We start from the raw sequence: 269,742 nt of genomic DNA on the forward strand, positions 1-269,742 counted from the left end.
TCAGCTCTCACCCAGGAGCACGTGTGTACTGAATGAGAGCTATAGCTGCCACTAAAGCCTGACCTGCACAGATAGCAAGTAGCCTCTGAAATAACCACCGTGTCTGGTGTGTCCTCAGCAGAAGCCCCTGTGGTATCTCAGGAGTTTACTGCAGAGTCAATGATGGTAAATGTTGCTGTTTTAAAGGCCAACACTGTGTTACCCTTCTGTCCCCCATCTCCAGTACTACCTTTTTTACCATGGAGACCTGTTCATGCCACTGAACAAGGGTGGTGTGGGTGTTTGTCCTGCTACTTCTCTTCTGATACTCTAAGGAATGCATATTTTTTAGGATTAGTTTACAACTGAGGGTGCCTAAACAATATAGTTTGTTAATCTAAGTCTTTAAAATCAGGTTTTTTGATTTTTTTTTTTTTCTAGTTAATGAGGTGCCCTGATGGCGACGTGACAATGAGAAATGACTTGAGTTTTGGCATAACATGGGAAATACAATGCCAGTTCTTTTTATCAGTACTAATTTGTGGTTTTTCTGGCCCTTACTTGAACATAAATATTGAAGACACTTTGAATAGCTTTTTAATTCAATTTTAAACTTGCTAATAACTTCTTAATTATGTGCTTATATTTCAATTGAGCGTTACTCATAATATTTCCATCTGTGTTCTACGCTGCCAGACGTGTGTGTGATTTATATCTATGTATTCACAAGTAAAACTTATATATACACTATATAAGTTATGTAAGGGGATAAGTTTACTGTAAGTGATGATGTCTCTGGAAGGTGGTCGGCCACTGGCTGCGCTGTCACTGCCGTGACTGGAATCTCATACGTGCGCTCAGTGACGGGACTTGTCTTTGTTTTTCTCCTCTGAGGGGGTCAGTGTTTCCCTCTTGCAGCTGTTTTGCAGCGAGGGGCGCGTGCGTTCGAGGACGCTCGGGCGCAGCGTGTGGCTCCGGCACGCGTTCGCGTCGGCCGCCCGCTGCTCCTACGCGTGCTCCTCTGGCCGCCTCGCGGCGACGCGGTCGCTGTGAACGCCCTCCAGTAACACCCAGACGGACTGAGCCGCCTTTCACACACGGGTCTGCTCGTTCCCTCTTGACAGGGGGACCGTGTTGTTACTGCCTTTGACTCAGGAGTGTGCAGTAAAATAAAATAAGCTGTTCCATGGCATCTGCTTTTATGTTTCAGAAGAGTGGATGTATTTACTGCAGTAAGGAGCAGGAAATGGACTTTACTTATTGCCTGTATCAGCTACTAAAAGAGCTTATCTCTCCCGAAACGAGCTGTCTGTAGACAGTGGATCTAGCTTGGGTTGGAATAACTAAATTGATCCAGCACATTCAAAAGCACCGGCATCATCCTTTATTGCTTTTCCTGATGAATGGTGTTAACTGCCCAACTTTTCTGCTGTTTCAGCGCCTGGAGGTTCCCGCCGGCAGTCTCTGCTGTTGCCTGGCGCGGGCCGGCGCGGCGGGACGAGGCCTCGGCCGGGCCGTGAGCCCACACGGCTCTCGCAGCGCCGCCGCTGCTCTGTGGTGAGGCTACACGAGGAGCAAAACTGCACCGTTCAGGTGCCATCCCGAGGGACAATTCCCCATCCTGTCAGTGTCCTCGGTGTTTGGAGACGGAGAAGCACATGAGGCCATATGAGGCTGTCACCTGCTGTTCCTCTGTGCTAGGGAGCAATTCAGGATCTTTGCCAGGTCCAGGCTCCCCACACAGCTGGGGAGGGGAGCGAGCGCCTTGTTCCAGACCTGGCGACCGCACTGCAGGTTCTGGCTGCTCTCCTGAGCTCTGATGCATTGGTAGGAGTGTCTCCGTGTGCCTTGGGTGCTCAAGTGCCCGTACACAGAAACGCACGCGCTGCCCGGAGCGGAGCAGCCCGGCAGGCGCTGCCGGAGACCTCGGTGCGGTTAGTGACACCGTCCTGCAGCTCGTGTGAACGCCCAGGGAGGCTGACGGACACCTGCCTGCTCGAGCGAGGGTGCTCTCACTGCTCCACCCTGGGCAGAAGCTTTCAGTGTAATGCTGCTTGCTTGAGGTGAGAGTTTGAGACCAGAGGAGAGCCCTAAGCAGTGCTAAGGCACCGTGGCCCCCTGTTGCTTTTCATCTGGACACCCAGAGCAACATTTTTTCCAAGTTTCCCTTGGATATGAATCATTGTGCTGTGTTTTCTATTGAAGACACAAGGAAAGATGCTTTATAGTGGCTGTGCTCTCCTTAACAGATCTTAGTTTTAAACAGCTCTATGCTGGGCTGCTGCTCAGGTTCCTGCTTCAGTCATTGATAACTGAGCTGAACCCCCAGTTCAGCTGGCTCCTTCCTCTTGCTAATCCAGAGCTATGTGAACTTTCATGGGGCTAATGAGGAAGCTAAGGTTTAGAAGAGCCAAGCGCTGCTTAGAGCACTGTTTGCTGTAGCTCTCTGCTGCTTTTAACCATCATTTTCCCTTTGATTCCTTTGCCTTTCTCATCAGTTTTCTGCTCCCTTCATTTAGCATCTGTGCAGGTACTGGAGAGAAGCACTCTCGAGGTCCCAAGTCAATTTTAGTTTGGCCAAGCATCTATTTAATAAGCACAAAAATAGTGATATTTTAGCAAACCAAGTGGGCAAAGGCAAACAAAAAAGAATTTTATGTGTTGTTTATATCATGTATGTGACCTGGTAGTCTGTGAAAAGAACAATGTAACTTGCCTGAACTTTGGTTCCTACACCCACAGAGGCCCAGCTGGTGTGTGCTGCGCACCGTGTCTCCGCTTTGCAGCAGAGCTGGGACATTGCGAGTCACCCGCTGGTTCTAAAAAGAGTGGAGTGGGATGCGGATTGGAAAACACCAGGCTGCATCCATGCTAGTGTTCATAGCTCCATGGAGCAATGGGTTGTGGATCAAACTAGGGGACAGAGAGATTCCTGCAGGGTGTTTAAGCACTGAGTTACTGGGTTGGGTTGATCAAATCCATCCAACACCTGAAGTTGCCTGGGGACAGCAATGTTGGCACCTGGCGTTTTCTACAGTGAAGTAGCAGTAGTGAAGGCAGCAGGTGCAGGAGAGTCGGGAGATGGTGTTAACCCTCTGATAATTTTTACAGTTTGTGCTTCAACAGTTAATGTCTGTTAAACTTAGTAAGCAAGTGCACAGCCTCACCTTTGAAAAAAAATGTAAATTAATTCACTGGTGTGAATCTGTGCGTTGGTGTTTGGTGCTGGCCTTGCTGCTCCGGGCGCCGAGCAGCGGGCACGGTGCATGCAGGGCCCAGATGGGGAGAGCAGGAGCGGGCGGCAGCCGCAGGCGGGTTCGGGGACGGTGAGCGGGATCTCCAGGCCGCCTTTGGTGGCTCTGGGATCGCAGAGTCAGGGCTGTGCAGGAGCTAGGTGGAAAAATAAAGAAATGTGAGTGTAACTGCAGCCTTGCCTCTGAGTGAGACTTGGTTTTTGGACTTACTCCTTTGCAGCTATATGTGTATGAGAGAGAGATCAGAAGTACCAGCGTAGGATTCTTTCGTCTGTGCGGTTCCTGGTGCGGGTGAGACGTCCTCGTAGGCGGTGGCGCAGCAGCACCCTGCCCCGTCGTGGGGTTTAGTTACGGGTGGCGGAGGCCGCTGTTGGTGAAGGCAGCAGACGCAGGAGAGTCGGGAGATGGTGTTAACCCTCTGGTAATTTGTACAGTTTGTGCTTCAAGACAGATGAAACACTAATAAATAGAGGAGAAAATCTCTGACAAGCAGACACAAATATGTGTGCAGATGCTCTGGCTTTTCCCTCAGGATCACCGCACAGTTGGAGCAAAACATCCCAAGTGAGTGGCTCCCATGGGAGGCGTCTGCAGGGAGATACTGGTGGGTGCTGAGGATGGGGAGGGAAGGGCTGCAGCGAGGATCTCCCCGTGATGTTGTGTTCTTGGGCTTTGGGCCCCTGTGTTCTCTGAGACCTGGTTGGGCTCTGCTAAGGGGGCCTCGTCTTCATGGCCACCCCTTCCCTCTGTGTATCTGTGAAATGCTTCAACTCAGCTTACATGAAATCCAGGCTCCTAAATTTAAATCTCTTCTGGAAGATTTGCCTTCCCGGGCCGGGGCTGCGCCAGGCACCCGAGCAGCTCCCGTCAGCCTCCTTCAAAAGCGGCAAAGTCTTCGGTTTCCACATTTGACAAAAAGGTGCATTTTCCAAATGTGGCTGCCTTCCTCTGTGCAGGATCCTGTCGAAATTCTGATTAAAATCTCTTAACACCTTCCGACACGCATTTTAGAAATCAAGTGTCTGATAATTTGGAAAGACCAGCTTCGGTTGGGGATTTTTAAATTACATTACCATATAATAAAAATTCAGAATTTTGTGTGTTGGAGTGTGTCTTTATAAACAATGCTCAAACTGTAAGACTGTTCAATTTTCCTGGTGTTTGTATGCATTTTACTTTTGTAAATTTTTAATGATTTGATAGAATTTTATTTTAGGGCAAATTCTACTTTTTGTATGCACTATTCGGATGTGATGTATTTTTATTTTTCAGAGAATACTGTTTAAACCTCTATATGCTTATAGACGTAACATCCATTAGGTCATTTCTTTGGAAAACTGGACTCGTACCGCGGTGCGCGTGCTACTTGGCATACCGGGTGTTGCACATTAAAGGGATGACTCATATCTTGCTGTTACTATTCATTAATTCTGAGGGGGGACGAGGCCTATGGGAAACGCCGGGGCTGGATGCATAGAGGTGACGTGGAGGAGGCTGAGGGTGCTGGAGCACCGGGGAAGCGGTTTCCATGGGCTGACAGTTGAGTTGCTGCTGGAGATGGATGTGAAACGTGTCCTTGCCCTGGTCAGGGCAGAGCAGTGCGGCCTGCAGAGCACCCAGCGGGGACGTCACGTGCTGCAAGGCCTGCTCTGCCTCCGCAGGCCTCTGCGCACCCAACCGTTCAACAGGGGCAGAGGCTCAAGCACGTCCCAGCCGTAGGCTCCCTGTCTCACTGGTCTCAGGCGGACGGTGACGCCTCCTTCCCATCACTTCATCTCTTACTGTCCACCTAAACTGCAGTTTTGGTGGCCATTTTGTACCATGTGTGCACACGCAGGGAACAAAAGGAGTCACAGGCTCCACACGTCTCAGCTGTTTTGGTATAGAAACCACAAATCATCCTTGGGGAGTGAGTGATCACGCTTCTACAGCAGCTTTTTGACCCTGATTTCACATCCTGCCTCGTCCACATTCAAGCCCGGGAGTGCAGGAAGCCTGGCTGGCTACTTCCATTAATGTTTCAGTTGGTGCTTTTAGAAACAAGAGCCCTAATGATACTCTCTTTTATGTTTATCCTTCATTTAATTGAGATGTACTCATTCTGGGATCTCTTGATCCATTCTTATTTTCTTTGAACGTCTCTTCACTAATGTCCTGTCCGCTCCCAGAGGCCTCACGTCACAGAGGTTGAGGTTGGCAGGGACCTCTAGAGCTCATTTAGTCCAACCCACCGGCTCAAGCAGGGACACCCAGAGCACATGGCACAGGGTGGCATCCAGGCGGGTTTGGAAGATCCCCAGAGAAGGAGACTCCACAACCTCTCTGGGCAGCCTGTTCCAGGGCTCTGGCACCCTCACAGTGAGGAAGGTCTTCCTCACATGGAGATGGAACTTCCTGTGTTTCAACTTGTATCTATTACCCCTTGTCCTGTCACTGGCCACTGTCAAGAAGAGTTTGGCCTCATCCTCCCTACATTCACCCCTCAGGTATTTGTACGTATTGATCAAACCTCCTCTCAGTCTTCTCTAGGCTAAGCAGGCCCAGCTCGCTTAGTCTTTCCTCATACGATAGATGCTCCAGTCCCTTAATCATCTTCATGGCTCTATGCTGGACCCAGCCAGTTCTCAAACCACTTCACTGTCCACTCATCCAGTCCACACTTCTGTAGCTTTCCTATGAGGATATTATGGGAGACTGTGTCGAAAGCTTTGCTGAAATCAAGGCAGCCAACATCCATGGCTCTCTCATCCATCCAGGCAGTCATCCTCGTTGTAGAAAGCTATCATCAGGTTCGTCAAACATGATTTCCCCTTGGTGAATCCATGCTGACTACTCCTGATCACCTCCTTTTCCTTGACATGCCTGGAGATGATCTCTAGGATGAGCTGCTCCATCTCCTTTGCAGGGATGGAGGTGAGGCCTGTAGGTTCCCAGCTCCTCCCTCTTGTCCTTTTTGAAGACTGGCTTGAGGTTGGCTTTCCTCTAGTCCTCCAGAGAAACCTGCCAACTCCTGGGTCGGGGACCCACTATTCTTAGTAGCAGTCACTTTCCAGGCAATATATGGGAGCGCAAGGCTCTTCTAATGATAATTTTCTGGTTGCCTTTATCTTTGCAGTGATACAGCCGTTTCTCCCAGAGAGATCGGCGCCTGTCTCAGATCCCTGTCATGGTTCTGGGCATTGGCCGCCCCTCTGTGCTCATCTTCCTCAAACAGATTTTCAACCCAGTTTCTCTTTTATCTTTGCTGTTGCTTTATTTATTATTTTTTTCCTGCATTTCTTATGTGCAGTCCCTTAGCTTCACCTCGGTGCCGCAGAGGCGCTGCCAGGCTGTGGAGCAGAGGGACCGTGTGGGTCCGTCACCACAAAGCAGGGCCTTTCCAAGCTGTGGCTTAATGAAAAGCAGCTGGGGGAGCTGCTGGGATAACAACGTTTTGCCTGTTACTTCACACGGTTAAGAGAGATCACAAAAAAACAGTGCAGGTGGGAAGCGTGGGGAAGGTGAGAGGATAAAATGCAACGAGGCTCCAAGGGAAACTGTTACGTTAATGAATCCAATTAGCAACGAGAAAGACTGATTTGATGGTTTTTTTTAAAGGGCATCGGAAATGTCTTCCAGGGTGAAATTTTGCTTTGATAGTGTGCAGGAAATGTCTTGATGCCAAACATATTGAAATGGCCTTGGTTAAAGTGCAGAGTAACTGGGGGAAAAAAGTAAAAGTCAATCTTAGTCACAGCAAGTTTGTTTTTACTGATCTTCTACTTCTCTATTATGTTCTAATGGTCTGCATTGAAAAGAAATTCCTGTATGCACACTTGAGAATACGAAAACACCCAAATGATAGCCTGTGATTTAGTGGGATTAAAGTATTATGCATGCAGGTGTAGCAGGTCTCAGGTTATTAGTAATCCAATCTATTTTTTACGACATTATGGTGTAATTTTCTGCATAAAACTTCAATGTAAGTCTTGAGCTGTATCGGAACATAAACTAAAATGTTCCCGACTCTGTCACTTTCCATGGTCTTTACTTTGATTAATAAACGCAACAAGAGCTATAACGTTCTTCACTAAGAGGCTATGATCATCCTTCAATCAAAATGTGTTCCTCATTTTATTATAACTTTTCATAGCAATATGTAATGACTGAGAAAGCTCTGGGATATGGTTTGCATTGCAGCATGTAACACCCGAAAGGCTCTGCTGAAGAGGAACGTGTCTTTTTCTCATTGCAGCCAGCTCATCTACTTGACCCAGTTGTGTCCTTGGACAGTATCAGCCTCGTGCAGTCTTGGATGCAACCTGGAAAGCAGATGTGAGGATCGAAATGCAAAACTGGGCAGGGATTTTTCACCCCCAAGCTGAGGAGAGTTCTGCTCTTTGCTCATTAGATACCTTACTCAGAAATATGTATTTTTTTTTTCCCCTCCCCCCAAAGTACCAGCCATTTGCTGTTTAGCTGTGCTCCACTCCATCAGGAACAGCTTGCACTGGAGAGGGGTGAGCTGCAGTAGCAGAACTTAACGTATCCCCAGTCATGATATTTTGCTGCCATCTCATCTACGATCGCGACACATAAAATCCAAACTTGTGCACCGCGATTCGTCTCCGTCACAGGAGGAGCTGTCACCCCGTGCAGGGCTCCTCCAGGCCTCTGCGAGCGGCTTGATGAGGTTGGAGGGCCCCTGGCAGCCCGGGAACGAAGCAGGGTCAGGCGAAACCTCCTCTCATTACGTCCCTCCCGTCCTGGCCCCTCTGCATCGTGTTGTTGCCTTGACCACAGCAGGGAAATAATTCACAGGCCGGCCAGGTTGTTCTGTTTTATTTCTGAATTATTCTTTACATTGTACAATATATAAAAATACAGAGTACCCCCCCCCAAAAAATTCACAGTGTCTAAAGGCAGTGATTACAGTCTAGGTCACCTTTATACTAAAGTACCATCAAGTTCAATTGCATAGGAAGGGTGATGTGCCTTCACAACAGAGTCCGGTGATGCTCTCCAGGTTTGCTGTTTTGGGGCAAGCAGTCTGTGTCCTGGTAATAACTTCCCATTTATCCAAGATCTGGTCTTGCATCTGTTGCCCTCCCACCTCCATTACAGGCTAAACGGAATCATTTACATCTATCATCCTAGTCTTCCTCCCTAGGGTTTCTTATAGGGGAAATGCTCCTAATTCACTCTATCAGTTTAAAGGGGGTGCATTTCGGGGTGTTATCCAAGTAGCTGTGTGGGGCTGCAAACCACGCTGTCATGCAGCTGGCTGCCTTTCATGGTGTTTTGACATTTTGGTGCCAAAAACCTTTTGCTTCGGTAATGGCCTACGCGCAGCGACCTCCGTGTGCCTCCCCGCACGTGCCTGTCCCTGCGCTTGGCCGGCTGGCGCTGCAGCGGCGCAGAGGACAGTGTGAATGGCACAGCCACCAGATTTGTGTAAAAAAGAAAAAAAAAAAAAAAAAAAAAAAAAAAAGTCTTGCCTGGGGAAGGCAACCACCACTACCAGCAGCAGGTTTGCAGGTGAGGCTGGAGGCAGATTAAGTTCAGGAACACGACGGGTGTTGGAGCCCATTGAACACTCCCACGTGGGACTATCGGCGTAGCAGGTTCCTGCTTGGCCTGGACAGCTACAGGAGCTGCAAAACCCACGTGAGAGATTCACAGCTGGGGTGAGACCAGCCAACCCCGCCAGGTCCTCCAGAGCCTGGTCCGATAAAGATTTTCCTTGAGCAGGTTTGAAGGCTCTAGAGATTGGACAAAATGGAAGTCGGTGGATTTGCTCACCTGCCCCAACCTGCTCCCAACGCCTTCTGAAGTTCCTTCCCGACTCGAGGGGCCTAGAGGAGAGCGATGCCTGGGCAGAGGGTGTGGGGTGACCTGCAGAAAACCCATCCTCAACCCGCTGCGAATTCCTTCATTCCAGCAAGGGCCGCCCAGCCCCGGGCACGGCCGCGGAGGCGCCGGGGGATGCGGGCGAAGGGCCCTCGCGAGGCAGCGCCTCAAGTCCGCGCTCGGCCCTCGCGGTGACGGCCAAGGCAGGGCTGGTCGCGCCTGTCGGTGACTCGCAAAGCGACTGCTGAATTCCTTTATGTCTACGTAGAACATGACATTTCTGTTTTGTTTCCAGCTCTAATAGATGATGTGTTTCGCTCTAATGGTACAATATTTGTTTCTCCTACTTGCTATTTTAATTTTATTTGCACAATTACTCCCTACTTATAATTACAAAAGCAATAAAGTGATACACACGAGAGACTCAGGAGGCTTATTCAGAAAATACAAGCAGCAACAAAGAATCTTTTACTTAAGTCATTCTTAACCAGAATGATTTAGAGGAGAATCAGCATTTCTAACTAGAAAAATCAATTTTCTTTTCAATTAAAAAAATATTTTGCATTTAGCTCAGCTGTGTATTTTGTCAGCTCTAATGGAAACGACAGGAGATTTTTCACAAGGCTTTTTTTTATTTTTTCAGTTTGACTCTGTAGGATTTGAATACCAATACTACCTTTCTTATTCTGCTTCCTCTGCAGGCTTTTTGCTATATATGTATATATCTATTTATATATATATATATATAGCATGTATATATTATAAATAAATACAGTATCTACCCAGTGATAGGTGTATACACTATTATGAGAAAGAGCAAGTTGTTACATGCACTCTACATGTACGTTTATGTATTTCTATACAGATATATATATATGTGTACATATTTATATATCTGTATAGATATGCATAAAAGCAGTCTCTTCCTTCTCCTCCTGGCGCACAAATGCAGCCTCTTGCACACAGAAAGGCCCAATTACAGATACCCTCCACCCATGAGCAAACTGCAACCCCCACATTGCGTTAACACTGTCCTAAAGAGCTGCCCTCTCGTGCACACACCCACCGGGTACCGACAGTCCTGATTTCTCCCTTTTTCTCCCTCACTCTTGCTCCCGTGTCCTACTTTCGTCTCAAACAGAGTCTGCTGACTCTGTGATTGCCGATATATGGGAAAAAAGGGCTGCAGCCATGTGGATGGCTGGTAGGGAGGGTTGTGTTGATGGACCTGCAGCCACGTGCCCCTCCGGCAGCCTCCAGAACGGGCACCGTGGCGCAGGGACGGCTCTGGGTGAGTCGCGCATTTAAATAATTCCAGCTGCTACCTACCTACCTGGGGAAAAAAAGAGCAATTTACATCAGAGAGACTGAGAAATGGAAAAAAAAAAAGTTTAACAAGGGGAAGAAAAAGGAAAAATAGAAAATGAAAACAATGTTGAGCCTCGCTTGCTCGCATGCCCTGAACTCACGGCTGTAGTTTGGCCACACACGGGCTCATCATGTCATTGGGTGACAACAGGGAGCCGTCAGCAAGGGAGGCTCAGCAAGGTTTAATTTTACTGTAGCTAAAGTGATCTTGGGAGCCAGTGTTTTCCTCTGACTCACCTCAGTCAAAGCTGGGAGATCCCCAGGGTTCCCTAACGTGCCTGTTTCAAGCCCGGGCCTTTGGGCTTGTCACCTCTCCGAGTGGGGCTGTGGGCAGGTTGGGAAGGCTCCGCGGACGGCACCAAAGCCAGAGCAGCCTCCTCAGTTACCAGCTGCTGGAAATGCTGGGCACCGTTGAGGCTAAGGCATCCCTGGGGCTGTGCTAGCAACCACACTTCACTGCAAACACCCCTACAGCCTTCCATCACTGCAAACCAAAGTCTAACGCACTAATCTAAAGATGGGAGGTTATTTATCCTTGCCTTCTGGCCAAATAACCACGACACGGACTTCTTAAGAGAACCACGTTGGTTTCTCCTTCCAGGAAAACAGCACCAGCTGGTTGTCACCAGCAACAGTCGTCCTTCAGTTCCTACCAGCTACCTGCATGAAAAAGCTGAGCACAGAGCCCAAGCTCGACCCTCCAACAAGCAACCGCAAGGTGACAGCACCGAGAAACCAGCAGTGTTGGCTTACAGCAAAAATCTGAAATAAAACCAAGAGGAATGAAGGGAACCGCATGGGACACGTCTCTGACCAAGCATAGGCAATTGCTCGAGTAAGATGCAGACAACAAATCCAACTTCTGGACCACTTGGAGCTCATGCGCGTTTCGGGGTGTACGTTTATCTCATGCTCAGTATTGCGACACTATTCTTAGCATCAGGAGTTCATCATAAATATTTAGAAACACTGAATGATAACAGTGGTGAACTTGCTCACGTTGCTAACACATTGGATGTAATTGTACATTAAGCACCAGCAATAAGTTTCCTTTTTGCCAAACAGTTATGTCAGACAAACATCTGGTTGTAGACAACATGGCTTCTGCATCAAACTAATACAGTTCTTATAGACACAGTCACACACATACACAAAATTACATTTCAAGGCTGGATATACTGGTTAATAATGCCACTGCCCCAATTTACTTCAATAGCTGCAGCAGCATTTTTTTGTCAGGTTGGTTTTGTGTGGAAAAAATAAAGAAATATTGGCCAACAATGCACATTACTGAGCTGTGTTGTTATCTCACAGCACACTGACTGGAAGACGCTACGTGAATGTGCAGCAAACCTTCTGGGTCATGTCAGGCTATGGAAACATTCCTTACAAAAATACTCTTCCCCTGCAAAGTCACAATTACTCACTCTTTGAAAATAAATCAACTAAAAAGGAACAGTAAAACGAAGGTAAAAAATAAGCCCAAAGCATGGTGACTTTCCACAAGAGCATGGCCTCTGAAGTCGTCTTTCCTGGCAGACACAGTCGGGATCAAAGCTGGAAGAAAAGAGTTAACGTGGTCTCAGAAAAAAGGAAGAAAGAAAGAAAAAAAAAAGCGCCCGTGGCTCTTGTGCGGCAACCATCACATATTTTCTTTTCCAGTGATACAAACATCTTTCTTTGTTACGCACTCCAAGTTCATGTCAACGATGCTATTCCAACATTTACTTAGCTCAGCTTCTCACTGCCTGTAAAATTTTCTTTTAATTAAGACTGGAAACATTCTGGAAAGCTTCTTTGGGTAATGCACTTTGTTTGTATGTTGTTTTTCATCAGCTGGACTGCATATTACCAAGGAAGGCTGTGGAGAGTATTTCCTGTAGTAAGAAAAGATTCTGTTGAAGATACAGGGAACACTGCCCTAGGAAGTGTTCCTATAATTTTTATATATTTTTTTTGCAGAAATGTAAAAAAGAAACAAAAATTAAAAAAAAAAAGAAAAAACATTCTTCAAGTTGTTGGCATGATGGAGTCCCGCTCAGGCTGTCTCATGAGCTTCGTGTCACCCAGTGCCCCATCGCTACCCTGTCCCGGGAAGGATGCACCAAGAAGCCACCTCTTGTGTTCCTCAGAGAGCACCTGTACGTGGCTGTGCTCTGCTGCATGGTGACCACCGGGCACAGCTCGCAGTCACCTCCTTGTCTGTGTCAGCTTTGGACAGAAATGCCGATCTTCCAGCCATAAACAGTTGCAGTAGTAAGAGCAATCTCCAGCCAAATAGCCACAAAAGCTCTGCAGAATGGTCCATATGCTTTTTTTGTCATTGTAAGGAGATGTGCTGTTTACAAGTAATACAATTAACCAAAGGAAAAAAGAAAAAAAGACCCTACTGTACAATATTTACATCTAGAGATGGGGCCAGTATTTGGTCCATAAAATCAATTAAAAAAAAATTCATATAGGAAGTGATCCAGTCCTGTAGGGTCTGTCCATCATCAGCTGTTGGTAAAGGTCCTTCCAGGGGAGGCCTCGGGCCTGTAGTCATATTTATTCAGTGTACTGGGATAATAGGTTGTTGTGTACACATTGGTTTGCTGCAACGGGTAGAAGTTGGTCCTGTCGTCCGGTATCAAGTTATTCTTGTTAAGTGTCTGTAAAAGAGAAGAGACAATGATGGCTGTGGAAATGCTGTGCCACAATGACTCCTTTCTACCTGCAGACGCCTCCCTCTCACCTGCCTTCTCCAGCAGGGCCTGTGCTGCCGCCACCACCGCCTTCCCTCCGGCTGGGAGGGCAAGACGGGACCTGCCAACGCCTACGGGGCCGCCCTGCAAGGGGGCAGCGCTCCCGCCGGGCTCCTCCGGTGCCTCTGTGCTCAGCTCTCACTAGGCCTAGAATCCAGGGCCTTCTCCCCAGCCCCGGAGTCTCCTAGTAGATGGCACGTTGACTGATCATCGAAACCATGCTGGGCCTACGCAAACTTGGCCATTAATGCTAGTGCTCAGTCTAATCTCTTCCAAAATGCTCTCAACATAGCCTGCAACTCCCTCTCAGACCAGTTTGCCGAATGGCAGCTTTTTCTCTTTGGAAGAGCAGGTGTGCATTTACCTGATCTCCATCTCCATTGGTAGATATCCAGGTTTGGACCCCCCGATATTAAGTGTGTCACTTCTGTCAGCTACAGTATAAGTAATAAATCATGGTCACTTTGGGAAAAACTAAAATGACTTAAAAAAAATAACAACCATGTAACAAGTGTTGTCAACAACAACATAAAAATGAGACCCGCAAATGTCCCTTTTACCATTATAAGTTAGAAATGGTGTTCTTCTCCCTCCCTTTTCCCCCCTTCTTTGTGTTATTCAAGAATTACTGTTATTCTTCCCACCAGCAATCAGATGTCCCCCTCCCTCCTTGGGATTAAAACCCATTGCTGTGCCAGCCATTACCTCTGCACAAGAAATAAAACCTGATTTAGAGAATGCAATAATTGTACAAAACTTTATCCTTCATCTTTCTAGTCACCTGCTTTGAATGAATCTGGCTTTCATTTTTGAGGAACATTTGTTACAGTTCTTTTCTTTTACAAATAACACTTGGCTTAAATGTCTTGCATGCACTTCTGGCCTAACTTACCCCTACGCACCCCTTAAAGGGTTGCTATGCTGTAAGGCAGGGATGTGAGAACCAGCACAAGGTGTCTTATTGCAGAATCCCATGGATAGGTGCACAGAACATTTCCAAAGAGGTTGTGAGTGTCTCTCGTGTCTGGAGCAGAGGGATGGAGGAGTCTAGAGCGGTAACGGGTCCTAGGACCTAATGATTGTTTTGCTACAACTCGATGCTTCTGGAGATGCTGCTTCTGGGGATTAGTTTCCCTTTGAGACAAGCAGCTCACACCCAGTACAGGGTGAGATGGAGATTAATTCACTCATGTTCAAACCCATGAAATACCCAACTTTGCTCAGAGTGGAGCAGTAGCTCAGGCAGGCAAGTGGGTTCCTATACTCTTCAAATCACAAACGCAAGATTCCACTCATCTCGCGTCAGCCACCTAAACTTGAGGCTCCACCAGTAATCCAGGGAGAAGCCTCCTTCCCATGTGTGGGCTGGCGTTGATGAAAACAGCCCTCTGGAGAAGCCCCCTTCCCCACGGCAGCCAGGAGACTAGTTGACAGCGGGCGTCAAGTCTACAGTTGGGTCTTGCCTGGTGCAAGTAAGTACGGCACAACCAGGGCTTAGCCACGTGCCACCTGCTTAAATGACCAGAGCTACTGCTATGACCATGTGCAGTACATTTATGTCCCAATTTCATTTTAATCAAGCAATTGGACTGAATGGGGAGGGGAGAGGAGGAAGAAGAAAAGAAAATACTTTATTCTGGTAGCAGACTCTCAATTACAGCCACCTTGGTGAACATAATTCCTAGTTTCATGCGACATGTTGAGGCTTTCCTCTGGCAAAAGTAACCTGGTAAAAAAAATAGTTTCTCAACTGAAGATTACATAAGGGAAAACATTTTAGAGAAAAGTATTAAATAATCAATAGACTTGGACTGTTTGTGTAACCACGGATGCAGGTGGTGTGATACAGGAATATATGGATATCCATATGTATACGGATAGATGGAACTCTGGAAGTGCTATATCTGAGTAACTTTTTTGGCAACAGTCATTACCTGAAACATCTCACACATGAAACCAAGAGGAGAACCAGTCTCCTTCTGGTCTGACTGGGATCTTTCCCTGCCTGGCCTTTCTAAGATGAGCTCTAAGATGAGTAGGAGATGAGGAAAGAAGTTGTATGGACACGTTCAAAATGACAAATATTTCCAAGGAAAGAGAATGGCGCCCTTCAAAATGAAGGGAAGAAATAAAGAGAAATATCATACTTTGCTCTTAGTCACCCAAAGAAATATTAGTGTAGGCAATAGGCTGCTAATTTGTGCTTGAGGCTGGCAAGCAAGGGAGTCAGGTTCAGATCTCTGCTGCTTGCTAGGCCTCCTTGGGAAATTCAGTGGACTTCCCTGTGCTTCAGTGTCCTCTAGCCCAGCTTGGTAAGAATGAGTGAGATCCCCAGTGCAAAACACTTTGTTACGCATTGTGACAGAGAGTATTTTGGGGAACTCTTCTCTGGCAAACACACACAACTGCTCACGCCGGCTGGACATGATGGCTACAGCTCCCTAGCTCAGGTACCTGCCATGGGCAGTGAATCCTACCAGGCCTTTCCAGCACAGGAGGAAGAGGCTGATTCCCTCCTGCCCCGCTCCCGAACCTGTACCAGGGGGATGAAGACCATGGCCACGGCCACGCTGGCACGTCAGGGAGAGAACCCGGGCACAGCAACTGCTGGAGCAAGGCAGCGAGGTGTCTGTGCGAGCACGTGCTGGAAGGACGCCCACGGAAAAGCTGCTCAGCAAAAACTGCGGGATAGGAGCAGGTCATAAAAGATGTTCTTGGCAGGAGGGTGCATGCAGGGCTTGTCTGGGTCATTTTTTGAGACAGTTATGATTAAAGAGATGCCAGGGTTAAAATCTCTGATATTTGGTGATATTGGTATTCCTGGTCTGGGATAGCTCAAGGACAACATGATCCGCAGACAAAAACCTCAGGACTCTACGCTCTTCTCTTTCAGATGGAAAAATCTGCATGAGTTTCAACATATCCCACAGTGTTTAAACCAGTCCCTTACAGAAGACTTAGCATTTAATTAACAAGATTTGCATTTTTTTCCTCCTCTCTTGTCCTGCCTTCATATAACATTTAATTAGGGAAAAAAATCCACAACTGTTCCTTTGCTCTCTTTGGTTCTGATGGAGAGCCTTATATCTTAGAGAAATACCTTATGAAAATGGTTTAACGGAATTTATAATGCAATTAGCTGCAAAGAATTTGTCTCCGGAAAGCCTGAGATGGCAGTACACTCCTAAATCAGCATGATCAATGTGTGCTGCCTTAACATTTCCCCACACAAACTTATTGTCTGTCTCATTTTAATAAATAGATTATTAGATTCTCTGCCACGAGAAATTGGTTGGTATTTTGCAAGAAGGGAAAGCAGGCAGCAGTGAATTGCAGAGATATACACACATGCACTCGTGCATGCACAGTGCAAGAAGAGGAGCACAGTTAAATCTCTCTGTGTGGGCTCTCTTCCCACTTTAATCAGAGTTTTAGCCTTTGCTCTCTTTTGGCTATTTTTCACACAGAGATGGTCAGTGACATTCCCTTTGGAAGATCTTCTCCCTACACAATATGTGTTACATTGTCTGGGTCAGAGCCTCCCAACCGATGGAGGTTTCATAGGAATAAAAAATAGGTCTGAAGCACCCACAGGTGATTCAACCAATATTTATCCATCCCAACAGGAAAGATCAAGAGCTGTTACCACCTCACAGCTACAGTGAATCACAAGAACAGCCACAGAGGAGATCCCTGATCAGTGACCAGCTCCTAGGAGCACCTCTTCACCTCAGCCATTTCTGAGCCACCTTCCCAACATTATGGTCAAGAACCGGTTGCTGAAGACAATTTTCAGTAAATCCTCTTCGAAGGACCAAACGGTTGGTGCTTAAGTAGGGACTTACCATGGCTGCAGTATCTAAGCTATCAAAAAGAGTGCAGTGAGAGCTAGAGCTCAGGCTGTCCTCAACGTGGGCTTCACAGATGAAGGAGAGGCTTTGCCTTTGCTGGCCGAGCCCCACAGCACCATCATCTGAGAACCCTCCAGACCTGGCCCCTTACTCTTGTCCTGACACTCAACCTGCATTTTCCCCCTCTAACTTTCAGCCTCCTCCACATCAAACACTAATGTCTCTCCTTGCCAGGACTTACAACCTCCTGGCATTTGTGCATGAGCAGGTGGGATGAGGCCAACCCAAAAGCTGGCTCAACCTGTATTGCTGAAACATCCCTTGGTGCAAAATCTCTGTGCCACAAATGGCTGTGGGATGCACTTCGAAAAACATGATCCATTCAAAGAGTAACTAGAATTTGACATGCATCAATCAAAAATATTTTTACCAGCTTCCTCCCATTCTGTATGAGCCATGCCATCCTGGCGGAGTTGATATCATTTTTTTTTTTTTCCAGTTGCCTCATTATTCATATACTTCTTCTGGTCTTGTCATTGGCATATGACTAATATACAAAAAGACTACTGGGTTCCAGGTATGCTGCTTTGTCAATTGGAGATGTTTTCAGACCAAAAAGGATGCATATGGCTTTAAGAAAATGTGAAATAGTAGCACCTTTTTACTATAGGTTTCAACTAATCCAAAAGTCCAGCCTTGTTAACAGTGAATTCTATATTTGTACAAGTGCAACAGAATATTGAGTATTTCAATAACTGCAGAAATGTCAAAACAAATTAGTTATCACTATTATTATTGTATTAGCTTTTAATTAGAACCCAAACAGTCTAGGAAAGTGTACCAACATTCCCTCTTGTGTGCTGCTCCAATGTCTGATTTTTCAAAATATCTACATACATGCACAAGCTGTTCCTTCCAAGGTAAAGGCAAGTGCCAGCTGTGTTAAGCATGATTGCATTCTGCCATATTCATATATTAAAACTTTGCTCAGTTTTTACTATTGATTTTTTTAGACTTAGTCATCATTCAGATTTTCCATTTGTTGCTTTTTCTCCTGCAATGCCTCACCACTACTCCCCCAAATTCTGCCTCTGCTCCAAAGCATTAAGTCATAAGCCGCTGACCTACTTGCTTACATTCTCTCTGATGTATGAAAACATCTTCATGCTTAACAGTATGGGAGTTCCAGTACTATTCCCGTCCTACAGCTGCATGCTCAAGCTGTATAAACAGTTCTGACTCACATAAACAGCTCAAATGTTTCAATTTTCAATAAACAATCGTTAAATTTGCAAAACTTGATTTCAAAATGAAAACCTCCCCCACCCTCCAAATTAAAAGGAATTCTATATCCTTTTTGGTGGGGGTAGTTACAACAGGGTGAAATACAATGACAAGATTTCCTTGATCTCATCATGCTGAGCTTGGTATGCTCTTGGTGCTCCAAATTTGCTTTTCTATTCTGGGGACGTTGTGGGGTGAGTCCGTGAGTTTCTTGGGCTTTGTAAGCCTATCTTCACCAACGGCACAGCATCACAGTCACAGTGAAATCAATGGAGCAAAAGCAATTTCCACTAGCCTAATAATTTTCCCCACTACTTGTCTGTCGCCACATATTATTTCAGTTCTTCCACCTCCCACTCATGACACTCTTCTCTTTACAGATATAAAAGAAAAAAAAAAAAAGGTGACTTTGCTGGGTAGCTTCAAACCACTGGGTCTAGCATTTATGGTTAAATAATCACCACTTCAACCTCTGTGTAAGCTGAACAACGTAGCATGCGGCATCTTTCCAATAGCCACTACTCAGCAAAGATGCGCTCCATGTGCCAGGGCTGGCTACTTGGAAGCTTCAGTGTTGCAAGTTTTTCTTGTAATTTTGAACTCTCCATTGTACTACAGCGAAAAAAAATCTTTCCCACATCATGACGTGAGCCCTGAGGAATCAAGGGCAGTCACTACAGTCACAGTTAACCTTGGTCATCCACTGTGGACGTAGGCAAAGGTCTAAAATCAGGGTTTGGGTACCAGTGAGCATGTTAGTACTCAAACCACTCTTCTTAGCAATATGTAGCTCAAGCCCATGTGCATGGAAACCTGCATCCTGCCTCTGCAGAAATCAGTGACAAAATTCACTGCAAAACTAGCCTCAAAAGACTGCTTCCAATTTTCCTTGGAACAGCATCCAAGTCACATCCTGTAGTAATAGCATTAGATGGCCATTACTCCCCCTTGTCCCCTAGGGAAAAACAAGGATAAGGGATAAGGATTGTGCAATAATATAGTGAATCCAAGATTCAAGATGAGCCTTCTTCTGTTTTGCTCTTAAGTTGTATATGCTTTTTTTTTTTTTTTTTTTTTGCAGCGAAATTAGATTGGGCAAAATGCCATTTCAAAGCAGATGAGCTGTTTTATGGAGCTCTCTGCCTTCTTGTTAAAGGATGTTACTGTGTGAGTTCTGGGAACATTAGCCTACTAATTCAGGTTGTGGAAATATATTAAGAAGCACTTCCCACAGCTTGTACTTCTCTGTAAGTACCAAGGTAGAGAGTTCAGAATCATAATTAAACAGTAAATTTGGAAATAATTAGTGTAATAATTACATTTCTACAAAGTAAGCCATACAACTAAAATAACCTTTTTCAGCAATAATTGACAAGAAGAAAATAAATGACGTCTGGCCCACCCACAGGGTCCCTTTCCTCTGATGAACCGGATGCCGCAGCACTGCTGTGCTTCTCAAACCACACATTACAAACAACCCTGGAAATACAGAACGCTGCCAGAAAGACCTTAGGAAACCCAAGTATTTACTGCAAGCTGTAAGTGAGTTTTAAGACTTTGGTAAACCCTTCAGGTTTCTCTTAAAAACTTGCTTAGCTTCTGATGCTAACAAATTGTCTCACTCGATACTTTCATAAATGAGCGGTGAGCTCTGTCGACACTGAAGTCAAAGGTGGTAGTGCCCAGGATTTATGTATTAAGGTTTTCTGCAGCATTTACAGTGAAGTGTAGATGTACAGAGGACATAGCTATTTTCTACATAAGAAGGTTTTCCCACTTAAAAAGAGATACAAAAGAAAAAGCTCATTGTGGCACTAAACTAAGGATTGCATGTTCCTTTCAGAGAGGAGCTTACCATATTTTGAGGCTGTTCTTTGTTCACTGCTATTGGTAAATAAATTAAATCGTATCTCTGTTTATCAACCCCAAATGACAGCAGCATCTGCAGATGTGCTCAGGTTGACAACAGAAATAACATTCAATTATGAGAAAATGAATAGCTTCAGTTTTCTATGGTTGTTTGAAAAATAGTTATTTATTTTATCCTTGGCAGGGAGTAAATTTACATTACTACCATTCTAAACTTACAAACGCCCCCCGAGAACTGGTGACATGAAGGACCATAATCAGAAAGATGCTGTGGCACATCTTTGCCTTGAAGCACATGGGTGAGATGACAAGGTGAACTGTAAGTAACTATAAAGCAAAGTGGCCTTCCCGGGCTACTTGGGCATGCAGCAACATTACTACAGGGGCTACCCACTTGATGCTGCATCCTCGTGCATGCCCGAGTACCCAAACTAGCTCACCAGAAGGATATTAATTGCCTTCTAAAGCTAAGCTAAAGAGTTCGTGTGGGGTGCAGAAGATCATCTCCAGCAGCTGCTGCAGGGCCTTGGCTGCAGCATGGAAAACGAGGAGGGCCACGGTGACAGCCCGAGGCCTGTCTGGAGCAGGGAGGTTTCGCTGCTTTGCCACAGCTCTGCTGGAGCAAACGGCCCTGAGCCCTCGGATTGCCTCCGAGCTGCTTATTCTGGGGAATTACAATTGTAAGTCATGCAGAGTGGCCAGCCCCCAGCACTACATTTAGCCCGAGAATTGCAAAGGTGTAACTGCAGTGGTGCAAAAAAAATAGTAGTAGTAAAAATAGAAATAAAAGTAGAGAAGGGGCCTAATTTGCCATCTGTTAACTCCATTCAGTCTGTTATAGTCTTACAGCTTTCCAAGCATCTCCAGCCCACTAAATAGCTGCTTTTTGAATATTTTCCTCAAGATTGCTTTGTTTTCTCCCCATGCAGCATCTCACCTTGTTATTTCCTTGCTACATTTATAACCTCTCCAGGTCATATGCCAGCATTTCTACACCAATGACTGTTTTTTGACACACCTCCCCATTTAATACCTTCCGCCTGTTTAATTAACACTCTGATTGCACCCTCTTCAAAGTTGTTAATGAAGATATTAAATAAAGCCAAACCTTGCATTACTGCCTGCAGTGCCCAAAACAATTTGTCCCTGTGGCCCTATATGTTCCCCTTAATGACTGCCTAATGCTTTCAGTCCATTAGCCACGTTTCAATCTCTGCAGCACCTTTTGTGTCCAGACCAATCTGTACTTACGTGTCACAAGATCATTTAGGACAGCAGTCCCATGCTGTTCTTTAAGTGTATGGACCAGTGAAGCTGCCTTTTAACCAAGCAAAAATCTACCCATATGTAGCTCATTCAAGTGCCTTCTCCTCATCCACTAATGCTGAAACAGTGCAAAAAGTGATCACATTTGATTTCTTCCTTCTCAGCACAAGAGCCCCAGCTCAGCTGTCAGTTCCACCCAGACACTTTTCATTTCATCAGCAGGTGATTGTGTTGCCTCTCAAATATTCACTCGGCGCTGCCTGCATATGAGCACTGACACAGATTGGTTTCAATGAGTTCCCATTGCTGTAACTGAAAGCACAATTGGGTCAATCCCATTTGTTTCTCCTGGTTTCATTCTTTATGGTGGCCCCGGATACCCCACAGTTATGCTTTCCTGAATGGGGAATGTCCAGAAGTGTTTTATCAGATGGGGTCCTGTGTACTTACAGGTATTTTCTCATAGGCCCAAATCCAACCAGCCTTTCCCATGACGAGTTACTGGAGCTACTTGTGTGATTTTAGTGCATTGGAGTTGGTAGCTTAATAGTGACTCAATTAGCTGGGAAGAAATTGGCCTTCTTTCATATGAATGCTTTTGTATTACCTTGCATTTCATGACATTGGGGGTCTGTCCAATTTCCATGACACTTATAAAGGTAATTGGGGTTATTCATTAGCTGAATCTCACAGACTCTGGGATGCAGTCCATCTAGATTCCTTCATCTGTGGATTTTCAGTTCTTCCCTTCATTCACATGCTTTGTGCCAAATCCCAGGACAGTGTTAAAGCTGGCTTAATGAGGATTCCCCTTGCCTACAGGGAACACAGGCAGAGCCACTCTTGCCTTCGCCAAACCTACTTTGCATATCTAAGGCAGCAACGGTGGAAAAGTGGCAATTGAGGTAGAGTTGCTGCCCTTGTGCCATGGCAGCAGCCAGATGTATTGAGCAGCCCTGACGATGCTCTCGGTTGCTCTTCAGGATGATGCTTGTAGTTCCAGTTCAGGAAAAACCAGCTTGGTATTTGAACAGTTGTCCTTTAGAGCTGCCAAACAAGTACTCAACATTGAGCTCTAGCTCTAAAACCAATGGGACTGTGTGTATTTTGTGTGTATTCAGCTGCTTTTCTTTATGATTCTACCAAAAATCCACCATTTCCTATTGGAGTCGCTCTAGACAAATAGCTGTGTGCCTCCCCTCCACATGTGTCACAAAGTTAATACTTTTTCTGGCATGTACTGCTTGTCCAATATTACCGTTTCCCTTTGCTTAGCTCCCTGGCCTCACAGCTCCTTGAAACTCTTCCACAATCCCATAATTAGCTTTTCCCACATGTCTTGGAGGCATTGAGGATTTCCCAGTTTCTTTTAGGTGACACCACTGCCGGTCAGAGCTTTGCAGAGACAGGGAGGCAATAACCACTTCAAGCACCTGAATCAAGCAAGAGCCATGAACGTTTGGCAAATGGGGCCAGGTTATATTTGAACTATTCCTATTCTCACCAGTAGAGGGAAGTCACGCAAACATACAGCAGCTCAGAGAGATTTTGTCATTCCCAGTCCTAATTCTCCTTTTTTTTCCAGCACACAGGAGGGGAGAGAGCAAATAAATGTCAATGCCAGAGAAATCAGAGGAAGCAAAGACTACAGGAAAAAGGTAATATCAATTATGACCAATTACGGTAGCTGGAAAAAAAAATGAACTTTTAAGCATACCTGTCTTTTAGGTCTGAAATAGCTGCTCATATGGCCAAAAATCTGCCATTTTTCCAGCTATAGTCATTGATCTAATAAAAACAAAGGAAAAAATCTTGTCTGCATACAAAATGGTCTTGCCTATGTTGACTAACCACTACAGCTACAGCTAAACAACTCAAAATAAGGTTAACCCCTGCATCTGAGCCTACCTGGGAGAGGTAGAGCATGCTGCCATATCCCGACATGGCTGTAGAGCAGATGATAGGGCTGGTCACACACAGATGAACAGAGAAGGCTGAGCCATCACAAGAGACCATGGCAAAAGGAATATCAGGCATCTGCCTCCTCTGTGGCTTAAAACTTCTCAAGATGACTTAAAGGGAAAAACTAAAAGTTAATCCCCAAGACTAGACTCTCTCGAGATGGTGGGGAAAGAGGAACGATGTGGATTCCTAGTGCAGAGTGAGCAGAACAGCTGTGTATGGGCCTGCATGAAGCTCACGGGGAGGGGGGACCCAATTCCAGCATCCGGCCGGCATCCCAGCGGGAGCACTTCCCTCACGGGAACAGCAGAAACAAAACAGCTGCACCCCTGCTCTGAAATAACCTATCTCTAAAATGGAGATACCCGTGCCGGGCACGGGGCAGCCTGCCGAGCGGGGACACGGCCATCCGCGGGCTCCACCAGCGAGCACGACCGCCCCTCCAGGCACGCTCCGCTGCTCAGCTTGACTCAACCCTCCCATGGAAAGGGGAGAAAAAGACACTAACAGATCCTGACTGCGGTGCACCATTTAATCCTTTTTTCCCCATCAGTTAGCTCCCTCGCTTTCCATCCCTAGCAGGCATTATGTAAACTGAGAGTCCCCTGAAGTGATATTTGCAACCGCAGGATCATGCAAGAAAGGGCACAATGCAACCCCCTGCCCCTACTGTTCTTTTTCAAATAATACTATACTCATGGTAAGTACTAAAAATATGTACTCTGCCATTCAAGCAGTTAATGTTCTTTAATGCCACTTTGTTCAGGGGAAACAGTCTTTGTTAAACATGAACTTCACTAGGAACAAAATTTATGTTACAATTTGATTTATGAGATATATATATACACATATATATACACACACACGACACACATTACATATTTTTCCCAGCTGATTGCATCAACTAAATCTCTCTTTAAAATGCCATGAAGCTAAAGCAAATGCTTAAGGGAGGCTGCTGCTGCTGATGTTGGGTATCATCAACTGCTGGCTCTTGCCTGAACTTTCCAGTCACTTCATGGGGCTTCACTGATGCACAGTGGAAGGGGTCACTGAGACAAGGAAAAAACTTATATCACAGGGATATCAGTGCCTGAGCTTTGATCACTATGGACAAATGGGTTAGCTAATTTTGGCTCAAGTAGCAACATATCAAATAAAGCGGTAGGACACCAAAGCCCTAAGTTTTCCATGGAAGGGCATAATAAACATCCTAAGAATGTTTAGCCAAGGGAAATACAATTTAAAACCAAACAGGACTCCACTTCCTTTACTACACCAAAGACCCAGCCTGTTCATTTATTCAGAAGGAGTATTCTTCTAAAAGTAAAGCTGTTGTTATTGCCGTTGTTGTTGTTTCATACCCTTCCACGTCGATATTTTATCTGCAGGAATTATTTGGGTTACTTAATGAAGTGTGGATTGCAGCATTAGGAGTCCTTTGTGGGGGGTGTGTTCTCTGCACTGTTATTTGATTTTCAACAGCATTGTTTTCACTTTATTGAGAAAAACTCTTTGCATTTCTTTATTTATACAGACTCCCAAGTGATTGAAGGAGCATTCTCCCTGTTTTCTAGTGGCTGCATTTATATTTGTTGCACAATTTGGGGCAGGTACCTACAGTCCCATCTAAGCTAACTTGTGATGTTCTGGTGCCCTGCTAGGAACCTGACACATCAAACATTCTGGCTCCTTCTTCCTTTGCCAAAGCCCACTATCTCAATCAGGTCTTACCACACGAATTTGTTCCATGACAGTGAGGGTGACAGAGCACTGGAACAGGCTGCCCAGAGAGGTTATGGAGTCTCCTTTTCTGGAGATCTTCAAAACCCGCTTGTATGCCACCCTGTGCCATGCGCTCTAGGTGACCCTGCGTGTGCAGGGGGGTTGGACTAGATGACCTCTAGAGGTCCCTTCCAACCTTAACCATTCTATGATTCTATGATTTTGGTTGAGCGTAACTTGGCCCTTGGTTTCCATGGCCCTTAGCCTGGAGGCAGCGCTCCAGTGTTTCCCTGACTTATTTCAGGCATCAGTGCAAGAAGAGTTGGACTGCACGACTCATGACTAAATCCATGCTGTAGGAAGGAAGGACAGAGGAAGGTCCGTCCAACATAATCGAGAAGCAAATCTGCAGAATCATCATTATGACCAATCCTGCAAACTTACATTTCTCACTGATCACATCTGGCCTGATGCAAAGGCCATTGGGCCTTGGATTTGGACCAATGTAGAGAGGCCTTTGCCTGTCCACATCCTGTGCAGAGTCAAAAGTTGGCTCCCTTTATTAGCAGAGGATTTAGCAATAGGAAGAAGTTCGGTCCAAATCCTTTCTCCATGCGCGGCTATTCCTAGAGCTCCTCACTCGCAAGGGCTCAGTCCTGACCCTATATCCACCTGCATTTACTGGGGATCATCTGGCTTTCCATTCAGCATGTTGCTAATAAGTGACTCACATGAGTAAGTCACTGAGTAGCTGAAGCAACATGTTAGAAAAGAGGTTTCTCTCTCTGCGTTGATAGCCAGTTATTAACTAATCGATGTGGCAGTACTGGGAAGGTTGTAGGTGGTTCTGTAACCCATCATGCCAAAATGTGAAGAGTAGATAATTTTTATTTCATTATGCTCTTGTTCTGCACAGTCTTCAATATTGTCAGAGCACTGTATGAACTTTAACCAATTAATGAAACATGAACTGCTTATTAGGTGACCCAAAAGGTCTCTCCCCTACAATCTGTGAATAACAAACCAAAATCAACGTGCTGCTGATAAATGCATATGCATGAAATCTTTTAAGACATCATAGCTAAAACAGCTAATAACAAATCTCAGCATCTCTGAGAAAGGAAAACAGGAAGCGAAAAGAAGCCAGGAAAAATAAAGCACGCTTCTACAAAACACTGCCTGGGCAAGTTAGCATCAACTTAATGATCAATAGGTCACCATTATGTATGATATTTACATCTGATCTGTATTAATGCACTGCTGTGCTTGCACGTCCGACGAGGCTCATCTCAGCTAGCACTTCCTTCATTAAATCTGCCTTCATACAAAATTCATCTTGATTTCTAAGTTTGCATTCAGTGCTGCACATTTGGAAGTAACATTGCCAAACTTTCTACTGTGTTCACCTGCTGGTTGGAGAACAGAGAATTTTCAAGATGAAAACAAAATAAAGATGGTTGCAGAAAGCTTAGTATTATCAAAGAATGGAAAATAATAGACTGGTGCATATGCTCAGCCTTCTGCTACCATCATATCACTATGCATTATCATTTTCTGTCACTGAAAAGTAGTCCTCACATCATATATTTGCTTAATCTTGGGTTTATTAACTCTTTCACACACACACACACACACACACATGCACACACACACAAACACTGATTCTTTTGCTTTCCTTACCTAAAAATATCTGGGGGAGTTTTCTTGGCATCTTCTGAGTAGAAGCTTACTTGGTTTTAAAATCTAGAATTCCAGGTATTTGTGCTTTCTTTCATATGCACACATTTGAAATTCAGACAGGCCCATACCCAAACTCAGTCTAACTCTCATTTTCCAGAAGGTGAATTTGAGCTCCTCCATCATTTGAATGTTAATTGTGTAGCACAACAATAAAACCACACATGCTCCTTGAAGGAATGAAAAATTCCCTCCTGACCTTATAAAAATCTGCCAGTTATTCCCAAATACAAAGCTAGCTAATAACAAGTTTTTAAGTAATCACACAGCACGGAGTACAGATAACCTCCCTCTTACTGCACTAACACTATGTTCTTCAAGGGAACCTGAGGAGTGGCAAAACTGTATTATTAAATGAGACATTTTCAAGCACAAGTTTATGGAAGGAGGGGCAATAAAGAGGAGGAATGCAAGAAAACATTCAACAGGGATAGAGAAAAAGGGGCTTCATTTGATAAGCAGATCTTACCTTTTCTGTAAGTCTACTGGCCTCATTCACCACTCTCTGTGAGAGAGTATCACTTCAAGTTCTTCTTAACAAAGTAGTCCCTTGCTTCTAAACATTTAGTTTTGCTCTGTCCAATGATTGCAGATTTATGAACTTGAACTGTTTCACTTCCTAACATTTTATAAATAAGCCCCATCTGGTCTCTCTCTCCTGTATCCAAGCCCCTTCTCCCCACAGCCTACCTCGTACAGTCCCAGCTAGCTAATGCCTTCCTTTAAATAAACTAGACTTTTCAAAATTTGATCTAATGCCTAGGCTCTTTATGTCTCTCAAAAGAAGGCTCCAACAGCTGCTTACTGTCGCTACACACTACATCAAGTATTCAGAAATGGATCTATCAAAGAGTCAACTCCCTCCTGATACTACATTAACTAATCTGCTGCCATTTCAAACTTTGCTTGGCTTTCCTATTACTTCTACTCCACGGCAGTGCTTTGCATAGACATACTGCATTTCCTAATCTATTTACCCAGCTGATCAAGATTACTCTGGAAACAGCTTCATCTTTCTAATTTTTAACTCTTCTTCCAATTTTAGATCATCTGATAATGTAGGAAAATACAGTATAAATCAGGAAAAAAAGTTAATAAAGAGTGTTTATGTCCACAAAAATATTTTGTATCTTTTCTTCACTATGTGCTAAGTGAGAAACATGAGGAGAGCCTTGCACACCTGCTCCTGCAAAGTCTTCCTATTGACAACTATTTGCATAGCCAAAAGGATTACACTCACAGGTTGAAGTTTCCAGGATCAGCTCCCAATTCCTTACACGTCTTATTACCTACTCCATGTTTGCAGAATGTGTAGAATAATACATCCCTTGAAACTTTGTTAAGAGCTTCTGAAGATCCCAGTATGTCTGCTGCTTCCCTTCTATCTAGATCAATGCTTATTTAATTTAGAAGAGGAATCGAATTTGCTTGACATGATTTACTTTCCACAAATCCATGCTGACTCGCATTATGATGCTGCATCCTTATTAAACTGCATGCAATTGTAGCCTTGTGCTGTCAGGAAATTTATTTCTGAGACTGCATTTATAGACAGCGGAATCCTCTGAGGGGTTACAATACCCGACACAAGGAATTCAGCACATACTTATGGCCAAACGGACCTGTTATTTTCCAACTCTAATTGTTTTCCTTTAAAAGATTAGGAAAAAAATGTTGGCTCTTTTCAAAAAACATGATGTGTGTATCATATGCATGTATTCATATTACTGCCATATATTAGGAGTCTTCTTGAGCCCAGCATTAAAAAATATCTACACATAAACTGTCCCCAGCATCCATGGAAATGGCAAAGACCTCAGACTTGGCCTTACAGTAAGATCTCAGTCAGAAGTCCAGGCAGACCAACAGAAAGAAGCCAAATGTCACCAGTCCACACAGTAAGGAGCCAGTGGCTGCCGGTGCTCCGGGTCTGCTCCTGTGCCAGACAGCCTGCTCAAGCCACCTCAGGCTGGCTCTTCCTCTCGGGATGCCCTTCCATCTATCCCACTGCAGATCCCTGACTCACACCTCACCTGAAGTTCAAGCACAGCGATGGGCCGCGCTTCCAGCCTACTGTCTCTTGCACCTTGGTCAAGCATTTTCTGCCCAATGGCCAGACTTCTCTTTAACAAGCGTGTTTGCCAAGACAGCGTGTTAATTTGACACTTAATTCTTCGTAATTTTGCTGCTACCGCTGAATTCTGTGCAGCTGCTTAGGGTAAAAGCTCTATCCAGCACTATCAGAAGGGGCAGAATCCTCCAGCCGTCGTCCCTCTTCTCTCTGATTGCTCAGTTCCCAAAGCATTTCCAGAATGTCATTCTACCAATCAGCATTTTCCCAGCTATTTGTTCAATGAAGTTTCCATTTTTATTCTTCCTCCCCTCCATTTCCTTTTGCCAAGCACTACAATGCACTGAGCAAAGCTCTTACAGATTTCTTAGAGGACAATTTATATAAGTATCATGGTCAAAATGGTCTGGGGTATGCTGGTGTGTATTCACCACAGTGGCATTCATCCGAGCTGCGAAATAGAACAAAATCCCATTACAATAATGGGACTTCTGAATCCATTTTTGACAGTACTGCTGCATGTACTTTCAGTATCACCCCAGTCCCACTTCAGCCCCAGGTGGACCACTAACAGCTGGGCACAGAAACAGAAGCCTTCCCCATTCAAACCATGACATGAATATGGAAGAGTGCAGGTAGCATCAAGCTGTTCATGGTGTTTTCCATCGAGCACCCTACCTTGAACTCCATGGGGGTGTATTTCTCGTTCTTGGGGGTGGTGTTGCCTTTGTAATGCAGGTGGTTGGGAGTGGTTGGGTGGATGACAGTTGACTCCTGGGACTGCCTCTGGCAGCGCTGGCAGTACACATAAATCACAAACGTTAAGAGACTGGAGCCAAAGAAACAGGAGACCCCAGTGGCAATCAGATGGATGAGACTGAAACCTGCAAGGGAAATGACAAGTGATGCTATTTTTAAAAAACAGCGTCTTTCCTTCTCCCGACAAGACCACAGGTGCAAACCAGAGCTATGACATCGCGGGATCAACATTAATAAGCTGTTGAAGGCAGAGTCTTACATTCTAACATAAACTGACATAATCTCCCTGCAAATCGCTCTCCCCACTGCAGCTCTGCCTTGTGCATTTAACAGGTTCGTGCATTGTGTTCTCGGCGCTCCCTCCCTGTCTCTCCTCTCTCCTCTCTATTGATATTGAAACTAAACATTATGTTAAGCTGACAGCTAAAGAAATGAGCCATACAAACAATACACATTAATGGATTCCAAAGCATGTGCGTGTCACGTGCACAAAAGCACAAAAAAGGGGATAAAAGCAGTGTTTTTCTAAAGGGGAGGAAAGAAAAGGCGCAGCCCCTTTTGACAGTTTCCCCAAGAGCTTAGGGAACCGTGGGGGAGTAGGGGAGATGCACATTCCTCCCTGATGTAATCCAAGTGCACTCAGCGTCCTTGCTTATTCATAGCAGTGTATTGCTTTGGTCATCTCTGCACTGCTTTCTGGGGTGTATTGGTGCAGCTAGCAGCAAAACAGGATCCTTGGAAAATGGGAAATAAGAGGTGGAATAAGTAAACTGCTTGGAAAAAAACCTTTGGTTTTATTTCTCCTCAAATTGCACAGATTGGAGTGAGAGATCTGTGCTGGTGGGTAGCTACAGCACGAAGATTTCAAAAAGAAAAGCTCCTGGATTATAAAAGCCTCCTATGGAGATCTCTCAGCATGTGATGAGAGCAGTACCCTCCAAGCACAGCACTGACCCCTGCAAGGAGATGTGCAGCCCATACTCTGGGAGCCACCTAACTCGCAACTCTGCCTGCCGGGCGAGGAGAAAGTCAAGCAGTTCTCCTCATTCCTCCCTCACCTGAGAAAGTCTCAACCTCTGTGGTAAATCCAGCAGCCAACTGATCTCCACAGCAGCAGAACAAGGGGTTGTGACCTTTACAGCCACCAAGTTAAAGAAATAACCAGTCTTGGATGGTCTAAGTTTGTGACCCTGTTGTCGTTTGCTGAGGGGTCCATGGGAAGAGCATCGGTGGCGATGACCCCACGCGCTGCTGACTTTGCCCTGCCATAAAATCTTCCAAGCAGGAATGACAGGGGCCCTAGTGCCCCAGGCAGCCGTCCCAGAGGATGGCCAGATCGCTTCAGTGGAGAGTGCAGCAGGAAAGCTCTCCTAATACCCCAGAAGCCAATTCGTTTGGACAGACTGCTGCGTTGGCTTGGCTGTGTGTGCAGAAATGGCAGGGACCACTCAGAGAGTGGCTGCAAATGAGGTTCATTCTTAGTCTGATCACGACGTGCCTTTTTTTTTTTTTGGTGCCATCTTACATTTTAACTGATATGCTTTTCAGACAGAGAATTCTGCCCATTAGTCTTCTGATCTCCTCTAATCTTTCGTTAAAAAATATCCTCCTGAGTTTAATAAGAACAAAACCAATAGAGTTCTACAGAAAAGTAATGCTCTTCAATCATAATTACAGTAAGGAGCATATAGAATTTATTAGACTGACAAGCTACATTTATTTTTATAAACCACACTATAAAATTCTATTGCAAGATTACAACTTTCTATTGTGTTTTAGAATGATGGTCAAAAAAAAACAGCAGAAAGATGATAATATTCTATTAAAGATTATGAGACGTTTCCAAAAAGACATTTCCTTTGTAAAAGTCTCTGCCTGGTTTACCTCACTTGTGAGAGCTAAAATACAGAATGTGCAGCTGGTGTTCAGGGAAGCCCCATGACATTGTGCCACACTCGCCTCCTGCCCAGCTTTGCCTTGACTGCAGTGAATGTTTCATTTCACTGTTACATTTGCCTATTCTCTACAGGAGGAAATCCTTTCTAAAACAGAAAGCTCTCTTACGTTTCACTGTCACCCTTGAAAAACCCATCTGATTTTTCAGGTGAGTTTTAGCAGTACCTCAGGGGTAAAGCAAAATATTTTATCTGCAGTACATCAGTGCCCCAGGCTGGAGCCTTTCTGGTTCATCACTTTTATAACACAGACTTTCTGAGACACATCAGCAGAACTTCTGTTGATTGGTTTCCTTGCCAAATATTACAGAACACTATGTAATAAATAATATTAGATATGATAAAATGTAAAATGAAAAAGCAAATGCAATGGTGGTAGAAAAAAAGAAGAAAACATGACCACAAAACATAGCAGCAGAGTGCAACTGTAGTAAGGAGTCTGGAACTGAAGAGAGACCTTGCTCTCTGTGGGTGGAAAGAGCGATGCAGAAAGCCAACTGTTACATTGTAGGTACTGAAATCTTAATTCCACTGATTGCTCTGCAGTCAAACCGAAAGGCCACATTTCCATTCCAGAGGTGACATGCCTTTTTTTGCCATAATCCCCATAGAGTAAATAGATTTTGGCAGCCTGCAAACTAGCTGTGTTTCAGGAAGGCTGGGGTATGACACTAGTAGGAATTGGCACTGTCATTGGTGTGAAACCAGCATCCTTAAATGTCAAAGGAACTTGCCATTTTCTTCCATCTGCATTTTTATCACAGACGCTCCTAGGCCATTGGAGAAGTGACACAAATGAAGCATCTTCCAAGTTACACATCTTCTCTGAGAGGTGAGGACTGCAGTGAAAAGGAGTGCTTGGAGGGCAACCATCAACTCTAATCTAGCCCTGTGGTAGTAAAGGAACTGCCTAAGAGATCTCCATTCATTGAAGGCTTTATAGGTTATTTAAAAACACCTGCCTCAAAACAGCTGTAGGCTCGCAGTGATGAAATGAGGAACATCCCTTCCCTTCTCCTGAACCATTTATAATGTGGATAGAGACAGACAGGTGATGTGCTCCCTGAAAATTAACGACCCTCAGTGCCCAATCCAAACCCTGAAAGAAATAAAAATCTTGGAACTGACAACTGGACAGTGCAATACATTCTTCCAGTCTGGCTCAGACAGCAAGACTCCAATGGAATTAAAGTTTTTGGTGGGATGTGAGCTGTATAGATTAATGCTTCAGCTGATACTGCACAGGGAGAAGAAAAGCTAGGTTAAGATAAAAATAAGATATATAGTTAGTGGCACCCTACCTCCACAGTTTGTGCTTTCATCAATGCTGGAGGCTGGCAGGATCACTAAACAATGAAAATAAGAATGGAGAAAGTTGTCATTTTGCCATCACTTTGCTTCTTTAAGTAATTAAAACCCTGGTGCGCTAGACATGAGAAGCTGCTTGTGTGTTTTGCAGCAAGCTGAGAGCCTCTCTAAATTGAATGATAAGCTCAGCATGAGGAACCACATGCAACAAAACCCCTCAAAAGACCTGACAATTCCAGTTCTATTACCTGATCACTGTTTAGCTTCTTCCATTTGGAAAAAGAAGACAGCTGAAAAAACACTACCACTGTCTTGATATCTCTGATTTTTAAATGAGGACATTGTAGTCCAAAAAAAAAAACGGAAAAGGGTTATTCAATCTAGACATGTGTTAAGTATTTGCCTCAGAGATTCAACTTCCACAAAACCTAGGTTGGAAGATGCTCATGAGCATCTCTCCATCAATAATGTTTCTCTGTTAGAGCCCTAATACACTAATTGTCTCCATCCACCCCACCTTGCTTCTTCCCTCCAGTAGTATGCTTTCCTCTGACATTTGAACTTACGGAGTTCCTGCTGACCACATCCACATAGAGAACAGAGTTCATTTCTATAACCCGGCCTGAGACAACCATGCAAGGTTAAAAGCTTCCATTCAAGCAATACTAGTTACTTATTATAGATCTAAGTAATTCCATTTTATAAGAGAGCTGAGCTGTCCCCAAAGGAATGTCAGTTATCCTGTGTCTGGAACACATGAGTTTATAGCACATTTGTTTGTTTGCTTGCTTGTTGTTTCAGAGGCATCCAAACCCCATCTATAGTAGAGAAAATTTCAGTGTGTACATACCAGGAATTTCATTATACAGGCAATCTTGGTACTGTGTGCTGTTTCCAACGCACTGAGAAGAGTCTGGACTGTGGACCTCGCAGTAACGCGTGCGATACTGGATCCCCTCTTCATTACACAAGCTCCACTCTGACCACTCTGACCAGCCACCTTAAATCCAAGATCAAAATAACACATAGAGAACATCACCCAAAAGAGAGAAGACCCCTTGCAAAATCCAAACTTCCCCAATGCTGGAAGGTGTGTAGATGCTGATCATTCTCTCAGTGCAAGCAGTAGTGCCAGCATCGCATCCTACTCGTCAGGTTGAGCTGCCTCAGTACTGACTGAACCAACCCTTGCGGAGCCCTGTCTAATGCAGGGTTATCTTAAAAGCTCCTGTATCAGCTCTCTGGCTGAAGATGCACAAGGAGCTGGATGGGGCTATGTTGCACCACAAACCCCAACATCTGCAGTGGCCTCCTGGAGTCACTCCAAGCAGCCAGCACAAGTTACAGTGGTTTTGTTAAGGTCCCTAAGAACAGCACTCTGCCTGCATTGGATCAGAGAAACACAAAGGCGTTTCAGACACAACACAGGTCCAACGCCTGACCTTCGAGATGTAGCACACACTCATCTGCCATTCTGTGTAAGACACAAGAATGAAGGATTGCCCCTTCAGCAGCTGCACAGATTGATACTTCATGATTCCTTTTCTTCGTCATACAAACTTCCACCTTCAAGAACCAAACTCCTCCTTTTTCAATTACTTTAAATGGATCAGCCGTTAACAAGATGCTGCCTGGCCATGCCAGGGCATGGTCTAGTGAACAAGTAGAGAGGAAGGTAATGCATTTAATTTGAACACTAGGACCTCCTTTTTCTCTGGTTCAAAATACCTTTACTGAATGGACAGAAAAGTTTCTAACTGATGGTGTTTCTGATCTGTTTTTCAACCCTTTGCAGATGCGTCTGGTTCCCACCAAAACCCAAGTGAGCTGGAGCAGGGATGAGAGCTGGCTACCTTCACATGGGTGAGTGTTGCAGAGGGCCTCCTCGGTGTGCAGACCGATGCAGATATCCTCTCCGCTCGACGGGGCTGGGTTGGTGCAGGTCCGTGTGCGCTGGTAGTGACCCCCGCCACACGTTGCTGAGCACTGAGACCAAGGGGTCCAGCAGGACCATGAGCCTTTCACTGAAGGACATTGCAAAGCAAGGAGAGGGAGGCACACACAACTCGTTACTCCTTTTGCTGTGGCAAAGCTGGTGACACCCCCAGCCTCTCACCTTCCAGATCCCCCTGTTCAGACTATCTCGCACTTTCTTGTACTCCAGGGCATTTGGGCCTAGGAACAAAAACCTCTGTAGCCACCCTGTGAATGCAGAATGAATCTGCACAAAAAAACCCTCATGACATCATGAAGTGTCCTAATACACACTATTTTTAGGGTAGTCACTTTGTTCTTACATTACTGTTACTACATTGCTTCCTGACACTTCACCAACAGCAGGAGCAGATTTACTTGGAAACAAAATGCTGTACAACCTAAGTGGAGTTTATACAGCATATTTCTGTGGGGGGCCCCCAAGACTTCTAGTCCCAACGCTCACAAAACAGAAGCTCAGAGGCTTTGCCTGAGTACAGTCACGTAACAAGTTAATAATAAATCTAGGGAAGCAATTAAGAGCCCTACTTTGAACCCCTCTTGTCTGCCTCCTCGACTATCTGATCTACAGGTCCACATTACATTATTTCAGGAGATATCTTTAACAACCTGATGACTCAGTGCAAGATAAACCCAGGATCTGTGTATACACATCAAGTGAGGGAGGGAAGGAGGGAGACAGAGAAATAGGAATCATGCACTCAGAACAGATTGTAAAACATCAGAGTGTCCAAGGGCAGAAAACAGCACAGAAGAAGGGCACAGACATTAGTGAAAAGCCACGGAGATTTTCCAAAATAGTACTAATAGTTGCCTTTATAGGGACAGAGTTATTTCACTCTTTGGCCACAGAGTGCCATATTTGCTACTGCTGCTATGCTCTACCCATTTGATCATCATTCTATTTGCATTGGCTTTTTTTTTTTTATCTTTGCATTGAGTTTTAGTATCATAATAATGCTAATAATACTTTCAAGCGTAGGCCACAAACTGTATTGCCGGGGTAGATAATTGCTGAAACTGCAAATACATGAGATGATCTGTCTAACATCATTTAAATTGGGGTTAGATCGTCATTAAAGAGAAGGATGAGCAAGTGGGAATACAGTTGTTATCAGTCTATTATTACTATTCTGGACCAGAAGTGCAACATAAACATGAGGACAAACTTGAAAACCAGGAAACCAGGCAAGAATACTCCCTGCTGGCTGTGCAGGAAATGGTAACTGATGTCAAGAGTAGATGCCCATCGCAAGAACAATACGTAAGCAGGAGAGGGGGAAGAAACAAGTGTTCACAAGAAGAACCCCACATGAAGCATCTCTACACAGTATTAAGTCACATTCATTAAGCCTGTCTTCTCACCAAGGTGCAAGTGCACCATGATGCCCTCCACTGGATGGAGCATCAAACCTGCTTGAAGCAAAAAAATTGCTAGCCAAGCCACAATATTACTTCCTTTAGAGGATGTGGCTGAGTTACTCTATGAACCCTTGATGAAGCCTATGTCATAGCACAGAAATATGTGCAGAGTCATTTCAATGGCTTTTAAAAATTCAGGAAAAAAAAACCCTAAAAGCTTAAAAAAAAAAAAAAAAGGCACCTTAGAAATACTGATTTCTGATGTCTCTACCACTCAAGATGGCGAAGAACAGCTCTAAATTTCATGCAGGAAGATGATAATGGTTACCTGGACAGGGATGAGGGTTGCAGTCTTGGTACTCCATCGCTGACCCCACGCAGGGCAAGCCACCATTTTTAGGTTCGGGATTTGTGCAAGTTCTCTTCCTGATCCTAAAGCCCAACTCACAGTCCCTGGAACAGGAGGACCAGGCCCCCCAAAAGGACCAGCCCCCATTGATAATCCGTGCAGAGGTCTTACCAGTCTTGAGGAGGTCATCAACAAGAGCTTCAAGGAAAACAAACAAGACATCATATGATTATAAATCAGTCAGTTGCTGGCTTTTATAAAAGGACTTCATCTCATAAATAAACTCAGGATTTGTGTGCCTTGGGGAAGGGTTTCTGTTGAAAGCTTTTAGCAAGAGTTTTGTTCCACTGAGCTAGAGGTAGAAGTGAAACGAATTCTGCACGCACACAAGGTGAGTCAAGTAATAACCTTGATAAATGACCTCTCTGGGCAGCAAACTGTGGCAATCCAGGCTGTGCCCTGAGGACACTGACTTACATCCCAGCAGTAGTGAAGGAAATTACCCCAGAGGCAGAGCAGGAGAGGACCTCCAGAGAGAAAGAAGCACACAGACACACTGTTCTGCAGAATGGCTCTTTTCTTTTCTACATCCTCATTACCTGCCTGTCCTCTCTGTAGCCTTGCAGTAACAAGGACAAATCTATATGCCACCGACCTCATGATTGTGCTGATCACTAAGTCCCAGGGCTCTCTGCATGTATCCCAGTCATTCCTTAGTGACACTAGCTGTACATGCCAAGGCTTGGGTAGGCACACGCAGATTTTTGTTGTCCCAGTGATCCCCCATCTACCACCAAAGCGAGGCTTGGCCCAACGCCGCCCAGGAGCTGGCAGGACGTACAGTCAGTATCACACACTGCGGAGCCATCATTGGGGCAGAATCGACTCTCAGTCTTCTTCCTCCCAAACTGCAGCTCGTGAGGATCGGAGAGCTGGGCCCGGCACGTGTAGCGGAAGCGCTGCTCCTGGCGGGCCCCGTTCTGCGTGACGTTCACGGGCATCCACGGGGTCCAGGGCGTGTTCCTGCGCACCTCTGGGCAGCTCTCAGGGTTGCAGGTCTTATATTCCTGCCAAGGAGGAAAAATATTTTCTTCTTATTTATCGAACAGTAACAGCATAATAGGCAGAGATTCATTTACATCCCACAAAGCAAGAGAGTACCCTCTGGATCTATAATGACATCCCTCCACATGAGCTGACCTCACAGGTCAGAGCTGGGCCCAGCACAAAACCCAGGCACTGAGAAGGCAGTGGTGGCACACAGCCTTGGGTGGACCTCCCAGGTAAATTGTGCTTGCTATTCTTACATCCCTCAGATTTGTGACTCTTTGCTGACTCAGAGTCCTGTGGGGCTTAGAAAGCCTGGTACACTGTGGCCAGGATAATGCTCCGAACAACATATAATAATAACAATAAACAAGTTATCTCCTGCTATAATTCTGAGATATGATTGCTAGGCCAGCCTGCAGGACCTGCATGAGGACAAATGCTGGTGGGGCTTACTCCTTGAAAAGTTTACTGTTTTATTTTCTAGATGCTCTTGGAAAAATCTTTTTTATAGTTATTTTCGTAAATTTCTTTGGTTTTGTTTTTTTTAACTCTAATGAGCGTTATGAACCATTTTCAATCCTTGATCTAGATCTGAGCACCGACTAGCTCCAGTCAATATTCCAGACAGAGCAGGATAGGGTGATTTGAAGTTTTGACCATTTTCTCTACCAGTGATGGAAGTTCCAGTGAAAAAAATCAAGTTCCTGTTTTAAAATAAATAAATAAAGCAATCTCTTCTGGCAGAGAGAAGGAAATGTAATGCTTCAGGACTTTATGATTCTAGAGTAAATGCCAAACAGCTTGTGAACAGATGGGAGGTTCCAGATCAAATCTGCTTACACTGGAAGAAAACTCTCCATAAAAATAATTAAAACAGCTGCAGGAAGCAGCTGCCAGAATGAGAAAGTGAAAAAAAGACAGGAAAGGGGCAGCCATTGCCTCACTGGTGGGTTAACTACATGTTTGACCTGCTGTTTACTCCAGCATGAGTGCGAGACTCATTTCTGATGCCTGTAGCGCTTCCTTGATGCAGTGGGATCATCCCTGGGAGTAGCATAGGAGAACAAAAAGCCAAGTGCTTTCAGGTGAACTACCTGAGATATGTGAACCTACACAAGCCTGTACGCACACAGACAATCATATCAACTTCACAGCTTCACTGGGCTCTGCAATCTGCCACCTCTTTACTTCCCAGTTCATTTCAGTACTGTCCCCAGCAAGGCCTGAGCTAGCATTTACTTCTAGCTTGAGAAATAAAATCACGATTTGATTTGGAGCGAGGAGTGAAATACCAAGTCCCTAGGAGCTAAATGTCAGTAGGTGCCCTATATGCAAGGTCAATAAATAATACATACCACAGCACAGCCTGGACATGTATTTCCATTTTCACAGGACCTCTGTCTTGAATGTATGCCGCCACCACAATTCACACTACATTTATTCCAGGGACCCCATGATGACCAAAAAATTGGTAATGGGCATGGACTATTCTCATTACAGAATCTGAAAGAGTAAAGCACATTGCTCAGCAGAAATCCATGTCAACACATCCCAGGGACAAAAGCACAACAGATGCTAAACTAACTGCATATTGCATTTGGGTGCAATTCTCACTTGCACACAAAGCCAGTAGAACCTGGTTATTTTAGTACTATTCTTGTTTGTGGCAGAAAACTGTGCCCTTTATACAGAACCAGGAGCAGTTAACCAGACAGCAAGGCTGAGCTCGCTAGCAAAGTTGGAGCAAATGGTTGCGATCATGCACTTGAAAGTGCTATATCAAAACTTCCATACACTGAAGTTAGAAAAGAGCTTATAAGCTGAAGTCCATGTATCTCAATGAGAGATACTCAATGGTAAATCTTGAAATCTGGCTCTTATTTAGTTAACGAATGGGAGCTCAACTCATCTATCAACTGCTCTTAATGGCAGGTACTAAGTGGTTGACAATCTTCTCTTCCCAAAAATCTGACCCTTACTGCTGTCTGGATGTAAGAAACTAGTGTTTGCAGCTGGAGCCAAAACAGCTATATGCATCCAAAAGCAGCTGATAAATTATTGTTGTTTCATGTTCCTTTCTAAAAGATAGGTTCAATTTTGTTCAGTTTTTGAATCAATATTCTTCTCAAATTGAATCACACAGAACCCTAATTGACTCAAATATAGTCTTTAAAACAAAAAAAAGGACCATTCCAAATGGCCTCAGATCAAGCCAATCATTAAAATGTCCTGAAGCAAGGAAGTTAACCGAATTGCCCTTTGGGTTCTGAGAAATGCAGAGAGATCTGTCTTAAGTGACCAGTCAAGGAACAAGCAACAGCCTAGTGACAGGCAGAGATGGCCTTTAATGAAATGTCTATGTTGAAAACCAAATGAGGAGGCCTTGAACGATCAGTTTAATGATGGGCTGGGCTTGAAGAATTAAAACAGTGCAGATGGCTTTGTAGATTCTAAAAGTATTGTCTTTCAGTGATTTTACATCAAATTTGCACAGTTTAGAGGGAAAAGCAACAGACACCTTTCTGTTGTCAATCCAACAAAAACTCACCCACGACTCTGTGATTAGTTAAGCTATATTCTGTCCTGGACTTGTGGTGCATCAGCACAATAAACACGGAACAGTGTGATTGGCCATGAAAGGTGCGAGTTGTGACCGCCTCTTACCTCTCTTCCCGGCTCTGTCCGACGCAGACCCTGCCCCCGTAACGGGGAGCGGGATTGCTGCAGGATCGCTGGCGGACCTGGAAGCCGATCCCACAGGAAGTGCTACACGGGGCCCAGGAAGACCAGGGTGTCCAAGCGCCATTTCTAACAAAGATAGTGAGAGAGAAGGGAGCATGCAGGTTACCTGGGCTCAACCCTTGTCATGCTCTGCCCATCAGCAAAGCACATGGGGCTCTGGCAGGAGAATCCTTGAACACACTGGAAATGAGATGCATTCATTCCAAGCACACTTTCCACCAGCTGAGATTTGGAAGAGGGACTTTCAAAGCACTTAGCATTGGCCTAACTTTCCTCTCACTGGAGTCTCTAAGACTTGGAAAGGAACAGAATGAAGCCAATATTGAATGATTTTGGAAATCCCTCCTAGGATTTTCTGGGCAACAGCATGGCTGCTGTAACTCTCACTGACTATTCCCCCATCATCTCCCCTTGTGCCTCAGCCCCTCTTTCCTGAGCCAAAAGCTGTTCCCAAAGCTGTATCTCCTGGGCTCTTCTGCAAAATCAAATGCAGTTTTTGAGGCTCACCAAAGCCAGCTGTGCCAAAGGATGTAAAAAAAAAAACCCTACTTGCTGCTCATTCAGTGGGTACTGATGCTTTAAATCTGTTACAGCAATAATACTGCTAGCTCCTATGGTTTTATCACAAGCCTCATAATATTTGGTGCTTTCCTAAAGCCTTCGGCCTTGAATCCTATTAAGTGGAAATCTCAAATTTCATTAAAAATAACAATAATTGCTTCTTACTTTCATGGCAGCCTGCAAACGCCACTGTAGTGTGACCTTAAAGCTGTAGAAACCAGAAAGCAATTAAGAGCTCGGAGGCAGGATTGAGTTTCCGAGTTTAATGAGTGATCACATCGGAGCTGAGCAGTGCTAGCTTCGCCTGTGGGAAATGTGATGTAAAACCCTCCGCTCCCACCCCGGGGACTGAGGTGTAACACGTGCACACAGTGGGTTTCTGCGACGCCACTGACGCGGTGACTCAATGATGTGTTTAAAACAGAACCCAACATTTTCATTTTGAATGTCTCTTGATTATTAAAGCTCCCCTTCCCTTGATTTGGCAGTTCTGCTGAACACCCGAGCCTCTCATAGACAGGGAAGGAGGAACTGTGTTCTGTCTTTTTGGCGCTGCAGGTTTTCATTTCATAGGGAGCCAGTGGCAATGCTCTGTCTTACAGAAATGCCTGATCTTGATGCTATACTGCCTTAAGCCAAAAAATCTAATTTGCTTTTTCTTAAAAAAAAAAAAAAAAAGCCTTTCTAAAAACTCTAGTCGAAAAACAACTCAGGTGCTCTCTGGTTCTTGAAAGCTAAGCTCAAAAACAGATGTTAATTTTCAAAGCATTTACTGAACTAATAACATTGCTGGCAAGAAATACTTTCTGGCATAGCACCAATCAGGACAGAGGATGAAAGTTAAAACCCACATTGCCCTTCACACTTTTTATATTTGTTATCAAGTCTTGCCTGTTCTTGGCAGCCTTATCAAACCTTGTTAGATATTTCCCCCTCCTCTTCTTCCTTCATCTCTTCTCCCTCCTTCCCTTTCCCTCTCACTCCCTAAACAAGGTTAAAGACCAAGAAATTCACTTACATAAAAATCCTACTCTTCCACGGTACTCCCCTGCATGTTAACCCATGTGCTAGTACCTTCCCAACCTCAATCCAGAAGAATGATTACATATAAAATCTCAAAAGAAAAAAAAAATCAAATGGGAGATTGCTCTTGTTGCAGCACAAAAGTAATCTCTAGTAAAAATCCTCAAAAAACCCCAATTCTCAACATCTATTTGTGTTCAGGATTTCTAATGGAAATGAGGGCTCTTTCCACTCTCACACTTCCAGCTCTTGCTTTTTAACAGAACTCATCTTTAAGCATCCTGCTTTCTCTTTTCAGAAAAAAAATTGCAATGCCATATGAAGTCAATTAAAGGAAACTCGAGGGCTGAGGCGGATGTAGCATGACCAGATGTCCCTATTTTTCAAACCATGCTGTTTTCCTCTGTCCTAAGATCGAATAATACATTTTTCATCCCCTTCTTTGAGGATGTTCCTGCCTCTTTCGTCATCAGAGCAGTGCTGACAAACCCATCCCTCTGGCACGCTTTGCATTTCCCACTGACAGGAGAAGGCTGCCTCGGGAAGGCTCCGCTCAGCCCACGGTGGCAGCACAGGGGTACGAATGACTGCCTGTGCTTCAGGCAGCACAGCCTACAACTGGAAGGAGAGATGCCAATTAAAACATGAGTGTTGTTGAATTTTTGGTGCCAAGACCAGAACTTAACTGCAGGGAGGAGCCAAGAAACAGCTGTCCTTAACAGAACGAGCACTTACAGATAAGGTGAAATAGACTTAAATGGTATTTACCCAATATTTACCAAAATATTGGCTGCCCCCACCCTGGTTTAGTAGTGTTTACACTATTGCATCTTCTTTCCTTGAGTCATAGCATGATGTAGTCTGAGGGTGATGGGTAGCAGGGACACAACCCCTATGGCTATGCTTAGGCACCCCGCCAGAGACATCTACCCTCCGTCCTGCTCAAGCACAAGCTTCAGCCCCCGCTGGAAGGGCAGCACTTGCACACAGGTGGAACCGTATGTACTGTTTAAGCCTCCTAATACCTCCTAAGCTCTGCTCGCTGCCAGTTGATGATCTGCTGCTTTCACACAACAGATGTGTTACAGACAGTTCACAGATCCCAGAACAAGGCAAACAACTCGGAGCTGAGCTAGGCCCTGTCTTCATAAATGTTGCTCCGAAGGATCTCTCCTTGCTTTCGGCAATGCAGCTTCAGCCTTCAAGCTCCAAAAAACAACGATTGAGAGTTTATACTGATTTTTTTAGCCTATTGTTGTTCCATTGACTAACAACTGCTTCTGCTGTGCTTGCTACCTCTTGATAGATCACTACCCACTGCACAGTTGAGAAACTAAGGCACAGTGTAGCAAGGCTAATGCTTGCGCTTATTTGAGATGCCGCATTCTGATGGCCCCTTTTGAGACATCTGCAGACCATTTCTTTAGAGCCATTCGACTCCTCCATTTTTCACTGCCTTTAAGTTGGACCTCGCATATATCAGTTTGGCTGAGATACAAGAAGAGAGTAATTGAAGCCTGAAGAAAGGCGTGAGCAGGCATGATTCTTATTGCGCTCCTAAAAAGCACAAAGATGCCAAGGTACCTTGAACAATTTGCGACCTCAATCCTGGCCCCTTCGCAGGCACGACCTCCACAGCGAGGACGAGGGCTGTCACACGAACGTGACCTACACATACAGGAGCCTGTGCTGTCCCCATCTGAATGCTCACACAGTTGCCATGGGGACCAAGGCCCCAATCTTCCATTTGTTGTCAGGTTTTTCACCTAATTTGAAAAAAAAAAAAAAAAGGTCATTAATAGTGAGTTTACATTTCAGGAGACAGCCCCACAATAGAAACGTCAAACAGAGCTGCTGGGGGGATTAGGACGCAGCTTCGACGGGAGCTGTCTGTGCTTGCGAGCGGGATTCAAAACAGAGCGCTGTTTTCAGACAATGCTGCGTCAATATTTACCCTCCGACTTCCACCCGCATACCCAGCATGTGCCTCCCTGGCCAGCCAACGTCTGCTGCAAGCATCCATCTGCCACCCCACAAACGGCCCTGCTCTCCCGCCCACACTTCCCAAGGAGCACAACGGCCAGCGTCGGCTGGCGCCGCTCTATGCTGCTCCTGCGGCGCCGGGGGCTGCTCCTGCAGACCGTTCTCCTGGTTAAGAGCTTGTGTAACCACAAGGAGCAACCGAGACCGGGCCCTCGCTGAGCTAGAGCCTGTGCAAACATCCAGTGGGACCTGGCTCCCTTTCTGAGCAGAACTGCAGCCCGCGTGGGTGAGTTGGATGAAGGACAGAAGGAGAAAGAGATGGGGGTGACTGTAATTAATGCTCCGGATCGCACTGTGGACTAAAGAGCAAGAACTGATCTCAGGCAATTTATAGACTCAAGCACGTTGCCATCTGTTTTCTCTGCCCTTTATTTTATGCCTGTACAGCAGCTAACAGGCTGGGACTTGCACTAGTTCCTAAGCACTATAACAAAGTTAAAATATTGCAATCTTGGCGGAGCAAAAGCAGGAGGAACAGACTGTTTTGGCCCAGAGGGAGGCTGTTGATGATTGCTCCCAGGTGTCTTGTTTTAACCAGTGCTGTATTCAGCCGCTATGAGACCCCTAGGGTGCGGCCTTGGCAAGCAAGATGCTAGTCCTTATAGCCCAGGCCGACTTGAGAAAAACAGCACTGTCTGCTCCTTCCTGAGCCTCCCCCAGGCCACTGGTGTGTTCTGGTGGCACCGCAGTCCCTGGAGCAGTGCTGAGAGGAAACCTGCTGGCTCCCAGAGCGCGATGGGCAGCCTGCCGGGTACCGCTGCTGCTTGGCATCGGCCTCTCTCCCCCTCCTCCTCCTCCCTCGCGATGAGTTATCTCCTTGCCATGACACCCAGCCCCCAGGAGGCCCCCTCCATCCTCCCTTCCTCCTTCATCCCGCTGGAGGATGAAGGCAGGGAACGGGCGACTCATCCCCATCACGTCACCCTGGCACGCTCGGGCCCTCGGTGTAAACGGCAGCAAAGGCAGCGCTGAGCTCGGCCTCGGCGCCTCATGCGAAGAAGGGGGAGAAGGGACCAGCCCGTGGCCCTGGCGAACAAGCCTGGCTCAAAAACCGGCCCACGCATCAGAGACATGGAGGCAAGCTGGATCTGTTGCTGTGCTTGTCAGGCGGTTCTTAGGGGGCTTCGAGCATCTGTTGCAAACTTTGGCTTTCGATAGATTGCCAGGCTGTAGTAAAAATTTGCTCCAGGCTGCAGGTTACGAGGCAAGACGCCCAGAGAAAGAACACTGCGTTTTGTTGCTGTTGTCGAATTTGTTGTTTGAAAAACACATGCGGTCAAAAATGAAGACAGTTGGGTTGCTAAAAGTTAGAGGAGGCTAAATTCAAGAGAGATAATCTGAAATATTTAATGCTAGATTTTTATCCTCTTTTTCCTCTTGCTGTACAAAAGTCATAATCCAAGTATTGGATCATTTTTACTCACTTTTGAGCCAGAAAGCCTTGCTGATTCCAGCAGGGAGCTCTGTTCAGAAATCAATGGTATGATATGGCCCGTGGCTTCAATTAAAAAAAAAAAAAAACTGACAAATAATTATTGGCTCATAAGTGATACTGGGAAGCAACCCAAAAATTAAACAAATAAGCAGCCATAGCTGCGATGTTAAGATTCATAAACATGTCACGTTAGGAGTGTGAGAAGTTCTTATCCTTAAGAAATTATATATGGATTTTTATTCCATCTTTAAATTCACAGAAGCATCTTCAAAAGAGCTAACTGGGAATTGGCATAAAAATCCATGTGCACTGATCGTTTGCAGGAAGATCTCTACAAGGAAGTTTTTTGTAGACAGGAGTGTCCATCCGATGCAGAGGACATCTTTAAAAACACCTGTGATCTAAGGCACTTCTCTTACCAGACAATAGGACCAATTTGAGCTCTCCTATTTTGTGAACTGGTATCCTTCCACCAAAGACATCAACCTTTCCTCCCTGTATCATATCTTCCTTGGACTATGTATGCAAAGGCTCAAGTGCAGGATTTAAAAATTTAGACTGACCACTCTCCAACCCCCTCAAAAGGATATTGTTAATGTTTATTCTGATATAATGAAGCTAGAAGGTCTGCTCATTCTTTAGGTTCATCCATGCTTCCCCTTCGGATTCATATATCAGCTGCTTATAACTTTGCCAAGATTCAGCCATTTCAACTCGAAGTTTCCATATTGTCTAGAAGCCAGGAATTTTTGGAAAGTTTCAATCAAGGTACTTCAACCATTTCTACAATCAAATCTAAGAAAAAAAATCTGCCCATAAATAGCAATTTTTTTCCTTGAATCACCACACCAGTGGGAATGAGCATGCACCAACAAGGAAAACAAGAGCTGTATATATAGCATTTGTTCCAGCATTTTTTAACATTTAAGTGTTTGACATTGCAACCTTCACAATGAATCTTCAGCAAATTCTATGTCTTATCTGTTAATAACATATATTAACCACTGCACAAGGTGTTATGCTAACACGGTACAATTAATGCTGTATCCAAGGTCTGTTACTCTTAAAGCCAAACAGTGTTGACTGTAGTACAGTGCAGTGCTGTACAAAGATGTACAGACCAGTTCCAAACAAGAATGTTTGCCTAAGAGGAACAGCCGAGGTTTTTAGTGTTGTGCTTGACTCACCCTAATGCCTGGCCCTCTGAGGACATAACTCAGTAATATGCCAGTTCCAGCTTCAGAAGTTGCTGCATGCCACCCATTTGGCTGTGCCAGGACATCTGTTTGTGGGCTAGGCTGCAGAAGGACTCACTCACATTATCTGGGTTGGGAGAAGGTTATTTGGGAGGGGTGTTTTTAATCTAGACCATGTTGTGCTTTAGTGTGATCTCACATACAGCTCCATCAGCCTAGCTGAGTACATGGTGCTCAGCCCAGAAAAGTGAGATGAAAGAAGTGGGAAGAGAAGCCAAGATTTCTTAGGACAGTAGCTCACCAAACGAACTCTTAGAATTCAACTGAAATTTCACTTTAGGACATTGCACTCCCTTATCTTTTTAGGCCCTAGTCTCTGTTTACCAGAGTCTTTATCCCATACTGGACATTAGGAACATACTTGGGTGTCCAGCTGATGCAGAGGCTTAAATGAGCCATCTCCTTCCATCTCAGAGGTGAATTCATTTCAGCAGGGCCAGAGGAGAAAGAAAACGTGATTGCATGTAGGTTTTAAAGCACCTGCAGCCCTTCAGTCGAAGGGCACAACACTGATGTTTGCAGCAGAATGACAGCACCTAAACCTAAAATAATCTACAAGGGAAACACTAAAGTAAAGGTAAAAGGAGCGCTCCAAGAGCAGCCAAAGCTCCTGAATATTTTGTGTTGGGTTTTTATGACCTTGAAACAATGATCTGGAGCTGCCTGCTCCCTGGTGGGCACCGCAGCGGACGTGGATGTGTTGGAAGCAGTGGATTAACACCTCACCCACCCACCACCAGCACAGGCATTAAGCAGGATGAGATAACAGCATGGGCAATCAAGAAGCCCTGCATCCCAGTTCAGCACGGGAGGGTTATAAACACACAAGCCTCTGAATCCAGCAGCGAAACACTTAAGCCTGCCAAGCTGAGGATGGCTTGAAGTAATGACTAATATTTCCTGGGAAAATATCTGAGAAGTAAGGAAGATAAGGGGCATAAACATCCCAGCACCTCCAGACAGAAATAGCATACTGAAGATACAGCCCATCCAGCCTCTCAATCTGTCCACTGCATTTAGCAGTATTTACATGCTAATTGACATTAGATAATGACCATGGGCATTAATGAGAATTTCTCCTCCCTACACACTACAATTAATTTAATAAGTCTGGCTTTCCTTCCTAACTTCCTTGCAGGTATGGTTCAAGCAGCAGGAATTAAATTTGGCCAGACGGCTTCTGGGGATCACAGCCAGGAGCCGGATGCTTTAGTGAGAGAAAAAGGAGGGGTGGGAAAGGAACCGGGGAGCCAACTCAGACTAAAGCAGTGCCACTTTCTTTTAACTGCCACATATCATGGAGCGCAGGGCAAGGAAAAAAAGACAGTCCCCTTGGAATACCACACAGATTTGATTTTTGGTCCATGAAATTCAGGTTAGAAATTAACACCCTCTTTCTCTCTGTGTACGCTCTCCTCTTCCCTCATGTCCTTTCGTCCCTTCTGCAAACCATGCACGCCCTGCTCCTCAGCTGCTCCTCGGGTGCCTTCAGCTTTTCCAGTGCAATGCTTCTTCACCAGCTTTAAATCCTGCACCCAGCTCTGGGGTCATAGAGGGGAACATATCAGACACAGCCCAGGGACGCTGCACAGTAGCTATTCTCATTTCCTAGAGCTAAAGGGAAGCCAAGGGAAGGGTGCAGAGAGTGGAGCAGCCTTGAGGTGCCTCCAGTTTCACCTGGGCTTCCCTGTTTCTCAGCAGAAACCCACCAGCACGAGCAACCTACTGCAGCCAAGGCAAGGGTGGGCATGAGGGGGGCTGAACGCTTGTCTTGGGATCTTCCCCTTCTAGGAAAAACAAATGCATTGGGATGTCTGTGCTCGGAACTACAGAAAGTGTTTGCCTCAGGTCTCAGCATGGCCCCTAACAGCCAGTGCTCCTCCCCTCTCTGTTCACCCCAGAACACGGGGCAAGAAAGATGCAGCTGCACAAATGAGAACACCTTGTCCCAAGGCATCTTCTTGGCCTCGGGCTACCGCCCACTCGCTTTCTCCCTCCCTTTCCCACGCACACACCCATACACCAGTGGATATAAAATATCTCTATTTCTTCCACTTACTGGGCACTCGGTAATATTTTGAGTCCACAGGCTCATGTTGGAGCTGTCCTCAATGGTGGTGCATCGCTTCTGCTTGCTATCCCAGCCACAGTAAGGGTCTCTGGCTCCTAGACATTCCCTGCACGTGCAAAGAGAAAAGATTAAAGTTCTTTAAGACTGGCTAGCTCCAAAAATCTGTATTGAAGTACAGTGCTTGTGTATGACAGCTGTCAACTGCGTGAAGGCTCAGCAGAAGAAACAATTTCTTCTAAGCAAAGGTTTACCTGCTGGGAAGGGGGGAATGGCTGAATAGAAGGGTGATAGGACACACAAGTATCACTTAGAGAAGCTGTAGATTAAAAATCAGTTCACTCCTTCCCAAGGCCTAGGGAATGAAAATGACTTTACAAATTTTAGTCAAAGAACACTTGTTATTGAGATATCTTTGTGCCCCCAAGTAATCACTCATCAAGCCAAATCTCACACAAAGCAACCTCTGTGAGTATGTTTTCTGACACCCTGTCCATCCAAAGGGGTTAGACAAGCACAATTAGCCAATGGACCAGTAATAAAGGCTTTCTATTAGTCTTAGCCTTTGCTGGAACAATGGTTTCATTTATAATTCTAACATCAAGATGTCAGTTTGGAAAAGTCACAGCAGAACATTATTTCTAAGCTTTTGGCTGCTTTGAACACTGCTGTATTCATTTTCCTCCGGAATCCATATTTACAGGCTAAGTGTGTGTTCCCAACATGCAAGCTGCTAAGAAAAATAACTAGGGTTACTGCTGGCACTAGACAGAGAAGGTCAGTCACAGAATTAGGCTTTATTGATAAAAGTCAGCTGTATTGGTTATTCCCATAAGTCGCTTTCAAGTTGTTAGTTTTCATTATGAAAACGTAATTATAGAAGCCATATTGTGCATGTGTTAGTCTAAGACAAAGAAGAGAGGACTAAACCTAAAAAGATTTGTAACACTATTTTTTCTTCCAATGATCCGTTCTATTCTGTCACACAAAGAGCAGCTACGCTCTTTCCAAAAGTCCCAAATGATTTGAAAACTGCCAATTAAACAGCAGCAAGAGACCAAAGGGAAAAATTCAGTTGAAGAAGCTAAAGGGGAGAGTAATAAAATTTATTCTAGAGTAGGTATCAGTATGATAAATGAAACATCAAAAAAAAAATGCAATGAGATGTGAACTGTTCCCACCCAGAAATCTTGAAAATCGTTATTAGCTTGTAATCAGCCACAAGTGAAAAAGCATGTCCCTCAAGCACTGCCAAAAATGCTGGATGCTGTACCAGTCTGTACTGACTCCACAGCAATTTGCCCCAAAGCAAAACCTAAACTCCATGATGTCCACTGATTTTTACACATACCTATATATTTATATCTTAATTACAAGTTTACAGTTTGCTCATAAATTGCAGAAAGATATTTGCTCTACTAAAGATTTAAACTACTGAATTATAAGGAACACAGCTCTACATCCTTCATGCTCTAGGATGGGAGTCACAGTGGGCTGACTACCACATTACTTTCAACTGCTTAAAAACATCCAAGGAAAAAAGCAGAGATGACTTTGACTCAGCCCCAGGCAACGGAACATCAAATATTTGCCTAGAAAAGATTTGGGATCCTCAGTCCAAGGACACAGAAGGGCCATGTGCTGCTTTACTCATGCTGGCTGTGGATACTGATCCTACTGCTTTGGCAAGCCGCGCTGCTCTAATCCATGGTGCGGATCTGCCTCCACAGGCACCGAGAGGTCCTGTCTGCCTTTGACATTGCAGCAGCCGCTCAGCGTGGTCAGCACAGAGCTGGTTACTGAGGCCGTGAAGGCAACAGGGCATCTGCCCACCCTCGAGGTAACTTGGCACTTCAGGACACAACTGCGGTTTCTGGAGAGAAAAATGAGTAAGAAAGAAACAATGCAAAAAAAAAGAAAAGCCCCTGGTTTAGTTGTAGAGCCCTTTGGTCACGCTTCCAGCCCCTGACACTGGGTACACGCTTTTGTTTCCAACTGCAGGAGATCATTTCGCTGGGCACCTGGCGAGCAGAGCGGGTCGTTGTGATTCATAACGGGGCAGGCTGTTGTGAGCATCACCCTACTACGCTCCACATTTTCTCTGAATTTAATTTATAGCAAAACATGTGCTGCATAAATTCAGGAAATAATCTCCATATGTTCCGTGCTGCCGCCCTCAGCCACTCGGCAGGCTGCAGCATATCCCGGTCAGGCGCTGACCGCTTCGCTGGCACTGCCGTGACGGGTGTCACGCAGCTCCTGGCAGAGCCCTGGCCGCACACCCGATGGATCCCAACCTGCCGTCCCCTCGCCGCCGCCGCCAGTCCACAGGGTCAACGGGCCACAAGGAACCTGACGGCCATCCCGGGAGCGGGGCCCCATGCCGGGCCTGGGCAGCAGCCCCACACGGCGCTTAGAGCTGCGGCCGGGCCGCACGCCGGCTCTCCGGGCCTGGCGGAGAGCTGAGGTGGCCACCGGCCGCCTCTGCCGCGCGCACGGGACCCCGGCTCCATCGCGTTGCCAAAGCGCACGCTCCGTAATTTAGCAGCCATCAAAGACCAGGACTTCTCCCCACCTCACAGCAAGCCCTCAAAAGCATTCGAAATCTAAAAGCAAAATAGCTACGCTGTCTGCCTCCCTTCAGAATACAGAGCCCACTCCGGCAAGAAACCTATTACACCAACTGACAGCGATACACTTAAGGGTAAGGAGAAATGTATTTACTTACACACAATTTGCTTCATTTTTTTCCCTTTTGTAAGCAGGAAAAGCATTACAATGTGCACTACCGTAACAGAACTATTAAGTGAATACTTCAAAGTCCACCCTAAACTGTACCTTTAAAATATCCTTAAAATATATGTCCCTATTTATGTCATTAAATGATAAAACCGCACCAGTGAGCACACGCCAAAGACAAATATATGTGTATACACATGCACACACCGGCATCAAAATGCTTCAGAAATGTGCTGTCATTTTTAGTAGATCAGACAGCGTGAAAAATGAAAAGATATCACAGCATTTCCTTGTGCTCAGTACACTGAATAAATTGAAATGTTTATGTGTAAGTATCATTTCATATTATGATAGTGCCTAAAAGTCCCACACAGGCCTGGGGACCTGAAGTCGTGTGGGGCATTATGTAAATACTGTGAAATGAGATACAGAGTTTACATGCTAGAATGAAATTCTGATGTTTCCAAGTCAATGGAGCTTCTGCCATTGGCTCAGCAGGGCCAGAATTTTATACCATATATACAGTCTTCAACAGGGCAAGCTATACATCCATTTCCTCAGTGACAGATGGGCAATGCTCAAGGAACCGATGACAGAATCATTTCCCACCAAAATTCATACAAGTAAAGGGAATCAATTACCCCAGAAGGTGGCCCATACCTGAGCATAGTAGGGAACACTGGCTGTATTAATGCTAATGACTTAGCTAATAAAATCCCCCAAAGTGGCATGTTTGTCAAAGTAAGAAGGTGATGATACCACACAGCCTGTGCCCTCAGATCCCCTCTGGCCATCTATTAATTGCAATGCATTCAGTGAGGCCTCAGGAGACACCTCTTGACGGATATCTAAGAGGTCGGAGTTGTTATGACAGGGCATTGCTATCAATAGCGATTCACTTTAGTTCTTTGGCTTGCAATAAATGTCTTATCTGAGGCACAAAGGAATACACACCAAAACCGCTCAATTGAAAAACAATTCCATTTGTAAGGTATTTTTCTCTGGTTCCTTATTCTCACTTACCAAGGACATTTGCATGAAAATAGGATCTTATTCATAAGAGCTCACCTGCTGCCTGCTGTTCTGGAGCCGTAAGTCCTGCTGCTTTTGGCTATTGCAATCATTTCTATAGCAGTGATCTGGGATATCACAAAGGATTACGGCTCTGCAAGCAGGGCACTATCCACAGCCTGCTGAAGTCAATGGAAACTCTTACTTACGACTCAAGAGAGGTTTATAGAGCATTTGAAGCTTACAAAATCCTGAACCTTCACTATTAGCATTTGCAGGAAAAAAAAAAAAATCTGCTTCAGGATGCTGATTGTCTGCAAGATCTCCTCAAGAAAAGCCAAGGACTCATGACGTGGGGAGGGGACATCATAGCACTTTTTTACTTCCCCATTCCCCAAGGGCCTACTTGAAGATAAATGTAAGGCATGAGGCTGCACAAATATTTGGATCCATATACACATTTCTTTGAGGAATGGATGCAAAGGAATAGGGACGGGAAGAAGAGGAGAATCCAAAGGCAGCTGTGGGGAACCAGACAGCACCTTAGAGGCATGGGCCCTTCTTGTGCTGAGCAGCGCTCCCAGGAAGGAAGTTTCATCCCTCCTAAAATATGAACAAGGCATGGAAAACATGGTCATTGGCCTAAAACAGGTCTCCTAGTGCAATCTCAAGGATTCTCTGTTAGGTGTCTCTCCTTCACACTCCTCGCTCAGGCCTTGCCTTGTGTCCTGATCCCATCTCCTCTACAACTCCAGTTGTGTGACATTGTTGGCAGCAGCTACAGCTTCACCTTTTTTGGGAAAGAGGGCCAGCATCCTATGATGAACACCAGATAAGGTGACTTCTACTCAGACAAATATGGGAACTGCTCACCCACAGCACTGGAAACTAGGCATCACAACTGACCTACCCTTTCTTTTGTTCTTCTCCTTTTTTAAACCTTTTTCTCCTTTCTCTTAAAGGAGGCTGAACTTGACCGAAGACACACAATAGTGATTGATCCTTAAGCACAACTGCTTTCTAAACCAAAAGCTTGTCCCAAGGTACTTGCAAAGTGACAGCAGCAATCTCATAATCTAACTGACACAAGGATTGGGAAACTTTTTTGCAGTAGCCTGAATGATGCCTCCTTTCAAAATCTTCATTAAGGCTTAAATGTCTCTAGTTCAGAAGTTTCTCAATCAGACTTTAATTCGCTTCTGGGTCTAGACGGCTCCATCTTTTGGTCAGTCTTCCCTGACAGATAAAAAGCTTTACACTGTCTAATAAATAGATCTTCAGATCAATAAAACCAGACTGAAGAGATTAGGCTTTGACAGACCAAGGGAAAGAAGGAATTACTGGAGCTTCTTCCCACTCTTACTACCAGAAAGAAGACAAGCAAACATGTCATTTTGTACCAAAGCAGTCACCTCGAGTATTCAGATTAAAGGACTGTGCTTTTCTCATCTATTAGGATGCGCTTGGTCTCCCATCCTCATCCTCTCTACATCCTTCTCTCATCCCCTCTACATTTGCTTCTCCCTCATTCCTTATTGATGACCAAATACAATTTGGAATGGAACAACAGGACGTGATGATCTACAAAAGAGGGGTCTAGATCCAAAGACTCCTTCCCTCACTGTGTCTGCTAAAAAACCATGGCACCATGCCAGGAGAAGATTTTACATTTTTGCCAGTGAATTTGGAGCCTGCCATGAACATCACGTTCACTACAGTGAAGATGAGCCCCATTTTGCACGCAGACTTTTAATTACCCAGAGGGCATCACCACTCAGAGCATTAGAGGCACGGGGTTAGCAGCATTATCAACTCACTCAGACAGGGCAAACATTTATTGGCCTCATCCTGCAAGTCATTGAGCAACCAAAACCCACCTGTCTCAGCATCCTAGACAGGCAGCACCTCGCTCCTTTTGAGGAACCAGATCTCAGAACTGACACAGCTTCACTCCACTCTCCAAGCAGGCAAGTTAACACTGAGCACACAGCACTTTGCAAGCAGCAGGCTGCTCAGCTCTGTCTACTAGTTGCTGGCATGCAGGTGTGTTTAGCAGACAGACATTTCCTGACAAGGTTAGTTTATTGTCCCTTTGCTGTTAACCTACAGAGAGGATGAACTAAACAAAATAATCATATTGGCCTCCAGCCAACCAAATCATAATTACTGACAACCTCAATAGCCCATGCAAGGAAGAGTGGACTTCTGTCTTCCCTGAAGGCAGATGGCATGAAAAGAAAAGAATGAGAATCAAAAGGATGTTCATGGCTTAGGAAAATAAGATTATAAAGAGGAAAAAAAAGCACCAAACTTTCAAACAATCCCTATAGTTTTGATACCTTAAAAAATTTAAACTGCAGAGATGAGTTAGCGATCTGTGCAAATCCATTATCTTTCCCCACTGAGAGGAGAAGCCAAGTGGAACTGAGCTGCTTTAGTCAGACAGTGGTCAAGTAGCAACTTCATTTCTCAGCTGGTGAGCACAACATATTCTGCGCCAGATGTTACTGCCCTCTCCTCAAGATCAGTAGCCACATATTCCATGTGCATTAATGGGGTGGTTTGTGCAGCAGGGCACTACTCGGGAAGAGCACATTAGAGCTGTCAGGTGTCACCACTGCGCAGGCTGCAGCAGATGTGGATCTGGATGGATAAGGATATCTGGGTGTTTGGGACACAGGGCAGAGGAGCTGAACTGCACATGTGCAATTTAGCACCCACACAGACTCAGCATCAGTGACTCCTACTCTGCACATGACTTGTTTTGAATGCATAAATTAAAGCTACGGTGTAAAATGACCTCTAACATTAAAATGCATCAATTGGCCAAACACATGTAACATATTTGAAAGGAACAGTGAACAGACACATTTATTTTCATAGGCAGCTTTACCTTATTTTCCTTTCCACATCAGGGACCTTGACTTATTAGTATCCACCTCCTGCTTTAACATTTTCAATATCTCTTTAATCGATCGTGGTTTATAGATTATGGCCTCATGCAATTCATGGAACAAGCTATTCCCTTTCTTACCCTCTGACATACTATTCCATCATCTTTTAGCAACAGTGACTTCTTTATTGGAGAGGCGTTTATTTTTATTTTAAAAGCCACAAAATAAAACAACATTGCATTTATTCAAATATGAAGATTAATGTCACCTGAGAAAAAGTCTGATTAAATCCGGATTTATGTTTACACCAGTAGAGCAGGTTATTAAAAAAAAAATGAATGTGGTGCTCCATAAACACTATTAGGAACTGTTGTCACTGTGCCAAGCAAAACTGACCTCTAATAAAAACAGAAATACAGAGGGCCTCTCACTACCACTGATGGGCTCAGTCATCCACAAGAAAACTTGGATGCTATTAAAGCCCCAATGAAAGGAATAGCCAGAAGGAATTCCTGAGCATGGGGTATTTTGTCGGGTCTGTGAAGCACAGCCATTTTCTGACATCAGCAAGGTTTGGAGCCTTAAGTAAACCTTCCCCTTGGGGCTGCTGACGGGAGAGCAGCCGCAGGGATGTGACTGCCCTGCAGAAGGCAGCGCCGTCAGCATTCCCGCCCGGATCTGCCCCGGCCAGCCCATGCCCAAGGCAGCTGCCAGGTGCCCACGCGCTCTGCTTCCACATTTCAGCTTCGCGGTTGCAGACCTGAGATTTTTGGGAGGACAAGTAAATTCCTGTCACCTGGCGAGGCAGGTGGGTCAAGGAGAAAGGGCAGTTTAGGCAAGAGCAAATGCAGCGCTAGGGATGGAGCAAGGCGCTGTATGTAGCCTCTGGAAGTTGCTGATGATTTAAGGACACAAATTATACTAAAAGAGGGACCTTGGGATGGGAAATACACCTTCAAAGGTAGGAAATTTAAGAGATGTGAATAATGATAAAGAAACCTAAAAAGTCTGCAGTTGTCAGCCAGCTACAAAGAACAATCCATATTCAAGCAGCTCCTCTGTCAAAGCTGGATCTGGTTTAGCTCTGGGTAATTATTTTCTGCTCAGCAAGATGCAGACTTAACCGGACAGAGTCTTTCTAGATTAAGGCATGTTGAAGAAGGCAAATAAGTGTTAGACCATCTAGTACCATCTCTGAGAATCTAACAGTTGTCCTGTCCAGCGTAGGATTACTTCAGCACTGAATAAGGGACACAATGGTCCTTTCAATATATTCTCCATTGCTTTTTCCCCACATAGTTAAAAAAACACCATCAAGAAATATCAATTCCACTATTTAGCAAGAGAGATTATTACTTAACTAAATGGATACTCCTGAAATCTAGCCCTATCCCTTTTTATGTTAGGGTGTCCCTATAGGTCTACATTATTTTGCTAAATTGACATTTAAAAGACACTAGATAGAGCTAAGTACAATATTATGTCTTTCTGTGAGCCATATGTATTTTATTTGCTTTCCTGATCCTTACAAGTACAAAACCAACACATGTGCCCTGACTCCAGACCCTTCCTTCTCCCCAAACACATGAAACAACACATTCCCTAACAAAAAGTTGATACCACATCTGTAGCAACATATTCATCTGGTATTAAGATTGGGTTTCTGCAACATGAAGGACACATTTACGCTTTACACTGTACCTGTTGTCTGAAATCTTGAGCCATGACAGCAAACCAGCCATGGCAGCAGTGAGATGTAGGCTCTGGGCACGAGGAGCCACGTCCCCGAACGTGACTGCTGCTTGGAATACAAATCTGATGACGTAAGAGCAGCAAATTGCATGAATTGACAGAGGCAAAGGATACCTGCCCAGAGGCACCCTGGTAGCTCTAGCTATTAATCTTGTTTGTGTAATAGCAGCATCAATGTCACCCTAGCATTATGTATTCCAAGAAAAATACGTGCTTTTCTGGCAGTTGCCACTGCGTTGAAACGAATTTCACGTAGCCCACAAGCAGGTGTCAGATGGTAATGACTTTTAGACACTATTGATCTGAGCTGGTCTAAAGGCACAAAGATCCATACTCTAATCCGCCTCGGTCCTCCCTGCAAACAAAGTTGCAAGGGCAATATTCTGTATAACTAAGAGGCAAATAAAACTCCTCCACAAGTTCAAACTCTCCCCATTTTTTCTCCCTCCCAGCAAAGCTCGCCAAAACAAAATTAGCCGCGTTGTCCTGATGGTGAGGAGAGAAAAGCCAGGAGCAATGTGCTCATTTTACTTGTCTCTGTCTGAAGTCACCTGCACCTGCTCCAACAGCTCTGCAACGTGGCATCCAGCGCAATGCGTCCGCAAAACCCCACTCGGGCCACGGTACCACCGTGTTCATTTGAGGACATTCACATTCTCCACAGCTAAGAGGGGAGCCCAAAAGTGTATGGACAAGTTAACAGGAATGCCAAGCTTTTTAGTGGTTGGTGTGTTTAACAGAAATGGAAAAAATAATAAATCATTTGGTTCTGAGTAACGCCCCTTTTCACTGCTTCCTCCTGTGTCCTCCGTTTTGCAGTAATGCAAAGAGCAGCACTCTCAGTCAGCACTTGTTCCTCAAACCCAGGCTCTTGCTGGTTTTCCTCCTCAGACTGCATTTCTCTCCTCACTATTATTTGTGCTTCTGCCATATTTAAGTACTATCTACAAAGTATCCCATTTTCTTTCTTCCATGCTATTAAAGATAATGCCAAATAAGATGAGATTGAAAACCAGCCTCTCTGGCATCTTACTGGAAACATGCCCCTGTTCACTGCATTACTGCTCACCCTGCCCTCCTCCTTTTTGCCCCCTTCAGTTTTAGAAATACAGACACATTCCTTTCCCAGACTCTTCATATGCTAAATCCAAATACGCTAAAATCCAGATATCTCACACCTGTTTCATTCCCTTGAACCTCAAATCCAAATTTCATAAACAGTATAGATGAGCTTAGCTTTCATATATAAGCAGCTACATTAAACAAGATGGGAGTAATTGCCTGCTACAGTACATGCAAATGAGTTTTCTCTGGATAGAGGAAATGGTATAATTCTGTACTTCTATTTAAAGAACACAAATCCATTTTATCTACCAAACTTTATTCTTTTTAGGAGCTTTAGTGAACATGGTTTTGCTTGATATCTTCATTTGCTGTTAGTGGGAGTCTTGCTATTTACCTAACTGGAACCGGAATGTCAAACCAGATGTTTAGTGATTTATTATGCTTTTTTATTGGAGACTATGGATGACAAAAGGTTGGGCTGAGGACTCCTCTTTCTGCCTATAAAGTCTCTCAAAGCTTTCCAAATTAGTGGCAAAATAATTAGCTAATTCCCTTAATCTTGGAGAGCCCATATCAGCTAGAGCAGATGGAAACAGATGATGAAGCTTTACAACCTTTTGCAGGCTCTTACCTTTCCATTTGCCTTTATCCTCTCAACAACTTTTTTGAAAGGATGCTCAGCGTGCTGGAAAATTTTTTAAACTCTCATGAAGATTTCCAAAAATGTACTCCAGATTTTCAACAGCCTTAGCTGAGAAGAGGTGGCTGGATTTTCAGGGTCGTTGCTGAACTGTTTTACCATCAGGGTCACCTAAATGATCTGTTGACTGCTGGGCTCCACTGAACGGTCTTTCCTTGGTTTCCTCCCCATAGTTCCCCTACCATTTTCTTTCCCATAGTTTTACCCACCACCATGAGCTACTTGGTTGTCTTTGGAGGAGCTACAGGCATTTTGATGAGGAAGGCAGAGGATTTCCAGCCTGTACTCTAGTCCCTCCTTTCCTAACACTGGGGAATTTTTAGACCTTCCCATGCTGTATTATTCCTCTGATTAAGTTCCCTAAAACTTTCTTTCCTGAAATCTGGTAGTCCTTTAACAACTCTGGCTTTACACCACTAAATTCAAGTGTTTTGCTCCTCTGTTACAGAGGATTTTGCACCTTATAATCAGAAAAAAAACCCCAAAACAGAGGAAGAATTGCAGCAACCAATAACAACTAAAATATTCCACCATGCAATAACTCAGATATTTCCCTTAAAATACGGTGTGGAAGTGGTATAGAAACTATATTTGTAGTTTTCAGATTTTGTACTTTGGAAGGCAAACAAACAAACAAAGAAGTACCAAAACCCTCTGTGCTTTGTTACTGCAGCTCCTGACCTTAAGAGCCCCTGGGGCCACTTCAGGACTTACCCACAGGCACTCAGTTGTCTGATCCCTGGCCCAGAGCTATTTAGAGGTAAGCTGCATCCCTCGCGCTTTGCAAGTCAGCAGAGAAGAGGCCTTGTCAGCTGAGTCATTTCTGCTATCTCTGCATTAAGCAACGCGGCCGGAGGGGATGCACGCCTGGATTTAGGCCACGTAGGACAGCTCAACCTCAGCCTCGCTCGTTAGCAACTCCGTAGGCAGGGAACACGAGAGCCGGCAGGGAATGGGGGCGGCCACAGCCGCGTGCGAGAGGGTCTGCCTCTCCCCACAGGCTCCAAAGCACAGGCAACTCCTCCCTGCTTGACTGTCCTTCTTAAAATGAGTAATTTAACCCTACCCTTTAAGACAATTATTAAGCTATCCTGACAGATAGGCTCCACCTGGGTGTAATGGTCCATATCCGAAGTCCTCACCCCCTCCAAAATTCAGACCCAGGTTTTTGTTCGGGCACATTCTACAGACACGGGGGATGTCAGTGGAAAAGCTGCAATGCTGACTCTCCACATATCCCTCCCCAAAGCTTGGGGGCAACTTGAGGTAGAAATCCCAGCTCATTTGAAAATTGCAGGGAGGTTGAAAAGATTTCAAAGCCATGCAAAACCCAGCAGCAAGCACGGCCAAGCTACCACCCAGCAAAGCAGCCTTCAAAACACTCTGCACGTTCAAAGGGCTTGTAGGCTTGCCTCACATTGGACATCTTCCTAAAACTCTCCCAGTGCGAGTGGGGAAGTGTGCTTTAAAGCACAGTAGGAAAACACATGCACAAGGCAAAGAGCCTGCAGCCAAGCCCAGCCTGTAAATTTGGGCAGCTGACATTACAGATGTCTTCCCATTGCCCTGCTGCTGCGCCGGACTGTGTTGAAAAGCCGCATTGAGACAGGTCAGTGGGCACACACAAAGCGCTGCGCAGACCCCCAGAAACATCTCGGGTCAACGAACCACATCAAGATGCGGGGCTGAGTTACCAGTCTCCATTTAAGAACTCAATTGGTGCCGTGTCAATAAACAAACAGTAAAGGAGCTGGCAGAACCGTTTTTCCCTTGCCATCTCTTCCCTTCCCTGCTGCGTCTTCCTCTGCCCCAACTCAGAGCCCTGGGAATATGGCCCATGGTTTTAAAGCAACACAGCAACAGGGAGCACTGGAGGGGATCAACGCCAGGATTAGTTTTCCCTCGATATGTGATAGTCCAGGGAGAAGGCAGGATGAGGGCAGGAATCCTAAGCCAGCAATCACGAAGCCACATCAGCCCCTGGGCTGTAAAAGGCTGTAAAGTTTCCTGATAGCAGGAGGCAGAGCCAAGGAAAACAAACAGCGTTGCGGTATTCCTGCCCAGGAGGCACGAATTCCCCAGCACCTCAAAGCTGCCTGAGCCCCCATCAGAACGATTAGATTATAAAAATTGCTGAAATTGGAGCTTTTCAGGGAAGCCAGTCAAGAAGTCACAGCGTGACAAAGAAGTGTCGCAGGGGTGGGAGTCCTCCGTGCCGTGGTGGCTGTATATTGGCATGTATTAAACATCGGCGCAGCACTAAGCAATAAATCACCGCCCAGGAGAAGTGCCAGGTGGAATGCACCGGCGGAAATTAAAACATCCCTCCCGATACAGTTCGGCATTGAAAGAAACACAAAGGAAGCCAAGTTGACTTGTCACCTACACAGCCTGGATGCCAACAGGGAAAAAGGGTTTCCAAAATTTGCCACTGAAAACTTTCCTACAAAATTTAGGCTTCTCAGAAGATAAACAACAGCCTTCCTCAGCTTTCTGAAGTTTCCTTCTTTTTCCCCCCCTCAGATGTCCAGTCCCTCTATGAAACTCAGCTGTGGGGCAGAGGACCCACTACAATCAGCACAGATTCACCAACTGGCCAGCACCCAAATTCACCAAACGCCAACCTCCCACACACTTTGCTATAGCCCAGTGACCAACTTAAATTGCCCAGAAGTGTCCTGCACTGAGTCAGTGGCGAGGGTTGGGGCCTCTTCAGAGCTAGACTCTGCCCTCCAGCACTGCTGCTTCACCCTCGCTTGTCCCTGTGTCTTAGTCGAGCCAATCTCCACCATTCAAGTTTTAATGGAAGTGTCATAGAAAGTACTTGCACAGGCTGAAATGGAGACACGATCTATAAATTATTGGAAAGTTGAATTTGAGATTAGGAAAAGGAAAAAAAAAAAAAAACTTGGAGCTCTTGAAATTGGATCATATATATGTATACACACATAAATATTCTCAAACTGAAATTCTCCAGGACAGCCTGAAGAGGACAGCTGTTATGTTCTGCCGTTTTAAATCTCTGCTTTTAAGGGCTAAGGCTGGGATGGCATTTTCCAGCTGTGATTCTCTGTGTCAGCCTCTCTGTATATGCAGCTAAACCTTCACACATGAAAACGCTTGAGTCAAACTTGCAGTAGACTGAGGTATGTTTTCTGAGAGGGATAATTAAGAGGTTCAGCAAAAATAGAAAGAGCTGGCATTTTTAAATTTAGACACACATGACTAGTACGAGCTTACAGATAAACTCTACTTGTTGAAAATAAAATGACGGTGACATTTTCTGTATCAGGCTTCTTGACAATAGGAACAGGGGCATTTTGCAGTAGGCCATGGCAGAGGGAGACACTGCTAACAAATTCCTTCGTTTTGTCAGAGAAATCAATTTCAGACAAAAAACTGCTCAAAGAAAGCAATGCAAAGGCAGGAGTGGCGAGGGAGGAGCTGTTTCACGGATGTAAACAAGCAATTACCCCCAGCAGACCCACTGTGTACTTAGGGAGATCATTTGAATGCATGTCTCAATCATTTGGTATCATACTGTTTCACCTGCTGGAAAGGGCACATATGTTTGAATACTGAATATTTCTGCACTCATTGCTGCGTGGAACACACGCCTGGTGCCAGGACTGACAATTAAAAAGTTTTCTTTTTTTCCCGATCCTTTCCAAAAGCTGCAATCCAGACATGGATATTAATACTGCAAGTCTTTCTTTCGTAGGTTTACAATTGATATCTGATTAATCTAAGGACTAATTAATAATATTTATGAAAAAATATTGCTTATTCTCATTGCTTCCCAAAGTCTTCTGTCTGGTGGTAATGAGAAGACATTTTAAAGTGAACCACAGTAGAATATGTTTCCCTGGTGCTTTTCTTTTCAAGTTGAAGTGGAATATATGAGAGCTGTAAATTTGCTTACCCTTCTGTTCTGTACATGGAGCATCTCTCCAGAGGAATTTTTAGCACTCCATTATTTAAACCCACAAAGAGCGACCTGTCGCTGTGCAGGATTTGGAGACTCTTGATTGGTTCCTGTTGTCCGTCAGGGAGAATCTGCATTTCCTCTAAATAACAACTCCTCAGGCTCCTATTAGTGGTAGAAAGTGCTTTCAAGATGGTCCCATACTCTAATGAAACAAGAAACAAAACACGGGTAAATCTTGGAGACATTGACTTAATTTCATACAGGCACAAAGACTTCAGTATTAATGTCATCTTTACACAGCTACTTTAAACCTACTTCTGTGTCATTTCTAAAATACGTCTGCCTCCTCTGGTATGTAAAGCCCTGGCTACAGAGGCACAATCCTTAAACCATTCCCAGACATTACACAAAGCGGCTGTGAATACACTGCAGTCAGAAAGCAGAAGGATGCGAATCATCTGCAGAATGAGTTCCTGGAAGTATTTCCCAGTTGGAGTACTGAGGCAAAAAAAGAGCTTTGTCCTGTTACCAGAGAATTGTACAGGTGATCTGACATAGTAGGGATCATTTCTGGAGCTTTGAGTCTGTATTTCCTTTGGTTTATGGAGCAGATCGGATTCACTTCTGATGACAAGTGACATGAAATGCAGCGGCCCCGCTGGCAATCTCAGAGGCCACCAGAATGACAGCATGGGTCAAGGACTGAACTGCTTCTCTTCCTGGCAGAAGCAATGCTGCCAACTTGACACAGGGATTTTATGGCACGAGCAGTACACACATAGAAAAAAGATATATTTTAGTGTTCACAGTGCTCTTGACTAAAAAGTTTAAGAGTTTGATAAACTGTGGGGGATTTCCGCCAGGGAAAGGGGGGCGACCAATCATTTTTTTCCATTAAAACCCCCAAACAGGTCTAGTTGTACCAATGGCTCCCAAATTTAATCTTTCTGTTTACAGCGGCAGGGTCGGCTTTTCTTACACTTGAAAGGGCCTTAAAGACTGGCACAAGATTAAGACCCGACTTTAGGCTTGGTTTGTCTCAGATTTGGGCTTCCTGTTCAGGGTTGCCTCTACTTAAACATTTGAATGCTTTAAAAATTTGAAATCCAACAGAACTTATTCTCCAGTTACCACTAACCAGGACTAGAAAGCAAATGTGAATGAGAAGACGAGGCTAGAGCACACAAATAGTCTGAGGGAGGAAGCAAATACAGCTCAAATCCCAGCCTTCTTTCCTGGCTTTGTGATGGGACACCTCGCAGAAAGCGTCGATATCTAAAAATGGCAGAACCGAGTCATACTCCCATCCAAGTCCTTTCATCACAACCAGCACCCATGGAGCCTCGCACAGTGGCAAAGTTACTAAAACACATCAGAAACCATCACTTTCCCAGTAAGTGGTGGTAAAAGTCAGATAAATTACGACCCAGTCCTGGAAGGTGGTAATACGAGAATGAGATAGTGACTCTGCATTCTGATGTGAGATTCAGCTAACACTTACACAGGCAATCCATCTTATTCTAAAGTCAAGGCTTCTGCAATAGAGGATAAAAACATTATACCCATGAGGCTGGCCATATGCTTTGATTAATCAAAATATTTAATTTAACTTCAATCATTAGCATGAATATGGGCTAAGACAACCATTTATAACACTTTGTCCTTCTTCAGCATCTTTCATTTATCCAAGGTATCAGAAGAGGTGGTGTGTCCTGCTAATCAGAGGATGGCAGTAGAAATCAGAGTCTCAGTTCAAAGGCTTAACTCTTCCCCTACTTCACTATGCTGCCTCAGAAAGGCACTAGTCTCAGCTTCCTCATCTGCATTATATTATAATGCATCCCCAAAAGTACCTGGGAGTCCACACCAGTAGGCACATGGAGGTGCAAAGAGAGAAAGTACCAAAACCTTGCAGCAAGCCTGAATTTTAAGTATTATTATTGGTGACAGAGGGATGGTGATGTCGTAGCACAGTGAGGTCACTTGCATGCACAAGACCCCGGAGCATTTCAGCTCCTTCATTCCTCTCCCATTATACATAGCCTGATTAATTGAAACTTTTTTCATAAAATTGTCTTTAAACATTTATGGCCTTTTTAGATTTATGGCCTGCCCACCTCGGATTTTGTCTCCATCCTGTTTCTGAATTATTCAGGTAAAGTAACTTCCATGAGGTTTTGTACCAAAATGATACTGAATGACAACTGTGTACCAATGGCACAACTAGGCTCTCAGGGCTGCTCTTTCTATGAACAAGTGGAGAGAACTTTCTTAAGCCCTCGTGATCTTACCTGTCCCAATATACATCACGTGGTAGAGAGTATCCTTCCCCTGAACAATATCAACCACCAGCTTGGAAAATCGAATGCTGTCCTGAGTCACATATGGATCTACAGTGACCGGCTGCACCACGTCGTTCATCAGGAACAAGCGCTGCGCATCCTGCAGGATCCTCTCCGTCAGGTTCTCATTGGGGCCATCGTCGTTCAGAGTCCCGCACTAGACACAGAAGATGCAACTTCAGCACCTGGATCATCTCTCCATTCAAACAAACCCTGAAATTCTTCCAGAAACCTATTCCCTATTGATTCCCTGGGCTGGTGGGCTTGTGGGAGGTTCCAAGGGTTAAGCCCTTCATGTGAAAAGCCTGGATAGGAGCCTGCTAGCTCTGGCAGCAGCCCACTTCATGAAAACATTTCTCCCAACTGGTCCACTGACTAGGGCTGTGGTGCCTAATTCCTTTGTGATACACCCTGGAGGCAGAATGCCAGCAGAAGGTCAAAAGGGATTAACTAATTGAGGGAGAAAAAGAAAGAATTAAAGGCACTAGTAGAAAGAAAGATTTAAAGCTAGCAGTGGAATGAAGTTTTTGTGGCTACAAATCCTTGAAGTCTTTCAGATAATCTTCTGACTCTGTGTGGCATCTCACTCTGTATAAGGCACAAAACCTGAGACTAAAACCTGAGACTAAAAAAGGAAAAATACTGAAAAAAAAAGGTTGATTTTGCATCAAAGTTAGCTTACCACACTGTTTTTCTCTCATGTGTTCTTCTAAACAGACCTTTTTTGGATTATCTTGACAAAGACAAGTTACACTTACACGCTTACACAGTAAGTGTCCCCTCCCCACATGCAGCTCTCCATCTTCACAGAGAACAGCAGATCAACCCCTGTGCATCCAGCCTCACGTATCAGTGGGTGACCTGAGGTGCGACTACTCCAGAAGAAAATTTGGTGATTATTTTTTTTTTTTTATCTCACCCAAGGCAATGAGTGAACAGCAGAACTCTTGCCCACTCCCATACTCAGTCCAGGTGACAACCTTACTTGTCCTTAACTGATGTTTACACCTCAAACATTTCACTAGACACATTTCTTTCTAAAATGTTTTTTTTTCTTCATTTGGGGTCCAGCTACTTGGGCTTTCCTTGGAGAGGATTAGAGCATTGCAAACGAGGATGTTAATTCGCAGCACTTCCAATATCATGTACACCCAAGAGGCATCAAGGCAGCTCTCTGCAGCGTGTCTATTTTTCCAAGATGCACCATGCAGATCTGCTCTTACACTGACATAAAACGAGTTCAAAGGAATTGAGCTCACACTTACAGAGTAAATACAGAACCTAACAAATGTACTAACTCCTAAATTTGTCAAGCCTTTAACTTATTTCAGCAACAAACATATTTGACATGGTTATGTGCAACTTGTTTCGTGCAAAATGCATTATCAGCATCTGGGGGCTTATTTGAAGTGGCTGAACAGTGTGGTGCTGATCCACATGACCTACAAACACGGCAATTTGCTCATCACCCTTGGCATCTTCCTGAGTACACACGTCAGGGGAATGAAAGTGGTTTTATGACTTGTCCTCTGATATGTTCAGATTTTTTTTAATGAAAAGTTTTTCTTTTTTTATTTCATGACTGCACGATCCCAAGTTCTGAGGGGTTTATATCTCTCTCTCTTCTGCTGCCTCTTCCCTATTCTCCCTCTGATTTCTGCTACTGTCTGTCTTTCTTTGGGTGCTTTTCTCCCCACTTCTTTTCATTTCCAGAACATCACTGAAGAAGAGTACGGGTGGCCAGCACATCACTGTTAGTTTTGCTTTCTCTGCTCATCAAGTCACAGATAATCCTTTTGGCCTATTGGCAGCCCATGTGCTGACACAGCATCCCTGTGGTTTGCTTTTATTTTGTTTTGGTCTAATTTCCTGATTAACTGCATTACCCTGATCCTCTATATTCTTCTGTATTTCTCCTTTCTCTGCAAGAAAAAACCATCTATATATTTCTGGCATTTTTCCCTCATCTTCCTTTGTGAACACTGAGGCAAAAAAATTAATCCAATTTTTTGCAATATCTGCCTCTTCTGTCACTAAATTACCTTTGTCATCTCCAAAGGCCCTTCACTGACCCCTTGTTCCTCATATACTTGAAAGTATCTTAATCTCTTCTTGCAATCTTCCTTTTGTCTGCCACATACCACCTTTTACTTTCTTTATTTTCCCCTGACCCTTTTCTTTCATCTTGCTACTGCAATCTTTACAATCCACATTTCATCTGATAATTTTCACTACATGGAAATTCTTTCCAAAGTCCTTTTTTTGTTCCTCCCGGGTTGGCCCAGCTAGAGACAGAAAGTCCTTGATTCTCAAAGAACCTTAATATTTCTTCCAAATTCAAGAAAAGCCAGGCAGCATTTGGCATGCTGCGCCTTCAATGAGGCTTCATTTCTTGGCTCTGACTGCACTTAGTTGAGGGAGTGACCTGAAGTCCAGGCTTGTCCCATCTTGTAGGGGCATAAGTCCCCACTCAGGTGCCATCAGGGAAGTGAGGGGTGAGGATCCTCAGCAGGAACCCAAGCACATGGTTGCCTGCAGAGTGGATCTGCAGCCCATCTGGTCTTGCAGTGATTTTAAGCTCACTGCAGAGTCCTTTTTGGAAGGTCCCTCACATCACCAGCTTGAGGGCAGATGGCATTTCCAGGCAGCCTCAGCACCTTTGCACTGGTAAGAGAGAGCCAGATCCACACAGTTGGCCTGAAAGGATTCACTTGCGGGGGAGCAAGGACAGGAAGGAGAATCTGTCTTCTCTAGGTTTTCCAGGTAGGAAGGGCCTGAGCTGTAAAACAGGCTAATGCTTCAGAGGACTTAGGTTTGCTGGACTGGTCACACACATACCCTGCACTGCACTGACTGAATCTGAAGGCCTGAAGTATTTCCATACATTTGCACACAGAACCCTGAAAACTTGCTCATTCATAAAGACAAAGATTTTAAAGGCCAAAAGGAACCACAGGGTAATCTCTTGCATAACAGAGAACACAAGTTTCCACCGGCTACTCCTGCAACACAGCCATAACTTCTGGCTGAGTTATGTGTCTGTCTTGGAAAGATATCCATCTTGGACTGAAACATTTGTAGCCTTAGGGGACTTAGTAAGTGACAGAAAATTCATCACATCCTTACACAGCCCCAATGGCTAACTTGTTAGCAAAATAAAAGGTTGTCTCTATTCTAGTCTGATTTTGTCCATGCTCAGCTTCCAATCCTTGGATCCGCAGGTTTTGGTGGAGAGGTGACTGCATGTCTGCTTGTAAGGATCACGTTCTTGAGGTTCATGTGTCAGGATATAAAATTAACAACAACAAATTTCTTCCAGTGCATCAGGATTTGGGTCCATCTAGCCTAACATGGTTCCCACCATAGGTCAGTACTGGTTCTTTCAGAAAGCAGTATATAAGGCTTTTTGAGGGGCAGGGTGTTCAGTGGCATATCCTGAGCAAACCTTTTCTCCCAGTCTTGTTACCTACAACATTATCTCTGGCTAGCAGGTATTTTAAACTCTTAATTATTATAAAAACTCTGAACATCCATGTTATCCATAAAAAATGTTCTATTTTTGCTGTGCACCACATAAAGCACCTGAGTGCAATAATAACATACGGCAAGGAATTTGACAGACTTAAATCTTCCTAATTGTGGAGGAATATCATTTATCTGTTCCATGGATCTAGGTGGAAAAATGAACCCCACACAAATCAACCCAGTGAAATGACAGACAACATAAAAAGAAGCAAAGTAAACACAGGGCAGCAGTTGTACCTGGAAATTGGGGATGGGGTTTAGTGTTGGCAGCCAGGCTGATCTTGGGTTCTCTTGGTAACGGAAAGGGCCATTAAATGCCTGAGTAATGGCACTCAGATTGAAGGCACACACTGCTGAGGCAGCTATGCTGTTTCTGGAAAAGGGAAGAAAAAAATCAATTTAATCATTAGACCACTGACATTTCCATCATAACACATATCAAACTCTACTCAAATAAAATACATGTAAATTGCTAGGTAGAAGTACAGTGATACTAATCGCATAGAGAGGAAAAATAAATAAATAAATTGTAAAACGCAGATGGATTGCATGACAATTTTGAGAATGAATTTTAAACTCTGTTTTAAAGTGTTTCTGATTTAAGGGCCACGGAAGCAGTTCTGACCTGAAAGGTGAGCACAGTTTAATATGCATGGATTATTTGTGTCTGGATTTATTTATTTTTTTAATACCCCATCTATCTTGATTGATTACAAACAGCCTAATTTTTAGTCTCCTGTTGCATCTCAAGGTGAAATTCAGTTTCTACAGGTTTGGGAAATCTTCCGCTGCAAAATCTGCATCCTTGGATTTATTTTTTTTACTTATAGTTGCACTTCCACAGCAAGGCCAAACCCGCCCACGCAGGGCGCGGCAGAGCAGCAGCGTGGAGCGGCCTCCCTGCTGCAGCAGCTCGGCACGCGCGAGCGTCGCGCAGACCCGTGGGCTCCTCGGCTCCCCGTGATCAGAGCTCTGCCGTTGTGATCCCCTCGGGGAGGGCATCCATCCCGGGCAGGCTGCTCCCCGCTCCCCGTGCGCAGGGCGGCCACCGCCGCAGGAAGGCCCGTCTGGAAGGAATCGCTCCTAGGGACACTAGGCCGCTCGCGCGCCATTGGGCCTGCGCTGCCCCGCTTGGGTGCTGGCATCTCACAGGGTCAGGCTCAGAGAGGGGCATTTGCTAAGTGTTAACCTGAAATGCAAGACCTGCTTCCAGCCCCCTCCTCTCCCTCTCTTTCAAAGGGAAAGAACAGCAATTGGAGGGAGCGATATCAAAATAAACCTAAAAATAGGGCTACAGAGAGATTCACTAGTCACGGGGCCTTTTAAATAACCCAGGCCTTGATGTCCGTATCTTGCTGCTAATTAAAGAAATCTCTGCAAAGAACAAATCTTTTTTACTGGACTAGTAATTACCCTCTCTCACACACACAAAAAGCTCTGCTCCACCACCACAGGCAGGAAAGCAGGAGGACTGACTCTTCCACACCACATTTCTTTAGAGCTATATGAGATAAGGAAGAAGTTCTTGTTTTGCCTTCCCCCTTGCAAGTCCCTCTGAACTTGCCGAAGTGCCGGCAGGCGACACGGTCTCCACTTCTGCTTGCGTCAGGAGAGGCAGCTCTTAAGACAAAGCTAATGATGGATGACAAGCAAAATGCCTTGAGGCACACATGGGAAACAAAAAAGAAAAAGAAAAAGGCAAAGAAAGAGCCACTCCCCAAAACTAGCCTAAATAAAATGTTCTTTTTTTTTTAAAAAAAAAAAAAAAGATTTTTATAGAGCCTTGTTAAAGATTCTACCATACGGCCCTATGTTGGTGCTAAAGGAAAAAGGAGAGATCTTTTCCAAGAAATAATATTATCTGACGCCTCATATATTTCTCAATACAAGGTTGATCCTAATCTCCAACCAGTGACACTAATTTGTGCGCCTGCCCCTGTATTGCACTGACGTTAAGTATGATCATCTCCTTTATTTTCACTCACAGCTTCCTACAATTAATGAGGTGGTTTAGGAAAAGGGTTAAGTGCAAGAAGGTTTTAATGCAGCCTCAGTGACCTCAAAGCAAAACTTTAACAAAAGCTTCTTAAGTATTTCATGAGTAGCTTCCTCCCCCCCAGAAAGCAATCTTTCCCACTGACTTTGCTGGACATAATACAACGAGAAATAAATCTACCTGTGAGAGTTTCCACAACCAAGTATGACACAGATTAACATTCCTTTGTTATAAGGTGACCTTAACCTCACTAAACATGAGCCTTCAAAAATAAATATATTTATAAAGGTATACACACAATCATACTTTTGTGGGGCATTGGTTTTCCATTATGAAGGTGCTCAGACAGGAGCATACATCAGCCCTCTTTGGTATGCAGAGCTCATGCAACATGATATAAGTCTCAGTGGAAGTTAAAAGAATAATTACCATTATTTCTCTAGTCAGATGACAAATTGGAACATTTTCGCTTTGAACTCTTGAAAGAACATCATGTTGTAGACCCAAAATGCTACTTGATCTAACTTCAGCTATTATCAATAACTCATCTCTTCAATTACACAAACGCCACAGATAATATTGTCCTCAGAAGCTACAGAGGGAACAAGCACCCGTAGCGCAAGAAGATTGATTTAAGTATAATCCAAAGGAGAGAGGCACAACCCCCACCATGTTTTAGCCCACCTGGGACACAAATACAGCAGAACACAACTATTCCAATCTTTGCCAGCCTACACCTTCCCTCTCCTATTGCACAAATTATATAAAGTTGATAAATGTAGTAAATCCGTTAATCATTTTATTCTCATTTCCAGCTTCTGGCCTTGGCTGGATCAATCAACAAATGGATGGATGAAACATTATTGCAGTGGGCACAGAAGTCCTTCCTGATAAAAAGTGCCATTTCATAAGCCCAAAGTTGCAGGCAGTTTTCCTTTTAATGCAGCTTGGCTAACATCCTCCAAATGTTTATAAAGAGTGATTCATGTTCCTCTTAAATCCAGGACAGATTTTCTGAAAAGTCCACAGTGGAGGCCCCCAATCATGTTTATCCGTGCTAGTTGCTCCTCTATTGGTTGACTTTTGACAACGTTGGCAATGATAGTGCAAAAATAAAACACGGAAGATGGATGAGGGTGGCCAAAACACCCATTTACTTCTTGGCATTTACAGAGTGAGAATAATATTTTGGCTCTGTTGACTCTAATAGTGAAACTCCCAGCAGTGCTTTAGTATAAGAAGCTGGGGCTGATGTTTTGTGATTGGAAGGTCTAGAGCTCAAGCTCAAGCTGAGTGTTTGTCATGTCTACTAACTAACTCAAAGTTTCATTCTCTAGTTCATATATCAGAATAACACCCACCCTAGAGAACATATATTATTGAAACTCAATATCAGACAGACTGGTTATAGCTTGAAACTTATCATCTTAGCCTTGGGCTTTAGAGAAAAACTTATTTGAGTTTTCCTGACTTAAAAGTATACATTATGAGTTTTTTAATATATTTTTTAATTAACTCCTCCTTTCTGCCTTCACAGCTACACTAAATCATTTCAATTATAAGTTTTTTTTCAATATCAAGCCAAGAAATGGTGATTATGAAGTTTCAGAATGCATGCCTTCCCCTCGGAAGTTCAACACTGCTTTTGATTTGTGGACCAGAAAAGGCTTGTAGCAGAGGTAGAGAGCCACTCAGTAGTGTCAACTGCTGGGTAGCCTGTTCTTGCTTCTACAAAGTGGCTTTCCATAGCAGCTTATGTTGATTTCAGCACTGGCCACTGCAATCCTATTCACCTTTCTCCTTTCGGTCCCTCTTTTCTGAGCACACCTACCTGTCTAGCCCTTGAAACAGCACCAGTGTTCATGCGACCATGCAGTAAGAGCACCCAGGCTGTTAGGCTGATTTTTTTTTTTCCTATGGACTTTCTCTGATACTAGCTCTCTCAACTACACAAGTAGCACTGCCACTACAAAACATCAGAAGACTATAGCAGCCCAAGCTTTTATCAAGTTAAGTTACCCTAAAACTCCATTCTTGTCATCTGTTATGGACTCTATAAGCCTCCAGAAATCTATGAGACAGGGGTTAAAAACACTGTACTAAGGCCACAACAGGTAACACAGATTCATCTATTGCTGCTCTTCAACCAAAGGATCTTCCAGGAAAGGACTGTCCAGACTGCCTAAGAAATGAGGGTACTCTTAGGATTAGAGTGCCAGAGATAGAAAAAGGGCAGAAAAACTAGTACAACTTACACATTAGTGGTGAAGACACCATAGATCAGGTCTTGCTCAGGAAGGTAGAAGGTGCTTTGCAATTCGTTGTAATAGAAAGGGATTTCTCCAGCCCGGGAGCAGTTCAGTCTGGCCTTCATGAAAGTTGTCCATGTGTCCTCCAGCAAAAATCTGCCCCCGATGTCATTTTTGCAAACTCTAGCCACACGAGAATAAACTGTTTTCCCACAATCATGTTCTACTGCATTCTCTCGGAAGAAGAAGTAGGTGAACAAACCAATGTCATAGGCAGCAATAAAATTAGGCTCTGAAAAACAAACATGTGAAGAGGTTTATACATGTCAGAAATCAATCCATGCTCACTAAATGCACTGCACCACCAGTTCCCTTTCCAGAGGCTGCCAAAGCTGGGACCAGAGGGAATTCTCAATCAGCAGAGGACATGCAAACAGTAGACCATAATAATGATATATAGGGATATAGCTCTAGTTCCATTTTCAGATCTTGGAAAGATCCTATCATTCTCCCACTTCAATGGCAAAGCTACTACTAACTTCAGTGAAAGCAAAGTTCAACATTTTGTATATGTATGATTATTCCCTGTACCTATACTCTCTTTACAACATAAAGCCTTCCCGTTGGGGTCCTCCAGCTCTTTGCTTCCGAAATGCACCTTATGTTGTGTTAAATATGCTGCTTGCATCCATCTGCCCAATTCCCTCGACTGCTGTATTAAAATATTATAACTTATAACATAACTTATTCTCCTAGCACAATCACATCTGGCTTTTATCACCAAGCTTTTCCAGTTTCTAGGCACAAAAGATCATCTTCTGTCCATAAAACAAAACCACAGTGCAAACTAATAGTATCAAAGCAAGCTCTCCTCAATTCTTTCTCTCCTAGAATTGTTATTATTTTCACAAGAATTGAAAAGAACCTGGAATTGGTTTGAAGTGAATATTTTAATTGGGTATTACATAAGGCTTTAAGGTGTCTTTCATATCAACAGTTTCTTTGGCAAAAAGATTGGCCAGTGAATAATATTTGACTAAACAGCAATAACAAGAAAGCTGTTGGTTTTATATGGTGTTTTTATGATGTTCATTTCTGAATATGCTCAAAGCAAGAACTAAAAAACATACCAAATTCTTTTAATGCTCTGGTCTCACAGTGAAAGGAGAAGAGAATCCGATGGAGGGAGAAGGAAAATCAGATTCTGCTGCTGTTGCAAGGCAGTTTTAGGAGGCAGAGCATGATACACAGGGGAAAGGCACTGCAAAGTACCTCCTGTCAAACTTTTACTTATGAACAAATTGCAAACCTCAAGGGGACTGTTGTGATCGCTAGTCTGACCTCCTGTGCAGCATAGACCAGAAAATTTCACCCCATAATTCCACTATCCGATCCTGTAACTAACAGTTGAATTAGACTACATCTTTTAAAGGAGACCTAGTATTAGCAGATAACTTCACATGATTTCAAATCCATCACTTTCCTCAGAGACTTGCTTCAGTGACTAAAGACCGCTCTGGTAGCAACCTGTACTTCTATTTCCACTTCACATTAGCTGGTTTCACCTTCCAATCACAGGTTCTTGTTATGGCTTGTCTGCTAGATTAAAGAACTTTATCCTGCCAGAGATCTTCTCCTGATGTAAGTCCTTCCATATCATGAACAAATCACCTCTTATCTCCTTTTCAGAAAGATAAATAAATTGAGCTCCTTATGTCTCTCACAGTGGGGCAGACTTTCCAAACTTCAAATCACTCTATGGCTCTTTTCTGAACCATCTGCAAGTTTTCTACTTAGTGTTGAAAAATGTCCGTCAGAACAGCCTGAAATATTGCCATGTCATTAATACTGCACATGGCTATAAATCCAAGGATCCACATTAGCTTTTCTGACCAGAGACTAGAAACCATGTGCATCCTTCTTTAAACTCCCCTGCTCCAATTTGACTTCCTTCTGAATTCGTCATTCTTGTGCAGATAAGAGGCACATATTTTTAATGACTGCATAGGAGCTGTGCTGCTTCTTACTGCTATCTTCACAGACTTGCTTGAGGACATCCTTCTCATACACCTCCTGTTCTCCACACTGACTTCAGTCTCTATACAACTGCTGCTGAAGCCTAGTTCAGCCCTGTAAGCTCCAGAGAGTGCTCATTCCCACTGCTCACATGTTTGATTGAGAGCTCGTGAAAGCCAGTGAAAAGGTTCTGAATATCTGGCCAATTTACTTGGGCCAAGGGAAACGGGGGAAGTATGGGGTTTCCATCACTACAGTCTGTCCAGTCAAGATGTGCTTTGCCTCGGTCAGAAGACACAGACTCCATGCAGGAATTGCTGGGTGAAATTCTATAGCTTGCTTGATGCAGGGTATTATCACACAGGGTAACAGTTGCTTCTAATAGCTATAAATCTGAAAAAGCATGGCTTTGTAAGGAACTTAACTTAAATACATTATTTGGGGACTTATCTTGCATTGATAACAGCCATCTTCAGCTGATAGAAGTAGAGGGTGCTCAGCACTGTGCAGAAGCAGGCTAGCAAAATGATGCTCTATTTACGTTGGATCTTCAAGCCTTTGAGTAGTTTTCTTGTTAAAATGATGTATCTGGTCATCTCACAAGACCTATATGTATGTTAAGCATCTGTAAGAGCCACTTTCCATATTCTAAATCTACTACTCTGAAATCCTTACAGGCTATTTTTAAACTTCTTCTAAGGTGCATTGACTACTGCACCGGAAACCCTTCCCCATCATAACTCCGGATTCCAGTACAAAAACAAAGGGAAAGATTTACAAGCCTGCCAAGTTGACTTCAATACACCTCTTGCTCAGATATGACCCACATGACTTTACCATTGAGCCATTTGGAGTTGTACTGTGCTGTCCTAAGTGGGGGAACATTTCCAAGGCTGCGGTAAATAGCAGGATCCCGTCCAGAGAAATCAATTACAGTTGCAGCATAGAGCTCTCCTCGTGATGTAATCACAGCTGTCGAGTTATGACGGGGGTCGTACGGGCACCGAGCCACTCCATTAATTCTGTCAATGATTTTGCTAAGATTTCCTACCTGTATTGAAAAGGAGAGAGGAGAAAATGCAAAGATCAGCTTGGCTTCCTTACTAGTACAGCAAATTCAGCTTGCCCAGGAGTACCTAAAACTAAATCCCAATTTAAAAAAAAAAAAAAAAAAAAACAGGCAGCTGTAAGAAAGTAACATCCAAGATGACTGTGAACTGATCATTACATCCATCATGTGCCAATGAAAGAACCTGTGCCTGAGGCTCCCTGATCCTGTGGCTTTGTAAGGAGGGTAATCCGCCCCCCTTCCCAGTGAAGCCTGCAGGATCCAACCCACTCAGTGGAATCAGCTGCTCCTGCTGCTAGCACAGGTTTCCAATCTTCCACAGATGCTTTCTGAATGTGTATTGTCATTAAAAAAAAAAAGATATTCTGGACTTCCTCCTACCTCCCTTGAAGCCAAGGGGAGTTTTGACATTTATTTTGAAGGAAGCATCTAAGTATTCAGCTCAGGAAGAGCTCACAGCTAAGCTCTATGTTCCCTGTTTTCAACAAGACAGCCAAGGTTTACATGAGCAGCACTTTGTCTGCATCCAGCTCATCTGTAACACGGTTTTGGCTCCCCCCCACATGCCTGCTGTCCCCAAAGGGCCCAGGGAGAAAAGCCAAAACAGCCACAGAGCAGCCACATTTGGAGGAGGTGCTGCCCCTGAGGTGCCCTGCCAAAGGCATCCAGGCCTCTTCCCCATCCCTCGCCATCCTGGCGAAAGAGGCAACACAGACCTGTCGGCTGGAACACACGGGCGAGAAGGCATTGGTGCCACAGGTGAACACCTTCTTGCCATGGACGATCAGCACCCGGACATAGTTCTGGCACTCTTCCTGTAGGGACACAAGGCAGAGGCTCCTTAGTGTGGAGTGACTCATGACGTAAAGACACATGTACCTGCATTAGGCCTAAGCAGGACCAGGCTCTTCCTGTGCTCCGCTTCCCTTGGAGCAGAATCCTTGCTCTCTTCACAAGCACAGTCCGGATCTATTTTTTGCAGGAATGCTGCAGCTTTGGCCATGTTACCCAGACACAAACCCGGTGTAGGAACACGAGCCAGAGGCTCTGCTTGCACTCTTGCATGGGCCAGAGGCTCTGCTTGCACTCTGCTTTTTAGCTAGATAAAATCCTGCTCTGCAACAATCCAAAATTCTGATTTGCAGAATGCTCTTCTTTGCACAGAATTCTATTACAGAGTCCCAGGCTTTTATTTTTATAAGAATCCTCTCAGCTGAGTAAACAGCACATAAAAGAAGTTTGTCCACAAGGCCATGCTGGATGGTCTTCTGGAGTCTGCAGGCAGCAGTGCCTCTGCTGTGGGATCTATGCAAGGCACAGCAGCCTGGGTTGATAAAGATGCTGGAAGCTGGCAAATTGTTGCAAATTTGGTTTAATTATGCATGGCTTTACCTATACCCATTCAGTCAAAAGCAGAGCTTATTTATTGAAACAGAAGAGATTATACCAAGCAAGATCACGTCTACTACTGTCTGATCCTGTACTGGATTATTCCATCTGACTTCCAGCCTATTCCCAATTGTGTTAGCAAAGAGCACAGTTAGGATGGAGGATAGGTTAGACTGGAAGCATTTGACAGCTGATACTTTTCACAGAACTCGATGCAACAAGCCCACTAATTATTTCACCATACAAGGGAATTTTTGTATGATGTTTCCTATGCTGCTTAGGTAATGATGCTGCTAGGTGAGAGCCATATCCAGCCAGAGGTATCCCTAGGAATTAACTGCATAGACCCTGAGTAGATCCTTCACTCTCCTTGTCTTTCAAACAGCGGTAACAGAACTGCACAGTTCTGGAGGGAGAGCAATGGTAACGTGTTCTTCTCATCCACGAGCCTCAAAGCAATTTGCACAGCATTAACTAATGCTCTGAAACAGATGTGCATTATTTTCCCTGTCTTCTCAGCTGGGTAAACGGAAACACAGAAGCTTGAAAGGATTTGCCATGGTGACACACTGAGTCAGAGAAAATCCTATAAGAGAAGAGTGAAGATTTAACTATCAGTCCCCACCTCTTCCAACCTGCCTGGCCTTACGAGGAACCCTGTGCCCACTGGTATTCACCATTGCTGCATCCCCTGTCAGTCAGCTCATCTATGGAAGCTTCCCACAAAAGCAAGGGAGAAGCTGAACCACTTAAATGCTCCAGCTTGCAAGATTTTTCTCGAGACACTATTGGTGAGATTTATGTCAGATCCCTTTTCTACTCTACTCTCGAAGTAACTTGAGAGAAACAGTCTCCTCTCTGCATTCTTGAAACCAGCCTGGATTTGCTCTGAAAGTCATTCAACATACGCTATCCACAGCGATTTGTAGCTGCGACAACTGGTTAGTAATGTGATCTCCCAAACATTTACATAAAATAGGAGCTATTTAATGCAGTTTCTTCCATGTGATTGGAAAATATCAACTGTGCAAGAAGGAAAATCCCATGGGATTTTAAAAAGGTTGGAAAATTTGGCAATCTTGAACTCCAACTCTGTCCAGACAAGACAATATTTGGATCCTGCTCTCATATTATGGAGCAGACAGTTAAATCTCTGTATGATCAGTCTGTAGATCTCATTACCTGAAGATATTATTGGGATCAAGAGATTGAGGATTTAAATAAAGGGGGAAGACTGGGTATTTATATGGTTAATGAGAATAACCCAGTTATATTAGTTGGGATTAATATTAAATTTATGGCAGAGTTGATAAACCCTATGGCTCTCTGCCAGAGCACTAAGCATATCTCGGATTTTCTCATGAATTCCATGCTCCCAGCTTGGGATTCTTGCTCCTTCCTCAGAATTATAGCTTTTGCCTCCTTTTTGGAGATAAGGCCTTAATTTTAACAGACCTTGTTTTCCTCAAAGGCAAGAGAACATGACTTCTAATGCTCAGGTCCATAGGGCACAGGGTTTCACTGTAACTAAGAGAATAAACTTTACTGAAGTTCATCCTCTCCCCTCTTGCAGTTTTGTTCCCATCGGTTTAAGCCTATTCTGGTTTATATCATCTTTTTTTGTAACATTTAGCATTAGAAGTGTTTGCTCTGTGAATGGTGTAATGCCCACTACAGTGCCGAAGAGCAGAGCTCCTTCTCGCACACGCGGATGTCAGGCTGCTTTGAAAGCTCATTTCAAGCCCCCAGACGACGCGCGGTGCCCTCTTATTCCCTTTGTGTGGACAGAGCAGCAAATGGAGGGGCCAAACTCCCACTGGCTCTGGTTTAAGGTAAGATTCAAAAAGACATTTTCAGGATCCTGAGAATAAGCCAGCTGTAGGTGCTTCTCGAGTCATTTCATCTGTCATCTCTGAACATGGGAGCTCTGAAATGTTCTAAGCCCTTAATCTCATTGTACAGATGTATTTCTCTTTGAAAAGTCTAACTGAATATAGGCGCTGCTCTAATTGGCCTTTACTTTGAATAAAGCACTAAAGCTCTGTTTCTGGAAATCTCCCTCTTAATTCTGCTATTTTGTTTTTTGTTTTAGATAACACTGTTTCATCATATAGCGAGATATTTTACTCATAGATTAAAAATGCACTTATATGCTGTATCAGGAAAACAGATGTTTTACATAGTCTGTTGTCCCCAGCAAAGAAATGCAAGCTCTTCAGAGTAAGAGAATACATTTAGGGTTTAGGCCAGGGCTGGAGAGAGGAGAAATGGGATGAAACCTGGCAAATACATAGTAATGACCTTCCTGTGGGGCTACAGCATAATGAAAATAGTTTTAAACAACATGTGATTAATCCGCAGAACTCCCTGCCAGGTGTTCACCGAGGCCAGAGCAAAGTAAGATAAAACAGGTAGATGGGAATGTATATGACAGACATCTAGAGTTGAAACAGTGAGTTTTATTAAAAAAACCATAAAGGCCTAGTGAACGGTGACCCCAAGCCTTCCTGTCCTTTCCCAGCTATATATCAGCAGGGACAGGGTGTTACCTCTCCCTGCAGACCTGGCTCGTCTTTTACATTCAGCTCCTCCTGGCTGCATCAACATTGCCATAAAAAATCCAGGCATTGAGGACACTCAGCCATGGGGTCCTCTGCTCCATTTAGCTGTACTTTCTACCCGCACTGCCCATCCAAAAAAACTCTTCTCATAAAACTAGGTACATTGGATATGAATTATAGCCTGCAGTGCAGGGAATTAACCAGCAGAACTCCATGCAAACACATTTTTTTTTAGTGTGCATCAAACATTCAATTTATTTGCTGCTGTTTATGCCAATTTATTTAAAAAAGTTCACCTTGCATGTTCTTGAGTAGGGTTATTAGCATGATTTCAGATATTTATATTTATTTCTTTGGACAAACAATTCCATTAATCAGCTTAAGCCAATACCCTGACAAAGCTATCTTTCTCCTTGGAGTGCAATAGATAGCAAAGAGAATTGCTAATGATTTTTCCAGCCAAGTTTTCTTTAATGGACTTTGGATCAAATCTGGGGGCTGCTTCTGCATTGACAGCTTAGCAGAAGTACTAGAAATGTAGGATGAGAACTCAAGAAACAGTTGTAAATGGGAGAAAAAGTCGGAGAGGTTTCCAGTTAGAGCTACCTGCTTGGGGCTTTGTGGTGCCCATCGTATCTGGATGCCTGTTATTTGTGAGGGTTTGGATATGCCCTGTTGCCTAGAGCGCCAAGGGAACAGCCCCTGTTTGGTGCAGATTCACTTGAAGGCCTCAAAGGGAAGATTCTTCCATTAGTCTAGAGATCTCTGCACCATTCCCAGATAGCTGGGCTTGGGCTTTAAACCCAGCTTAAGTCTTGGGCTAGGATTTCTTTGTAAGCTTATGTGAACCATAAGAACTCCTTCACTGAGGACATCATCTAAGAGCAAGAAGAAGGGACACCAGCAATGCGCTGTGCAGTCAGTAGCCAGGGTGCTCACGAGCCATTTCTCTTGTTGCCTTTCGTGCTCCAGAACCGTGATATGGCACCATCCTTCCTGCTCCTGCACCACCGAGAGCTTCGCAAGCCAAGCTCTTACACCAGCGTGTTGCAGACCTGCATCACTGCCATTTTCACAGGTGGCTCCCATTCACTCTTTGAAATGACAACGTGTGGCTTTTGGAAAATTATCAAATAACTCCATGTTCACCCAAGAGAAAGACCAAAGAGCTCATGTTTAGAAAGCTACAACACTCCGTATCAGGCAAAATTCCTTAGGTGTGGTAGATGTGGACTGCTATGCAGAGACAAACCAATTAAAACCGAGAAGCTGAGCTACTTCTAATGAAATTAAATATATTTTGACCTTGTGGGACCTTTTCTCCTGCCATTCTATCAATCACTCATTTTAGCTGCACCCTCCAGGTGTTATCACTTAGAAGACAGAAAGAACGGCAGGATGACACTGGTTTTGTTCCCTGCAGTGTCTACCAGTAAAGTGGGAGTCTTCAGGGGAGGATTTTAAGGTAGTGATTGGGACACAGCACTCAATTATTAAATGCTGCAAAAATATGAATAATAACTAATGGAAGCCAGCATGGATCTACAGAGACATGGAAAATAAAGCAGATATAATTCTTGGAGGAAATCAGAAGTTTTGGTTGATAAAAGTAACAATATAAATAAGATTTTTTTTCTGAGGTTTTAAATCCACATGACATACTACAGAGAGTTAATTTTAAAATTAAGATTACAAACATATACATTAAATGAATTAAAATCTGATATATAACTGGATTAAAAAATGCTCTCAGAAAGTAATTTTTCAAAAACATGAGTTTCTAGTAGGGATGCAGAAGGGATGGTAGCAGTCCAGTAGCAACATTTTTCTCTGTCACAGCTAACAAACATTTGTGGATTAGTAAAAGATTATGAAAAAGACAATTAACAATGAGGCCAAAACAGTGATATATGGTAGCCTGGTTGGTGAGCTGAGCCCAACAAAATACATTTTTGTAAGCTATTATACATTAAAGAACAAAGAACAAAAGGCCTCTATGTATAGGCTGGGGGATTACATCCTGAAACCAGCACCTGTGAAAAGGATTTAGTGGTTATAGTGGTTAGGCAATTCTGCATGACCTCTTATAACAGGAGAGCTTATGAAACTGCTAGGTACATGAACAGAGAAGGGTGAATAAGAGGTGGAAAATTATTTTAATCACACTCAGGCATTAGAGAGATTGACAAGGGAATACAGGTGAAAAAATGGGGTGTGCAGAAAAACGGACACAAAAAATATTCAAGGAGGGTAGAAAAATTACTCAGAGCAAGAGGCTTGAAGAATTCATCTGTTTAGTTTACCCAACAAGCATAAGAACAGACTTGAGAAGAAGAAAAGAAAGAAAAAATAAAACTAAAGGGCTCTTTAATCAAGCAGAGAAGGGCACAGTGAGACCCAGCCAGTGAAGCTGAAGCCAGATTCAAACCAGAAATGAAGAGCATGTTGTTAGCAGTGAGGGTGAGCAGCCATCAGAACAAGCTGGCAAAGCCCACGGTGGGATGCCCGTTGCTTGAAGCCTTTCTGCCTTCCTGGACAAGGTGCAATAGTCAAACACAAGTTGCTGAGCTCAGCTGAAAAATGAGTAGGTGAAGTTTATGTCCAGAGTTACATAAGGTGGCCAAAGAAATATCCTAATGGTACCTTCTAGGTTTAAATCTGGGACCCAGATATCTCATCTCTCTTTTCTGTAGCCAGTGGGTGATCAGATGTGGAGTAATCATCATGCCATAGTAACTGTATTTCTGTGATGATACTGAACATCAATACTTTTTGTGGCTTTAACTCTTGCACTATTTATTTTCCTTGTGGTAAAACTCTAGGTGTTTTAGGAAGAGATTTTTCTAAGAGGAATCTAAGTACTCAACAGGCATAAGAATGAAGAGCAGCAAGGCATATTAATATACCATGTGGCTTTGAAAACCTCACTCTAAAAATACATGTATTATTAAATGGGCATGGAAAATGGATCAGTCATATAACTACAGACATATAACGCAGACTACACTGCGGATTAATATAGGAGCCAAAGGTCCTCCTTATTTCTAGCTTCTATCACCACATATCTAAGTGCCTGACAATCCATAACATATTTATCATCAAATCATCTGTGCAAGGTGGAAAATGCCATTAGTCAAGTTCTGACAATGCAGAACCGAGGCAGACAAAGCTCTGGCCCCAGTACCACCCCAGCACTGCAGGAACAGAACCGTGCATATGACTGCCATCCTCACGGGAAGCATTCGCCCAGCCCAGGGCAGAGAGACTGGGCCACGTCTGCACTTACTAGCTGGAATAAAGCTCTTCATCAGCTGGCTAAGCTCTTTATTTTCGCAGCTGATGATCCCCAACTGTTGTGGAGTCCCCGGCAATGACTCCTCCATGGTTTCTCCATGGCTTCTCACAGGTTAGCGAAGATGACAACTTGAAAGATATGAGTTTACTTAACCATCGTAGAATCCTCCTGCCTTTCTGTGTAGATCCATGTCCTCCAGTCAGATTTTTAGGCAATACTTCTGTTTGTCTTTAATTGTATGTCAAGAAGTCTCTCAAAATCTGATTAATTATTGTTCCTCAGAATTGCACTCCCAGAGCCTCTATGGCTACTGAACAATTTTAAGTGCTGGATCACAACGATCATAAACTCAGCGGTTCAGCACATTTTTCTCATAAAATATTTGGTAAACTCCTTGCAATGTGAGGAGGCAGCAGCAGCAAAGATGCTCAGGCCATCGCTTTCCTCTGGCTTGACAACAGAAAAGATAAATTGAAATTATCCCAGAATAGGTTCATCCAAGCGCATGGAATCTCATGGAGGGTTTTATCTGGGGTTTGACAAAATAATTTGGGGTTATAAATTCAAATACTTAGTGAACAATGGAACACAAAGTCTTACAAACTTTACAGTGGAAGAAAAGAGCAAAACCCTTTCTTTGCAGTACACGTTTTAAAGTACAGAAGAAATTACCAGTGTCTTGGGTTTTGGAGATTCTGAATTGTGTTCATCTTCCCTTGGGTTCTTCTTCAAGTGGCTGGTCATGTTTAGTGTTTGCCTAATCTAACCTAATTCACTTGGGAGGATCCACAGTGCCTTCCTGTATAACAGAGTCCCATGCAACACTCTGACAGGTACTCTAGGATACCTGTACTCCTGTTCTCCACAAGTACATGCAGCCCACCGCTGCCCATCCAGCAATTCAAGCTAGCGTTGAATTAAAACACACTAGAATTAAAATCTATAGAGTTAAAATCATTAGAATAGATTCTATTTTATAGAATTAAAATCATTATATAAAATGAACATAATTGATGGAAGATCATACAGTTGTGTGTCTAAAGCACTGGAACTCAACAGAACTTCGTCATTTTGGGACAATTACTCGGCGCTTGACTGTCCATGTCTACAGCAAAGATAGTGCTCAGCCTCTCTTACCCTTTGACAGACTCCTTTGGTTTACACTGAAAACTCTTTGTGCATTTAGGACAACACGACCTGCTCTCAGCAGAGTCTTAAGGTTGTTGTGCTGTACCAACACCTACTCATTTGAAAATTCACAGTGTTCCCTGCCTTCAGATACATTGTTTTGGTTTAGATTTTCAGGAAATGGGAATGAGAGACCTGTGTCCAGACTGGAAGTATCTGCAAGCTCCGCATTTGTGGGACAGGAGGCCTTGTTTCAAATACTTCTTATACCTGCCTCCTGGGGAAGCTACCTAAAAATAAATGCTTTGTGCCTGCAGATTAAAATCTCCATGAGATTTATACGAAGACCAGGTCTAACTGCAGACAAGCATCGAAGCAGTTTCAGAGCACTGAGGCTCAGCCCCGCCGCGCAGTGTCACTTCTGGCTTGACACCACTCTGCTCCTTGACATGGCACAGACTGCGTCCTCTGCAGCAGTCAAATTACCCTTAAATTTCATGCAGTCCAAGTCTAATAACTCAGACAAGGGGCCTTTGAAATGTCTTGCTCCATGTTGCTCACACAGGTGTGGTGACAGCGCTGAAAGTGTGAAGATTTACAAGCTCAAGCTGGTGCTAGTCACTCCTTGCACAAGTTTCTAAGGGAACGATGCAAATTTACCCAGAGCATATTTGTAGAAAAGCAAAACTTACCTCAGTTTTTCCTTTACTCTGACAGGACCGCCTAGTGTCTTCATCTGAACCCCATGCTGTTGCCTGAGAAAGCAAAAGGCACAAGTCACACGATAGTGCAGCGAACAACCACACGTGGAGGCTCCCAGAGCAGGAGCAAGTGTCTCCAGCCCATTTATGCAGCCCAATTTACAGCCGGCATCGTGACAGCAAACACATCTTGCTGCTGCTGTGCTCACAGTGCACACAAGTCATAAATAGATGAAATGTCCAGAAGCAGAAATAACTGGAATGTTAACAGAGAACAGCCTTTAATTCACATGGAAATACAACTTCTGGTCATCGTTCAGCTGGAAGGGTCCAAGACATGAACCCCACAGGCCAACCCTTGCCTTTTTCAAAGGGACAGTGCTGTGAAGCTCTCATTAAGGCCAAAGCCTTCCTTAGAATAAAGCCTGCAATTTCTGCATAGATCTGCTGGTCTCCTTAAAATTATTCCCAAAGCTATCACCTCCAAGAAATTAAGCAGAAAAGCGAGCAGGACCAAACAAGAACTGGGAGCTGAAAGGTATAACCCAAAAAGACAAGTAGCCAGGAGGAAGGGACAGCAACGTGTGTCACTACAAGGTAAGTGAGGCCAGATCCTAAGGTAGAGTAAAATGCAGACAACGGAACTTGGAGGAACTATTGACCAGGCTGTGAGGCCTTGACTCAGACCACTCTGGCTGCTTCAGAGCAGAGACACCCCTTCCTGCACCAGAAAAGTCAAACCAGCGAAGCTTCCTTAGAGGGAACTCCTAGATTTAAAATCTTTAGTAACGTATCCAACCATTCAGTGCCCTCTGCAATTTTCCTTCCCTCAGCACTTTTTTAAAATAGTGCTAACGAATTCAAGTAAGTATTGTTAGCTGGAGGTGAAAATACATATAAACATCTATACTATACATAATACATCATTCTGAGTGCAAGAAAAATAGGTCTGTTACATACAGAAAGGCCAGGCTTGCAAGTTCAGATACAGACCCAAAACTGCTTTAAAATCCATGATTTTTTTTTATTATTTTTTGAATCCATTACCAACACAGGAAATAGCTTTAAAGTTCGGTCCGGATCTGAACTTCTCTTGAACTTTCTTACTGCAGCCAGCATAGTTTTTTAAAATTGGACTTCCATAAAAATTGTCCCCTTGATACATGATAAATCCTGTTTGTTGCAGTAGGAAGATGGTAGTCCAGAAAGAACACAGGATGAATTCCCCCCTGTTGAATATATAAGTGCTAGAAGTACCACCACCCAGGAAATCCATTCATATTCCAACATTTGGGGGAGGGATATTAGTACCTCGCTTTGAAAAAAACTTATCTTGTCTATTTGTAGTTGAGTTTTCAGCTCAGTTTGGCTTGCAGTAAGACCTTAGGAGCAAATGAAAAGCTCTGGTGGGAGAAGGGAACAGCAGAGATCCTTCTGTGGGAGTTGACTGGGAAATATCTCCCATGTACTATAGGCCAATCCAGGCTGAAGGCCAAAAGCTTGGGCCTCGGAAGTGCTTTTGTGAGAGCTGGGGTAAGTCTTCCCTGGAAAGGATCAAGGATCACACTTCAGCCATATCCTGAGAGGGGATATATCATGGGAAGCGAAAAATCACTCTGATAAACCATTATAGTAGAGTAGGAATTCTGCCTGGTGGCTCCCAGGGATCCTCAACATCTGCAGAATTACTACTCCGCAGCATTTTGATCCTCAGTCCAATTCCGGCCCATAGTCATCTAGCCACAGTATTCTTGGTCCTTGGATCAATTTTTGACAAGCTTAATAAAAAACAAATAAACAAACAAACAAAAAACCTAATCAGAGCCTAAAGTGGCTCTTCTTTCCATCTCGGAAACAGGAACACAGCACTGCTCATTACAATTTTTGAAGTGACAACATGAAAAACAAAATCAGTTGTTACTTCATCAGTCAGTGCTGCTCCTCAACAATGCCCTGGGCCTTCCGGCGCTGTATCAACTTGACAGAGCAGAATTTGGCCTCCTAGGGGACACCTAGTTCCTCCTGCCACACACCTGCACTGCAGCGCCTTCAGGTACACCCCAAACAGCACATGTCGGAGCATTTATCCCTCCAGCTATGCTCTTAGTGGCAAAATGTTTTCTTTCACTAAACTAGACTGCCCTTCAGCTCTCTGAAGCACTATCTTGATGAATCTAGTGATAAGAGAAGTTCCTGGTGATGGCCGAAATTATGGGAACATGTTGTTTGCGACTGCACCATTAGTCAGTGTGCATTTCATTAGTTAGGAGGATAATTAAGCAATATAGCAATCTCAAGCATGTTTTACAAGTCCCACACATGTCTTTAGGAGGGCAGGGAGGTATTAGCCTGAGGACTGAGTAATTTAATGACCTCAATTTACTCGAAGAAAATATTAATGACCCTGCAATGCAGGCCATCTTGTCAATAGTAAAAATAAAAATTCTAGGCCAAGCAGCTAATATATACTTAAATAATTGTACTTCGTGGTATCAATATGCACCATTTAGTCAACCTGCAGCCCACACAAGTCTTTCCATCGGGTTCCCAGGAGCCTGACACATCTGCAGTCATGGTCTTTGGGCCGGACCCCATGAGCCAGGCAGGCTCCAAACACTGAGCTTGTGACCTTTGAGTGAGTTTTCTTAGTCCTCCTGGGTTTTGTTGCTTGACTATTCAGGTTTCTTTCCAGATTACTACACTGTGCTCTGGTCACTCCTTTTACCTCAGGCCTCTTCATTCGAACCCCCTGTGTAACGCTGGTGCTCTGCCCGACACGTCGCTGCTACATCCAACCCAAACTACTCCCCCCAGATGAAATCTTCCTCTCTCAGACTCATTTTGTTCCAGACTTAAATTACGACCTGGACATTGGGCACAGAGGCCTTCAGAAAGATCTGTGCACAAAGTGTGTATCTAGAACTAGTTCAACTGTTTGTGCCCAGAGTTTTCTCAGGGATGTAGGCAGCTACTTTCTATTATTTTTTACTGCTGAAAGCTGACTCTGCACCCCTCATTGAGGTCAAACCAACCACACATTTTTGGTCACCCCATTGGGTGATCATCCTGAATATATCACTAATTTGTCAGCTGCCCGAGCCATTTAAGTTTCCCAGTTTCAGAAAACTTATCTGGGGTTATTTTTGTACCTCCTGCTACACATGTCAATCAAAAGCAGTGGAGTGGACACCTGTGAACCCACGCGGTAAAAAACAATTTTCAAGGCATGGATCATGTAAAACAAATCCTGGATGCAGATGTGACAAAAACTGGGAGCAAGGTAACCTATGTACGCAGGACAATATGCTCTTTCTCCTAGCTGCTTCCCTACCTGCCACATGCTTAAATAACTAAGCAAACACATTTTCAGGACAACAGGGTGGCAAGACATCAATATTTCCTTCCCTTATTCCCCCAAAAGGGGGAGAGGGTTTATTTCTGCATCTTTAGGAAGTCATATGAAGGCAGACAGCCAGGGGAGAGGCATTCGCACCACTATGGGTACGTGGTCATCAGAAACGGGCCACAGTGGCAAAGTCTGGTGCAAGTCCGAACGTTCCAATGTCATGCTCAGACACAGAAAGAGTTAAGGTCTTTTCTAATAAATGATGAGCATCAAAGCTGGCTTCGAGTTCAGACTGCAGATCAAAAGTGGTCTAGAAATTCTAGTCCATCACATGCTGTCAAATCAGTTATTCAGCACACACTGCTGAGGAAAGCTTTCTGGATACATTTATCTAATTACCTGCATATCTCAAGGTTGGCATCCAAAGTACCTGCCTGTCACAAGGACGTGTTGTTGTCAATAGTCATGTGCATCCTCAAATGCTGATGTGGGAGCCTCCTCAACTTCTATGGACTAGATTTCACATTCAGGCCAGTAATTTATAATTACTTCAAACACTGCATATGAATTTGGTTGATTAAGCATATGTTAATCCCTGCATTGTACTTGCACAACACAGGTGCTGTTTTTTGCTCCAAATTAAAATGTTGTTTCAAAAATGAAAAGTGAGGACTAGAAGAGAATAAGCTGCATGCATTTTTATCGGACAAATTAGACCAATTTTTAATTTCTAAAGTCTCTTTATTACAATCCTATCCATCTGTTACCAGCCTCACTTCCATGAGATAAGTGCTCCATACCAGCTACTGGCAGACAGGCTCAGAAACATGCTGTTCTCTTCTACAAGGGAAGAAATGTGTAACGCAAAAACTTACATTGTTTATGATTGGAAGTGGCTGAAAGAACAAAGACAGGGTTACTGAAACTAAAAAAAAAGGAAGAAGAAAAACATATTGATTTTGTAAGATGCCCAGCATTTCCCAAAAGGTCCTGAGCTGCCCAGGTTCCTGCTAAGGTCAGCAGAAGCTGCGCAGTGGGTCAGGGGTTCAGGTCTGCGGGGAGCGCTCATGGCACGAACATTCATTTCCATCAGCCCTGCGCAATGCACACCGGAGACTCTCCACTCTGCCCAGGGGTAAGAGGTGACTCTGGTTCCCGGCTCGAGCCGTGCGGGGCGCCCTGAGCAGGGGCTGCCAGTCACACAGCCCTTGGCTGAGTTACGCCTGAAGAAGGGAGGGCAGGAGGTGTCGTGGTATGACAGTTATTGCGCACTAGAGACCCAAGCTGGCAGAGTCATTGCTTTCCCTGCATATTTATTTACATCTTCTTTTCCAACTGCTGTACAAGGCACTAGTATATTCCCTGAAATATACCTCTGGAAAAAAAAAGTCTTGCTCCAAAAGCAGCTCCCTGTATTCCTTTATCCACTTCAAACTCACTGCATTTCTTACTTGCATTTGCAATCACTTTTGGATCAGCTCATTTCATAGCAAGGTATGGAAAATTTTCTTCAGTCCTGGGGAGACATGCACATGGAGGGGCCATGTTTCTGCACAGCATTTGACATCCATTCTCTTTATTGGAAATAAAGCACATATGTAAATATCTTACTGTGCCAGGTCACCTTAATTGCACTCTTAAGGACTTTGCTAAATTGGTTTGAAGATCAAGACCTCCAGGAAATGGTTGCTCAGTGGGCAGTTCATTCCCCTACAAGGTTTTAGCCTGAACCTTTTCATCCATATCAATGAACAGATTTCAGACCTCTAAAATACAACCCCTAGGTTTTTGCTGATGTTGACAAATCCATTTCATAAGTTTATTTCTATGTTTCATTACAATCTGTAGTCTCCACACAAAACAGTGACAGTGTTAATCTGTCTTTCCTTGGGCAAATTTTAAAAGAAATAGGTAAATACATTAAAAAAAATCTTTGAAAGAGTTCTATAGCCTGGACCATGAAAATCCATGAAAAGGTTCTTGTTTAACATAGGTTTATACAAAACTTATTGTAAAAACATTTCTACATAACTTCAGCTATTTCTTCCTTATTAAATACTCTAGGACTTCTCCATAAAGACTTGCTGCCTTATTCTGTAAGTGGAAAGTTAAATTCTTTTGTACAGCATTGGCTTTTGTCTCTTAAGGACAAGGGACCTTTACAGGGCTCTATAAATAAAACTTATTGAAATCTACCTTCTTAATAATAGCGAGCAGTAGCTTAATTCCCTAGAAGCCATTCCGCTGAAGTTCCAGCACAGTAATTTATTAAAACTGTGATAAACATGTCTGATAAGCAGATAACTAATACCCAAAGAACATAACGCCAAGTTTCAATAAATAGTTAGCTCAGCTGCATACCGCAGTCTACAAACTACAGATCACTGCTGCAAGCAGTGACAGCTTTGAGGAATTATCGCCCTATTCAGTCAATTCATTTTAGGGGGGACATGGGTGAAGGGAATTGCATTGTGTTTTATCAAATTATTAATTGATTTCCCTTAAGTGATCCCTGCCCCTTCAGGATGTGATAAAACTCAAGCTGTTTGCGTCACTTAAAGTTTAAGTGCCCCGAGTGCGTATTGACAGTGACGGCACCGTCACGCGGCTGTGCTGGGAGCGGCTGGATCATAAGTCACCCGGGGAAGACCTCAAAATATAACACTTGGAGGCTGGCAAACATGCAAAAAGACCCACCAGTGGGCACCTGTTCCCATAACCCTAATTTCTGAAACAGACCTTCTCTACGTAAATAAAAGTCAGGCCGTTTCTCTCCTGAGACTCACTCTGGCCTGGTATTTGTTGGCTACTCAACACGTTCACTCTGTGTGACAGCAGAAGTGTCTGGCAGCTGCAGGCCTCATAATGAACAAGTAACTTGTCAGCAAGAAGGACTTTCTCATTTTAAGAACGGTTCTTCACCTCAGCCCCAAGCAGCAACAACCAAGGCTCATGAACCTCTGTGTCTCCTGGACTCTTACCACATCCTGACAGCGAGAAACACAATAGCCCTAAGGAAGTTCTTCAGACCTGGCTCAGCTGCCATACAACAATTACCTAAATTGACCACATCTGCACTTCCCAGCCAGGGAGCAGACTTCCCAGCAGGACTGGCTATGTCCCTTTTACTGGCTGCATTACTTCAACACATTTCATTCACGGATTTAGAAGAGAGCTGCTCCTCCTGCTTTATGACTTCAGACTGTAGCACCTAGGGGAAGTAGGCCCCAGCCTTCAGGCACATAAGCCTTTCTCTGACCAAATTACCCCAGCTGAAGGAGTTACTTTGCACTGGCTAAATCCTGGTCTCCTACTCTGTCCATGCAAGGTAAAACGCTTTTAATATCTGCCCCAGCCTACGTCCTGCTGCCCCTGAGTGGAGAGCACGTCCCAGCACCAGGGCTCTGTACGTCAGGGAGTTCCTGTATCCCTGCATCTGTGCATACAGGGAGCATCTGTGCCCAACTGTCAACCTAACTCATGGGGAAAAGTATTTTGGCTGCTTTGAGTCCTTCTTGGATGGTCAGTGCAACTTATTTTCTTGCTTTCACACCTTCAAAATCTTTTGTTATTTACTTGTATTACAGGAGCATGTAGATACGTGAACTGTGAGTGTGACCTTGTATTTCTTGGCAATATACAAACATACGTCGAGGAAAGAACTTCTGTCTGAGAGCACTGACAAGCTAAAAAGACAACACAGGCACACAGTAGGAGGGGAAAACCAGAAGTATGGAGAGGTCAACAGCCTAGGAAAAGGCACGGAGCAGGTCAGAGCTCAGAACTGAACTGTTTTCTTGAGCACTCGACAGGGCCCTGTCTTGCACACAGTGAGCCCTTGGCGTGTTTATGCAGGCAGCATCACGAAACACATCCACTGAATTGGGGATGTGCAGAGGCAGCAGGTTTAGAGACGAGAACAAGGGCCAAGATGCCCTACACCCATGTCCTCTCCTTCCTCCCATCTGCTCGGTCATCTTAGTGCAGGACCACAACCCGTAACTTCAAAACAAAACAAAACAATTTTGAGTTTTGGTGCTTTCAACTGTCCTATAGAAGAATCCATTAAATAACAGAAGGTCTGTAAATCAGGCACTCCCCTCTCTCTGCAGTGTCAGGTAGGAATTTACAGCTCCAGACCATGCTTTTTCTTATCTGAAAGGAGTATTGTATAAGGCTTAACAGATTGCAGTTTCTAAAGCATACCCAGATGGAATGCACTGCACAAGTACAAGGTTTTATTATTAAGATAATTGTTGAAAGCTTTAGTGAAGAATATTTGATACCAAGTACTAAAAGTAAAATGGTTATTTTGCAAGATAAACAATAAATACGGATAATCACATCCAGGTTGCAACCTCTACTTTTCCGCTCTTGGCGAATTTTAGGATACAAAGGACAGCTTATAATGCAGCAGCCAGCTCATCCTTGGAGAGGAACCTCAGCTTGAAATTCGTGTCTGAAACATCAAGATTTGCCAGTGCTTTACGCAGCTTTTCAGTAGCCCTGGTGTAAAACGTTTGTAACTCAATGCTAAATTCCACTCAGAGCAGAAATAGCTTTTTCTAGCTAAGAATTAGATTTTCTGCTAAAATGAGCTTTTTTAGATAAAGACAATTTGAAATTTGTCTGTCATCCCAAACTGCTGTTTTCACAGGAGTATCTCATTGGCTTGGAGCAGGCACCACGGCCCTGGACACTGTGCAAGCTCCTGCAAGAGCAGTGAGCACAGACAACCCTGCCGAGCGGGTGATAAGCAGAGCACCCTGCGTGGGAGCTCACGTGGCTCCAGGCACAAACAGGGCAGCAGAACCACACCAGAGGCGAAGGGCACACACGGACATAACTGGTCTTCTAAGACACAACGGGCAGTGGGGTGGAAAGCAAGAGGATGAGGAGCACGGACCAAAGCAGGGAGAGATGATGGCTTCATGGGCTGACCCGAGTGGGGAGGACCTCTCTGGAGAAGCGATGGGCAGGCTGTGCTGTACGGGAACAGGCCCGTGGAAGACAGAGTGGGACACAGCGGGAGTGTGCAAAGCCAGCGCTGACCCAAACAACCAGCTAAGGACACAGCTTAACAGATGCCACAGAAGGGATCGTGGACATCAACAACAATGCCCAGATTACAGGTTTTAGCAACAGAGCAGTTGCAGTGCTCTGCCGTGGCAGCGCCCTGGGCTTAGACTGACAGCTACTAGCTGCAGATATTTATGCAGCAGTGCTAGATGAACAGGCCAAGATATTACTTTGGAAGCAAGATGCCACTCTGGAGAATACAGATAAAGATGGCATTGGACTTCTGTTTCCAGGATCTATTCCTTGTATTTTTCTCATTCAAAGTAAAGTAAAACATCAGTCTGTGACAATGATTTCATTTTGCTCATGATCCACTTCATTTTTGCTTGAAAATACTTAGCACTGCAATGATTTAATTGCAAGTACTATACTGAAATGCTTATGTCTTCTAAAAACAGCCTAATCCATTCATTTTTTCTGTTGCTTTTAAGAATGCAAATGCATATACTGGGCCAAATGCAAATGGCTGGTCGCAGTTAACTGGGACATTCAGCATGCAAAGTGAAAGAAAAGGCCTTAAGGCACTTGCCCACAGCCTGTTCAGAATGAATGGCACCACCCAGAACTGGAAAACAGCATGGAAGATGTTAGGAAAGGATGACTTGCAGTGTTTTCTATTACTGAAGATCAAAAGCATACAGAAACTGAGACAAGGCTTTTAGCATGGTTGGTAATTAACATCCAGAGTGGAATTTGGTTTCTTGCCATGTCACATTCAGCTTACAGATTATGACAACAAGCATTTACTAAATGCTCTGGAGATTACAAAGACATAAGATTTTATGATAAATCAATAAATGAACTAAATAAAGAGGTTAAAATACACTCAGTTAGAAGTAATTAAAGAAAAATCCCACTGCAGTCAGGCCCAGGTCAGGAATATAAGTACAGGCAATGCCCAGGCTGGTGGGATTGACACCGGACTGGTAGACACTCTGCAGCACTTTCTCACACCAACAGCACCATTTACTCTGCAAATAACAGGTTTGGTATTCTTTTTTTCTTCAGTTGCTACAAACAATGTATAACAAGCTATTTGGAAGAAGGGTACCCATGAAGGGAGCCACAGCAATGGTTGCTGCCCGTAAAAAGGAGGCAATTCCTCCTTCATGGCTCCTCTGCCGCCAAAAGATGTCCATCCCCACCCCCTTATGTTCCTCAGCAGAATCGCCATTCAAACCTAAATCCCTTCTTCCTTTTTGTGGCCTCCACTGACGGATGTGACGAGACTTCTAAACAGCCTCCTCGTACTGTTTTGCACAATGATTTCTGGAATAGGAGGCTCAAAAATCCTTGCAATGGGCCAGCCCATATTCAGCACAAAATCAATTTAGCATGGCTATAGTCTCCTTTGTGTTTCTGCATCAAGCAAGGCGATTTTATTCTCCTTCATTTTTCTGCTCTGGGTTTCCTTGCCATTGTGCCTCTTTGAAGCTCGCTGCTATGTAGAGATGTTAAGGGTTCCCCACTATACACGCTTTTCTTTTTCCACTTCTGAGACAGACTAGACAAATCCCGCACAGCCAACTGAGCGCATTTTTGTGCACCCACATGAAAAGTTCAGCAATCTTCCTATATAGGCTTCAAACTGCAAATGTAATCACTGAAACACGTGTGAAAATGCTGTGTGTTACCAGCTTTCCAAATTAATTGGGAAAATCTTGCATTCTTCATTCCTCTTCAAGTTACCTCATGCAATATACTTGTTTAGCATTTATTTGTTTACTGTGAGAAGGAGCTGAAATGAGTAGGAGAAAAATGCCCAGTTTGGGTCTGATTCTCCATAGCCTTAGTCTGAGCTTCAGGAATCGAAATCAGCACATGCTGCAGCATTAAGGAGACTAATGAAGAACTCAGTGACATTCTCACTCCTCAGTGCCTCCTCTTTCTCTTCAAGCAAATTGCATCTATTGCATCAGGGAGGCCTAATACTCTTCCAGATGACAAACACTGCAATATATTCTCATTAAAATTGTTTAAGAGGTTCAACATGGGTTTAGTCCAGTCTTGGCTTGAAAAAAGAGGGCAGTGTGCAATTAAACAAATAAATGTGTGTGCACGATTCAACTTACCCTATCAAAATTCTTTTCTGGTTGTGCACTTAAGCTTGGTGTAGTGCAACCAAAAAGGAAAAGGGGCAGTGGAAATCTTTAATTAAAGTGAAATATGCTATTATTGAGACCAAATGAAAGCTCTGAGGTTCTGTAATTAGCCAGGATCAGTTTTGTGCAAGCCAGAGAGGCTGGAAACGTTTTGCAAGGCAGGCTGAAAACAGAGATTCTGCCTGAGCCTGCCTCTACTCTGGGGAATGTAAGTGAAACCAGACTCTCACTCCACCTCTACTCCATTTTAAAGCTATAGCTTTTGAGATAGTATTTAAGAATAGGGGGAAAAAAACCCAACAACTTTAAATCCTTTGCTAAAAAGGAGCCTTTATATTTTCCCTATTCAATTCAGCAGGCTTATACTTGAATTTCCATTCATTTTACATATATATAGCGAAAGGATCTAGACCACTGCTCCTAGGAACTACAATTTTGACATGCATGGCGGTAGTAAGCGCAGCTCTCCGCTGCACTCTGCTAGGCATTTCTACATAAAACTAAATGACAATCCTTGCCCCAGTGAGCCTGTATCCTAGAGTCAAGATGAAAAACAACATGTGGCTGCAAAAAACAGGCAGAAAGAACAACATAGAGAGAAGAGAGGGCTGGTATGTGCAGCCACAGAGCTCACATAGGGCACAGGTGAATGTGGTGCAAGCTTCCCAGGAAAGTTTGTCCGCAATGCCCCTTGATTTCCACCTTTACACTCTTTGGCTTATATGAGGTTTGGTTCTCAGCATCACAGACGGTCAGAAAATGTCATTGCTTATAAATCACTAAAATTCAGGAATAAGCGGAACCTTTCAGATGTTACCAGGCTGGGCTGGGAGAAGAAGTCAGCAACAAAAGGTCCCCCAAGCTTCATAAAACAGATTTCAGTTTCTTTTTTTTATTGTGTTTCAGCTACATTGTGCATTACATATCCTCTTCCCTCTGCTCGGTGCCTAATGCTCTTGATAAGCTAATTACAGCCTTCTGCTTATTTCATGTCAAGCTTAACTCTCCAGTCTGAACCTAGCCTGCAGTTCTCGCATGTTTTTCCTTAGTCTAAGACCATCTGTGCTCCATCAGCAAGGAACACTTAAATAGGGAGAAAGTGAAGACCCAACAGGGTTGAATTCCCCATACTCTGCTCACTGCTCCTCTCCTCAGCAATTCCAGTTAAGTCTGAATCCAACATCCATCCAGTCATAACTACACTGGAAGGCTCCTGCAGGCTGCATTTCTACCTCCATGGTAAGCAGTGACTCTTCCAGTTGTCAGTGGAGAAGTGACAGGACCTGGATCTCCCAATCTCTTTACGTCTGCATCGAAGGCTTCACTCTTCGTCTGCAGTCACATTGCTAGTGGTACTTGTGGTGACTGGAGTTCAGCACTTGATCAAAGCAAAATCAAACACTTGTCTCAGAGAAGCACAATGAGACAGTTTGGAGAAAAAGTGATGGGGTTGATTTATCAAGAGTCCAAAAGGTCTGCTTTCTCAAGCCTTGTGTTTATTGTACATGACAGTTCCAATTCAGTTTGAAGTGAAACAGGATGGCAACATTACAGAAGCTGCCTATCCTCTCCATCCTATCCCATGACCAAAAGCACTGGTGTTTCCAGCAGACTCTCCTCCTGCCACCCCAGTGAGAAGCAGTCCTGGTCTGCTCCAGCTCTACGCAAGCAGAGCCCCACCGGTTCATGAGGCATCTTTCCATGTCGCTTCCTCCGAAGGCTCAGGAACAGATGCCTTCAGACTCCCTGCTTGGTCTGTCACAGTTTGCCTTGCTTCTGCCTCCTCTTCTCCAACACCAGACGTCAGCACCTGATGCTCTAGTGAGCTCTGCCAAGCTTCATCTCAACAAGGAATTTATTTGCTCCTTCTACTGCAAAGACAATTCTGATGCAGTGTCTTTTATTCCTTCCGCCCAGCTCCTCTCAGATCTGTTCTTCAAACCGCACTCTCCTGCCAACCTAGGATTTATGTTCCAGTTTCCTTCACTTTGAGTCCTGCCCTTACATCCCCCCCGCCACCTGCCTCTTCCCTTACCTCCTTTCCAAAATACTTGTATTTAGCCTCAACCAAAGTCAAAGATTCTACAAGTAAGTTGTGAGAGCAGGCGAGGGAATACAAAATGATTCTCCAGTAGCTTCAATGCAGCATGCTTCCCTGAGCTTGTTCTGTCAGCCTCATTCTTAGTGGCTCTCAGCGCTTTCACATTTATCTTTTCTTGAAAAAACAGCCCGTTTTCCCCTTGTTCTTAAATGCTCAGTAGCTGATCTCACAGCAAAAGCTACTAAATTTGTAACAATTACATTAGTCACATACATTTTCTCTCCTGTCACTGTGTTTACCACTAGTATATTTATGAACCATTGATCATTCCTTTCTCCCCTGTGCATCAAAATCCAGTGCTCTCAGGCAAGCGCAGCTTGTTCAACTCACTGTGCCTAAGCCAGCTCAAGAACTCCACGGTCATTTTTAATAAAGCTCAACCCTCTTCTCTCTGAACGACTGCACAGCTTGTTCAACTGGCTGCAGCCCCACTGCTTGGTCATTATTTACTCGGAAAGAAAAACCTCTCAAAAAGCTCAAAATTGTGCTTTGTCTCCTTTCTGAAATGATTAATTAATAATTAAAATAATGTCTGGAAGTGTTTCAAATTTCTCACACAGAAATGAAGAAGTGTTTTTATTAACCCCCCTCAACAATTCCTGCCAAGCTGTTCACTTTTTAAACAATAATTTACATAGTTATTTGCATTTAAAGTATTTTCATCTGAAAGGATAAGTTGTTAGTGCATTTTTCCCCAACCAAAACCCAGCTACACTAAAAGGTTTTCAGTGGAGAAGTTCGGAAAAAAAAAACAGTGAGAAATGGATTCATTTCAAACACAGGGACACTCTAAAATTGCATAATCGCTTACATAAAAACTACAAGTGAAGATAACAACTGCTTCATATTGCATGTACTGTCAATCAGAATGTAACAACTTTGCAGCCTCATGATTAAGGCAACTCCGCTGTACTTACAAGTGCATATCTTCATGTATGATAATCTGGTCTTACACAAAAAGACCTTTTAAGCCATATATTTCAAAGTTCTTTAAAAAGACAAGTATCATCTCAGCTTTATAAGTGGAGAAAAGAAAGCACAGTGCAGAAATGGCTGGAAACTGCCTCACTGAACACAGCTGTCCAAAAACCAGATATCTGGTCCCCGCTGTCCAGGCTCTCCTTAGAGGGAATGGACAGAAGGCTGCAATTTTTCCAGACATTTCCTTTCACCAGCTTCCACTGACTCCTGCATTTGCTATCCTCAATGCCGAGTCGTGCACTGTCCACTCAGTCACGTTACGAGCAAAACCCCACCGGGTAAAATAAAACACTCGCACAGTCGCTGTCAGGTGGCAGGAGCATCTCTGTGTGGCAGGAAGCGTGGTGGTGGCAGCCCCGTTGTGGTGGCAGCCCCGCTGTGGTGGCAGCCCCGTTGTGGTGGCAGCCCCGCTGTGGTGGCAGCCCCGCTGTGGTGGCGCCCAGCAGCTCATTTCTATCCCGGAGCCACATGCACCATCTCGCCCTTCCCAGAGGTGCCACCCGACTTTCCATCAGCCACGTTCAAGGTCGGAGCAACTGCTCCCTGTGCCGAAGGGAGGCTCTCAGCTTGCAGACTTCCCTGCCTTTCCAAGCCTATCGGCAGGAGCAAGTGAAAGCGTCACCTGCTTCTACAAACCTCTGAAAGCCCAAGCACAACACATGGAAGCCTCACCTGAGCTGGAAACCAGGGCTGCAGAGGTCTCCTAGCCCACCCCTCAAGGATGTGTCCCCTCATGGACAATATTTAGCCACTTCCTCCCTGGCCATTAGCTACCCCCCAGCTCAGGCATTCCCAAGCACCTCCACAGCACCTCAGATCTGCATCTCTGTGAAGACTTGGTTTTGACATGGAAACGTGCAGGGCTCCAGCTGGCATCACTGGCCCTGTGGATCCCTGACCCAAACTGCAGCTATGCAGCAAACCTGGAGATAACACCTCCACTAGACCAGCTTCCTTCAGCATGTCCCCTTCTTCCTCCAGGCCTACTGTTCTTGCCCCTGCCACGATGGCACCTTCCTCCAGTCAAGGCAGCTGGCAAGGTTGCAGGCATTTGGGACCTATTTACCCTTTGGCCCTCAGGTGGATCCTGCTTTCTTGTGTTCGGCCTGGGGAAGGCAGGTGAAACCTTGGAACCCAACGATATTTGTAGCTGTGCCTGCTGTGCCATGCTAGAATTGATGTCCTGTGGCAGTGAGAAGCAAACTGCTCCCACTTCTGCTCCCCAGCTCTGCATTTACCGCGCTGGCTGTGCAGTCCATGCTACTGATTCTGCTACATAGCTCCAGGCTCCTATAATCCCCTTAGTATTACTCGTACCAAGCTCTTACATCTAAAAGAAGCTGTAAAACACACATCAGCTAAATTGTTACTAATAGAAAAAGCAGGATTATTTATTCAGGGAAAAGCCGCACGCAGTGGCATGAAATGTATTTACTACAAAATAATTCTTTTTTCTTTTCCAAGAGCTCAATAGTTGGTTTAAAGGAAACACATGAGGTCATTTACGGGCCCCTCTCAGAGAGGTGCTAATCAATAAATGGTGATTTCTTATGCTCTCCTTATAAATGACTGGATGCTATCAGGGTCAAACTTAATCCTGTGCCGACAGCCAGTGCAAAGCACATGAATCATTTAAATCTCTCTTAAGCTCTGCTTTGAGTGTAAAATGTAGGTATGCCCCTGTATTCTCAGTCTTTATAAAAACAAAAAAGCCACTTTTTTACCGTAATTGGCCCCAATACTCTGCTGTTTGTCCGGTAAGAGGCAGTGCTTTGTATTGGTGAGGACTTCTCCTCCTTCGGACTCCCCAGCACGTGAAACTTGGCTCTGACGCCAGGGAAGGCTCAGGACTCTTTCCCCTGTGTAAGAAGACCCCACATCCCTAAAACAATATGAACAAAACCCCAGCCTGTTTTTATCCAGACCTCCTCCAGCAGGTGAATTTAGCGATGGTGCAGCCTGCACGGGGAGGCTCACGTCCCCTCCGAGCGCCCGCAGCGCCGGGGACGGACGCGCAGCAGGGACGGATGCGCGTGCTGGGCACGGGGAGAGCCGGGGCGCCCGCACGGCGGGAAGCCTCGCGCACAGAAAAAAGGGCAAATATGCCAAGCAAAATATGTTTTGCAAAGATACAGAAGCAGCACTGGTTATAAGAAATGAGAAGCCCAAGCAGATTTTTTTTCTCATTTTCCTTCTTTTTTCCTCTCTGTATAAAGGATGTTTAATGGTCCTGCCTATGAGTTGCAAGAAATATGAACATTAGTCTTCATCCCTTACACATAAAATGCCTGACAGGTTTTTATCAAATAAAAAGCCCAATATGCCACTGTTATCAGTAACTGACTTCAGCAGCTAATTAAATTCCCGGTTTCTGAATCCCCTTCACAGTGTTTGCTGACAAAGACCAACCCTGCCGTAGTAATTCCAGTGTTTAGGTGAGGGGAGGCAGGGAGGAGGGACAGGGCAGGGTGACGAGGCACAGCCGGCAGTCACCGCTGGAGCCTCCCTCGCACCCTGTGCGTAACATGTAGTGTACATCTATATATGCAAATATATACTACATCTCCAAATATATATACTACAAATATATACTACTTCCCATACTACACCCCCCTGCTCACTTTTCAGGGCAATCGTATTGATTACAACTAGGCAGAGCACTCGGAGCCACTTTAACGAACCTACTAATGCACTTACTGCAATCCAGGCTCGCTCAGCAGAGCATGCAAGCATGTTCTTAACTTCACCAATTCTCAAAGGAAAATAGGCATTTATTTAAACTAAACACGGGCTTAAAAGCTTTGCTGGATATAAATGGACTCCTGAGTCAGTTCTTGCAGACTAGTGGGACGTGGTGTTCAGAAATTGCTCAAAATAAGGAGCATGACAAAAGATTTGCTTCCTCTGCTCTCTGAATATCAGCCAGTGAGTAACCTGTAACCAGCATCTGAGCACAAGGGTGGCTCCCAAACAGTCTGGGCCAGAGCCTTCAACAGGAAAAAAAGAGGATTTCTACCAGACTCGCACGTAAATCCTGGAAGAGAGACCTGCACCTGAATGGTGTAATCTAGCTTCTGGTCTATCACTTTAAGGAAGGGTATATTCAGGGAAAAGATTTGATCTGGGGACCCGAAGCCATAAGAATAAAAAACTGAATTTGCCAGAAAGTTTGTTCAGCCAATATAAGCTTTATTATGGAATAGCTTTAAACATCTAGGCTGAGGGTGAGGGGTTTTAGGTGCAGCTTTGGAAGGTGATTTATGAATAGATTTATATGTTAATCTGTTAATAAAAAGTGTAGCAACTGATAAAATATGTGACAATCATAACTGAGCTATGAGCCACATATTAAAAACTGCATCTGCTCTTGTACAGGTTTTGATTATATTTTTAGATGAAGGAACTGCATTGCCTAAAAATAAAGAAATAGATGTTTTATCTAGAAATACATGCTATATAATTCACAGAAGTTTCTGAGATTCTGCATGAAACAAATAATCAACTGCTTTTAGAGAGTGACTTCTGGGAAGGGAAGCTCATTCCTGAGCATTTCAGAAAGGACTTGCTGTCACGCGGCCCATTGGCACATAAAGCCAGGCTAAGTATTTGCAATCCTCCCCAAAATGTCCCCCAAACTGGATTTTAAATAGCATTACAATCTTGACACTCCAGTTTGAATCCATAAACAGAGAAACTCAGCGAGCGTGGGCCTGTTCTCCAACATCCTTGGCTTTGCCCTGTCATATCATTGGGCAAGGTCCTCCTCATTTCAGAGAGGGGAGTTTGAGACTGGCGACGGCTCCGACCCAAGGCCGTTGCTGCAGGAATATCTGAAACACAGTATGTTTATCTCTTTTTATTAACAAAACCCACAGAGTCAGCAGGGAGACTGAGGGCCTCCCCAGTCCAGCCTGGGACGCGCTGCCTCCCCCTGCCTGGGGCAGACCCAAGATTTATCTCTTGTTTGCAAGTTTGCTAATGAGCGCCAGCGCTTTGTGAACATAGTCTGAATCTTAAAATTTCCCCGTGAAGTATCCTGCCCCTGAAAGATTAATAGAGTGACAATGCGGACTATAAACTGTATTACTCACTGCTCCCTGTTAATTTTGTTCATCATATTTTATTCAACTAGACAGAGCAACACCAAGAGGTGAACTCTGCCCCTGCTCCTCACGCTTGTATGTACTTGCAGAGTATGTTTTCCATCAGCACGCAGAAATGTGGCACTACTGAGCCCTAAGTAAATAGCAAATAACACACGTAGTGCTCAGTTGGATGCGAACTGCAAAACACAAAACAGGCTCCTTTTGTGGCCGCGTGACATCTTCAGAACCACGAGGTGGGTTTTAGCGTTATTAACTACACCTTGGAGATAGGGGCTATTGATTTACCAGGGACCACGCCGTGGAGTTTAAGATCCGTTCAGGCTGAGCAGGGAAGTGTGACTCCAGGAGCAGCTGGTCACTTCAGGAGGGGGAGCTTTGCAGCAGGGATGTTTCTGCTTCTTTGATTAAGAGGAAAAAGTGAAGCGGCGTAAAACTGTCATTACTGGAAGGGCGCTGGGTATTCGGTGCAGTTCATCGGCTGAAGAACCTCCCTATCAAAACCCAGGGATATCAACAGAAAGGAACTGTTTTTTTCAGTAATATGTTAGGTCTCCAAAGTGTTCTAACTCCAGAGGACAAATAATTTGCTGCAATACTGTTAGTTAAAGCATATTTTATGTTTTGTGTCTTTCTTAAAAGACATGACAGCTTTATCTCTTCCAAAAACCTTTCAATAGGCACATGCATTTATTCTGTTAAATGAGGTTAAAATGTAATGTACCTTTAACAAAGGGAATGTATATTCTCAGAATATGGGTTTTTAAATACTATTAGTCTAGTATAACTGAAATCAAAGTGTTTTATGAAGTCCTAATAGCTTCTCGTAAACTTACCAGAAGAGAGCCCAGAAGGGACCCTTGGGTCCAGAGGGGAATTTCTGGTCACAAACGTAAAGAAAAGGCAAAAAAAAAAAGCCCAAACAAAGCAGGTCATTCTCTTGAGATGGGAGAACGTACATTCGAACCCTCTGTCTGCTTAGTTCAGATATCAACTTGACCTGGAATATTTGCCTCCCAAATAACCATGGATCTACCTCTTCCTCTTTCAGATTTCACAAGTATGTCAAAAAGCATTGTTTTCATCTCAGTGCAAAGTATCTTGACATCTATAAAAGGTTTTGGAGATGAAAAAAAAAAGCATTTCCCACACATGTTATAGAGAGATCTCTAAATCCCAGGTAAAATCAGGGCAAAGAGGCAGCAGGCTCTACGCTGCCATTTATGAAATGCCTGCTTTTAATGCAACCAGAAAGCAGCGTTCCTTGGTAAGAAGTCCTAATCACCATACTACAATTTTGTTTTAATTTGCTCAAAGGTTCATGTTTTTAAAATGACCTTTCCTCTATTAATTACAAAGTCCAGTATAAACCAGATTTTTCTATGGCCTCAGTGTAAAATCTGGAGATTTGGGGCTAGCCTTGTTTCAGACTCATGCATAAATCAAACAGCGTGTACTCCAAGCACCCATCATTTAAAATATGTGTTCTATAAAATGTCTAATATTTAGAGCTTATAATGCATACAAGAGGTCAGTTTAAAAGATGGACATAAAATGTTGCATGAATTCTGTTTAAAAGATTAATTTAAAAAATATTATTTCCTGACTGCTGCAAGAATTTTAATGACACATGTCAAGCTTTCAAAAATAATCAGGTGCTTTTGGACACTCCAAGTAGGGCATCTCAAGGACACCAACTTTCAGAAATTTTCTCAAGAGGTGCCTCAATTTTGGCAATAACGACTGAGACAAACAAAGCCACAAGTGACTCCCAAAGCACTTTGGCCCCAGTTTCCTTTTGGGACATTGAGATTTAACCAAAAATTCCCACTGATCAATCACCATCAAAAATTTTCATGCAGCTAAAACTCATTTGGAGAAAGTTTCGCAGATCCAGAATGTAATTTCTGCAGCAAATTTCATAAAAGGAGAGAAAAAAAAAGAAACAACATAGAAAAGTTTGAATGTTCCCCTTCTCCCTCTCTCTGGCAGGAGGAGGAAATGAGCGTGTTCTGCTCCTGCCCCTGCTCCGCTCCACCCTGGGTCTCATGTAGCAGCTCAGTGCTACAGTTCTTGGAGAAAAAAATGCAGCCGAACAAACAGAAAATTCTAAGTCAGGAGCAAACTTTGCCACAGGGTAGAGTAGCAGGGACAAAAGTGCTGGGGAAGGAATTCAAGACAAGGAGCTGCAAGCCAAGAAAGGAAAAGAAAGGACCCCTTTACTGAAGTATAACATATTCCAAAAACCAACACATGCCTAAGAAAACACTCTGTCAATCTACCTCTCTCCCTCCCCTCAAATCTTAACCTCTCTATGCTAGCTTTTTACACAGCTCTTAGCCAGTAACTTGCCCACAGAACATTAAATCTTGTCTTTGAGTCTACTGCAATTCCAAGACTAGAGTTCCGTATTACAAATTCTTGGGAGTAATTTCCTATTCCAACTCCATGGAATGGCTACCTGCTAATGCCATTTTATTTTCCGTGGAGTTTACAGTAATGGTAGTCCAAAAACAGATCCAAAAATAATACCAGAACTTTAGCTGCTGGAACTAAAGACTCTTAAAATGTATTTTCAGGAGTGACAGTCTTACAAATACATCCTTGAAGTCGATGGAGAATTCTTGCTCATCTCAATGCGTTTTATATGGGGCCTAAGTGAAACTGTTCAACAGGTAGAAAGAAAGAGCACAGTCTTTTTAAAGTCTGAGATTTCAAAGTCTTTCTAAAATCAGAGAGGAATGACATGGCTAACACTTATCTTGTGATATGTGGTAGACATAAAGAGGATTATAATCCAGAAAAAGAAGAATTTATTCCCATCAAAAAGCAATGAATAAAGTATTGCTGTGGTGAAAGACTTTATGGCTTGCTCAATAGCAGGAAATATTCATTTGCTAGTGAAAAAAAAAAAAAAAGAGAGAGAAATGCAAAGGAAAACATGCATCATTTAGAGTGAGCTGGTAACTGTGCCCAAGTGCTCCACTCGCTGTGCTAGCAAGCAGTGGCACAGGGATATTGCCCCAGTGTGATGCTGTTGTCACTCTCCCTGAAAAGGCAATTAAGAGCCGTCTCCTTCAATGGAGAAGTTTAAGCTTCACCTAAGACTGCTGCGGAGGAGAGTATTTCTCCTGCTGCCAAGCTCTGCCCCCAACCAGCATGTCCTGCTGGTTTTGTAAACCATGTTCCTCCTGTTTCTCCCTGTTCTCATGGAAGTACAAATGTGAGGAAGTAGGTATCTGCCAACACCATTCTGCACCTTCAAGCAGATTTAGCACCACTGTCAACCTGAAGAGTAAGTGCCATGAGCAGAAATAAATTAGACCCCCCAGTCCCAGAAAGAAAACCTACCCCAAGTCAGACTTGCACAAGACTTGTCCTGTATTTTAGTCACAAACACAAGGAGAAGAAACCATCCCAAATTAGCACTGGGATTACTTCTTAATCTGCATTCTCACCTTCTGTTCTCTTTCCTTAGATCTAAGTGCAAATTCCTTGCATTTCTTGTCTGGCTTTCTGATCTGATCTTTCAAACGATGCACAGCAAAGGGAAGGCAGGAGGGGGAGTCTCCAAGCAGCATCGTGTGCTTTATGGAGACAAGCCAAGTAGCTACTTAGGCAACCATTAGGTCGAGAAACAATCACTTCCATCATTCCCAACACGTGTGTCAACATAATTCCATGCTCTCTTTGTCATGCAAAAAGTCTTGGCAAAGTGGCCGGATACACCCAGAAAGCAGGAGCAAACTAAGCTCATTATGTTAACCGGAGATCCCACAGCATCCTCCAGCCCCATAAAAAGGAAACTTCCCTTTTTTTTTTTTTTTTTTGCGGAGTAGGAAAGGAAACTCACTGCAGCGAAAAGGGCCCAAGCTAAGCCTGGCTTCAGATCTCTGCAGGGATCTTTGGGACTGGGTTTGGAGGAAGGGGCTCCCTCCTCTGACACGTACCAGGGCAGGGTGGCTAGAGGCACCGTGGCAGGTAGGGCCATGCATAACTCCAGAGACTCCCCTCTCCTGCGCGCTTGCTGGAACCCTTCCTGCAGAGGGAAACTCCTGCCAAATGGCAGCATCAGCTTTGCTAGCTCGTCATTGTTGTCATTGGTAACTCCAGACTTTGTTTTCCTTTTAAAGAAAGATTCAATGCATTTTGCAACCATTTAACAGCTTTTCTCCTCTCCATCTATACTTGTGTCTCCTACTAACAGCAAAAGGCTTGTGTACATGGGAATGGCCTAATGGCTTGTTTGCCTGATCGGGAACTGGAGGAAGGCCTTTCCATCTCTGAAAAATGCTGAACACATTTTCAGTTCTCTAGCAATCGCAGAAGATAGTAAACACCCCAGAATGTAAGTATTTAATAACTTAAGGTGGGGCTGTTTTGTTTTTGGGTTTTTTTCTGCATCTTTCAGTACAATAGGAGAAAAGTCCTCATACTGCTGCATATTTTCAAAGCCTTTCTAACTTGAGCTTCTTTGCCTCCATTCTGCTATGGGTAACACACATTTTGCAACCAGTTTTGCCTCCTGAATGCTTGCAAGTCCAGTCTTGTTTTTAGCAATGCATTCAGCAAGACTCGGCTCTTCAGCAGTCCGTGTTCAAAAGGGCCAACAAGGGCTGAAAACAAGGGCGGATGAGAACAGTAAAAGCTTTTCCTACATGTTGCTGACCTCTACCCAAAGACAAGGATTTCTTTTGATTGTTGTGTTTAAGCTTGAACCAACTATTGGTCCCACTACCTGCTTTGTTCCTTTAAGATGTCATATTTTTGGCACAACCCTTTACCACCCAAACACTCAGGAATGAAGAGTGGGGTGTTGTCCAAATCGGCAAGTGAAAAAAAAAAAAAGCCTTTCCCCAGCATTTTCTTCTAAGTTGGAACAAGCATCTGATTTTGACTTTGCTCTTCTTTCTGCTCCATCATTCTGGGCAAACTTATGCTCTACAGCCTGAAAATGTACATCAAATATATCAAATATTACAGAACATTCATTATCAGCTCAAATAAAATGAGGGAGAAAAATGTGAACATACCTGAATAAGAGAAACGTTGTGCAGACTAAGTCTGAAGAGGTAGTTCCTGCATAAGCAAGAAGAAATACAGATTGTTAGGCTACCGAGAGAAGGGAGGGCAAAGCTATAAAAAGTCGTAGTTTTTGGTTATTCATTTGTATGGGCCATGGGCTCTCTTTGGACTCCTCTGGACACAATGCAAAGGTATTAACATGTCCTTTTTCACCCGTGTCTTAGTAAACCTCGTAACAAGGCTCTGAGTAATCTGGAGGAGATTTTCCAAATCTCAGAATGAGGGCCCACAACAAAACCAGTAGCACCGGGACTGCTTCTAAACCCTTGGTGCGCTTTGGTTCAAGCCCTGTCTGGGCTGTGCTCGTGTTTTTCCCTTTTAACACTGAGAAGTCTGGAGTCTTGGACAAAAGCCAAATGGAGCAAAGCTGACTCCGGTAGTATGCTCCCCACTAGCCCATCCTTGCAGATGCTCCCATCAAGGACTTTGTGGGAAAGGAGGAGAAGAGGGCAGATACTTCTCTGCACAGAAAACCATCAGGGAAATCAAGGCAGTGACGGCAGATAGTCTCAATCCTCCTGTCATCACATCTCCACAGGCAAAGCAAGGGAATTCCTGACAAGCCACTGTTGCATGAAATACCCCACATAGGCTGAACACCTGTATCTGTCCCTCTGCATGTTCTTATCCCATCACAAATAGGAGGGAACAAGCATCTGCATAAATATCTGTGGAAGGGCCTTAGTTAACAGGATTTGACTCATATTTTTGCTTGCTAAGACAATGCAGCTCTCGGGATTCAGCTGACATGTATTAAGCCATAGAGACTTGATTATGTGCTTGAGGCTTTTGGCCATACCTAACTTTGTATTTTTGCATCCTATCTGTCAGGGAATGTGAAGAGCTGTAATCCCTTTCCAGCATCCCTGCCTTCACAATCTCCCAGAGAAAATGCATTTAGACTGAACCAGGTGAACTATGTTTCCAGAGACAGTTCTATTTTAACAGCATGAAGTGCAGCTTCGGTGGTACAGCTTCATTCACTCTAGAAGTGCCAATGTACCAGCATTTCTCTACTCGGTAAAAAAAAAAATCTTTTAGTCTTATGGGAAGTCAGTGGAAAGCTGCTATAGCAATGAAGAAGTCCTAAGGGCTCTTCTGAAGGGCTTTGTTTGGAGCCTAGCCAGTGCACTCTGCCCAAGCAAAGTTATTCTAACTTCCACACACAAGAATTTATATTGGGATACAATGACCACTGCAAGGCACAAACAATTTTTTCTTCTTCTCTTATCCCTTTTGCACATCAGTGTAAGTCATAACCGCAGACAGAGCTGTGTATATATTTTGTCACAAATCTATGATTAGATTTTAGGGTTTGAACTAGACTGTCTATGAAGAAAGATCACAACAAGGATTATGAGGAACTCCCAAACTCAAGCTCCTGGGACCAGATCTTCAGCTGATGTAGCTCTAATCTGCACCCTCTCTAACCTATTCTGTATTGGGACCACTTACCATTATAGCACTACCTGAACCAAACTGTATCAGTAACATGTAATGTAAGTATTCAGAGAAGTACATACACAAAATCTCCATCAGTCCCATCAACTGAGATCGAGCAGTTTTTTTCTGTTCTGAAAATATATTCCTTCTCAAAGGGCTGCCTACCTTTCCAGGTAATTAACTCTTTAGGATCTGCTACAGACCAAATATTCTGCCCTGTTTTATGCAGCAGAGTGGAGGCATTAAGCTTCTATATAAACTAAGATTCCAAAATGGAGGGAAATTCTCATCCAGTGACTGATTTGACTTACTCCCTTAGGAAAGCACACACTACTCTCATCAAAATACTAATGCATTTCCAGTATATAAGATAGCATGGAATAATCCTTCTCCCGGAGGAGTTAACTGTGTCACAGGCCTCTAATCTTACAACACCCTAAGGAGAAAGTTCTTGTAACTAGGGACTTGAAGTTGCTATCCTGTTGTTAAGCATGCTATTTAAATGCATTGATTTTGGAAGTCTTATAACACAGATTCCAGCTCCTTGTTTTAGCCTTGTAAAAAACTGGACAGTTTGACTGAGTAATAAATTTTAATATTAGGGTTTTTTTTTTTTCCCTGGTAGCACTGCAGAGCAAATTCAACCAAAAAATCCTGAATGGAAGAGACGTACCTAAAGGACACGATTTTCCTTGCGTACAGCCGAAACAGACGCAGACGGGAAGAGTGTCCATTTAAATAAAGACTGTCACCATTCTCCCTATGGCTGCTGTGTAGCACCTGAACAACACATTAGTGCTGGGATCACTCAGACGCCTGGGACCTGAACCAGGCAGGAGCACAGCACTAACGCTCTGTGCACAGGGATCTTCCAAAGACCTCATACTAAATGCAGCTCTCCAAGCCCAACCTTATGGTTTCCTCACAGAAAGGAGGGCTTCCCTGTTATTCTTCATGAGCTGCCCTCACCTGGTCACTGGCTGTTTCTCTTGGTTGGTTTGATCCTTCTCCCATCTCAGCAGCAGCTAATGGGGACCCCTCTGGACTCCGGCTGGCCTGCCCAGCTAGAACTGGCTAATCCTTACTAACAACAGACTCTTTTAACCATGTTCATTCTGTGAGGCCATACCAGGAGTAAACTGCAACTGGGGACGATCTGCTGAAAAAGACTGTGCCCTTTTTATGAGTTGTTTTTAGCTGTGATTTCAGTCTGAGAATGAACAAAGTCTCTGAATGACAGGTATGGTTTATCGTAGCTAGTATGCCCCATTTGTGTCCTTTTTTTTCTGCTCATGTTTGAAGTTATGTCTGCTTAATATCTTGCTGAACTGTAATTTAAAGCAGCTGGAAGAATGGGATTAAGAAAATATATGCACACTGAAATCTCTGCATGAATGGATGAGGTGCCTTCCTGGTCTTTTCTTTTCCTTTTTTTTTTTTTTGGCCTCCCATTTTGTCTTCTCAGTAAATGTTGGCTAATTCCTTTCTCTCTTAAATTAAATCCACCTGGAATAAGCCAGAAGAGCGATTGCTTGGTGCAGCTAGCTCTTCTATCAACCTCCTTCTCCTGTATAAAAGCTGGTGTGCAAACTGGAGGGATGGAACAATCTCCTTGTTCACTCTCCGTCCTAAAAGTTCATGCAACTTTGCCACATGGTATTAAAACAGTAACTTTGTTTCATCCCTTTGCTGGCAGCATTTCAGCCATCTCCAGACCAAAAGACTTTCTTTTTAAGCACTCTAGGATAAATCATATTATACACAGTGTAAGATTCCTCAAACTGCTAATTATTATTGCTACTAACATTATTTGGGAACTTCAGTGCATTTCTGAAAATGGTAATCAGTAATAACCCGGCATCTCAGTCGGGACTGCAGCTTTATTACATTAGACACAGAGTGGGTTGATGGTTTCCTCTGTGGAAGGAAATTACTTAAAACAACTTGAGGCTGAATCTGCAGGGGATATTAGCCCAAAACAGTGATATGAAGTTTGGTGCAGTAAAGACCCCCTTGCTCTATACAACCTCATCTTGAAGAATTTGTCATCTAAACAGGTAAAGAGTGAAAGAGAGACATCATTCTCGTTTCAGTTTAAAGCTCCGAGTAAGAAACGTGGCCAAGGTCACAGAGGACATTTGCAGCACAACCAGGAGCTGGTTCCTAGTCCTTAGCCAGGGCCCTAGTTTGGAGGAAAAAAACTTTCCCCAAAGCTGAGGGACAGCATTTAAGCCTGTGCTGAAGTGCCATTTGCGCCCATGGAAACTGGGTATACACCCTGAACTCGGGGCTCTCTATCCTCCTCTGCCTACAGGCAGAGCCAAGCTGCAGTACAAATCTTGTAGATGAAAGTATCTGTTAATTGGCTTTGTGATTTGTATTTGGCTGCCTTGTAAAGTGATTAAGCACTCACTGTGCCTGTACTGCAATACACATGTACCAGGCACCAAGAGGGCAGCTGAGATGTTTTAAGAAAGAGCAGAGGAATATATCCACTGAAATCTGCTTGCCAAGGAAATTCCCAAGTCAAAACTGCTTATTAAGAGTCCGTTTCATACAGCGAAGCACACCTGGGATGGACTTTGTAACATGATGTCCATACACTTGTTCACACATTGCCTGGCCATGCATCAATTCACCAGGAAGACAAAATGTTTCATCTAAAATGAAACATCTGTTTGAACAGCAGAGCTACAAGAAAAACTTCCCTTTCCAACGGGAAGTGCATAGCTAGAGAACTGCCATGAAAGCTGAGACCCTTCCTCTAAGGAGTTCAGAAATCCTAGGGGCTGCAGGATGCTTCACACAGCCTACACACACACTCCTTCCCTGCTCTGAGCAAAGCTCTCTTTTCAGGCAATGCATCTGTTGGCACTGCTCTTGTTGATTAAAAGATGCTTCCTTCTAATTATGAAGGAATATGTTTCTCAGTTCAGTTCTAAAGATCAGAAGGAACTTCCCAGCAGTTGAGGGACTGAAGAAGTTTTGAACAGGTGTATATGAATGGTTACCTAGCTTAAAAAAAAAGAACAAAAAACAAAACAAAAAAATGTTTAATAAGGTTTGTTCATGTTTCCCACTGCAGTCTCCTGCAAACTTGCCAAGGAAGTGGAGGAACCTGCCTGTGCTCCAGCACAATCCCTGCTGGAGATGTGAAGCCACAAGATCCCCCGGCACAGGACATTACCAGAACCTCTCTAGACTTCAACACTTAGCAGATTATCACTCAACACTACTTTACTTTATGCTAGCTCTGCTGTATCACTAGAGGACATGTATATCTACTTGTGTGCTCCTGCTTTCCAGCACCCTACCATAGATGCAAGGTCACTTACCCCTGCCTCATTAGAGAGCAGGGATCTCAAGCCCCCTCTCCCTACACAGACAGAAATGCAGCCAGCAGAAGCTGACAGTAGCTTTTGATCATGCTGAAAAATGGCTGGGGAGAGCTGAAGAGCATTGGGTGAAGAGTTACTCTCCCCTTTTGGGGCTATTACAGTGCTGAACAGCCATGCAATACAGCTTAAGTGAGATGCCAGAGACTTCAAGTGGGCTAGTGGGGCTCTGGGAAGGTTCTTCCTGTCCTTGCACTACAGTCGGGTGCCAGGTCTACAACAGGGACTCACAACTGTCACAGTGCAGATAATAAGGAAAATAATTAACAGAATAGGGTCCTGTGGGTGATATGAAACAAGACGTGGAACTATGCCTGTGACAAACCTAATGCTCCCTCCTGGCATGCTCCCAGAAGCCACGTTCTAGGGCTGAGCCTCAGGCTAGGAGCCAGGAGCTCCTGTCATCTCTCCCTATCTTTGCTTCTGGAGACCTTACATATACTTTGTACTTCCACTGCACGTTACAAACATAGCTTAGCCATGCTTCAGCTGGTTAGTATCATTCCCCCTCCAACAATAATGAGAAAATGAGCCAGGGAAATGTTAAATGTCCTTCTCCAAAGCACAGAGCAAGTCAGTGATGGAACTGAGATCAGCCCCCTGGGCTTTTGGTTACCAAATCTCAAACTAGATTACAGCACAGTGATTTTACAGAGGCCCAGCTGTAGTTGAACTTTTCAGATGCTTATCCACGTTTCTGAACAAGCCAACTGCCCCAAGAAACTCCGCTCCTGAAGCACGATTCTGGCCTTTGGTCTCAGAAAGAGTTGATTACATGCCTGCTCTAGAGGGTGATGTGATGATCCCTTAGCAAATGCTGTGCTGGTGACTGTATGCCCGGCATACAACTGCTGGAGAAAGCTGGTAAGCCAACATCTCCCTTACAACTTTGAACCTTATTCAGTAGCAATTTTGTTTCTATTGAAGAAAAACATGTCCAGTACATCATTCTTTCTTAAAAATCAATAGACTTTCAACAGAGAACCATACTAAATGGCACACAGTAATATGATGCAGTTGCCATATGAGCAATTGCTTTTCCCAAAGCAACGTTTCCCTATGATAAATCTTGCCAGAGCCAGAGCAGCATCCTCTAAAAAGAGGCTCTTCTGCAAGCATTCAAGACATTTCTGAATCATTCTGATTAAGCAGCTTCCAAGTTAAGGCAGGGTCTCAGCTAGCATTTTTTCTGTTGTAGAGGAGGTCCATTTAGTACTTTCCAGGAGAAACCAGGATGAAGATGAAATCCTCCACATTCCAGTCAATGGAGGAGAGTTACCATCAATTGTAGGATGCAGCTGTGCAGGATACATGATAGAGATGTATAGTATTCATGCTGCATATTTGGGCCAACTCTCAGAAGAGTCAAACATGCAGGCACAGTCCATGCAGGAGCACAGCGTAGCTCCAGCATCTTCATCCTTTATGAATCTTTGGAGATCCAGACCAACAGCTGCTACTGTCACCCGATAACACTGCAGTTGAGGGAGTGCTGCAGCAGGAGGGAAGGCGGAGGGAAGAGACCCCATTCTCCCGGAGTGAGTCCACCTTCAGCCTGGCACATCTTATCCCACACACCACCTCTAGGCTCTCTTGACACGCGACTGACTGAGCACTTAGAGCACCCTGCTTGGCACTGAGCCACGCGGACACTATTGCTCTCCTATTTCCACACCACTTCTAGTTGGGTTCTCACATGCCAACCTGGAAAACTCCTCCTCTTTCAGCGCCCTGAATATCATTTCAATATTCCCTGGCAGCCCCTCTACCTGCCTCCTTAGGCTGATAAACCTGCTCAGCTCTGCTAGGCTTTCCTCAAGCTCTGGAGTTCAACATGACTTGTATGCAAACATAGGCACAGCTGGCTGGCAAGCTCACAATATTGCCAACTTCTCCCTTTCCTCTCTACAGGTTTTTACACCTTAGCAATGGCGCAGAACAGTAGGTTTAGCACCTAAACATCTGGGTATAAAGTGATACTCAAGGCACCATGGTGAGCCCTACCATATAAAAGTGATGTATCACCAGTTTAACTGGAACAGAGGAGGGTTTTCAGTAACACAAAACAAAACTGCCCTGCAGCCCCATCCCACCATGCTGTAAAACACATGCTAGGCTGAAACCTCTAAGGTATTTGCCAACATTTCCTGACCTCCTACCCTGCTCTGTAATACAATCTTTAAACTGAATTATTCTATGCGAGTTGCTAAAGCAAGCGCGTCCCTCACGGGTGGCTGCTTTGGTGACAGTGTCTCACCAGTTTTCATTTCACCTGGCCTGCATTAGCTGTGTAAAGACACTCCCCATCAACCCACGCTGTGCACACACAGCCTTTGGTCCGGCCCTGGCTCCGAGAGCGGCAGCCCCGGAGCCAAGGCCGCTTCGTGTCCGTCTGCTCGGGCAGGGGCGCCCTCACCACCCCCTCACGGAGTGTCGGCACAGAGGCAGCCGGCGCTGCCTTGTGGGCGCTCTGAGGGGCGGCCTGTTCGCTCTGCCCTCCGCGTGACAGAACGAGAGCGCCCGTAGCCTCAGCCCGCTCCCTAGGCGCCATGCCTGGGCCCAGCTGCCTCCTGGCTCCCTTACAGCCGGGCACTGACCATCTGATTTATTTTCTTCTGTGCTAATTAAAATCCCGATCCTGTGTGCTGGGAAAGTGTACAAATTTTGTATGGGAAGAAATATATATATGTGCATATATATATATATATATATACACACACACTTTGAACAAAATTTGGGCCAGGTTCCAAAGTTCCAAGAATCCCATTAGCTAGAAAATCTCTCCTTCCATCCCCTCCTGTCCACACCTCCCCATCTTCCTCAAGGGGTAGCCTGGCATAGCCCAGACTCAGGGTAGAGCAAATTCCGATTCCTATCACATGGAAAAATCACAGTGAGGAGGAAGAAAAAACACAGGAGGGAGGACAACTGTTTTTCTAAGGTTCCTGTGCAGCCCCCATCTCAGCCATCTCCCTGCAATGTGGATATAATCAAACACATCACCGCGCTCTTTGCTTGCTCACATCCTTGTTAATACCTCAGCTGGCAAGGTAATTTCCCAGTCCAACGTGCCTCTGTAGGGGGTACAGCCAGCGTGAAAAGGGCAATGGCAACACGAGCAGCTGGAATGTGGCAGTGGCACGGCTCGATCACTTACTGAGCAGGGCTCTGCAGCCGCTGAGGAGCAGCAACTCTTCTCCTGCTCACGGCAGGATGAGCCTGGGTCCTGCCTAACCCTTGGCTAGGCCCAGGTGATGGCAGGCAGGGCTCATTTGCTTGCATGTCAGCATCTCCACAGTATGAGATGTGATTTTCTCAGGCCTGTCCAAGTTTCTCTGTTCCAGTGCAAGACAACCAGGCTCCCACCAGTATTCTGAAGACTTCATCTCATGCCAGGTAGAGGGTTGTGCAGTTAAACTGCTAGAGGTCCAAATCCTTCCCCTGTCACAGATCTGTGTCCACACAAAATATTGATTTGAGTATATCTATATTAGCCAAGCAAACCAGTTCAGACCCTCTGGGTCTGTGCAAACATCACTATCATTCAGCTCTACAAGCTCCTGTGTCTCTACTTCACAGCCTGTTTCACAGGGCAGGCTTGCTCAGAAACCCTCTGGGCCTTAGCATCCCATCTATAACATGAAATTCAGAATACTGCTTCCCTTCCTCACAGAAATGCTAGGAAGATATGTCTAGGTGAGGAGCCTTGATGGCTTGGCAAGAGAAGGTGTTGACTGAGTTCAGACCTGATGCCGATGCTCCAAGCTTGAGATCCTCTCTGACCCAAGACTTCTTCTGCTGAGTCAACTACTGGTTTGTAAGTTTTGATTTTTTTTCTTGTCCAGGCAAGATAATCAGCTAAAACTTATTCTCCGCTGAGTTCAGCAGCAATCTAGATCTGGACTGGATTGAAGGTGCTCAGGGGTAAGAGTGATATTTTCCAAGCAGCACAGGTTTTGTGAGTTTTACTGCACTTCTCTGGAGCTTTCTGCCAACTAAGCAGGAAAGAGCCTATGTTCAGCCAGAAATCTGCACAAAACCTGGTGTCTGACAGACTAATCTATCATACGCTAGAGAGTTTCAATAAACTCAGGGTGCCAAACCTGCTGGTTGAGGCTCCTGGGCTATATTTACAATCTCCCATATTTCTGCAAGCTGCAGCTTGAAGCAGCTCTTTGGGAACATCACTCCCTCCATTCAGTCTTTGGCTCTTAAGCCTACAAGATACAAGTTGTTTTACTGCTCACATGTTCTGGAGCAAGGCCAACCAGGAAGGGGTGTACCCAGGCTGTTGTGTTCCCAGTTTATCACCAGGTTGCCCCGTTCAAAGCCAAAAGTGACCCTCCCAATGCTGTTTTTCACATTCACAGCCCTCTGTCCCATGCAAAACTCTTGGCCTGATCTATAAGGACTGTAAGTTTGTAGAGAATCTTCCTAAATTAACTGTGACTCCTCCTCACTGCCTGTCTGCTATTAAAAACTATATTCAGCATGGCTTTAAATCAGGACAAAAATCACCCCTTCTCAAAGCACCCAGACTTGCCTCACCAGCAGCTTTGTCATTTTACATTCAACAGAGCTTGTGGAAGAAGCTGGCCACCACCAAAGGATGTGCCCTTCACTTGCCCATTGCAAACTCTTAATGCGGCACTTGCCCATCACCCTCTGCCTCCGGGCTCTCCTCAGCAAAGCCTGTTCATCACAAGCCATGAGAAACAACAGAGTCCTGGCTGCTGATGGAGCCGACAGCTCACAGGGCAGGCAGGACGATGAGTACTTCTGGCCCTGATGCTTTCTAGCTGCTTTTCTACAGCAACACGTCCCCTCGCTGCGATGGTCAGAGCTCTCAGCCAGGCCCCTCACGTCCACAGCCCCGGCAGGTCACTGCCCTGAGCAGGCACCCGTGCGTCGTCCTTCTGGGAGGAGTCAAATGCTTCCCTCCGGGTTTCCCAGGCACTCTCTGTGCAGCCATTTGTTTGGGTGCCATCCTCCTGTTGTCCAAGCTGTTTCCCTTCAGCTTGCCATCGTGCCAGATCATCTCATGGTGTCTCAGGCGTCCTCATTTAAACTTTTTGTGGTTTTCTCGCCAGGATGCTCTTGCAAAGCAGGCTTTTTGGCTTGACTCCAGGCTGGGCCTTTCATATCAAAATGGGAGATGAGGAGCTGGCTTCTACTATAGCTTGGGCAGGGGATAAAGAGAAGAGAGGGGACAAGCAGTCCCAAAAGGAACCTTGGAGAGTCAAGCTGGAACATCCCGCAGGAACAGGAATGAGAAGGGAGCTTCTCCTCCTGCGTCCCCATGCATCAGGAGCAGCCTGTGTGTCCTGTTCAGCTCCGGTCGAGGCCATTGGCTGCTCCAGACAACTCCTGGGGGTGTCTAAAGCTGCCCTTGGGCTACAGCAAGCAGACAGTGTCTGTTCAAATAGTTACATCCATTAAGTCACCACCTTTTAAGCACAAATCTCTTTTGCTTGCCCTTCAGGTTTGGAAATTGAACTTCATTCATTAAACCACTTGTTCTACAGCAGCTCACTTGAGTTGCTCTTCCCAGCACCTTCCCAAGTGCATAAGAGCAGTGTCCCAGGCTGCTTCACCTTTGCCCTGGTGCCAACATCCTCTTGCCTGCAGCTCTTCTGCCATGGCAGCAATACACAACATGTGTATAATAATTCAGAACTGTCATTCATTATGTGACGCTAATTGGCAAGGAGCTATCACCCCTTTCCTCACCGTTACTCTGATTTCAAATGTTTAGGTAGCGCAAATAGACCCACAGTTAATAAAAGCAAAGTGCTCACTAAGAATGCCATGGAGCACAGTTAAATCCAAAGTGGAAATAATGAGAAAAAAATTGAAGGTAAAGACAATAAGCAGTCCAGATTGTGCTGTTAGAGAGGGATGGCAGTTTCTACGCAGCCAACTACAATCAGTTTCCATTTCAGATCCTTTATTGGTTTGGAAATATTCTCCGCTCTGAAATACGCAACACTTATTCTTGAAGAAAAGAATAATGTTATGCAAAAAGAAAGCAGGACAGCTGGACAAAGTAGCATTGCTGATAGAAGCTTACAAAAATCCACATTCAAGTTCAGTTCCCCAATTTTTTTTTTTTTTTTTTTTTGGCACAGGGAGATTTATGCGTCTTGGGTATTTTGTGCCACGCAGATCATTTTCAAGCTTTTTTTTTCCTCAGTAATAATGAAGTCTAGAAAATTGTTTTTCCTCCCATTAAACTAAGCTCAAATAGTAATCACATGAGTTCAAGAGCTGAAAAAAGCAGCAAATGTTTCAAAACAATCACTCGTTCACAGAAGAAAAACAGCACATTAAAATAATAGCACCACATTTAACACAGAAACGAAAGATGCAAACTATGAGTCAAAACGAAGGTTATCAATTCCCGAGATGCATGTTTTTATACTTAATAAAATGCGCTTCACAATCTGGGCAGTGGGAGATTTACAATGTCCTAAACTATTCACATCCTTGCTTGCAAGTGTTTGGGTTTTACAAATGATGTGACAAGCAAACACGTTGCTTGGAGACCACGGTGGGCTTTCCAAACTCCAGCTTTTGTTTCTGGGATTTGGGCTTGGCAGGTGTTTGGTGCGGCAGCGTTATCGGGCTCCCCTGGTTCAGCTCACGCAGCACCAGGCAGGTGGGGAGGGCTCGCAGATAAGGCTAAAGCTTAAAAATCTGAGCTGTTATTGCAGCTCCTTTTCCGTCTGGTGTGCCCTCGATACCTCATATAAGTTTCAGTCACGTCATGTCTGATTCCTGAAACCAACAACTCTTGTGAGCCCCAGGATTTTCTTTCCTTCTAGGAAGCATTTACTATGAAGCTCTTGGGGAAAACCAAGCTAAGAGATGCTGTGGTGAGGTCATATCTACCTTTAAATAGAAAGAACTAGTCTGAAGTGATTTATAACATGATCATCTAAGAAAGGGATGTTAACCAGGAAATGGAGAGGTGGGAGCATTTAGAAACTCCACCCTGATCCCCAACTTGTCCACAAGCCCAGAATAGCTGGTGTTACTATAATATGATCTGCAGCACCACATTTAAACACAGTTAACATTTAAATTTAGGTTTCATAAATTACACCCTGTGGAGATGGAGAGAGACAGTTCCCATCTCTTTGAGGTATTGTTTCATTTGCAAATTCAAGCAGATGGTGCACGAGCAACTAATGAGTCAAAAATCACCCCTAAAAATAGTCCAGAACAAGGTGTGGATTTATGGGGGAAGGAGGGAACAGAAGAGGCTTTACTTCCCGTTCCCATTTCTCTGGCATCTCCGGGCGTTCAGCCCAGCACAAGGGCCCTGCGCAGAACCGAGGACCGCGGCTGTTCCTCCTGCGCTCCTCATCTCCTCAGCCACAGCCCAGGGGAGGAGACAGGCGGTGGGGGGGGAAAGGCTCAGTGCACCCCGTGCCTCACAGCAGGGGCACAAACTCATGTGGAGACAGTGTCTCCATCCAGGGCGTGTTGCTGGGGCCTGGGCCTGGCCGAGGCGCCGGCCTTGGCGGCGTTTCCACAGGGGGAATCCCGCTGCGCTACATAAACCAGGATCCTGCCAAGCGACCAGCCCGGGGGCCTGCGATGCCTCGCAGAGGGCACTGCTCACAGCTGGCCCCAAGTGACGCCCTTTGGGAGCAATAAATATTAATCATCCCCGGTTAACAATTGCCACACAGGTAGAGCTGCAGCTTAGAAAAGCAAAATGTTTCTGCATGAAAAGCCAGAGCGCCTCTGGTAACACTGTTATGTGACAGTAAGTTTTATTACTTATTGAATAACACTGCACACAGAAAAGGGTTGTTAAATACCACTTCAATTGTCTCTGGAGCCAGAAGCTCCCCCTTCATCTCGCTCTTCCCATGTTTATATCAGGGGTTCCTCCAGCTCTGCTTCTCACTGCTCCAGCCTCTAATGCCAAATAAATAGGGAGAGCCATCCACTCCTCCATTTTCATTAACAGTGCAGGCCACTACCACAACGTCATCTGATTCTAAATGTTAAACTGCCCACAGTGACTGATTTGTTGGCTAAGCTTAGTCTTTTTGAGTTGTCTTACCTGTTTATTATGTAATAAAAAAAATGTTGCTGCCCATGATTCGACCACTCCTGACGTGGGTTATTTCACTGAACCGGGGTTCTTTTCCTGGAAAGAAATGCAGCTCTAAATTTGTCAGAGCTTGACTGTGCTCAGTGTCTTGTGTTTCTAACCTTCTCCTATGGAGTTCTAAATAAAAATACTGTTTAAAAAGAAAAGGAAAATGGATGCTAATTATATGTGATGGCCCAGAACAATGAAGTTGCACCAAAAGGCGTTACAGAAGAATCTGGCTTTGTCAGCAGGACAAAGCAAAGAGGTTGAGGAGTGAATTCTCAAGGAAGAGAGCAGAAGCCAATCTCTTACACCACCATGGTCTCACTACAGCGTGTAGATGAACCTAGTACAGATGGAAAGATTGTCCATGGCAAATAAACCAAGTTCTGTGCTGTCAGAGCAAGGATTTTTTACTACAATTCTCCTAACATTCACGCTACTGAGGGAGATGCCAGCATTCTGCTTCATTAACCAGTTATTTTGATTGCACCTTTCCTTTTTTCTTCCCCCCTTTTTTTTTTTTTTAATTCTAGTAATTTTCTCTTCTTTGCAGTTATACCAGGATTGTAAATCCCTCTACACAAATTACAGCTTTCTCTTTGAGAAGGAGACTGGCCACATGAGCTGGAAACGCGCTCTTCTCTGAAACCAGAACCTAAAGGTAAAGACCTTGAGCAGCAACCCTGATCTAATTAAAAGATTATCTTTACCTTGCTCCCACAATGAGCTGGTTCCTGTTGGCATCCAGTGCAAGCTGAGAAAAGTCATGCACACCTGGATAGGTGAAATTGGAGACCCAGGGCTTCAGATCTGCAACGACAATGAAAAAAGCAGAAAACAATGAAGCTGCTCTAGAAGCAGTGAGTTCACCCAGACACCTACTAATGGATTTCCTACGGAGTTATCTGTCAAGGGAGGGACAATTAATAATCTATTTAAAGGGTTACTATTTATTCTCATCCTCTGCACAATGTGCAAAAATTGCACATAAATGCGGGGCTGTCTCAGCAGTTATTTTCACATCCAAGATGGAGTGTCAGCGTTAGCTCCAGAGACAACAGCAGCTTGCTTTTACTTCCATGAGAATTGGGGGTCCAAGGTTAAGCAGTGTGAGGGAACTAGGCTGCCCCTGTAACATCCACAGCCTTGCCTTTATGCTAGGCAAGGGGAAGCTGCTGCCCTCCAGAAAGTGGGATTAACGGATTGAAAAGTGAGTTAGAGCAGAAGTGATCTGCATTCAAGACCTGACTTGTCCAAAGACAGGTTTGACCTTTTCTTCTAGGTTCAAGGTTCTGCTCTAGGTTTCATTTAGTTCCCTCAATGAAAGCCTTCCTTAACCAAGACAAGGGTGCCTATCGCAGCATCGCAGCAGCTGAGAGATCCCAGAGGCTTAAAACTGGTTCTGATAATGAGGTTGGATCTGCCAACTTTGACACGAGTCCAAACTGCAATCAGACAGGTTAATGTAGAGCAATGGGTTTGGCTAAGCAACGCTCACGGAGACAAAGCTCTTCTTACAGAAGCTACATCTATTAACACACCATCTGTTGAGAGATCTATGGCAGAATAGCCCTGAGGTAATAAAAGTACACTTGTTTTAAATGAAGGAAAACCTAAAACACCACTTTCAGGATACTCTCAGGTCTGATGCAAGGGCATACACAGAACTCCAGATTTCAGTATAGTTACCAACTTTGACCTCACGTGTATCAGGTATCACAGTCATCCTCTCACATTACACCTTTACTGCATGAAATAACTGGGGCTTAATTAATGTAAACCTTTCAGAAAGCCATCCAGTTTTACTAGGATGACTTCTCTTGGGCATTTGTTCCAACTTTTAAGTACTCTGGTTGTTAAATGCATGGACAGTGCCAGACATATGAAGCAAGCAAGGCACAAATGAGACCAGTCCCAGTACATCTGAAATCCCTCTGTGACTTATGGACAAGTATCCCTGCCTCTTTCAAGAGATAAATGTTGAAGATGCTTCGTGAAGCTCAAAGCTTTGAACATGAAGGCTATGATCTTGTGGCCTCGTGCCAACAGGACACGGATACAGAGGGCAGTGACCTGGTGACTCATAACAATAACGATGCAGCTATGTTCAGACCAGTTCAAAAGAGCTCTGCAAAAACATGTCCCCTTGTCATTTTATGTGCCCAGTGATAAATTGAGACCTCTTACTAAAGACAGCAGGTTTGAACATTTTGGTCTGGGCATCCATTCCCCTATTTGCAGGGCTGAGGCGCCAGTGCTGACGAGGGCTCTTGTTGTTTACAAGGCCTCTGACACCCTGGCATGCTTTGTAGGATTACAGATATGCAAGGGTTTAAAACCCTTTACTAGGGATATTGTGGGGGCACTCTCAAGTTCCTTCTCCTTCCAGGTTGGGTGAAATTTAATCAAGCCCTTGAGTCATCAAAACCTTGCAAAAACACATAGTAACATCCCTTCTGTCCAGTCTCTCCATATGCTGCTCATCTGCCCTCCTTCCCAGGGCAGTACCTTGCCATGGAGCTTCTGTCTCTGCTCTGGACATCACCATGTCTCACAGCCACTGTGAGCCCATCAGGCCCAGCCCCGCACCCTGGCTGAGCCAACACTGTCAGGGCACCTCTGATGACAAGACCTGCACCCCCTCAATCCCAAAACCCCGTTCCTGGGAGCTGGAGGCATCCAGCCCTTCTCAGCATTCCTGCCACACAACCTAACCACACACAACACAGGCACCTCCTCTGCTCTTCAAGAAAAAGGCACGAGCTAAGGAACAACTTAGCCAGCCTAACCTTCAAACACCTCCTCTGCTCCTCTGGGACCCTTCATGATGCACCAGCAGCAGGGAGGCAGCGCGGCTGCACCTCTGGCACCCTCCCACCTAACAGGGCTCTGCCTTCTTTTCCTGTAGCTCTTCAGCTGCAGACACGTTTGAGCCCCGCAGCAGAACCAGCACCACCTCCCCAGCCCACGTGCTGCAGATCGCCCAGCATTTGTGCTGGCCAGCGGCGCGGGGACTTGGGGATTGCTGTACAACGATACCTTTTGAGGATCCTGCTTTTAGGCCATACTTTCTCTTGTCATTTTACCTTCTCCCCTACCAACTCCTTTTTCCCTACTAACTCGCCCAGTATTAGAGTGCAGTAGCAGGGAGAATATTTCCTCATCTGCTGCTCTAAGCAAAAGCTGCTCACTTCAGAGTACACTCATCAGCTCTTCCTTTTAATAGCAAGCTCTGACAAATTACAGGTAAAAATAATTAAAAAAAATAAAGGCAGTAGGTGGCTTGAATCTTTCCATGTTGGCTTAAATGTCAATCAAGCCCATAAAATAACAGGCAGTGTCTTGATTTCTATTACTACTGCAGGTGGTACAACTTATAAAGAAACCCTTCCTGGTTATTAAATTAAAGGCTGCAAGGCATGCATCCTCATAGCAAAATTAAGCTTTTATAGGCATGTAGTTGGAGATTATTAAACCCAGCATGGTCTCAGCTAAGAATGTCTGACTGCGAGTTGTCAGAATTAATGCCAAATAGCACATTTTCCTTCCTAACCTTCCTTCTTCCTGTTAGAGGAAAGGGATAGAGTGGAATGGAAATCAAGAAAGAGACAGGACATGGGTCTTTTTCATCTGACACATTCAGATCTATTGCTCTGACTACAGCATCCCTAAGGATCCCAAGCTTTCATTTTAAAACAAGCTCAGTTCTGCTAGGTAAGTGCTGCCCTGGGCCTACCCGCTATTAGCTCAAGTTTACACATATGGACCCAATGAACTCCAGAGTTTGCTTGTATTTGACCTTCCTCAGAAGGCTGATTTTTCCAGCGCTCTTTAATTTGGCTGGAAACCTTCAGTGCTCAGGCATGTTTACATTTGCAAAAGTATCTGTTTAAAAACAGTATGAAAAATTAAAACTCAAGGCCCTGGCTTTGCCTGTCGGCAGCAGGAGCTGGAACGCCAGGAACCGAATGGCTTAAGGGCGAAACGCTCATCAAGGCCTCCTTTGTGCTCCTCATCTCTAATCATTTCCAGGGGGTTAAAGATCCATGCTCTCACTTCCTCCACATTAGGACCAACAAACAAAAGTTTAATAGTTTCCAACACCGTCCTATGCCAGCCGCATGGGTCGGAGCCGCTAAAGCTCAGGGTGGCTCAGGTATCCGACTGCAAAGAGCACGGAGCTGTGTGCAGGAAACGCAGGTCTGCAGGCACAGCTGTGCTCATGCTCTCATGTGTGCACGAGACAAGGTGAAAAAAAGCCCTTTACCATTTCAGAGGGGGGTCCCTGCAGCCAGCAGTGGATAGGGCTGGGAGGAGGCCCTGCCAGCTGCACAAGGACTGCGTGCCAGCCTGCGGGAGCAGGCTTTGAGGGCCTGATCCAGAGGCTCTTCCAGTCGCTGGCAGTTTTCTACTGAGCTTGATGGGTTTTGGATCCACTTCTGAAGACTTGTGGCAAACCTGGTAACCTCCTCCTCAGACCCAGCTGTTCCCCACCTCACCCCTACCCAAGCGCTTTGAAGGAAAGAAGTACGTGAGCACCAAGCTGAGACTCCCCTGCCCAGAGGGCAGGGTTTTCTGCTTCATGTTCCTGGGGCCCAATTGCAGCTCCCATTTCCAGTGAATAGAGAGGTTAAATGCCCATACTTTGAAACCGCAGAGCCAATTCTATGTGCAAGGAGCTTGGCTAAGCGCTGTGTTATTCAAGAACATCTCTTCTGGAAGAATTCACAGTGTGAACTCTCCTAGTCCGGAACAAGAGAGACTGAACTGCACAGCAGCAAGGATTCTTCATGTAAAATAAAGGTATATCCGCATATACAAACCACCCATGCATCTATCCATGGTAGCTTTGATACAAACAACACTGAGGCTGCATGAGCAAAAACCTCAGCTTGAATTACTTGTCCAAGTATTTCTCCTGTATTTTGAGCCAAGCTTGATTTCCAACACGAACGCCACACTGCCGACTGCAAAATCATTATCTGTATTGGACCGAGCTAATCGAAAGGTAATTCAGGCATCAGGTGCATGCCCTGTTCATACTTTTGGATAGCTGTCACATGTGACGACTGTCCAGATATGGAATTATTTTGGAACAGCTCCTAGAGCCAGGTGCGGCCAGGCTGTAACACATACTGAAGGTGTGCCACCATGGAGAAACACAAGCTCCCTGCTGGCAAGGGGAGCGTTGCACAGAAAAGCTTCAAGGATATAAAAAGACAAAGGAGAAGCAAAACTCAGGGACCCCATCCCAGAAAACACAACATGAACCAAAAATTTCTTTTAGACCAAAGCCCCTGTAAAATAAGCTGATTGAACAATAAAGGCTTGTGTAACAAAGCAAGGCATACATGTAGCACTGGTGGCCTGCCAGACTCAATGGACATAGATGAATACCTGATCTGTGGATATTCAGACTTACTTTTGTGCAGCAGTGACCACACATTGACTGCATCTCTTACTGCCTCAAGATGTCCCCTTAAAAGCTCTCTTAACTCAGCTTACTAGTTCACAGTACATTTACTTTGTGTAGGTGAAAATTGCATCACTCATGCAGAGCTGCAGTTTACAGCCTTGACCTCTGCAGTCATGAAAACTCTCATCAAGCCTCTTCGCTTGCTTCAACCCCAGCACAGGCAAACCAAGTTTGGAGACCCCCAGGTGAGTGGTTAACTATCTGCAAACTGGAGTACATCTTTTCCAGACTACCCCTAGCCTAGAGGGCTCTCAGTGTTAGCTCACACCAATGACCAGTAGGTGTAAGTCACTTTGTAACACATGGTTGTTGTGCTACGACCTTGTGACTCAGCCTATCTTTCAGGTAAACACAAACAAAACATCCCATTTTCTGAATTTGACCTACTATCTATTCACTTGTCAAGAGCTGCAAACTCTGACCACCCTCTGCCTCAATGATCTTCAGGATTCAGAGTATTCTTCATGACACAGACAATTGCCTGCTAAGACTGAGGCCACAATCTCCCTTCGGCAGAGGTCACAGGACCAGGGACAAAGCAAGTGAGGTTGTAATCAACAGGCCTGAAAGCTCAGGCCTCCCCACACTGCTGCCCATCTCCTCAAACTCAGCCCATACTTATCACTGAAAACCACTGCCACCAGGGCACAAACAGCAAAGATCACAACTTGGATATTTCAGCAGCTCACTCTTCCATTTTACAGAGTTCTTATCTCAATATGGACACTTCCAAAGGTGCGTAAGAGTTACAGACAGCTTATGACATTATCTTTATTAGACTGATAATGAATCATATTTTAATATCAACCTTATTTAAAATTCAAACTCTGCTTTAGATCATGCCACTGGTTAGTGCAATAGTCTTTTGTAAATGAGTTTCACTCCTACCTCATACTGAGATGCACAAGGAGCCTCCACAACACAAAACCACCCCACAATTCAGCAAAAACCTCAGAGGAAGGAGAAACCCTTTGCTGTGCTGGCAGAACTGAGCAAACAGTGTGTCAGCACTCAGTGCTCAACTTTACTCATGAGGCCAGAAAACTCAAGCTGGCTTTACCCCAAAATTCCTCCCACGCTTGCGTATCACCCTCCTGGCTTGTCTTCCCATCACCACCTCCACCTCATTACTGGTATTCTCTTTCTTTAACCTGATCTGTTGAAACCTTTAATTGTACATTAAATACGTCCTTGTAACAACTGCTGCAATTTCTAGCTTCATTGCCTTCCTAAATCTCTGAACTCCAGTCACAGTTATGAAGATTCAGAAGGCTGCTGGCAGAGTAATCTCCTCTTCTAAGAGAGACCAACCCTAGCCTATGTTGTAAACAGCAGTTTCCTTCTCACTCGTCTGTATCTCCAAATCCAACTTGAAATATTCTTCCAGATGTCTCGTTTTCACGGTTTCACTCAATACACCCCTCTGACCCCACGTTCGCCTCCTCTCCCACTCACACTCTTTTCTGGCGGTCTTCAACTTCTACCCATGTTTCTACCTCACTTCCCACCCACTCAAAACAATTCTTCCAGGCTTGGCCGATTATAAAATCCTTTCAAAGATGGGAGAAACAATGAGCCAAACCATCAGTGCCTCACTGCAAGAAGCTATGGTAGCGACACTAAGTCACTGACTTTGTGAGAGCCAAGAGGCAATAAGAGTCGCTAATGTCCAAACTGTCTAAGAACATGTAAGTAAGAAACACCTGGATACAGGTAAGACCTTTTCGTGTTGGTAGCCTAAAAGACAGAATAGCTTCATGTCTCAGCTGCCAAGAAAAGGAAGGAGCCTGAAGAAATGGCCCTGCTCCTTACCACCCTCAGGGGAAAGGAAAAGCACAAGATCCACATTGAGCCTTCTCAGAATAATAGCAGTGTGATGTTATCACTTTAAGTTGTATCACATCTGGATGATTCTGTGCCCTCTGGACTCACTATCTACAGCTCCCTCAAACTGACCTTCCTGAGCTTCTTCCATCACAAGACAGAAATGGCACGTGGAGATGTAAGCATGGCCCCAAGGACCTAACAGTGCTGACCCTGGGGCCCCCTGTTTTGGGCAGACCAAGAAACCTTTTGGTGCCTCAGTTCTTCAAGGGCACTAAGGTCTGATTCTCTCTAAAACACTCAAAAGCTGTGAGGTACAGGAGGCACTGTTGTTAAAACATACGCAGCATCTCAAATCTTTGTTTCCTTTGTTTCAGTATGCAGGAAAAAACTGGGCTCAAACCTATTTTTGACTGCTTGTTTATTTTTTATTATTAATACTGAGCAGCTGGAAAAATATACTTGTCTGTCAGCAAAAAAGTCAGGGATTCAAACTCATAAGGAAAACATCAAACAACTATGCTCTCCTAGGTGCCCTCAAGGAAGGAGATTGAAGTACTGTGCATCACATGTCCATTTCTATACATTTTCCTGTATTTCTGCTCTACAGGGGAGGCCAGACTTGGTCCATTCTGTTTCACCTCAGCTCCTCTCACCTATCTGGTGGTGAAGGACACCACAGCACCTTGATGGACACCCACCCCTGTAACCAGGGGACAGCTAAAGAGCAGGAGACTTCCAACATGGGGGTGCCCAGACCCCAGACTGAGCGAGGAGGAAAGAGAGGCTGTTCCACCTTCAGCTTGGCCTATGTTGCCAAGAGCCCCGCAAGGCCATGAACCCCAGCTGGATGTGGCTGATCCCTGCGAACAGGCACATGCAGGTACCACACAAGCAGGGACACAGCCACTAACTAACAGTGTGTGGGATACAGACATGAAGCCATGAGTCAGGAGCACATCCATTTGCCTGGCGGAGATCCGTCTGAACACGAGCAAAGACTTCTGTGCAGTGAGGATGACTGTACAGGTCATGGGGGTTTCTTCCTTGGTGGTGTGTATCTATGCCATTGCATCATGGCACCACAGCCCCAGGCCCCATTGCCCCTCCAGCAAAGTCATCCTCACTAGCACCTCACACAGCCCCACGCTCAGCTCATCCAGGGCTTCCTGGTTCTTAAGCACTTTGGGAGCTGTGAAGGAGTGTTTACCGAGACAAGCCCTGCAGCTGTCACGCAATCTCCCTCGCCAAGAAAGATAAGGTGAGTGCTCATGCATCACTTGCAGCTTCCTATGACAGTCTGATCAGTATAATCCCTCTTTTCAGACAGGCAAGCAAGCTGCATCTTGGCTCCTACAGCCATTGCAGTCTGATGGAAAAAATCCTCTTGCCATCACTCAACCTTCAGTCTCTCCCCCACACCTGAAGGCAGATTTTTTTCACTAGCCCTTCAGTTATGGCTCTACTCCTGCCACCTGGGCCAACAGACATGGTGCAAGATTCAAACCACCCTTTCCACCCACGAGCGCTCAGGAAGCTGAGAGGACAGAGCCAGTGCAGCCAAGGCCCCCTCCGTGCATTTCACCACTGCATACGTAGATCTGCCACAGAAGCAGGTGTGCCCTGAGCTTGATGAACATCTCAAAGAAGGTGAGCACCTTGTTGACTCACCAGAAATTGAACCAGGGCTGCCAAGGTCAAGTGCATCATTTGTGCTTTTTAGCTGGCTAGGCCTAGGAGGGCTCCTGTCTTGGGTGGACAAAGTCTGATCGCGAGTCAGCTCCAGGAAGGAATTAATGCACAATGAACAACTGCATGAGCAAAATATTGGAAGAGTTCTGAAACGAGCCTTTTCTCATAAGAATCTTTGTTCTTAAGTCAGAAGCCAGCTAATAATAGTAAGGGATTATCAAAGACCACATTTCACCAGTGACCTCTGCTTCTTTTATTAATGTGCTCTAACACTGAGCAATCCCCATGTATAAAATACAAATCTGAATTTTGCAGCTCAAGCTTCCCCATTAAAAATCTTTCTAAAGATCTCCCAATGCTAGTAAAAAGGAAGGAATAGATTTATAAAGTAGCAGTTTTTAAAGCCAAAGCATAAAGAGTTTCTTAAGGATTTTATCTGCACATCCCAAAGCTAGAAGTGATCATAAAAACCTCTAATCCAGTCTCCTGTATATATTGCAGACCAGACTTTTATCCAGCTAATCCTACATATAGCCCAGGAACACTCTGGACCTCTTATGCAGTTGCTTTACCTACGTCAGAGGAGCAAGTTGGCCAGTTGGACCTACGGTAGCAAAACTCTCTAGGAACAAAATTCTACACTACAGTTTCCATTTAGTGATTTGACTGGCTCTGCACAGAGCACTCTGTGGCCTAGCTACACTCATAAGCAATAATGGATTCAAGTACACAATCCCATCGACTTCAAGGTAAGTACATATTTAAGTGCTTGACTGAACTGGGTCTATAGGTTTCATTACCTTACAGGGTAAACCTAGCAGGGTTAAACAAGAATATTCTTGAGAGAGTGGTAGTACTAAGTTGAATTTTATCAAAGCATAACGACCTTCTTGGATGGAAGGTTTTGGAAGAACATGATATATTAATACTCATCACAAGTAAGCGTGCTAAATAAATGATGTTTGCCACACCACTGGCTCACAAACTTATCCAGCTAGGGAACAATGTTAAGAAAACTTTATAGATGAGAATAAGGTCTCCATAAGGTAAGTTTGTTTGCACTGACCCACAGAATAAGAAAAACACTTTGACTTGCCTTCCATCCGGTTTCCCTTCACTGAGCTGTTCCATGGGCCTCTAAAAGCAGCAGTTCACTTCTGTGCCCTGGGCCAACCATTCAGACCTGCACCATAGAACAGGACTAATGCTTGCTGGTGCCATCACCATTTCACCAGCAGTATCCCTGAAAATAGAGGGAAGCTGCTCTGCTGCAACCTTGGTCCATGCACCCTACCCTGGAGACCTGCTGGGTGCCCGTCCCAGCTCCCTCCTTGCCTGGCCCCGCTACTGCAGACACCTCTCCTCACTGCCGCTCGGTCCCCTACAGCAACTGCCCCTCTTAAAGCCTTGACTTCCCCCTGCACCCTCTCTGGGGGTTACTCCACCACTGCCTCCACAAGCTTCACCAGAGAATCCCCCCTTTCTCTCCTGCTTGCCGGGGATTCTCACTGTGCTAAGCACTTTGTGAATGGAGGGCACTCTTCCAAGACCCCTCTGCTGCTGCAGGCCCCAAGGAACAGCACACAACTTTTTTTTCCACCCCCCTCTCCAATCAAATCTCATTGTGTTTATTTGTGAAGCAACTTGGACACCATTAACAGGGAAGTGTCAAAGGACTAGCATCATTATGGTTATAATTATTATTATGGAATAAAAAAGTTAAAGAGCTGCTGGGTGTAATTTTCAGAAGTTTGCCTGAGAGCAAATTACTTTCCTAACCGCTGTGTATTTATGGCTTTATTAGTCATAATTTTCAAACAAATTCTAAATCAACCCTAAGGAAGAAAATATCAACTTCATTTGCCACAATCCCATTTTTCAAGATTAAAAAGAAAATTGCTGCAAGGCTCACTTAATGGAAACAAAAATCTTTACTTAACTGCATTGAAGGTCAAATATCCCATAGTACCCCAATCTTATGCATAGGATGCCATTAGTTACCAGTTAACACTCCATCATTAGTTAATGTTTTGGCTCCCTGTGTTGAGATTCAAGGGCAAAGCAGCTATGAGTTAGGAGAAATTTCTCCCATAATGTGTTTAGCCTTCCCTTTGATGCTTAGCCAGACACACTTCTCAGGCTTCACCCCACAACCTTCATCCTTTGTTAACTAAAGTTTTGGGTTGGATTGTCAAAATCTCAGTAGCTCAAGATAAGTATAAATCTTTATCAAAATTTCCTAAGGGACTTTCCTAGCTGGGCTTTAGAGTTGATGGATGCTAATGTGCTTTTTTTCCCCACCAATGTACAGTAAAAGGAATAATGTATTAGTGACCAATTCAACAATAGTGGGGGTGTTTGGTAAAATGTCAGGAACCTTCAAAAGAAATAAATCAAAACCCATTATACTTCAGCCCACAAAGTTAAAACAGCTTTTGCATTCTGCACAACAAGCAAACACTTAGCTGCTCCCCACAGATCTGTGTTCAAAGCTGGCCAAGTTTCAATAAAATGTTGTTTAAAGGAAAAAAATTGAGAAAACATATAGCAAGCTACATTCAAGCAACCTAAATCACATTCATCTTGTAGGAGTTATTAATTATGCGTAGCCTGAAATAAAATCCCACATTTAAACCCTCTCAAACCAATTCATTTTAAAAGCCCGAGGCAACAGGCAGAGCACCTTGTCTGCCCTTCGGAGAGACGGAGCAGCCGGCGCGGGGTCCAGTGCTGCGTACCCAGGGCTGTGACACGCAGGAGCCGGGGCGAATGCAGCCGGGTCCTCCTCTCTCCTGGCCTCAGCGCGGGACCGGCTGAGGTGCTTCTGAGGATGGAGGAAGGCTGCAGATACTAAAGCAGGGAGCACAAATTATATAACTGCAGCTCACGCTAGCTGCCATGACCCAGGGGAGAACGTGCTGGCAGACAGAACAGAGCAGGTCCCGGAGAGTCTACCGTACCTTTTCCTAAGCATAACAATTTAATGGAGAGAACTAATGAGAAATAAATAATTGCAGAAAACACATGTGAAAACCTGCCCACAACTCATTTCCAGCTAAGTTGTGAACATCCAAGTGATTCATGTAACGCAGATGAGGTTGCAAACTTCTTAGGGCTTCCTTGGTAAACAAGCTCAAACCAAACACTCCCCAGGCTGCCCCTTGCAGACATGGGTGCACGTGTCACTCACAGCTCTGGCTCTTGGAAAAACAACTCCTACATAGCTTTGCTGTGCCAGAAGATGCTTTGGGCTGCTCCTGAGGGACATGTTGCAAAGAGCACCCAAGACATCTTTAATGAGTCACAGAGCTGCTCCAAGCCCCAAAACCGCTGCCTACGGTGAAGGCTACTGCTCAGTGTGGCAAGTTGCAAATGCCAGGACTGATCTTGTTTACAAGATATATGTAGAAAAGACAACAAAGTTGGCATATAAGTATGACAGGAACCACAGACAGTTTCTCAGGTGTCTGCCCTACCAAGGTGGCCCATCTGTGAATTGCTGTGCTGGAGCTGTGCTGCAGTGACAGTTTAATGACAAGGGATTTGTACGCATGTGCACATGTGGGTATGAACAAAAAAGGTTGCAGTTGCACTAAGAATATACCTGACTTGTTTCACCAATTTCTCAGCTCAGTGAAAAACAAACAAGCATGCAAGAGCATGTAGCTACCCACCCACTGCCAGACAGGCAGCAAGACACCAGAAACAGGCCCCTGAGAATTAAAAGATCATTTTCCTATTGATTTAAACACAGAAGATCAAACTTCAACTGCAGTTTCTATATGTACAGAGTAGAACAATGTAATCACAACAGGGCAAAACTGGGCACTTTCGGAGCTCCCAGCACAAACTCCTCACCAGCTGCCCCCAGGCTCCGTGGAAGCTGCTAGGACAAGTCCCCCAGCTCATCCCCAGGCCTCACCTCTCCTAGCAGCACAAGCGTGGAGCTTGAGTCTGTAAAACAAGCACATTTAGGTCCCAGACTTGGAGAGCTCTCTCTCCAGGTCACAGGTAGGCCAGGTGCCTGTGGGAAGGGACTCCAAGGAAAGTCATCTCTGCAGGTCTGAAAGCAGCTAAACTAACACCATTTTTCACACATAGCTTATGCTTTGCTGAAATGAGCAGGTCATATAATGTATTCTCCCTCTTCCTTCCCCCTCCTGGAACAGCAGAAAGTGGTGCCAATTTGAGCAGAGCCTTTTCTAGTGTGGATGGGATTCCATAAGCAAGAGAGGAGAGATGGCAAATACAGATCTGCCTACTTTTCAGCTTTTTCTTTATTTTCTAAGAAATGAGCTGTACTTGGATTCTTCCATGACATTAACAACTAGCCAACTGGAAATCAGGAATATTGTAATCTGGAAGGAAAAGCACAGTGAAGAGGCTGCGCACAAGCAAGGTGGGGACTGAAGCCCAAAGAAGCCCCCAGTCTGTTCAAGGTTGTGGCTAGATCCTAGGCTGCAAGGCTGCAAAGGAGAAGCTATCCAACACCTCTGTAACACATATGGTTTTGTTAGTTTGTTTAATTGGGCAGTAAAGACACAGGATCCCCTGCTTGTCCCCCCTTGCAGCCTGAACCTGCTTGTGTTGGGGTCAGAACAGGATGTAGCTTTAAGGTAAGTTAAATTATGAACCAAGATGAGTTTTTGGAGGTGTGAGCCCTTTTCTATGGCAGTTAAACACTGTGGGTGGTAGGAATAAGGGGCCTTAATTTCACTTCCAGGAGGGCTTTGCAGCAGAGAGCACAATGAAACTACCTCAGGTCCTGAGGAAGCAGTTGCCGAAAACAAACCCAAGTGAGATTCACAGTTACTGTTCAAGAGACCCCAGCGATAACCTGAGACATGTGCTTGATGCCTCTGCAACTTCCTTCTTTATTTTTTTCCCATGTAATTGTTTCATTCTAATGAACTCCTACCATTTTTAGCCCTTCATCATTAAAAGGGGGGGGGGGGGGGGGAGAAGGGAGCAAGAGCAGTGAAAGGGGAGGAGAGATGGCTGCTTTTTCTGGGAATCTGCCACACCTGATTAATACAAAGCAGAGTGGCAGTTTATGAGTAATTACATGGCCATCCTTGATGCCGAGCACTACACGACTCATATTGTGTGCCAGAAAAGCCCATCTCTTCCTCAGGATTGGGATTCAGGGCTCCAATACTCCCTGCAGATTGATACATCTCGGTGCTGGATCCTACAAGCCAGTCCTCTGCAGGCAAGTTTGCTGGTTGCTACAAAGAGCACACATTCTCCCCTTTCTCCAACACGCTCATTACTGTATTTATCTATTTAAATTGCCAATTGAGTTCCAACACGTTTTTAACCACAAGGGTTTCTTCTTTCACCCCTCCTCAGTTAACCAGATGGTCAGACTTATTAAGCAATTAGAATCAAAGTTTATTTACCCATTCCACTGGAACAAGGTTCGAGACAGTGCCACGTTATGCAGGCTTAAAGGTTCTGCTAATTTACTTTAATCCACTTAAAACCTTTAAAGCAAAGATAATGGAAAACAGACAAAAAACCCTTACACTTTCCAAATGGAGACAATAGTTTCCTCCTCTACAAGAACCTTGAAAGGTCAGCAGGGAAGCCTCTGACTGCTTTCTTCCTGGAAACCCTATCTCAAAGGTCACAAAACCCTGACTTAATTGCTTCTAGCAAAGAGCCTAACTTGAGACACATTGCAAGGTATTTAATTGCCTTTAGCCTTGGCAATTTCTTTAGCAAAGAATGTAACCAGATATGCATTGCAAGGCCCTAAATGGCAACAAAAATCAATAGTTCAACATTTAGGAGGAAGCCAGTTTTAGCAAGGAGACTCAACTGAGGATGTTGGTACATTGATCTTAACATGCTACACTGGGGCAAATTCAGAAATAAGGTGGATGCCTCTAACTTGAGCTAAGTGGCATGGGAGTGCATAGACAGATTAGTCAGAGAACATCCTAGGGGTACACCATCACCCACAGAAAATCCCACAGGGATAATAAGGAAAATCCCATGCTGTGGACGAACAGAAGTGTGTGGTGCAGCAGGATGCTGCCGTGCCAGCATCTTACAGTATTTAAACCTTGTCAGGTTCAGTGCCCAGATGAAAAACAAAAATTACAGGCAGAGGTGATAGGTACATGAAGAAAGAGCAACAAACAAAAAAGCAGCCACATACTACAACTGCAGAACAGTTTCTCTTGCAATTTACCTATGTCTAAATGATTTATCCTACATTTATCAAATATCCAGATCTGGACAGCCATGTGAGGTATATAAGCATTCCTGAATCCACACAGCAAAAAGGAAACAGACATGTTCAAGGTGGCACAAGATTACAGGTCACCTCTACTAGAATTGGAAATGGAGATTTAGACCAACTCCAGTCCCTAAACTGACTGAATTAAGTGACTGCTGTGAAAGCACAGAATGAAATCACTGTAAGGCAAAGTGAACACAATTCATCCAGCCACTTGCACCATCCTGTGAATCACAGGTTTAAGGAAAACAGCGCAGGGCAAACCACCTTCCAGAACAACACCAAGAAGGACTTCAAAATGGAACATCCTACTGGAACTTGAAACAGAAACAGAATCTCTTACCTTCAAAAGCAATTGTGGGGTGCTCTTTCCTGACACATAGCTGATGTTCAGCTTCAGAGTATTCAGGTACATTCTGTGATGCTGAGAGATGAAAAGCAAGAAGAAAAAGGCTTGGCAATGACAGGGAAATGGCCTTTAATCTTGAAACAACCATGACTGAAGGGCAGCTGCAGATCTAGCTTCCAAGGTAGGCCCGGGGAGGATACCTGAAAAAAATAATTCCACTTTAGAAAGATGAATGCTCCACCAAGGTGCGCAACATGGGTACAGAAGGGCTGAGATTCCCCTTTCATCCCAACCCCACTTGGGCACATGACAATATTCCAAACACCTTAAAAGAGCCAATTTACAACCATACTGGCACTGCTAACTTCAACACAGAGCGAGGCATGCAGCTCCCCAAGAGCTCTGTGTGCTTCTGCCTCCCTGTCCTTACACAGCACCCAGTGCTCAACAGCCGGGGCTGACAGAGCAAGAAACCTGCAGATGCCCCCACGTAAATACGACCCCGAAGGCAGAGCCCTCGCTCCTCTGCTCCACTGGTGTCACGGGCTGTTCGGGGGGCTGCTACGTGTAGGCCAAGCACAGCCATCACTAGCACACGCATCGTGAAAACTGCTCCAGTGAAGACTTAGACATTTTAGCACTGACTTTTTAAAAAGGCAAAAATAATTTACAAAGGTATTGTCAGGAATGCGCTAGTTAAGGCATAAAAAAAATTAAACGAGCTTAAGGGGGGGACTGGTGAGGATGGCTGCATTAGTAGGGGATGCTGCAGCTCCCAGGCACAAGGTAGGCACAGCTAGGAGAGGGGCGATCATGGCTTTTCTACCTGAGCCTTTTTAATGAAAGCAGCAAAAAATACACAGCTCAAAGAGCTCCCCAGGGCCTGCCAGGCCTGAGACAGGACACAGAGGATTAATTAGCCGGGGTCACAAGCTCCCCAAATTGCAGCTTAGGAATCTGCATTGCCAAGTCTCATCTCAGTGAGATGCACCATGTGTTTGCCCATTGTAACTTTGTTCAGCTACTGCAATGTGCTTTCAAACAGCCTGCTACACTTAAACCTTATCTAGCGATAAAGCTGATTCCGATTAGCACACACTAACAAGATTTTCAATCCCTTTAGGTGCACTGGTTCAGGAAGGCAGTGTAACAGTCAGCTCAGTGTCCTGCACCCCCACATTTTCACCTGGAGCCCCCAAGGCCTCCCCAGTCTGGGCCTGGTACCTGAGGCAGCACCAAGCAGTGACAGGCCTGTGGCACGGAGCAAACCCCTGCACGGGACAAGGCTGCAATACTGGGGGGTCTGACACTTTCCAGAGGTGCCGAAGCATCAGCGGAGCCACCGTGCACGGCTTCCAGGGCTATGGAAAAGCGCTGCTTTGAAAGATGGATTCTGTGCTCTATCCTTATCTATACTTCTCCGGGATTCTAGTGCATCTGTTATGCGATTTCTCGGCAGCCACTACTGCTTTTGACTGAAAATAACAGTGAAATAGTTAGGATTTGGGGAGTTCTCAGGTCTTTCTTCCTCCTAACTAGTGCAAATGAGGCATTACAGCCTTTCACATTTTTCTAGCCCCCTCTAACACACAGGGCTTTATAAAATCTTCCTCCAGTTCTCCCAAGCAGGTTCTATAGCACTTCACTAAGGGGGATGCTTTTTTAAACATGACAAATAGCAAGCTAAATTAAAAAACAGGATGTGCAGAAGAGAGGTGAAACCATTCATAGCAAAGGCCTGCATGGTCTTTAGTCATTAAGTACAAGCATGCTGCTGGGCTAGGCATAAATGGGTACCATGGAGTCTCAGGTGACAAGAGATGTGCAAGCCACATTATAATGGGAATTACTGATGATGAAGCAATAGTCTCAAGTCAGGTGAATTCTCTGAAAAGTAGGTGACAGTGCTCAGAGACACATGGTCAGGCTTCCCCTGTGGCCTCCAACACTCCCTTAAGGTCTAGCAAGAGGAGAAGAGTAAACTCAAGTTTCACAGTCACTGGGGTGAGGGAACCATTAAGAGGCACACAGGGAAGCCACACAGCGCCCCACAGCCCATTCTGTGCCAAAGCAGTGTTCCCCAGTGCACATTTACTAGTGGTCTATCTGGACTAGGTGTAAAATGTGTCAAGGACCAGGATTTCTGCCACTTTACCTGGGAAATTTCACCACAGTCCAAAAGACTTCTGCACTCCTTAGAAAGTTGTAACCAATATTTGGGGTAAAGTTCAATCCTCGTCCTTAAAATTCAGGTTTATCATTGAAGGGAAATCCAAAACATGCATGAAAATCATGGTTTCAAAAGTGAAGTGAAAAGTCATATAAGGCAAAGATGAAATAGGGGAGGATATGAAGTTTGTTGTTGTTTCTATCTCCCCAACTTCCTTCCTCTGAGCCCACCCAATTTTTGGAGTTCTCATGTGCTCAAAAATTAAACAAAATCAGTTCCAGGTACAGCCCTGCACCAATACTCACTGACTCCAGTGGATAAGGGCAACTTGATCCAGGGTGACAGAAATCAGCGCCCTGGAGCACCAGCCCAACAGGAGTCACAGACCAGAGCACACTGCAGAAGGTTACAGCTAAGAGTCGCCCCTTCCCAGGCTGCCTGGGTCATTTTCTTCACAGTGGTTTTTCAAAGGCTCTGAATAAAGGGCCATGCTACGAGCAGAGCGCAGGGCCAGCCTGCCCCTGCAGCACCTCCAGAACCCCGCACCGAGCACCGCTCCGCCAGGGCCTGCACCGCTGCAGCTTGTCCTAGCACTAAGCTGTTTAGACACAGTTTAAATGCTATAAAAAGAGCTATTCTTATTAGGCTCCCTCTGCTCACGATGGCTTAGGGCTCGAGAAATCAGCTGTCAAGGCTTCAGTGCAGATGAGAGACAAGAGCTCAAATCCCCAGTTAAGCCCAAAACCCAGACAGGCTGCACCACTTCACACTTCTTTATTTACTCATCTTGATGCATCTCCACCACCTCAGCAATCTTCCTCCCCCGAAACGCAGGCACACGAGGAAAGGGATCAAGTGCCTGATCAGGGCCCGTGCCCAAGGCCGGCTGTGCCCGCTCCCCTGCGAGGAGGCCTCTCCCGCACACCCAAGCCCTCGGCCCCGCGCCACAAGGGTCAACGCGCTCAGGCTCCCTCGGCTCCAGGGACACCCGCTCCCAAGAGGGGCATGTTTAGGGCACCGCTCCTGCCACCATCCTCCCGTCTCTTAAGTCAGGGCCTCTTTGCTCCCAGCTGCAACCAGCAGCACCGGACCTTTCTGTGCAGAGGTCTGTGCCGAACGCGTCACCCGCACGGCGACTCCCAGCAGCAGCACCCAACGTGCCACCACAGCCCTTCCTCAGCCCACACACGGCACCAGAGCACTCGGCTGCGCCCACCTGCACCAGCGCTGCATCCAGAGCGTCCATCCCCATCCCTCCCGCCATGTGTGGGACAGGAGCTTCCTCCAGCTCCCCCTGCTTTGTATCACTATATTTCCCATTGATTTCCCAGGATCTAATCCTGATTTACAGAGGGTAACGCAGATCAGGCCCCCTTTGATTAAAGCTCCACGTCTAAAACAAAATACCTTCAATCAATCTTCCTGGCTCTAAAACAAAGCACACGTTAAAAATGGCTGCACCAGGAATACATACCCTGCTTTCCTCTGACTGTAACTCTCGTTTTGACTTAATAAAACGTGACAGTGAAGTTTAAGGATAAAAGAAAATGCTTCATCTTTCACTTTAAAGAGAAGAGAGGCCTTTAAAAAGACTAAAAAAGCAACCTCCTGAAATAAAAAAAGCCCTAATTCCTCCATTCAGCATCTTTTGTGATAGGCACAGTTATGGTATTATTAGAAGGGGATAACAGAAGGAAGATGACCACTGGAAAGAGGTGAACATCAAAATATTCAGAAAAGCACTGCACAAAAGGCAATAATATAAAATAAATATCAACTTTGCAAGGCAAGACAGCTCAGCAATGCAGCTGTGACAAGCTGGCACAGGCTGACAAGCTGGCACAGGCAGCTCTACCCTAGAAAACAGAGCCTGCCAAGGCCAAGAAAACCCTGGCCCTTTCTCTATTCATTGACCCTTCCTTGCCCTCCCGCCCTCACCAGCTGGAATTCATTCCATCCAACTCACTCCAGAGGCTGCCTCGCACTAGCAGAGAAAAAGGCCCAGCTTTTCCCCATGCCCTGGCCACATCAGTAAGCTCCAGCTCCCAGATGTGCCTCTCCGACAACGCTGCACTTGCAGGTCTCCCTGTCCAAATTCATGGGCACCCTCGGACTGGGCTCTTGCCTCCTGAGCCTCTCATTTACTCACTTTTGAGGCCAGGACTCATTAGTCAAACCAGTGATCAGATGAGTTTGTGAAGAGGTCTTGCTCTGCTTTAAATCCCCTACAGTCATCTGAGGAATGGGCTAGTTGACCTCCAGTTTCACAACCAGTTACACTCCACCATTCTTGCTCTGGTTGGGTTTTCCTGCACTTTCTTGTATCCACATTGTTAAGAGATTCCCATGGCCTTCATTACAGCACATGTCCTCACAGTGAGCTTGTTCTCACCCCGGGAAGACAGAACTACATTTTCATGCATATAATCCAAGGGTTATCATTTTAAAAGCCCTGCAATTCAGCAGCAGGGAGGATCACAAGAGTGTGCAGATAATACGATCTCCTGTGGCAAGGCAGAAGCCTGAGCTCCATCCTAACCACTGCATCACTCAGTTCCTGTCTTCCACAGCATCTGAAAAGTGCCGGTTACAGCATCAGAGTCAGTTTTACATCAGGAAAAAGAAACAGCCAAGATCTGGCAATACAGGTTCCTTTATTGAATTCTTCTTGTTATCTAGATATTTATATAAATAATTCAGGCAAGTCTTTGCAAAGGAGAAATCGGTTTAACCTAATATACTCTAGGGTTCATGAAGCCTGTAGCAGAGCTGAATATTAATAGTGCATGGTTAGACATTGGAGCCAGACTCTTCTCAGTGGTGTCCAGTGACAGGCAGTGGGCACAGAATGAAACCCAGGAAACTGCTGGAACCCAAAAAAGGCTGAACACTGCAACAGGTTGTTCAAGCAGGCTGTGGAGTCTCCATCCTTGAAGACATTCAAACCCCAACTGGGCACAGCCCTGGGCAACCTGCTTGAGTAGCTCAACTCAAGCTGACTCTGTTTGAGTAGGAGTTGACCAGATGATAGGTGCCTTCCAATCACAGTTATTTTGCGATTCTGTGGTTTCTAGGACTGTAACACACAAAAGACTGACAGTGTCCTCTGCAGCATCTTATTTCTAGAGCATTATTTGATTGCTATTCAAGGAGCTATTCAAGGTCCCAAACCAAGACCACAAAGTTCTCACTTGGATCAAGTAACAAAGAATAAAATTCCTTAACAGAGGTTCAGTATGAAATTAATTGATGCATGTCAGTCTGCTTTATGGACTGGTGTATAAATCCAATGAGCCATTACCAGCCACTGCTTGGTTGCTTGGCCTCAGCAATGCAGTTAATGCTCAAGGGTCCTGGAAACCAAAGTCTTTCCTCACCTTCAGAGGAGGCCCTCCAGAACAGGAACCTACTATAGAAAGCTTCCATTAAATAAAGCCGATTTAACAAAAAAGCTTTTGTAAAAGAGCAAAATATACTGTACTGCTGGGCTCCTGCCAAACACAGTGGGCATAAGTAAATACCTGCTCTGCTGACGCTTAGACCTACTCTTGAACAGCGCTAACTTGGCCACACATTGAGTGCTTCCCCAAGTGCTTCAAGAGGCTCTCCCCAAAGGGCTCTAGAACTTCTTTTGACTGGCTACACATAATATAAAGACACAAGAGGTTTTGTTAGGGTTTGTGGTTTGAACTTAGCACTTGTGAAAGGTGCCTTGGAGTCTCAAGTCTTCTGCTCATTCAAAGATCATATTTGGCAATGAGAGCTTGCACACTGTGCTACACCCCAGCTGCTCTCTAGAAGACTACCTCTGTTATAGGAACAGAAGGACTTTCCTTTTGCTGGTCATAGACAGACCTCTCGGAGGCTGTCAAGAGGCATGTCAAAATGGGAGCTTTTTTGTCATTCTGGGCTTGAGACTGATTATAGAATTTTCTCATGTTCCATCCATGGAGCAGAGTCACCAAGGCAGAGGCTCCGGTCTGCAATGGATGCTACTGTGCTGTAACAGACCTAGCAGAGGCTGGACACCTAAAAGCTCCCTCTTCCACCCTTTCCTCCTAACCACATGGCTGGAAAAACTCTAAGAATGGGAAATTTAAAGTCTTATTTTTGCCTATGACTTGAAACAATCTCAGTATTTAGGTCTTCAGTACATGAGCCCAGAAATCACAGCACCAACGAGCCTCCCATGTGAGAGTCTGCCACAGCACACAGCCCCAAATCTCCCCAGAGCCTTGTTTTTTCCAATGCAGAGAGGCCAGTGCAAGCCCCAGGCCACCTGCCACCCTTCAGCTCCATCCCACAAAGCCTCCCGCGCAGGTTGGAGGTGGCTGGTACTTGTCCCAGACTTGGGACACAGCACCCAGCAACCCCTCCATGTACTGCTAAGTCACAAGAGCGGGATGAGAGCTGTTCTGCTTTTAGTGCTTGCCCGTGCAGGAGGAAGAAACCACAGCCTGCCTGTGTCAAAGATTTGTGATTACCTGCTGCCTCATAAGAAACACGCTCCTGGCTGAATTGTAACGTGGAGGGTTAGTGCTAGGCATTGCTGTAGTGAGCTCCAAGTCTCAGCCTGCTTCAAACCAAGAATACATTTTGCTGCAGTGTCTTTTTGGCACCACACAGCATCATTTATCATACAGACACCTTTGGCTAGAAGGCATTTGAACGGCCAATATATGCCCCAAATGTAAACAGACAAAAATAAAAAACAACAAAAAAACCAGACTTTTCTGCCCAGCCTTTGCTGTATTTCTTGCAGCAGCAACCTGTGGGGCTGTGCTAACTCCTGCCCTGGCTGGGGCAGGCAGGCTCCTTGCTCTGCCTGAGCCTCATGGTGCAGTGGGACTTCCCTGCAGGACACAGCTGCCCCCAGCACAGCACTGAGGGGGAGCAAAGCTGAAAACACAGGGCTCACAAATCACAGGTTATTACAGATTGCTGTGGGTAAACGAAACAAGGCCAATTCCTCACCTGCTGAACACAGCAGTGCCATCAATTTTCCCCAGAAAAATGCCTGGCATTCAGTAACTTCCCAAAAGTTTGAGCTGATTTCTCCTCTCCCACCAAACATGCTCCACAACTTCCCTGACATCCAAAGGGAGACTTAGTCATTAATCTAAGCTTCCCAACCTAAAAAACAGAAATTGCTATACTAGGTCACAGCAAGCCCCCCTCAGCCCTTTTCTCTAAAGGGAATTGAGGCAACCAGGATGTGAAGCAAGGCAGATCTGGAGAGACCCTTCAGCAAGCATCCAGCTGTGTTCTTTGTATAACTGGAGTTATAATCTTCACTGCCCACCTATTTACATTTTCTGACCTGTACCGTTCGGTCCTGGTGCTGTCAGATGTCCCTAAATTGAGGCATCAAGGTGATCCAGCATCTCATACAAACCCTGCAGCCTGCTCCATGCTGGAACCAAATGCAACAATATTGGAGGATAAGAGCATGGATCACCCTCCACACTCATTCTTGATTAAATCTAACATCCAGCTAAACTCTGATGTAGAGCATCTTCTACAAAACAGCATCAGCTGGGAGCAGCAGTCAGCTAAATTAGATATCCCGACCCTTTTCCTCCTTGGAAATGCTTTTAACAAGCCAGCCCAGCTCTCATACACAAACCTTGTTGTCACCTTCCAAGGCAGGGGCTGAGCAAGTGTTTGGGGGCTCATAGTGTTTTAACACACTCCAAGTCCAAGTTCTGGAGAAGATGAGTTATCTGTACTGAATTCCAATCACAGGGCTCTCTAGCCCCCACGCCTCCACGCTGCATATATAACCAAATTAGTTTAGAAAATGTAAGTTATTCAGGGACTTAGCTGTTCAGTCTGGCCTTGGAGGATTTACTCTCATTATGGCTTTTATGCAAATTCTGTCCTCCAAATCTCTTCTGAATCAATTATTACTAGATTAATTTAAACATGTCCACCTGGGGTGCCTGTATATCATGTGCCTCATGTTAAAAAGTAAAAAGGATGATAATGAATTCAAGAGGTGACTGAAACAGATTCCTGCTTTGTGGAAATGTGACCTTTTTGCATAATGTCATAAAAGAAAGAATTTCCCTCAAGAAACATGGCAGAAAGGGTCGTTACTTGGATCAGCTGGGCTTTCAATCACTCTTTGGAAATTAGCATGATACAATAAAAAATTAATAAGAAATTAAAAAAATATCATTTTAATGCTCCAGACTATTAAAGTTTTCGATGGACTACTAATTGAAATGTAATGCTTAATTTTCAGCAATGCCGTTTTATTAATGGTAAAAACTTGAATTAATGTCATTAACCACTGTTAATATTACAAATCCCCAGAGGGATAGCAAAGCAATTACGTTATTTGCAGAACTGATAGGGGGTTTAAAAAAAAAAAAGACACAGCCTGCACATAACTTTGCTAAGGAGGCAGAGGGTTCCCCCCAGGTTGTTTGTTTTTCTCAGCAAAGCGGGGCACGAGGAAGGGAGGAACGTGCACAAAGGTAATTACTGCTGGTTTCCAGGCCCCTTGTAGCGAGCAGATTATTCTCTTACTCAAACACCATACTGTGGGGATCCTGGAAGAACAATTTGGAATGGGAAGTTACAGCCCCTCCTCCTCAGAAGCCTCCCGGGTTCACGGGGATCCACACGGCACCCGTGCGGCTCCCCGGCCAACGCGAGCGCTGGGCGCAGCCCCCAGCAGCGCGCGGCCCGGCAGAGCTGGGCTGCTTTGGGTCTGCCCGCGCCAGGCCCTGTCTAACCACCCAAGGCATCAACGTCCACGGTCCCGAGCGCCCCGCGGCTCCGCCAGGGCGAGCACCTTCATGCTGCATAGCAAGGTGGGCGCCTCGTCAGATCCACCACTCACAAAGCACCATTGAAGGGGCTTAGGGGGAATCGGAGACCCCAAAGCCAAGCGGCTGCCCGCTGGTAGGAGTCACCTCACGGAGGGAGCGACAACCTCCCACGGCAGCAGTGCAAAAGGGCACTTGCCCCAGAACAACCGTGCTTGAGGTAACGCCGTGACGAGCTATCACGTCATTGCTCAGCAGATAACTCAGGGCAAGGACCAGACTCAGCTAGCCCAAGAAGGAAGATCTCCTCCCCAAGGAACCACCAGCCTTGTTGTTATTCCTCAGAACCCCCAAAATTTTTGCATCTTACTTGCATAAAGTGAAAACACATCCAACCCACTATAGGCAGAATTCAGGAGAAACAGATGCCTCTTTCAGACTGCTCTTCTGAAGGTAACTGGTCAAACTTGCCACCAATTCTCAGTGCTAACACTCAGGAAGAGCTATAAAAATAGGTTCCTCTGTTCCAAACAACATGCTGACATGCTGCTGCAAATCAGCTTTCAAGCTGCTTGAAAAGGTCTTCCAACACTGTCTATCCCATTGCTTCCTAAAAGTTCTCATTTCCTTCTAAGAAGGAAGTAAACACACCAATTACATTTATATGTTAGGCACCAAAAATAAAAACTTCCAATTCTAACCCAACCAAAAGCAACTGATAAAAGACCCTGTATTTCAATAAAGCAAGAACCCACCCTGAGTTCAAGCTGATACAGTAGCAGGACTCATAGTAGGCAGGTGGGACCAGGGTCCATCTTTCCTTGTGGTCCAAGACTCAGAGACCCGAAATGCCTCTGTTTCCATTCAGAATATAGACACAGCTGTAAAACAGAATGAGATTTGGAGGTTTTACCTAAATGGATACATTACTTAGCAATCTTCTTAAAGGGAGAGCGAGTAAGAGGAAAAATGCCTGCACAATTTCCGCCCTGCTTACGAGGGAGGTCCAGCACCTGGCAGGCTTCAGCCTACAGAACCAGCCTCTGATTTTCTCACCCACTCCCCCTTTGAAAGCCAAGAGAGGAGAAGCCACCAAACACATCAAGGTCAAGGCAGAGCGAGCCAAAGTCAAACTCATCGAGCCATTTAAAACCACACACCATTAGACTATTATGGAGACACAAGACGTTACGGATTGCAGCTTAATAGACCACAGTGGAAGGTGATGGGGGAGAGGGGACAAGAGAAATGCTCCTTACATAGAAAAACTCACTGATTAAAGTGCAAGAGCGGGCAGGGGACCGTGACAGCGCTTGTGCTCATAAAGCCGAGACTTATTCCACACTATTAATGGACGCACCACTGTCAGCAGGCGCAATGTTTTGTTATTGCATGATTAATTGGAAGTCACCAGCAATGACATATGAGAGGCAGGATGGAGCTGTCACCGCAGAGCGATTCTTCACCGCGATCCCTGCCGCTCTCTCCAATCTGCAATCGCACACCCAGGCGCAGACGACCAGCACATTACATATCTTTATATAAATAACAGTGACTAACAACGGCAGGCTGAGGTAATCTCTGCGGGATATGAAATAGAGGAAAAGGTAAGATGGAGAAACCGTCTTCAAATATTAGTAAGCTTGTCCGTGCTAATCTCCATCAAATGAGGCATTTCTCTTTTCCTCTGAAATAAAACTGGCTCCTGCTGCAGATGTATGATAAAAGGACGTGTGGTGGCATAAATGACAACTTGAAGCCTTTCTTCTTCAAAAGGCCACTAGTTCTAAATCTTAAAAACGTATCTTGATCAAGACTAATTAAACTTCGACACAGTCACTTTATCACTTACTTAGGTCAGTAAGTAAGCATCAGTAACTGGTCCAGCTTACTTTCTGAAGGCCTCTAGATCAAAGACTCTTTTATATTTCCTTTGGCAGCACCAAGATGATATCAAATCATTAATTTTCTCCATGCATTTTATTTCAGTCAGAATCACTGCATTAAAACACAATCAAGTATTAAAAAAAACCCACAAGGCTCAAGGGAAAGCACACAGGTACCCAGGAAATCACTCATGTCACTTATTTTGTGTATACCAAATTCACAGCTGAATTGCCAATAACAGTGCAGAGTTGTCTAAGCTTCAGGGGGAGCTTAGTGCTCCCCTTCACACCCCACTGGATCATGGTTTGACCTGTCACACTGCTCAATTCATTTACTTGCTCTCTGGGACTACACTTAAGGCAAGAACCCACTGGGCAAAGACAACATGTACTTTGGAGCCTGGATCCAGACAGGATGTCCCTGTCTAAAGCAGTTCCCTCTCTGCTGCAACTTCTCCATTAAAGAGCTCCATTTCACCCCCTTTTGAGATGCTCAGCAGCTTGAAACAGCCTCAGCTTCCCCTCTTCACCACCAACCACCCTTAAAGTAAGATCAGTGATGCAAAGGCCTTTACCTGCTGCTGCAACAGTCCTCACAGGCTCTCGTACATCTGCCTGGGCCAGGAAGAAGCCAACACAACAGGAGAGATGAAGTCCAGGGCTGCCGCATGGCCTACAGGCCAACAGGAATCTCTATCCTCACCTAATCCAACCAGAGCCCTGGGAGGGAGGAGCACTGCCTCCCCGGGCCTATTTAACAGCCCCTTAATGACCGTTAACTTTTTTCAGCTGGCCATTGATTCCAATGGCATGTGCATTCACACACCATAATACCTCTGCCGGCCTTCATTAATTTACCGTGCATGATTTCTCTGAAAGCTTTCGCGGGCAGAATACCCCTAAACTGACTCGCTAACTCGCCGGCATAAAGCACTTCTGTGCGCGACCGTTATGCAGATTCGCAGCGTTCTCCCCCAAGAAGCTAAAGAGCCGGTTTTGTCCCGGGGCTGTGCATTTTCAGACGCGGGAAGGAGCGCGGCTTGAGCGTCCCGTGTGCCAATGAAAAAGATAGACTGGGCCGGGGAAGCGAAAGAACAACAGCAAGACGGGAAAAAGGACAACTTATGTGAAAAGATTTTCTGCTTTCCTAAAATCTCTCGCAAATCTCAACAATGGGAAGTCCTGGAAGCGAAAGGTTTTTAAAATACCAGGGGGGAAGCGCAGCAATATAGATATTCACAAACCTCGGCCCATCCATCTAGGGAGAGAGAGGAGGAAAATGGAACGGAGCGAGTGCAGCAAAGCCACCTGTCCCGGAGAACAAAGCTTGGAGCTGTCAGGAGCTCCAGCGCCACCCATTAGTATTGCAATAAATTAAGAAACTGTCAGTGTTTTCCCATTATAAATCTCTCAAGTCTCGGCTTACTTACACCAAGGTGAGATGCAGACAGTAAAGAAACTGCAGACAAAAGAATCATGGAGGTATCAGAGCCATAAATAGAACCAGTGTCTTGCAAATTTTACAGATGTTGGTTTTAGGCAAAAAAAAAAAAAAAAAAAGGGTATTTAAGGCTGACAAGTGAGAAGCTCCCATCTATTAGTTGTCCAGGCCGGTATTTGTGTTTTCTTCAGCACCACTGAACCTCTGGTAGGAAGTGCCAGCACGGCAGGAACCGTAGGCACAGATCAGGTGCTTTTTCTAAACACAGACTGCAAAAGAAGGCTCTGTGTATTTCAATGCAAAAGAAAAAAAGCTTATAATGAAGACTAGCAACATATGTAGAGGAAAGTTGCACATGCCAATACATTTTAAGTGAAAAACACCAGAAGTATTTTGGCAAGACAGCCTTGGTACAAAGGCTGCAAGCCGCTATCAGCATTCAGGTAATGAAAACTCGGAGCGCTGCCTGGAGTTAATTTCATTAAACACCATTAATAATGAGGCTAATTACATGTGCTTAGCAATAGTTTTGCCTGCAACTGTAATATCACCAAGTTGCTAATAAAAGGGTCTGTCTGGGGAGTAACAGCCATTTTCGAAAGCCCCTAAAAATGTGTTTACAGAGGACATGGAAAAAAATGATAGAACACTTTGGTGGAGGAAGAGCTTCTCTTTTTTTTTTTCCCTCTCTCTGCTTCTGTTTTGTTTTTTTTTTTTTTTTTGCACATTTGATTTGCTCCTAATAGCGAACTCCTCACAGCAGTTCTGACATGAAAGACTCGTCAGGGCAATACTGGCACCCAGAATCTGGCCTACAAAAATGGGATAAAACAGAAAACAGGCTGTTGGTCTGCAAGGCTGCAGTGGCTAAGGGGGTAGTACTTAATCTTCGTCCAACATACCTGTCTGCATTAGGCATAAAGTAGTGCATATGTTGGATGATTTTGGCCTGGAAGCCGCCTGCCTGCTCCAAGGAGATAGAAGTAACGTCTCAGACACGAGACAGGAGATACTCTCGGCTCCCCGTGCGTATGACAGTGGAGCAGTGCAGGAGCCAACTGCTTCCCCCTTCATTCAGCAGTAATAGCAAATAACTTCACACGTTTTGCTAACCCTTTTGAAGTGTTTCCACACAATACCATCATTTGTTCTTAGCTTGGACACTAGCAGAAGAAAGTAGGACAGCTCTTCCCTCCTTAATGCTTGATTTTGCATTAATTATTTTATTGCATAGAATATGTTTACTGAAATCTTGCTGTAATTTTTCTCATAAAGCAAACAGCATAGCGGTCCGCTGCAGAGTTTATAGCAGCAAAATAAAATTCTCTCCATATGTCCGAAGTACAGGCAGTTCACAGGCAGAACTGGCAAATGGTGTGATTAATCCTGCCTGCAATTCAGCAAAGACAAATGTACAAATAACGTCCAATTCCTCTCTTTGTGAATTACCGCTTGAGAAAAAAAACTCCCTGCCTGTATCATATAAACCCAAACCAATTTTTGAAGATTGTTTACAATAAATCAAATTTGGGGCAGTGCTTGACTGATGAAATTTCAAACACCATCTCTTTATTCTTTGGGTGCTCCTTTTAGAATGTCAAGTTAACAGCAAAAAACACTCCGGTGGATACACAGACGCCAGACACATTCAAAGGTTTCCATCTGGGCTTTAATTATTATCACAGTTGCCTCACTAAATTGAATATGATCCTCCCCCTCCTAAGGGCTTCGTCTTGTCTCTGATTTAGCTTACTTTGCCTTGATGAACAAAATCTGGTATAATCATTTTCTGCGCTGCCCCGGAGGAGCATCTTCCGGCGCATCCGCGCGCTACCCCACGAGCCAGCTTTCTGCATTGCTTTCTCCAGACGTTACGCTGAACTTTACTCAGATTCTTCTTTCCTACAGGAAATTCTTTTGGAAAAGTCCTAAAGCAGATTTTCTCCAAAGAGCACATTTAGATTAGATTAAGTCACTGCCATTACCATGAATTAAAAAAAAAAAGAGGGGGACAAAAAAGATTTAAGCAACTTCTTCCCCATGCAAGGGACAAACAAAACCCTCTCTCTGCCCTCCTAAGCAGCATCCCCTGCTCCTGACCCAGCTGCCCAGGTCATTACTGCTTTCAGATGATAATTAGTGAGCGCAGACAGCCTGATCTTTGCCATTGCCCCTGACCTATTAGTCTTGGCCTCTCTCGGTTACTACCGGAGTCTTTCTATAGGTGTTCTGGGCAGCCCTAAGAAATAAACCATCTGTTTTAGCTCTCCTAATTTGAGCTGTTAAATAAAAACACGTAACATCATCTACAAAAATGCCTTTGTTAGGACTTTGAATCCTTTATAATTAACTGCAGACCTGCCTGTTGCTCTCCAATAAGGTCACTCTTTCAGTAACCAGAGGTGGTCCCAGGAGGTAGTACATAAATAGCCTATATTGAAGCCTAAATTAGCCTCACACAGAACTTCCTGTACTCTTCACTGCAAATAAAGCAAATATTTATAGACTCTTGCAATCTTCGAGGCTCCTGCCTAAGAATTAGAATTAGAGCAGTGCTTCTTGCTCCTAGTAAATCAGAAGCCAAGCAGATTTCCCAAAGCCTGGATTCCCGAACGTATCATCTTTGTTTGAAACTCCCCATGCCTTGCTCGATATCCTTTGCAAAAGAAAAAAGAGAACCAAAAAGGAAGTGAAAACAAACGTTCAAGGAAAACATTTCCCTGTTAAATATTTGTTAAAAAATATTGTCAGAGGCTCCAACATCTGCTTTCAGTTCAGGGCTTTGCCACAGACTGCACGTCCTCGGGCAAGTCGTTTCCACTTAAGCCTTCCTCTTTCCTCTCTCTTTTTTTTTTTTAAGCAAGTAGCCGTTTCCATTCCTCCCCACTTTGCTTTCTATCTTGACTGCCCAGAGACATACATAATTTTATGGAAGAGAGGTAACAACATCTTCCTGCTGGACATCATCACATAGGGAGACACTTCTCTGAAGGATGAGGGCCCTGGGCTGTAAGCACTTCAGGGTGAAGACCATCTCCTAACATTTGTCAAGTCTTCTGTTTTATTCACTGTTTAGAGAAGGCTGCAGGGGTCTCTGGAAGCAGCTGGAGGAGTTTCTGTTGGACTCATGGCTTTAAGCACTGTTGGGACACCACTGTTTTATTCAAAGGTGCCAGAACACCTCAAGTTCTGGCCAGTCATCCTTTCTCACCAGTAATTTTCATGTGAATCTAAATGAATGCGTTTCTGCCGTGCCCAGCATAACTCAGCTCCTATGTGTCACATTAACGCTGCTAAAAAATAAACAATCTGATTTATAACATTCTTACACCAAGCCAATGTTAGAAAATGGACACACGTCAGGGAAGTGGGAAGCTTTAGTGGCTGGGGTGGATGGTGCCAGCAAACAGGCTCCAGCTGTAAGTGTAAGCATTACAAGTAACTTTATCATTTATTTTCAACAGCTAACTGCATTTCCTTGCCCATTCACCACCTCACAGGGAAGGTCTGGTAGAGATCAAGGTACCCATTTATCTTATCCTTGCTGACTGGCCAGCAAACCTCTCGTTTGGCTTCTGCCTCCACATGACATGCTAGATGCTTTTCAAATGTGTAAGACCCAACCTCAAAGTGCTATCAAAGAGCTTTCAGAAACCACTGAAACACAAAATTAATATACGCATGTCTATGGGGATACATCAGTGCAACTTCATGCCTCTTGTCTTGCCTGTGCCCAGCTATGCTACAGCTTCACATCTTTAACTCCATTTGTCCTACATGAAATGATAAAATGCTCATATTTTACAAGAAAATGTCTTTAGAATAACAACTTGGCTTTGGAGCTCAATATATTTAATTATCACAGTATGTACACACATCATCCCCAGAACCTGGAGCCTAATCGAACTATTCGTTTCTTGTAGGCAGCATGGAGGATGGCTTTCCTGATGGCAGAATTAATAGATTTGGACAGTGTTCTGAAATCACAGCCCCCTGCTGAGCTGCTGCTGGCTGGGGGCTGGCAGGGCTCAGGTGTCCATCTCATTGCCTTTTAGTCCAGGTTCTGCCACTCCAAATCACCTCCTATCCGTTCATTGAGATTTACTGAATCGTTGACAGAAGCAACTTCAGGTGTGGTCTGCAGATGTTCCCTGCTTTCTGCAGCCCGTCCCAGAGCTCTTCTCTTCCGTTGCCTCTTTTCGCCTCTCCTGTTCCACAGAGGAGAAGCCCAGCTTCATGGCTAAGGCAGCTGCATTTTTCCAGAGCTGATACTGAGGAAGTATTGGAATTTCCTTGGAATTTCTAGAGAGTTAGAAGGAATGTTCTTGGCCAAGACCCCTTGACTATGAAGCAAGTTGAAAGAGAAAAAAGCCTAAAGCCTTTCTGATCACTGGCCTTGTCCTCATACAATAATAATACTTTGCTGAGGTGATTTTGGAAATGGACTACAAAAATGTATGGGTGTTTAAGGAGAAGAATCCATGAGGAAGAAGACTATAGAAGTACTGACAATATACTAGGTGTCTAACTATAAAGATGTTAGTTGCCCTAGAAATGTCACAAACTGGAGTGGCAGATGACTGAAGTAGACAAGATCTGTTCAAAAAAAGTTTAGCACCATCAAGCCTGTGCTTTGAAAGCACAAAGATGACTAATTGCATGTGTTTCCTGCTCCACACCAGACAAAAGGTTCTCCTGGCAATGAGGGAGGGCTCTTTCACGTTTGGTTTTGCTGTTCACTCACCTGCTTCAACTCAGTGCAGGATTTAAGGCTGAATTTAGAAGAAAGCTAAGCAATGGGCTTGTGTTCATTCTCCTTCTCTTCCAAACCAGAGTTCAGGCAACACTTTGGAAAACACTGGTGAATGTTTGGGGGTGAAACGTCCTGCTGGCCCTTGACCTTTCTTACCACTGCCATAAAGCTGCTCCATGACTTAGCACAGGCCTCATTTTCTGGCCAGGAGGCCAAGCAGACTGGAAAGTTTCACAGGGCTGGCCCATGATGGACACAAGTACCCCATGATGGACCCAATTCTGACTTAGGCAGTGGGTGAACACAGAGGCAATAGAAACCAAGGTTTTATTTGGAGCACAAAAAGACTGTGCTCCCGTTCTAATCTACCAATCCTTATCTCTCATCATCAATAAATACACAACAACACTGGAAATGAGAAGACTGAGTTTAAATTAAGAAAAAAAAAAGAGTTGAAATGTATTTAGACTTGTGTTTCATTGTTAGGGCCCCTTGTTCATTTTATTCACCCCTTCTCTCTCTTTCTAACTGGCTGGGTGCCCAATAGAGGAGAAGAGACAAGGAAATGAAGAAAAATTAATTATAAGTAACAACAGTCATTTTAAAGTGGTCTCTTCTATTTTTAAGGTGTGATGCCAAGGCGGGAGGAGGAGCTCTGGGGCTCTGGCTTTGCTGCCCGCTCTTCCTGGGTGCCCACGGAGCCGCTCCGGGCGAGCGGCATCTTCTCCCTTTCATACCTCATTCCCAACCTGCTGCAGCCGTTGTGCACGGGCGTACATGGCCTTAGCGCGGCGAGGAGATGGAGATGCAGACTCTTCCCCTTGTCGTTTTGAATACTGAGAACACTGGCATGGGGTTTCTCTTCTCTCTATTTAAGTTTCTCTTTTCAATTTGGAGCTGGTTTAAACCACACATGATGCAGACAGATAAGAAATAAGGATCTGCTGCTCGGATCTGTGGCTTCTCCTTCAGTTAAGCCTGCAGCAATAACCCCTCATGCTAGGACATGGATAAATTCCCCCAAAGCTCAAAGAAGAGAGTGTCCCAACTCTATTGAAGTTTCAGAATGGTTTAGAAACAGAAGATCTTCAGAGAAAAGACCATCTCTTTTTCCTTTCGTTACAGTGGCCAATACAGACCCCAGGCAACTTCTTTGAACACAAAGCAAACACTTAGCCCTCATAACCATTGCCATTAATATTTCCCTGCTTTTGGAACTCGCCTAGACTGCAGCCACCACTTACTCTCACTTGGCATTAGGATGACGGATTTGCCAACAGACTTGGGAGGTGAAATAACATGATGGGGCCACCTGCTCTGCTGGATTTTAGCTGTAATAATGTAATACAATATCGTAAGCTGAAGTCATTTGATGCACTCAGTGCAGGAAGGAAGTGTAGATTTCCTCACTTTCCCTGGAAGTTTTGGTTTGGGCACTGTAGTAAGATTTATCATTCCACATCCCTGCGCTGAACAAAGCAAAGAGTCAGATTCATCCCTGGTGTCAGCATTGACTTGACATGAAGCCAAAGAGAAAAAGGAACGACGACTTTATTGCCATTTCTAAAAGATTTAGCTGGGCAGAACGAGCATAGATTTCTTTTCACAACTCAGGTTTGGCAGCCACCTCACATTTCTTCTCCAGATAAAGTGGAGTATCTTTGTTTTCCTTTGCGAAGCTAATTACTGTATAATCTAGGACTCCTAACACGCCACAGAGCAGTGTCTCTGGGAAAAATCCATCTTGAAGCCCTGCATGGTTGGTTACCTGTTCACTTACTAGAGCATCGCTGCATATCTACATTGCCCAGGCTGCTTCGCACAAATTGGATTTCATTTCAGTGTTGCATTGACGCTGCATCCCGAACATGAGCCACCAATTGACACACACGTCTGCAGGAGTCGGATCCACGGAGCGGCAGCCGCGCAGCCCGTGCCCAGCGAGGAAGGGCACGTTCAGATCGGTTCATTTCCCAGCATGGCTTTGATAGTAAGGGGCACAACTGGCACGCAGGAATTCTGGAATTTAATCTTACCGCTGCCTGAGCAGTTCTTTTAAATTCCGCCTCATGGAACTATCTTCTTTCCTTAAGCTTGTGAAATGCTTTGAGATCCTAAGGCAAAATGCACTTGCTTTCTGGCTGTGCATGCCTGGGTTCTTCAGCATCAGGTGGGTTTCAGGGCTCAGAGGAACCTTTCCATTTTGCACACAGCCTTATGCGTTAAATATGAGGTTCTTAACAACAGGATCAGCTCCAGGTTTAAATTACAATGAGTAAGAACCCTGTGTAATTTCAGTAGCACTGAGTAAATGCTCACAGCAAGTCCTGGTCAAAGCAACCACCACCTGCCCAAGTTGGCAGGCCATGCAGTGAGGAAAGGGCTCTCTGCTAGAGCTACGTGCATGGAGGGTTGTCTCCTATGTTTGCAGCAAAACAGGCACCTAGCGTATGCAGCGGCATAAATACCCTTAAATGTCATTGCAGGCAGAGGCTCTGTGAGAACACCCTGCAGCCCGTCACAAAGGCTCGTGTTGTTCTCCCTCCTCCATTGAACAGACTGCAAAAAGAACACAACCAATTCGATCTCACACATCCAACCAGCGCACAAAAAAAGCTCCCGAGCAGCTGCTGCCTACCTACAGCTCTCTAATTCCAGCCCAAACAATCTGCTTCCCAGTTGCGGGAGCGCAATCCGCAGCCGGGCCCGACAAGCAGACGCGGTCGGCAGAGACGTGACACGGTGCCTCCAGCGCTGCCACGCGGCTAATTACGAAGGGCAATTATTGTAATTAATGCCAGCGGATGTGGCCAAGTCTCACTGCAACTACTGTGGGGAATTTCTACCCCTGCTCCAACCAAAAACCATCTGTCAAACAGGAAAGCACAAAATAAAACCTCTCCGTGCCAAATATTCTCAGTAAAATGTGTTATTGCCGCTAACCGGGCCGTCGTGAGGAGGCCGCCTCAGCTCAAATCACAGCAAAATGAAGGTTTGGGAAGATCCCTACCTTCATATTCTCCATCTCCTCAGGTAAGCAGCTCACTGAAGTGAGCACCACAAGGCTGCCCTTGGGGAGGTGCAGGGATGGACGAGTTTCATGCTCTTTTTTTGCCCCAAGCTGCTTGGTTTCACTCAGAAGGGCAGCAGGGATCAGCTAGAGAAAATGCCTTGCAAATGGCTTCAGCTGCACGGCTCTATCAAGGTAATGAGCTTTGCAAAGGCTGGTTGCTACTGGCTATTGACACGTTCACATTTTCTTGTCCTTGTACCTCAGCGACAACCCGAATGGCAGTGGGAATGAGAAAAAATTACTAAAGCAGACGTCATGTTCCCGCCTGGTCCATGTGCAGGCTCTTAACAGACCTCACACAGGAAAGTTGCTGGCTCTGTAAAGCTACTCCTGTGCAATTAGGAGACAAAAACCACATAATCGTCTGCCTTTGTGCTCTGATTTCTTCTCCTGCAAGCTCTCGTCCAAAAATACCCGTGCGTGGACCTCTTTAGGCACCTATTGCAGGTGGAAGACTCCTAACTCCTGAGTGCAGAGACCTCCATCTGCTCGGCGCTCGCACCCAGGCAGCTGCAAGAAGTTTGGCAGTGGTACTTGGGGATATCTGAACCTCTGAGAAAGACAGAGATATTGGGGACCAAAATACACATCTGGGCCAAAATGCTGGGGCGAGGACCCAGGCTCAGGTTTGTGAGAGGTGTGCGTGGGCACGGCGCGGTGGGCAGGTGCCGCGGGGCTGAAAAGGCAAAACCCAGGGCTGCTGAGGCAGGAGACACCTCCAGGTGAAGCCAAAGCTCAGGTCCATGCCACTTACTTCCACAAAATTAATACGAGATCAAAGAGGATGTTAAGGGCTTATATGGTGCAAACACGGGCAACTGGTTCCCAAGTCCTAGCTCTGGCTAGAGGTAACCCAATTTATTGCAAGCAGATAGATGGCTTTGAGGTACCAGTAAGTGCCCTTAGGTGCAAAAGCATTTGCGAGCATATTCCTATTAATCCCTGCTACTGCAATAATTAATAAACCAGATAGCTGCTGTCTGCAAAGCTGCGTGGGTCACAGTTAAGGTTTCTTCGTAGGATGTTGCTAATACGGTGTAATGAATTATGAACGTGTATTGATCTGAGCTGAATGAAGATTTGTTCTTGCTGTATCTTTTTGTTGATGTGCTGCTGTGCAGCATGTTTGACATAAGTTAATTAAAAACTGCTTAGTAGTCATCACACATAGGTTAATGGTGAATACATCTGTAAAACCAAAACCATTACACACAACAGTGGTTTTGTGCTAGAAGGTACACATGTCCGTTTGTGACATACCCGAGAAGTGTCAAAATATTATTATTGAATCTGAGCACTTCAGAATTTATGAAAATCTTATATATTTCAGCCCATTTACAATTTTTTCATTACTTCCCATCAATATTTAATTCTTTTCTTGATAATGATTAGCCCTGAAAGAGAATAAAAGCTTCAGAGGAATACAGAAAGCAATTCATAATTTTCAAGAGTAATCCTCCATGGCTCCCAGTTAACTCATCCAAATTCTTGTAAGATATAGTATAGACTGACAATATATCAATGATGCATGTTTATCCTAAGGATTTATTTATAAGAGTGTTCACAAAGATGTAACTTTTCCATTTGCAATTGCTGTTGCTCAGACTGCTCATAGAAAATAATCTTCTCAGCTTTTGAAATAACATCTGAAGTAAAAGGCTTCTCACCATGCTGGTGATTCAAATAATCTTGCTGAATTTTTTAATGTCACTAATGACTTTATTTCTGATTAAGATTTCTAGAAGAATCATGAGAATAATCTTCATATGAGTGGTAAGAATCACTTGGACTACCTGAGTCTGCCAAGAGGAGAAAAACAGAGTCGTCCAAGTCAAGGAAATCAGTTGTATGTTATAACTAAGCGTGTGTTGCACCAGTTGTTTTTAAACCTGCCTTCCTGTCAGATAATATACCCATAAATCCATCAGCACCAGGTCACCGCTGTGTCCCTCTAGGGTGCAAATGTAATTGAAACCTCGCAGCCACTTAGGGCTGTTGTTTTTCCCTGTTTTAAAGGCTAGCGAGGTTAGGCTCAAATGCACCAATATATCAGACCAGACTGGCATTTACAGCGCCAATGTCTACCTGAAGAGCCCCTTATAAGTCCATGGACAAGTGTTTTCTTCTGATTTGCAGTGACTTGCAGCGCACACACCCGGACTGCATGGCCTATGAGGGTCGGCGAAGATGAAGAATATAATAAGGCAGTCAGATAGCAGTGCTTAACATCTGTTGCTTAACTACATCATGTCTCATCAATCAGTTTTCATTTCACTTCCCACTGGTGTTTTTCTTTATCACTCTATCTTTTTTCCATTATTTCTGTTCAATGGAGTAAAGACAGTAGATGAAATGTTGAAATGACTTTGGATTATCGACGACAAGAAGAGCACATAAGCAACATTAGGAGTCTGACTTCAGTGTGGGAATGGATATTGAGGTGAGATCTCAGCACAATTCAGCAGTTTGAAATTGCTGAGGGAAAAAAAGATTTGCCATTCTCTTCCAAAAGCAGGTGGAAAATTGTGTATGCAACTGACCCTTGTATGTTCTTTTTATTTCCTTTCCTTCTTTTTCTCTTCTCTTCCCATTTCCTTTTATTTTATTGCTTGAAAGATGCTTTTCTTTTTTTCAAGCATCATTTTGCATCCAACATAGGCTGCAAAATACAGCTGCTGTTGTTATCACAGGCCCTAATGTACCTGCAAGTGTGTTTACAGCACAGTGTAGACAAAAGCAGGGCAGCTTTCATCTCGCTAGATTGGGAAGGGAAAGTGGCTGCACCGGGACAGCGTGGACAGCATGGACACCCAATTCAGCATTCAGTCTCAGGCAATTCAGCACCAGCTGCTGTCTGTATTACCACAGTTTTGCTAATGTGTAACCCCCAAACTGCAAAACTCCCTGGAAAACAGAATACAAGATTGAGAGCAGAGTGCTACATACCCCTGCCACCAACAGAGTTTTCTACAGGGGTATATTTTGCATCCACAAATATATGTCTGGAAGGCTTGAAGATGTGCTGTAAAATCCTGCCCAGTTTCACCCTGCTGATGTGCGGGAGGAAAAGGGGCTTGTCTTTCTACAAGCCCAGAATGAAGAAGATTTGGTGCCTTTCTACAGCAAGCGCCTGCACCTCCCGCACCTCCGGTACCCACTGCAAATGCCTGCATGGCCTGTCATCAAGCAGCCAGAAAGCCAGGGACACGCAGGTCTCCATTGAAAGTTCTCTGTAATAATGCTTCATGCAGCAAAATGTAATTCCCTGGGATATTTAATCTCTCTTTGTTCTCAGGAACCACCTGCCAGAGTAACCGACACAGGGTGGCCTCACTAGGTGGGTGACGTCAGGGTTGGCAGCGCTCACGTCTGACACTCTCCAGACAGGATATTTCAGACTGACGCTGACATCCTATATACTGAAATCTTATAGCCAAGTCGCCTGTGTCGATTCTGCGTTACTGTGCTGCTCAATAGCTCGTGGGTCGTGAAATTACAGGAAGTCAAGTGGCCACCATCTCCCATGTGGTCCCTAGATCAAACTGAGTGATGGTTCCGCTGGCTCAAATGCATGAGGAAAGGAGAGCAGCATCCCAGGCTTTCAAACTTACATATAAAAGCAATGAAGATAAAAGCAAAACTAAGGTGGCTACATATTGTGGAAAAAATAAAAAATGTTGCTCTGTGATGTGCTGTTAGAACTCACCAGCAAAGTGCATGTTAATTCTGAGCTAATTCAGACATGCGTTGTTGTGACTACGGACTTGTATTACTTATTTATATAACTTAGCCAGTTAAGGAAAAGGAGTTAATGGTACAGCCTGCAAGTGATAAAAGCAATGAAAATTGAGGATTTCCACTAGAGAATTTCCATTTACCCTGATCTTCCCTGATCACACACCCAGCCAAGCCAGAGCCCTGCTCCCCTCTCCGCTCAGTTCTGTAGCAGAGATAACTCACTTACAGCATCGGTCATGATGAATCACAGAGAAAAATCGCTGTCTAAGATATATCCTCCTGCTTCGGGGCACCAGCCAAGTCTGATCAGTGTGATTAAGAGGAAGGTCCTTTATGGCATGCCAAAGTATCTTGCTTCTTGCCTACAGCATCTGATGCCGGATACTGCCACTGAGAGCACACCCGGGGAGAGTGACTGCCAGCCTCACCTGGCCAGTCCTGCCCTCCTCGCAGGTACCGAGCGCTGCGAATGTCTTGCTAAAGCTCTGCTCGTACTTTGCACCCCTAACTGTTTTGCCATTTGCCTTCTGGAAACCTGCAGAGATTTCCTACCCACAAGAAGGATGCAATGTGTCAAATAACCAGCTTCCTGCTGAATAGAAGTTATCTTCGGAGAAGTATTAAAGAGTAACAGTGGAGAGCAGACAGGGCCCTCTCCTTTTCATCTGCAGTGCATTTGCATCCCCTGCAAACAAATGTCCAGCACTGCACAGCCAAAGAGGCCCTGGGGAAGAGCCTTTGTCCTGCTCAACCCCGTGTGTTAGGAGCAAAGTTAGCAGCCAGCTTCTTACCCAGCCTCTTTACTGCTGCTGAGCCCCCCTTAAGAAAAGGGAGGAAGACACATTTTCCCCTCTACATAACAGAAAGAGATCACAATGGTCAGAGACAGAAAAAAAAAATCAGCTTGTAAACTGGTTGGCATGAGTGTGTGAACATTATCAGGAATGTATAAGAAATATCAAGGTACGTACTGCTCTGTTGGCCTGGATCATGCTTTGATGTTTACTGCTGCCAAACATATTCACTACAATAGGAAATGCCTCCAGGCTGAGGATCTCTCAGTGCCAAAAGAAGGAGTCGAGGCAACCAGGATAAAAGGCTATGATGGGAGAAAAAACAAGCAGAAGGAAAGTACGAGGCTATGAAAAGGAGCGGTAGGTTTACCTGAAGGAATAAGGGGAGAGCCAGGCAGCGTGTGCCTGAGTGCCACAAGAGAGAGGCTCCCTCTTCCATTCCCACTCACGTGGTCCTGACAGACAGGGACAAAATGAATAAAAACCCAGTTCCCCTGAAGGAGAGCGGAACACAACGTTGGTCATCAGCTCTAATGAGCCCGTGCGGCAGGGCTCTGTGGAGAAGGGGCGGCGCGCGCAGCCCGCAGGCCGTGGAGCCGCCACGAGTGCGGCCTGCAGGCCCTGCAGGGCAGCGGAGAGAGCAACCCGCTAAATGGAAACCCAAAAGATCAAACAAACAGCCAAGTGCTGGAATCCTAAAAATCAACCAGCTGCTTTATTGAAAATCAATTTCGCTCCCTTAGGAGAGGAATAGCGTAACAGAAAGACTTAAATCTGGAAAAGAGCCTCACTCCTGAGTTCTGTACTGGAGGGCAGTATTAAAGGACACCCTCTGGCACAGATTCAGAATGAAAATGGTGGAAATCAGGTTGAGATGGAAGAAAAGTACCCAGCACAGGTCTGCGCTAGCACGCAGTTACGTGGCTAGATCTAATTCATATGATCTGCTCAACTGCCTCCCAGACCTGGTGTTTCTCCTTTACATCATCCTCCATTTCTAATCAGGCTATTTTGCTTCCCTTTTTGCAAGAATGCAACTTCTGCCTTTCCTTCTTGTTTCAGCACTTTTCTATGGCAATTCCTCCCCTCTTCCTCCAATCTTCTCATATTTTTCTCTCCAACACTAATCACCTAGTTAATGCTGCTTCGGAGTGTGCTGGAAAAACACCACAGCAAGCAAAACAGGTTCCTGAAGCCACATCCTTCCTCTTCTTTCCTCCTTGCTTACTTGCTTTCACACACGTACCTGTCTGACCCTCTGTGTTTCTTCCAGGACGTAAAGTCCCAGTATAGTCCATTCAGTCACCCAAAGTTGAGAGTGATAAACCTTATCTGACTGATTTCATTGTTTTCTCTCCCCAAAAACAACTCTGAAACATGCTGAAGTCTTAACCGCCACTCATCAGCTCTCCAGACTGGAGTTTGTCCACAGGTGGCCAAGACTTGAGACACCTGCACTAGTGACCACCTACAACCCACCTGGCCCAGCTCAGCTCCTGGGCAGTGATGTCCAACCAGCAGCATAGCAAAAGTAGTCATAGACCTTGAAAGAGTCACAGGCGAGGATGGTTAAGATTTTATACCCAAGACCACTGCATATTTATTTATACTCAAGACCATGATGTTCTTTCCAAGAGCCACCGGGGAGGACAGACCTCCTTCCGAGGCCTGATCTCATTACAGTAGAGCTGAATTTCACCAGCCATTTGGTTCTCTGCGCTTCTTGCCCTCTTTGGCAGGAAAAGGCACTTGTGATAGCTCGTCTGTTTAGAAAGGAAATTCCTCGGAGGGTCTTTGCTGAGAACATGCAAAAATCCACTGACAGCTGCCGTGACGCCTGCTCATTTTGGGGTTAGCACTCAGTATCCAGACAGGGAGCAGTCAAGGAAAAGGTACAGATTGCTAAGAACGGGCCTGGCTCCAAGGCTTGCATTGCATTGCAGTGGGACACACGGTACACAGACGGCCTGCAGCCACAGCAGGAGAGACGTGAGCCGAGACGTGAGCCGAGACGTGAGCCGAGACGTGAGCCTCGCCGCGCGCAGTCCTTCAAGCAACTGTGTTCTGACTAGTCCTTCTCAAAAGACACATCCTGCTTTTCCACAGGGTGTGAGGCAAAGCCACATCTCGGCTTTCCTTTTTAAAGATGTTAAGCAGCTGCCAGGCAGCTCACTGTCTCCCTGAGGTGCTCGCATGGCCCCTCGCACCGCAGCATCGCTGCAGTGTAGTCATTTTTATAGCATCTCTGGGGAAGATCGTTACTTTACAGGAAGGGAAACTGAGTCACGAGGCTGCTAAGCAATTTTACAGCGGTTCCCTGAGCTCCCTGCTGCAGAGAAGAAGGATGAAAAATCTCTAAAGTCCTACCCACATACATGGATTCCCACCTCTTCTTTCCTCTCGTGTGTCCCTGCTCCACCAACAGCACTTGGACAGACACAGGAGGCAGCAGGGATTGGACCCCATCAGCGTTCCCGCTCCCTCCTCCCAGGGCTGCCTCTCCGGTTCCTCCCTCTGGGCCTCGCAGGGAGGGTCCCCAGGGTCTCCCGAGCCTCATGGGGAGGCAGGGGGAGGAACCCGCTCCAGCCTCCGGAGGGAGGCAGGCGGGTGATACTGCCATAGTCTGGGAGGACACAGGGTCTTGCTCCCCTACCCACACTGGAGCCCCAGCCAAAGGCAGCTCCTGCACCCCAGAGGTGACTGCATTGCTTCTGTGAGATGATGTCTACAGTGCTGCACGTTACAGTCTGTGATCTGCTGTGGGGTCTTGTATTGAGGGCGCTATAAAATGTACATCCCTCTTCCACTATGGAGCAAAGATCCAGCCTATCTATCTAACCAAAGACCACTGCGAGCTCTCAACATTTGCAATTCAAACTGCCAGGAATTGTGCTCCAAACCCTTGGGCCAGGTTTCCTCAAGGAGCCCACACAGTAAACCTTGGAATGGGCTCCATGAAGCACAGGAGGGCAGCCTAAGTGAAACAGCACGGACCTGTGATTGCTACATAAAAATGGTTAGATTTTGCAATGCACTTCAGAAATTCAGACTTTTTCACTTGCTTTACAAAAATGCAGAAGCTTTCTTCCCCTCCTCCCTACCCATGTCAGCAGACTCCCCTGAATGCTTTCACGTACATCGACATTTCATTACAGAAACATTTCTTCTTGCTCTTTTCCTATGCTATGTTCCAAAGATTTCTGTCAACAGTGCATTACATCCCAAGCAGTAACCTGATGTGTGTAGCCACCTGGTAGGCACTCATCAAATCCCACCTACGGACACGGCCTGGACACAGCCTTGAGAACGGTCATGAAGAGGAGGATCAGTGTAATCTACGACACACACGAGCACGCACACACACACAAGTCTTTCCTCCCCTCACTGCCAAGCCTTCTGGCTCAATTTAAGCCCCACAAAAATACGTGTACTGATTATAATAAGCCTGGCAGAATTTCAGTGAAGTTTCATGAAGGTTCACCCAAGGATGGGCACACCAACAGCTTGGTCAGGCAGATGTTGGAGTGACTGACTGTGTACATCAACACTATACACACGGATAATAAACACTAATATATGAGCAGAGGAAGTGATGACTGGTCACAGCTGTAACCATGAAAGCTTTGGTGCATTCAAGAGCTGGGCACGGGATACTACACTGAACACCAGATGTTCAGAAGGGGCACAGATCAGAAAAGGGGAGAAGGGGAAATAGTGTTTGCATTTAGGAGTCACTATTTTGTGTTTCTCAATAATTAGAAAACTCTGCAACAGTTGAATAGATTTACAGCTGAAGTATTAAAAAGAATATTTTTTCTGCCTTCAGAGAAAATACCACTCCAAGTGGTAATTTTTATTTAACCAACTGTAGAGAGCAGTCTAGAACAAAATTGCCATTTGAATCTTAATTATACCTTCACATTGAAATGCTATAGTGAATTACATGTAAGATTAAAAAAAAAAAGAAGTGATATTAACATATAATGAGCCTCATCAATTACTATGGATCAGGAAAAGTAGCCCTCATATTATTGAAATAGTTCAATTTGCATGACTGGATGATTCAGACCCTTCTAGGTCATTCATTCAAATCTCTCTAGAAGTCATGGCCACAGACAGATGTTCAGTAGCAGCCCTTGCCTTAAATAACTAAATTAACTGCCCTGTTAGTTATCCTCCAGTTTTGCAGCAGGGAATTTAAAGAGATTCTCTACAGTAAGTCTAGGGAGGAACAATGATCTCCAGCCATTATCGAGCTAACTCTGTATGTATATGAAATTAGTATGATTTTTATAGTGCAGCAGTATGCAAAATGACCTGCATATTGGAGCTTAGTTTCAGCCAGGACTCAGCCACATGCCCCTACCTGAGGGTTTTCCCACATCAGTTGATGATCACAGACAGAGGAAGGACAAGCATGAAGACACGAGCCAGGAGCTGCTCAGCACGGCTCTGGACCTAACATCTATCCTCCCTGCTTTAATATTCCTACTCAAGAGTTACATTATTCCCCTGCTTTGCAGGGATGTTAGGAAATCCATTTAATACTGTTGAGCAGATTAAGATGTTGGATGAATATCGATCACTGCACTCATTCTGACTTTAGTACCACAAATACACAGGCCAATCTTCCAAACACTTTTGATGATCAGCAGTGACCGATTATATTTAATAAAAACTATTTTAGAAACACATTTGAGTCGGGTATCCTTCATTCATTTCCAGATTCAATCAGCAAAGGAGTGAGGGAAAGTTTGTTTCCTTTTCTGCAGATTAAAGGTTGTGTCTGCTTTGAAAATTAATCACTTTCTGCTGTCATAAAATGCTCTAAAAGACAAACTGATGGATTGGCGTGAGGTTGACTCACAATAAACAGATCCCCACATGCCTGCAAGCGCCTGTAAAGATTAAGGACGGGAAGGGATTTTTTGAGAGGTACACGGAGATACCATCATGAGTAATGAAATACGGAAAACAAAGGCGAAATCTCAATTTAAAAATGCAGTGTAGAGGGTTTATTAAAGACTGGGGCAAGGATAATCTTCCAAAGGAAGCTGTGAAAATTTAATCACTTGCAACTGGGGATATATGAGCATCTGAGAACATACTGTGAGGTGTGATGATGTTTTGACAGGCAGATCATCTAAATGACTTGAAAAGCTCCTTTTCTATCTGATATTGCATGAAGACCCGGACCAGGAATTGCTTCCAGCCCCTGGTTCAGTACAGTCCTCCCCCAGATTTGTGATAGTAGCAAGGTGAGGATGGACCAGAAAAGCCATGAGATGCTGTCCCAGCAATGCCCTTGTTGTGGGCAGCGACAACCAAGTGCAGATAATGACTGCAATTAAGTGGTGTGAATGTCATCCCACTCCCCCTGCTCTCTTCCAGGTCAATATGAATGTGTTTGGAAACTACTGGCACAGCAAGTTAACGATAATTCAGATTTAATTTGCACTCTGTCATGTCTGTTTTTTCTATAGGCTTTAATAGTTTAATTTAACAGTCTTAAGTACTGTCTATATTACTGAGACATAATGCGTATTTCAGATTTGAGCAGCTGCATGGCACAAAATAATATTTCACGTTTATCTTGTGCCTTTCATACCAAAGACACTTAAAAGTGCCTTGATTGCTATATCTATACAGAAATCAACTCATCCGTCACTGAAATGCAGCCACTTCTAGCTTGGAAACCTCATCAGTCTTTAATAACTTGGGCAAGATAGAGCAGAATATTCTACTGCAATGGGGAGGCAAGTTCAGCAGGTAAAACTAAGTTACCCAACACAGCAGCTGGGAAGGACTGCCTCATATATTCACTCTCTTTACAGGAACTTTTTAGCTATTTTAAAATATTGAATCAAATGGGAGTGCATTTAGAAACAGCTTCCCTATGGCCAGCACCATCTTACTGCTGTTTCCAAGAGGAGGCTCCAGGCCATTCCTTGCCTCTTCCTTCACTGCCCCTGTAAATCTCTGCTTTGCGGAATGCCAGTTTGATGACGGTCACAACTAGCCTTCAGAAACATGAAAAAGTGGTGAAATCATTGCCAGAGTTTCTCGCTTCGCCCTTGCTCACGGAAGATGCTTCAAGCAGAGCAGCCCAGGAGGCGGCTCCCGGCGAGCTGCCCGCGGGGTGTCCCAGCCGGCGCGAAGCTCCGCGCGGCAGCGCCCGGAGCCCCGCGGCTCTCTCGCTGAGCCTCCCTACAGCCTCCCTCCCCAGATTTAAGATTCTCAAGGCCCTTGCAGGAATCAAACACGGGGCTTTGCCATGCGGCTTCCCAGCCAGAGCTTAGTCTCATCGGCATCTCTGCGATAGTGATCCAGGGACCAAGTAAAACAACGGGGAAATGAATGCGTGGAGAAGGAATGTGTCAGACTTAAAAAAGACTCTCTGTATTTGCTAGTGCATTATCATCCAGGCTCACCACTTATTAAAAACCCTTTTATTTATAAAGCCTTCAATGCCTAGTTTAATAACCTGTAATGATTATTTGAATCACAAAATTTGCTTTTTAGTATATTGTGGAAATGAAGCACTAGCATTTAACATCAATTATTTTTTCTCTCCCTATTTTGTCACTGTTTTTAAAGCTGTTGTGATCGGGTGCTTTTCTCAACCTACCCTACAAATGCAGAGCCCGGTTGCTGTGGCCTATAGCCCTGCTGTCCCTGGGATTCGAGTACCGTGATGAAAGGAGGAGGGTGATGATCCAGCCTTTCCCTCACGCTCGCTGCTTTGTGGTTCCAGCCGGGCTGTTCATACCAAGCTCACTCCCCAGGGAAGGGCTCAAGGTTCCCTTATATCCAGGAGATATGAAAAGGAATTTGTTCATTATTAATACACTGCCTCCGAGAGGTTTTCTTTTTAATCAAAGTATAAATTCTCAGATGGACTTGATATAGGTGAGAACTGAGAGCAGCGCACCATCAGCGGGCCCGGCTGGCATCAGGGGCCACAGCAAGGCAACAACCCGGAAATCAGGTACCTGGCTGGGGCACCTGGCTAGAATCCTGCCCGGCTCGGGCCAGGGGGGAAGATATTTACAGTTTAACCCACAGGGGACTTCCCAGGGACAGGAGTTTACATATTGAGATGCCAGAGTGCCAGCAGGCGCAGCACGGCCCGGCTGCCTGGATGTCACCGTGAGGGCTGTCTAAGCTAAACTAAACCAAACGTGGTCTCTCCTCCTGGGGCCCAGAGGAGTGCATGCTGCTACAAAGCTACACCTCCGAATCCCTGAGGGGCTGCTGGCGGCAGCTCCCGTGTCCTTCACTGAGGTCCATCTTTCCCTGAGATAAAATGAAGCCATGAAATACCTGGAATAAAACCAGAAGGAAAAATAAAACAGGAGAACGAAACACAGGGAAATGGGCCCAAACTGCAAAGCTGAGAGATTTGGATCGAAAATCTGGAGCAGTTCTAATCAGGGTTTTGATCTGGGCACATCTGTAATTAAAATGAAGCACAAATCTGCCCGAGACAGTCAACAATCTCAGCTGTTTTTAAGGTCTGGCTTTCACTAATTTCATTAACATCTTAAATGCATTCTTATTGCTTGTTCTCATGCTGAAGAGCAAGCACAATGACACCGTGCCATGAACCAGTTTATCTTTGTCTTGGCACAGCCGCAGAAGCGGTATCAGTCCCGGGGGCACGAGGGCCCTCTGCTTGGAGAACGGCCGGGAGGGAGTTGTGCAAGGGTGGAAATCCTCAGGCTGAACAAAAAATAAATTGAAACCAGAACTACCATCAGTGCCTCGCGCATCTTGGAGCTGCCCCAGCACTGCCAGCAGGAGTCACTGGGACAATCTCAAATGTGGAAACATTAAAAAAGGGAACTAGTGAAAACAGGAATAGAGACGCTGGTTTCTATATCCGTGAGCCACGGCGGTGACAGCGGAGAGAGGAGGCACCAGTCTTTGGGAATGGGAACGGGAATGGGAATGGAAAAGAAGCTGCTGCAAAAACTCTGCAAAAACAGTGCTGCAAAAACTCTGGGATAATCAACTTTCACTTGACCCAAACTCCTTTGACCAGCTTCAGCTCCCACCTGGAGCGAGACCTGGAGCGAGACAAGTTACCGACAGAGCAAGCTAGAGGGTGCTACAACACACAGGGGCCTTGCACCCACCGCCGCCATTCCCGCTCTTCTGAAATCCCTGGAATAAATGAACTGTCCGCTTGTGTGATGGTGCCGACTTGCTCAGCTCCACACACAGACGGGTATTTTGATGCAGGGGAGACAATACCTTCCTAGACCTGTCGTCATTGCATTTTCAAACGCACTGGAATGTTTAATAGTGAAAAAGATAAAAGGAAAAAATGATTAAAAAAAAGCCTTGTACAGAAAAATACATCTGTCTCACAAATGAAAACGCATTTTAATTAAGCTACCTCACATGCATTATAATCTCCCCATAAAACTTAATATCACCTAAAAATTCCCATCAAATGCAAATTCTCCTCAGTGATTTATTTGTGCAATGGCGAGCTGGGGAGAAAGCAAGCGCACAAAGCGCGGAGCTGCAGGCTGAAGTAAACAGTGTGTCAGAATATGCAAAGCAAGGGAAGAACAAAAAAGAAGTGAAGGAAGGGACAAACATTCTCTGGCTGCAAAGTTACTGAATGTCTAGAGGCAAAGCGGAGCGGGAAGCGTGGAGGGGAATCGCTACGAGCGGCCTCTGCCTCTGCCCCATCCCTGCTCCGGCACCTCCTCCATTGACCAACGGATGAAAAATCATTCCCGGGACAGGTGGAGGCTTGGGTTGTGGTTTCCAAGGTCATGCCTGAGCTCGGCACTCCAGCGAGGCGCAAGGAGCTGTGCGGCCGCCGGGACCCGGCGTATCCCACACTCGGAGGAGCTGCCGCTGAGGTAATCCCGCAGGAATGCGTGTGCGGTTGGATGGCTGTGAAAAGAGCCCGTCGGCCACCAAAGGCCCGTGCTGAATATTCACGTCACACACGCACAATCATTTTTCTTGTTAAGTATTGGGAAGAATGGGAACATTATAAATGCAGTATCTTTCCTGGCTGAGAGTTGAGCTGCTTTAGAAAGACCCGCTCTCCCTCCCCTCTCCCTCCGCTCCACCAGCTCCGCTCCACCTCCGTCCTTAAAATGAATCTGCGCCTACTGAACTCTGAAAGGCATAAAGAAGAGGGGGAGAAAATAAATCCAACCGAATATAAGCTCAACAGTAAGATATTTAAAAGATGGTGATGTAGCAAAACTAGAAGCAGCATTTTAAGGTCACTTGTCTATATAAAAATGGTACCTTTTAGCTTGGCTTACAGCCATAGCCCTATCCCTACCCGTACCCATATCCATGTCCTATTATTCAAAGCAACTGCTTAGCCCTCTGCATACTGAAGGGATATTGCAGTTACAGCAGATTAAGGACAGTTGTATTCTGCTTTCTGCATTTATAACTTAACTTATTATGCCATTTTTTGAGTGGGAACTGCAGGCTACTGATAACCTGGTTAGGCCCAATGCATATGAGCACAGTTTGCTTTTCCACTGCCAGGTAGCGTTTGTAGTGCTGGCTGTTAAAAATATCTTTATTTGCCTGAGGCACTCAGCAAGTTTTCTGTTGCAAGGCAGGGAAAAGGCGAGGATCAGGTGTCCCAACCCCAAGCTCAGGCACATTGGCAGAAAGTGTCCCATTCAATTGGGTGAGTTTTGGATCAAGCCCTAAGCAAGAACGAATGGGCTATAATACCTCAAGTCTCTTTTCTGAATATTTAGCAACATGGTTAGATATATACACATATAACCCTCTCTTCAGGCCTGCTTCAGCCTACGTTGATAATTTCCAACATATTTCACATGACCCAGCTCCCCACATCCTTAGCTCACTCCTGTGTGGTTTCCCTACACTGGAAGCAAGCAGTGACTCTATGCAGAAGTCGTTTCTAAATTAATGAAAGCTGCAAAAGAGCAGAGAATTACAGTAATCATGTCCATCCTTTGAAAATAACCATTTTTCCTTGTTCTCAGAAAACTGCACATATTTGTGCTCACAAGACTGCATAAGTTTCTAGGTCAGCAGGCTCTTGATTATGAGATGATTAGCCTGCGTGACACATTTAAATGCCAATCTTTGTTCCTTTGTGGGAAACAGCCAGTTCAGACCTAATTCTGGACCCACTCTCGTGCCATTAGACCTACAATTAAAAATAGAGAAAGAGGGATGGGGGGGTAAGTTGCCAATCCACTTCAAAGCTTCCACTGCATTTCTGGTTAAGCAAAGTCCAATAAAAAAAGCACCTGTGCGTGTGCCCAGAGACATGAAAACTCAGTAGGAACAAACTTTCTACAACCTAAGCAGCAAAAGGCTCAAACAAGTGCTCTGTACTAGAGGCCAGAATGGAAATGTTACTGCCCTCAGCTTCTAAATGTGTGTGGAGAAGTGTCCTTACAGCTTAGCACAGAGGTCTAAAGCAACACCTAGAATCAGGAAAGGTCCTGGACAGTGTCTGATACTGCCAACCCCCAGCTGAGGACTGGCTCACAACCTACCACTTCTCCCTCTGAAGATGCTCAGCTCTCTGCAGATATGAACTGGCCAAGCCTGAAACGTCTTCTGCATTTCACCCAGGCAAAGCTCTCCACTCTACCAGTGAGAAAACTGCCACCACAGTGAGGTTAAGGGAGGTTTCAGCCACAGATCAGTGACTATCAGGTGCAATTCCCCTGTCAGCTGTGGAATTTAGCTGCTAGGTGAGATTGGAGATTTGAATCCCATCGCCAGGCCCTTCACAAGCAGACGTGAGTGCCACCCTTGGTACAGAGAGGACCACTCTCCCGCGCTGTATTAACGAAGCTGGATAACTCACACAAACAAAAGGGTCTTTCTGGGGTTTCGTCGTTACCACCGTGACTACAGCTGCGTTTGCTCATGGCTCAGCTTGCAGATTCGCTGCCGAAACTGGAATTTCGGCAGAGGCTCCTTCTCCCACACAAGTCACCTAGAAAGCTGATTAAAAAATCTCCATATGAAACGACACTTAGGACTTCAATCTGCCCCAATGATGCATGTTTGGAAGGAGACAGTCAGGGGCTACGCTTAAAAAACTGCACTACTAAAAAAGTTATTTTCCTTTCAAACATCTTACCAAGTTTGTTAATTCCTTCTGCTGTTGGCGAAATGATCCTCCATTAACATTTCAATTTATTATTGCTGTTCCATTAATGAGACTACAAAAAATGGAAATGAGGCCTATAAATATGCTAAGAGTTAAAGTCAGGCATCGTAACCGCATGTGCAGTTTAAGGGTAATGTTTCAGCACCACTGGCACACGAAGCAGTGTGGAAGGATGGCTCGGTGGTATAAGCAGCAGCCGAACCAACTTCTCCTTCTCAAAAAGCCCCAAATCCCACAGGTTTCCCAAACATACAGGCTAAAACCCCAGCAGCGTCACCTCAGTCTCGTGCCTCGCTGCAGCGCGTGGTGAGCTCCACGCTGGTCCATGCACATAACGGGTCTCCAGGGAAGGACTTTCTCGGGGAAGGTGACTGCAAAACCTCCACGGCAAATTTGGCAAGAGGAAGGATTGGTCGCTCTGTCCTTTGGGTAAAATCCATCCCTCATAGCTGCATTTCAGAAACGTGGTGAGTGCCAGGTAGACTTTTAGGCCCACCAGGCTCCCAGCACCCCTCTGCTGATCCTTGCTCCAGTGGATATTCTCCACGGATCAGGCAAAATCTCTTACGGAAATGGCATAACTGTGACCTGCATTTTTGATTATTAAAATCTAATTTCTTGGCTTTCAAACCTTTCCAGAAAAGGAGGAAAAAAGTGACATTCCCCAGGGAGCAAGCTCACGAAATGCAGTGCCTCGCTGAGCCATGAAAGGATCCCTTCAGCATAGGGATGTCATCCCATGCTAGCAACATTTTTGTTCTCCGTTGAACTTCTCTCTAGTGATTAAAAAAGATCGATCCTACCCTGTTTTCTGTGCACAGCTCAAGGCACTAGGCTTATGCTAAAGAAAATGTGTATGCATACATCCACTAGCACTACCAGCTTGCAAGGAACAAACTTATAATTATTGCATTGATTTTATAATTTATTTTCGAGGGAGCTCAAATTTCATGACAGAAATTGGTTTGCGTTGAGGTCCCACTCCATCAGCAAGAGGAGAATTCAGCATCCCCTGCTTCTTCTAAGCATCAGGAGGAAAAATAATCTAAATTAGCTGCTTTGCAATGGCCGTAATAGTAGCTTTAAGAAAACCCAGCCACCTTCACTAAGAGGAAATAAAATGAAAACATAAAAAGCAAACGATTTAATGAAAGCACAGGCTATTTCAATAAATCTAGTTATTTGATAAGCAGGCTGCCACTGTCAGCCTTTTATCATCTGTGAAAATGCAAGCTGGATCTTCTCTGTTTGCTTACAATTTCAAGCTTTCCCCTTCCGGCCAACATTAGCATTTTTGCTCCAGTGCCTGTTCTGAGAGCGACCGTCGGCAGCGAGGAGGGCTGAGGCCGGGGACGGCCCGGGCTCAGCTCGGGGCAGGTACACGGGCACGCGGGCGGCTCCTTCAAGGCTGCTCAATGTTCTCCCCCTTCCGAGCTGGCCTTTAGGGAAGGGAAGCGGCTGCTGCTGAGACCGTCCCTACATAAAGCGGTGACAAACATTCAGCGTGAGCTGCTCTGGAGGAGGACGAGCGGCTCCTACTGCAGCTGCTGGGACGAGGCGGCTTGGGAGGGTTAGTGATTCCCACCTCCACCGCTGGCCGCCTCCTCGCTGCTCAAACGCAGGGTCCCCAGTGCGTTTTGCTTTTGCTTTCCCACATCTCCCTCATTTCTCCCATTTTAAGCAGATAGAGTCATGTTTTGGCTGCAGGGGGCCTCAACCCAACACATGCTTGTGATACTTCATCTGGCTTTATGGTTCAAGTGCACATTTTTTTCTGCTGTGTAAACAAAGCTCATTCCAAAATAAGAAAGGAAGGAAAGAACCAAAATGCACAGCAAGTCCCAGGGAGACTGTCGCAGAGTTACCGCGCGCAGGCACCGGCCGTGCCAGGGCCGTGCGCACCCACGCAAGGAAGAGGCTCGGAGGAAGCAGCCTCTGAAGGAGGCTCCTGGGAAGCGCAGCGCTCGCCGTCGGAGCCGAGCCGCAGGGATTATCTCACGGCTGCGCCCGGAGAGGCAGCATGGCTGAATGTCAGGAATCTGAAAGCACTTCGTGCAAAATACGGGGCGTAAGATCACCTCGTGTGTGTCCTACAGCCGGCACGGCCTCTCCTCCTGCCCCACTACTGGGGTTCATGTCCTAAGCCTAGGGCTATTCCCAGGCAACCTCCAAAAACTCTATTTCGCTGCTGTTGGAGTGAAGAAAGAAGTCACAGGAGTTAACTGTGTAAAGCAGAAGTTATTCCATCAAAATGAGCTCTTTCCCATTGCAGTTAAGCTGATTAATGCCGGTTTAAGGTCTAACTCCTTGTCTTCAGATTACAAGTTACTAAAATTTTTTTCTATGCTTTGCTGTATACAAAACACGTGATTAAAGCGTTGGCAGGGACTGATCTCGCCCTACTTTATCCACCTGAGAGCAAGGAGGGCTTCACCAGGCTGCTCCGCTCAGCCTGTGTCAGCACAGGAGCTCCGCGCTCCCAAAGGCTGGTCCCTCTGGACTATGGGAACGCCGCCTTGCTCACGGTGCTGAGCTCCAACCGGGACTATGCAAGAAAACTAGCTGCTTGTCGAGAGCCCAAATCAGCTGTAATAAAGTAATCTGACAGTTACAAAAACTGCTCACAATTCTTTCTCCCAGAGCTTTTGTACCAGTGTGTTCCTGCTGACTTTGCAGAGTTGTTCTGACTTATATCCATCTAATCATAACACCTCTCCAAAGTCCTGTTCAACTAGGCTGAATGCTGCTCAAGACTCTGCATTAAATCATCCTAACTTCCTCAGAACAGGTGCCCAAAAGGTAGGAGAGTCCCAGGTCATCCTTTATACAAGGCCTTTCATTTCAATAGGTTTTGCCTTGAATTTGGCTCTGATGAAACCAGTTCTCCTACCAGCAGCTCTCGCAAGCCTGGTCTGACACCAAACAAGCCTACCACAAAACAACTGGGTTATAAATATAATATAAATAGCACCGCAAGCTCTTCACCGTGGCATGAACTGCCACGCGTGTGGCGCCAAGGTAGGTTTTATTAACACGTCACTATATCACTTCTAGTGAATTTTGCTGAAGATTAATAAGCTGCTGCTTCTCTTTCTATCTTCAGTAGTGTCAAGGCTGCACACAGAGGTTTGTGGAAACAGTATCTGATCTAAAGCTCCAAACAAAAGAGCTTATTTCTTCTTATCTGGTGAAGAATCCAGTAAGCCTCTTGGGCGCCTACTTCAACCTGAGTGTAGAACAGTAAAACCCTTCCCTGAACTGCAGGATCAGGAAATCAGCAAGAAACAGTGGGGAAAGGGGTTGTTGAACAGAGCGTACCGGAGCAGAGCCGTAGCCAAAGGCCAAGGCGCCGGTCCCTAGCCGGGGAATACGCTGGGCTCTGCTGCTTAGGACATGAAACCAAGCGCGGGACTGTTCCCATTCTTGGCTCGAGTGGGGCTGCACCTCCACCCCGGGGCACCTCTCTCTTCCCCACCTGCGAAATGGGGGCTGCTCCGTACGACTAAAACACAGCCCGTGGGAGCTGGGCTTTATTAGCAATAGGAGATAGCGTCCTATGTGGCTTCAGACAGGCAGCACCCCAGGGAAGTCAGTGTGGGATTCCCTGCCAAAGGGTCCAAGGATGGAGCCCAGAGCTGTGGGATAAGGGTAGTATAAGGAAAAAGGGTATGACCAAGCGCTGAGCCCTTCTCATGCCTCCAGAGGGGTGCAAAGTAATTCCCAAAGTTATCATTGCAAAGGAAAGCGCAGGCATGTTGCTGTTGTACAGACACAGATGTCTCATCAGAGGGCACTGAGAGAAGTTTTGCCTTTGTTTGGCCCTTCATAACTGCAAAGTCCATCCTGCAAAGCAAACACAGCCCTTTCTTTCGTTATCTCCAACCTGCTCCTTCCTGCAGGAGCCGGGCTGGGCGGCAGCGGCCATTCCCCTCCAGCCTGGGAAAGTCTCCTCCCTTCCCCTGCTTCCCCCTCGCACACCTGGGGAATTCAGCTGCTAGCAGGAAAAAAAAAAAAAAACTTGAAAAGAGAAAAAAAGGAATAAAAAAGTTGGCTTGCGCGGCCCAGAAATAAGAACTGAGAAAAGTGAAACCACATGTGTTGCCCCCAGTGCCCTCGGGACTTGGATCCAAACCAAGCCCACGGAAACAAGCGATTGCTCCATGTCAGCCACAAATATATAAATAAAGGACGACTCGCTCTTGTCTTTCGGGATGTGTTTTCTAAGGAGGAGGAAATTCCCTGTGGAGCGTATTATGTGTGCAGGGGATCGAGGCTCCGAGGGGAGCGCAGGCGGGGAGGCTGTTCCCTTGGCGCCTCCCTCCCTGCCGCCTCTGCATCCCCTGCGCGTGGCTGGCGCGGCGCGCGCAGCGGCTCGCAGGTAACGCGATCGCAGCCCCGCGGAGCCGCCCTGCCTGTGCGCACACGAACAGTGTGTGGCCTGGGTTTCATTTGCAACTGTAAATGAAACGGGCCTACAACTGTGCTCGTAATCCCCCTTAATTGAATTTCTGTGACAAAACCCAGACAAAATTAGTACCCTCGAGTTAACAGTTTGCGCGAAGTAGCCTGGGGTTCCTGGGAAGCTTTAAAACAAACCAGGACAAAGCTGGATGCCACAAAGCAGCTATCTGGTGTAAATGCTTTTTTTTTTTTTTTAAGTGGGGGTTAAATGAAGCAACGGGGTCATTTTAATATGACAGACAAGCTAAAAATTCACCAGGGGCCAAAAGACCGACACAGCAGCTCCTGGAAGGAGCCCTTAGAAAGGGCCGGATCATTCCCAGCTGGCTGTGGCTGCCAGAGGCATTTTCACAAGTTGAGGAGGATCTGGAGCAACTGTTCACACCCCATCAAAAGAGATCCCTCCCCTCAAAGCATCCGCAGGATGCAAAAACAGCACTGCCCAAGGGGCACTCACACCGCTTGCAGGGGAATTAAAGCCCTTCACATCAGGAAACACCAGCTTGCGTGACCCTTTCGGACACAGCGCCCGCGCGAGCAGCCCCGTGCCGCGTCCTGCAGCAGAGGCAGCAGCAGGGCGGCCGCGGCAGCGCGTGGCTCTGCCAGAGGCCTCCCCCGTGGCTGCGCCGGTGTCGGGACACCCCTCTGCAGCTCCTGCTCTTGCCCAGGCCACAGCGCACGGAGCCGCGCCGGGGCAAAGCAAGAGAGAAGCGAATAGACACGCAGAGCCTCCCCCACACACACCTGAACGGGGCCACAGACCAATGAGAAAAAAAAAAAAAAACCCCAAGGGGACAAATTAAATCCCACTGGTAGCAAAGGAAAGAAAAGGGAGCATTTGAAAGGGTGATGAAATGTTTGAAGAGAAAGCAATATATTTTTATGTACTTGTAAAATCCATTGGCAGTGACTTTTCTGCTTAATTGGTTTCATCTTATTAAATTAAAATCCTATTTGTAAAAGCCAGGCATATTCAAACATAATGCCAATTCAAGCACCAAAAGCCAATACGGTGTTTCAAAGAAGAAAATCAAGCAACGCAAAGCAGTTTCTATTAGTCTAAAAGCACAGCACTTGCTGAGCAGCAGGGAAACACAATACAATGCTTGGCTTCTCTCAGATGCACTTTGGAAACATCATATTAACTCCTTTGCCCCAAAACTGCAACCCCCCGTTTTCCCTGACCCAATGAAAGCCAATAAATATTTTGGCCCAATTACGCAGTGATTTGTGCATGAGTGCTCTGCTATCTCTCCCTGCACTTGTCACATCCAGTTCCTTCCCCCCTATTAGACCCCTCTCGTCCTCATTAAAGAGCCCCTCTGTCTGACTTGCCAAAGACCTGCCAATGGGCCCCTCATTTTGCAGAAGAAAAGGGCCAGCGTTCCCAGTGGGAAAGGGCTCTACCATGCCATGGACACCGCACGGCCAAGCACAGTAATTTGCCTGTGTTAATGATGCTACTCCACAATGAGCAGGAGAACAAAAATCCCTAATAGCCAAATGACACCCAGTCCTTCCACAGCCTGTTGAATTCAAAAGCGGAGGAAGCAAAATGCCCCGTGCTCTGCGAAGTGAGCTAAAAGTAGCTGCAACGTTCTTTGCTTCCAAGTCCCTCATCATGAGGGGAATCATTAAAATGGGTCATCTGGTGCTAGGAGCAGGGCGGGAAAGCCGAGCCAAGTATTTCAAAATGTTTTAGTGGTTTAAAAAGCAATAAATATTAGGAAAAACATAATAAACATATACATATACATTTTTGACAATAATATACACATGCATGATTTCTGCCTTCCCTACCAAATCCCTTCTGCTCAGAAGAAGGGATTTGTATGAGATATTATTTACTTGTAGGACTGTAGCACCTATTTTCTTCAAAGACCTGTTTTCACCTTTTTAAGGTGAATAAAGTCATTGTTCAGGAAGGACAGAGAGTCCAGTCTTTGCATGTGCCGTTACTTAAGTCTGAAGATGCTCCAACTCAGCAAAGCGCTGAGCTCTTGAGTGCTAAATCAGTCCAGAGAAACATTTCCAACCTCATCTCTCATCAGAAGCTTTGCATTTCTTACAGCCAGCTCCACGGCCAGGCGAAGCACTGGTTGCTCTGACCAGTCAAAGGCTGGGTACTCCAAAACTCAGTCTCCAAATACAGCAGACTAAGCTGCTCAGTGGGAGAAATTCTGCTCTCATTTTTGGCCAAAGAGAGCAGGCAGAACTGCACTGACTTTGATGACATCCCTTTGGGGTGCACCAGAAGGAACCAGGAATCATAAGCACAGGAGCACATAAGCATGGTGAGTGTTTGGTAATCCCTACACATATATTTATCAAAAGAAAAAATGTAGCAATAACGCTTACAGTACTGCTCCTGCTAGTCAAGAAAAGGACTTTACGATATTTTCCAGGGGCAGCGGGAATGATTTGTCCAAAGTTGGCCAGCTGCAGTTTCTTAGAAGATTTTGTAGTGTGTGATTGGCACACCTCGCATATTTCTCAGCCAAAACTCCCCTTTCTCGTACAGCTGTGCAAAACAGGAGTAAGACTTGAACTCAGTAGGGCTGCTGCAAGGAGAATGAAGCCATTTCACCACAACAGTTGTCCAGACATTTTTCAGTCCATGATATTGGGCACTTACTAAATCATCATGTAAGTCTCTTACTGCAATTAAGTGATAGCTTCTGCTTCAGCTCGTTGTCTTATTCTCTTAGAAAGTTCTGTGCTTTCCACAAGAAAAGTTTGATAAGCAAGTCAAAAATAAACACCCTAAGACTCTCTAGCTAGATGTACACTCAATCTACAGCAGCACTCAAGGGAAGAACTAAAATCAAGACAAATACCACACACTGAGTTTTAAAAATTCCCCAAAAGTTTGTATTCTTATGCCTTTCTTTACTGATGTACCTGATTCAATTAAAAAAAAATCTAAAAATCTACCGAGATGCCTTTTTCTATGGCCGGCTCAACATTTCACTGGTAGACAACATGCATACAGAGCTGGCAAGGGGTTTCGGGATGGATATAAACAAATCAGCATCTTGCTGTCCTTTAAAGATCAACTAATTCATTATAATTTCAAATGTTAGCATTTTTCTGGCTGAATAATTTTGATACCTTTCATCTTGACTTCTCTGGTCCTCGCCAAACTGAGACCATAACACCTAGCAGCTTTTTATTATCAAAACCAGGGTGACTCTCCCGAGACCTGACATTTGGGCCCCGCTCAGGCTGCCTCCCCTGCAGCCAGGAAGGCCCCCAGCCTGACCCAGCACAGGCCCCTGCCCAGCGGGCAGCCCGGCCCCCTGTCCAGGCCTGAGCTTTGGGCAGCGTGAAGAAGGGCACGGCGCCTTCCAGAGCCCGAGCACAAACAAACCTCTGTCCTTGGGGCAAATCCAGCTCTGCAGCAGACCCAGCAGAGAGGCTGCTCCAGGCACTGAGCTTCCCAAACAGACCCCGGCATGAAGCCATTGGGCTCCCGCAGCTCTCAAGGGACATCCAAGCCCTCACGCACCCACCCTTGGCCCTTCCCAGCCTTCTTGTTATGACCGACAGTCCGCGCCAGGTCCTGCCAGCCCAGGACAGCCATGGACACCCTCTACCAAGGGCAGGGAGATGACTGCGCTTCAAGGGCCCTCGGGGAGGACATCTGAAGGAGTGACTCAACACCATGGCCACTCTTCCCCTGCCCTTATCTAAAGCAGCGGCAACAGCATGAGAGGATGTGAGCAGAAAGGCTGGAGGAGCAGCCACAACAGAGTGTCATCTCGTGGTATTCCTCTCAAACTACGCATGGGAACAGCCAGGCCTTGCTAAAACCACCCACACAAGCAGACTCGATGCAAGGTCCTTGTCATAGCAACTTTTGCATAGTTTCCCCTCTCTGTTTTCCAAGATGAGTGTTTGGGGGTATGATTGCAAGCCTTTATTCTAGAACAGCGTTCTGGAATATTATAGGTAAATACATAATAGGTATTTCCTTCACTCACTGCTTGCCAGGCAGATATAGCCACTAGGCTGTGCAGCTATTCTGCACAGAACTGCAGTGCCTATCACCCTTTTTAGTTCTTCACACTTCCTTTGCTGTGCATTTTCCTTCTCTCTGATCTCCTTGAGACAACTGGCCCCTTTATTGATTAAATTACAAATTCCGATGGCTGGTGATTGAGTTATATGATAACACCTGCCGAAAGCCATCAACTACAATTGAAATAAAAGGAAAAATTAGCACTCTCCTTATTACAAATGGTTTGGATGTTGAGTAGCTGACTGAATTAAATGGAGATTGAACAGATCTGAGAGAACTGATTAGGAGAAACAACGCAGAACTCAGAAAAGAGCTACGAAAATTAACAGCTCACTAATTCACCTACAAAAAGGATGGGAACAGCTGGGGAGAAAAAGGAAATTGTTTCTTTTTCAAGCATCTTCAGCTTGCAATTGTGCAAAATCTTTTCTATTTGAGATGTGGTAAGATTTCTCAGACCTCCAACTCTGACACCAAGTGACCAAAGGCCAACAAATACACGATCGGGCTAGCAAGCCCTCACTTATTTCATTCATTCAGTTTAAAGTAGGTTTTTTAATTAGTGGTATCACAAAGCAACATATGGTTCTTGGCCTTTGTTCCGTGCCTGGGAACCAACGGCATGCCAGCTTTTGGTAATGTATCATTGCATTTTATGCACTGCTCATCTGTACTAATGAGGTATTTTTATTTTTGTCTACTTGTGGCATTTCCAGCAATACTGACAGATGCCTTGGGCTTTCCTCCTGCTGACTGAACAACCTTTTATGGGAGTACTTAAACAAGGCAACATGAAACTGATAAAGAGGTGTCTAAAGTGGCAATATCCATTTTAGAACCATCTCCCAGCCTCTTCTTTGTAAGCTCTTTGCAAAGTAGAATCTAGCAAAGATGAGTTCAAAGAGTGTAGACAGAGCTGTTAAAAAGGAGTTGCAATCATAATATTATATACTTACAGCCTCTGCATTACTGAATTGTCATCTTCAAAGTCCTGCTCCAGGGAAAATCCTTAGTAACCTGTGGAAACACCAGAAAAAATTGTTAAGTGATACTCTGAACTATATCTTCTCATGTCACAAGGAAGAGAATTTAATGTCAAATTTTGAGATTATTAGGGAAATAAAATTTAAAGATCATAAAGTTCAAATTTAACCATAGATCACTGTAAAAATTTTCCTTAATGCTCATCAGATCTTTGCTTCAAAACTTGCTTCAACTGAAACCATTTTCCTTCATATTTTCTTCATATAGCCTTCATATAGGCTAAATACTAGCCTATAGATTCACTAGTAGCAAATATTTGTAGAAGCAATGACTATTTTAACACACTCAATCTATCTTAGATATCATGCATTCCTCTCTGAACTTTTCACAATCCTGAATGCCTCATCCTCTCAGGAAAGACAAGGAATTGCTCTTGTCCAAGGTTCCAAGGAGAAGATTGACACCTATGAGCAAGCAAGGCTGTGAACACACATGAAACCATGACTGTCTCCAACATCCATCTCCTTGTCCAGTCGGTCACCATGGCGGGAGGTCACTGTGCCCTCCGTTCTGTCTACAGAACTGCTTACAAGAGCAAAGAGATTCGGGCTAGCAAAGACGCACCTAACTCCGTGAGGCAATGCAGGAGCTGCAGCCAAATGAGGAGGCCTCAAGGCAGCCTACACGACTTGCCCAGGTCTCAGAGCAGGCCTGGCAGGGCAGACGGCAGCACCACAGCTATGAGCCCCTGTCCCCACTCTTTGAAGGACCGCGTACGCTGACGACAAAGCAAAGCTCCACACAAACAGAGAGCTGCTCACGAAACCCACACCTCAAAGGCCGTTTTCACACACGTGTCTGACCCCAACTGACCCTAAGCCCCCACTTCCATCACAGCTTGATGAAAGTAAACAAGGCAAAACCTATGATCGCTGATGATAAATTCCACATTACTTTCCAATCGACTCTTCTTCTTTAACATACCAGGGCAGCACCCAGGGGCCTGCCCCTGCGTGAGCCCGCCGTGCCAAGCACTGTGCAGGCAAACGACAGGGCCGCTCCTGTCCCCTGCAACTCGCAGGCTGAAGATCACGGCGCTAAACGCGTAGGCAGGGAAAAGACAGAGACAGCAAAAACCAGAGGATGCTTCTGCACAGAGCCTGGTGAGCACAGTTTCCAGTCAGACAGTAAGAAATGATTCACTGTGAGAGAGTCTGACCCTGCTGCCTATTCCGCTCGACAGACCATTTCACTGAAATCATATATCTGGGTATTTACATGGCTTCCAGTTGAGGAACGTCTGCACGTTCACCAGCCAGTTGTGTTCAACTCCCTGCACTCCTGCAAGGCAGCACAAGCTCTCATCCCTACACTGCAGGCAGGGGAGGGAGGTATGAAAAAGACAAAACTTTTTTTTTTTTTTTTTCAAGGGAAGCTCAAATCTGATTGCCAAAATCCTCTGTGAGGACAGAGGCTCCTGAGATGCCCTCTCAGGGATGGCGGAGTAGGCCCCAGACACAGGCCGGCCTCCCTGCCCCAGCCCTGGTAGTTCTTCCCAGAGCAGAGGCTTCGGACCAGGGTGAATCTCAAAAAAGGAGAGAAATCGCAATAATTGAGGCAGCCTCTGAAAGGAAGCAGAGCGCAGCCGTGGAGGCAGCAGCCACCCCGCCGGCTGAGAGGACTGAAGCAATTGTTTTCCACACGAAGCCTCATTCATCACATTTCCATAATCCAGGGATGCTCCCACACTCTCTTCTTGCAACATTTTAGGACTGCAGCACTCACACACACCCTTAATGCTCCTTCCTGTTCCTATCGGCTTTCCCCTGAGGAAGAAATCATGGGAGAGGGATGAAGATGTAAAAATTTCCTTGGCTGCCAGAGCCAAATGCCAGCTGCAGCAAACCCACAGGACCCTGGAGGTGACAGATCACCTCACTGGCGGCCTGAGGCTTTACTACCAGATGCTGTAAAAATGACAACACTGGAAACACTTTTTCGGTGATACCCCAAGTGGCAGCTCAGAGCCCAAAATACCAGGTTGTAAGAACATAAAATACATCTACTAGACCAAACCTCTGGATCAGGATGGCCTTCCCATCTGAAAAACAAGCCTTTGGTCAGCAAAAATACTTGGGCTGGATCAACGCTTTTGGCATGTAAACTGCCAGATTCGCTAAACATAATAGCTCCCTTCTGGACAGAGAATACAGGATTCCCTAAACCCACCCTTTGATCTGCAAGAAACTGAATGTTCTCCTCAAATTACCTCTCAGATGTTTGGATTCCCTCTCAGGTTACAGAAAGAAACTGGCCCTATCTCTCCATTAAAAGACAGACAGCTGGGGTTGTCTTCATTTGTCAGGACTCTGGATGCTCATTTCACATGAATTTTAACCGGAATGCGATGTTCACACCTCATGTTCAGGTTAAAAGAATCAGACGTATAGACTGTGGGCAATCAAGGTCAGGAAATCCATCGTGCTCCCAGCCGTGGAAAAAGCAGTGGGATAGCACAGTATAAGGATGAAACTGCCCCCTCCATATGCCCCTCTGAATCCATGCCAGTGGGAGACACGCTGTCGTAGCCAACACACCTTGGATCAAAGCAGGGCCTTCTGAAATGGAAAGAGTAAACACAGGCCCATCGCCCGGGCAGTGCCGCAGGGCAGGAGGAGCCACAGCAGAAGCACCGCAGGATCCGCATGACTTTTCCTTAAGAACGGCTTGTACCCGCGCTCCATCCCCAGCCTTTGGCGGGGAGCTGTTATTGCCCTTTTGCAAAATGAAATAAAAAGGCAGCACCGCAGACGGATTACACACCTCACCCATGTCCCTGGGGACATGCACATCTGCACTGCGCGCGGATCCCAAAGCGCCTCCAACCCCGTCTGCTGCCCTTCCCTCCCGCCCAGCCTAATTCTCCAAATTTCATGATGATTCAAAGCTCTATTTAAAGCCCCTACAGCTAAGGGCGTGTGCGAGGAATCACAGCCAAGCCAAAAGCTTTGAATTTAGCAGCTCTGCTTGGGTTTTCCTTACAGCCTCGGTAGCAGCAAAACATGGACCTGTGGGCGTTTAGCCTGAAATGGGGAAAAAAGGGCTGTTTTGTGCCATATCTAGGTTATGGTATAAACCCCCAAGATAGATAGAGCAGCAGTATCAGCATCTTTCCCTTCCAAATTAACCCGTCTCCTGAAGGGTGCAGTGGTGGCTTCCTAGCCTAGCAGAGCTTCCCAAACCTGACCCTTTCTTAAGTAGCAAGGGCTACAGATGAACAGCTACGAAGATTTCCTGCCCTCTCCCAAAAAGGGGGAAGTGGCCAGGTCCGGATAGGCGCTGAAATGAAGGGCAGCCAGGACGGCTGGAAGGTTGGGAGAGGAACAGCCGCCATCCCCTGTTCCCAGGCTAAGCTCTTTGGGAAGCTGCAATATCGCAGCTGCGATCGCGTGCCCTCGATCAGATGAGCTCGTGGGGTTATTCTTTGTAATCCTGCAGACTCTGCTTATAAACCAGGGAACACTTCACCTCTGGCCACATGGCACACACAGATAATAATGTAAATGGCTCAATGTTTTCACATTAATAGGTCTTTGCTTGGGTTATGGCAGATAAAAATGAGGTCAGGATCTCTGGACCTGAGCCTTAAGTCAGCAGTGCCTCAGTCTGGGGCATTTGGATCATCCTGACCTGAACTGCATTGTGCACACATAGGCTGGAGCCATAGAATGTATAGGCACAAAGCAACCTATAGAGGCCGAGGTGAGAGGGGCTCCTGCCCGGCTGCCAGGAGTGGGAGATGCTCTCTTGCAGAGGTCGTAGTTGCAAAGGCAACCACTATTGCTCTTTTACAGACACAAAGTTGCTCCTCTAGGAGCCTTTCCGCGTTTCCCTGGGACTGGAGGGACGTCCTCTGCAGGGTATGAGCTAAGGGCCAGCTGCCTTTCCAGCCGCATAGCCACGCGGTTCCCTGGCTACCGAGGGCCGTGCTGGCATCGCATCGCTCCGTGCAACCCCCTTCAGAAAGCTCGAGCCCACTTTGACACTAACGTGATGGGAAGCGGGGAGTTATCTGTGCCATTCTGGGGACCATGCCAAAGCTTGCATTAAAAAAAAAAAAAACTATTAAAAACAAAACAAAGAAAAAAAAACAGCAAAAAAACCACCCTCCTGTTTGCCACTGATTAGGCAGCCGAATTAAAACTGATGAAGTGATTGGATGTGATCCAAAGCTGTTTATCTGCACATAAATCACAGCCCTGCTTTACTTGGTCAGGATGGAGTTATGGAGCCAAGGGCAGGGCCTTTTCCTCACAGAGCTGGGCAGTGCAGCGGTTGAACCTCCAGTGATGCCGGCATCTGGGGGAGAAACCTCTTAGGGGCTCCTGCAGAAATAACCCCATTTAACATGAATTCAATCAAGTTTCCCCCTACCCAAAAATACAGGCAATTTTAATAGTGAGGCTTTTTTTTCTCTTCTGATAAGTGTATGATGTTAGAAGAAACAAATTTGAAGGAATGAAAGGCACAAATTAACTGCCTGGGCCTGCCAAAGGAGATTAAAAAGGAAGGTTGATACTTATTTTATGAATGCAAGGAAATAAAAAATAAAACAAAAACAAGAGAGATGTCCTGCCAAACCAGACATGGTGTTAATAGCTAAAGTATATGGGAACTGCTGTTCCCATAGTTATTAATATAAACTGAAAATTGGGAGCAGGCTGCAGCAAAAGAAAATAAATCACACTTCTTTTTTTGTAATCTGAAAATATGTGTCAGATACATCCCCGCTCCCAGCATCCGTTCTCCGCATCCCGACCCCCCAGCAGCGAGGCAGGGACTGTCATTTCAGCTATCCCAAACTTCCAGGCAAGCGGGAGAAGTGACAATTTCTTATGATTCATCACGGCTAATTTATTTATACATTTTTTCAACTTATCAGAACCATTGGCCTGGAGATTATCTCCCCGTTCCCCTCCGAGTCCTGAGAAACTATTTGCCACGGGAAGCAGCCGCGGGGGGCACGGAGGGGAGCGTGTCCCGCAGCCAAGCTGCGCGTCCCAGCTGGAGCTGGGATGGGGCCCTGCAGCTCCGCCGCTTGCAGCTAAGCTCCATATAGGAAGCGGGACAGTGCCAAGGGCGCAGAGAAATACGCTGAAGGCAGTAAATGACACTCGACCCCACTAACACACTCACGCTACGGAGCCCGTTGCGAAGGCCTTGGTCACCCCGCAGTTTTTCTCAGGAGGCAGCAGACGGCTCGCGCCAGGGAAAGGCCTAGCAGCCCAGGGGAGGCTGCGACCCAACGTTACGGACGTCGGCGCCACAGGGGAACACAGAGCCCTTGCAGAAGTGGCAAATGCTGCTCCTATATCCAGCTCTTGTGGCAACCCGGGCCCAGGAGGGTCCAAGTGACACCGGAGAGGCAGGAGGCCACGTCCAGCCACAGCAGGACGAGCCATGGGGTGTCAAAGCCAGCGTCCCCATCAGGGTGTGTGGCTTTCGCCCAAACAAAGCACAACCTGTCCCAACTGGGCTGCCCAAGAGCGACTTCCCTTTCCGTGGCCCTGGTTTTGCCATAGTGCCGTATTATTCCTCTTTTTCATTCCCCGCTCCAGGCACGCGCCTCAGCCTGCAGTGCCGATGCCCTCCTGCTCGGAGCATCCGGCCGCCTCAGCCAAGGCAGATCATGGCAGATCACGACGCTGCTTCATATTTAATTAAACCCCTCTTAGATGATCAGGACAAATCAGTTCAAAAATTTTCATTTAGAATTTTGTCACCCCTGTGCTACTGCTATGGCGATGGCTTCAGTAACAGATGAGCAGCAGGAATCATTTCACCCAGCAGAGAAAAGCCACCCATTCTGAGCTGGAGCAAGAGATAACTGCAGAGCAAAGTAGCTGACAAATTATCTGACATATTTGTCAACTGCTTTGGAGCCATCAAGATGAAAGGCTTTAGCGAAATGCTGAATTATTTTTTTATGTATATATAAACACTTCTACTGGACTGTTGATAAAAGCCGGTTATACAAAGGAGCTCTTTCCCCTTGCTGAGGCACGGCAAGCTGCTAAACAAATCAGTTCAATCTCTGCCTTTCAAACAATATAAAGCAGTATAACTTTCAGGAGCAACACCTCATCTCATTTTTTTTTCCAGGCTGCCTATCAGGAATCAAGCAGTAAGTAAACATTTGGAAAGGGCTCCTCTGAGAGCAAAGGTTTAGATTTGAGTCACAGGATCCATTGAAAAGAAAAATTGCTTCTGTGCATTGGGACAGTGCCTTCCCTCCTGAAAACTTTATAAAAAGAATAAATGGAGATAATCTTTTTGCAAGGTATAGCCCATATGGAAATTCATTATTGCTACCCTTTAAGAACAAAAAAAAATCAAAATAGTTCAGAAAGTGAGAATGAGGTCACCGTTAAAAAAAAGTACACTGAAGCTTTCCTAAAAACTGCACCCAGTAAAAGTATGGTTAACCGGCTTCATTGTGGTCTAAAACGCAGCTCCTCTAGAGGAGAACAGGACATAAAAGAGGGAAAGACATAATAACCCCCTAAATCACTGGGAGTATTTAATGCCGGAGCGGGGGCATGGCCATACCCAGCGATTGTTGATTAAATGTTTTATGGATCCATTCTTCTCGGAGCACAAAGGGCTCCCTCGGGTGCCTCCGGCGCGGAGGCTGCGCTCCGGCCTCCGCTCCAGGCGAGCGGCCTGCGGGGCCTTCATGGGGCCGAGCGGGTGGCGCTCGGAGGCCTCGGAGCTGGGCACCATCTCCACGGGCGCACATTTCTCTAACAGCTGCCAGCAGCAACTTCAGGCTGCCACCCAAAGCACGTGCGGGCGTCACGGAGACGGGGCCAGGACGCTGCCCGGAGCTGCCCCTCAGGCCGCACTGCCTTAGGCAGCGGGGGAGCTCGTGGCTGACGCAGGCAGCTCATGAGCAGATCACAGCAGAAAACTTCCACCAGCGCCGCGCAGGATCGCCCTGCTCACACGGCCACCATGGCTCCGCTGGTTGGCCAGCTCCAGCCGGGGGTCCAGCAGGGCCCGCGCTCTCACCGTGCTGGCAGCTCCATCCCTGGCTTGCAGGAGCCACAGCATAGAACAAGGCATGGGGCGCCCCGGGGAGGCTTGAGACCAAGTTCCCAGGGCTTCCAGGATCCCTGACGCAAGCCAAGCAGCTCTACACTAACACAAAAACAAATATTCATCTTCTATAAAGAATTTGGAAAATGCTTTGCTCTCCTCCAAAGAGAAGCTTCATCTCTTCCAAAATGGAAATTTTTCCTAGCTTCAGACAGCACGAAGTGGGCACCAGCTGTAAATGGTTTACTAATACCTTCTTGTCATGTTACCGTGGAAAACGAGTACTGCAAAGCTAAGCCCTTGCAATGCTCTTTACTTACACGGGGTATTTATTCTAGGACCAAACTCATGAGCTCCAGCTTGCCGCTCTCCTGCCCGAGCGCAATCCCCTGCAGCGGCGCTGCGGACTCGGAGGCAGCTGTATGAGAGTAACAACAAACTCAGGCTAAAGGCATCAACAGGACTCCAGACGGGAACTGGTGTAACTACGGCTAGAATTTGACCTTAATTTTTCAGTTAAAATTCTCTGCCCACTCTGCAGCATCTGCCGAAGTTGCATCAGTTCCTGCACTGCAGCAGGCACCTTTTGTGTGTCTGTGATGACTGCAGAAACCTCCCTCCTTCACATATAGCTGGAAACACAGGATCTCAACAAAGTAAAGGGCGAAATTCCCCTGGAGTCCAATGACAGCCGAGTGCAGAGAGTGCTGAGCCACCCGGAAGCCCTGCACCCAGCGTCAGCGCCTCTTTGCTTTGTCCACACTCATAGGCAGCCTCAGGAAGAGCGGCCAAATGTTCCAGCTCCCAGAGCTCCCAGGCTTGTGCTTTAACTACTCGACACATCCTCTCATCGCTGGAGCAGGAGGAACAACACCAGCAGAGACCAAAACTACCCGCTCCGAGCAGGCTGAAATCACTTGTTCCAGCACACACAGACGTGCCTCGCTCCCTCACTGACTCCCCAGCCCTGAGGCCACGTCCGAGACAAACATCCCACAGCGGCCCGGCCTCCGTGTCCGGCACAGTAACCCTGGCAGTGGCTAGCACCGCTCCGCATCCCTGCCGCTCCGGAGGCTGCCTTCCCTAGCATGCCTCCTCGCCCAGCATCCTCCTGTTTTTATCCTATGTTTGCCTGTGGATGATTTATCTAAAAAAAAGGAACATAAAGGAGGGTTTTTTCCTCATTACCCAGCCGAGAAGTGTGCCTGCATTTGGCTGGGCACGGTGGCGAGGTTACAATGTCCTCCGGGAGGAGGCTCCTTCCTCTTCCTTGAGCTGCGGGGCTGCGGTCTCAGGGAGCAGCTCGCAGCCTTCTCCGTCACCATCTCCTCTCCTTCCCCCCCAGCATTTTTCTGAATGGTTTAAATGATCCCATGCCTGGTGCGAGCGTCTCATCTGATATAATCATCATCTCCAAGGCCGCACTTTGCATCCGTCGGCGCCCACGACACAGAGTCCCTGCTCAGGCTGAATGTGACTTCATCTGGTCCTTGCAGAGAGCATGTGTTTACTTCCTCGGAGAGGCTACATGTAAATATTATTTGGTGGGCCAGAATTTCGCGAGCCCCAACTCAAATAAGGGCTCCAGGACATCAGGCACAGTACAAACACATGGTAGAAAGTTTGTAATCATCCCCAGGCTGCAGAGGCAGCCAGGAAAGGCAGCAACATGAGGTTTGTGAGCCCTGTGCCGAGGCTTAAGCAAAAAGCCACCCCGCCTCCATATCTCTGCTTGCAGAATCCACTATTTTCTGAGCTTCTGCCTACCCAGCAAATATACAAAGCCAGCAGCTATTGATCTCCAGTATCAACTCAGTCACAATTTTAATCGCAATCAGCTAGCACTCATTTTTGCTGAAAATATGCTGAAAATTGCATAAAATCCATCATACTGAAGCTATGCTGTCCACACAAGCTACATGTGCCTATCAAGAGGCAAACTTTGCCCCTAAATAAGATGATATGTGAAAACATGACAATGTTTCTGCAGCTGCAGAAAAGACAGATTACTTTTAAAATCTTTACTTCATTCTTTCTGGCTGTATTACAAAACAAGGAATTATGAATCTCCTAAAATTGTTCTAAAACAGTACAAGTAAATTTAACAAAATGAGATACAAATCCCAACTCCATAAATGCTTTTGCAACCCAAAATGTCAGGTGCAGTGTCAATGGCACTTCGGGTCATCCAGGCTGGTAGTAATTACAAACCTTAAGAATATAGGAAGGAACATAAAGTTCAAAGCTGCCCAGGAAAGAGCGAGGGAAGCTCTGGGGAAGGAGCGTGTCCATGTGTCAGCTGCTGGGAATGGGCCTGCAGGATGGACAGGCTGTCAGGCTCCGAGGAACCAGGATAAAATGAGGAGAATCCATTGCAAAGCAGGACTGCTTTTCCCTGGGTGATGCTGTGCTCTGCTCAGCTGCAGCACCAGAGCAGAGATAGGAATCAGGCTGTGCTATCTAACCAAGGAAGAAGAGGCCACTGACACCTACTTAACGGAATGAAGAGATTGGAACTAAGTCCTTAGCTTAGCAACACAGGAAACAGTTTTCTCATCCCATAAAACCTCTCCCATTTTACTGTGGGATAAAGACAAGACTTTTCAGGGAAATCCAGCACCTGGACCCCAAGGGCCAGGCCAAGGTCTGCTGGAAGCTCCACCAGCGCCTCTAGAACGACCTTGCGCCACCCCTCAGCCAGCAGCGCACGCCACGGAGTAGCTGAATGTTCGGACACACGAATATCTGTATCCCCGAGTGCCCTGCAGCCGTGAGAAAGCCCCCACAGCTCGGCTTGCTAATCCCACCCGCCAGCAGCGCCTCGGCTGTACCGGCCGTCCCCACGGACGCCAAGTCCTCCGTGCCCGCACCGTAACCGCGCCATCCGCACGCACGCTGCGGGCATCGAGAGCAGTATTAGGGCAGGGGAGCTAAGACAAGAAGGAACCAACAGCCCTTTCTGCCATCTGAACTGCCCTGGTTACAGAGCTCAGCTCCATAAACACTACGTACTGTGGGGGGAACGCTGCTAATGCGCTGTATAGTCCAAAGCAATATTCCCGCAGGACATCCAGGCACCACTGCCTTTACTACGGTCCTGGCATAACGTTTTCTAAGAGAGATTTTAGGGGCTATAACTCAACAACTTCAGCAATTAATATGAGAGAAGGATTGAATCTGAGACTGTCATTTCCTGCCCCCAGCCAGAACGATGGGTTATTTTGGAGAAATGCGGCTCACACTTGCAGTTGACAACTTGCATTTTGTTTCCTCAGCTTTTACGGCTTCTCTCTCTCTGACATTTACTGCTAGCGCAACTTCTGCCATTGCTTTCACTGAACAATCTCGAACACTTTATTTCTAATTTTCGGCCTAACTGCAAAGAGTAGAGAAGATGAGAGCGCGGCAAGGATGATGAGCCCATAGAGTAGCTCAGAAACTTCCAGCTGAAAGAAAGACACAGAAATTGCAACCTAAAAACTCACAGCTGGAACAAGCAGACAGCAGTGGCGAGGCCTCCCACCTCCAGGAGAGGATGCGGCCGAAGGAGGGAAGAAACAGGAGCACCTGTAAAAATGGATTCGCCTGCTACAGAGGAACGTGTTCCTACCAGGAAAGAGGTGCAAACGCGGTGGTATTCGCATGAGAGAGAAACGCTTGACCAGGGTTCCACCCGAGACGTTGTAGTGCCGGCAAAGCAATAATTTTCTTTTTTTTTTTCCAGTGAGAACCTCAAAGCCTAAAGAAAGATTTCTGTGAAAGAAATGTATTTTACCAGAAAAAAATGAATTGTCCAACTTCGACATACATGGCTATAACAGGCACATAACAACCCATGCTAGTAGCTGGACTGATGTACTTCCCTTGCAAACAGCTGCACTGTTTTATTTCTCTTTTCGACACTCCCCCATCTTTCTCTCAGGTAAATTACCGAACAAAATCCACCGTCTTCTCTATTTTCACGGCTCTGGCAGAGATGCACAGGATTCAACATTTCTTTCTCATTGAGCCTATAGCTACATCTCCAGGAAGTTCTGCCGATCAGATTATGCTGTGAACTGTCCAAACTGCATGAGATCACAGTTTTACATACACTTCCTGATCACTATCAGGGTCCTGCAAAAATTGTATTATTTTTTAAGCAGCTCGAATCCTTACATGAATTCTGTTACTCAAACGCAGTAATCAGGAAACCATCAATCGTGCTCTAAAACTTGCCATTTTCATGCACTGAGTCACATCATCTCATTTCATTTTCAGCCATAGCAAAAACTACCAGTTGGTGACCATCATCGTTAATTGGAACCCTCATTAATTAGGCTCTTTGTGACTGACAATATATTTAAAGAAAGGCAAGGAACATCAGCTGTATAGCTGTGCCACAAGGGGATAACCACCTCAGTTAATCACTCTTCTTCATCGTATCAAAATCACTGATTCAAATACCAGGCCCAGCTATCGCGCTCTTTGCTGCAGGTTTGCACACCCTCGGTCCAGTTCTGCACAGATGGGGAGTTCTGGCAGTGAGCAGGTTTAGTTTCATTTCACAAAGCCTTTATGGAAATGCAGATACGCGACTGTTTTCAGACCGCTCCTAAGGAAGTCGTTGGCACGCAGGACAAGAGCACGTTTGGTGCAGCGAGACTTGGAGGTGCCTAATTAAGGTCAGCCACAGCATCTGCAACAGCCGCCAGGTCAGCCGTGTTTCCAGGGAACTGTCTGATGGAAGAGCAGGATTTTCAGAGGCCTCTCTGGGGTGTCCAGTGGCCCCTGCAATACGGCCCTGTGCACAATCCTGAGAAAAGCCCCATGCAACCCTAGGAGAAATCCCCAGCAGGGTGTTCCAGGAAAGCAGAACCGGACCCACGGGCTTTGTCACCTTGAAGTGTAACAGGGTTCCGAGCAGGCACAAGCGCTGGGCGCCTGTAGAGCCCAACGTGGGCTCCAAACCTCCCCTGGGAAAACCACAGCATGCCTAGCATCTCGTTTCTCATTGTAAAGCCCCGAAAAACCTAATTCCTTCCCCCACTGTTAAAGATGGAAGAAAGAATCTCAACTTCTAATGAGGCTCCTGTGGTGCCCTTACTCCAGTGCGGATTATTAACCCCGTACCCCTGATGGAGAAGGGTGAGTCGGCACCACTGCCTTCCCCGAGCCAACCCGCTGTATCGAGCCGGAAAGATTCACCCCGTATCTGCAGCATTCGGAAAGCAGAACCTTTTTTAGCTCCTTCGTCTTAACTACCTCATTAGGCAAATGACTCCCCTTTCTGCCTGCTCTCAGCCCTGAAAAAGTTTAGCCTCGTTTCCAGTTTGATTCTGCCCTTTATTAAATTGAGCCCATTGTTCTTTCTGTTACTACTCGCATCATGTGTCATTTCCTTTTCCTGGTATTAAATGACCCTTACGATGATCATCCTGCTCATTAAACATTTCTTCAGATGAGGTTGGCTGAATTCACTCCCACTCTCTTATCTCCCTTAATGCTGTGATTTAGCTCTGGAGCCTTTTCCCAAAGCAAGAGTGTTCTCTCGGTGGGTACTACGGGAGGTGCGACTTTAGCACCACTGCGACGGATTTGTAAACTCTCTCATCCTGACAGGGCTGCGTCTCAAACGCTGGGTGTTAGGAACCATTTTGTTCTTTTCAAAAACGTCCACCAACAAATCTCGCTTTTCCCACCTGCTTCCATTTTGCCTCACTCATATTCTGGACGAGTCTGCCGGGGGCTCTGCTTCAGGAAGCAGCCCCTTCCCATAGCAGACAGACGTGGGATCCCTTTGCCATTGCCCGCTGTGGCCTCGTGGTGCTCGGCCAAGCCTGGCGGGAGCCGGCAACGCGACCGCCCGAGGGGGACGGTGTCACCAGCTCGCGGTGTTCCCCAAGCCCTGGTGTTGGGCTTCGCTTTTCAGGATTCGCTGTGGCACTGTCCAACATCAGTAAGGCTAAGGCAGTTGTGAATTTCAGTGGAATACCTCTCCCCTCACTTCTGCAGCTTTGTATATCTGATATATTCTCTTACATGCACACAACCTTCTCATGTTTCACATGCAGTTTTGATACAACCCTTTCCTCCGTTGCATTTTTTCCCTACATATCTTTCCCTGGATCCAGACCAAGAATCACCTTCTGTTCAGAAAACAGAGCTAGGTTGCAAGCTATTTTTCAGTGCCTCTGCGTAAGCAAATGCAGCAAATGCTGAGCAAGCAGATTCGGAAGGGAATCAAGGAGAAAACGAGTATGAGAGCAGGGACCCAAAAGCCAATTTGGAAAGACATTTCTGAGCTACCTTAATAGAACCAGCCAACCATATTTCAAAAGCAGCATCAATGGACAGAAGTAATAAAACTTGTCTGATCGGTTTAAAAGGAGGCATCCCTCTCAGCCAGGCTGTGCACAGACACCCACTCACCCACTCCCAGCACCAAACCCTGCTAAATTTCTTCCACGATTAATTTGCAAATAGCAAATAATGCAACCAGAGAAACACCTAGGAGAACGTGTCACACTGCACACATCCTGCAGTCTGAGGGTACTTATGTTTAATGCTTTTCTAGCATCCATCCATATATATATGTAATCTAACCATCTAAATGTACGTATGTGCATACACACATGCATATTTATTTATTTATTTATTTTAATTTTGTCCTCATATTTCCCCAGAGAGCAAAACACTCAGAAATTACTCTTTGAATGGGTATGTGGCAGCGTGGTGAAGATCTCTCTGGTCTTAATTAGGCAAAGGCTCTTAAACTCGTGGAGATATAAACTGCCAGGAGTAGAATCCTTTTGAATGTAATAAATGCACTTTAGATAAACAGCAGGGCAGAAAATACAAGATGGCTTAGTGGTATCAACGAAATTGCCTTTTCCTCCATGAGCAGTAGGATTTTTAGTGTTCTCCTTTCTGAAAGTTTCTAGTGGGCTCTCCCCTATACCATGAACTGGGATTCATCAAAACATAACATCAGTCTATATGTTTTTTTAACTTTAATTTCTAGAGCCAATTTTACCCAGGCTGTTTGCAAGTCATTCACCAGAAAGCAGAAAGGAAAAACAAGAAATATTTCCATTTCTTTGCTAAAAAGAAAAAAAAAGTGAAATAAAATAACAAAAAGCAGAACCCAGCCACCCTGTTTCCCATATTTTAGACAGCTGTGTGACACCAGCAGTGACTCTTTGGGCACCGGATGCCCTCCCGAATGGGGTCTCCCTCAGCTGGGGCAGCCCAATTTAGAGCCTAACAGAGAGCCATGGGTTTTGGCTAGCAAAGGAGGAGGTCCTTATGGAGAAGACACATTCCAGTTTGCTACGTGACAGAAGGAGAGGGGAAAAGCAGCGGCAGGAGCGGTCAGGCACCGCTGGCACCCACGGGCAAAGGGACGAGGGGCTTCTCGTGGGGCTTCGTTGGAACAGGGCCTGGGGCCAGCACGGCTGGGAACCTCTTCAGTCTTGCCCTAAAGCTCCCCGAAAAACCGTTTTCCTCCAGACCAAATGGATGAACGCAGAGCTCGTTTCCCAGCGTGAGCATGACAGAACCCAAGGTGCCAAAGCAAGGTGCCAGCTCCCACCTCCTCCTATATTTGACACTGCTTATCACTTCCATGAACCGCGCTGCAATTCAAAAGACAAGATGGGGTGTCGGACTGGTTTATTTTCCTGCCAAAGACGTCAAAGGAGGCAGTTCTGGGCTGTAAAGCACCTCTGAAGTGTGTGCACGGCAGCCCGAGCTGCAACAAGCTTTGCTTCCACCACCACTTTCCACGTGCGTGTGCCCGTGTCCTGAGAGCCCAAACCCGCCCGGCCTCCCGGGGAAACCCCCGTCCCGGGCTCCCCCCACCGCTTCCCACCACGCTCGGGCCCCTGGAACTAACAACCCACAGGGCTTCAGCGTTGGGGTTACCGGCCTCACAGGGGCTTTTGCTCAAATCAGAACTGAGCAGGGCAGGATCCTGCCCTTACCGAGAGGCTCTTACAGCTTCCCATAGATGTGTTTAAGGAAAACGCCCTGGGGGATTTAGGCCCCACTTTGCTCCCTCCATCACTTTGGCAGCTCCCGCTGAAGGGCAGCGGGGCTGGCACACGGACAAGCCATCCGCTCCCGGCTAACAAATTATTGATTCACTCCTCACTTTGAAGCAGACAACAGCGAACTCCTAAGCACGGTGTATCCTGCAATATCCCCCTCTGGAGACACACACGCCTGCAGCGCCAGCGGCGCGGGGGCATCTCCGTCTCTCCGGCGTTGACAGGCGGATGGAGAACTGCGCTTCACATGCTTGGCTCTCCTACCTGCGCCCAAGCAGTGGTAGCAGGGGAAGATTTTTGCACAGATGTTGAATTTCCAGCTCTCACCTTCCTGCTTTCTTCCTGCGCTCCTTCTTCCCCGTGCTCCCTCATTAGGGCTACAAACCCCCACCTTGGTGCTTGCAGCCCCTCACAGAAAGGCTCCTTCGCGAGGAGCGAGGAGCACCGTGCAGCTCCGAGCCCCTCGCCGCTTCCTCCCGCATCCTCATGCAGCTCCCATCAGGAGTACAAGGATCCCTTGGGAAAACGCCTGCTGCCCGTGCTGTGCAACGCAGCTGCTTCCAGCAGCCCAGCCGGCCGGCACCGAAACGCTTCCTCCGCCCCGGCCCGCACGCCAGTGTTTACTACGTGCCGGACACATCCTGAATATTCATGTGGCCAACGCACCCAAATCGCACTGAAAATGATGCTACAGCTTAGCAGGTCAACGATCTGCAATTTTGTGTCTCCCTAAACACATATTCACAAGCAGCGCTATAAACATCGCTAAGGTTATTGTCAAACTCTCCCGCTCTTCCAAAGGGTGTTTTTGCAAATACTGATTTTATCAGAAATGCCAAACAGCAACAACATTTCTCTTCGTGTTGGCCACTCCTCTTCAGATGAGGATAGATCTAATAGAGATGGCAAGTGCGTGTGAAATATTCTGCACCACAAATACTCTTCACTGTCCCTGTGTGCTGCAGTATGTCCCAATTTCCAAGAATCTGCTTTGCTTTAGATAATGTTGCCGAGTTACTAAAAAAAAAAACCCTCAGCGTTGGTCTGTTTGCCTCCCAGGGTCATAATAATGTATCCTGGTGACACGGCAACACGAAGATGTAAACACTAAAGAGACAGAAGGGCTTTGACCAGGGTGGCTTACGCCTAAAACCCTGTGATTGCCAAGCAATAGGGCATTTATAGCATTGAATGTGTTATCAGTATGAGTGCTTGCAGACTGAGGTGCCAATTTTAGCATTTCTCAGATGAATTTGCAGACTGGGTTCGCATGTTGGGCTCATTATAGAATGCAGACCTCTAGCAGATGCCAATTTATATACATTGAAGAGGCTGAAAAAAAGATCAATCCGAGCCCCAAGACAGAAAAACAGGAGATTTGTTTTCAATATTTAAACTGACTAACACTACAGGCAGCTAGCCATTAATATCAGGTTCAACAAGAACAGGCAGAGGACTATGTGCCCCAGGCAGACACCTTTCCTTGCTGGGTGTTGTGCAGCCAGGAATACCCTGGGTACAACCAGCGCGAGCGGTCACCACGTCAGACCGACAGCGAGACGAGGGAGATCGCGTGTGGCCTTTACTGCACTAAGATAGGAGCTCTCACGCATAAGCCTTCAGGCCAAAAAGTCTTCAGGGGGCTGGCAGCAGACAGAATATTTTGGGCCTGAAAGCATCTCACTGTTTTCGAGCCAGCAAAAAGCCTCCACCTCTGTCCGTTTTATCGCAAGAATTTTTTGCAGCTTGTTGGTGACCAACAGTCACAGCGATGACTTGCACAGGCCTGGCAGACCCACCAGAAATGTCCTTGCCACTGAAGTGCCCTGTTTGCTTTCGCAGCTGTCTCTATCTGCCCGGGATATTTATGGAGCCCAGGGCCTGGGGTGTTCGGGGCTCAATCGTGTTGCCTTGGCAAGCAGCACAAGAAACAGGACCACAGAAGGAGCAATTCTGGGTGAAAATACAGCGATGTTTTTACCTGTCACTAACATTTGAGCATCCCTGGAATGGGTCCTTGAAAGTCTCTCAGGACAAAATTTCAAGTTAAAATGGAAGAAAACTGGAAGAGTGCTCTGCCAATGGTGAAGCTGGACATGGAAAATGTCCAGAAGGCTACAGCACTGTAAAATATGGCTTTGCTTCAGCTTTTTCTTTGTTATGTATCTGAACAAAAATGTTTCTTAATACAAAGCTTTTCTGTGAAACCCAATGATTTTTCTCTCCCCTTTTCTCTCCCCTTTCCAGTTTGGAAGTTCTCTAGTTTTGTTCCTACTCAGAATAAGGGCAAACACTAAAATCCACCACGAAACAGAGCTTTTGTGCATCCCAAAATCCATCAAACCCCATTCCTGTTTATAGGTGCCTGAGCACTTTCAAAAATCCCATTTTGCACCTCTTGGTAGGCTTATAGGTATCAAAATATTTTGTTTTAAATATAGACTCTCAAGGGGTTTGTATGAAATGAAACCAGGTCAGCCTTAAGCTGAAACCCAAGTGCATTTCCAGACAAGTTATTTAGAAGCACAAGGCTAGGAATAATCTAACCACAGTTTCCCAGTTTCCCTGGGGAAAAAAAAAAAAAAAAAAAAAAAAGAGGAAAAATATTAAAGGCAAAGGGGAAAGGGGAAGGAATCCACACAAACACTGTCCCCACGATGACCGTGCCAGGACATGGCTGTAGCAGCACCAGGCTGCAGCAGGAGAGGTTGTCCCTTCCCAGAGGAGCCTTCGGGTTCGTGACAAGTCAGGGACGATGCTGGGCAGCTCTTGATGAGCTCCCCAAGAGCAGCCGAGGCCATCGTGCTGCTGCAGCACAGCTGGAAGCACACGGGGCCGCGGCAGCACCCGCGTGACCACTCCGGCCTGGCCCAACACGGAGCAGCACCAGCTTTTCCCGATGGCACCAGCTTTTCCCTGGGCACCGTCTCCCCCGTGGCACTCAGGCCTCTTGTTCCCTCACACACGATGACTGATCAGATGAAACTATCGTTATCAAGGCTCGATTTTATCTTGCACCGGCTAGTCATTTCTTTACAGTGCTGGTTCCTATAGTTACGCAGAAATCACTGCTGCTGCTCCTTGTTCCTAAGGAAATGAGACCTAACACGCAGCCCGTCTGTCTCTTCTCCCAAAAGCTTTGGATGTTACAGACCACTTTCAATCCAGCTCAGAGCACGGTAAAGCTTTCCATGATAAATAAGTTCCTATAAGACTCATGTCCCAAGCCCTGGGGAGGAGCATGATCCAGCATCCCCAGGAAAGGCTGCAGAGTGAACTCCTGCTTTATTAAATTAATCCACATCAGAGAGATCCTCATATATGAGACCTAACTGCATTAATCGCGACTCACAAGCAGCCACAAGACACAAATCTGTAGGAATCCAGGCTTAACTTCCTCCAGTGTTCATTGGAACTGTCTGTGGAGAGAGAAGGCAGAAAACCCGAGCCATAAAGACTTAGCTTCCCTCCCAACAAACGCGTAAGTCAAAACAGAAATAACCCTTAATCATTTCTTAAATCTCAGGCTGTACAAGCCAAACTCATAACTCTCCAGGCCTGATCTCAGAGGTCTGAAAACCTGTCTGGCAATATGACACGTGGTTCAATGTTTGCAACCGAACTGTCATTAACCCGTGAGACACAGAGCGTGAACCAGGGCGGGAAAGCAAAGCCAAAAAAGCCCAAACCAGATGATTTAATTGCAAAGAAATTCCCCTCCCCTAATATGAGGTTGAAAAAGCATTTGTATCTAAGGATCGTTAAAATAATAATAATGAAAAAAAAATATTTTTTTTCCTCAAAAGCTGTTTTATTTTCCACCATTAATTCATTTTTTAAGCTGCTGAAGAGAAGTGGATGGGCAGCAGCTTCCCTCACATGTGCCACATGTGCTGTGCAAGCATGATGCTGATGGAGAGAGCTCTGGCACCCTCAGTCACTTCCCTAAGTTTCCCTCGTGGACGAATCCATCCCATATTGCTGGGATTGAGCCAGAACCACCACTGCAGACCCCAGCAGCGATAAGATGGGCATTTCTGCTCTTCTATTAGCTAACATGGTTTTAAATGGTGGTATTTCAAGCTTCCTGAGCCAGATCTGCCATTCAGTCCCCGTTTCCGCCGTCACTGATGGAGGGGGCACCAGCAGGGAATTAAGAGCTCTGAAAATATCTTCATGCAGACGGGGCCCGCGAGGCCTCCTTCTCATGGTGATTTACTTCACTGCCGCAATGAAAATTCCTGTCTGGAACCAAGGGCCTGACTGCAAACTCACCACAGCTCCGGGGCTGGGGGAGTCGAAAGGTCACACTATTTATTTGTTGCTCTTCCAAGATCACTTTCCCATGAACTTGATGGATTCTCAAATGCCTTCTATTCCACAGCTTCCCCTCTCCAGAAGACTGTGATTAATCTCAGTCTTGGGTAAATTTGGAACCAGCAGTTTTTCCTAGAAAATGCATTTGCTAAATTCACTTCTCATATTCTTAAGAATTTCAAAAGTGAACAATTAGTTTTGAATTAAAATATATTTATATATTTTATAAGAAAAGACGTTTTGTTTTTCCCTCTTCTTCTAAGCAAGCATAATGTCTGCAGAAAATAAATTACTCGGGTAGTTCTCTTTAATGCAGTTTGCTGCGGAAAGGAGCAAGAATTCAACGTTCAGGATCTTCGGCTCTTTGCTTCTCACCTTCTCCAAGTATGGTGAGACAGGGAGGTCGGAAGAAGTCGGTTCTGCTCCCAGCCCTGCTACCCACATCTTGGGCTGTGGTACGCAAGCTTAAACTTCATGTGTGTTTTCTCAGCTAATAAAAAGCACTTCTCTGTGTCTCTGAAGTATGGTATTGTTTAATTTTGTGTAATATAATAGAACACAGTGATTTAATACAGTGTCTCATAACTTTCTCTTCTTTGGAAAGCCACAGTTCCTGCAGCCATGTTGTTACATGAAATTCTCATTAAAAAAAAAAAAAAAAAAAAAACCGCTCTTAGGTTCTCAGGGTAAGAAAGAGGAGATTGCAAAGATGAATACTAAAGGTTCAAAAACCAGATGAGCCCTTGCTAATCATGTTACAGCAGTTTAAGACATCACCACGTCCAGATGTCTGCCTGCTCTGCTTGCCAGAGGTTCCTACTGCTTGTAGCAATGGGCAGAGCAGAACATGTGTCTGCACTTAAACACATGGGTTTCTAGCCAGGGAGCTCAGGTCCTGCCCGTCGTCCTGGCTGCTCAGAGCTGGCAGGTGGGGTTTGTACCTCAGCTGGAGGCAGCACAGGCTCCTCTTCCCTCCTAGCAGTTCTGCTGGGAGGACAGGGCCGGCACTCGGGGACACCCCGGGCGCTTCTCCAAGGAGGCACCGATGTGTGTCCTTCACCCACATAACAGCTTCACTCAGCAAGGGCAGTGAGGCCTCCCTGCCGTCCTTCTTCCTGGAACATGTCTGTCTGGAATGCACCAGCACCAGATATGCAGCCTGTCTCCAACTGCAGTACAGATTTTTTTGCCACCTATAACCTAGTCTCAGCTTAAACTGGTGACCTTTGTTTTTTACCCCCCAATCAACTTTTAAGGTCTGGCCCTGCGATTGCCTTCCCACCCCAAAGTCCATCAAAATTAACACGGCATGAAGTTGTAAATGCTAAAACGGCACATTCCCGGTGGGAAAACAAGCCGTCCCGGGATCCTGGCAGGAAACCCAAGCCTTCCAGGAGCCTGGAGTTCTGCGGGACAAACTGAACAACGTTCCTCAGCAACTGTTTCCCAGGGAAATACAGCGAAGGCCACGACACGGCCAACGGAGTCTAAAAATACCCCCGAGCGTGGCCCACGGGCTCCATACTGTTTCACTTAATACACCAAAATTACAGCTTAACGTACAGGCACAGCAGTTCATAAAGTGCAAAGGCATCATGCAGCCGGCAGAGAGCACGGCCAAGGGACACACAGGCCAAGGGACACCGAGATGATGCTCAGTGTGGGAGAGGGCTCCAAGTCCTGGGGAGAGGAGCCCTTCAAGGGGACTCCCTTGCCAGGGCAGGGGTGAAGGGAGGCTGAGGGAACCAGGCAGCTGCTTGGGAGGACCTCAGCGATTTGTGAACCTCGGTGCGTTCAACACTCACATTTATCTCTGAGACATGCCTGCAACTTGTCCTTTTTTTGAGACTGCGAAGCATCTGCTTAAAGCAGGCTCTAATTTGAGACATTTTTTCCCTTTGATAAGATGATGGCATCAAATTCCAAAGTGCTAAAAAACAGACAGAAATCCAGAGCTGAGATGTTGCAAGATTTGACATTTTTCGTGTAGCAGCAAGCCAGTCTGACACTCCGGCGTGGATCCAAGCATGCTGTTACTACGTGAATCTCTAATGCCATTGATAACAGTTAAAGGATGGCTGTTTTTCTGCAGACGCCAAAAGTAAAAAAACTATGAGTGCCATTAAATAAACGTTACTGAAACCTCTCCTTTTGGTCCTTGAGTTCCCATGTGGCAGACACCATACCCTTCATGTAGCCCCTGGCTGCTGATTAATGAAACTTGGCAAAGCGCAGCAAGGTCAGGCCAGAGGCAGCACAAAATCCCAAGTTTCTGCAGACCCCAGAGGTGAAAACGGGCAGACAACAGCAGCACCCCCTCCAATCATTTCCTGTGTTCACTTAGCCCCAAGTTGGAGATAAGACGGCTCAAATAGGCTGCACTTTTTCCTCTGTGTTCCTGACAATGGCTCCACATTCAAAGCAATCACAGCCATCTCCTGTGTACAATTACTGTCCTTTTACAGTCTCACCTTGTCTAGCTTCCCACTGCAGACCACAGCTCTAGACGCTACGTGCATTTCCAATAACTTTTCATGTCACTTGCCTGGGTCCCTGGCTACTGTGGGAAGCCGGCTGTCTGCAAAGTTAACAGGCATGAAAACATTGGACACAATTCTCACGTAAGCCAACACTGAGCTTTTTGGATCATTAGTGTTCATAGCACCTAATCATGCTACCGCTGGAGCAGCTAACCCTTTATGTTCTGCAAAGGCTGCCGCGAGCTGTAAACACCGAGCACCCACGCGGGCTGCGTGTTCGTGTTCTGCATCACGTCGTAGTTCTTGGGGTTCTTGTGCTTAAGAGCCACCAAGCCACCTGTCCAGGGAGCTGTGCCTGGAATCACACCCCAGAGCCGTGTCCCCAGCGAGGTCACGCAGCCCTGAGCACCCCAACCGACAAGGGACAGGGAGCATCATCCCTCGTTCCACCTACGAAGCCCTTCCAAGAGCAAGTCTAGGGGCACCGGCACAAGAATCCCCGTCTTGTTTCTGCTTTTGATTTTCCCCTGTGGCCTTGGTTAAGTGACGATGTGCCAGCTCTTCTGACTGGGCAAGACCCCAGTTTCCCCCAGGGCTATCATGAAATAAGTTTCTGCAAGGCTCTTTGGAGATGAAAAATAAAGTATTTCCCTTGTGGCTGCACAGCTGCCCATAGGGAAAGTCCTATGCTTTTCAATAGAAATGAAACCAACAGACAGGTAGAACCAAGTTTCTAAAGAAGTGACTCTAAAAATATATTTTAACAGGAAAAGAGGAATGAAAGGCTTTCGGGAGTATTTTTTAGGCAGTATCTACAACGCTGCTTCCGGGAGCTTATGCTCTGCTAAGTTTTGCAGGATGATTTGCAAAGAATCCCAGCTCCATTTTCCTTTATGGGAATGTGAGACTGAAGAGCAAAATCAAGACTGAAAAGACAAAATGGAGAGAAAACAACAGACAAGGACTATAAATGAAACGTAAAGTGTTAAGTGTCTAGAGAGGACAGGGCAAGAGGGGAGATAATATTCCAGCCATGAAAACCAAAGGAAGCCGGCGTAAGAAATGTTCCATACATCAGTGAGTGAGCAGCAGCTCCTCTGGGACGAGGTCTGCAAGAGTTAAGTCAACAGTGAAGCAGGGAAAACTATGAAGAAAGGGCTGCTGTGGCATTTACACGGCTCGGAGAAGTCACGGTACCCGTGCTAATGAAGCGCATGCTGTTAATTACAGCCAGAACAGCTCAGGCAGCCCCTGCGCACGGAGAGGGTTAAGAGCAGGATCCCAAAGCCAGAGCAGACAGATTTGCGGAGTATCCCATCACAAGCCTTGGATTGAGAGCAGAAAATCCACGGGGGATCACAGAGGGTGGCGCAAAGGGCTCCCGGTCCAGGCAGAGGAAAGCCCAGGAGAACAAGGTGTCAACAAGAGACTTTCCCATGGGGATGCACCTTGTCCTTGCCGCAGGGACGCACCATGTGCCACACATGCACTGGGACCACAGTCACAGTACAGATCCCCATGTCACCTCCAGTGTCAGTGACATAAACCCACTGTTTCTCATTCGTCGCATATTCAGCACACGAGCACATTACACAGCTGGCACTGCAATATCCCATTGACTGAACTCCAAGTGGCCATGGCCCAGGAAACACGGAGGAATCATTCGCACGACAGGATAACAATATATGGCACTGACAGAATGGCTCTGATTACCAAAGCATTTTGTGAGTATGAAGGCAAGCTCCCTCTGTCACTAGCAGACAAATTAATATTTGTCCTCATTATACAGGAAGGAACTGAGACATGGAAAGGTTACGTATTTTGTTCTACACAGCAAAAGTGAAGAGCAGAGCAAAGAAGCTCATGACTGACAGCCACTGATTTCCCCCTCAGCCCCTGATTTTCGTCCCTATTGGTTTTACAGGTCTCTGTACAGCAGGAGTTAGGACAAGACACTCACACAGGATGGCTTATTGCACACGGGCACTCTGCAGGGCAGCAAGTGTCGGCCAGGGCCAGACCCAGCGGGTCGAGGCTGCTTTATCCAAAACACCCACCAAAATCAGCATGGAGATGGAGGTGGAGACTGAGTTTGTTACTAGTTGATATATATGAATGGGAGACTTCAGCTAATTCAGTTCTGGCTGAGATATCCTGCTTTGGGGGTGCTTTCAAACCAGCAAGAAAAGGAGAAGAGGAATATTTCCTCCGTGGATGCAGGCTTCTCTCTTCCTGTAATGCTCTGGTTGTTCCTGCCAGATTGGAAACTGCTTCTGGCCAAAATGTCCCCGCCAGGAATGGAGCACGAAATGAGCTGTCTGCTAATAGATATCACCTAATAACTGGGCAAGGAGTTACTTCATTTACAGTCAGTGCAGATACCATGTAAGGACGTGGAGAGTGGCACACTCAGAAGGTCAATTCACCAACCCAAGGCAGTGCTTTGAACTTGGACATCTCCTTCGCTATTGAGTGTTACCCCAGCACCGGACAAATCCATTTAGCCCCTGGTACCCACCAGCAGCTCCTGACCAGGATGCCTATAAACAGTTCAAACGCAGCCCCCTTGCTGAGGTGGTGACACCACCGGGAGTGTGGCAGATAAAATCTCAGGCCAGCGCCGTAGGGGAAGCGAGCTGAAAGGGGCTGATGAAGCTGTCATTAACTCCTCACCCTGCTGCCTGCCCCGTGCAGGCCCCCTCAGAGCAGAACGGTGCCACTGCTGCAGCGCTCGCCTCTCCTCCCGGCTACAAATTCCTCCCGCTTCCCCCTCCAGCCCCCATGAGAGGCAGCGTGAGGCCCTCGGCCACATGGAAGGTTTGGACTGCCCCAAACGTGTAGGGTCAGGAATCTTGGCCACCTGTCTTTACATTAAGGAAAAGGAGAGGAGTGAGGCCAGGGCGGGAGGCAGCTGCACTGCTGGCGCACGGAAGCACCCGGAAGCACCGCGGCTCCTTCCCCGCGAACAGCAGGAGCCGGCCGGGGCCGGGAGCCCCTCTGGACCGCCCTGAAGCCCCTGCCCGTTGGCTCTGCCCACAGCTCAGGGCCATTCTGCAAGGGTGCAATTAACCACAGAAGGCAGCAGCAAACGAGTACCCTGCTCCCAGTGCTTTGCAAAGAAATGAACCACAAAAACACAGGGGTGCGTGTTAAGACACAAGGAAGTACATATGGGTGGCTACTCTTCAAGGTGCAAACTCAGATTCACCACAGCGCAGGGCTGCTGCCTCCTCGCCTCGCACGTGGGGAGTGCAGAGCAGGAAACACGCGCCGCATTTTCTGGGAACTTGGAAAACAGTATCACCAGGTCAGTCCCCAGGGAACAGCACTTTGGCAACGAGCTGTGCTGGGCGGGAGCTCCCCGACAGGCAAAACCAATTCAACCTGCTGTCCAGAATGAGCTTAGGGAAAAGGGCAAGGAGGTTTCCCTGCAGCCATTGCTCCCTCCACTCGCCGCAAAGGAGCCTGAGCGGCAAGATACCTGCGGGCGCCTCAGAGCCAGCCGGCTCCACAGCGGGAAGTGGCCCCACGGCGGCCAGCGCGGGTCCCTGTGGCTGGGGAAAGGCAACAGCCTCCAATGGTTCGGGGGGCTCCAAGCAGGACTAAACATCCCTCCTTGCAGGGGGTGATGGCGTGAGCCAGCTCGGCGGGCGCTGCGGGAGGCTGCCTCAGCCGGGGCACTTTGACCTCTCCGTGCGGGGAAGGCGAAGACTGTCGTGATTTGCTTATCGCTTTCCCTCCAGCAGAAATCTCCAGCCATCCCGCTCCAGGGACTCGGCAGAGAGGTCAGGGAGGGAGAGTTTTATGCACTGAATCATCCCCAGACAAATCGCTTCCTTATTATACATGGCAGCCTCCCGCGGACGGGTGCCAGAGGGCTCTCTGGAATCGTATTCGGCGCCTTTTCCTCGCTCCTCTTTATCCCCCCATCATCCCTCTCTCTCTGGAAACGTTACAGCTCCCGGTCCCTTCGGAGATGGTCCGGAGGGTTACAAGTGTGCAAACAGTCCGAGGGGCCCCAGCAAGGAGGCAGCGCGAGGGCCGCGTGCGGCGGTGCAGGGCTCCGCTCCGCGCTGGGGCCGCGCTCCCAGCTCGCCCGCGTGGTCGAAGGCTCCGGCGAGCGCAGAGCAGAGCGGCTCTCTGGGCCCGCGGGCACGGGTGGCTCCGGCAGCCCCACTTGGACACGCGGGGGATCCCTCACAGCCTCAAGCTGGTGGAGCAGTTTCAGGGCATCAGTGTCACCCCGGCACCTTGGTGGAGCTAAAGCAGCGTCACTCTGCAAAGGCGGGGGTAAATGATTCCTCATGTTGCTCTCGCTCCACACAGCGACAAACCTTGCGAGTCGCTGCTGTGGGGACCTTGGCATTGCGGTGCCGACAGAAGCGAAGCCAGCACAGAAGCAAGCACGCCAACCCAGCGGGGCTCCCTCAAAACAGCCTCCGACGCTCATCACGGAGCTCCTGGCCAACGCTGGTGTCACTCGCTTGGGCCACCTTGGGTTTGTCACCCAGATGTGGCAGCTGCTCTGCGCAGTGAATGCAAGGTTCTTCTTTGCCCCTGAAGAGCCAGGTACCAGTTCTCGTGGTGCCTCTCTGCTCAAATGCCTCACAGGGGAAAACAGAAATCTTCTCAGCACACTTGCAATTTCCTAAAAATTGTTTCATCAAACCTGGCCACTGGCCATCTTGCCATGTTCTTGCTTGCTTTCGCCTACCCTCTGAGCTCTGCTGTATCTTGCTGGCGTGTGCTGCCTTGCAGAGCTCTTTTCTGCCTCAAAAGTGTTCAGCAACAAATTAGCAACAGCCCCACAATGTCATACAACATGTGCCGGTGACCTAGCTCCACCAGACCGTTCAAAATCAGCCACAGCAGGAGAGAGGGATTTGTGACAGACCATTTTAGATTCTAGGTTGAGGGACTTTCACTCCAGGAATTTTGCTTTAAAAACCCCCAAGCCCAGGACTCTCAGCAGCGTTAGGTTGAAGTTAAATGGTGACTGTCGTGCAGAGCCACAGATCCCAACACAGCCCCTAGGCTCTTCTCAATCTTATCTGAGATGTTGTCAAACCAAAGCAGGAAAAACAGGTCCCAGGTCTGGGAAATGAAATGAGAACGGAACGTCAAGAGAAATTTTCCAGTTTTGAAATTGTTCTGATATCTAGACATACATGAACACATTTTTGTTTCATTTGCTACAGGCCTGAAACAGCTCGTGGGGCCCTGGATTCCTGTTTTGAGAGTGTTTTTTCTGTGGCCCATGGGGTCCTGCTGTCCCTGTCTCTGTTGCTCCATTACACAAGTGAAAAGGGGACAGCCCTGAAGAGCGCATTCCCTGGACAAGGAAGGAAAAGGCTGGGAGAGGATTATCCTAAAACTGCAGCAGGGGAAGAACATGGAAATGAACTAACTTGTGCTGGGTTACACAAGCAGTTGGTGGCAGAGGCAAGGACTAAACCAAGATCTGCCAAATTTCATGCCAGTGATTTTACTACAGGCCTGTCCCTTCTATGAAGCCCATGTTGGGCAGTCTATGTCTTTGCCTTTCAAGGGCAAAGATGGGAGAATGGCAATGCTGGCTTGCATTTTATGGTATTTTTTCCAATACTGTTCTTTATTCCTAATTGGACAACTCTTGCCATGGCAAAGCTGAAAACCCAACCAATGTGAGTATCTGCAGAGGCCTCGCAGGCCCTTTGACAGGATCCCCTGCAGCCCTCACCCTGCCGTTCCCTCCATGGGCAGCGGGACAAGGAGCAGAAGACGCAGCCTGTCTTCCCACATGGGAAGGATATGACAGTCTGTGACTCTACCTTTCCTCAGGAAGAATGGACCATCCTTATTGTTAAAATCATGCTTGAATACCTAACCAAGGAAATCAAGCCGTAACTTTAGAGCAGGGACTGACCTATGTATCCCAAACCCCTGGCTTGGGGCCAGACTTTTCAGATGAGGCTGCTTGCTCTGCCCAGAGAACTAAGATGCTTCATCTAGATGTTTCTCAAATGAGAAAACTCAGATTAGAACCACATGAACTACTGTAATAACCTGAATATGAGGTAAAGCTTGTCTGATCTCAGCTTTTATTTCCATCCTAACACACAGATAAGGTTTACTGAAAGACGAGGGCAGGCTCAGCACCGGGTGACTGTAATGTCCATTTTCAGACCACTCAAAGTCCCGCCGTGATCTCCCCCAAACCCACCCAGCGTCTCCATGAGGTGGTAAAGCACAAGGCTGCTTGGCTACAGGAAGGAAGCAAAGGAAGAAACAGCCATCTCTTAATCCCCATCCGGCCTCAGGCTGCCTTTCTGCAGCCAACAACCTGCTTCCAGACAAAACCTCCCTCCAGGAGAGTTTTCAAACTCTATTTTGAGATACCAGCCTCATATAACAACCCTCCTCCAGGGCTAAGCCTGGCAGATCTAAGACTGGCTACCCTCCTTCATAGGAGCCTATGCAACAGGGAGCTAAAGAGCTTTGATTTATAAACAGTGAAATGATCACAGCATGGAAAATCTGCAGCACTATCAGAGTCATCACGACAGATTTCTGAACACCACGGTGTTATGAAGACATAATTTGGTATACCAAAACAGGAGACTGGCACAGGAACGAGTCTAGTCCCACTCGCAACGTTCCCTGTTTAGACCCAATTCAGTCTGCATTTAAGAAGCTGCAGTCTTAATGATTCACATGCAAGGATGCCAAATCTCCGTCTGGCCTTTTATATGGCTTGAGGCATATGTTAAATAGGATCATAATATTTACTTATCGCACCAAAGTGGTGGGAAACTTAATGGAACAACACTGGCTTGCATTTAAATGTGATGCAAAAAGATATTGTTTGAAGTAGTTTCAGGCACAATCTTGAACCCCTTTTCCTTCCATTTTTAGGGCTCTAAAAATCACATATTTTGGTGCTTTTCTCTCCACTTTTTTTTTTCTGTGCAAAAAGGTAATGAAAAAGAGTTAGAAGTGTTAGAATCCAAACAGACCCAACTGCAAATACTGCCAAATTCACGGCAGAATTGGGACAGAAGGAAGGTAGCTGATTTCTTGTTCTTTAGTGCTTAGAGCCATTACAAAAGAAACAAAGAATCCATCAATCAAAGTTTTGACCAAAGGAGTGAAAGAAATCCATTAAATTTTCCTTTCATTGCTCATGACCAGTATTTACTACAACAGTCAGGTGTTATTTGTAGCATAGTTAAAAAGACAAAACTGTGATTTCTTGGTTGCTGATGATTATTTAATTAACTTGCGTTTGCAAAGAATTTTGAAGGAGTAAGTTATTATTATAAATGTCAAACATTATTTAATGACTTTGCAGGTACCGAACTTCAGCACAGGTCACCTCCCAGAAAGGAACAAAACAGACTCGTCAGCAGTTCTGAAAAGTCATAGAGCCAGAAAAGCCCACGGCACAGACACCTTCCTCTCTGCCTGGTGGGACCAAATGGCAAAGACAAATGCTCTGATCCTGCAGGAAGATGGATCTTTTACAGAGACCATATGACTTCAAGTGAGAAACTTAACGAACATCCACAGGATGCAGTGTATAGCCCTTGTATAGCCATTTCCATCCTTATAAGCAATGTGTACCCGGAGCTCCGCATCCTGGTATGTGTTTTCCATGGCAGGAGGAGAACAGGGAGCGCATAGGAGAGTGAAGCCTGTAAGTGGTCAGTCCAGGCCACGCAGGCCCCGCTCAGGGCTCCCCGCGTGCGGCTGGGCCGCCTCTCCGAGCCACGCTTAGCAGCATCACTTCACGCTCCTCTCCACCGTTCAAGCCCTGCAGGAAAACCCATCACCTCTTCCCTACTCAGCAAGGAGGCAGGAGGAGGCCCAGGAGGGCCTCGCTCCAGCAGCGACCGGCTTGAACAGGGAAACGCGTCGCAGGCTCCCAGGCGGGCTCTGCTCTGAGTGCGGCTCTTGAACCCCTTCACCTCCCACGGGCTCCTTGCTGCTCCGTAGCATTATCAGTAAATAATTAACAGGGGAGCATTCAGAAAAGCAGTCGATCAAAGAGGAACCACTCGCTCCTCTCCATGCCTTCCCAATGCAAACTTTTTGCCAGGGTTCAGTCAACATCCCAACCACTTCTCCCTTTCTTCAGGGAACACCTGAGCAAATAGGTGGGTCTGGCAGAATAGTCTCAAGTTCAGCAAATCCTCTGCAAAGCTGGCTCACATTTAAGCTCTTCTATGTACTTGTTGGTCCCTTTTTCAACCCTTGGGTCAAGCCAGGATTTAGGGGAGCCCTGGCAAGCAGTGTGGTCCTGTGGGTAGGATAAAAGGCTGTGGATCAGAAGGACACGTTTCATTCCCAGGTCTGCTGTGCTCACCTTGAACACGTTAGCACCACTCTGTGAGCCCCCCTCTCCTAAACTGCGTTCACCACTTACACAGGGAGATCCAGGGAGAGACACTGTTGCTGTCTAAGCAGGCAGGAGAGGCTGGGGTCCACGGGGCGACTGACATAGGAGCCTGGTGCTCAGCCTGCTGAGCCCAACTCATCTCCATCTGTGACTCAACACAGTATTTGAGCTCAAAGCTATTGAAAGGAGTGGCTGATATCAACCATCCGCAGCACAACCTACATCGTCTCCCACACTGCTCTGACCTCGTCTCAGACCATTCGCATTTCTACTCCATCCACAGCAGCATGAACTAATGATTGACCATGGACCTTCACCATGAATCTCCAGGCTTCTATCAGCCAGTGTCACAAACTTAACATTATCTAATTGTAAGTTTTCTCATTTAATTGCAATATACACCTGCTCAATGTCCCTCTGTGTGTGCAAAAGCACCATACTTCATTTAAAAAGCCCTCATTTAAATTCAACAGCTAGCTGCACAGATTTAACCATTAAACTGATTTATGTTGCATAAAAGATCAAACCAGATCGCACCTTGTGGCCAAATAACCATAAAAGGTTTCTGTAAAGATCATTAATTCACCTCCCTGGGCAGTTAGTTTCGCAGTAAATATGACTTAGATGACTTTATCCAGTTAACCTTAATCAATTTGTTATTATGATTAGTCACCCTAAATAATACAAGTGTGAGAGGGGAAGGCGCTGCGATGTCGCCCCTGCTAACGCAGGAGCTGCCATGCGCTGACCCGGGATGGCCACGTCCTTGGGAGATGGGCCCTGCGGCCGCGCGTGCGCCCGGCGGGAGCAGCAGCCCCGCGGGATCTGCCGGGGGGATCTCCTCGTCCCTGGCATCACTGCACAGCCAGGAAGGAGACCCGCAGGAGCTGTAGCAACGTGAGCAGAGGGAATGGGCCCATATCACCCACCAAAGCCATTTGCCCCTGAGTAAAGCACGTGCTGCCGACCACTGCCCGCCGGCTCATGCCGCTCTGCAGCACTTTGCGCTGGCTTAGGAATCAGGAGAGAGAAGGTAAGAAGGGGTTTAAGACCTGGTGCGCAGAGCAATGTGGGTGAGCGGGGGGCTCGCGCCAGGGCGGATGAGGCTGGGGCAGGGAAGAGCCGGGGCCTGCCCCGCGCGCGGCCCTGCTCCCATTGCCACCGCGCACGGCACTCACGGGCGCGCCAGAGAGCGGGAACGCCGCAGGGAAGGGCTCGCGCCGCCTGCGCGCTCAGTGGCGCCGGGGCAAGGAGAGAGCTTTATCCTTCATGTCTGTGCTCGGCCACGGCCTTCTCCAGCCTTCTCACACGGCGCGTGTGGCTGGAACAACGCGAACTCCCTCTCTTTCCAAGACACAGGCACCTCCACTTCCCGGGAGAGTGATGGGGTGCAAACCCACACCCATGTCCCGCAGGAAGTGCCGGGTGTCTTCTCCGCAGGCAGCTCCTGCTTGAGGAGTAATCTGATCCGAACGGAGATGAAGGGCACGGCCAGCAGGGTCTCCCCAGCGCCCTGGTGCTGAGCTGAGGCGCTGGGTGGTCGGTTACCCACAGCCAGTGTCATTAAAGAGCAGGCCTGGCCATTCGTTGCGATCTGCAAAGCCACTGCTGTGGGACACAGCACGTTCCCATTTTCCAATGGGAAACTGGAAACAGTGATAGGGATGCCTCCCTTCAACAAGAATGATCCTTACCATGCACAGGGCTGCAGGATCACTTTTTGCTGGATGTAAATTTAGCTTTTTATAGCAAAGTAAGGGCGATAGGAACCTGTACAGAAAACCTCGACCCCTATAGCAACAGCTTGTGCTCACCTGGATTGGGCTGCAGGACCGTGATCAAAGCAGCACTACAGATACCAATCCTGTCCCCATCCTAGCAACATTCCCAAATCTAAGAGCATCAGTGCAGTCTGATAAGAAACTCTGATGAATTTTAAGAAGAGCAGGACCTGATTTTGTGCAACATTTAGGAAGCATGTTTTTAATATTATCGTATGCCTAAAGATCTCTGACTTCAGTGGAACTTATTCATGGGCTATGTCTTGATCTGAGACCTGAAAGCTTAAATGTCAGGAAGAAAATGCAGAGAAGACTCTTCATTTTTATAATTAAAGGCATATCACATCAATCACACATCAACAAGGAGGCTTTATTTATAGAATCTGATATTAAAATCTGAATTCCTTTCAAATATTGAGAGTGTTTTGTTACATTGCACATCCAGGTGCTACATGTGATTTTGACAGACAGACTCACTGAGAGGTGCCAATTAGCAAACATGCTCGGAAGCAGAGCGTGACAAAAGTCACAACATCATCAGAAAAGAGTTGTGTTTTCCCTCACAGGATGAAACAGCAATGAGGAAAAAAAGTTTGTTAATCTCCTCCAACAGTATGTAAATAGTCTCCCTCTATTACCCTTTTACTCTGACTCTCCCTATGTCTAAAGACGTATCGCAAGGCATCTTAATGACTGGCTGAGGAGGGAACCACGTAACACATTTCAATTCTGTGCAATCCATCCGCCTTGTTTCTAACAAGACAGAGAGAGTTAAACCTGAAGGAAAAAAAAAAAAAGTTGATTTTTTTTATCCTCACACTTGCTTTTAAGTCCATCTGAGTGCTCAAGCCAGCCACAGAGTTTCACATTTGTTCCTAATCTGCTCTGAAGGAAGAGGGGCCAGCGGCAGGGCGAAACAGGCACCATGTCTGGCACTTCTGCTTATTTTCAGGCAGAGTTTAAGGCACAAGTCCAGACCTAGAGGATGTTTTATCATAGTTAAGTCTGAACTGCCACAGTACTTTTCTCCTTGGGAGGATATAACAGTTTCTCTTATACTGTGGCCATGATTCTGCCTCAAATCCATTCAGGCTCCATATATGTAAAACAGGATGAATTTTAGAAGATTGTGATAGAACTGGGTTTGCAGGTCACTGTGGCCATTGCTTACTGCACACAGCTGCTGCTTAACAGCACAGAAAAAAACTCCCTCCTGACCTTTGGTTTGAATCAATCTGCCAAAAAGAGCCATGCAAACTAGAACCGGCACCTCTGCACTTCTGCAAAGTGCCGAGCGATAATCAATGATTTCAAACACCAGAAACGTCACTTAATGTCTTTCCTAGAGAACTAGACCAGCCCTGCACAGGCACCTGGACACCACACCTGGCCAATCCAGCTGGAAAAACACTGTCTGCAGCGTCATCATCTGCCAACCTTCAGAGCTTAGGATCAGGCCTGCCCAGACACCATTTCCTATCAAGATCTGGCAAGACCACAGCGTGCCTGAGGCTCCAGGTGAGACTTTCTGTCCTCCTGGTAACCCCAAATGTCCACACTCACCCCCTCTCCAGCCATGTCTTTGCAAACGTTACCAGCCTCACATTCTACAAAGAAGCAGCGATCTTCACAGAAGCAGCTCTGCTTCGCTCAGGAGCCTCCTGCCACGGGGGTGCAGCCAGGGCACTCACAAAACGTGGTCTGCGGCGTCCCATACTGCGACACACGCTGAGACTGCTGCACTCAGTACGCTTAGTAATTCACCGTTATATATTTAGCCTACATCATAAGAAATAAGAGAAGATTTTCAGCAATAAAGCAATCAATGTGTTTTCAAACCACTTGGCAGGGGCCCCCTGTTTGGTTAGCGCCTCTTTTGATCTCCAGGAATTGCCTTTCAATCTTTCCTGGTTCTGGGAGACAGAGAAAGAGCCCATTTAGCTGGACAACAACTTTAATTTGTATGCAACTTTCTTCCTTGTTTGTCAACCTCAGACAAGGGTAACAGGTTAATTGCTGTTTTTATTGGTACTGTGGATGCCAATTATAAGGTGTGCAGTTTAGGTTAAACTTCTATCCTCTAGTTATGTGAAAAAAAGCAGATGCCAGATGCCATCCACTCCCTGCTATCCAGATTAACAAGGAGTTGGGATATCCCAGGCAACAGAAAACAAAAAAAGGATAATAAAACAGTCAAGTGAGCGCTCGCTACTGTGCGTGAGCACAAACCCAGCCCTGAGATGAAGCTAAAAAGGCCTGACCTGAGGCAGCTCGGGCTGTGAGCGCTTGTGCTCTGTCCCTGCATGGGGCCAACCCTTCTGACCATGGGGACCGCAGCTGCAGAGCTCTCCGAGGGCTCTGGATCCAGCCCGGATCCAGCTGGATTTGTGCGTTCCAGCTGCGCAGAGCCAGGACTGACTCCATGTTCAGCGCGGTGGTTGTGGTGCCGGTCCTTCCCTCTCCTCGGGGAACACAACTGTCTTGCTGGGCCATACTCCGCACGCCTGCAACATGCTTACAGCCTGGGACATCAACAGAGCTACACGTTAGTTTAAAACTTACTAACGGACTTGGCAGGCAAGGAGAAGAGAATGTGCAGGATTTAACAGTTCTCTTCGTTTTTTAAATCTGGAAACACTTGGCAGATGCAATTAACCTTGTGTGGTCATCTCTTCCCACGGCTTCACAGGCCTGCAAAACATTCCCATCCAAATTGCTCATACGGTGCAAAGTTCCTCTTCAGAGAGGTTCCTTCCAATTTTTCCCCCCTCTTCAAGCAGTCTTGAAGAAAGGACTTGGACATGCTGGACTTCCAATGACCCTTGAATGCTGCGCTTACTCTCACAGCAGGCTGCATCAACTGCCTCATCAAATAAGTCTCAAGCAGACAGGTTTGTTGATTGGGAAGGCAGAGTCTCAAGTTGAGGGTAAAGGGTATGTCACAAATATTAGAGGAAATACAGTGAAGGCCCTATATCCTTGCAGAGAACAGCGTTAGCCCGAGGCTAAAGTCTCTAGTAATATTTTGAATTTATATTGCATCTTCTCAGCTGATCTTGTGGGAAGAAGTCCTATTGGATTTTATAGCTCAAGAGCTAATAGGATTGTACAGGATTTGATAAAGAAAAAAACTGCTGCTATACATTACAACTATCCTGTAACAGGAAATATAGGGCCCTGTTAAATTTCATGTTATATAAAATATGTGCAGTGGAAATAGAGTTGCAAATCCATGTTATATTTCTGTAGTTTAAGTTGAAATATCTCAATGTGTAGCTGCTGATGAACCCAATATGAAGAAAAATAGGTGTGCTATAATTTTATTACCCAAATCTTTGTTATCTGCAGTATCTTCCACTTCAGGTACTCCATTTACTTTGGGAATTTGAATCAAGGAGAAGAAAATTGAGCTGTTGCAAAAGCTTAAACTAGAACCAAAGTAAATCAGAATTAATTTAGTTGCTACTGCTTGCAGAAATATCCAGTTAGGTCTATGGCACACTCATAAACCTTGGGACGGTGCTGTCAGTTATCCCATTCCATCCGCAACATGCCTGTTTTTGGTAGCACTAGTGCCTGCAGACAGGGACGTGGCAGGCTGAACCTCTTCCCAACACTGTTGGTTCCAAGGGCAACCAATGCTGTCTGTGGGGCAGAAAAGGGCTTCACATGCTACTTGGCATCGAGAGCTTCACATGCTACTCAACATCGAGAGATTTTCACTAGACTGTTCTGCAGGAAGCTCAACTGAACTATTAAAGAATGAGAGAATCAGTAAGGCGGACCCAAGGGTGGGGGGTTGACTAGAAAGGAAGCAAAGTCTTCAAAGGAGCACATGAGGGAGCACGAAGCCCCAGTGGACAGTACATTAAAGCAAACTGATCTCAACTCTCTACAGCTGTCTGCCAACAGCAGCCTTAGGACACCAGGACCCTCATGATGCAATAGCGGGACCAAGAGCTACAATTTGGAGCTTGCCAGAGAAGAGCCTGTTAAGCACACGACAAAGACCATGACTGATGGCAGGGAGAATCTCTGAGAAGTCACACTCAGAAACCACAAGCTACCCGTGCTGGCAGCAAAAACATAAAGACTCATTTATGGGAAGCAACAGGCTTTGCTGAGCCAAATGTCATCTCCTAGAAAACAATCCAGTGAGAAATCCCTCCCCTGCCCCATGTGTGCATCCCTTTGAAGCACAGCTGCAAGAGCTGCCCAGATGCAATCCCTTTTATTGGATAACATACATATGGCTCGTAAAACAGTCTCAGGACTTCTGCTGAACCTGGGCTCAGCGTTTTATGTCTGGCCTCTGGTAGAGAAGTCCGGCAACTGCAGGCTGAGCACATTTCCTCATGTGGAAGGCACTGAACTCCAATCTTTACCATGCAGTGAAGAAGCTGGGGGGCAGGACAGACCTGCTTCTTTCCCCAGGGAAAGGCTGCTTAGGGAGCTGAGCTGGCTCTGGGGCTGACGAAGTTAACTGCGTGTAGGACTGCAGGGGATTCACGCTCTGAGCCAAGCCTGCAGGACGCTGCCTGCGAGCTGAGAGCTGCAGGGTGTGAAATGCAGGATGTGAAATTTTTATACTCCGGCTGCTATGTTTCAAACCCTGGTTCTGGGCCACGGCGTGCAGATGCAGCTCTGCAATGCTCACCTTCCAGGTGAGGCCAGACTGCTCGGCCTGGCTTTGGCTCTCTTCCCGAGCAAGCCCAGCCACGCGCTGCGGGACCAGGTTTGGATGACTCCCTGCTCCTCCCCACGCGAGGACAGGGCTGTTCCAACCTGCCCCCATCCCCAGGAGGAGGTGTCTGCAGTACGCGCTGCCGGGCACGCACCGAGGCAGCTCTCAACAAGCCCCGCGGAGGCTTACGAGCAACAAAGCCGCTCTAGTTTGGCACTCGGCAGCAACACAGCCGCTCTGCCAAGCTCCTACAACCCGTTTCCCGGGAAGACTACGCAACCCAAAAAGCCGTCACACGAGCGTCATCACCCGGTTCCCCGCAGGGACACACAGCACCCCGGGCTCTGGGTGTTTCAGAGGAGCACTGCACTGCCCCACACGCACCTACTGCGCTGCCCCCAGCATGTGCTCTGCCCATGCACGCAGCATGAGCGGGCACAACGCGGAGAAAGCAGGAGGGCTTCTCCTCAGGGAGACATTCGGACGTGACAGGCGGTCACTGCAACGCATGGGCTTGATGCCCATGACTGTGTCTTGCTTATCGGAGCTGTTCTTTCTCCGCATGTTCCTCTGCCCAGGACTCGACCCTCTGTCAGCACCAGCAGCAAAGCCGTGTCTGCCCTCAAAGCAAAGCGCTTGACCCGCACGCCCCGTGCAAACGCTCGAGAAACGTCCGTTCCCCCTTCCCTTTGTGCGAGGGGCAGCGGATGCTGGGTTCCACCCACAGGTTTTCCCTCTCAGCACACATGCGAGGAGCAATTTCCAATATCCAGGCTCAGTGCGCTCCAGTGGAGCACACAATAACGGCACGTGGCAGGCAGAGCCCGTGTGCACACAGCAGCCGCGGATGGAGAGCTGTGCTCGGCTTACACAATCCACTCAGACACTTCCCGATATTCACACCAGATACCTGCTTCTCTCTGAATGGATAATAAATACGTCTGACCCAATAATCCAAGTGTTATCTGCGTTCCAACTACCAAATCATATAATAACAGCTACACACCTGATGTAATTTTAATAACATAAGACCACCAAGAGCAATGGAGCACAATGGCTAAAGCAGACAAGGGAACATTGATTTTCAGATTGCATCCCACTGTAAACACCAAACTGCTGGCGCTAAACAGACCCAAGCGGAGTACGGGAGGCCGAGGTTCATGAGCTGAGGCCGAGTGGTGCTGGATGCAGCCACCCCGGGGGCCCAGGGCAAGCTGCCTCGCAGCCCTACATCAACAGCCCGCATGGAAACAAACTCCTTCTTTATAAGGATCAATATGGCTTCAAGCTGCACGTTTCCTTAGTGCAATAGCTGGATTTCAACGATGTTTATACATGCGTTGTGCAACAGAGGTTCCTGCCCTCAGGGAGGGAGTTTAAACTACTTGTAGCACAGATAATTATATCTTATCTTAAGGTGTGGACCAAATTCCTTCTGCTTATGTAATGTAAGTTTTAACACCCCGCATGCCTTGGGGTCCTACGCGCTTCCTGCAGCCAGGAGGCCGCTGCAGCTCTACGGGCTGGGGAAGAGGTTGCTCACCGCTTGTTGTCACTCTCATCTGCTTGGGTATTGGCCTGGTGCAACTTCCCCGACATCGATTAAATGATTCCACTTCACAACCAAAACAGGCCTTTGATGAGCCCGGTCCCGTGAGTGACATAGAGGAGAGCCCTGATGGAGGGGATGGCTCTCGGTGTCTGCCTGGGGTTCCCACAGCCGAGAGCCAACGTGCCGTCCTCACCGCCGCGCTGCCCACCCGCACAAGGACCTGTCTGGGCCAGGAAAACCTGCAGCCTGAAAGTCACTCCTTGATATAGGCTGACTCTAACGCTCGGATGTTTCAGAGAAAGCCGCAGAAAAGTGATCACCGCTTGAGCAGGTAGAGCTGCTGGGAGCTCACGGCGTTTCGGTGGCGTTTCGGGAGGCTCTCGCTTCCACCAAGCCTGGCAGGAATCCCTGCTCATTTCAGCAGCGGCAGGACCATGAAGACACACGGTTCACATGCCTGGCTGATAAAAACATGACATCGGCATCAGTATCACATTGGTCCCAGACATAACATTTCCTGGTGGTTTTAGAGGCTTTCCAAACACTGCTCTGGGATCAGTAAGTGTTATACTAGCTTTGTTGTCTCTCTAAAGTACTGAAGAAATGGAACATGTAGAAGTGTGCAAATAATTACAACCTTGGGCTTGCACAAGAAGGGGGGATGTTTCTACTCTCCATTTTCCTTTCCCCAGTATTGGCTGCTCAGATACTGGAAGGTACGTAAAGCCTTATGTTGTTCAAAGAACAGGAGCCTCTACAAAATAAATGAAGTCCCAGGGCCTGGTTCACCACTGGGCACCTCCAGCCTCGCACCAGTGCAACCGAATCAACCCAGGGGCTAAGAATGACGTGTGGGCTGGAAAACCCTCCTCTCCACAGGAGATGTAGAGAATCCGGTCGTGTTAGCTTATCAAAGAGCAGGGAAGAGGAGATTTGATCACAGCCTGCAAGCACCTACCCAATATCTGGTATCTTTAATCTGGCAGACAAAGGTACAACAGGATCAAAGCGCTGCAAGGTGAAATGAGACCAACGAACGGGGAAGATGCAGACTGCCCACTCCGCACCCAGCAGCACGGACTGGCCATGTCGGGCATACCCCAAGTTTGAATTTCTCCCTACAGGTATCACCTAGTTATTCCCCAGAGTACTGAATTGGATGCTGGAATTCGCCCATGAGTTTCCATGTTCTGTAGTGTAACAGAAAATCGGCCTAATTGCCTGGAAACCATTCTGGCTTTAAAAATAGCAATAAATAGGAGTTATGCAAACATACAATGCAATAATGTCACCAAACAAATAAATGATGTTTGGAATAAAAACACTTCAAACACAATTTTGAGACAAAAGCAGTGCCAATCCCAAATGAAAATCTTACTTTTTCCTTCCTTGCCTGAGTACAAAGAGGAAGTTGCCTCCCTCACTCCTGTTGAGTGGTGCGATTTATTCTGAGCCCAAGTCAAAGGGAAGAAATTTGGGATTTATTTGGGTGGATTTTTGGGTCTATTTTGGGTGGATTAAATTCTCCCCTATATTACTAATATTAGGGGCTTGCAAAACTGTCACACATGGGAAAAAAAAAAAAAACACATTCATAACCATGAGGATCCTCAGCCTGTAGCTGGGAATGCAACCGACCTTCCCTTCTTCAGCCTTTACAGTTTCATAGCTTCCACAAATGGATATTTACTCTTTTTTCCTTTTTTTTTTTTTTGGAAATCTTCCATTCACAGTGTGCTAGGGGATTTGATTCAAAGGAACACATGTTGCACAGATTAGCAGGCTCTTAAAAATATGCTTGTCTTCTCTTTATGGGCCTGGTCTATTAAAAATAAGTTAACGGAAAGACACCCATTAGCTTCTGTGGGTATTGGATTGGGGCCTAAATTATTGCTAGCACTGAGCATGCAGAGTCAGGAAGCATTTTGGAGAACATGTGCTACGCTGGCCGCTCAGTCCAAAGTCGATTTCCGTGAAAGCTTTTCCAAATCCCAGTGACTTGCACCAAAGAAGACATCTGCTTTGCCATGGAGTATCTCCTCTAACAGAACCAAACACCCCAATGCACCAAAATCACGTTTTGGGTTTTTTTTTTTTAATATCAGTTATTTAGGGGTTTACACACTCCCCTTTACATACACAGACAGTCTACGGACCGGGTTTTTTCCTCCCTCTCTTGCACCGCCAGCTTCTCCTTTCTAAGCCATCAACAACAATGCAAGAGGCAAATGATCAGTGAACTTGATTTTGATCATGTTCGCCTAAACAAATGCCGTGCACCCTGCATATACACCACACCACGCTCGTGTACACACGGCCAACACGCCTTGCACTGTGGAAAAAAATACCTTAATGGCTGGAAAAATTGCACAAAATGTCCAGGGCCCAATTTGCAGAGTCCTGAACGTGACCATGGCAGGACCAACAAGCCACCTCGACAGCTCGTTTCCAACCACTAATTGCACCCAGGCAAGTGACCTGAAGGTGCTGAGCAGCAATGAGTTATGTACGTGCTCAGGGGAAGCACCATAAAGCAAAACCTCCCCACGGATGGCTCAGTAAAGATTAGTTTACAGACAGGTCTGTTCCTCGTCAAAAAATTCCTTCAATTTCTTTCTTTCTTTCTTTCTTTCTTGTCATACACAGAGAGATCATTATTGGCTTGAAATTGCAAAATCTATTTCTTCCCTTAAGAAAATCTATGGTAAGTCTTACTGAGTTAAACTAGCAATTTTAAGAAAATAAATGAAAACAGGCAGAAGCAGGTTTCTGAAGATAAACAGAGGTTTAAAAAATAGTTTTAGTTGTAAATGGAACCAGAAGTGTCGGCACAGAGCGCTGCATTTTTTTCTAAGTGAAAGCAGAAGTTGAAGACAACCACATGCAATGCGGCCTGCTTGGGCACTCCGGCTTGTTTCTGCCACCTTCCCTGTCCCCATGCCCGTGCGTGTCGCCCCTGTCTGGCGCTGGCATGGATCCTGCAAGCTGTGCAGAGGCACCGTCCCGCTGCCTGCGCTGCGCTGCGCTGCGTGCGCCGAGCAGCTTGTCCCTGCGTGGGCTGGGGGCTGAAGCCCTGCTGCTCCTTCCCGAGGTGCTGCCGAGCGCCCCGGACGAAGCCTGCTCAGATGCTAGCACGAGAGCTAGCAATGACAGGTCCTTTCCTGCCTCCAGTGGGTTCCCCATTGCTCCAGCTCTCCCACGTCTTTCCCTGACAGATTTGGAAGCTCTCCTGAAGGAGATAAGCGTATTTACAAACAGGGAAACTCACCACAAGAACTGCTGATAGCAGAGCCAGAAATAGTGCAGCAGCTCCCAGGCTAGTGCCAAATATACTGGGCTACACTTGTCTTTCAGGAAGCTGCTGTGGCCAACTCCCTTAAACTGCTGCATTAGCGTCCCTGATGTGCTGGCTTTATTTTAAGTATTTGCTATCAGGGCAGACACAGAGCTAGCTTGCACGTAAAATATGCTGGTCTGCATTTCTGATCTGATGTCTGTAATTTCCTGCATGTTTATGCTATGGAGAAAGGGAAAGAAAAGCCTCAGGGATCCTATGTGCTTCCAGCATGCTGCTGAAATAGCAGAGGATAAAGAAATACATGGAGAAATCAGGAGTCAGTTTGCAAATGTCCCATCTGTTCCGGTTCTGGCCATATTAACAGCCAAACTCCTGTGAGTTATCTCTGCCAGGTATGCCCGGGCCAGGCTAGGGAGAGCAAAACTCCAACTCCTCAAGAAGTTGCCTCTTACGGGCATTGCTGTGACACTGCTGAAAACGCCAGAGCCTTGTCTGAGCCAGAGCCCATCTGCAAGGATCGCTGCAGCGACAAGGACCCTGACACACGGAGCCAGGCCCTCACCCGCTACAGCGACGCTTCGTGTAGGCCCAGGGATATTGACTGTATGAATCTGGTCATCTTCTCACTGAGCTGACTGGGACCAAGGCCAAAACTGGAATCTAACTTAGGAATACAAAGAAAGTCAGAGCTGCCTTTAAAAAGGGATGAAGTTCAGGGTCTACAGTGCAGACAACAGTAAGATGTGTTCCCCACTTCTTTGTATTTGCGGGCCCACTCAAAAAATACAGTTTATTTAGGTGCAAGGGGGATCATTCACCAAGAGATAAGAGAGCAGGTCATGCCCGAAGAATAAGAAACTGTCTGCATAGCCAGTGCTTTCCAGGCAAGGAATTACGGGTCAGAGCAACTAAGCAACTCAGCAGGAACTCCCAGCACACAAAGCAGCAAAGCCCCCCATCAAGAGGGCACAGAGAGCGGGACAGGGAGGTCATTTAATTGGAGCTGAACCCTAAGGCAGCTCCTCTGCACCAAGGCAGCAGGGAGCATCCCCACGAGCGCGTGAGGAGCTGACAGCTCGAGCCCGAAGAGGAATGGGAGCACAGGGGAAATGCCGGAGAAGCTTCGTGCTTTCTGTCTCCATAGGGTGGCACGTGGGAAGCAGCGGGACCGTGGGAACATCCTCTGGGTTTCCGAGCAGTATGAGAGAAGGGGCCTCTGCCTCTGCACTCCCGCAGACCTCTCGTTTCCTCGAGCACCGAGTGCAGGGGATGCACCCGGCGCGCCGGGTCACACCGCGGAAAAAGCTCTGGGACTCTCTGGGAAGCAGCCGCCTGCGGCAGGGCGCAGCGCGGAGCCAGCGCTCCAGGTGAGCCGCAGGGTGCCCTGCGAGGCTGCGTCGCGGAGGGGACGGGGTCCCAGCTCCTCTCGTGACGTATGGGCAGCACGTCCCGCGCCGCGCAGCGCCGCTCGCTCTCCGCAGCCTGGGAAGCCGACGGCGAATTCCAGCTGCCGGCCCAGCCGGATGCCGGGGCGCAGGAGCGCGCGGGGGGCTGCGGGGCGGCAGGTGCACCCCGAGCGAGGCCCTGCAGCGCGGCGCGCCACGGGGCGGCTGGCACAGACAAACGCAGCGCTCACATTCAGTTATTCTCTGTGGACAGCTCTGGAGCAAAGTGCTAACACACCAAACAGTGTTTCAGTGAGAGTCCTAGCCCTGGAGATGGGGCAGTTTCATTTAAACAACAGAAGGAACAGGGACAGTTTTTCGGCATAAATGCTAAATATATATAAATATAATAGCACCCCTAAAGTGCTCAAGACTGCAATATGGTTTCCCTTGCTGTGTGGTTTTTCATTGCTTTAAAAATATTTAATTTGAAAAGCAGCTCAAGAACAGGAAGAGAAAGATGTGCTTGACCATTAAATACTGTGATATACCCAGTCCCAGGTCAGTGCTGCCTCCGTCACTGAGATCTCCTCAGTCCCTCAAGTCTCTGGGCCTCTGGTTACCTTTTTTAATAAAAGTAGAATTTGTGGCCCTCAACTGCCTTCAGCAGCATCGTTCACACAAGTACTGTGCTGTCCCGGGGCACACTGACAACTCAGGGCAACTGTAACAGTAGCACGCTCTGGATCTTGCCCTGGGTTCAGCTCTTTTTTGCTAGAATAACAAGAAGGCTGCCCATCTAGAAACCTGTTCCAGACTCTTGGGTCTAGGATCGAGCACTTCAGCTTGGGCTCATCTTTAGTTTAAGTCATCACAAAAGAAAATTCAGCCTTTGGTTGAAACCACTGATGTCCAGAGCTCCCCTTATAGATTGAAGAAACGTGATTAGCCTCTCTTTTGAGAGGCAGAATGACCATTCCTGAAGAACAGATCAGAAGTACCAATGTGTATTTTCTGTAGAAGTTTTCAATTATATCTCACAACTCAAGAAAAGAAAAGGGAAAAAAAAAAAGCTTTGCACTGTACAGCACCATCTAACTGGGGTCACTTTTTCTTTGATTTCTCACACCTAACAACCCAGAGTAAAACCTCTGCACAGATAAGGTGAGGTGATATCACGATATTAGATGCACAGGGTACTGAGATCAGACAGTAATTTACTCCCTGTGGCTCTGATCCAGTTTCCATTGAAATCAATGCAAAGGTTCCCTCTGACTCGAACGGCTATTGACTGGATCAATCTTTTAGCCATCATCGCTGAAACATGGCCATTTTCTTTTAGAGTTTGGTGACCTTGCATTCTCATTAAACCTCACTCAAGGGATCCATAAGACACAGAATACGGCATCTGGAAGACAACTTGAGAGATTTATTACACACAGTCATGTCTAAGTAGAGTGGTGACAAGCGGGCGAATATTCTTCTCTCCCAACCCTGGTGGCCATCAGGAGAACATCCAGATATATTTTATGCAAGATAAGACCCTACATATAATACCCAAATCTCCCCCCCACAAAAAAAAAAAAGTTACAGAACTGTGTGGTGGGGTAAATTAAGGACAATTTCAACCACAGCACAGCCAGGTTTTGCTGATGTGGGTTTGAATTTGGCCCTCGCACGCACATCACCAGTTAGACTGTTGGTGCCTTCCCTGAACCCCGCCGGGCTGCCTCGTCTCTTCTCTCACACACAACCCCGTCGCTGATCTGCAACCAACCACGCTCTCCATTAAACATATTCCCCTTTGAAAAGCTGGTAGAGAAGTTCATTTCTCTAACGACGAGGAACATTATGGTTTCCAGCCTGAATGTATTCACAAACAAGGGATGCACATCTATTCCTGGACCAGTCTAGTCCTTTAGCTTAAATAGCTCTTATCCTTCCTTGTTATTGACCCCCATGATATATTTATTGACATTCATATCCCTTCTCCACTGTAGTTTTGCTAGGCTAAGCAGACTGGACTATTTTCGTTTCCCTTCTAACGATGGCTCTTCACTCTGTTTATGGTATTTTGCAGCTTACAGTGCTTTAAAGGACTTGCAAAAGTTCAAACAGATTATTACATTTTATAGCCAGATTAGGCCATAATGACCTCCTAAATTACCCTAAGTGTAGAATAGCACCTGAAATTCCTGCATTTTGGGCATAATTTCAGGTTGAACTAGAGTACATCTTTAAAAGGGAACTGAGATATGAATCCATAATACTGTACTGCATCAAGTCCCAGTTGTGCTCAGGTACCAAAATGATCAGTAGAGGACATATAAAGGGTAGAGCAGTGAAAACCAGAAGCTATGAAAACTGCAGCATTGTTTTAACAAATGCATGTTCTACAACGTGGTGAGCATCCTCACCGAGTGCCTTCGAAGTTGAACTTACTATTGGTCCAGCATTCATAGTAGTACCAAAACTTTCTTTACAAAGAAGACTCTTACAAACAGTCCCATTTATTTTTATTTTTGAATTAATACATCATTATTGATGATCCACTAATCAAACAGCATCCCAGGAGAGCAAAGGGAAGAGAGCAATAGAAATAAGCACAGAGCTGGAAAGAGAAATCGATTACAGAGAAGAGCAAAGCTACCTTGTTTGAGCTCCCGGTCTGAACTGAGATAAATGCAAAGCCTAATACCAGAGCGGGGGGGTTACGGCCTGCTGCGTAACCGAGGTGAGACTCCTTTCCTCTGCAGGAAGGAAGGGGAGCTCTCGGCCGACGAGGTAGGAATTCTGCGTGAGCAAATAGAGCCTGCTCTGCAGCTCAGCTTCAGGAGGTCCAGAGAGCTCACGGCTCCCCGTCATCTTCCAGAGGCTTCAAAAGCAATGAGCCTGCATGCCCCGAGGGCCTCCTTTTCCTCAACCCAAAAGCACAGGAAAACTAAGGGGTAAGGGAAATCAAAGGCAAGTGGGAAAACGCCTGAGTTTGTGTCCTCCACATTAACTTAGCACTGAACGTGTATCTCCCTGCAGCTGCTCTGCCGGGGGGGACCCCAAGCAGGGCAGCTCTGCAATGGGAAGAGCGCCTGGATCGGCTGCCTGCAGATCCTGCAGGATTCGCTTCCCAGGGAAACCGGTCCGAGGCTTGGGGAACTAAGGGGCAGTCGCTTGATACTGGACATGGCATCAATATGGAATAATGGCTAAAACGCCTGAGTTTAATTTGCGGTAAGACTACAAGAACATCTTTTTTTTTCATGGTTTTATTTGGCTCTGTTTCCCCAGCACTTCTGCTTTGCTCCTGAGAAGACAACGCAGTACATAAAGCGTCTCAGAAGCGGATGGAGAGCAGGACGTGTCTTAACGGCGGCAGCGCTGAACCATCGCTTCTCCCTCTGCACCTCCATGGGCTTCTACCAGTGTCCCAGGCATAGGTCTGTGCTTATTTATGAAAACAATGGTTCTTCTTGCCATCATCTTAATTAAAAGCATCGTTAAATGAACTGTTTCGCTTTGTACTGCAACACATTAGGAACACTTACATGATCAGTCAGCTGAGCAGCAGATAATGAACAGCTGAGAGGTGGGAGCAGCCTAACTCACTACAGCTGTTTCAAAGGCAGGAGCACGGCCCTCTCTCAAGACTTGCTGCATCCTTGAGAAACAGATAAATATGCTAATAAATGTGTCCCTCCTACACCTGGGCTCTCTGATGATCTGTGTGGACTCAGGACCCCAGAGGGGCCCCTTCTCCCCTCACTGCCTTCTCTTGTCCCCTGCTCTGCCCCAGGGGAGCTGGTGGCAGCACTGGGTAGGTTCACTTGTCACCTGAGCTCCCCACAGCAAGTTGATTTGGACAAACATTGCAAACAAACAGGTTTTTTTTTCCTCCAAACAGCTATGGGGCTGACTTTGCTGTTGTTCATGAAGTGACTGTATTTGCAGAAAAAATCCTGATGCCTAGAAATATCACACAGGAAGACCTGGCTACTCATGTAAACATGCTCTGAGCCTCTGCCTCAGTGCTGCGCTCTTCTTGTTTACCAAATTCTTCTGCTCTTCACCTAGACTGTCCTCAGACTCTCCTGCAACACATCTGCTCTAGTAACTGGTCACTAACTGATCAGGGCTGTGCAAAACTGCAATGAATCCTTCTCAACCAACTCTAAAAGTGAAATCTGTCTACGTGGAAGCTTCTGTGTACGCTTACACTGAGTAGCAAACACTTCCATGGAAGCTCAAAGCCTTGCACAAAGACATAAACTGGGCCGTATGAACTTGCTCCAAGTAGTTACTTTCATCAACATAAAAGTAATAAACCCTCAGAGAAGTTATGTGTTCAACAGAAGACATTGGTTCACGGACGCATTAGCCTAATCAATACTTTATATTTTCCTTGAAGAGTTATTGCTCAAAGCAGACTGATGTTACACCTAAAAATTCCCTGCATGTACGGGCAGATGCATATGATAATCTTCAAGACAAATCCACCCCAGAGATGCAGGTGAGTAAAAAAAGTGTCTGAAACAAACTCCTACTTACTGCTAATCCAGGAAATCAGACTAAAATCGCTCAGTGGATTTGGGGGTTTCTATTTGTTTTGCTTTGTTCTACAGAAGAAGAAAATCTGCAGTCCCAGGTTGAGATGTTTTAAGCCAAATGGAGCACATTTTTACAGCCTCCTTTTGCACACAGCATTGTGCTCTGCTTTCTCAAAGAGAGCAACGTGCAGGGATTCTGACATCCTGCAAATGGAAAACCGGAGCTGCCTGCTGAGTGTGATGAGTCCAGCCCTGCAGGTCCTCGCTGAGGCTTAGGGAAAACAACGTGGCGCACTGGAAAATTAATTTCACTGAGCGGATCCGTGAGATTCCCCAGCGTCTCTCCAGTGCCAAAGCACAATCCGACCATGCGGATCAGTGGCACCACTGCAGTCATCAAAGGTAAATTAACTGGGCCGGACTCAGTCCCTGGTGTAACTTCGCTGGAATCACCGAGCGGTTTCCCAAGATCCCACTATGTAACTTTTTAATGTGGAGTTGACCAGCCGACGGTTTGGCCAATATGTGGAATTTCTATAATCTATGGCTAGATTAGGATACGCAGTAATATTGCATAAAATCCTCTTCCTGTGAGGAGCTCTGCATAGGCATAAATTTTGTCCGTACGCAGTCCAAAAGCTTTGAAGCAAATCATGCTTGGTCCAGCTTCATTAACGGAACGACAGTGAGTTACAGCAGCCGCCACCGCCATCACGCACACGTGGGGATGGATAAATAGCCCAACACAGCCCGACGCAGCCACATCCACCCCCGGTACCGCAGGCCTGCGAGACAACCCGTGTGGGCACGTGCAGCGGCGCCTGCTTTGAAACCTTGCTTGGAAAGCTGCCCATGAGCAAAGCAGCTTTATCTTCACCAACGCTGAGTGCCTGGAAATGTGAGAGCGCTGGAAGAGTTGGGCACAAGATCTTGCCGCACTGTGGAAACCAACGTGACAGGTTCGTTGGGGATTTAACTAAGGGGCTTCGTAGCTAAATGCACAGTTTGCTACCATGAGCTAAAAGATGAAAACTCCCCAACTCCAACTCCTGTGGCTTCCTCACAGCCTCGGTCTCTGCCGCGCGGGCACGCACCCCCACGCCGACCTGCGCAAGCAACTCGCAGCCGGAGCCCTACGTTTTATACACTAGTCCTGTAGGCACGTCCTGACGAAAGGTGATGATGAGTCACAGTTCGGAAAGAACCGGTGATACAGCAGAGAATGGAGGTATCGTCTGACGAAAGAGGTGTGGAGTAGGAAGAACAGAAAGGAGGCTAACAATGCAACATGCAAGATCATGCATTTAAAACACAGGATGGATATCAGCAGCTTGGGAGAGGAGGATAGAGATCTTGTGGGTTCATAATGAGATTCAGGATCACCTCAGACATTAACCTGGCACAGTTGCTAAAGACAAGGGAAACCTTTGCGTGTATTGAGCCACACTATTCTAGTAGAGAAGGGAAAGCATTAATGTTTCTGTGAAGGGGAGGTCTATGCTGTCCCCAAAGCAGGGAAATTCAGACCTGGGTAGGCTCAGAGAAATGCCGCTCATACTAGCCAACATTTTATGGATCTCATGGATGTGGACTGTTCAGCCTACTAGAACGAAAGGAGAGACAGGAGATGATTACTGACAGAAAATGTATCACGTATAAATAAACGCCATTTAGGTTAAAAGAAAGCATTCATATAAGAAATGTAGGATGTAAATTATCTACGAATGGACTTAGGAAACAAAATAGAAAATATTTCTGATTGAAGTTTCTTTAACAGCTTGGCAGTAACAAGTGTGGAGACAGGACACTCAGCTGCTTTAAAGACAGGTCTTACTAGATGTATTAAGGACTGCGCAGCACCGTTGCTCTCAGGAGCATGGAGCAGAGTCAGTAGTTGGGGGTTTTCCCTCTTGTCCTGATCTCTGGGTTTTAACTGAGGCCTCATGGCCCTGCTGAGGACCCAGCGTCCCATTGTGCTTGGCACTCCACACGGGTTCATTTTTAAGTTACGAACTTTGACTGAAAGTTGACTACGGCCTGGTTTTTCTGTGCCTTGTCCCTGCTGACAGATTCAAAGGCCCATTTTGGAGCTGAACAACTGGGGCGATAACGTCTTATCCCAGCTCGGTTCCAGCGAGGACGGTGGCTTTGGCGGCAGCCCCGGCCGCCCAGTGAATCGTGACTCCTGCTGCAGGCGGCCGCCCCATGAGCGCGTCGCCGGCGGCTGCAGCTGCCAGCCTGCACCGACATGTATAAATGTTATGGGGTATATATATTTGGGGCTGCAATGCATAATCTGCACGACATATTTAGAAAGCTCTAATTAATTTAGTGATCGATGCTCTAAAACTCCTGAGTGAAGTTCAGATTTTTCTTTAATTGTTAAATTACGTTTGTGAATTAACACAAGCCGGGCTGAGTAATCACCACTTCACATTCATATATATTTCATTCAGTTCAATTAAATTCTGCTGTACAATGAAGAGGAGAAAAATACCCAGACAAAATGCTATTGCAAGAACCTAAGTGAACACTCACATATGGTTTACAAAACAGTAAGAAAAGCACTTTTCTTAGGAGAGGAGACAAGGAATGGCATACCCAATTGAAAAGCAAGGATGGATTACATTCAGGCACACACATGGGCCACATGGAAGAGCACAGGAAACATCTAGAATTCTTCCTCCTGAAGACAAGGCTAAATATTCCATATGCCTAGTTTTGGTATTGTCTTTTTACCTCTTCAGTAGGTGAGAATCTATGTAAGATTAATAACAAACCACTGGCATCAAGGATTAAATTGAATCAATTGATTTTGGGGGCCAAAAAATGTTATTTTCTGCTATGTCTTATTGACTGGTTTGTTAGCTTATTCGTTATCAAGCCTGGAGAGGGTAATTTTGCAGGGAGGAATTGCTCATGAATATGTGTCCATATTCTCCAAACTCACCAATCCTAATTCTTGGTATTCAGAAATTTCCCCAGAGACCTTCTCTCCTAGATGCAGAAGCTCAGGAATATCAGTGAATAGATTGCCCTTGTCCATCCTCCCTTGCTGTGGCCTCTTTGGTTCTGCTCAGTTACCGCAATGAACTTGCAAGCACATGGGAAGACCCTAGATGGGGGATATTGCTCAGCACTTGTTTACATGGAAGCCCAATACATCTTTCTCCAGAGATTTATTCTCCTCTGTAGCTCACCATGGCAGCAAGAATATAAATTGCTCCAATTTGCAATCTGTGCTAGACATAGGTGCAAAAACAGAGAGTCTTGAGGTGCAACGTGGATGCGGGTGTACACAGACCATGAGAGAGTTCAGATATTAGAATTACTCCTCACCTTTAAAATAACAGTTTCAGCAATGCCAGACCACCCTACCCCTTAGCAGAGAAGCTCTGCACATGAATCATGAGTATCACCACCAGTCCCTGCCTGAAGACCAGGTCACATCAGCCTCTTCCCGGCTTGTGGGAACGCAGACCCCGGTGCCCAGGCCGACACGCCGCAGGGCGTCAGCCGCGTCTTCGCTGCGGCACGGCGAGACGCGCAGCGCGTCCCTGCGCCGTGCGCTGCGCCCCAGCACGCGGGTTCCCCTGCGCACGCGCTGAGGACACGGCTGCGCCTGAGCTCGCGGTGTCTGATCCCACGTGGTCCTGCTGGCAGGCTGCTTGCGTCCATCCCACTGAAGGAGAGTTTTCCTCTCTGTTTTAAACTTCTACTCACTGCCCTCAGAAAACTAAGGCCAGATAAATGATTTTCAAAGGCAAGACAGTTTCTTTTTTTCTTTTTTTTTACGTCCAGAAAATGATTTTGTCTTGATGAATAATACAGGCTTTGTTCATAGAGCTTAACTGGGAGCTACAAAGCACCTCTGCTCTCTCCAGGTAACCAAGGACACATGCATTTTTAACACATCTGTCTCAAAATGAGTTTGCAGGGCAGGCAGTCAAAAAATCCTTCCTGGAACCTGGATAATGAGGTATGGAGCCACTCAAACCACTCGCCATGAAGCTCCGTGCTGTCATTTCTGCAGATTCACATTAGAAAGCACAACCACGCCGCAAAGCGTTCATCATTAAAAAACAAAAACAAACAAACAAAAAAAAACAGCAGTTAGGCTGTATTTTTATCTACATCACATACTTCCACAGTAGTGGAGAAACAGAAGACTTCTCCAGAAAGCAAAAAGAACCATCACTGCTTGCTCTAAACACGGATTTCACCAGCAAACGCTGAAGTCTCCTCTGAGTTTCCTGGCTCTAACATCAGTATTGTCTGGACATGACCCCTTTGCTCTCGTCTCTGACTCCCTCTTTGTACCCGATCCACCCACGCACTGAATTTCTCCTCTCCGCGCTCTCCCCACTTGCGCTTTTGACATCACATCGCAGGCTGCTCCTGCACCACTCGGCCCCTCCGCAACGAGGCGAAGAGCCGAGCCCTGCCTCAAAGCAACAGGTAGGAGCGATCGGAAAACCACAGCGCTTTCCGAAATGGAAGACAGCAAGGAGCAAGCAAGGTCTTATTGCCAAAGAGCAGGGAGAATTAATGAGGCTTTCAAGCGCCCAACTGGCAGTGCTAGTGCGTTAAAAGAATGTAAAAAAGGGGAAAGGAGCATCTGCCTGCCAGCTCTGAGTACTCTCCGGATGGTGCTAAAAACTCCACTGACTTCTGGGCTTGAAATTCAGGTATTAAAAGTTTAAGAAACGTGTTCAAGACTTTTATGAAATGAGTGTGATTTACACCAAAGACACAGCCAGTGATGCTTTTTATCCTCTCTTACTTTTACTAGTATTTTTGCTCTATATGGGCTCCCTGGATCTTTGGCCACCGGTAAAATTGCAGGCTTCCAAAAAGGGATTTAATTTCCAATGAACCATAAAATGTGTGAAACGGGATGATGGATAATTGCAGACTCCTGCTTGGGTATTGGGCTGAAATAAAGGAAAACGGTAGCCTGGTCGTCAAACTGAGTGATGGCAAGGCTAGTCTGAAAGCAGGGAGTGCTTCCTCTGAGGCTTTCTGGCTCTGTGTCCAGATTCCAACGTGACACCAGCAAAAGGAAGGGCTCCTGTAGGATATGCTGGCGGATGGGCCCACTTGAAAGATAAGGAGTTTTTTGACACAATAGTGATTAATAACTGGTTCCCTAGGGTGTTACTAAAGCACAAGTGACGCTGCCCCTGACTCACCCTGAAGTTTGGTCATTCCCAGGCAAGCGTCAATAAGGGCACGGGAAGATGCAGATCTCCAGGACAGGACTCGAAGCAGCACAAGCAGCAATTTATAAGAACGAAACTTATCTTGACATGGCATAGGATAACAGCAGAGCTATCTACAAATATTCTAAAGGTACAGAAATCTGGAAAGAATTAGTCGAAGGGAGAGGAAATAAGAAAAGTTTAGACTGATTGTTAGCGCAAGTTCACTAATGGGGCAATCAGCTAGCCTGGTATCCTTTCCCAGGGGAAGCAATAGATGCTCAGTCATCTAAAGCCAAGAGGAGAAAATGCACTGCAGGGAACAGTCTCACATTAGCAAGGGACGCACTGAATAGGCTGTCAGCTCGTTTCCAGCTCTAATTAGCTAACGATTTACTAATAATTCTCCTTCAGGTTGATATGTCAAAGGACCTCCCACCATTCTGCCTCTATAGAAATACGTCGCACTGCAGACAGAGAGCACAAGTTCTCCCAGTGCTACGTGCTCTGTCACCTCATGATTACAGAACGATGCATCACGCAGGAGAGCGTTTCCACCGCAAATGCTGGTGGGGGTCACGAGAACTTCTTCTGGCAGTTTGCAAACCAGTGGAGCAGTTTGGGAACTTTCCTTTGCTTTCACGATGCTTCCCTGAGATTCAGTTTGCTTGGAACCTACTTCTAGATGAAGAAAACAGTCTGCGGTTAGGAACTGGTGAGATACCTGGAGAATTCAGGGCTCAGTCTGCATATGCTGTATGCATTTTAATCAGCTGTAAAGCACTTTGTGTTTAGGCTTCAAACTCCAATAGAGATTGCACCAGCTATAGATTAGGTAGGACTCCATCCCATGTCGCTTATTGTTTCTGGAAGATGAGTGAAACGAAGGACAAAAATATTTTTTTTTATGTTCAGCCAGGACAAAAGATGTGCTGAGGAAAGTGCCTGAGCTGGAAAAAGCCAGTTATTGCAGGTGGGCTTTTGGAAAAGGGCATTTTTTCTTCTGAGGAAAACAAAGAAACGAAGTCATTCAAGAATTTGAAAGCTTGGACAAAATTCCAAAGCTGAAGGAACTGAGGCAGGTAAAAGCAATAAAAGCAAGGACTTTTTGCAAGGTTTGTAAGGTTTTGCAAGGACTAAACTATGGGCCATGAAGTGCCAGTGGTCAGAGGGAGCTCTGGGATCCACAAGAGAAGCTAGACATGGAGAGACAACGAGATTTGCATTAAAGCTTTTTTTTTTTTTTTATTTTCCTTGCCTGTCTCCTATTCTGCCTTAAAAGACAGAGGGTTTTTCTCAACTCTCTCTGAAAATCCTGTTTCTTTTTTTTTCTTCCATGACACATCTCTAAGCAGTTGTGTGATGTGTGATAGAAGAAACGAAACAGGATTTTCAGAGGGTTTTGGCAAAGTGAGCTGGGATCTGGCAATACAAGGACACAGGACTAGAACAGACCACATGAACAACATAGTTTTACCTCCTGCAGCTGCAGGAAGCCTCTCACGGGTGTAAGCGACTGCAAAATCCTGTACACAATACTGAGACATTGCATGAAGAGCAAGATCACATTTTCTAAAAGGGAAAACAAAGATCTCAGAGTTGTGTCTTAAAATCCAGGGACAGATTTCCTTAACATCCAGGGACAGCTTCAGTACCTGAACTCTGCTTAGACTCAAGAAAATTTAAACATGCCTATTCCCAATGCACAGAAGATACAGGCATTTATGTCCAGTGAGGAAACCTTGCCCTGCTGTAGCAACATAATTAAAAACTTAAAAAAAAAAAAAAGACAGGTTTTAACTTCTTTAAACATGTGCTGTCTAACCATAGCCCTTCTAAAAGTTAAAGCTCATCTATGGTGGCGGTGGTTAAAAATACGAAATTACACTGCCTGTGCTAACAGATCCTCGCTTAGACAGGCCTGCGTGCGGCCGGCTCCGTCGGAGGAGCTGCGGGGCCTGCAGCAACACCGGGTGTTTGCCTGGCGAATGGGTGACTGCACCCACGGCCTCCGCGAAGCAGGACTCGAGCGGCACGAGGAGGCCCGTTCCGGGCTCCGTGAACAGCTGCCATCAGCAGTCAGAGGGAAATGTCACCGGCCGCGGGGGTATCGCAGCCCAGTCGGACGCTCCTGGCACCCTGGGCAGCCCGGCCCGCCCGTCGCACGGATGCGGCGGCTCCTGGCTCAGCGCAGGCGGCTGTGACGGCCGCGCTGGGCTCGGTTATGTGGAGAGAAGCGAAGGGCGGCATCGCGGCGCAGCGCTTGCTGCTCCCACACTGTGCCGGGGGGATCGGGAAGGGGACAGAGATGACAAGCTGCACAAGAAACGCTGCAGCTCAGCCTGCTTCCAGCCGAAAGAGCCAAATGTTCTACCCGCCCGGAGCAGGCAGCCAGCTGAGGGCTGCTTTTGGCTACGGGCAGCATTTCTCAAAGAGGAACAGGAGACTGTCCCCAGCACTCAGCAGAGCAGACCCAAGCGAGCCCAGCGCAGCAGCACTTCCCCGCATCAGGAAACCATAAACGCCAAGCTACAAAGCCCTTTCTTAATCCCCCTGGCCAAAGGGAGCAGCCAAGGCCAAGCGGCTCTTTGTGAGGAACAGGGGGATCCAGATTGCCCTCGCAGCGCTGCCAAGAGGCAGAGCAGCCTCACAGAGGTGCCTCCCTGGGCAGCAGGTGACAGCCCCGTGGGACAGGACAACCCAGGGAGCTGCGGCTTCGCGAGGCCTTTCCAACGGGAAGGGGATGCCAAGCAAGCGCGCTGCCGATTCTTTGCTGCGGCTCCCTGTGAGGCTGCCAAGGGCACTAAATAACAAACCTGCTTGTTCTCAACCGTGACCGCAGTCCTGCGCAGCCAAGGGAGAGCTCTCCAGCGCAGGGGGACGGCACGGGAAGCGAAACACCCACTCCTGGAGAGGGCATCCTGCCCGCGCAGAGTGTCTCCCAGCGGCGCCGCAACAGCTGCACAGTCCCCAGCCACCTCCATAAAACACTGGCCCTGGCAGACTCACTAGTTTAAGGGCAAAATATGCCATTTGCTCCAGCTCCGGCTGCACAGCTTTGATATATTCCACCTTCTGTTAAAATATAGTCTTGGTAGCTTGCCATGTCTCACGCAGTAATGAAAACCAACCTGCTTGTACAGGCCACAAGTCACATTAAATGAGAGGAGCTGCAAACTGGGCATGTCAGTAGGAGCGAAGTACCAAAATTTTTGAAACAGAAAAAATATGCGCAGCCCTCGAGAATACTCTGTTCAGATTAAAAGAGACGACAAGGGTTTTTAACAGACAGCCTGATCCAAAACCGACGGAAAGATTTTTAAGACACCCTCCTCCTCTCTGTTTCAGTGATCTTTGGATCAGGTTCATAGCAGGAGGCTCGTAGCCAATTCATAAGCTTTAAATTGAGGAGGAACAAGCTCAGTCACTTCTCGAGTAGCTTTTAGGGGGTACTTCTAAGGAGACAAATTGCTCCCAGTATTTCAGACTACCTCAAACTCATGATGCCAACTCACCCGGCTGATAGGAACGTCGGGGGCATCTGGACCCTTGTGGGGGGCACTTGCCAAGAAGGGAACGGAGACCGGCCTCATCTGCAGTCCACTTGGGAGCCCAGTTAGCTGGGTGAGCACGGGGACGCGGCCACTGAGAAGAGAGCCTTGGCTACCCCGCGGCAGTCTCCTGGACCTGAAAGGAAGGTAGACACTGAAGCTAGGAGTGATCAAGCCTTAATGCACGAGACAGGTCTGGCTTTCAATCCAAATGCTGAGGTTGGGAGGATTATAGCCAGCAGCAGCCCCAGAGTCAGCAGCTTGTTTCCAGTTCATGAACTCCGTATGCAAGCTGGATTTCCACTCCGGGAAGGGAAGGGCTGAAGGGAAATAATTCAAGTTATCATGGCTCTAGGGGCTTTGTTTTCTTTCCTTTTTATTTTACTTTTTTCCCCAGGGCTGGCACATGTCACTAGGAGCAAAGCCAACGCTAGACAGGGAGTGTGTCAAGTGACTAACCACGATCACTGCGTGTTACTGGGGCCACAGGTGCAGAGGAATCCAAGAATGGGAAACGCAAACTTCTTGCATCAAAGGAAATAAGGGTGGCTACTGCCAACTGCTTTGCAAGTAATTTGGGGAATGAAGTGGAAGAGTTAGCAGCAGCTAACTGGGAAGAAGCTTGGGCTTTTGCTAGCACTGCTCCAGCAGGGTGGGTTGCGGAGACTACGCTGGCAGTTCGAACAAGAACATCTTGTTTTTAACAGCACACATCTGTCCTTTCTGTTGTTTTGATGAACGAAAGGGTCATTTCAAGCGGAAATTACCAATGGGAGTTGTGCTTCAGGCTTTGAATTTTTTCTGTGCCTACAGCCAATATGCAGAAATGGGAAACGATTTAAAATATGTAGCACTTGTCAAGCAATACTTTAAAACAATTTCTGAATAATTCTCACAGTGGGTCTCGAAAAATGTTGTTGCTTTTTTTGCTTTCTTATGCATTATTACTCCAACTGAGAAGCCTGATGCTGGGTTCCCAGTGTTTGCCCGAGGCAAAGAGTGAGCTGCTGGTATGGAAGAATTCAGTGGTTAAAACTTCCCAGTCCCTATGTCTGTATCTAAGGCATTCTAGCACGCCTGTCTTTCTCACTCCATTGACGTCCATTTCTAACTGCTAACACGGGCCAGGTTGGTGTCACTTACACACGTGATTCTGCAGCTGGCCCAGACCAAGTGGCCCCAGAGCTCTAGAGACCCCAGGGACTGAAGCCCCGCAACATCTCCCTGAGGTGCTATTTGCTCTAGAAGAGCAGTAACAAAGCACGGAGTGTTTATGGAACATGCTCATGGTCACACAGTAAGGCCCTAACAGATCAGACACCAGCCACAGATGCCAGGACATTCCCAGGTGTTCCAGCAGTGCTCCGAGCCTTGGAGCTGTGTGCAGTACAAGAGCACATTTCTCTCTGCTAGGTTTTCAGCCAGAAACATCATCCCCAAGAGGCACAGAAAAGATATAAGACAACAATGTCCAGTGATCTTAATCAACCTCATCAAGGCCAGACATCCAACACACAAAACTGTGCCGAGAGAAAGACATTCACCAGGGACTCTCTTGTTTAGTTCTCTAAGCAGATTTGGGGGCTGTGTGCAGTTTAACACGCGTGCCATTTAACCTTTTAACACCGTTAGCTGTAGGTGCCAATAAACTCAATAAAGGAACATCTGAAATCAGTCTCACCTAACTGCGAAATCGATTCTACCTGTCACAGCGCCGTGAAATGCAAAGGCTCCAGCTGCACCGTACGGCTTCCAGTAACCGCACAAAAACACACGCGGAGCTCTCTGAGACACTGCAGTCCTGCGAAAACAATTTTCATTAGTGCCGCAAGGAGCCAAAGAGATTGCCAGCCGGAAGCAAAGAGAAAGTACTTAAATCATAGGGCTCTCATACTACAGATGCGTCCCCGCTACTATTAGTGGTGGAGCTTCCGTAGGAAATGCAGCGGCAATGCCCCAGGTGCTATTCCTGTTTACAGAGTAACTTTTCACACCAAAAGAACTCCTGAGCACAACAAACAGCACAGATCACATATTCTTGTACATTCATTCGCAGTGGAAAATGAAGGCAGGGAGCTCTCATCAGACATCCTCCTGGAGCTCCTGCCCCAGCACAATCCGACCTCCGAGTGAGTTAGGGCTTGCCTGCTAAGAGGAAACTAGTGCCCCATAAGCCAGGAGGTAAATCGGAATTACAATAGGTGTTTCCTGCTAGCTCCCCGGTATAACACTGCAGAGCATCTCCTTGCAGCTAGGAGGATTACACCCAGCCACAGGAAGGCTCGTGTTATTTATCGTCCCACCAGAGGCGAGGGAAGCCCCCGGCACACGGGCCAGCGCACCTCAGCTAGGTGCAAGGATCCTACCTGTGCTTCTAAAGTAAAGCCTTCCGAGCCACGAAGGAGCAGCCCTTGAGCTCTCAGAGCTAGGGGAACTGTACAGAGCAATGCTGCTCTAACCTCTTAGCTGCTAAAGATGGTTTTGTTTAAGTCAAAAGTATTCATTCCTTCACAGTCCATTATCTGACTGGCCTCAGCTACAGCTAATAGCTCCACTGAGGGAAAAAAAAGTAAAGTGAGGAACTGGAAGAAGAGAGAAGTGTGTGCGTGCGGATGGCCGCGGGAATTTAACCCGTGCAAAGACCAGCAGGCTCAAAGAGCTGCCCTCTCCATGTGGTGTCGCACAGCATCCGGGCACCCCTCCCAGCTCCCGCGTTCCCAGGCTCTTCCAAACGCCCTCCCCACTTCCCGCACCCCTGCACCAGTGCCAGGAGGACATGCAGCACACAGCTCCATGCAGCAGGGATGCTCTGGCTTCTGACTCTGCACGAAACCCTTTCTTTTCACTAAGGGTAAGTCCAAACAGGGTCTCGCTGGCAGACACAATCTGCTGCTCAAGGCAGCCAGTTACAAGGCCGACCAACAGCTCCATCCTTGTTCATTTGTGTCCTTAATTGTGGCTCTCATTTGGCTCTGGCCTCTTCCCTCCCTTTTTTTCCCACATTAAAAAACTGGAGCTCCAGGAAGGGAAGTGCTTTAAACTCAGGCTAATAAACTCAGCAGGAGAAAGCAGAGTTCAAGCTCTACCCTCCCCTCTGAGGAAATCCTTATTCTACAGAGAAGACACATGAAGCTGCTGATAACTCCTGAATGCTCATCCCACAGGAACATATTTCTCCCACGTTCTGCGGGCATTACCCCTACGCAGCCTCAACACAAGAAACCCTGGGAGACAGGACACCCACGCATATCCCCACCTTCCCAGCGGCAAGCCCAGAAACACCGAGGTCAGGAGGGGCCTTTGCTCCAGCAGCTGTTCAGACGGGGCTTCCAGCCTCCTCCACGCGCTGCGCAGTGAGCCCAGGAGCTGGGGCTGCAGATCCCACCTTCTGCGCTGGCACCGCAGCGCGTGGCAGCAGGACAGCCGTGCTCTGCTCTCTGCTCTGCCAACTTCTCACCCCAGCCCGAAGCCACGAACCACCCACGGCCACCTCGGAAACTGAGATGCTGCTGGAAGGCCAGGGCTCATGGAGATCCCCCTGCCCACAGCTCTCAGTGGCTTCTACCTGCTTTGGGTTTTCAGGACCTCTGAGCCCAGATATCCCCAATCAGACATCCAGAAATGGAGGCTGCACCTAATTAGCCTTTCTGAGGAGACCAAGCCCCGTCCACTGTTGTTCTGCAGGATCACAGCACGACTGTACTCACTCCAGTAACAGCTCTACCTATTAATGCAATGTGGCGACATCGTGCATTGGCCCTGAGCTCTCTCTGTTTCACTTTATCCTGCTCTAAAATGGAAATAAATAATACCCACATAGCATGGCACAGCACTTTGTAATCCCCAAATGAAGGGTTCCGTAGGTGTGAAGTTTTCATACGACGGATTTATTTTCCTGCCACACAAAGAGGCTGCCGCGCTGCCCGCGGCTGCACTGAGCGCGCCTCTCCCGGGCACATCTGAGGCAGACATCAGGGAAAGGAGCGCTGTGATAATCAGCTCCAAATCCCACCATCTATTTGTTCGACTAATTAAAGGAATATTTACTCAGGAAGCAGGTTTACACTGGATGAATAGTTTCTAAGAACAAATATGATTTAATTAGGTGTAGATGCAAGAAGCATACTGCACATTAAGAAGATTAATTTGTGCTCGCTAAAAATACAGGCAAAAACAGTGCTTGGCTAGTAATTTTCTATGTTGGAGGAAAGAAAGGGTAAGAAAGGGCTTACAGAGTTATCTGCTCTAGAAGCTTATTTAGAAGTGATGCGCATTTGTTAGGAAAAAAAAGAAGTCTTCTGCATAAGGTAATTTCATTTCTTCACTGCATCTTGTATATAAATTGTACTCCAGGTTGAAAGAACAAACCTTATGGCATTAAACAATAGAGCAAGAAAGAAATGAAGCATCTTGAGCAAGAAATAAGGTGGGTTTTCAACACTGCTGCCATGTGTGATTGAGCAGGTAGAGAAGGTGCCACGACACAAAGCTGCAAGGAGAGTCCTCAGAGGCCGAGGCTGAGGGATGGAAGAGGGCTGAGATGGGACATGAACTTGTGGCATTTTCCGCCCTGTTCCTCTCCTGTAATGACTACCAGACACAGGAAGGCTAGGGAAATGCATGGAGACAACCTACAGCACGAGCCTTGTGGAAACTTCGCTTCAGCAACAGCTATTTGCTTTCCTAGACAAGACAGACTTCAAGGCTACGGAAGAGGAGAGGCAGCAGATGAGGAGAAGACAACAGAAAACAACAGCAGCTTTGAACCGAATCCACGGATTATAGCGTACAGAGCATATTGTTTTTGTTATTGAAAAAGATGATAAGAAAAGCAATGCAATATTTTGATATCTAAACCTAATTTTTCAAAATTGTTCATTTGATGAGGGTGTAGATAAAGAAAAAAATTACATTTTATTAACAGTTACCATAAGGTATCCATCAATACAACGTTTGGTCTTGCTTTGTAGGAAAAAAATAATTTCCCAGAAAGAAGAGGGAATATTTCAAGGCCCTTCTGCCTCAGCATAAAGAATTAATCACATTTCTTCTGTCAAATAAGAAAAAGACACTGTGAGTGCAGGACTCTCATACAGAGCCTCCCTCTGTGAGCTCAGCCACGTGACATAACCTCTTTGCCTCAGCTTCTTCCCTGGTAAAAAGGAAATTTATTTGCTTAGGGATTATAAAGGACAATACAACGGGTTTGATATATTGCAGCTGGATGAGGCGCAGCAATAAAATAACAGAGCGACTTTTTTTGTTAATGTCTTCTTCCTGTCATTCCCATGTGCTACCAAATATAGCAGAGCAAGACGATTCTAGTTGATTCTTATCTTTCTTAATTCTTGCTTTCATTTTCCTGCATAAGCTTCCTCCCTTTCCAATATCCTTGCAAAACAAGAAGAATTTACTGGCAGGCCACCACACTTCAATTTTCTCTTGCCACCTGGCTTCATACCCACCAGAAAGGCGACTTCTCCCGTGTGCTCCGGTGCTTGCGAGTGTGTAGAAGGCTTCAATGCTCTGAGAGACAGGCATTAGCCTGCAAACACAGATATTTAGCAGGCTTGCTGAGAGGACATACAGCTTGGCTGCTAGCTCAAAATTCAGAGACAAACATATTCTAGGGGCATCCAAGGGCATTCTCCAGCTCCTACCAAGGTGCAGCTACAGCTGAGTTCAGCTGAACCTGCATCCAGTTGAACGGGATGGGGGACAGACCAGATGATGCTTCATGGTCTTCTCTATGGAAATCTGCCATCAAGATTTGAAATTACTGCCTGTTTATCAGAGGCAGCCCAATATTCCACTGCAATGTTTAAATCTCAGCCTTTAAAAAGGTGCAAAACAGAGATTTAGAGGGATATGGGAGGAAGGAAACAGACTCCTGAAACACTCTGTGAAACAGAGAGACCAGTGAAACATAAGGGGCTTTGTAGCTTTTTGGAAATTAATAGCAGCCCATTTTTATCAAATAAATGCTGTTGTAGCTGAAACAACACAGATTGCAGACACATTTGTAGCTTTCTCTCTTATAGAAGAAGCCAAAGTTTTCAGGGAAAAATCTTCCTGCATCAATCTGCTTTGAAGTGCTTCCTACAATCATGATAATCTGTTCCAGAAACTGGCCATAATAGAAAACACCATTTCAAAGCAGCCTACAAAGTACATTTCCAAAAATGCTTTCAGCTACACCTCTATTGCAAGCATGCCACTGAGCCACTTACTCTTTCTCCAGAGGAAGTTGGCTGTGATGAGGTGCCTTTTTCCCGATCTCCTGCCTTTTAATCACATCTATCAAGTCACCATAACCAAGACGTGCACTCTGCCATTCAACGCAAATGGATGCCTAAATTACACTGCTGCATTGTAAAGAGGCACTGCCGGAGTGAAAACTCATGCAGTCCCGACTCAGGTGGTATGGCAAATTCCAGAGGAAGTCATCTTTGGACAAGAACTGCAAGACGTGTATACTTCTTAATTTCAGGAAAATCAGATTTTTAACTTGCACAGATGAAGTTACTTTAGACCATTAGAACTGCAGACCTCAAACTGCTTCTGAATCTTTATATAATACAATAAGGCCCTGATTTTTCTACGTAGAAGTCTAACACACAATTAATCCTGCTGGCTCAGATCCTTGTTATAACTTCATTTGTTCTCTTTGTAGTAAGAAGTTTTACTCAGCTCAAGTAAAAGTTCCTTCCTCAGTTGAATCCATTCAGGAAAAGTTAAAAAAAAATAGTCTCACTGTTTTGCTTCTGTTTCTAATCAATAACTTTTGCATCTCATGCTAAAGCATTTGGGAAGCTTAAAATTCAGCGTAAATGGAGATTTGTTGTTGTTTTGGATTTTGGTTCAATTAGAACTGAAAACGCTTTTCTTATGGTTAGGTTAGGTTTTTCTTATGGTTAGGTTTTACAACAGCATAACCTTGCACACATAATTTTGGAGGGTGCCTCGGGCTCAACCCCATCCCTCCACAATTCCTTCCCTTAGGAAGAAATTCGTCTCTGAGCCTCTGGGCTCAGCCTGCAGACCCTCATTTGGCTGAGCCCAACAGCAGCTCTTCAGTGAGGCTGCACTCGTGTAAGGAGAGCAGGATTGGGCTCTCGCACTCCTCATGGCAGCCCAAGTCCTCCGAGAGCTTTGTAGATGGATAGAGGGCTAGGCTGCCAGAAAACAAAAAGTTTCCATTAAATGATAACATCTTTCCAAACTAAAAACAGACACTGTGTTACTTACGGGAAGGTTCTAGTCCTCTCAGATCGCAAGGATCACAGTTAAGGTTAGTAGAGCCCAGCCCTACACAAGAATAACTTTTGGAAACAGCCCGGGAAGGTTTGCCTGGGTCAGCAACCAGGAGTTCAGGCCAGTAAATTCTCCTTCACAGGTCATTTCACCACAAGGGGTAAGACACTTGTGCACTTACATGCACTGCAAGAGGGAGTTTCATCCTGCAGGAGCAGATCTGGTACTTGCAGGGGTGGGATGGCTGCCTCACCAGAAAGTTAACGCGCTCGGTTTGGGTTAGCACGTCTCCTTTCCCTTAGCCTCCTCACCAGGCTCCTCACCAGGCTCCTGAGTGAGAGGCTGCTCGTGCCTGAGCAAAGCGCAGACAGATGTTCTGGAATCGCCCCGCAGAGCTTCCCGGCTCCAGCGCGGCTCTGATTCCCACACACTGCTGTGGCGCTCGCTCACCCCCGGCCGGCCTCCCCTGCCAGCAAAACCTGCTCTTGCCTCTTGGCACCGCGGCTGCTGCCGCCCTTCCCCAGCCCAGCGCCGCTTCCCCTCGCACCCGGCTCCTCCCAGGAGCCCCAGGACCCTGAGCCTCTCCTCTGCCTTCCAGCTCTATCCACTCCCTCGCCCTTGGCCCTCACGCTCCTGCCACCCGCGCTCTCCTGCTCTGCCGCCACTGCCACTTCGCCCCGCCAGGCCCCGCGCCTCAGGCAGCCCCATGACATCCTCTCTGGCCGGTGACGTCCTGAGGAAGCGCTCAGAGGAGAGCCATGAGGCTGGGGAGACTGCAGAACCTCAGCAGAATAACGATGCAATAGCGTGGGGAAGTTCAGAAGGAGCTTGCCTGCTGCTCACAAGCACTCCTACTGCAACACGATGCCCAGCCTCCAGGTGAGAGCGTAACAAGACCCAGGGCTAGTGACTGTGGAAGCCAAGAGGCAACGTGACCATGAGGGCAGCTGCACCTTAAACACCTCACTTGGGAAATGTTTGACTCCGACTGGATGCTCGTTTGGGAGAGCTGACCAGCTCGCACAGGGACCAGCTCGGGGAAAGCCTGTGGCTTCAGGGAGGAAGCTAAATGACTAAAGCAGTTGTTGGGATAAGTTACCATCCATGACTGTGTGAAAAGGGACTGCGATGTGGAAGAATTCCAGGAATCAAAAATAAAAGGTAACCCAAAGGGTGAAATGCAGAGAGCTCTGGTTCCCGGGGGCCTCGCGCAGGTCCCTACGTTGCTCAGCCGAGCACACGCTGGCTGAGCACAGGAAAGCTGCTGCTTCCCCAAAGCCCATCGTGGCATTCGCAGACCTGCCGGCGGCTTTTCAATGAGCAATTTAAGATTTGTCAACCCAATACATTTTCTCTGTGCGGAGCAGGGGATGGGATGCAGCTTCGCAAGCCTCGCGCAGGGCCTCAGCGAGCCAGGGCGACCTCGAAGCTGCAGCCTTTGCAAAACCAACGCACACCAGCTACTCCCAGCAGTGCCATCGTTATCGGCGAAACTGTGCTCCAATGAAGAATCAATAAACACATATGAAGAAGAAATTTAGGGAAAAAAAAACAAAGCGCTATTAGCATTCCAGGAGTACAACCAGCTCGTGATTCTCCAAGGCAAAGCGGCGAAGCCTGGATTTGCAAAGCAGCTGCAGACAAGGGGGTGTGCAAAGCTCATTCCAAATATAAGTTGTTTTAATATTTAAAAGACACATTAGAGGGTACCCATAGCATGAGCAATGGCATGTTTTGTATTCCAGACGCACAGTCCTAGGCAAATACAGAAGATACCTAGTAAATTACTCTCCTGGGAACAATTTCTGTTGGGTAAGGGGGGGAAATGTTAAATGTAAAGGGAGCCAATCATTTGCTTTTGTTTTAATTCAATCTATATGGACGCATGTGTGCACATGTTTATAAATATACAAAATTTGGGAATGATCCTGGTCTACATTTAAAATACTGGGACACGTTGCACATGTGCTATCAGAGTATTTTTTGTCACACTAGCCAGGATTGCTCAGGTGAGCAAAAGATTTGCGACATCAGGTTATCTAGGAGCAATGCTTAGCAAAGGGATAAATGGGGCAAAGACGTGGGCTCTCATCCAGAAAAACAATGAACTGAAACATTTAATTGTATTATATTTAATTGTATTATATGTCAAATAAAGTGTCTATTCATCGACTGCTTCATCCTATCCCAGCCACTAATGTTATTCTCCCTGTTGCCTTTATTTTAAATAGGTGGCTACTAGCCGCAAGTGCAGCTGGAGTCAGGCTGCCTTAGACTGCAGGAATATTTGGCTGTAGGCACTAAATGAGTTTCAGCTTGGTGGTTTTAATGAAAATGCCCTTCAGATGTACAGGGGACCCCCAAAAGGTCAGAGAGTGGAATATTCTGTAATTTATAACTATAGACTGATTGCTGTGTCCAACCCACATGTTTGAAAAGCTCTTCCCGGCAGAGTCATTCCCAATCAGGAGGAGAGAGCAGAGCAGGACGGGGATGCAGGGAGGGGATTCTGTAATCACCCCACCAAATTCTGAGACCTGGCCAGCTCTTCCTGCCCTCCAATATAGGCACAGGCTCCAAAATGCACCTCTCTCTACTTTCCTAAATTTATTATAGTATCCTGTCAAACTGAATTATTGCACAGAGAAAAGTTCCTACCCTTCTTTTTGCCTTCGTTTTTTTTTCCCTTCCCCTAATCCCTTGCTCTATGGCAAAGCAGCCTTTGTAAGAGATAAATAAGCAACCCACAGCTGAACCTGCAGACTAAACAACTTACCCGTGGCCAGGAAACAGAGCAAAGGAACCAAACCTGCACCCCAGGCCGTGTGCAGGCAGCATCCTCCTGCCCTAGGAGCCTGGCCCCAAAGGGCTCCCAGATTTAGCTCCTAATCCTACCTCTGCCCTCTGCAAATGCTTCCAGTGCCCAGCAAAACCTCCGTAAAGTTACCCCACATCGACCCGATCACGGAAGCTCTCCGGGCTGGATTCTGCGGAAAACCGAGGTCTCGACCGAGTTCTGTTCCCGAATTTTCATCCAACATGCAGCATCTTCCCCTTTCTCACCTGTTACTCCTAACTGGAACGTTGGAAGGGCAAACTGGAGCTGTAAGCCAGAACACTTCTGTACCATGTAAGAAAATTTCATTCTGTCGCACTTTCGAATAAAGTTAGACCTATTTTTTTCATCTTTACTCTACATCAGTAACCTGCATGCGGTTTGCACTTGCAGTGAAAAATACCACTTTTAAAATGACAAACACTGAACGCAGAACATTTGTTACCACCAAAAAAACCCTCTCTGTCTACGGAGAAGCATAATTCATTCACTGATGCACCCACATTTTCTCCAGGGAGCTTCACAAATTCACATGCGCTCCCAGCACTAAATTTTGCATTTCAATCTAGGCATTAGCTATAAAAGACGTGTAAAATCTTATGTAGTCAGACAGAAGCAGTTCCCTACTGGCTACATAATAAGCATCTTAGGTGGCTCCAGCACATAAAATTATTCCAAAAGGGGTGTGGGAAAAAAATTACACTGCATAAATTGATTCCAGACCCACCTGTTGCAGGTGCCAGCAAATATATTTTGCTAAGCCATCTGCTCGTCTTAAAAGCTGAGCGTTTTTGAAGACTATGGCACAAGCAATCTGAAAAATACACAAACTTCAAAAGCCACAAGCCCTTAAACAGCGAATGCCTCACAGCTCATCCAGGCGGGACGCAGCCCGGCTGCTCGGCGGGCCTGGGCACCGCGTCTCTGCTTGACGTCTGGCCTGCCCAGCACGGGTTATTTCCTCCATAGCACCCCGGCTTCAGGGCCGCCGGAGAACCTCTTCGGCAGGATCAGATCCCCACATGCTATCCCCAGCTTCGGAGGCTGCTGCGCAGACTTAAGTTGTGATTAAGGCCTGAAGAGTGCACCCCGACACTGGGGAGAGATAAAACAGACTCCTGTGGTTCTGCTCTGCCGCTCGCACGTTGCTGCACAGAGGGTCAAGTCGAACCTTTGAGCCAGGCTCTGCAGTTCACGCAGGTCCCGGCAATCACCTAGTACAGAGCAGGGGATATGCTGAGACTAGCCGAGCTCAAGGCTGCTCAGCAAAGCCCAGCACGGCTAACGCTTGTGCCTATCAGGGTCTGAGCAGGCAGCGCGCTCAGGGACACGTAGCCACGGCCACCAACCCGCAGCATCTTGCGAGACCAAACTCCTTAGAACAGCTCATGGGAAGAAAACGCCCTGCGCTCACTCCGCAAATGACCTCTTGCTGGAAAGCAATGAAATTACCCAGTCTCGCTAAAACTCCCAAAGTGCTCGCAATTGATTTGGGGATTAAGTCTAGCAATCAGCCGGTTTGCTTGTGATCTCATTTAAAGCTCACTAAAAAGTAAATAAAGACACAGCAGTCATTAAATGACCTGACTCTTTGGCATTTGCTTGATTTTAAGCATATGAGTAGCCCTGTCACCAACTCATCATCACCCTCTGCAGCTTGACAGCATCCTTCATATACAAATACCCTGAGGGATTCATTGTGTTCTGAAATGAAACCAAACCATTTAGCTTGCACACTTGCTAACAGAGATATTTCTAAAGTCTCATTACTTGCACAATCCCAGAAAATTGCTTTGAACTTCAGAAGGTTTTACATGGACCTCAGAAATGAGAGCTTCATATGAGCGCGGAAGCAGAGGGGTAACTGGGAGCTGCAGTGCTGGATTCAGGGAGACCTGTCGGGCTGGAAGTCACAGCTTTGCTGCACTTGGCTCACACAGTTTGAGCCTGGGGAAGGGAATAGCTGCCGCCACGCAGGGCTTTTCACACAGCTTTGAGAACAGAGGGGAAACAGATACTGAGACTAACTGTGCTGGAGAACAGTCTGGAGACTACTCACGCAAGCTGCACGCCCACATACCCGTGGGAGTCTCCTATCCAGGATGTATCTCCTGTTCCGACAGCTCCAGCCAAAGCTGCTGAAAGTTGCCATCGTGGACTGAGATGGGCTGTGCTCTAGTGCTGGGCATGCCTGAGGAGCCAGCAAGGCACATTATAAAAGGGAAAGAAACAGCGAGCTACAGTAAGACTAGCTGACACCCTCCTCACTCGGTAGTTTTTTCATCCTTAAAAATAAAACAGGCAACAGCGCAGCAGCCAAACAATGTTATTTGCTTCCCAAAGTTGATAACAAACAATCACAGTACTCTCCAGGCGGGATAGTTCTCTCCTTGTCTCCTGGACTACAGCAGAACGATGCAACCTAGAAGAGCAGCCACCCGCCTTCCTGGGGCTCACACCATGAAAGGACCCTTCAAGAGGTCCACTCAGACCTCCGCGTCCGACCTCAGTGTGACCCGATACCCTGAGCTGCTGCACAACGAGCAGCAGCGGTGCCCGTCCTCAGCCCATTCTCAACTGCCTCCCCCGTTAGCTGCATTTGATTAAATCTCCCGTTGGCAGCCTGGCCCCCGGCGCTGTGCACAACCCCACAGTCCGCACCGCTTCCCCGCTCTCCCGGCGCCAGTCTGTACTTGCTGCCACTGCAGCCCTTGCCATGAAGGCAGCACACAGCACCTAGGGAGCTGGCCAAGACCAAGTCAGTGTGTGGCTGCCTAAGGAGAGAGCTCCATAAAATCACCCGGGCTCTCAGGAAAAAATTAACTGGGAAGTCCTATTCTAGTCATTCCAAGCATATAGGTAAAGAAAAAGTAAAAAGGCCTTTAAATGCAGTCTAAAAGCAGTATTTCATAAGCCTGATCAATATATTTCCCTAGGCAGCAAACAAATGAGTTCTCAAACTGAGTTAAATTTAGCAAAGAAAACGTCTATTTTTCTTACTCTAGAAAACACTGATGACAATTCCTTGGGGCGCGTTTGTATGAGCTGCAACCCAAACCTAGGGCTCCGTTGTGCTTGCCGCGAAATCAGTGGAGTTTTGCTGGGTATTTCATAAGAACAGGTTAAGGCTAGTGCTGCCAGACTACTTACTGTGAGCAAAAGTAGCTCTGCAATCATACAGCATCGTCCTTCATTTGCTAGATCTCACTGCTCGACGAACATATGGAAGTGATGCAGCCATGAAGGAAAACTAATGTGAGCTTCAATCCTGTATCTTTTGTTCAGTCAAGCAACGGCAGCGAAGTCTTTAGGAGGGGTCACCCGAGTCTGGGCTCCCGGACAGTGTCCCGCATTCCCAGACCCTGGCAGCAATGGGACACAGGCTGCTCCGCGCGAGAGCAGATGCGCGGTGGATTTCTTTGAGGCGCTGTTTGCTACTGCCCCCTTTTGCCAAGCAGCAAGTCGGCAGCCTCGGTTTTACACAGAAACTTTGCATGGCGTGTGTTTGTTTGCAGCGAAACCCCGAACGCAGACGGTCTACTTTAACCCTCGCACGACTGCTCGCATGGTTATGAACCCTGACCAGAGAGGAGAAATCTGCAGCTCGAGCCGTGTTTACGAGCGCGGCGTGACTGCTCCTCGAGAAGGAGCCCCGAGCAGCTCCGGCCCAGCCCACGCGGGGCTCTGCCCGCGGCTGCGGGGCAGGTTGCACGCGGGGCCGGCAGGGCCGCGCCGAGCTCCAAGGCCGCTTTCCCGGGAAGCTGCTCCAGCTCACGGCGAAGCGGCTGCCACCCCGCGGCGGCGCCTGCTCGGGGCTGCTGCCGCTCCGCACGCGGCCCCGCAGGGCCCGGCTCCCGGCGGCTCCCCGGGACGGGCTCCCTAACTCCCCATGCAGAGCCCGGGCACCAACAAACACCCACGGCTGAACGGGCCCCCCGCCTGGAGGCAGGATTAACATGGCCCTGGCAGGGGAGGACGAAAACTTAATCTCTCTGGGGAAAGAAAGAAAGGGAAGGGGGGGGAAAAAAGGCCGAAACTGCCCCGCGGCGCCGCAGCCCGCGGACGGCGCAACGCGAGCGGCAACGATGCTGCTGCCGCTGCCCTGCGGCGCGCAGCGCAGGCCGGGCGGCGGGGAAAGTTTTAGTCCAAAGGGGAGAAAAAAATGGGGAAAAAAGTCATTGTTTGATCCTGCATCTTTTACTCAGTCGAGCAACAGCAGTGAAGTCACTGTTAAAAACTCTATTAAAGCCCGAATGTGGTTAACTATGAGCTGGATTGTCCCTGTTTCCCTGCAAGCAGGAGCAGAGCTTGCTCCCTTCGGTGCTCTCGGTCGCAGCCACGTTTCTCCCGCAGCAGCTCGTTCCGGCTCCTCGCCCTGCCTCCCGCCCCACGCCGCGGTGGGCATCGCAGCCCATTGCAACTTTTAGCCCAGCTGGGGCTTATTCTGCTCGCCGCGCAGCCGGCCTGGGGTCTCAGCCCGCCACTGAGGCCACCCGGCACCGGGAGATCTAACCTCTTGCCACTCCGACTCCGTAATTTTGGAAAATAAGTATTTTCTGTAATGAGGGGGGAACCCTGGCACAGCAAGAGATGAAACTTCACCCTGAGCTCAGACCAACATATCCACAAACAGATCAAAAGGAAAGAAAGAAACAGCCAAACCCCTGGCATCTCCCATGTTAGGAGACCTTTTCTAAAGACGGGAATTAGCCTACAGGTCTAAAGGGACCGGCGGGGAGCCTTGGGGACGCAGATGCTCCGCGATGCCCCCAGCTCCAGCACCAGCCGCGCAAACGCACCTTTTGTCTGCGGCCAACGCGGGCTCCCGCGCAGCGGCCGGAGCGGCGTCGGGGAGGACGGATCTCCAAGTTTTGGGGCGGGTGGCGGAGCTGGCTCGGCCCCGGCTGGCTCCGGGAATCCCCCCCATAAGTTTTCGAGCAGACCCGGCGCTAGGGAGCCGCGCAGGGCTCTCTGCTTCCCTCTCCCTCTCCCCTTCGTTTTTGATCTTCATCGGGACGTGAGCTGAAACGCAATGGGCCACCCCTACCACAAAGACAAATTACCATCCGAGAACGAACATCACCGATAGCCGCCCGGGCGGGCCCCCTTCGCGCTCCCCGGCGAGGCTGGGGGGCACGGGCGACAAGGGGGGACGCGAAAGCGGGAAGAGCCCCCCGGCACCGGCACCTCGGGCCGCTGCCGCGCTGCAAAAACAGCCCCGAGAGCGCGTTTGGGGAGGGGGCGGCAGGGGGACGGCGCCACGGACCCCGCGCGCGGACTCGCGGACACGCGCGGCTGCCCCCCTAGTCGGGAAGTTAGCGCCTCGCCCCGCGCCCCGGCCGCGCTTACGGGAGGCTCCGGCGGCGGCGGCAGCGCGGAGCGGAGCGGAGCGGGCGCCGGGCCCGGCCGGCGCTCAGGCGGCGCCGCGGCCCATGCGGGGGGCGGCGGCGGGCGGCGCGGAGCGGAGCGGCGACCCGCGGGCTGCCCGTCCCTGCGCCGCCTCGCGCGGCCGCCTCCAACTCTGTCCATGGGAGCCCGCGGGGAGGAGGCGGGGGGAGGAGGAGGAGGAGGAGGAGGGGAAGGAGGAGGGCGCTAGGGGCTGATGTCAACTAATGGATTCCGAGTGCCGCGGGGCAGCTCTGCGCGGGCGGCCTCGCTCCGGCCTCATCCCGGGGCCGGCCCGGGCCAGAATTCCCTATCTTTCCTCTGGAGCGAGTGCCTGGGTTTCCTCCGCCTCAGCAATAAAACAGCAGCACCAAACGCCGCAACTCCCGATATAATTTGCAGAAGAATAAGCTCGACCTCCCTGGCTCCTGAGAGTTGCAAATTCGGCACTAAGCAGTGAGCAGTAAGTAGTACAAAGCCTCATAAGCAAAGTTTTTTACACTCGCAGTCAACATCTAAAGACCTCAGGGACAGCACTTTGCTTTTCAAGAAAAGATCCTTTGCCCTAAACCCTTACAGGAATTTCCTCCTCCTATTCTTTAGCAGCTTTAACCCCCCCGGGGCTGGCACTGCTTTTTGCCGGTCGTGCGACTGCAAACATTGCCCAGAAAGCAGCGATTAAAGGTCCCTAAACGCCACGTCTCGTGGTGTTACGGAGCCGCCAGCTCCCCGTGCGTGAACTCCGCCGCACAGCAGCACCTCGCGAAACCCCCGGCACACGCCGGTGCTGCTAAAACCCGCTGGCAGGGGGCTGCGACGCCGAGATTCCTTGGAAAAGATGGGAAGCGGGAGCCGAGGCCGCCGCTAGGTGCCGCCCGCCGCCCCCGCTGCGGCCGCCGCGGGCCCGGGGATGTCGCGGCCCGGGGGACGCTCCTGGCCCCGGTGCCGCAGGCGGTCCCGGTGCCGCAGGCGGCCCGGCCACTGCAGCCGCCGCGGGGCCGGGGCCCCCCGCACCCCAAGAAGCTCCCGCTGCCGCCGTCCTGCCAGGCGCCAAGGCGGGATGGCCACAGGAGACGGAGCCCGCGGAGCCCAAAGCGCCCGCCCAGCTGCGGCGGTGCCTCCTCCAAGGGAAAAACGGCACCAGCGACTACTCCGGAGCAGCAGGATGCCGCGCTAGCAAGAGTCAGCGTTATCTGCAGTATTTCGATTTTATGGCCGTTAGCCATAAAATATTTAGGTACTGGGTTTTTTTTTTTTTCTTGAATTTTAAATAGTCACAGTTGTGGCTTCAGGGCTGAGGCTGGTGGCCACGGTAACGTTTTAATTTATACTAAAGAGGAGGCAAAGTTAAATCCCTGACACAAAGTAGGAATCAGATGACCTGAAAGCAGGAGAACACAAATGAGCTCCCCAGAGAGCAGAGCCTGTGAGGGAACAAACAGAATAACATGGAGCAAGGACTCGACAGCATCACAGCAATAACTGTATTTCACTTCTCTGGGAGGGATGAAATGCGCTTAAACTGGGTCAGGGGCTTTATTTTCACAAAACCACGTCCACACTGCTCCAAGCTGTGCAGCCACCCATTTGCTGGCAAATACAAGCAACAGTGAAAATTAGTTTTTAACAATACCTGTAAGGAGGTTGATGCTACTTCAGAAGCTCTTTTTCCACTAAGCTCTGAGCCCCGAGGCTGTGTTTATTGAGAATTGCTCCTGTCTTGACGCTGCAAGTTTAAAAAGGGTAAAAGCCACAACTGAGCACCCATGTGGTGTTCCAGGATACATCGCTGGGGGGACTAAAACCTCCCGTTGTAGCTGCTAGTGGGATTGCTCTCTGGGGAGAGGCTCAACATGTTTGGTGCATAAGAAGTATCAGCAGGTGCTCTCAACAGGAATCAGGATTGAAAGCAGGAAAGCAAATTCCCTGCTTGGACCCCAGGCTCTTCCCAGCTTAGCCGCAAGCTTCACACTCAGCACTCACTGGGAAGCCCCATCACAGCCTTTGCCTCGTCTTCTTCTCACGCCCTTTTGTACAGCTAAGTTAAAAAGCTCTGGAGGGATATGCTCATACAGCACACTGTGCTCTGCTCACCTGTGCTCCAGGGACAAACCAGGGCCTAAACGTGAGCAAGGTCCGAAACCAGCTTTCCCTTGCTTTCCTTCCTCCACGTGTCTATGCAATGAGCAACATCTTGGTAATGCAACTTGCAGCGTTCAGGTTAGAAAAAGCAATGTGAACATACTGGTAATCTCCCCCTTAGCAGATTATAATTCACCTGTAATTATTTGGAAGTCATGACCTGGAAAGCTATTCGGAAGACCTAAATTCACAGTGCTCAGTTATTATAACACCTTCCATACCTGCCTGCTTTTAATGGACTTAACAGAAAACCCTACTGTACCTACTCAGTGTGTGATATGCAAATGCTTATACTTCAAATCGAAACCAATTGACTTTCAAATCTCACCCACTTTGGCTGCAGGGCTGTTCAAATTAAAAGGTCAGGAGAAAATTTTTTACAGTTTTAAGCAGGAAACTTTTTTTTAGTCTTCTCATTCAAAGTATGAACTGTATTTAAAAATATAGTTTTACCTTTAAGCAGAAACCAAATAGTTTAAAATTCAATTCTCCATTGGGCAGCTTTTCAGAGAGGTATTGAAAATAAGGGCTTAGAATAGAAACTGTGTTATAGCTTCATCTATAATGGTTGTGACCAAGTGACCAAGTCTCTCCTGTCCTGAGCAATGGGCCTGTTGGAGGGGATGCAGACAGACTTGCTATCCCCCTTCAAATTCTTCTGCGGGGTGAGTAGAACTTCACAGACTGTGACATTTCTCACCAATAACCCTGAAATGTGACCTGACCGCCAGAGCTCTGCCTGCTGCTCTAGGAGAACATAACTTAGCTCTGCACGTTGTAGCTCTGCTCCCTCTCAAATGGTGACCACAGGAAGAGGTCCCACAGCAGGGAGAGGCCCTCCTAAGATATAAAGAGGTGGAGGGCTCTTGCAAAGAGTCCCCTATGTCCTTGTTACTGCTTGGTCACAGGGTGATCTCTTCCCTCCTAAAGAGAAAGAGAGAAGGGTGGTGGAAGCTGCTTCATGATGAGAGGGAGCCCTAGGCCTAGGTTGAGCTGTCCTAAGAAGATCTAGTAGTATGTGAAATGTGAATATTTATTGTTCAATATCATTGACAAACCTAAATGCCAGGAAGAGGCTGGACTTATCATAGTGTGTAGCTTGCTTTTGGAAGAAAGATCTAGTCTTTTGCTTCTGGTGCCTCAGCAAAAGGATTGCGCACACAAGCACTACATTAAGTGGGAGCTAAGAACAGCATGGCACTGCCCTGTGCACCACACTGCTTCCTGACGGAGAGGGTCTGCTTCCCTTCGCAGGCACAGCTGAAGGTGTCGATAAAGAAAAATGACTGCGGCAGTGAGCTGGTGCAGGAAGAGAGAGGCTTTCTGCTTTGCACTTCCAGCAACTAAAAACCCTATGACATCTCCTGCAAAACGTCATGTCCTTCCTTCAGCCTGGACACGGCAGTGCAGAGCAGTCACACCTCAGACATAAGGGACACCGGCAAAGCAAACCGGAGCGCTGCAGACAGGCTGTGCAGCAGTGAGAACCTGAGCGCTTGGATGAGGCATGTGCCTGATGCCGAGATGTTTATAGTGCTTCTACCCAGAGAATCCTTACCACTGTATTACATATACCTGACTGTGTCTATTACTGATTATCTGTTTCATATTCATTTTTCATGCAAAGTTGTCCACTAGAAGCCCCTTTATTAGATAAGTGCACACTTCAATATGTGTATCAAAACATATATAGTTCTAACCAGCATACCACATAGTGCATCATCAGGCTAGCCAAAGGTCAGAAGTATTCCACAAACTCTGGCCAACGATTACTGCAAGTCATATTCCTGCCAGATAAGCTCAAAGTTATCACCTGCTGACTAACTCCATATGTTATCCTCTTACTATGCCCTATGGCCCAGGATGATGAGACGCGATGAACCCTCATCAGATGACACCAGCCTGGAGGAATGGGATGGGGCTCTTGGAGTGTTTAGCCTGGCAACGAGGAGGCTAAGATGGACTATAATTGCAGCCTTCCACTACCTTGAAGGAACATTACAAAGACTTTTCTCAGAGATGCACAGCAAATGGACTAGAGACAATCATAAGCAGCAGTGAGGGAAGTAATGATTGGAAATAAGGAAAAAAATAATACCAGTGGTCTTGGAGACAAAGGCCCAAGGGGACTGTTGGAGATGTTCAAAATCTGATAATATTTTGATTTGGATTTTGAAGCTAGTCCTGCTTTCAGCAGGAGGTTGAACTACAAACCTCTAGATGACCCTTCTAACCTTTTTTTTTTTTTTTTTCTTTTTCTCCTGTGAGTCTCCAATGTAAGCCCCAGTTCTGTCGCCTACTGAGCCCCGCAACCCTTCCTGCTGCCCATGGTGCCGTCAGCGGTCAGTGCCTTACAGAATGCACCGACCTGCTAAGCCTCAGCTCTGATTTCATCTGTTCAGTAACCAGCTTCCAGTCTGATCGATTATTTCATTGCATAGACAGGCCTCCATTGCTGACTCCCTTTTCCATCCCAAATATTTATCATAAGGTAGCTTTACCTTTTTGTTCAATTGTAATAACGCTGAGATAGATATACAAAGTTTGATTCTCCCCTCCCTTTCCTCAAAATTCAAGATTCAAAAGTGATAAAGAAGAAGACAAAAAAAAAATCCTGGACGGTGAATGGAAATGCTATATTGCAGCCAAATATTATCCCGAATTTATGACATGATCGTTTCTACAGTTAGCAGGCCAAAACTCACTAATAATTCCATCCTCGTCAAAACAGATAGGGTCGCTCATACAAGCAAAGGCTTGCAGGCATGCAAATTAATTTGTAGTAAGATGGTTAAAGTTCTAAATCATGTATTAAATTGCTTTTATTGTATAACTTTAACTTCATTTTCCAAGCTAGTCACATGCAACAGAGATGCAATAACGTAGTATTCCAGCTGTAGTAATCATTAGCTGTTGGTGCCTTCTAAAACTGGATATTTAAGTTAGATCATTGAAAAGATCAGTCGTTTATGCTCTGGAAGTCGTGAGATCAGAGAAGTGTAATATTGGCAGAAGATTAGGTTTATTTTTGTATAAATGCTTGAAATATTTAGATGGGCATTATAAACCCTGATCCAGAACAACAAAAAAGGCATGAACAAGCACATCTCAGTTTTATAAGGGACATAAATATTGATTTTTCCTTGAACAGGAGCCCAAAGAGCCATTAAAGTTCAAGGCATGGCAGCGATACTGAAGTACTTGCTTAAAGTTAGGCATGAGCTCAAATGTACTGACGATCTGGGATGCATTTACTTGAATAACCCCATGCAACAAACAGGGAGTTGTCACTGGGTTTGTTTATATTGCAGGCATTTCTGCACCTTCTGTCTCTCAGAAACACGGCAGTTTTGACTTTGTCCGCAGAAGAGAACGAACATTCCACATATGAACTCTGTGCCCGAGCTTGATTAAAATAGAGGAGTTAGCCACTGGTTTCTATAGGGTTACTGTGGTCTATAAACATGCTTTGCCAGTCTGCTGAATAAATATATTTGGTGCTTTAAAAAGCTTGGACTGAAGTGTAGTAACTCCTAGACAATCTGGTTGAGACCAATATATTAAGCAACCAGACTGAGATACCAGTACCTTATGCTTCCTCAGGAGCTTCATCCTTTTGCATGTGTAAGTTTAACTGTTCATGCTCATCATGGCGATAGGCGCTGTCTCAAGAATTCTCAAGAATTAATCAGTCCCTAAGAACACTACATCAGGAATGCAAGCTAAGCTCAGGCTGCAGCACTCAATTCAGACTGTCATTTGCTCCTGACATAACAAGTGAAAAGACTGTGCAGCCCAAGTACCAATGAATTTTCACTGCATGACTCAAAACGCACTTCAGGGACTGGTGCCACGTTGGTGTAAGCGAGGGCACTGGCAGCCCTCGAGGTTCATGAGGATTAGCCCAGGAACACTCATCCTGGACCTTGCTACCTCTGGCACTTTACCCACTTAGACCTATTCAAAGGTCTTTAGTTGATGAGCCTGGTTACTGCAGGGCGTGTTTTAAAGTTGGATTGAATAATCCCGTCCTGCAAAAAAGTGAGCAGTGAAGTTCACTTGGGTCCAGATTTTCATGTGCCGTCCCGCCCTAATTCTTGCTGAGAGCAGCAGGAGAACAGGCAGAATCTCCACACGCACTGAGTGTTCGAGCAGAGAGCACAGAGCCCCCGGGCAGGAGGCTTTGCTGACTCAGCAAGCACAGCAGTTCTCAAACTACCATCTGCTAACGCTGCTGCTGTCACAGCACCGAGCGCCCGTCAGTCTCAGAGCTGTGATCCCTGGCTGCCGCCTGGAGTCAAGATTCATTTAATATTTACAGGTGTTTCTCCTCTCCTCTCCTCTCCTCTCCTCTCCTCTCCTCTCCTCTCCTCTCCTCTCCTCTCCTCTCCTCTCCTCTCCTCTCCTCTCCTCTCCTCTCCTCTCCTCTCCTCTCCTCTCCTCTCCTCTCCTCTCCTCTCCTCTCCTCTCCTCTCCTCTCCTCTCCTCTCCTCTCCTCTCCTCTCCTCTCCTCTCCAAAATAGGCATACTTGTTTGATGTCTTTCTGTTTTTCTGTAATTTTTGTCAGCTTTTTTTTTTTTTTTCGGTAGCTGCAGTGCACTTTGGAAAAATAGTGAGAGATGGATTGGGACACTGGAAAGAAAAGCAGAAGCCTTGAAAGGACTGAGGCACAGCTTGCAGACGGACAGCATTTAAGAACCACTAAGTCCACCCATTACTGCTTATAGCTGCTGTGTGGTTTCAGCAGGGGGTAGTATTCTTCACATACAGTGTTCAAACTGCTCAATAGTGGGTTGCACAGCACCTGCTGCTTTGCAGCCTAGAAATGTCTGCATTTCAGTGTAGGCAAATGGATCCCACAGAATGGATAGTTCCTGAAGTGCATAGGCATTTTGCTGCACAAAAAGAAGTTAAACATATACTAGGAAATATGTTTCTGTTTTATTACCTTTTACGCAGATGTCTGCTTTACAGGAAAGGCACGATGCAACTAATGCAGCCTTCTCTTTAAGGCTCATCCCAAATCCCTTGAGATCACAAACGATAGTCTATGTACTTTGAGGAACCACATTTTGCCACTCTGACTGTGAATGGCATAAGGCTAGCCGGTACGAACGGCAGCTTTCTTTCCATATTCACGTTCTGCAGTTCCTGTATGCATTTTGTCTGAATTAATATGTCAGTTGTCATGAGATTGCATTCCCTGTGTAATGTTTTCTGTGCTGAAACACTGGCACATCCAGGGGCGATTTTTCACGTGTTGTCAGAAATGTTGTAATGCTGGACAGGGTTCACAAGTACATGAGACTACCTAAGCGATGGAGGATTCCTGTCTCTTAAGCATGCAGGAAGAAGAAAAAAAGGAGGACAGAGGGGAGAGCAAACAAAAGGCTATGTACCAGACAAAAGAGCAGGAAACCTGAATTAATTTGTGGAAGTAATAACATTTTTGTCAGCTATTCTGATTTCCTGAAGGACGGAGCCTCACTGATTGAAAGATGCTAAGGTCAGATATGCTTTCGTTAGTCAGCAGCGAAATTGCTGTAGCCCTTATAAAATCTAAAATCACATGTCCTTCACAGACACTTTTGCTTTTTGTGGCCATTCTCAGCTTAGAATATAGGAATTGTCATCAATTAGCAATCTGTCAATCCATTCAGATCAGTATTCTGTCTTTAACAGCAGTTTAAGAGGGCAGCGTGATAATCTGGTATGTAATCTTTTTCTCTGCTTTAAATCTCAAATTGATCTCCTAAGAGACTCGCTTCTTTCCGGAGCTCAAGATTTAAAATATCTCTGAAATTTGTCGTCAATTATACTAAATCTAAATGGTCTTCCTATAGCCTGGCTGACCGAACCTTTTTGCATATTCCCAGGCCCTTGCTCTCAGCCTTCTTCCTGCGACAATATGTCCCACAGCTTAATGTATATGGTTTTTAAAATGCATATTTTTATCTGATGCCTGTTTTTATCAATGGCCATGGTACATTATTTGAGTTCCTGTCCAGTTACCTCAGTACGATATGACCTACGATGGGGACCCTGAGGGCACTGACTGGCCCTGTCCTCATCTCCGTGACACTGCCTGGCTGTGTCTGAGCCTGGTCACTCTCGCCAGGCCTGGTTTGGATCCCAGCCACCCATCCCATTCCCATTCCCATCCCCATCCCATCCCCATGGAGATGCCCAATGGCTGGGGCTGCCACCGGCTCCCTGCTCCCTCACGGGGCGGTGAGTCAGGCCCCAACATCCCCCAGGGCTCCCCATCCCCTCGGGAGCAGACAGACTCCTTGCACATCAACTGGGAACGTGCAACTGGCCTTCCCCATTCCATTTCAAAGTCTTCTTTCTGAAATTCACACAGAAAACTCATATAAAAACTGATCCCCCTCACCCCCACCAGCAGGAGCCAGCTTGGACGCACTCACCCTCCGCCATGATCTCACTCTTCCTTGACAGCCGTGTGTCCGGAGAAGACTCGAGTGTCGGCCCATGTCAGACCCCAAAGCGTATCCAGCACTGCCACCTTTGCTCCCTCCAGCAGCACCTGGCACCATTTTTCATCCCTCACTATTGGCAACAAGACCTTGATTTCCTGCCTGGAGGGAGGAGGGGGAAGTTCCCATCAGGGAAATGTCTGAGGTTTTATGCCCAAAATCCAGGAGACCCTTCTAGAATCACTCGCCCCGAATCACTTGCTGGACCTAAGCCGCTGAGCACCGAGCTCTGTGGCTGCCCTGCCGTAGCCCCACGTTGAACACAGGCTGCCCGGAGGCTCTGGCCCGGCCTCCCCTTGGCCAGCAGTGGGCAGCTCCAACATGGCGGCAGGCCTCACCTCGTGGGCTGCCTGACTTTGGCGGACATTTTCAGCCAAAAACAGCTCACTTTTAGCCCCAAGGGGAGACCTGATGGGGAGCCAGAGCCCAGCAAGCTGCCCTGTGTCCTGCCTCTGTGGCCAGGGCCGGCAGGAGACCTGGTAAACTCTCCTCTGGGCATCTCGTGCCAAGTTTGGTCGCCTGTTTTGTCAGCACAGCTAAAAATTGGGCTGGATTTTCCCCCCTTCACAATTTAGCTGTCACTCGAGTAAACGTGAATGGGGCTGGACTCCAAAGATATTTTAATTCAAGCAGAAAGGGACAAGCTTTTTCCTGTCAGAGGTCTCACATGAAGGCACAACACATCTCTTCCCCACAGGTTTTTATGGTGCAAAAAGGTAAATATGTATATATAAATAAAAGCATAAAAGTAAATATAAATATTTATATAAATAAATTATTTTAGATACATAGATAAATAGATAGATGGATAGGTAGATATATACACAGATAGATATAAAATAAAGATTTATCTTCCTCAGGGAACAGAGACTCAGGGATTAAATGATTTTCACAAGACGCAAATGGGGCTCTCCTCAGCCCTGCACTAGGCTCGTCCCCTCTCTTTGGTGGCAGCTATCCAACTAAATGTGTTTCCTCGGGTCTAACCTGGCATGGCGTGCTGTAGGTGGATGCTGCCAGCCTATTGTATCTGCTTTTGAAATCAGGTTTTGTTCTGTTTTTATATAGAAGTGACAAAAAATCATCTGTGAGCTGTGGATTTATACCAGACACAGATTTGGACCAACGTGCTCAGATACATTAATTCAATTCAGCATTATCTTTGGTGTCTTATCTTCAACACTTTTTAAAATTTACAATTTCTGTTTATTTTTATAGTGTTGCAGTTGCTTATAAATAAATACACATAACATATCCTGGCTTTGTCTCTGTGTTGATTTTCTTTCTCAGGAAACTAGATGAATAATTAATCGTTCAGTAAGAGATGGACTGGAATGATGCCACATCTAACCCTGGCCTTCTCTACTTCTTTACAGTGTTTTAGGGAAAGAGAAATGAAACAAAGAAATAAAACCATGAAAAACATGTAATAAATTCTTCCTGGGAATGAAGAACATTAAGGCTCCTTCCTTTCCAAGAGGTAAAGTTTGATTTGGTTTGTATTGGTAGATATGGTACTGTTGTCAAGTACCTTCAGGTCATTTTGAAAGGAGAATAACATAACAAATTTGATTTTATGATAATGAAATGTGGTCGCCTACTGTTGCCAGTCTCAATCAAGATCAAAAATGTCATCAGCAGAAGCAGAAGCTCTTGCCACCTAAGCTGAAGGAGGAATGCTTTTATCTAGAAATGGGTAGCAGGCTATTGTAGGCTTTGCAGCCAGTCATAAAAGAGAAATATTCAATGCATTACAGTTACGCTGTGCTTCGTAACCTCGGTGGTTACGTAGAGTAAATGAAGGATGATCATGATTAACATCCAATTGTATTGAAGAATCAGTTAAATACCTCACATGATAGAAAATAAGCTAATAAGTAGATGATGACCTCTGAAAATGGGAGTCTACATTTCTTTTTTCCTTAAATAAGTCCCTCTTCTATTATTTCCCATATTATCTCATTGAGGATTCTTGATTACAGCTGCTTGGAAAATGGGCAGTTAGGAAGACGTTTTGCATAGAATAGTGTGAAAGGGCAGTGAAAAAGAAAAATATTTTGGTTCCTGAGTGTAGCTGCACTGCCACCTGGGCACTGTAATGCAGGTGTTGCAAACCAGTATTCTTCACTGTAGTTTGGTTTCTCTATTAAAAATAAGTATGTCAGCGTGCCCTCCTCCTTCCCCCGTTCGTACAGGGAAGCAGTGCATCGAGGCAGTCCCACAGCCACCATATGCCTTGGGAGATAACATCATTCTTGGAAATACAGACTAAAAAGAGCAACATAAGATAATGAAAGAATGTGTATGAAAGACTGCAGTAAATATTGAAAAATTGTAATAGGGTTATGATCACTATATTTCTTTTTTTTTTTTTCTACAGAAAGCAAGTACTACCAACCAGAAATACGTTTAATTAGAGTAGTTTTGTCAAAAATTCTGTTCTTCGCCAAAAAAACAGACTAGAATTGTACATTTTCTAACAGATTTACTGCTGATAAATGGAGCAGGCACTGCTTCTGCCTGCTCTTTCCCAGCCCCCTGTGGATTAGATTAAATGGAAGGGGTTGCTCCCTCTCTTTCTCATACATAAATTGCAATGCTGAGATGCAGTTATGATCACAAAATGATGCATTATAGCAGAGAGGGCTTTCCCAAAAGTTTGCTGGAAAAAAAACTCTCCTAGAGAGGAGAGAAACATCTTTTCTTCTTAGAAAAGTGTAGAAGATAAACAAACAATCTGCTCTAGATTTTGACACGCCAGGTTAAGTATTATTTAGCCTGCGTACAGAAAGACACGCCCGACCGCTTTCTCAACTTACAAATCCATGCTCAAATGGACTCTGAAGGAATTGGAGCTTGTGGGGAGGCTACTGCTTCTGAAGAATGCAGAGGAACCAGTGTATTGTGTTGGCTGCACAGGAAACTGGCATAATGCTGACAATAAAGCAAAGAAAATGAATCAGACATTCTGGAAATGCTGGGAGAAGAATAATACAGAAATTGGAATGCTCGCCTGTAGCTTTACAAGGTTCAGCATCTTGATATGCCACAAACTTCCTGTGTAAGCCTCATAAACCTGGATCCTCAAAGGAATCTAATACCTACTGATGCTGGTTTTGTTCAAAGTTAGGCAGCACTATCAAAATTTGGACCTTCGACTCAGCACCTCAGTCCCATTTTGAAAAAAAAAACACCATAAAAACTTGTGTGCTGGATTCTGAGAGGCTCCAATCATTTCAATTAGAAAATATGATAAAATAGATTGCTCAAAGCAAGAGAGTAGCCCTTTGATATCGAGTGGATCACAAACTAATGCTGATTCTATTTGAAGGAGTCTGAGTCCAAAAACTGATCTGATAAAATTAATATATAATTTTTAAGTACCCAAATCAACAACAAATATATCAGGTCAAGAGGTCAGATATTAAATATAGCATTTACCGGTGTTTCATTATTTTAGCACAAATACAAAATCTTACTATTTACTATAAATAAAAGATTCACTTTTTTTTTTTTTTTAAGTAATGTCCATTTTTCAAGTGCTATACTAACAGAAAAGAAATACTTTCAAATAGCACTGGGTTCCAAATTTGAACATGTAATAATCTTTTTTATAATTTTAGATTAATATGATATTTCTAGATTGCGAGCTCCTTGCATCAGTTTTAAATTTGATGGGATAAGTGGGCCTGGAGAGTCAAAAGTGTGGTGATGATCAGTGCTAAGAAGTTAAATGGGGTTCACGATTTTAAATGCAGGAATTTCCACCTATTTAATGCCATAGCAACATGGTGTGAAATCTTGACCAACTAAGTAAAATTCTTATTGAAGAAAAGCTAAAAAGAGAAAGGTAGGAAAGAAACTGTCAGGAAAGAAAAAAGATCCAGAAGGAAAAGAGTGATGACAGGAACTTAGTGGTTGGTCAGGTTTTAGTCAAAGCTGGCAAAAGTAATCTAGGATCTGGTTATCTAGGCCTGTCTCTCCATGCCTAAAGATAGGAGGATGGTTCACTCCTTTCATGGTCACATTCACGACCACTTTGATTCCTCTTCAGTCTTTTTTTTAATATATTTTTAGTGCTCCTTCTAAATGGTGAAATTGCTGATATTATTTAACAGCAAACAGATGTGAGGTTACTGTAGCACATTCTTTTCTAGTTTTGTTTCCTTTCTTAGTTGATTGTGATTTTGTTGAACATGTGATTTTAGTTGATCAAGTAGACTTTTTTGTTTGGATTAATCTAGGCTCTTTTGCTGCCTTTTATAAACAAATTATTACCTTGGGCAGCTTAGCATATAGGCCATCAGGAATAGCAACCATCCTCTTTTCCATCTATGTTTGTAGAGCAGCTAACATATCGGAGCCATTCTCCCCGATGGTCTCTTTGCGGAGCTATCACAATGTAAATAATTAATAATAACAGTTGTTTAGCACTCAAATGGACCACCCTTGTTTGTAAACAAAGAACATGTATTTCCTCTGCATTGCTTAGCACACAAAACACAAAATGACTCCAAAGAAAGGGAGCAGTTTCTTTACGCACTCTGGGGGAAGCACAAGAACTCAGCAACTCCAGTCAACAGTGGAAGATCAAATGGGTTTTAAAATCATCTCAGTTCGAACGCATTATGTTATTAGTAATGTAAGTAAAGAAATCTGACTCTTAAGTTAACAAATCCATCTGTCAGAACGCCATTATAAAGCAAATAGGCCTCGTAGTATTGTCTAGAAATTCATAGGTAGTTACAACAATAAGAGAAAAATAATAAACAGTTTTGCAAAAGATAAAATTTAAATGGTGTTTTATTACAATATAGAAATGCTAATGTATAAATACAAAGGCTAAACCATATTGCAAGTCAGCTGTGCTTTCTCCATACAACATGCTTTGACACAGAAACATAAGCTGACATTACAGAAAATTAATATATATTGCTGTCTCATTATGTAATCTTCCTTGCACTTGAAGATGTATTATAGTATTTAAGTGTTAAAATAGCATATAACAACAGATTTTGATTCAAGTTTTGCTTTTGTAATTCCAGCAGATTTGAGAGTCATAGTTTTCCTTTTTATCAGTCCCTTGTCCTTCTTGCGGTTGATGATGGCTGAGTGTTTTGATTTATGTAATCTGAATATATCCATGTTCCTTATGAAGAAATTATATCTATATGCCAATAAAAGGCCTTTGACCTAAATTCCTATTCTAAATAGATAATGTTAAGACAAAGCCCTTCCCACTTAAAAATTTCACATACTACCAATCAGCTATTAACATGAGAGCAAGAAGTACAGCCCCAAGAGATTTGTCGTAAAGATGAATCTGTAGATCATGCTTAGTTGAACATTTCTGCTGCTATCATTTCTGACCATCTCAAGACTGAATCAAGAAAAAATAGAAAATACATATTGTTGTATTTAAATTGTAAAACATTAGCAATAAGGTGTCTAATCAGATCAAAATGCCATCATGCTAGATGCTATTTAGTAAAAAGAGAATTCCCTTTCCAAAGAGTCTACAACAAAACACAAGAGCTTATAGCTCTTCTTTTGTAGTGAGAGGTACTGTACTGGGAAGTTGATTAGCAGAACATAGGTATTTGAGAATTCATTTAGACAAATTAACTGAATCCAGCATTGCTCACCTGCCCCTCAGAGCCGCATAAACAAGCCGTGCAAACACCTGCAGGCCTTTTACTTCCAGGGGCTCTTGTGCAGGGTCTAGGAATTTTGCACCAAGGGGTCAAAAAGGGGGAATTTTGTTATCTTTACTTCAGCATAGCGTCAAGAGCCTCTTTCTGAAGACCTTGCACTCGGGACCTTGCACTTTCTGCCTGTGCCCAGGAGCCTCTCGGACTGTCACCGCTTCCCACGCGAGCTGCCCAGCTGCACTGCTCTTGCAAGCTTAGGAGCACTGTGGTGTGCTTCGCATCTGCAGCATTTCTCACTGTCAGCCTGTATTTCTCAGGTCACGTCTGCTGCATTGGCTTGTACCCTTAGTGCTACCATTTGCTGCCTGTCACTGACAAGCGCCTTCAGCAGGTGCTCTGTTTTTCCACTTTGTAACTGACAGAGGGAAAAAAAGTCACCATTGCAGCTATGTTCCTCTGCAGTGCACGTGGGGAAAGGAGCTTGAGGTGCCCCTGTCAGCCTCAGCTAAACCTCTTTCTATTGCTTTTTACTAGTTCAGCTGGACAAAGCCTTATTAGTGTCTCAGTGCTGTCCCGATCTTATATTTCACAGACTCCACTGTCTGCACAGATCTGGTTTCAGGGACTGTTTTATTACCATGCTATCCTTCCTCTTGTTTTTATATATATTGCTTTTGCTTTTTTTTTTTTTTTTTTTTTTTTTCCCTGGGCTGCTGCCAAGAAACAACTTGTTTAAAAAATAAACCAAACACAGATCCTGGCTTATGTCACCCTAATAACCTCAATCCGTGGTTTTGTCTCTAGGGTCTACAGCTCATGACATCAAAACGCTTCATAAAATGAACTTGGTTTGATGGCTCCTGGGTTTTGCTACAAAACCCCTGAAATAAACTAACTTTCCATTTACTGCAATTGTCTTTGGATCCATCCTGCGAGCTATGCTGGAGTCACTCTATAAGACCTTGCAGATTCTGTGAAAATAAGAACGCACTAAGTCCTGTCGCATCTTTCACCAGTTCTCAAAGCGCCTTACGAGCAAGGAGCACCTTACTGGCCCTCCCATTTCACAGGGCCCTAATCCTTTTTCACATAGGCTGTTACAGTGTTCCTGAGCCCCTGCCTAGCTGGTCTCCACTTGCTTCCTCCAAAACTGTTTCTTTTTATATAAGCAAGCATTAGGATAGAGCCCTTAATATTTGATCTTACTGCGTTTTTGCACAATCTCCTTTTTCATTCTGTGCACAGGATAGCTGGTACTCACTATCTGCATTTTGATTTAGCCTCCATGTTCAATATAGCCCCCTTGCCACCCCGCTGTCTGCTGCTCAAACTTGGCTTTGATGGAAGCTATATTCTCTATCACATCATGTTTTCCATGTTGTTCTTCACTGAAGAGCCTGAGTGCTCCATGCCCATTGCTAAATTTATCTTTCCAATGCATAGTAAGGCCAAAAAGGGTGCTATTCCACTTCAGAGAGAGGGACTGAAACAACAGGAATACATGTTTGAGCTCCACATTCTGAGTGTGCAGTCTGACTGACTAAAAGGTCACATTTCAGTATAGCTGGTTCTATAGAGTGTAAATACTCACTGCACTGCTTCTCTCGAATGCAGTTTCTCTTACAAAGTGCTCATCATTCCTGCAATTCTAATCAGGATAGCAAGCTGGGTGCCCAGAAGAGGAGAAATGAACATTTAGGGATAATATGGGAAAAGTTTCTTTTAAGCACTGTATAGAAGAAGGAAAGCCAAATCTCAAAAGCTCTAACTACTCCTTCCCCTTCCCTCCTCCCTCGCTCCTGCTCCCTCCCCATGCCGGGAGCTGGGAGCAGCTTCCGCCTCCCCGCTGTGCCCGGCAGGGCCCGCGGGAGCAGCAGCACAGCCAGGTGGC

General features: G+C 46.1%; 1 protein-coding gene across 2 annotated transcripts; it reads right to left on the minus strand.

Annotated features, from left to right (window-relative positions):
• Positions 1 to 12,764: 12,764 nt before the first annotated feature.
• On the minus strand, positions 12,765 to 181,838 carry SEMA5B (semaphorin 5B). Of its 2 annotated transcripts, none has more exons than XM_010218544.2 (22): positions 181,763 to 181,838; positions 136,536 to 136,741; positions 121,664 to 121,763; positions 107,951 to 107,996; positions 85,197 to 85,259; positions 76,848 to 76,946; positions 75,900 to 76,113; positions 73,053 to 73,338; positions 69,039 to 69,174; positions 65,226 to 65,433; positions 62,929 to 63,136; positions 48,837 to 48,954; positions 43,628 to 43,809; positions 40,382 to 40,525; positions 39,073 to 39,220; positions 37,509 to 37,734; positions 36,647 to 36,865; positions 34,815 to 34,985; positions 33,812 to 33,961; positions 32,955 to 32,999; positions 29,618 to 29,823; positions 12,765 to 13,081 (listed from the first exon to the last, which is right to left on the minus strand). In XM_010218544.2, the coding sequence occupies exons 2-22, from the start codon at positions 136,687 to 136,689 to the stop codon at positions 12,926 to 12,928; spliced, it is 3,279 nt and encodes a 1,092-aa protein (XP_010216846.2). In that variant the 5' UTR covers positions 136,690 to 136,741; positions 181,763 to 181,838; the 3' UTR covers positions 12,765 to 12,925. The 2 variants fall into 2 exon arrangements, with proteins under 2 accessions (XP_010216846.2, XP_088375702.1); XM_088519576.1 differs by lacking the exon at positions 181,763 to 181,838 and adding an exon at positions 13,539 to 13,608 and having other exon boundaries at positions 12,877 to 13,081; positions 136,536 to 136,860.
• Positions 181,839 to 269,742: the final 87,904 nt, after the last annotated feature.

This window comes from Tinamus guttatus, unplaced genomic scaffold, assembly GCF_059628265.1.
Source record: "Tinamus guttatus ecotype Peru unplaced genomic scaffold, ASM5962826v1 Tinamus_guttatus_pri_ptg000060l, whole genome shotgun sequence".
Taxonomy (NCBI): domain Eukaryota; kingdom Metazoa; phylum Chordata; class Aves; order Tinamiformes; family Tinamidae; genus Tinamus; species Tinamus guttatus.

What these genes read in the sequence shown, in the direction of transcription:
- SEMA5B (XM_010218544.2), bottom strand. Translation starts at nt 136,689, where the DNA reads ATGGTTGTTTCAAGATTAAAGGCCATTTCCCTGTCATTGCCAAGCCTT. An exon ending in AGAGTAAAGGAAAAACTGAG is followed by an intron (nt 76,947 to 85,196) that starts GTAAGTTTTGCT and finishes GTGTCCCTACAG; the next exon opens with GAAGAGTGCCAGAACTATGT. An exon ending in CCGTGTGTTCCAGCCGACAG is followed by an intron (nt 76,114 to 76,847) that starts GTCTGTGTTGCC and finishes TTTTCAATACAG; the next exon opens with GTAGGAAATCTTAGCAAAAT.